The sequence below is a fragment of the Enoplosus armatus genome, chromosome 8, assembly GCF_043641665.1.
Source record: "Enoplosus armatus isolate fEnoArm2 chromosome 8, fEnoArm2.hap1, whole genome shotgun sequence".
Taxonomy (NCBI): Eukaryota; Metazoa; Chordata; class Actinopteri; order Centrarchiformes; family Enoplosidae; genus Enoplosus; species Enoplosus armatus.
This window is the reverse complement of record NC_092187.1, coordinates 13,748,982-13,981,468: the sequence shown is the minus strand read 5'-3', so window position 1 is coordinate 13,981,468 and position 232,487 is coordinate 13,748,982. Positions and strand designations below refer to the sequence as shown.

Here is a 232,487-nt window from a genome sequence, read left to right as displayed (position 1 = left end):
TACATCTCTTCTGTGAATGAGAAGTGCCCAAAGCTCTGTGTCTTTTAAGCCTTTTCGGAACTGATTGATTTGACGCCTTGTTCGCTCGATCACCTGCAATGCAGGAGACATGGCACAAGGTACACAAAATAGTTCATCAGTAGTCTTCTCTCTGTTGCTTTAAAATGGAAGTGAATGTAGCGTTTATTAGCAGGTGTTTTGAGTTTACTGTCTGACCTCTTCATAAACAATTATTAAATGTCTTCGTATGTGCGACATAACTGGGTAAGTTTAAAACCTAGCTGTCACTCAGGCTTCAGATGATTGGAAGTTGAATGACAAAGATTTATTGTTGGATTCTGTTCGGATGCCAGTGCAGAGGGACTTCTAATGGTTGTGTCAGCAACCGGTGCCCTTTTTGTTGTAGCGGTTCTGCTTATTGATCAGACTTTTCTCCAGTGTTGCTTGAGTTGACAAGGAAACAGACTTTGATGTCCCTTTTTTCACAAGTAGATGTCAAATCAGGGTGACAACATGGCTTTTGCAATCAATTGTTGAATTTGTAAGTATAACAAAATAAGGATGTGGAAAATGCTCTTTGGAGTACTCTTTAAGGACATTGTACTGTATGTTACCTAATGACAGGGGCTTCAGTGTGTTCAGCACTTGTGTGGAGAAATTAGCATGAGTTCAGAAGCTTAAGTAGAGTAAATAGAAATACTTTGACATTACAGCATGCAAGAGAAGCTTTTCAGACAGCCATTTCCTGTTGGTGGCATTTGGTGGTGGCAGGTCCCATGACAGGCAGAGCTGATGAATGGAGTCAAATTCTTTTAATTCTGCATCTCCATCAAGCTGGAATGAAACATAATGGAAAACATGTTTTATTCATGTGGCATGCATAGAATAAATTGCATTTATGATGCGGAGTTCATTGCATTAAGTGACAGATGGAGCCTCTTAGTAGAAAATATACTCCTGAATATATTTCATGTTCTCAATGCGCACCATCTTCACAGTGTCACGGATGTCGAGGTCAGGGCAGTCTTGTATTGTCACAGGAGTAGTCTCCAATGAACCTCCAAAGAGAATGTGAATAATAGCTGGGCTAAGTCCCGGGAAACTCGGGCCGCGATGCAAGAAGGAATGGCCAATCATCCGGCCAGCGACAGTGAACATGTTATTGTCAAGCAGTTCATCTGAAACTGAGGGGATGAGGTGATCAGGCTCACCCTCGAAGATTTTGGTGATGGCTGCACTTCCTGCAATAGTGATAAGTGGAGGATTAAAAGAACATTAGAGAAACCCAAAGATGCTCAGTTTACTATAACATGAAACAATGGAAATCACCATCAACTTGTTGGCTTGTTTGTGCTTGATAAAGGACTTAAAAAGTTAATTGATTATCACATTAGTTTCCTATTAATGATGTCCATCGTCTAATTGATGAATTTCGAAGAATTGTTTTGTAATCTGAAGTTGGTATCACTTTCATTCAGTGGTCTGTAGTCTAATTACTTCTGAACATTGTTGCTTTGTGTGTATGCTGTTGTGTCTAACCTAAGTTTATATGGAATCCACTCATAAGCTTGAAAATGGCTGTTGACATCATGTGACGGTCGACCCCACTTCCTGTTGCAACATCACCTGTGAAGAAACACATTTTTTCACATACATCGCTTAGCTGCACAATGTGGTGGTTTTGTTACTAGCCAAAGTAGTACTACTTAATTGACCAGTGACTACCTTGAAGTTTGCTTTGAAGTGGCGACGCCCACTGAACGTTGTCTCTCTTGTAGAATGCGACTAAATCTCGGTCTTGCTCCTCCTTGTCTCGTCTGATGTCCACACTCAGAAATAAAGCGTTTGAATCTCTGTTGCCGTGGAGAAGGTCTTGTGAAAATAGCCAACCAGCTTGTTTTGGATCGGACACTGTTGTCCATTCTGACACAGCACCAAAAAGAGCAAGACAAGGAAATAAAATATGAACTATGTGAAATGTATGGTGTCCACAAATGAAAAGATTAGATTAAAGAAACATGTACCGCCTGTGGTACTTGTTGAAGTTTCTTCTGTTACTTCCATTTCTGTAGGCACTGACCCGATCATCATGGTCACAGTCCGTTCCAACAATCTGAGAGAAAAGGACACTGTTTGTAAATAACAGCCCTGTCTTTATACATGTCTTTACTTGAAACATGTCAAATTGCAGGGCTGCTGTTTAGAGGTATGCTTTTCTTGCGAGTGACCCTCAGGCAGGAAGGAAAAGACAGTCATTTTTACTGCTTCTTCACTTTTAGCATATCTGGATCTGACCATTAGCTAGCAAATTTGCTTTCCAATCTACAGTATGTTGCTTTTGACTTTTTGGATAATGGATGAATTTGCTTCTAACTAAATCTTGGGTTGATTATATTGAAATACTGTTTCCTTACAAGTCTAAACTTTTAAACATTTTTTTCAATTTGTTAAGGTTTTCAATAAAATCTAGTGTTATGTAATGTAGGCGATTGATTAATGTCCATTGAGATGAAGCCTGCAAGGATTAGGACCGAGTGTGATATAGCTTCTTAACAGGGTAAACTGAAAAATAATCTCAAATAGTAACAAAGAAAAAAGGGATATAGACTAGTCTAATTTCCAGTTTATTATAGGAAAATGTATTTAGACCAGATACACAGTGTAATAATGTCAACAGGAAGATGTTATTTTTAGGTTGCTAACTATTGCTATGCATATTCAGTAATGCATAGTAGTCTTCATTAAACTTCCTGTTATGCAGTCATTTTGATTACGTGACACAATAATTAGAATACAGTAAAGTTCATCTTAAAAAAAAAAGACAATTTGTACAGTGCCTTTAGCTTTACATTTACTCTTTTGTTCCTATGTTAGAGAGAGATTGATCAGTAAGAAAGATCTGGAGAATAACATGGAAAAAGATAGAAGAAGTAATGGTCAGAAGGAGGGTGCAGCTGTGCTTACCTGTGAAGATCTGTGACAGTCTCCTCTCTGTTTCCAGTGAACGCTCGCTGTCAGTGCTGTTATTGAGTCAGGGTGGGATTTTCAACTCCCAGTAGTCTAAGCTGGTTTAACTTGTCAGTACAGGTATTGTAAAAGCAAAAAGAGTCTACCTTAGCCTAAGGCAGCTGCGCCTTTAAAGGGCATATTTTAAAGGTGACATTCAACAGATTCTGCTTGCAAACTGCCAACAGGACAGGGTCATACTGTTGAAATCAATATTGCAAACTGAATCAGAATATACCTCCAATATTGCCTCCATTATTTAATCATCTCACAATTTGTTTACACAACACTCATTCATGCATTGAAGACACTATTTACAACTGATTACACTGAATACCCAATTAAAGATCATGCTGAGCCAAAAATAACGACCAGATGGCTTTGTGTGGTGAAGACTCGACTTTTTCTGGTGACATGTTGAACGTCATGCTGCTGATGTGACCAGATTTACATAACTGGAAAATTCGTGGATGGATGGATGGATGGATGGAATCCTTACACAAGTTTACACAAATATCAGCCACAGTAAATGTGCCATGTTTAGTGTTTCACCACAATCCACAATAGAGATGAATATAGTAATGACATACTGTAGTAATCAAACAAGACTAAGACTACAGCCATGCTTGCAGCTCTGTGAGGCTGTACTTGGTGTGTGTCTTTAGTTTCGCAGGTACTTGTCATAAACCAAAGTATTGGAGGAATTGACATTTTGATGATTATGGTGCTAGAGAGAAAGCCAGGGGATCACCAAGTTATTACAATTCATCCTGCAGTTGTTGAGACATTTGACGAAAAACATTTGAGACATTTCAGGGGATCGCCACAGTGTTTGTCTGGGTACCATGGACACCTGTGCGAATCTTTACGGCAATCCATCAAATAGTTGTTCAGATATGTCACTAAAAAGCCAGAAATGTCAAACTAAGTGCAAGAGTAAAAGTCAGAAGATCACCAAAGTCAGTAGGATCAATTATCTGGGGATCATGAATGTCTGTACAAAATGTCGTGGGAATCGATCCAATAGTCGTAGTTGTATTTTAGTGTGGACCAAAGTGGTGGGCTGATCGACCAACAGACGGACTGATAGACTGACATCTCCGTCCCATGCCACTAGTATGGCTAAAACAGGAGATGTGTCACTGTTTAGTGCCTGCCTGGTGAAATGTGTGTGCCTGCCTTCAGTGCTCTTTGTATCCCAAGTGATCTGCCAAGATTGTTGATTTGTCAAAAGCTTTTTAAGTAATGAAAGTGTACATGTTGAGGTAACTTGTATGATAATTTGTTCAATTGTAGACTAGTATATATGATAATCAGCTCTGCTACTAAACCTTCTGAAATGATGGATACTAGAGATCAACATTAGCAGGTCTGGTTCCTCCCAATACATTTAACACCCTTTATGGCGTTGTGATATTTGACTGGCCTCATCTCATACTGGGACACTAGGTACAGTCATACATGGAGACAAACTCAGGATGCAAGTGCACTTTGATTGGACAATGTGGTAATTAGATAGAAACTTTCACAGGGAACTGGTAACTTCCTCTGAAACACCATAACCTGTTATGTTTTAGTGTTTGTTCTTCCTTTATTTCACTCATCTCAGTGAAACTGCACATCTGAGGCCCCATGTTTTAGACAGCCAACATGTTCTAGTACCCCCCCACCCCCACCCCACCCCTCCAGATGCCCTTCAGGGTTACAGTGACACAAGTGTCCCATTGTCACAAAAGCGTCTATGAGGGTCTGTCTCATAGGGGGGAGGGAGGACATGCCTTGGGGAACATCAGAAGATTAGCTGTGACATTAACCCCCTGCCCCACAACACACACACACACACACACACACACACACACACACACACACACACACACACACACTCACTCTTCACAGACGCATGCACGCTCTTACCCATAATCCCTACAAGTTACAAGTCACTTCCCGTTGCCACTGAGACAAAGCAACAGATCATGTGAGTGTGTTTTGTGCCTGTGGCTGACTTTGGTATGTTTGCTGTGGATGAGTTTCACACATTTTGATCCCGTTGGGAGCTGAAAAACCAGAAGAACGGCCTTCAAATTAATGTGAGTATTTGGAGGTGAGCAATTAAGTGACTGTGGTCTACAGCATGAAGGGCATACTGTACTGTGTGTGGGAAAAAGATGGAGAGGCGTGTATGTGTACAATCATGTGCATATGTCCTGAATATGTGGGGGAGGTGCTGTGCTAGTTAGGCCATGTGCTGCGTTCTAATAGCATTAATCAATTTATCATGGTTGGTTGATCAGTTGATGTATTTATTTGCATACGGCAGTTTGACGGGACACATTTTCTATTATTTATGTATCTCCTCAGCGGAGACTTGCAGACCAAGCCAAGATCAGTCAATGCCTGATCAATATGTGATCAGCCAGAGAGCTCTCAGGCTGTACTTTACTGCAAGATCAAGACTGTAAAGAGCCTCATGGACGGTTCAGTCTAATGATTGATTGAACACGCACACCATAAGAGAAAAACAAGTTGACAGAAATAGCCCTTTATCAATAACTGAAGCTGCCGAACGTACACAGTAAAAAAGGAGCATCATAGACATATTTTATGGCTGTTGTGTATCACAATCTTCATTAAATATTCAGCACTGTCCCTTATGTCAGTGTGTCAAACTGTAAGCCAGCACAGCAGAAATATGAGAAGAGAGAATAGACAGAGAAAGAGGGAGAGAGAGTACAAGACTGAGACACAGAGACCGACACAAAGTGGCTGGGGAGAGAACAGGGATTGAAAAGCAAAAACAAATCAGAGTCACCAGGTTCTTTTCTATTAAACTCAAAACAAACACAGTGTAAATAAACACAAGGAAATCTGTTGCCCAGTAGTCAAAATACCAAATAAAAAACTCTTTTGGAGCTTTGATGCTGATTGAAGAAATCGCAGTTTCACACCTCCATCTGTGAGACACACTGAAGGTCCCAGCAGTGTCTCACTGCGGTTACATTTACACAACATTTTTCTCTGTTTGTAAATTGGATCAGATGTTTCGAGTGAACTGGCTACATGTGATGAGATTTTTTTGAAGTCTGTGGTTTATGAGGATGGATGGACAGACAGACTGAGTTCAAGGTCAGATCATGGATGTATATCATTGCTTTGTCAGATGGGAAAAGACGTCAATAGAGGGTTTACTCTGTACATGCTGATTTCTCCGTCACTCCCTCCTGTTTCTAGCCTCTGCCCTCTTTTTATCTCACTTATTTCTCTTTCTCACTCTGTCTCCCCTGCTTTCATTAGAGGTGTGGGACAAATTAGAGGAGTGATGGATGGGCTGTTCCTCCTTCAGGATGCTTGTCCATGCAGGCATGCGCACTTAGCACTGACAGATATAGACATCACACGTGTGTGTAATTGTATGTGCGTATGCACATTTTCATTTGTCGTCAGTAGATCTATCTTTAGCATACCGTGCTTTTTTCCGGTCTTTTTCCATCCTGCTTTCCTTGACCACCAATTAGACTTCGAAAGCTGGATGACGGGTTTAGGCTTTTCACATTTGTGGCTGCATCTGCTTAATTACCATGTATTACTCACACTATACAGACGACCATATGTGAGTATACCCCACACTCACAGAGACACAAACCACACTCATCCAGCTAATGGACCAGCATGTCTCTGCCTCTGCTGGGCTTATATTTCACCTCAGAGAGGGAGGGAGGGAGCACAGCCAACAGGTCCATTACTGAGAGAGAGAGAGAAAGAGAGAGAGAGAGATTGTGATGAGGGGAGGAAGAAAATGAAGAGAGGGGCGGGGATACGGCTGCAGGCGTACTGCGGCAGCAGCAGAGCGGCATGACGTGATAGAGGAGTGGAATGACAGACACACACACAAATACACATGCTCGCTGCTCAGAGGCCCGCCAGGCAAAAGTAGACAGAAGCAAAGGCAGGGACTGAGCCTGACGCACTCAGCAGCATACAGATTGGAGACAAACTCACTTGCTGCTTTGTATCCTGATGCTTGCAGAGGGTAAGTGTAGCCTTGTGTTCATTTTTAATTGGTCAATATTGTATATTTCTGTTTAAGCATTTGTTAATGTGACTGTTGTTGTGTGTCTCCTTGTTTGTTTGTGTGAATCTGTGCTCTCTCATTTGTGTAAATGTCACTATGAATGCCAGTTTCTGTGAACAGATAAATACAAACACTAAAGGATGACCATATTCACAGTGATATCGCAATCAGCAGTGTAACGGAGGGATGGCGGTAGAGTGGAAGAGAGAGGTTAACAGAAAGAAAGGCAGAGCTTAAGTGGGATGAAAAGAGGGGGAGAGGGGGTGATAGAGGTGGGGGGTATACCGTAACCAGGGGTGACATGATGTGATCAGCCTGAGTCAGCATTATAGGGGCTGTATGACTCAGTGCAGCATGCATAGCATACATACTGTAGTGTCCATGTGAGAAGGATCAGGAGAGTGTTGGATGATGTGGGGAAGAGTTGTAGCAGTGGATCAGAATGGAGGCAAACTGTTTTGTGCACACATGGTGATGTTTATGTGGTTGGCAGTCTGATTGTCCTGTTTAGTTTGTGTGGGTGTTTGTATTTGTCTGTATTTGCTTCTGTAATGAGTGTGCCGGGAGTGGACGTGTGTGGTGGACACGCATCTTTTTTTCCCAAGGTTTTGAGTGAATAACACTCTCTGTCGAAATCATGTGAGACGACTCAACCGATGGCTTCTCCATGTGGCTGTACTTTGCTGCTTTGAAAACCTCGTAACACCACTTCAGTTAAATGGTTATCCTCAGTGAATGAAATACTCGCACAACCCCTTGTATGATGTCAGAAACACATTGTGATGAAGTTAACACTAAAATAATTTTGCCTTGTTCCTGTGCAGCTGACAATCTGGAGATACAAGGTTTTTAGACAACTTGAATGTTATGTTGTGGCATTTTTGAGGATGACAGATGTGACATTGTGAGGCACTGTAGGCTAAGTACATTTCCATTTGGATGACTGACTCACGATAACATAAATAGTCTTCAGTTCATTGTTCAGACAGACATTTTTGTGTGTGTGTGTGAAAGTTTTTCTTTTGCCAAAAGATGAGAACACTGATTTCATCAAAGAAAGTGACTTTGAAATGAGTCACCTAGGTATGGGCGCCCTCTGATTGGCTGAAAATGTCGTTCCTGTTTGTCACAGCTTCCTGTCTCGGTGAATGGCGAGGCGCTGCGGACCAATGGGAGCACAGTGGTGAGGATGCAACAGTGATCCAGGAAAAAACAGCCCATTGTTCCTGGGACGTCGGAGAAGTGTGACCTCCCTCTTGCCGGCTCTGGCTGCTCGGCTTAACGGCACGCTGAAGGACCCAACACCCCACTGACAGGTAAGGCACTCGTTAGACAGCAGATCTGGCACGTGACATTTCATACTAGGCAGTTTATGAGCTTCAGATGTTATTTTTATTCTGTTGTGACTTTCTTCTACGAAAACTGTGCCTTTCCAGGAATCCTAACAGCACATATTGTAGTGTTTTTGCACCACTGTGTGTCACTAGCATATTGTAAGATGATTTATGACACCATACTATCGCTGTTATTTTGGTTGGGATCATTATGGAGGTAATTACATTAATTTATTGTAGACTTTCCAGATTGGGTGACACACACAAACACACAGACATTGCTAATGTCCTTCAGTTCACAGACAGAGAGGCCTGTGTTACCACCTCATTTATTGATTTTGTGATGAGTCAGAGGGTGAGTGTGTGTATGTGCGTGTGTGTGAGAGAGAGGGTATGTATGTGTCTTTGATCAGATGTACAGTAACTCAGTTCAGAGTGTGTCACGGGACAGAGGAGCTAAGATGGTGTAATGTGATTATGAAGTTAGAAGCTAACATGAAATGCCGGCTGCCACGCTATCCTTCTTTTTCTCTCCTTACAGAAAGCACATACTGTACCAGTACCTTTTATGACTGAGGGGGTAGTTCACCTCCTGACTATGTGGAAATAGATAGAAAATTAGACAGAAAACAAGATTAATGAAGGAATAAGAGTCCCTGCTGCTGCTGCTGCTGTTGCACACAATATCCAGCAGATGTCAGTACCATCCTTGTAGAATAGCAGAGAGCTCTTTATCAGCATTCTTCCACACATTTGCTCAACCAATGATCACTAAATTCACTTGCGGCAAAAATAACGAAATGATCTATATGTTTTTGTTACCTGATTGTGTCTTGATTTTCTCCCAAACTGCACTCACTTTTTACTGCTTTTGAAGTATTGTCTGTATCTGTGAATGTCACAGAAAATCGAATAGAATATAGAATAATAGAAAAAGCTACTGCAAATGGATTAGCCGTTTAATTTAACAATAATAATTATTAATTAATAGTTCAACTAATTTATTAAGCAAAAATGCCAGACAAGTTTCACCTTCTAAAAATGCTGCTTTTCTCTGTGATATATCTCATTAAATGTAATATCTTTGGGTTTTGGACTGTTGTTTAGTCAAAACAATCAATTTGAAGACATCATCACTGGCTCTGGGAAACAGATTTTTCACTACATGATGTTTTATGGATTAATCAATATAAATGTAAGTTGCAGCCATAACTATTTCCCTATTTTTCATCACATTTTTGACTTTATTTTAAACATACTGTCTATATTTAGACAAATGTCTATCGTCAGACAAGTCACAAGCAGTTAGACCTACGGTGAAAGCGTCAACAAACCAACAATCTAGCTATTGTAAATGCAATATATGTAACCGAATGCACACGATGATCTTGTCTTTGAAGCCTGTATAGAGTCTGAACACATGACACAGAGGACAGACCCTACGAACGAGCTTGTGCTGTAAAATGTGTGAGGGAATTGATTTGCCAGTTTTTCCCCCGCTTACAGCTGCTGGTTTCAGTCAGCAGAAATGTCTCATTGTTTTCTTTCTTTTTGTGTATATGCACACTGAGACATCCCCACCATCAGCTGAGCCTCGGTATGTCCTTACGTGGGCTGCAGTGGTGCTGGTATGACCCTGGTGTGTCCCCAGGGAATAGCCAATTTCCATACAGATAGACTCAGAGCCAGACTGCACCTGTGCTCCTGGAAATCCTAGCAGGAATTGTATCAGACAGAAATTCTGATGCTTATTAGTGACTTGGTCTCCCAAGAGAAGAAGAGACAGAGAGAAACAGAGATGGGGGGGATATGGGAAAGAGAAGGAGGAGGAATTTAGGGAGAGAAAGCATAAGAGGAAAGCAGGATGGATGATCACATCTGTCTCTGTTTACCTTCTGCTGCACCACTGCTGCTGTGGAGGTCTTCATTAGCACTGAGTCAACTATGATAGAGCACCAGTCCTTGGCAAAATACCCAAATCTCCATTTTCTGTGTCAGTATGTCTGAGATTATAAGTAAGTGAAAGGAAGGTCTCCTACAGAGAAGCTAACATTTCCTTTATTAGACACTAAAAGGTTTATTTTTGGGAATGTTTTGAGTTTTTGAGCTAAAGCAGTCAACTTCATTCCGCTGCAAGGAGTCTGAAAACGACAGACCTTTTGCTCAGACTGCTGGGGAAATGTGTGTGTGTGTGTGTGTGTGTGTGTGTGTGTGTGTGTGTGTGTGTGTGTGTGTGTGTGTGTGTGTGTGTGTGTGTGTGTGTGTGTGTGTTTGCATGATCCACATTAACACTGTGTGCAATACTGCGATTAGATGCGCTGTCAAATAATCCAACATTTCATCCTTGTGACTTTGACGGCTTAATTTGATACATCTCTGATTTACTAAAGACAGCTTCCGAAGAAGTCTTCTGGCAGCAAAATGTCTGCTATTTAAGAAAGGTCAAGTAGAGTTAAGCGTTAAGTCTGTGTATTTGTATGTGTGTGTGTGTGTGTGTGTGTGTAATTATAATAATAAAATCTATTTGCATTTGTTGTACAGGAAGTAGAAAGGAAAAGAGAAAATGTACAATATGTACAAGTATATGTATATATGTTTATATTCGTGTTGAATGTGAGAGCAGAGCAGCTGTTCTCTTGTGCATCTGGACAGCAACAGCAACTCGATTTGTTCACTATGTTAAGTAAGATGGTCATAAAAGTCTAGCTGAAGCATTTTTCACACTTAGTCAGACTCTTTTCTTTTTATAGACAGACTGAAGAGCAAATATTCAGGCATTTTCACAGACTTGGCAATCATTTAATATTGTTCATTGCGTATACATACAATTGTATTTATTTTACATTCATTTATGTCTTATTCAAAACAGAAATAAAAACTACACTTAATAAAACCATTAGTAATAACTAATCACATTAAAATGTCAATTCATAAGCGTAAAAATCAGGAATGTTCTAGGGGGAAATCTCCTTGACCTCGCTCCTCCTCCTCCTATTTAATTATTTCCCTGTTTTAATCTGCACTCAAAATGCTAAAAATGAGGACAGCCCATTTATACATCTTATGTTACAATTACAAATTGAAATTAATAAGTTACAGATTTGACCAAAAACTGTAATGTGAGGTTCTGTCATTTTGTGAGGGATAGTAAATCAAGTTTGCAGTTTCACGCCGTTTCCTCCCTTTTCCCCTCCGTCCCTCCCTCCCTGCCTGTCTTCCAACCTCACAGCCTCCCCTCCTCTCTCCCTCCATCAGAGCAGCACGAGGTAGTTAAATTATATGACATTACGTGAAATGTTTCAGTCGACCAACAGTCACTGTGGTTTGCGTAGAACAGGAGGGCACAAAGAATATCAAGCTGACTTTTAGTGTTCTTGGCAGGGATGTGTGTTTTCTGAGAGAGTAACAGAAGCTGTGAATATCTGCAATCAAAGCAAATCAGGTGAGGACGATCCCATACCTCCTCTGAAGCTGCTGTATGTTAGAGAGCAGTGTTTGGGCAATGATGTGTGTCTGTGGGAGTCTGTGCAAGTGTGTGTTTGAATTCATTATGCAGAGAAAATCAGTTATTTGAGAACATAGCGCTCTAAAAGCAGCTGGTAGACGTTGCTGTGAGCATGTGTCTGTGCATGCGAGTGTGTGTGTGTAAGAAGCTGTTTTTGTGTTTTCAACTGCCAGCAGGCAAATTTGATTGCGCAGACGCTCCATGCCTTGCTGAAAATAAGCTCAACTCGTGGTTTACCATGACTCACTTTGTCATATGTGCTTGACTCACATGCTCACATACCATAGATGTTTAACTTTCTCTGAGTCGGGAACAGCACATCCTAGTTCACCTGATTAGATTAAACTTCAGATTAGAATTTAACACCGTGAAATTAACCTCAAAATTGATAAGCAAACTTTTTTTGGGAGGACTTTTGTGATTGATAGTTTGAAAGTGGAGCGTTAACGTCAGTGTTCTTATATGTGTCTCTCTCCCTGTGTTTCTCCATTAAGGTCAGTATGAGTGGGGGAGTCAATGTGAAGTCGGCCCCCCGGGCTCCTGCCTCATCAGGAATCCCCCTCCCACACAGCCTGTTGCCCTCCTCCCCCAAAGCAGATACCTGCCGCCGGGCTACTGACCGGCCCAGGCCCTCAACACAGACCCCTAAACACACTCCCACACACACACCTGCGCACTCTCCTTCGCTTTCCCCACGGAGCTCCAGCATCCCCGGGCCTTCTTCCAGGGACTCGACAAGAGACCCTGGCCTGAAAAGTCAGCTCTTTAAGCGAATGGGAGCTCTACCTGCCCCCCAGGTGTCGCGCTCCGCCTACAGCAGCCCGTTAACCCAGCGCAGGGTACCGCCGCCACACTCAAAAGACACACTGGATCTGGGAAAACCCACTCCGTCTCACATCCCCTCACAGTTTCCACATGACGGCAATCGCAACAGAAACGCCTTCTCCAATAAGAACCAAACATGGGGAACCAGCAACCTGCGTCCACCGCTCCACTTCAGAAGAGGAGACAACTCCAACACTGTATCCCAGGCAACGAATGATGTGACACCACAGAGAGAGGAAGAGCCTCCAGAAAACCATCCAGCCCAGGCCACCATGTTGAACAACGGTAACCTCCGCCCCTCTCTCGCTCAGATGAGCTACGAGCTCGCCATCAGAGGTCGCAGTGACTCCACCAGCCAATCAGACGAGGAGATGGGGACTCCTGAGGACAGCAGTCCGGCCTCCTCTCCTGGTCCCCTGCCTCTGCCTCCCATCATATTCACTGTGCCAGTCATGTCCAAGGTGGCTGTCGAGAGGCAGAATCAAAGCCTAGACAGGGAGGCTGCGTCCACAGAGGTACACACACCCAGAGTCAACATGGCTACTGTGGCTCCCTTCAGCTGCAGGTAAGTGGTCAATTATTGACACCCATTGTGAAACCATTCACTTGTCATTATCATATGATCCCTCTCTCCTCATAGCACTTTATGATCTCTACTCTCACACACACACACACACACACACACACACGCACACACTTTGACTCCCACTCTGGGTACTAGGAACCAGCCTAGAGGACTGTGTGGTCATTTCAGTCTAATTCCTCTGTATCTTTTCCAGCAATACATGCAAGGATACACACACACACACACACACACACACACACACACACACACACACACACACACTTGATGTTTTCTGGAGCAGAGCTGATTGTTAAAGAGTCCTCTTGACAGCCTCTGGGCTGACTCAGTATATTGTTCTCTCTCACACACACTCATAGTCTCTCAGGATGTGGGATAGAAACAAGAAAAGAGTGAATCTAATTTTGTAAGTTAAAAAGTGCAATGTTACTCTGTGTGTGTTTTAGTTAAATTAATCAATTCATGAAGAATGAATCAGTCAAAGCAGGAGATTATTTTCATTGAATGCACAGTGTATAATTCTTTACAAGATAAAGAATAAGACCAATTCAAGACAAGAAGTTAAATTCTTAAGCTTCTTTTTACTTTTATAATTCTGTAATTATTCACAGTGTTTTGTGCATTATCAGTAATTTTCTGTTTGATTTGTGTTTATGAAAATCAGTGTGATACACAGGGGAAAGTCATTGGCTCATCCTATCAGACATACTGTAGTAGTTTGTGTGTTTGATTGTAATCAGCGACATCGAAGTGATTTGCATGTACAGTAACAGACGCGTGTTGGCTGTGTTCATGATGTGCTTACAGGGTGCGGGTGCAGGTGCAGGAGAGAGATTTTTTTTCGGTGGACGAACTGAGTGACTGCTCATCTGGATCCATAGAAGTCTGCTGTGATGACCTAACACCAGGTTAGACACACACACACACAGGTTATGCAGTCAAACATAGAGTAGTTGCACATTTTTTCAGAAGCAGCAAACATCACTTTTCCTTTCTCTCTGTCTCCTTTGCTGAACAAAACTTGTAATGTAGTTCTGTCTGCCCAGTTAGTGTCAGGGCGCCGAGAGGCCAAGAACACAGAGAACCCTTCTGGCAGGTATGGATGCCTACTTTCTGGCATCCAGACGCATTTTGTTGCTGCAGAGTCATAAATGGCGTCAGACAGAACATGCCAGCGGCCGACCTTTGGGTTTCATTGTGGAACCTGAATAGACTCAGTGAAGACTAAGGGACAACCATTCTCTCTTTAAATGTATGCCTGTCACGCGCCTACTCATCAGGCCTTAGGAGGCATTTCTGAAGTTAGGTGGTGTAAGTTTGTGTGTGTGTGTGTGTCTCAGCCCCGGGCTCTGCTGACTATAGTGGTTCCTAGATGAAGAGATGGAAAAGAGAGATGGGCTCAGGATGTTAAGATGAAGGGAGATGACAGGGGTGATGTGGGTCAGTAATGGGATGAAATGGGGGACTTCTGAACTCGCTGCCAGGGAGTTTTATATGCACATTGATTTCAGCTTCATCCAAGAGCTGTCGAGGAGTTTGAACCCTTCCGCCGCTCATGCTTTCTCTCCATCCCTCTCTCTTGCAGTTCCTCCTTTCCAGTTTCTTTGACCTAAAAAGCCACAGTCCCAGCATGACCCCCCTCCCCGTCCTTTTGACTAATGGTTGGCTCTGCACCCACAGCTATAGTCATGCATTGTCGTGGTCAGTCTGACTTGAGAGATGTGGACGTGCTTCAGAGATATGACTTTATCAGTGGCTTAGTGAATCATTCTTTTTGATGGGGTGTCAGTTGGATAGGAGGGAATCAACTGCCTAGCTTTGAAATGTGCACTCAAGAGTTAGTGTGTATGAAAGTTTAAGGGCCAAAATTTCTCCCAGCTCCCCAATTTTAGGGACAATGTAGCGGGATAGTGATCTTAAACGTACAGCCAAGGTTGAAGGATTTGAAAACTTAATAAAATGTATTAAAAAAAAAGTATATAATGGGCTTCAATTGCTACACAGTTAATCTGTTGTGGATGTACAAACCCAATGGAGAAACTGGAGAAAATGTCTCTCCACAACCTTTACTGTACATAGAAAACATATCATATTCAGACATCTACTATGTGATATTACATCACAATCAGTTGCCTTGACTTTAAAGTTCTCTATTTTATTGATCTGGCCTCTCTTTCTCTCTGTAGCCACCAGAAAAAAAGCTGTTTGCAAATAAAACCTTTTAAAAGCTTTTTGGAGGTTTCAACCAGCTGGTTGTGGAAAGGGGGGAAGGGAGCTCATGGTGGACCAGCCCCGGTCTTTAAAGTCCTCTGGCTGTCTTGGGACTATGGTTGTGGCCTTGTAATTGGTCCCTAGCAGGCGTTAGAAACAGAACTAAAGTGTCTTAGGCTCTTCTGAAGCTGCATTTACATGGAGGGTGGGCTGACGCCGTAATAACTGTAATTTAGGGAGCGGAGGAAAGGAGGGAAACTGGAAGGAAGGCAAAGTTTGGAGAGAGGGAGTGAGAGGGACGAGACATGAAAAAAGGAGACCTGATAAGAGGATTTTGTTTTGTGTAAGGAGGAAAGAGAGCAAACAGAAAATGTGTGCACAGTAATAAATAGGCAGGTCAAATGTTGGTTAAATATTTCAAAATGAGGGCTCTGGTTGAACACACAGCACAAGGCCAAATCATGATGTGATTTTCTGATGGTTGTCTTCGGTGACTATGGTAAAAGAGTAGTTTCCCACAAATTGAATGTTTTCCATATGCTTACATTCACATAGATTGACTCAGCTGTAACATAATCAGCTCTTACATCTTGTACGGGAGACCCTAATGAAGACCTGAACATTTAATGTGACTGCAGCACCATGTGGTCTTTCTATTAGACCACAGACCTCCTGACCTTGTTGCTCTCTGGAGAGGTGTATTTGAGCATGCGTTCCTGTCCGAGCATGTGTGTGTATGTGAGCTGATTTGTGCATGTGTGACAGTACACAGATGGTGTTTGAAAGATAAATGTGATGTGGACTGTGTATCATTTTTCATCTCCCAGTGAGGGTATGGCATGATATTCCCTGTGGACACTCCCAAAGTCCATCAGCTGTCTCTCTCTCCCTCTCTCTCTCACGCACACACGCGCGCACACACACTGTACAGACACCTACAAACATAGAGGAGGTCATGATTTACATCTAGTCTGAGAACGCTGTTCACAAGGATATGAAACACTGCACATCCTATACTCTCACAAATTCAGCGACATCATCTGACATTGACGTTTACAGATAAAAAACTAAAAGAAGGTGTGGGCACGTGTTCCTTTTGTAACAGTCACACAATCTGGAGCAGAGATTTCATGATGTGTTTCTCAAGGCAAGCCAAAAATGTAATTCTGTGGCCATGAGCCAACCAAATTGCATAATGGCCTCCCTTAATTTATTTTTGATATGATATACACTGAGTTGCCAGTTTATTAGGTAAACCTAGCTAAAACCAGACTGCCGACCTGCAATAAATCCTCCTTTCTTGAAGGTTATAATGTTCAGTGTTTGTTGGCTGTTTTAGAGAGGTGTTGATTCAACTTTCTGGTGGAACTGCATTGTGTTATACAGACAGATATGTCTAATATTTTGTCCACCCCATTTATATCAGTGAGAGCAGGCTAGATAACAGATATACCTCTCTGTATAATGCAATACAGTTAAAACAGCACCACAAACTACAGCTTTCAAATTGATCATAAAGTTGAATCAACACCTCTCTACAACAGTTTCAGTAACATTACAACCCTCATGAAGGTAAGATTTAATGCAGGGCCGTTGTGTTAGACTGCATTAGTTGTAGCTAGGTGTACCTAATAAACTGGCAGCTGAATGTATTTTTCTCTTTGTGTCCTGTGTTGTAAAGAGAGCCCTAAACATGTCTTATTTGTTGAAATAATTTGTTTTTTGCCTGTTTTAGGCAAGTCTTTGCCTAATTTAAGTACATACTGTATGTGATTAACAGTGAATATACCTAAAAGAAGAGTCTGTTCAATTAAAAAAGAAAATGACCCCACTTTGGGGAGCCCTCACTTAGAGAAGTACATTTTGAAACCCCCGCTGTGCCATTCACTTTTAGAATAGCAGAAGTCAGCAAATCTTTAGTAATGAAGGTATGAAATCCGCTTGCAGTTTATAAATGTCACGCTCGCCATTCCTTTAATGCCCCTGGACAGTCTCGTGAATAGCATTTTACTAACCCCGGCTGCATCTACTCTTAGACAGTGCATAATCCTCTTTGGCCAATCTAATCAGAGAGACATATGCCGAGTTGGCGTTGGACAGTGATGAGTGGTTTAGTAGCTTTGGGAAGATGATCAGACATAAGCGTGCACTAGATTATGTCCTCGCTGATCGCCAGGAGTGAGGCAGTAATCACTATTTCGGGTTTAATGTCTCTATGTTTGACCATAACTTTGACCTGTCACGAGTTCTGTAGCTCAGCGCCAGGACAGCTGAAGTGATGGCCAGGTTTTTTTTTTTTATGTTTGGGATGTGTGGGAAAGTACGTTTCTTAAAGTACACAGGAATGCACTTACTCCATACAAGAGCAGAAAGGCACACATGCATATATATGTGTTAATAAATGAGTTAAAATTCACACCGACACACATAGAAGCTCCTCATTCTCCCATTCGTCTCACACACTGAGCCATCCACCCATTGTGTGGCAATGCACTAAGACAGAACTGCCACCTCCTCCTTCTCCTCCTTCTCCTCCTTCTTTCTCAGCCCAGGGACATTTCCTTACAATGTAGGAGGCACACAGTAATGTTTGCATTAGATAGAGCGAGAAAGGAGGGAGAAGGGTGAATTGAGGAGTGGGTGAATGAGTGCACACACACAAGATCCTTCTTGACCTCTGGGGTGACTCCCAACCCGGGGAGTCGAGTTATGGAGTTGGTCATGTGTGTAACCTCCCTGTGTCTCAGTGGGACCACACACACCAACGCACACAGGAATGGAGTTGCAAAGACATCTATCTGTCAAATTAATAACCCATGGAGAATCAAGCGTACACTCGAACAAGTGCGCATACTTTGAGGGTGAAGATTCCTGATGTTAATTGATTCATGCACTCATATTGTCCTCATTATATATCTTCATATTTTAAATTTGTATTCATGTATGTGTATATCTTACTGTAGCAACCGTAGTTTTGTTTTTTCCGCTGACAGAAGCACAATGACACAAGTGAACACACTCACACAGGCTGATGATCTCCACCGCTGCTGTATGCACACCACGCTGTAACTAGGCAACCAGCCTCTGGCAGCACAGCATTGTGGGATACCCCTGGGAAGTGTGCTGAGAATGTCAACACTGAGTCTGTCTGTGAGGGAGCATCTCCAAAGAGATAGCTTTTTTAAAACACACACAAATTCCTTCTTTTCACACACTTTAATATTCCCCTGGATGGCAGTTGGTGTTTTTTCAGACTCTCAGCTGTGTGTGTGATTCATGGTGAGTGTGTCACATTTGTCCTGCGAGAGAATGGTGTTTTTGTTGGATTAACATTTGTGCCTCCGGAATCAGGAGTTGGTATGAGTGATAGCCTTTAAGTGGCTGCATTGTCCAAATGCTTAAGCCAGTGACTCATGTTGTGCATCATCAGCAACTGAGTGAGACCACCAAAGAGGTGTCAGTGTTGAAAAACTCCTCCTTCATTCACACATACATTTGTGACTCAGACTAGGAAGCCACACGCTGTACGTATCAGCTTGTCATCTCAGTATTTTGTGTGTAAACAGGACATTAATAGCCATGTTATTGTGTTGGTGCAATACCAGTGTTTGTGTGACTGTGAGCCTTCCCTTGTGTATATGTGTGTCATGGTCTGGTATTCATCCCCGTGTCCTGTGGACCCTATGCGTTAGCGTGTTAGCGGACATAAGCAAACGTAGCAGGAGTGGCGAGGCGGTGAGGCAGGATATCCCCTCTCTGTCTTACAGGCTTCCTCTGCTCCTCTGGCACACATACAGAGATCCTTCCTCACCCCATCCTCTTCCTCCTCCTCCACCTCCTTCTCTCACTTTCCTCATTGCTTTGTTTTCTGCGTTATAATTTCACATTCTTACATTCTTTCTCCTTTTTTCCAGTAGCATCCAGTAGGCTTCTTTCATGGCGTCTGCTCTATCCTGTTCTGACTTTGCTCCTTTTTTCTTCATCTTCTATTCTCAGTCACACTCACTCTCGTCATTTTCTTCTCACTTCCCGCCCCATTCACGCTTGTCTCATCTTTAGAACAACTTTTTTTTCCTCTTGTACCAAGACACAAAAAGGCAAAACAAGAGGAACCAAGAGGGAGTGGGTGACAACAGGGAGTGGGTGAAAGTGAGAACGCATGCCATCTGCTTAGTCGAATGGGAGCCGTTCCTCTTAAAGTTTAAGGCACTCGAATACAATTGGTTACATCCAAAACAGCAGTGCTTTCCTCTTCTCTCGCAGTACTTTTCCTTTCAAAGCTGGAGACCTTGTGTAACCTTGTAAACATGCATATAATGCACCACACAGTGTCTCTGTGTGTGTGTCCGACTGGCTACTTCACATGACTGCTTGGTAGAAATATAGTGGCGAATCTGTTCCTAACTGTTTAGAGATGCTAGGGCAAATATACTCATGCAAAGTACAGAGAGCCTCTCTCTGCCTGTCTGTCTGTCTGTCTGTCTGTCTGTCTTTCTATTTCACTCTCACTCTCACTCACTGTTTTCAATCTAGCCATTCATCCCTGTCTCTCTGTCTACCTGTCTCTCTTACCTTTACTTAAAAGTGTCTTTATGTGTCTATGGAACTGTTTCCCCGTCATCGCAGCAAATTTCCCATGGCTCCGGCCACTGTGGTCAGCCCACAAACGCGTTCACACACACACACACACACACACTTCTGTGACATACTGAATGTGTGAGTCTGCTATGCGATGAATGTATAGGCTAATGCTGAGCACTGGCACTCATCACACCCTGAAACTGCCAGCTTCTCTGATGTCAGGCCAGATTGCTCAGGTCAGTCAGACAGCATGCTGTGTGTGTGTGTGTGTGTGTGTGTGTGTGTGTGTGTGCGCGCGTGTGTGGAGAGTGTGTGCGCGTGTGTGGAGAGAGAGACTAAGCAGAAAGAGAGCGAGAGAATATATGTTTACATCAGCCATATATTAAAGTGATTAGACTGTGGAGCCAGAGAGACGAGTACTGGAACAAACACGTAGCTGTGTGCTGCCAACACACACTTTACCTGTGTGTGTATACGTGCTTTCAAGAGCACTGACGCGTGTCTTTGCCCCAAGTTCATCTGTGCGCCACACAGACCTGCCTTGTACGCTCTCGTTTGACTAACCTTAATCCGTCATCAGGGAGGTATAAGAGCTGACGTACAGCACCTATTAGCCTTAAATTACATCCCTTACCCCCCTACTGGCCTGCTACCAGCCCCCAGAGCCCCCATAACTGTCACCACACAGCTCTGGCCTCAGTGTGGCATAACCACCTCAACATTGGGTCTTTATTAAAGCTAGCTGCTTCTAATTAATGGCTTTGGCCTTTACACAATAAAACAGCCTCTGTATGTCTTTGTTTTTGTCTGCTACTGAGCTCCTGTACTACACACACTCAGTCAAGGCCATATGGATGTTAGGTTGTTGGCAAATGTGCTGTGCAAGTTCCTTAATGCGTGTCGTTGTCATTTTTTGGGTTCAATCGGCGCCAGTTTGGGTACTGTTGAAAAATTAGCCATTTTTTAAAGCACCTCTCTAATATTGAGCGTGGAATGTGAGCAGACAGGACACAGCTTGTTTTCGCCCTGGTTTAGTGTCAACCAATTTATGCAAATATAACGGAAAACGGGCATCAGCCCAACAGCCTGCTTGTTTGAATACTACTCCTAACAGTTTGAGACCTGATAACATCACAGCTGCAGGCATTGCTGCTTGTATACAAAAGTGGAGTGCACTAACGGTAATACAGCCAGAGGATAAACATGGCAAAAGACCTGTATGGAGACAGGATGCATTAATACTGAAAAACAAATGATATTGCTAACAGTTATATTGATCGTTAATGAGTAATGGTGGACTTAAAGTTCATTTTATGCGCTGTCATCATGATTACCTCTAATGGAAATAAAGACAAAGGAGAAATGACAACATCATACTATTTCTCTGTCTCTGTTAATGTCCCTCTCTTATCGGATCTCCACCCAGCTCTGTGTGTTATGAGGAATTAAAGGAATAGACGCTGTAGGTATTTGAAGCAAAGGATCCGGGTCAAACCGGGAGACGATGACATGAGTGGAACGAGGGAACGATAAAGAGGGTGAAGAAGTTACTCCTGTGTCCTGTGTTGATTGAGATGGGATGTCCAGAGCGATGAGATGACGTAGTTGAACGTGCCAGAGCTAACCAAGTGCCTGAATGGGAGCTTTGGCTTCTCTGCGCCTGTCTCATCAATGTGACACACTCGTAGAGACAGACCCACACACACACACACACACACACACACACACTCAAATACATGCAGGCGAGGATAGACAAAAATATAGACACCAACTCTCATTCACACACCCACACATGCACACGTGTGTGAGGTATCGTAATAGTTGTACTGAGGGATGGATGAGACTGTGATGAATCTACAAACTTAATGGCCTGTGCATAGATCTACATTAACTGGAAGGGGGGATGGGTGACATACTGTAGGTCTGGAGGAAGGAAGGAAAGGAAAGGAGGAAAGGGGAAAAGAGTGATAGCAATGAGTGGCGAGGTAATGTAATGCAGGTGGGGTGTGATGATCATTTGAGGCCTTTTGGTTGCAAATTGAAGCATAATTAGTGAATGGCCTATCTCGTTGCGGGGTAGGGACTGATAAATGTGTGTCCTGCTCTCCCCTCCTAAGCTGATCCAGCAGTCACGGCTGTTTTTCAGATAATTTGAATCAGCTTAATCATGGGTGGGCCTCTCGTGATTAGGGCACATAAGAAAATCTGAATGTGAATGGATGAATAGAGCAGCTAATGTGATTATGAGCGATTGGATATGCATGTGTGTGTGTGCAGGGGGTCTTTATTCTGACCGCAATATTTGGCATCTAGGATCATTTGAGTCACATGCAACTGAGCTCAATATACAGTTCTTTCTTTCTCTCTTTCTGTCTTTCTTTTTCTTTATTCTCTCTTCTGTCTTTCTGTCTTCACTGGTGTGCAGCACAAGATATCATCTGCGGTGTGTGTTTGACAGGGAGAGAGAGAGAGGCAGGAATAAGCGGGTGAATCAGCCAGTGGGAGGAGAGAGAGGGAGAGAGAGAGACAACAAGAAAGGAGTGATAGAGGAGGAAGGACAGGGAGGGTGAATGAGCCAGCGGGGGGAAGAGCGAGCAAACCAGCGAGTGAGGGAGAGGTAGAGGGAGGAGAGAAAGAGGAGGGGGGATGTTGCTGCTGCTGCAACTGTTTCTGCTGTCAGTCGGCTGCTGCTTGCCTGGCAAGCGGGAGGGAATACAGAGCGAGCGAGAGGCAGAGAGGGAGACAGAGAAAGAGGCTGGTCAGTGCTGTATTTTATTCTAGCAGCGCTATTGTTGCTCAGGGAGCCGCAGACACGCTGTGAGGAAGTGGATTTAGGCACTGGACACGGATCTGCGGATCCATGGATTACCAGCAGTGAGTAACGGTAACTGCCACTCTACTAACCCACTCGTCATTTTCAACAGAGGGGTGAACCCACAGTCTCACACAGTGGGGAGTCTGGCTCAGTCTGGACCCGCTGGAGACTGAGAGGGAGAGCAAACCAGACAGTCTTGGCGTTTTTTGTTTTTTTTTAAACCTTTCTCTCTCCCGTTTTCTCCCTCCATTTCTTTCTGTCTGCTTCTGTGTATTTCACTGTGTGTGTGTGTGTGTGTGTGTGTGTGTGTGTGTGTGTGTGTGTGTGTGTGTGTGTGTGTGTGTGTGTGTCACTGATGCTGTTGCTTGGCTCTCTGCAGGAGGGATGCTGGAGGCTAATGTGGCTAACATTAGCATGACGGCTAAGCCCAGAGAGCTGGACCTGAGGTCTGCTGCTGTCTCCTGCCAGGAAACTTCAGCCCAGGCCATGGCCTCTAGGAAGCCCTCGGTCAAGCCCTCCACTCTGCCCCAGGGACCTTCACGTCCCTCCGGGCCAGAGCTCAAAGTCTATCGGCCCACCTCTGGATCTATCCCCATCCCTATCCCCAATCCGTCCAGGCTCCGCAAGCAGCGATCACTTAGCAACTTGTGTGTGCTTACTGATGCTGAGAAGAAGCTTCACCTGTACCAATCTCCTCGCTGGAATGATGATACGAGCCGGCCTGGCACTGGCACCAACAAGCCGGGCCAGACTAAGACAGGTCAGGCTGGAGGTGGGAGACCACCACTTTCCCGGACCCTTTCAAAGTCAGAACAGTCTCTTTTCCAAGGGAAGCCTAAACCTTTGTGCTCCCCGTCTGTGACTTCTAACGTGGGCAAGCCGAGTCGAATCCCTGCCCCTGGTAAACCACGGGGACCTTATGCTGAGGTCAAGCCCATCAGCAAGGGCCCTGAGGCAGGCCAGAATGCAGATACAGACCCTGCAGACCACCCGACTAAGGTTAACTCCAATGGAGCTGGGAATACTGGGACTAATGGCAAGAAACTAGGGGAGAAGGGGAGATCTGCAGCTCTGTCAACAGAGGAGAAGAAAGAGAGGAAGGGGATGGAGGGAGAAGATGATAAGGGCTTTCTGAAGGTGGACCCAGAGTTAGTGGTGACGGTTCTGGGAGACCTGGAGCAGCTGCTCTTCAGCCAAATGCTTGGTGAGCCTGCTATTTTATCCCTATTTTGCATGAAAACACACAGGTTCAGGCATTACACCTACATCACTTAGGACAGGCTTCAGTTATGTCAACAAGTTAACATTTACTTATTGATTCAGTGGACGTTGAATAACATAAACATCCCCTACTCTCCACACCCAAACTGTTCCCTCCAGCTCTAGCTGTAGCTCTAGCATCAACAGTGAATTTTGAATGAGTTCAGTCTCTATTGCAGCAGAGCATAATGATGGTGAGAGCCCTCGCTCTGTAGGTTGTGAAATTCCCCCATTTACATCACTGTAGCAGTCAAATGTGCTTTATTTATATGTGTAAAATTGATTTATGTTGTATGTATCTGTGTGGATGTGTACTAGCACTGTAGTACAGTAGCAGTTCCGGAGGGCTGACATTGTTTTGTTGTTGATTCATTAGCTAGCGCTGGAGTTTCTTGTCCTAGCCTCACCTGACCCACTGCCACAGTGAGCTAGATATATAGACAGGAGCATATTTAAAAAATCAGTGAAAGTAGTCCATGCATGTATGCATCGATGTGTGCGGTAGTTAGAGTCTAAACTGTATGTTTCATGTCAATACCGCAGCCTCAGCATCTCCTGGCTCACACCGAAATCAGCCATTCGTTAATAAAGGCCGTGTGAGTGGGACTGGTGGGGTGTGTGTTTTCAGTCGGTAAATAAAACGGCTGCTCTCCGGTCACAGTGGGCCACATATTTAGCCTTGCACCACTCCCTTACCCCCTCCCTCCCACCTCCCCTCCAGCTCCATTGATCTCCGGGCCACTGACAGATGGTCACTATCCATCCCCCCACACACGTACCTCCCCCCCCCCCCCACCTCTCCCCCTGTTACCGAGGGCAACGTGTGGGAGGAGAGAGGGGAATCTGAGGGGGTGGTGGCATGGGCAGGTAGTTAGCGTGCTACCATTCACACAGACATGCACACACATACACATACACACTGTCCCTGTCCCACATCGGGGGCGAATGTGCCGGGACACATAGTATCCAAAGTTTTAGCTAGTGGGGGTGTATTGTGAGAATGATGACTGAGTTTGTGACTAATAGGTCAAACCAGGGTCTAAATCTGCACCTATCATCCATTATTCATTCATACACACACACTCTCTCTCTATCTATTGCTCATTCTCTTTCCATCCCTCCCTCTCGGCAGGAGCAGATAGCATCAGTGAGTGAGGGAGATGGGGAGAGAATACTGTAGCGGGTCGTTATATCTGGCTTGATGCGAGGAAATCATTTTCTGTCCATCATCAAACCTCTCTGTCTTCCTCCTCTCTCCTCATTTCCTCTCTTTCTCTCTTCACCAGCTTGCCTCCTGCAGCACAGCCCCCAAATCACAGCTTGTGTGACCTTGCCCCTGCCGCCCTCTGTGTGTGTGTGTGTGTGTGTGTGTGTGTGTGTGTGTGTGTGTGTGTGTGCGCGCGCACTGTACATGGTGTGTGTGTGAGTGTGTATCTGTGTGTGACCTTGTTCCTTGTTTCAGTTCTTGTCGTGTTGTTGCTTGCCACACCTATGCCAGGCAGCCAGGTAGGGAGGGAGGAAAAAAAAACAGACTGAAAGAGTAAGAAATAAAGGAACAGGGTAAGAATTGAGATTTATGGACAAGAAGTAAAAAGGGCAGGACTTCATTCACAGAGGGAGATAAATGAGAGAGAGACAGAGAAAGAGAGAGACACTGGAGTAAAATAATGGTAATAGCCAATGACCTAAATTCCTACCTGGCATCCCAAGTGACCAAGTGTTGCTTCGGGTCATTACAATCTACCACAACCTGCCAGAGGTTTATCATAGAAACCACAGTAGGTGTGTAAGATTGTTGTGTGAGTACACTCGTGTGTGTGTGTGTGTGTGTGTTAGGAAAAGGTTAATTGTAGCTTGCCCTGTAGCTTGCGGCTGTGGGCTCATCTTTTATCGTATCTGCTTCTCCATTTCCGATGGGACGCGCAGCTAATTGGTTTCTGCTCTGTGTGCTCTGTCATAGGAAGATAGATTATGGCTGTTCAATGGATCACTCCCAGTGATCCACTCCTCCCCTTCCCATATACTGTACAGGCCCACCTTCTCCTCATCTGCTTCCTACATACATACATACATTGTACTGTATGGTATTATTTCATGATGACCATAACTCGGTCATAGCCTGTTGTTGTGGAAGCTATATCTGTTAGCTCAGTTAGCTACAGGGAGTAAAATATGTGCCTGTGTCTTGAACATGTCATGTTGCGTGGCAGCTAGCAGCATGCACTGTGACACTGTCCTTTTGAGATTAGCCTACAGTTGTAAGCAAAGATAATAGAGAATGCCACTGAGGTCTAATCGGGATGTATAACCCAAGACCATCAGCTATGCTCTTAAAAGGGATAACCGCCCTCCCACACACACACACACACACACACACACACTCTCAATGAAGAAAAAGGAAAAAAAATCCAGAATATTTCAAGGTTAGGCCTATATGTTCTCTCTCTTGCGAGGTGATTTGGGATTAGTGTCAGTATAATCTGTTTTTCTTTAATCGCACATACATGTTTTACCAGTGAGTGATGAAGAGCTTTGTGTTAATTGGATTTAGAGAATTACTTGACTTGTGTATCCACGGGCAGCAGCTCTGGACTTAAAGCAGTAATTCTCCCAAATGCAGCATGTTTTATCAGATATCTTCTAGCATCAAGGTTAGACATGGAAGCGGAGAATGATAAACTCTGTAAATTCTGCCAATAAAATGAGTCAACCTGAATGACACCTTGTAAAGCAATATACTGCATAGGCTGCCAGGGTAATCTAAAGCACTGGACCTCAGATGTGTGCCACTAATGACACCTCTCGGTCCCATCCAGCACCCATAATGAAGTGTACGTGAGTGGGTAAGCTCCCTAAAGCAGTGGCCCTTCCCAGCATGGGGCAGCTCAGTTTAGAGAGGATCTGGTCTAAAGACACCAGCAAGCATCCGGATTAGGCCTTGCATAAAGATAATGAGAAGATTCAGCCTCCATTCCACTAATCACAGATCTATCACCGTGGAAAAGGCCAGCCATCGAGACTAAAATGAATTACAGATTAAAGCCCAAAGGACATCTGTTTGGATGGAGATTTGAGTATTTGGGGGGAATTTTACTTTATGAAGGATCAGATAGAGAAAATTGATTTAGGTTAGAAGATTGGAGATGGTGCGTGATTTTGGTGTTGGCTGAGCTCACCGTAGAAATTGGGTGACTGTGTCATTTACACGTGACCATGCTCAGCAGAAGAGAACTCAATGCAACCCAGTGACACATAAGCGCTTGTTATTTTAGTGTGTGTGTGTGTGTGTGTGTGTGGGGATGTTTGTGTGGTTGAATGGTTACCCTTGCATCCTTGTCAGCTGTCTGTGGAACAATAAAGCCTACAGAGAAATTGACAAAGCCTAAAAAGGAAGACACACACACACACAGGCAAACACAGGCACACACACAATCCTGTTCAAGAGAACTTGACAACGCTGCAGGAAATAACAACAAAGTGCTGCAGCTTTAAATGTTCAGAGCTCACACACACGTATATTCAATGTGTGTCACTGATATCCTCTCCTGTCTATATTCCCCTGTACTCATCCTTTTGGCTGTGACAGGGTATTTTTCATACTCAGTCCCTCCATTGTGATCGCAGTGCTGAGTCTCTAATGCGATGCGGGTGCGGTCAGAGCGGCTGGTTCCACCTCGGGCTCCGCTGACTGAGGGATTCAGGGCAGTCGTCCTCCCTTCGAGGAGGTGGTGACAAGCCGAATAAACACAAACGCCCAAGGAAAGTGAGGAATAAAGCATCCCTCCAACTCTCTCTCCCTCTCTTCCTCTTCCTCTCTTTCAACTCTGATGCGAGTTGACGGGTAGCAGTGTTCTGTCACCAGTCAGACAGCAGAGAGGATATTTCTGGTACAAGTGTTTCAGGAGGAGGACAGAGGACATCTTTTTACTGTGACAGGGATTTTGTCACCAGGAGTATTCATAGATAGGAAGACTGTTCGTACATATGGATGCATGTATGATTATGCAGTTGTTTCTCCCTTGTTGTGTGTGTGTTTATAATGCTTTGTGGTCAGTCTCTAAGGTCTTAATGCAGGGGCCATTGCATTAGTGCTGTCTGCTTCCTGCCATCCGCCTCCTAAATCATATTAGTACTCTCTGTGTTTTTGTCTCATCAGCTCTTACACAACACACATACACACACAGACATGCAGCTTGCCACTAAAACACAAACAAGTTATTATTCTGCTTTTTTTTTTTGTTTGTACTGATGTTTGAAAGATTTAAGTGCTTATTGATGTCACCGGAGCACTCACACTCACAATCAACTTACCTACGATGAGTGTCATGGGAAGATTACCCTTAAATTGCTCCTGGTGCTTAACTTAAATATCATGATGAAATAGACAAGATGGATTAAGTAATGATATGATACAGACATTCTAGCCAGGCCCAACATTACATTTATGGGTCTGTAAGATTTTCAGAAACCTGGCTCTTAAAACACAATATAGTCTCTAAACTGATACTGAGACATATGATATACTTAATACGTGTGTGTGTGTGTGAGAGAGATAGAAAGAAAGAGGAGATAAACAGAGGGAGAGTTATGTAGGCCGCCTTGTGATGAGGAATGCTAAGTATTCATCTATTTCTGTTCTATTTGTGTTTTCATGAAAGGTCTCAGATAAAAGTGCCCATTGTTGGTGATGTAGCTATCTGCATGTTGTAGCTGTAGTATTAGTCGCACACAGACATAAATCTGAGTCAGATGACAGTATTATGGTCAGCATACACCAGTGACAATGCTAATGCAGTGAAGCTAAATCAGCAACAATTAGCGAACAGAGACGTTACCTGATGAACAGCTTTTCAGCACCTCCTCTGATCCTATTTGTTGAACTATAAATATACTGTAGGTTTGATCACAAGTCATCACCTATTTAATGGTTACATCTGTTATTGCACTGAGGTTTTTATGACCCAATTATAACTCACATTAAGTCTTTTACTGAATATATCTGGATGTATAAAGATTTGATTTTGCTTACACGCTTAGTTGATCCCAAAAACCGCATATGGACGTTTTCTGGCAGGAATTGGAATCTGAATTTTGTCTGGGCACAATCCAGCTGCAATGCTACAACACAAAATTGAGTGGGAGAGTGAAGAGAGAAAACCTACAGTCCCAGATGTTCTGTAAACAAACACACTAGCATACACATACCAGCCATTTTAAAGCCAAAATGCCAACATTGGGAAATGACTTGTCAGCCTCTGGTGTTATTAGGCCACCTTTATGGCAATATTCACAGGATTTTTCTATCAATGTGATGAAGTACTTTGATTTGTCAGGTATTTGATTTACCAGATAACAGGCTATTTTATTAAAAGCTTCTCAACTGAGTTTCCAGAAATTGTATATTATATATAATATCTTCATACATAAATAACTATTAATAAAATAACTATTTTTTAACTAGTTTCTTTTGTCTTTGTCTTCTAAACTGATTATCTTTGGATTTTTGACTGTTGGTCAGACAAAACAAGACATTTGAAGCCGTCATCTTGGGCTTTTTTGCCTTTTTTTAAACATTTTTAAAGACTTGATTAATTGACAAAATAATAGATTTTGTAAAATGTTAGTGGAGATACTTGCTAACTTGCTGTCATCAGTTTTACTGTCTCATCCATCACCTTATTAACAGTGCAGGCACTGCACACAGAGTACAGACTGTCTGTCAGACATGTGAGAGCGGAGCTGCAGCTGGGTTTAAGCACATCGTAAAATACAGTTCCACAGGAAACAACTCTCTTGAGCAAAAATACACCCAAACATTGCCACACGTTATGGTCTGCCTTGGCTCGTTGCTGGGTTTATTTAGTCCGCGTGTAATTGTGTGTGTGTGGTTGTGTGCATGAATGTGTGTGTCAGTCAGTATTTAGATTGTTTCTGATTTGGATTCGAGCTGAAAGTTTTCAAGCATACACAGGAAGCACAAGACATACGGCTGAAAGCTGTAGATATTTGAGATTTCACGATGCCACACACACACAAACAAACACATGCACATCCATTAAACTGTTTTTTTCCCTCCAGGTGATCATTTTTTGGCAGCCTCATCTGCATGCCATGTGTGTTTACAGTATGTGTGGTGGGTGTGTTTTAGATTGTGCCTCCCTTTACTCTTAAAGCACCTCAAACGTTTAATCTCCTCCAGTGCAGCTCAGCACAGAGAAATACACACTCAATCCTCTATGTGTTTTGAAGCCTAATCAGGAGGGCTGGAGGTGAGATATTTTTTTGGTGTTACCTTGGTGAGGTCTTGATCTTCTTTTCTAAGAAAGTAAACTTCTCTCAAGTCATTTAAAGCTTCCTCATCTTCCCCTCTAAGCAGATAGCGCTCTGACTTCTAAGCTGATAGGGCTGTGGTTAAGGAGATATGGCCAGTGTGTTTATGCGTGTGTGTTTGTGTTTAGGTCAACGTTCAGAGCCAGGTTTTGGAGGTGTGGAGATCTGGGCTGAGGGTATAAGGGAGAGAAGTTCCAAGGTTTTAACGGCTAAATGCTGCACAGAGGATCCAGGATCTATTTGTAACGTGCAAATGTCTGTAACTGTGTTTCTAAGGCAGACAGTGTGTTGCTCACGCTCTCTGTTTCTGTTATGGAATCTACTCTTATATAAGGGTTCCCAATTTAAAAACGGATTTCAACACAGTCAGCTGCACCAAACCACCACTGACTGTCTCTCAGTATCTTCTCTTTCTCACACATGAGCATTGACACACTAATCATTCTGTCATGGAAAGATTGCTGCAGCATTTGTTGCATTTGAACCAACAACTGTTCAAATTTAGTGCTCACAGCAATATTGTGCTCCAATATGCTCGTTAACCATTCGTGTCCCTTATCAGATATGATCTTCAAGGGCTCTAATATCCTGTTGCGACATCCCAGTGAAGCGGATGAACTTAAGTGCATGTGTGTTTGTGTGTGTGTATGTGCAAATGCGTGGATGCACATTTGGGTGCATTAGCGTGTGTTTGTCGGCCCCGTCCAGATGTGCAGGAATGGCTGTGTGTTGTAATGCTTCCTGTTATGAAAACTGTCTGAGGTCAGCAGAGGGCTGTGATGCTAGGCTGAGCCGAGACAGAGGACAGGAAAAGAGAAAGAGAGAAGACAAGGAATATTACTTATTAATAACTAAATACAAAATAAAGAACCATTTTAGTAGCTTAGCAGGTTCATATACACATTGTGACAGGTGTGTATCTGCGTTGTCACATGCTCTACCTTTGTCTCACCTTTTCATTTTTTTGCCACCATGCCCAAAAGAGACATTCTCAAAAAGACGTAAAACTTAAACAATAACAAAAACCACAAAGGTTTTACTAGCATCCTGTTTGTGTGAGTGTATGTCACTTGTCAGGAATGCTGTAATGATTGTCTTTGTTGCGGACAAACCAGCCACTTTGGAAGTGTATGACTATTTTAAAGACATGCACACATTGCTGGAGGTACAGCCATTTTATGGTGTAGGAGCAGTGATGCTCAGCCACACACATCTATCATGTGATAAGGGTACTGTAGCCCCGAGGAGTGTTACGGTGACACTAACATATGTGTGCACACACGGACAGGACAGGGACAAATGACATCCGGAGGGAAGGAAGGAAAGAATAGAAACATGAGCCATTTCTCAAACCTTCATTCATATTCTGCAAAACTGGAATCTCTTGCTGCCAAAGACACACACTAATGTGCAGGCAGTTGCATGAACTCGCATTTACACTACACAGAAACACACCTGTCAAAGAAGGATGCTCAAACACATACACACCCATACACGCACAGTGGCAGACTCCTGTATGGTCCTGCCAATCTCAAGGCCATTAGTGTGTCTTTGGGGAGTTTTTTTTTTCTTTCTAATGGAGGGGAGAGCCAAGTGACCCAAGAGAGGAAACCAAGTGGACAGCAGTTTGGCTCCCTTATTTTTATTTTTGTGCTCACTCTGTCTGCTTGCCAAGTGGCCATCAGACATCCACATCATGAAGTATACTCGTTCTTCTACTTTTGAGGGATGAGGCGGGCAATATTTTATATGTTTCTTATTTTCAACAAATCTCATTAAAAGACCAAAACCAAAAAAATTAGTTTATCCCACCAACAAGTGCTGTCTGTGTAGCCAATGCCTGATATAGCTTATTTCTCTGTGCCACAGGCGTCCATTGTTGTCCAAAGACTATTAAAAACACATAAATGAGTCACACTGTTGCACTGGGTGGCATGTTCCTTCATTATGGATAGACATGAGCACTGTTGTTTTTTTCTTTTGTTTTTTGTCGAACCTACAAACACCAGCCTGCTGCTGAAAATACTCACTCACGCACTAAATGTGTATTAATCCTCAGCTGAAAATAGTCCCCCACAGACCCATTTACTCTGGTTTGAGTAATGTTTGCTAAAAGGTACAGTGCCAAGATATTTTAGGAGATTAAGAGATTTTTTTTAATGAAATGATATATTTGATGCATTTTTAAAGATTTATATCTTCACTAGGACCAAATGGCCTTGGGGCTGAGAGCCACAGACAGGGTGGGGATGCATTGAGAGCCATACTAATGCTGCTAATTCAAAGACCAGCTATTCTGTTTAATGGGCTTGTGACCTGACCACACACACAATAAGAGAGAAAAAGGCAGTGCCTCTCTTTATTTTTACATTTATGTTGTCTTGCCGTCTGTGGTCTTGTTGCGATGTAGCTGGCAGAATATGCGCAAATAAAATGCCGTCTTTCTTTCATCCTTTGCACCTTTAACTTTGTTTTGCCTCTTTGAAGTCGTTCTGTCTCTTTGTTTTGTCTGAGAGTAGACCTGTTTTAGGATTTTAGGATGCAGAGGTTGTCCTGCACATGCAGCACATGCATGCACTTACAATAACACTCTCACTCTAACTTGCTGACTCTCATTTCAAGAGTCTGAGTGGGCCATTATGAGAGGCTCCTCAGCTAGTTTCACAGCCTCTTCAGAGCTGGAGTGTGTGTCGAGAAGAGGCAGGTGGAGCTCACTGTCCCAACACATACATGCACATGCACACGAGCACTTCTACACACACACACACACACACACTCACTTTGAACCAGATCAGTGTAATTCATCTGCACCCCTGGGGGGCTGACAGGGATATTTGCATCCCTAATTCCCAAACCCCCCCCCCCCCCCCCCCCCCCATGCCAGCTGGGACCACCAGGGCCAGAGCAGAGGCCGGGCAGGAAGTCTTTTACAGACTTGCACTCACACACACACACATACACACAGGCGCAGGCACAATCATGCAGACCGTATCTAATCAATTTGACGCCGATGTTAAACAAAGCTCACGTTTAGGGTAATTAAAAACCCCAATTAAAGCCTGCATGTGTGTGCGTGTGCCTGAGTGTGTGTCAGACTTTGTCTGTCTTTGAATATTTTAGGTGTTCTTTGTTCCCGCTAAACATTTTAATGCTGAAAAGTGGCTCTTTATGGCTTGAATTTCCGTACTGTGCATCATTACCTTTCATGTGAGAACCTCCGGCAGAACAAAGTACTTCTATTTTTGTATAGATTTTTTGTTATGAAACATTTGCACTGTGTGAATGTGTGTCTTTATGTATGTGTGTGTGAGCGGCAGACGGTTGGATCACAATGACTTCATCATCCCTCCACTGAACTGCCTGTCCCCAGGGCTGCCTAATCAATTGTCTGTGTGGCCATTCTTTTTAGGAGAAATCAATCCAGCTTTATAAATCGGGCCTGGACTAAGTGTTTCTCAGTGTGTAACTGGGTATGTGCATGTGAGCCGACCCACCATATATATGTGGGTACAGGACCACAGCGTTTAGTCTGCAGCTGTTGTTGAGATTGACACCTCTGGCAGCTCATGATTTGTCCTCCTCACTCATTAGACTGGCCTCTCCCCCTTCACCTCCTCACTAGCCAGCTGGACTGATTCATAGGAGGGGTGGTTGGGAATGGGCTGAGTTTATGTGTGAGGGGGTGGGTTGTGTGTTTCAGGGTCATATATAGAGGGTATCTATCAGTTTTTCCAAAGTTTAAAACATTTATTTTGAATATTTAACAAGATGAAGAGTCTACAGCTGTGCTAGCATATCTGTAAGGCTGTATTTATGCACAGCTGGGCTTTGAGCTGAATGCTAACACCAGCATGCTGATGTTTTCCATGTATAAAGTTTAACATGTTCATCTTAAGTAAAACACAATGTACAGCTGAGGCTGGTGGGAATGTCTTTAGTTTAGCAAGTATTTGGTCATAAAGTATTGGAATTTAGGTTTTGAGCTAATGAACACCAAACAATTCATCCTGAGGGGGACATGAATGTGTGAACCAATTTTCATACGTAGAAATCCACCCAAACGTTTGAGACATTTCACTCAAAACCAAAAATGTGAAGCTCATGGTGGCACTGGAGGAAAAATAAGGGGACCTCCAAAGTCATTAGGATTCATCTTCTGGCAACCATGAATGTGTGTAATGTCATTGTAGGCTAATAGTTGTCGAGATATTTCACTAAAAGACAAAAATGTCAATCTGATGGTGGTGCTTGTGGAAATGTCAGGGGGTCATTTCTCTGTAGAAAATTCCATGACAATCCATCCAGTAGTTTTTGAGATATTTCAGTTGAGACTAAAGTGATGGACCATAACAGCTGAACCCTGTTTACTGTCAGTTTTTGTGAAAAGTTCCATCTTGCAATTTTCTTAAAGCAATGTTTTTGACGTGGAAACATGAAAGTGAAAATCAGCAACTGAGCTACGCCTTTTAAAAAAGTCTGTTGAGAATATATAAACTTGATAATGATGAACCTGAAAGTGCATTTGTTCAACACTAACACAGTCGTGTTTGTAAAAGTACACTTATATTGGTTGTAGTAAATTTCTTGCTGTGCTCATTTGGGAGTCAGCTGGTCAGATCTAATGGTCTATTGAACTGAACCTCAGGGGTGAACTGACTGTCCCATATTTTACCACTATAACTCTTTTATCACCATCCCCCCACCACACATAAATACACATCAGAGAGCAGGAGAGAGAGCAAGGGTCAAGGTCATGTGATGCAGCTTAGGTGTCCTGATTACCTTACTTTCTCTGTGAGACTATATATGATAGATTATATATATGTAGGTCTGACCCCTGGCTAGGTTTGAGCTTGCAGCCCAGAAAATGTTACGATAGTAGCAACAAAATCAGGAACTCATATCAAGCTCTCAGATTGACATGTTTTGAAATTAGAACGGCATGTTCCTCAGCATGAGTACAGGGTGTCTGTATCACTAAGTGGTTGAGCCACTTTGGTGTTGATTGCATCCAGTCGTCCAACCCCCTGGAGGAAGTTGTTTGAACACACACACACACACACAAACACACACACACACACACACACACACACACACGTATAAAACAGCAGTCTGGCTGGATGACCCAGCATGATTGTACATAGCCCAATCTGAGCAGATTACAGCATATTAGGAAGGGGTGAGACAAATGCCAATGTGTCCCCTGGTGGGTTTAAATGAAAAAGGCTTTTGGTGGGGAAGAGGGATCCATCCATCCAGGCAGACAGACAGACAGAAATACAGACAGACAAAGGAGTGTGAGACTTATATAGTCTTAAAGGTCTCCTCTGTTGTTTTGTCTGTCTGACTGCCATCATATTTAATTTAGTTTGCTCCACTGCCATCTGGAAAAACAACTGTGCGTACACATCCACTATTACCTCTGTCATATCTTTTCCTTGTGAGATTCTCTAGTTTCATCATAGTAGCCTGTTCCCTGGTTCTAGATTTATGTTTCAGGCTTTGTTTAGATGATTGGGTGTAATCCTAGATTTTGGTCACTGAACATAATATGTTTACCATTACAGTACATGATAGTCAGTCTGCTTGGTTAGTTTTGAGCATAGACAATCATTTATGAACTCATATTTGGTCATATTTTATCCTATAGTTATTTTTATTGTTATTAACTCCATGTGTACGCATATATATTTGTAAATGTTTGAACAGTTAGGCAGTGTTTTTGTCTTTCACTAATTATGTAATATGGCATTTCGTCTCTAAAAATATCCCTTTTTGTGTGCTCGCATGTGTGTTTGTGCACCCCCTGCAGACCCGGAGTCCCAGAGGAAGAGGACCGTGCAAAATGTTCTGGACCTTCGACAGAACCTGGAGGAAACCATGACCAGCCTGAGAGGGGTGCAGCTCAGCCACAGGTCAGCCACACACACATACAAACAAGACTGGATAGCATTGTACAAAAGAAACAAAAAGAAAAGACAAACACAACAAACAAGCCAGGAATATTAAAAAAGCAGTTGAGATGGGCACATTCTTATTGACATTGCTAACAGCATGTTGGGGTGTGGTGGTTAACTGCCTGTGGGCTCTCAGATCAATATCAGTATTCCTGATAGACCAGTAGCTATTAGTCTGTCATTTTCCGCCTGCTCTGCTCTCCCTCTGCATTGGTTAATACGGAACTGAACCAGGATTAGCTCAAAGCTGACTTCAAAGCCGACCCTGCCAATGCACACTCACGACTCACACTTCACACACACAACAAGACATGCAATAATGCTATGATTAAGTGCATGCGAGCATTTGTGTGTCCCGCTCCTTCCTCTGCTTCCTGTATTTCACTCATTCTGATTGCATTCAGCGTGTCTTCAGGTTTTGTCCTTCAGAGCTTCCCCTCTGTCTGTCCGTCCGCGCGTCTCCTGCCATGCATCCTCTCTCAGTCCCTCAGTGGGAGCTCCCTACATGAAGAGCAAATCAGCAGATGGTTCCCTGCTGGATTACGTTTCCTTTGCCATTCATACTTTTTATCCTACTGTAATAACCTTGAATCACTCCCCGCTGTCCCTGAAGACATGTTCTGCTTTGAGGCCTACAGGCTGTCCGCGGAAGTTTCCTGTGCAAACAAGATGTCATATTTCCTGTGAAACGAGTGTTTAGAGTGTGAGATTTGCATGAATTAAACAAACGGATTGGCAAGCAAGCAAATTGTTTTGTCTACACACATTTTTCCCTGATATATACTGTATGCATAACTAGCAGAAAGCCTGTGAAAATCCATTCTAACAAGACGTGTAGCATCCTCTCTCCACTTCTTTCCTGCCTGTTTTTATGTTAGCGCTTTAGCATTTCATGTGAAAATTTCTCCATTGATGGTTTTTGTGGAGCTGATTCTGTATCCTTCAGACAAGATTAATTTTAATGTAGCAGGCGAAGGCACGTACTGTCACACAGTTTGAGAGCCAGTAACTTTTAATATGCTAATGCTCATCATTCTCACCCCCAGACACTAAGCAGTGATGTGCTGTGCTGCTTTAGCACAGGGAGTGCATGATATTGTGATGTTAGTGATGCTGATATTTGTAGACTCACACAAATGTGCGCCCGCAGAAAGTGACAGCGCTATGCAGTTTCACACAGAGCACGGAGGAGCATAAAGGCGTGTTTGCTGACAGGAAAATAACATGGAAACACACACATGCACAAATATTACTTGCACACTGGACACCTGGAAACCAACTAATCCCTAAGCCCTTTTAAAATCAGTAAAGGGCTTTATACACTGAGGTCCCACTGAGAGAAGAGGGTGCAGGTTGGGGAGAGGAGGAAAGATGATTGGATGGAGGAAGCTGATCCTAAGCTCTTCTGAGAAAAAAAGAGGAAATGACAGATAGACATTCACTTCCTGTCTGTTAAAACTGTGCCTGACCTTTTCAACCCTTTTCGGGAATCACATTGCTGTGAATATTTCTTATTTTCGCCACCTTACTGTCCTCTTTTTCTTTCCTTAGCTGTGTGGAGGGGACCATGTGCTACGACAGCGATGAAGCTGCTGCGTTCTCAATCTCCAGCCTATCAAATCGCTCCTCTCCATTGTCATGGCGCCAGGGTCAAGCCAGCCCCCGTCTGCAGGCTGGTGACGCCCCGTCCACAGGAAACACCCAGTCAGACGTCCCCCTCCGGATCAGCCACACCTCCCGCATCCAACTCATCGAAGCGCTGGACGACTCGGATCCGTCCCTCCTGAAGGGGGATTACCTCAGCAACAGCAACCTCGGCGGGAAGAGCCCAAACGAGGATGATGAAGATGATGATGATATTGATGATCTGGGGAATGGGTAAGTTGTGTTTTTACCCCTGCTTCATTAGCCCGAGCAGCATGACGAATATTTTATGACCTCATGACTCTGCAGTCTGCAGGAACCAGGGCACTTGTCTTTCATTAATGGTCTTCACATTGCTTGTGAGGTGAATCCTGCCACCTGCCAACTGTTACAACCCCACAGCTGCAGTCAGGCCTGTAGTTAGTGGTTTACCAGCACAACAAAGCCTTGATCGGCCCGTTCTATAATCACAAGCCCTCCTTATAGTGTCTGCCTTGACACTGGCAGCTGTAGCCCCCCTGGTGCAGCTGGCTCTGCCATAGTCGGAGAACAGCCCTCTGGCAGAGTCCAGGAATGATGTCACAATCATCGAGCCCCCTTGCAGAGATCATCCTATCAAATTCAGCTGCGAGCCCGCCAGCTTTGCCGGCAGGCCTCCATGTGGAGGACCCCTCGCAGCGTTGGCTCACCAGAGCCCCCTGGCAGAGCTAGAATGCAGATGTCTTTGGAAACTGGTAACTCATTCTGCCTAGCCAATGTGAGATCAGTCAGAGCTGTCAAGGTCAGAATGAGTTTTGTTTGAAACCAGCCATGGATTCCTTGGATCAAAAGATTTAATGTTGAGATCACATCGGAAACAAACTGTGAAGTATTTCAACTTGATATATCAGAAATGTTCATCGGCGTGTTTGCTGTGTTGTGTTGTGGTTGTTACCCAGCTGGTGCATGTCTTTGAAGCTTTGTTCTCTCCTATAATTGGAACATCTTCTAAGGTATTGTTTCTCACGTCACACATATACACACCTTTCTGTGCAGCTCACACAGCACAGCTGGCCGTCTCCACGTGGCTGTGAGACTGAGCAGTTTACAGGAAAAGACTCATTTGTTATCTGCTATAAAATGGACTAGAGAGGAATAATCCCAATCATGTTCATGTGTTTGGGTGTCTGTCTGTGCTATTGAGGACAATAACATGACGAGTTTGTATATTGTGCCCACATTGTTTTTGTTTGGCAGCTGAATCATAAGGACAGGTCATGAGAGAGAGCATGCTGGTAGCTCCTGTTAGTGTTCAAATTGTTATTTGGCTGCAGGAGTCTCCGTCAGTCTCCGTCAGTCTGTCTCAGTAAGACAACACATTCCCTTGTGACTTGATGACCAATTGAGAAGAATTGAATTAATTTAGTTGCACGTCAAGACACAAATATATTATATATTATATATATATAATAAATTAAGTTTAGAGGGTCTATTGAAGAATTCCCTAAGTTGTGTTCCCTGGACTTGTTTGGTTAGTTTTGGAGAACTTGCAGCCCTTGTCCCAATATGAGGGAGGTATGACACAACAATTTCAGCTCAGTTGCACACCCAGCATCATGTTTCACCCACCAACTCTAAGCACAGCGAGGAAAAACACATAATCTCATTGTAAACTATGATTCTTTCAGTGTGTGTGTGTGTGTAAAGCTGCGGAGCTCGTTCCAACCAAACTAAGAAAATTCCTCTGCTGGCCACAGCTTGACATCTCCATGGTAACCACAAAAATGCACCCCCAGTCACCAGGAAATCAATTGCGACACAGTTCAGGTCCCTGTAGCGTTATTGTGTATCTGGTCATGGCCTCCAATTAGTGGTTGTGCAGGTTTATATTGTGCTTTGTGTGAGGAGGCAAAACAAAAGGCAGCATTTGTTGGCAGGTTAAAGGAAAAAGACAGACAGACTGACAGACAGACAAAGAAAAAAGGGAAATGCAGCTGTTATTATGTCTTTGTAATCTTTAAAGATGCACTAGGTGAGGGTTCAGGCAAGAGATGGAATATTGTGAACATGCATACAATTGAATGTAATCCACAACAAAAGCTTGTGTCAGAGAGATGTTGATTCTGTGGCTGCAGCTAACGATCATTTTCATCATCGACTCATCATCTGTTGAATATTTATCCAACAAAACAAAATGTTTATTCTTTAAAACCTCCAAAAATACTGCTCCTCACAAATTCCCAGAGCCCAAAGTGATGTCTTCAAACTGATATCTCTTTATCACTAGAGGGCAGGCAAGTGCTGCTGCTCCCTCTTTCCTTGCTGCTCTCCACCCTCGTCAACTTGAAGTAGCCCCATGCTGGATTACTCTCCTTTAGCTCATAATTTATTACCTATACTCATCCATTATACATAGAGGCACTACCCCTGTCACACAGAGGTCACACTACACAACCATATCTCATCCCAGCATATATAATACATAGGATTTCCCCACATACATTATGCATCACAAACGCACACACATGTTCTTTGTTTGGGTTATGTAGTCCTCATCTCTTTGTTCTCTTAAATTGTGAGGAAACAGTGTCTTAAAATATTGGTTTGGCCATTAATTAAATATATGGATGAGCAGGATTTGACTCATCGTGGGTCTTCTGTGACTCACTTGCGTTACACTGTAAAGGCATGACTCACATTCACATGCAAAGGTAAGTTTACCATGACTGTATGGTGACCTGCCTGACACACAAACCCTATACACTCACACACACACACTGAGTCGGGACCCCTTATGTCAGTTATCCGTTTCCTGTCTGATGAGTACCACATACATCTGGAACCAGACCCCTCCCAGTATCCCCCCACACTCTCCCTCACACACGTCATTCTCACCGGGAAACAGCGGGAAGGGGGCGATGAGGAGGTCATTCCCTTGAGTGTGCGTGTGAACGTACACAGTAATGGCATGTGGTCTAATATAGGTTGTGTTTTTAGAGTTTAGGACTTAAATCTACATTCATTTATTTTATATGAACAATTCATTTATTGCCTGTAATGTTTAATGTGATAGAGGTTTCAGGGAATAATAAACCAACAATGATCAAATCTGCGGCTCTACAGACATTTTTAAGTCTCTCTTAAGTTTTGTTGTTTTGAGTTTATGGCCCATATTACAAATCAGTGTCAGCCGTTTTCAGCAAACAAGCTCTGATAATGCTACCTGCCAACCTCAGAGCAGGTGAAGAAAATCGAATATCTAGCAAGCTAAAGACCCAGATGTTTTTCTCAGAAATTGGTAGAGACAAAACAGACAGACTTGGCCAGATACACAGTGGGATGATAATGTTGCTTCATGTCTGCTAGATGTCCAAAGCTGAAAGTCTGCTTCTGCTGAGATTCACGTAAACGTCTCGTGCAAAGTCAGACCTGCACCTAAGAGAAGCTGATAGGTTGATCCTGTTGAGAAGTTTTCTCTATTTTTTTCTTTTAAGGTTTGGGCGTACATTTCAACATACTGCCACCAATGATTTTCTAGTAGAGGATAAGAAAATGAATTCCTCTTCTAGTTCGTTAGCCATCTTGTCATTCATTGTCCCATCCATTTACATTGATAGATCCAAATTCTTTCACATTTGTTTCATGGATGTAGTGGTTTGATTACAGTGTCACTGGGGTGAAAGTGGTTTCCGTTTCATGATTTCTTGTATGGTTTTCTTTACAATGTGGTTTGATAAATGTGACACTGCTTCCAAGTGGACACGTATCTTACACCCCCAATCCATACAAGTACCATGAACATTCACTTAAGTACTTGGACAGCCTCTTAGTGGCCAAAAGAGTTCACAGGACATAATAGAGACTAGTGAGCAGTCCGCTGTGTCGAGAGGAGCTAACACCACAAAGCACAACAGGGTAAATGCTGTTTCTCCTGAGATCAACACTCATCAGTCTTGTTGAGTGTGTGAAAGTGCATAGGGGGGAAATTGGGAGCATCTTGAAATATAAAATGGCTCTGTGTGTGATTTTATGGCAAATCTGCACAAAGTCTACATACAGTTGTGTGTCTGAGCCTCATCTGGGGTTGATAGTTGGTATTGATTGCCATTGTTGTCGTTCGAGTGGCGATAATGGGCTCAGCATGCGCGCACACACGTGGCAACGATTGGACGAGCGCGTGGATTGTTTTCTGCCCTGCTGGGCGCAGACGTTTTTGTTTCTGGATGGACGAGCTCCCATCCTCAGCGACCTCCCATTAGTAAACGCACAGTCTCCGTGGTTACGCAGCGAGACAAGCTGGTTCACTGCACTAAATGTCTGAATTATGAAAACATTAGTTTGGAGCAGGACAAACACACGCACACACACACACACACACACACACACACACACACACACACACACAGCGCTCCCTGAAGCTTTTCAGAGTCTGCTGGTTTAAGTGTTTTGAGTTTTTTTGTTTTGTTTTGTGCCGTCTGCTTTCTAGAAAAGCAGAAGTGAGCTGGTTGCTCTCAGTGTCAGTCCTGCACAGTACAGGGAACTGAAACACAAAGAGGAACGTTTTATAAGGGAAGCAATCTGTTTTGAACACAAAAGATGCCTGGAATAAGCTTTGATGTCATCAGTAGTTACTTCAGCCTCATGCCTGCCACTAGATGTTTGGCCCTTAACTGATGCTTATCTGACCGTATCGATGGTTAAGCACTTCTAATTAGGTGTAACTCCGAGACCTTGTCATTGCCCCTAAACCTTATCTCCAGTAGGACAGGGTTACTGACGACCACACTCGTGTGTGTGTGTGTGTGTGTGTGTGTGTGTGTGTGTGTGTGTGTGTGTGTGTGTGTGTGTGTGTGTGTGTGTGTGTGTGTGTGTGTGTGCGCGCGCGCGCGCGGTTGGGGGTAGAGAGCAGTGTTATTTCTCTCAGGTCAAGCTCAGTCCTGCTGTACTCTTACCCCATCTACTGGCCAAAAACTAGAACACCACGCACACACACACACACACACACACACACACACACACACACACACACACACACACACACACACACACACAGACCCTAATGCAGCTTGACACATCTGATTAATGAATTCCTCTTCCCACATCTGGATCTGATTTACATTACAGGTGATGGATCCACTCACTCTCTCTTTCTCTCTCTCTCTCCCTCACACACACACACACACACACACACCCCTCCTGATGTGATCCTCAGTGGACACACCCAGGGCTTCCCTCTTGCTAAGAGCCAGATCTTTACACTATGACTCATACTGCGGTTCAGTTACAGACCCCCTCCCAAAGAACAGCACAGCCCCCGACCTAGATGCAGTCACAACATGAGCTGAGATCAAAATTGGCTATTGTGAAATATGGTGGGGGGGAGAGAAGAGAGAACTGCAGCTTTTTACCTTTTTGCTGAGTGACTTTTAAGACTGATTTCAGGAGTTTGGGACATAAAATAGTGGTGGAATAGAGACATTTTAGATTATTTTAATTTCATGTCTCAATACACCTCAAGCTATGAGGATATCTGGTCTAAATATCTCATTGCATTTGAATACTTTGAGTGCTTATGTTTTGCTTAAGTATCTCTAGAATTTGTATTAAAAGCTGTATGAGTGACTTACCTCTCTTCTAAGTCACTTTTACCTTCATATTGATGTTGAACTCTGAACTACGTCCTTCTCAGTTTATTCTTATGATTGGCATTAGAAGATTGTACTGTAATTTTGCATGTTTTTCCCATTTACTGCTAACTATCTTGCAAACCATGCTGGAGTGTTTCACATTTTCTTAATCTATTTTTTCAAGCAGCCTTTGGTTCCATACCATTTCCATATGTTATGAAAATCAATTGATATATCTTTAAAAGCTGTGTATCACAGTAAATAACAACACAAATTTGGAAATCTACTGCATACTTTGGAAAATGGGCAGCATGATTTGTAGTTAAGGAACTAAAAGCAGCAAAATAAATACTGGTATGGTCCTTTATAGTTGATTTCTCCACTGCATGGCATCACAAAAATGTAGATGTAAATTTTCAAGACTTCTCCCTTTCTTTCTGTCTGTTTGACAGTGTGTGTCAAAGACGATTCCCATGAAAAGTTGATGAGTGGCAGATTGAGGTGGGGTTCAGGGGGGTGATGGGGCGTGTGTTGTTCTTGTCATCCACTACCTGCTCTTCTCTGGGGTCTCTCCGGCTCTGTGCGGCGCTGCTTTGGCTCTATCTGCTCAGTGCGGCGTGTAATCAATTACTTTTCCTGTCATTATGAAGGGAACTTGACTGAGTGGAGGAGTGCGCTCTTTCTTTGTTCCAGCACGTGTGGGCAAAACACTGGAGAACACCCATGGAGAACAGACACACACACACACACACACACACACACACACACAGCCGTTCACCATGATCACATGAGCATATATGAACAGAGTCTTATGGAGATTACTTTGTCATTCTGTATTGTAGTCTACATGCAGCTGGAGAGGCTTTTCAGTTTCATTTTGTGTTAACAAAGCATGAAAGCCATACATACGCTATAGGATAATTACATTTAGTTCATATCAAGGAGCTGAATTTGTATTTAAATATTTTTTCTCAGGGATGATGTAACCGGCTCCAAATGTAACAGCAGGACGCCGCTGACAAACAATAATGACATTAATCTGTTTGTCTGCTAAAGTGGCACAAATACACACACACACACACACACACACACACACACACACTCATACACATTAAAAGATTTAACAGATAGTAACATATGGGGCTGCAGGGGGATTTGCAGTCTAAGAAACCCCCTGACGCCTCCCGTTTCAGTGAGAACAATGTCCGTATGTACCTTTTTTATTCTCCTGTGTTTGCTGAGGTTGTTTGAGTCACACGGTTTCATTAACCTTCTTAATTCACTATACATTATTCACAGTACATCGTTTACTTTTAGTCCAAACAAACAAGGAAAAGTGAATGAGACTTTCTTGTAATTGTCGGTTCTTCCTTGTGACTTTCACTGTTGCTAGAGAAAATATTTGCTGTACTTCTTTTCTATACATCACTCTTTTTCTGTCCACGGCTCCCCCTCACAAACACACACACACACACACACGTACAAGCTGACTGCAGTCAGTTGTTACAGGAATGCTTGACTTATGTCAAAGATATATTTAGTTTGACTATGGGCCATTTCATTATTGTGAAACGTGCTGATGTTGAGCAACAAACACATGTTCTGGATCGGAGCTTGGGAACTAGACTTTCATCCCTCTGACAAATTTTCCCACATCCTGCTTTGGAAAGAAAGAAAAGTTTGGGAAAATCAAAAAAGTTTATTTTCTCTGCTTCCTTGCTGTCTTTTCCTTGAACTTCTACAGGTATATCTCATATCCTCAATATGACTATAGTCTGTCTCTTGAAGGCCATGTCGTTCAACTTCACCCAACCAAACGCCAAAACCACTGCCTCGGCTACTGTTGCCTAGACGTCCCCCCCTGCTGAGGCCTGATAAATCTGTATGGAGACGCTACGGCATAATCCCCGTTAATCCCTGGCTTCCTCTTATGGCAGGGTTGGAAAATAATAAGCGAATTCAGGGACTTGGTCTGCAGACTGCCAGGACAAGGGGGCGTGGATAGAGGGGTTATGGTGGCCATGATGTGTGTGTGTGTGTGTGTGTGTGTGTGTGTGTGTGTGTGCTTGCATGTTGAGGACCCCCACGTAGTTCAGTGGGATGTGTTACCATGTCAACAATATGAGCGTGCAAAGGAAATAAACGGAGTGTGTGAGTGGACTCAGTTTCTTAACTTACAGAGGTTGAAATGTCACAACCTCTGCCAGATGACCAATTTCACCCCATTTCCTTTAAGGAAAGAGACCAATCCCGCGCTTCCTGGAGATGTTTACTGAATTCACTTTATTTTATTTTCTTGTGATACAATCCCACCTGACCTATAGAAGGGATAAAAAGGAGGAAATGACCTGAAAACAACAACTGATGGTGAACATGATGCTAAACCAACAAGCATAGATATACACCATGTAGACTGACATCATTCAGTCAACAAACCTTTGCTTTTAAGACTTTGGAGGAAGGCTTCAGATTTAATTTGTTGCTGGACTATGAAGACTACAACAAAGAAATGTGGATATATAAAACATATATATTTTATTTATATATGTATTCTCATCAGCCTCTGTTTACTTTATGTTAAGTGTCAATTGGCAAATGTTAGCATGCTAGCCCACTAAACCAAGGTGGATAACATTGTAAACATTATGCCTTCTAAACATTTATGTTAACATTGTCATTGTGAGCATGTTAGCATGCTGACATTAGCATTTAGCTCAAGCCACCACTGTGCCCAAGTACAGTCTCACAGAGCCGCTAGCTGTTGACGCTTAGCCTGTGGATTAAGAGTGATGGGGACACTGTATCTATAAAGGGATGATGTTGCTGGTTAATTTTTTGAATGGGATTTTTTTTTTAAAGTGAAATTCCATTTACCTTTGTTGGATTGAGGAGGCAGCAGAAATCTCAGAGGTGGGTACCTCAAATCCTGGATGGATAAAAAAGAATAAAATATAGACTCTCTGCATGGCTAGATACCAGCAGTGGCAAGTGAGGACATATGTTTTTGTTTGGGTTTTTTTGTAATTTGGGTGAAGTGCACTCCTTTGGGTTAAAGTGCATTTGTAGTGCAATCTTGTTCTCATTATTACATTTTATGTAAAACGTTGTTTTCAGTGTTAAGAGTGCTTTTCTTGTTATCAAAGGAGGAGTTTGAGGAAGTGATCAGGTGCATTCCTGAAGGTTGGTTCCCACAGTAAAAGACATGCCCGCCCATACACACACACACACACACACACACACACACACACACACACACCCACTAAGCTTGCTCACTCATTCATACCCTCCCTCTAGATCCATACAGCCTTTAAAGTACATGCTTAGTTCCTCTATAGGGGGTAAATGAAACTGCATGGTTAAGGACAAGCTTTTCTGTAGCTTTGGATAGAAGCAGCCTCAAATCTACACTACGCTCACACACATACAATATGCACACTAGAGCTGAGCCTTGGAAGGTTAACAGTGGGGTGTGACGGGGGTTTGTAATGCGCATAAGAATTAACCCTGCCTCCCTCCCATTGACTCCCACCGTGTTATTCTCTGGAGTTGTTTCGACATTAGTCACACACTTTTCTTTCTGCCCTCCCGCCATCATTCTCCCTTCCTGTTCCTCCTCATTACACCATCTCTTAATCTCATCCTTCCCTGTATGCACCAGTGCTCCCAACAGTGAACATATCCTCATTATTTTCCCAGGAGACATAAGCTGAACTGGCTGCAGAAACCTGTTGAGCCGCATTTGAACTCTCCAGAATGCTGGCTGTTTTTTTGTTGCTCTTATTCCTCTCTGTCTCTTAAAAGACGACGCATCTTTGAAGTCAAGTTTCCGGGCAGTTCCACTTCATATTGTCCACAGCAGACTAGACCTCGAGATTAGCGTCCTCTCCAAGCAAATTCCTAATTAGATGCTTTTGGTGGCCCAGACATGGAGGGTCCCTCAATTAACCGCAAGTGCACCTTTTCAGTCTGGGACGTACACTTTGTATGTATGTGAGTGTGTCACTGTGAGGTCATGTTTTCAGCATTCAGGTTTTTAAAATCTTGGCCTGTTGTTAGTGAGGTACTAGACTGAGCATGCATCCTGGTATCCAAACTATGGTTTGACTCTTCCTCTGGGGGAGGAAAATCTGACAAAAGAATGTGTGTGTTGACACAGTCTTTTTACATATTTACATATCTGTGTCCACATTTTGAGATTGAAATACAGGTTTGTAACTCATCGTACACATATAATCTTGTGTAACAGTTAAAGTTTGTGAGTGTGGACAGGAAGTGAGTGAGAAAAGCATGTGTTGTAGTGTGAAGGTTTCTGAGTGATAGGGCAAAAGAAAGACATTCCACACTGACAGTTAAAGACAATAGAGAAAGTTTAAAGTAATTTCTGTGTGAGATCATGAAGAGGAGTATTTCAGCCTGATAAATGTGTGTGAGGGAGGTGTTTTATGTTTGTTTATATGCAGTTTGTGGCTTAGCAAGTGTTGCATGGGCATCTGTGTGTCTGTGTGTGTTCCTGGCCTGATGATAAGGGGGATGAGCTTTCCCAGGTCGCTTGCTTCTTTCATCAGCAGAGGGGTGACAGGTTCCCAGGGTCATATGGATGACCCTGTCTGTATACTGTCATTACACAGTTACATCACTACCTAATTATTCTGGGCTACTGCACCAACACAGACGTTGAAAACAAGCACTGTGGTCTTAGATACTGAGTGAAAAGGAGGGTAGAAGTGAAAAAAGAAGAGACACTCTTTGATGAGGCGAAGCAAATAAATAGAGAGGGAGACAGAGGGCATGTCTGGACATGAGTCAGTGGTCAAAGTAAAAGCAGGCCAGACAGACTCAGAGCGCTGTCCAACAGCCCTTTCCAGAAACTCGGATGAGAGTTGACATAAATAAAAGCAAAGCCTCACACTGATTTAAGGAGGATTGCAAGTGTGTAAGTGTGTGTGAATGTGGGAGTGTTTGTGCGTATGTGTGCACATAGAAACTGTTTTCCTTTCTCTTTATTAGTAACGCTAGGCAACAACGATGGCAGCGGCTCCACACACCTGCAGTTCAGCATGCCAATGTGCCAATCAGACCCTCCAACACACACTGACTGTGTGCCCACCTCACCCTGCATGGTACGGGTGAGCAGTAGCCTGAAGAATCCTGTCTTTGTTCCCTCTGCACTTAAAAAGAGTGTGTTAATGATCTCTTTTTTTCTCTCTCTGTGGGTGTGTTTTCCAATCTCTCTATTTCTATCTCTCTTGTCTTTCTTTCTCTACCACTCACACCATTTTCTTTCTCCTGTCTTCGCTGAAAAGACAGTGTTAATTATCTTCATCGTGTGACCCCCTCCTCTGTCTGTGTGTCTGTCTCACTCTTTCTCACCCTTCATTCATTTATTGAACCAGCAGACAGGCAGATCTATTCACTGGGGTCCACTCAGTGCTTAAAGTGTTTAAACACCACTGGATGTTGTGGGGGTGGGGGGGCAGAGCTCAGGGTGGATACATGATACCCACTCTATTCCTCTGCAAGTCTCCAATAGCCAATACACACTGCGTTACAATAGAAACACTAGAGTCATTTACCCTCCCCGCTTCATTACATCCTGATTGAGACTTATTTATGCCACCGCTGGTTTGGCTACTAGCCAGCATTTCTTCTAGACAATGGCCGACTGTTGAAAGATATTTATGTGTAATAAATCAAAAGTGTATCTTTTTTTTCATTTCAGAGAGGTATCTATGTTGTTATGGTCTCCCCATAATAAAGCCCATATTATTTAAAGTTTTACTCGAAAGGCCGAAAGTACTTCAGTACATTTACTCAGGTACTGTACTGGAGTTTGTACTGTAGACTTATGCACCTCTACATTTCACATTTACACTTTATCTTACAGCTGACATCACTGATTACACTGCAGTTGACCAGACAATAACATATGATGCATCTTTACAGATTAAACTATGCAGCCATATAAAATTGTTCAAATTAGCTCCTCCTCCATTAGCTATAGCATTAAAAACCTTTTACAATTAGCCATCTGGTCTGCCATTGTAATGGTCTGTTCTATACTCTGCAAGTTATGGATCAAAGAGCTAAAAGGGCACAACAAGATATGCTGAAGCAGGATATATCCCAGCCAAAGGCATTTTTTACTACCTGTGCAACCCAAATTATGTTCTTACAAATGGCTTATTCCTGATATAAAGCATGAATGAATTATTAACCATTAGTAAAGCCATTAGGTACTTATAAACGCTGTCTGATTGAAAAGTGGTACCACATTATACATCAGTGCATCAATTAACAACCCAGTCATTCACTCTGAAGTGGGCAATCCTGAATAATGAGCACATGAACTTGCTGATATGTTTGCTTTGTGCCATTTTGAATGCAGAGCTTTGGCTTTTACTTACTTATCGTGTCATTGATACTTTTGCTTAAGTAAAGGATCTAATTACCTCTTCAACCACTGTCATATGTTGTAAACCAGCATTTAAAATGAATGCCAGCCTTCACTGGCACTGACTTGGTATCAGAGGAGTGAGTGGGAGTCAGTGGGCTGTGTTGTGTGTTGATTTGAGATGTAAGAGTGTGAAAATGTCTTTGACATGTCGCTTTAGAGAATGTGATGACTGCGTTGTTTTTTTTCATCCTGCGGCTGAATGCGCGTTAAAGCCTCTATGCGCTTTTGGAAAAGGCACAGCTGGTCGCGATCAGTGAAACGGGGGCCGGAGGAGGAGGAATTTGGGGTGTTGCCTTTCTATCCATGCCTCCCTCTCTTGCTCATCGCCTCCCTCCCTCCCTCCCTCCCTTCCTGAGCGTGTGTGTGTGTGAGAGAGAGAGAGAGAGAGAGAGAGAGAGAGAGTGTGTGTGTGTGTGTGTCAGAGTGGAGGCACTGCGGGAGTGGGTCAGTCAGTTAACGCTGCTGACTCTTACAGGCGGTTCTCCGGTAATCAGCGGCGGAAAGCATCGGCTGGATTCTCCCTCTCTCTCACACCCTCTCTCTTGCTTCAAAGCCGTAGCGGCGGGATATGCTAAACGGGAACAAAGCCGCGTGAAAGCTGGACGGTTGAAGAATGAGCGGGCGCGTGCTGAACGGGAAAATGCTGCAGCTCCCGGCTCCGCAGCGCGCGGGGAGGACAATGCACTTTCTGTCAAGGTAATAGATGAGACCAGAGCCGGCATGTGACTGAGACTGAGAATACCGGACGAGAAGCCGATTGACACACTGGTGACACTGCTTCACATTACGCAAATGCGAGGTTTGTGATAGTGGTGCATGGGTTGTAGAAGCTCCAGTGCGTAAAAAAGCCAGCAGCATGTCTCATTGATAAAACTCCAACAGCTGCATGGTGGCACGTTTCATTATTGTGACTGGCGTGCGCTCAGATTAGGCTGTTATATGATATTGTATGTCAAGTCTAGACGCCGAGTAGAGACTGGCCTTTGGGTGAGCGTACAGATGGAGCTGTAGTCTACACTGTCTATAGGCTCAGACCTCAATGCGGAAAGCTATATGTTGAATCAGCACTGTCTTTTATTGTCGGTGACTGTATAGAATTAGAAGCAGCATCTAAAAGGCAGGATGCTGTCTCTGCTGTAGCCTAAAAGGAATCTATATCAAAGGAAACACATCACTGCAAGTCATATAATGAGAACAGAGTGCTAATGCATGTGAATGCTGCATGTGTACGTGCGTGATGTGCGTGCGCTCCTTAAGTGTTTCTGTATTTTACGGTCGGCTGACATGCCCAATGTTTTAAACTGCGTGCGATGACAACTGGTCTGCTGGTGTGTCGGTGGTCAGTCAGCAGAGGCAGGTATGTGTGTGTGTGTGTGTGTGTGTGTGTGTGTGTGTGTGTGTGAGTGGGTGTGTTCGCATTGATCCGCTGCGGGACCGGACCGCATTCTACTGAACGGCTGACCTACATTTTGAAAGACGCCTTTGCCCGGTATATCTGCTGTGATTGGGTGAACAGCAGCAAGCCTCCCCTTATCATCTTTAAACCCACGCCATGTGAGAATTATCTAATTGTATGTCTTAATGTGTGGGCTGATATAGGCCAATTTACATGAGTAGGCTGGTGGAGGAAATGTAGCTGCATAAAAAAGACTTGTATTTGTGATATAACATAGACAATTATTTGTAGGACTAATCATGAAGTTGACTTGCTTTATAGATGCTTTAAGACAACATGGATAGACAGAGATGCTCTTATTGATTCAGTGTGTATGTGTGTGTGTGTGTGCTCTTTTTGGTCGACTGACCCCTGTAGCATCCATCGACCCTTTATGTAAACCCATTAGAGCAGAGTGGCCTGATATCAGGGCATTAGACACACACACACACACACACACACATTTTCAGTTTTTAGTCCCAGAGCACCAACTAGGGTGTTGGACATGTGTACTTAAACAGACTGGCTGTCAAAAGACTGATAAACTACATGATTGTAGCCAGGGGTGGTGTTAGTAAGTGTGTGAGTCTCTGCGCATGTAAGCCTCTGTGTGGGTGTAAGTATGTCTGTGCGCAATGAAACATTAAACATGCATCATTAGCTAACCAGTTCCAGCCAACACAAAGATTTGATCAACTCTATTAGTCATATTGAAAGCAATCCAACATCAACTTAGCGTCTGTCCCTGTGTGTGTGTGTGTGTGTGTGTGTGTGTGTGTGTGTGTGTGTGTGTGTTTGTGTGTGTCATCTGAACAGTATACAAAAAGCCTGCTCAGCATGACCTACCCCTATCTAGATCCACCCCTGGTTAACAACGCAACCTGATCCAAATAGCTTATTTGTAAGATGGTGACATCACTCATTAATGCATGTCACACCCAAATCCTCTCAGTTTCTTTTAATTAGATAAAAGTGGAGCACCGGTCACTCTGATGCAGGCCAGGCTCATGTCATGGCTGATGTAATTTAACTGTGTGCATGGGAAGTGCTGGTCAGTGGCATGATGGCAGCTCTGATTGGTTGAATGCTTTGACAGCTTCCTGGCATCAGCTGCTTCATTGGGAGACGCAGCACAGTAATGAAAGCTGAGATCTGTAATGTTTTTAATTAATATATCATAATTATATCCATCTGTATGGCAGAGTGGAGTGAAACGGCACAGTCACCACGCTATTGAGAAATGTTGATCAGGTTTGTCAGCTGACAGTGCCAATGACATATTACTAAATGAAGTGTTTGTTATTCATGTTACCTGGTTGGTTGAGGACATTTTCACTGCACACCAACATCAATGAGGCAAAAACACTTTCACAAATGACACATCAAGATGCTCTGTCATCTTTGCTGCAGTTTGAAGATGTAGAAAGTTTCAGCTTACAAACAACACTGTTTTCATCACACACACAAACACACACACACATACATGTTGTCTGTTGTGCTAGGGTTATGGGCACAGGGTCAAAGATAGATTAAGTTGTTTTGGAAACACACTTTGCTGACTCAGACACTGAGTGAGTTAGAAGGGTCAACGGCCTGTTGACAATGTTATCACACCCACATGAATCATGGTTCATGAACAAGACTTAATAATCTTAAGCACACAAACCTGTCCACATAAGTGCACATAAGTTTTTTTTGTTTGTTTTTTTTAAACATCCTGTTCACATAGAAACATCAGAGTAATAAACATCATCAAAATCTCTCCTACTGCACATGTGCAGGCCACTTGATGCAGCAGCTGACCAACCATACCATAATTTACCCACACTGCCAGCATTTTCAAGTTTATTCCCCAATTGCTTAATTTTCAGTGGCCAAAAACCCCAGGTCAGTGTGGATGGAAAAACACAAGGCCAGAGTCATGTCGTGCAGCCACTTACTCTTGATGTTTTGCATTTAAGTGAACAAGTTTACTTGGCCTGCCTACAAGGTCATTAGGGAGACCCGAGAGCGAAACAGCAGATGCTTGTAACCTGTGCTTGTAAGACACATGCGCTTTTTTTATTGTACACACAGGAGCCTATGTTCACAAACAGAGCTCATATTTTCATGAGGTGGTACCCCCCGTGGTTTAGTGGCTTCGTTCTCTGTTACATCAAAGCCAGAGAAGGACCCACAGCCAGACAACAGTGCACCTTAACTGGCCTAAGCCTAACCTCAACGGCCATGGAGAATAATAACCTCAGGATGTCATTTTCGCCTGATAGTGAAGAAGGTTTCTAGGAAATGTAGAGTGAGCAAAAAGCTCTGACAATGTCCTGCATTGAAACTTCAAGAGCGTTTTTTCGAGTTAAATGGAAAGTGAGATTATTCTTCCAGTTTGTATTGGAGGCAACTTGAGGCTGCGGATTTCGATTTTAATGGAACCTCTGGATCCGTCGTTTTATTTTTGTGTGTCCCTCTGCACTCGTGCGATGGCATGCATATATCCGTCTGCATATGTTGGAGGATTAGGGAGTGGGACCCCAGAATACACTCGCTGGAATGTGAAGTGTGTGTTTTGAGCGGCCCGAGGGCAAGGAATGTCTCCCAAACTCACTGTAACAACTTTAAGTGGCATGACCCGAGTGCGTGTGTTATGAGTGACAGCAGGTGATGGGTGCGGGCTCATGCAGGGTGCGCCCCGAGGCCTGTTGGTCACCACCACACGTGTTCATGAATACAACAAAAACACACACACATACAGCGACCTGTCCTGTCTGTCCCCTCCTCAGCATGGGAGTAATGTGTGTGTTTTAATAGGTGTCTGCTTTATCTCAGCCAGAAGAAATGAAAGAGTATCTCTGCTCCAGTCAAAGGGCCTTTTCATTCCTTTTTTGTTCAGGTGGTGTTTGGACAACCTTTGGCAGGTGCTTAGTGGTGTTCTACTCAGATCTGTAGTCTCTTTGTGTAGCTTGATTTGATTTAAACAAAAGCTACGCAATCACGTTTGATTCACATGTTCTCACTTTGTGCTTTCTCTATCTTCTTTTTCTTTCCGGCTAAACATATCTACTCTTTTTTTTCACACCCAAAACTGACTCAAGAGATGCCGCTTGGCCTCTTAAGTACCATCAGCCCACAATCCACTGAACCACTCAAGTCAGCTCGTTTAATATCTCACAGCATTGTGGAAACTGACTGCTGTTGTCTGCACTAATCTGAGAGATTAACACATAATCAAGTGGTGGCATTAGTTGATTAGCTGTCGTCATCAGAAAATACATAACTGACTATAACATTGAAGGCGTATTTGTTTTTAGCGTGGCAGTTTCTTTGTGTAGGGACGGAATGCCCGCTGAAATTTTATTTACGGGTCTGTGCCAGTTGTTCTGACTGAGGCATTTGGTAGCCACATTGAGCCGCTACCCTTTTTCCCCATGGCTCACATCACGTTGACATCATAGTTCCTCCATCTGCTATATGTGCATGTGTGTGTGTTGGAGAGAGTTTGTTCCCTATTGTGATGCATTTGATAGCGCTGCAAGCTCTGATGCTATCCTCATTACTGTAACATTAATGTGAATACCATCCTAATCACTATTAGACTTCTTAGTTAATTTCAGTAATTAAACTTGGGTCTGTGCAACATTTTCCCTTCCTAAAACTCAACAGGTTACTTGTGTCGTATTTCACTCTGTTTTGTTGTCGTTGACGTGTCTGGAAGGAGGCCAGAGGTAATTCTACCCCAGGATCCAAGACCCTGTCCTGGGCCTCTGCGTGACGGGGTTCCCCTTGTGAGCTCCTCTCCAGTTCTTAGCCCTTGAGTCGGGGCTGGGAAGCGCTCCACACTGCACCCCAGACTGAACTACTTATGGAGGTGATTTAAACGGCCATTCCACCTTCTCCCAGGAGTGCTGTCCCTCTTCTGCTTCCTGCTCTCTTCAGAAAGGGACTTTGGAAGAAACTCTGAGTGCTTTTGGGGGTCAAGGGTTAGTGGGTCATACAAGAGCTCTGCTGGTCACCGCCTAACACACTGAGACATTTTAATATCTTCTGTAATGAAACAGAAACTCTGACACAATTTGTCATGCTCTTTACATTAAGAGCATAAAATCACTTTGTGGAGAGATTGTTAAACAGTTTTCTCCCATTCTTGTTTAGTAGTTAATGCTTTAATTTATGCCAAATAAGTTCAAAAGGCATTGTCTGTATTGTGACTGCATTCAAAGCCCTGAATCAGCCTTGTTTAGACTGGGGGTCAGCAACCTTTGAACTTTAACCCTATCTGAGCTGACTAAGAAGACAAATACAAAGAAGAAGAGTATGTGTCTGGTGCCTCCCCGGGGAATCATCTGCACACCTCTCCCAGCTCCCACTGTTGTCCTTTTTGGGGCTTACAGTATGAGAAGATCAAGATGACCCAGTCGGCGTCAGCATGATCAACAGTCACACAATTTTCAGTTCCAAGAGTATTTCACCACTCAAAGTTCCTTATATGAAGCTTGGAGCCTTGCACCGTTACAACTGTCCTGTTTCATTTCACAGGGATGAAGTAGTTCAGAGCCAAGTCGACTCTCAGCTGCAATGTGTTGAACTCTGAGCAAACCTCGTCCGTCCACCCTGGGGAGGTCAGGAGGAGAGAAGAGATTCAGAGATAAATTTGCAGTCTGGGGAGAATTTCGCTGAAGCAATTTCTCTTTTTATTCTTAAGCTGCACAGTTTTCTCCCTGTCCATCTATCTCCACCTCCCCCACACTCTTTCACTGACCAGGATTCCTGATGCGTCTGAGTGCCTTTTCAGTGCTTTAACTTTCCATCCAGAAAGCCCGGAGCATTTGCAGAATGTGTCCCCATCCTAGCGAGGAGGACTTGGAAGAATTATGTACCTCAATATTCTTCTACACACAGACACACACACACCTTAGAGTCAGTAATACTCAGCCAGGCTGGCTTAGTGTAACCCTCAGCGGAGCAGTGACTTGAGCAAAGCTGCCATTCCCACCAGCTACTAACATCACACACTTCTGACAGCCAATTCAAGCTTCACTCCAGGGTACAATGGCAATTTAGTGCATCTGATGTGTATGTGTTTGTGTGTGTATACTGTATGTGTGTGTGTTTGTGTCCTAAACCCCCAGGTCATTGCTGTCAGGGATATGCCTGTCAAAGGCACAACAGGGTTTCTCCTCTGTGATGGCCATTTAGGGATGTGACCTCCTATTTCCCTCCATGGACTCACACTCACACACAAATACACACACACATATATATATATATATATATATATATATATACACACACACACACATCACCTCTAGCTGACGCCACTGGCCTGCTCTGATCCTGGTGGCAGATGGAATTAGCAGTAATTACGAGCTCATTAACTCCAGCCTGCTCTGTAATCCCCTGTAATGCCCAAATACTGCTGCGTGTGGTGTGTGTATGTATGTGCATGTGTGTGTGCAATAGACTGTCCAATCAGCTATCACACATTGTTCCATTCCACATCATGGAAATGGCACTGAGAGGAAATAATAAATAACGCTGAAATTAATTTCTCTGTTTAGTGTGTACCCAAAGGCGGACTGCTTGCACAATCTAGTTTTTAATTGGGTCGAGTGTTTAACAATACAACTCAGCAGAGAACCTGTATTGGGTAGCTAATTAAAAGCCATTTTTAATGACAGATTTGTTGCTAATTACTCTAGTGCCCCTAGCGCCCAGACAACAACATGACATCGTTAAAAAGTGGTAGAAGAAGTAATTTACCAGTGAGATTAAAGGTCAGCACGACATGTATAGCCGTGTTTCATTGATAAGAACATACCGTGACTCCAGAGGGCCACTGATAGCTGAAATGAATTTGTAAAATCATAGATAGGTCACATATGACATGATCACCATAGCTACAGTATTACAGTCTGCGGTGGCTAGATGTGCACGCAGTGTTATGTCTTTACTGTACCTCGTGTGTCAGAGTTTGAGGCTTTCAAGGTATAATAAGGGCTTGGCCTGCTGAGGGAATTCTTTCATGGCCGTATATGGTGCTGCAGTGAGAGATAATCCCATGCAGACGAGCACAGCATCTTAAAAAATCAATGTGACCTGCAGAATGTCTTAAATGCTCATCCAGTCAGGAAGAATATTTCAATAACATCCCAACCTGTGCTATTTCTACTCTCCATTTGATTGGAAAACTGTGATTTTGCTCTGACAATCTGCTATATGCTTATAAGCCACCAAGGTGATTCACAGATCTTTGTGTATCAGTGTGTGTGTGTGTGTGTGTGTGTGTGTGTTTGTTTCCTGGTGATAAGCTGCTGAAGTGGTCCAAGGACCCATATTGTTAGCCATCTGTGCACACAAACCACATTCACACTCTCTTTCGATCTCATCAGGTAAATGCCCCTCCACACATATTTCGATGTGAGCTCTTGCACAAAACTCAGCAGGATTTTTATTATAACATTTCTGAGGCTTAAATCAACTATACAGATTTTTTTAAAAGACTCTGTCTCCCAGATGGTCTGTGCAGCCGTGACTGTGATGGAGAGAAGAAACACTGACTGATGGGTGTGGCTGGTCATGCTGCTCTCTCCTGCAAATTAGTCATTTTATTTTTGTGAGAATGTGTGTTTACGCCAGTGTCATTGCTGCGATTTGTGAGAAAACAGTCATCTCTGTTAGGTTTACATCCTGTTTTGTGTGTCCAGACTGAAACCTGTAGAGGATGTTGAAGCAGACAGCGAGTCATAATGTCGCTGTTGAATTTCTCGTTTTCTTTTTATGGTTGACCTCTTAGTTCATCTTTTTTATGTTGCACCTGCTGTAAGGTGGAATGTGGCATTTTTGTGGTGGGATGGTTGATGAGGTCTCTTTCAGCTGGTTGGGGGTTTTTTTGTGTATCAGGCAGATGTGTCCTCTCCGTGTCCTTCACCCATGACTTAGAGGCCACGTCACCTGCTGTTTTCTTCGTCTTCAAGCTGATCTGAAATCTATCTGCAAATACTGAATTGTACAGACAGAAACAGAAGCACAGACAATACATCTCATCTTATTGTCATCTCTAGCATCAGTCACAGACTCACATAATTTAGTCTTTAGAGAATCTAACGACTTCAGCAGCCCTTTCATGCGTGCCCCCTCCGGTTTCTGAGCTGACTGCCCAGTGCCAGTCTGGCAGTGCCCTACTTTCCATTTGCCTGAAAAGGCATCACTACAACCAGGAACCCGTCTGATTTAGCCATTTTGGGTTCTACCATGTGACACTGTGGATTTTAATAGGAATGGAAAGTTCGTGTCCACTGTTGGACTGCAGAAGCACTTTCCATGCTTTTACACAAGTGGGAGAGACTGTGTCCAAATATCACCCTGAATGAAACGTGTTTAACCCCTTTATTCATATCACCCTTTGTACTACATCATTCACAAGATTTAGAGCCTTTTTACATTTCTGTTCCTGTAGCATTGCATCCCTTTTAAGCTCTGTCTCCTCTACTAGCTATCAACTTTATATTCTATATTCTCATCTGCGCCAATAAGGTCCAGCAGGTCTAATAGTAATGCCCTGCCAGCTCCTGGTTGGCCAGATTGCATTAGCCCTGTCGCAAGCTTAAATGTGCCCTGAGTTTTCTTGTACACAAACAAATGTTGTGTTTACATTCAGTGTTCAAAACACACAAAAAACCCACATTGTTTGTATCTAACAAACATTCAGAGTGCATTCCCTTCCTCATGAAACATTTGCAAACCCTCTTTTTTAAAGTATTTTAAATCCAGCATTGTATACATCCATGTTTACTAGCTTGCAGTCTTCTTCACTGCCTTTGCTGCTGCATTGCAGCATATATTGGCCCATTATCGCCACCTGTTGATTAGTGGAATAGCGTGACACCATCGTTAGGATTGTGTATTGGGTATGTGTCCTCCTGCACGAGATAAACCAAGCAAGGACACCCTCATAGGAAACAAGCTCTGTAGCACTGCTAGAGGTCTACAACTCCACAAAGAACCTTTGAGGTGACGTTATTAAACATTCATAATCATTTCACCTTACTGCTCTGGTGGAATATTCAGACTTTGTTGCAAAGTAACGTATAATTAGATAAGATTGAGAATGACATTTTGCTCTTCCTTGCTATTGACTTGTTGTTTAGTGGCAGGCTTAAGTGCACTAACATCCTCTATAATGTGCATTGATTATTGATCAGGTAATTACTTCAGTTGTTTTTTTATGAATCCCTTGTGTGTAGGACAGTCTCCTTCCACAATCACTGCCCATCTTCTGACCATGCAGCAAAGTCAAAAATGACTTCATTGTTTCTAAAAGTGTAATTCTACTCCCTACAACGCAGGACAGCTTCGGCATCACATTCCTCCAAATGGCCTCAATGCAGTTTTAACAAATGTTTGTTTAGATGGAACAGCTTATCAACCAATGCTGTTAAGTCTGCTCCCCGAGGCTGGCAAGACTCCAACTCCCAGCAAGCACTGCTCCCACAAACCACAAGCAAAGCAGCTTTCTCTCTGCAGTGGCTTTTTCTTCCTTCTGGATCTCGTGTATTTCTCTCACTTTCTTTCTCCCATCCCTCAACCTCAGAGAGGTCAGAACGAGGAGAGGAGAGGAGGAGACGGGGGAGAAGGGACTGCAGAGCTCTTATAATGAGCAGCAAAAAAGACCATTCACGTTGAGATCAGAGCAATTAGCTCCATAGTCTGAATAGTGGGGGAACACAAAAGCCTGTTAATAAAAGCAGACTATTAAACTCAGCAGCAGCTATTCAACTATTCTCCTGATAGTTTGAGAGGCTCAGTGTTTGTGTGGGTGTGCCGGTCCTCTCTGCAGACTACGAGGAACAAAGAAATCATGTCTCTGTGAAAGGAGGATGTTGGTTATGTTGACCACCATGACATTTATTAGTCTGGAAAATGAAAATCAAATATTCAAACCATTTGAAATATTCTGCAGCCTGCGTGAAACACTCTGACTCTCTGAGAGATGACGAATGACTACGTTTGCTCTGGACTCAGTGTGGCTTGTCTTTTCAGAGATGCAGTTATAATTTCATGAGTGAAGGCAGAGTAGGAAACCACTTGTGTGCAGCTGGCTCGGGATGACAGAATACAGCGTGTCCATGTGGCATATTCCCAGCCCAGAGGGATGCTGCCTTTTCCACATGCCACGCAGAAATAAAAATCATCGGTCAGGTGGAGGTGAAGAATGAGTTTAATGGAGCGCATCTCAGATTAATTGACATTTATTGCAGCCTAAATCGAATCAACACTGATATTCATTTTGCTCATGAAATTACAGTCATAGGGTACCATTTTTCAATGTCTTGATCCTTCCCCTCCAGCTGTCTTCTTTACCTGTCCATAAGCAAGAGATGCAGATGTGGTTTATGGCGCTCAAACTTTAATAAAAGCATATAATAATATAATTTAATTAAGTTTTAGTGTCATTCATTACCTCTTGCATGTTGTTGACAAGCAATTCAGATTCTCCAGGATGTTTGTATCTGGCTGGTGGTCTTTTGCTTTTTAGAGGAAGATATACTGTAGGTTTGGCTAATTAAAATGAATATAAATGCAACAGGGAAGTGGCTTGACTAAAATGGTGCTTGCCGTGAGACGTAAGCTAATCTGTGAGAGGGGTGATGTAGATGAATTGAGTGCTAATATTATCCCTCAGTCTCTGCAGCTGCTGCTAAAGAATGAAAAAGATGAGGTGGAGCAAGGAGAGATTATACCAGGAGATTTCAGAAGCTGCTCTTAAAGGAAGGAAGGATGGAGTGGATTGAGGTAGGGGAGGCAAGTCGGTGAAAGTTTAGAGAGAGTTGAGAGACTATCTAACTATTTCCTCAGATGTTGAGGAGGATTTCTATGTGTCATCAACTGCACTTCTCTCCCCACTTTAGCTCCCTGTTGTTAATGCTTGTCGTTTCAATTCTTTCCCCTCTCCCCACACGCCACTTCACCCTCTTCTCTCGAGTATCCTCGTTTTTCATCGCCCTCTTTTCAAGCTCAGACTTCCTTTTATCTCACCCAGTGGAGTCAATGGAGGACTATAGAAGGCAAAGGAGAGCTGCATGACACGGCAGTGGATCTGGTGTAGCTGTATGTTGGCAGACACTGATTGAGGATATCAGGTTTTGGCTTGGAAATAAGAAAGTTCGTTTTTAGCCAAAAACCTTTGGACTGACTTGGACAGACAGTGTTTTACAAAAAACATTCACTTGCATGAAGCTTAAAGTCTTCAGCAGATAATTTCTAAGATCTTTTGGAACTTGAATAAAGATTTCCTCCTTAGAGAACTGAGAAGCGTGGGTCACTGATGTCTGATTGAACATAATTTCTGCGGATCAAGGCTGAAGGCAGTCTAACTTATTGCCAAGGCAGCCACACTGAAAATCACACAGACAAAGTGTAACACTGACTTATGATGCCTTATGTTCCTCTTGGCGGCCACTATGTCTCAACATCTCAATTACTTTCTGAGTCTGTAAGGCGTCTTTTGGTCTCATCTAAGCAGCCTTTAATGGAACGTCTGTCCCTGTTAGATTTGGGATTTTTATTGTATAAAGCTCATTTCATTTTCAGAGGAATCAAAAAACACAATACAAAATTTCTACTTTCTTATTAAAATACAAAATTTTAGACATAATCTCACTGATAAATCAGATAAATTCCTCTGTTTCATATTTTATTCATTTAGCTGCTGCTGTCCGTGATGTTTGGCCCCTGACCTCGTCTTCCTCATCTGTGGGCTCCTGTTTTCACATCTGTCGGCTGAGTGACACCCAATCCGGCAGAGACTGTGTTTGTTCTGTTTCCTATCAGATCTGAATTATTCATCAGGGAGAGCATTATCATTCACAGAAGCGCGGGTGGACATCCAGATAGCTCTGAAGTGAATAACAGGATATGAAGAGAAAGGTGTTGCTTCAGAGAGGTGTTGATGGTAAAACACAGCTGCGTCTCCCAAGAGGAGGTTTACCTCCCAGAAATGAGTTTGTTCAATGAGGAATGAATGACACATGCACAAGTATTGGGTCCAAATAGATCTGCTCTGGAGGAGTTCAAAGTTTATTAGTTCCTTTGTGCATTTTTGTGCTAGGGAGTAAATAAAAATCTGGTATAAAGCAGGAATCAAAGATCAGCTTTTATGGAAAAACAACATCCTTCTTAGAAAGTTGTTAAAACTCTGAGAAAACTGCATATTTTGTGAAATCACCTGCCAGGTGAGTGGGTTCATCCAGTCAGTTTTTAAACAATTTCATGAGCTCACAGATGTATTTTTTTCAATTTGTTAACATTCATTTGAAATTGAAATGTGTCAAAAGTGTAAAATTTTAGAAAAAATTTAGTTGCTTTAATGTTGGAGACTAACATGGAGACAGAAAGTGTAGGTCGGCTCTGCGAATGTGTCTGGCCCGATCTTAAATTTGCCCTTAATCCTACTCTGGCATATAGACAAGTCAGCATGACAGCCACTTCAGACGTAAAATCTCGTCTGCTCTTATTTTTGTGTCCATGTATCCACAGGCTATACTGGGGGGGGGGGGCTTTCCTTTCGCCCCTCTCCCCCTTGATCCCCGCCGTCAAGTCCCCCAGGGTACAGTGTGACCCATACAGGCACCCAACCGGAAGGCCCACACCACTTTCTCTCCCTCCAGCCTCCCGTTGTGCCACAGTATACATGACCTCATTAGGCAAGCCCCACCCTCTTAACTTTTTTTACAATATAGTACGATATCAGTGTAACCTATTGACCCTAATAAGAGGAAAAACCCCAACCCCCTAACTTGCTATGCGTGACCTACTTAATGTACATAGGCACATGTGGATGTACACCCACATACCCCAAACACACCTCTCAGATGGGCCTTTTTCTCCCCCACTCTCCCCCTGCCTCATTCCTACAAGTCATTGTGTCGACCCAGATGACAGATTTGTTCCAATTATTTCTTGAGGTTTATCTGCCTTGATTGGTCATAGTATTGCATATCTTTTATCATCAGACAGGAAATGGTCAAACGTCAACCACCCTTGATTACTAAGGGCAAAAATCCAAACTGCCTCAATTTTTGCCTTTCAACAATCACACAGGCAATGGAGAAATCTTTTGTTAAAGAGGCAAAAGGCAAAGTGTGTCAGTAGCCCTGAGATTGGTCCCCACTTTTAGACTGAATTGTAGGGATGAGTAGTAAATGGAGACATTTAAAGACTAAAAGACTAATCTTAAAATATATTCTAAAGGCACCAGTAAATAAAAACTGGAGTAATGTGATCTCTCCTGGTTTGGCAATGTTTTGTACTAAATGGAGCTCCATTTAGTTTACATAATAGCATGTATGAGTTTCTGGCTGTCAAATATCAGATATGAATAATGGTTGCAGAACTAGACAAGATAACTTGAGGAAAAGTGGGTGCATAAAAACAACAAGTACAACGCTGTATCATGAAATAGTTCCTGGAATGCACTGAACACAGATTGCTGATATTCAACCGTGTCAACAAGAGTGTAATTTTGCTTTAAGTTAGATGTCTATTGATGTTATTGTTTATATAATACAGAGGTAACCACTGTAGAAACACCCCCAACCTGTTTGTGTCAGGATTTTCAGAACAAATGGGACGACAGCTAAGCAGATGTGTGCCAAGCGGACAGACTTCAGAGTCCTGGCACAGACTCCCCTCCTGAATGCACTCGTGGGCGCAAGCATCAGTATATATGTTCTTCGGTGCTATTTTTTGAGCGTGTGGGTTGAGATTATGTAGAGAGCGCTCCAAATTTCTGTTTTCCAAAGTGTTGCAGTGTGAAACTTAGATATATAGAGCAGGGAGCGTTAAAAGAGGTCTATGAATATTTAATCAAAAGACAAACGGGAAGACATGGAGCCAAGTGAGCCAACCACTGATGTAACTGAGCTGGTGGAGCTTTGATAGCTCATGCAGGGTATAAACTCGAGGAGTTTTCCAGTTAACTGTCACAGGTTGCTTTGTTTTTGTCAGTATGAAAGCATGTGGTGATATGAGATACTTGATCGATCTTTGCAGGGAAACAGAATTAGCTTCTGTACGCCCTTGGAGTTAGAAAGGATTTGGTGTCTTGATCAAGGATGCTTGATTGCATTGGGGCTTAAACTCAGGTTTATCAGTTGAAGGAGACTCTACTCAAAGACTTTGCCAGTCTGTCTGAACTAATTAGTAATTACTGCAGTACACATGCATCAGTCATGCATTAAATGTGGATAAGCTGCTGTAAAGCTGATGAACTGACACTCTTGATCCCAGATGATGGCAATTGTGTAGGACATGATATCTTTCTTCTAACTACAAGATGTGGTCCTTTAATTCAGTGGTAACTGCAGAAACATGTACCCCTAGTTGGGAATCACTGCTTTAATATACGACTATTTTTCTTTTCTGTTATTGTTTCTTCTAGTTGGGATGAGAGCAGTTCCATCAGCAGCGGCTTGAGTGACGGCTCAGACAACCTCAGCTCTGAAGAGTTCAACACGAGTCCCACTCTCAACTCCCTCCCTACCACCCCCATCGGCTCCCGCAGAAACTCAGCCATAGTGGTAAGTAACGCACACATCAGCATTCACACAACATACTCACACACAGCTGTCTGACGCAGATGGATTGGCAGTGTGTGTTGGTTATAGTAGTATCGACTAAGTTGTTCATATAGTGAGGGTTTGATGAGGTGCTGAATAATGTGTCATACACACACCCCAAATACACATAACAGGCAGCAGGCCACTGGCATCAGAGACAAAGCCTGATTAAGTATTCTATGCACACCCATAATATTTATCACATCTGCAGCGATCAATGTTTGCCGCAACACACACACACACACTGCATGTTAGACAGCTGCATTGTTGTGTTATGGGCTGAATTTTTTGTTGTAATCAAGCTTATTTTGGAGGTTTTAGAGAGAAAAGTCTGAAAATGATGAACTAGTGTAACTGCAAACGTAGTTGTTGGTTATTGATCTACACTAATCCATAAAAACCAGGCAACAATTGTCATTATTCCAAAAATCTGATAGTTGTCGTTGCTGCTTTTGGAGGTTTGAGACTTTTATTATACCAGTTCTGGCTCTGAGTGAGTCAATAGGTTTCTCCTTGCCAGGATTTTGTCCATCTGATTCAGCTGATCCAGAGCCTGTAGTTTTGGCCCAGTTCAGCAGTATAATTAGCCTGACTGGCTGGAGTTAGAAACGACTATCCTGAATGATTATGTTTGTTCAATACATTGGAGTGCACTGATATGACTATGTGTGGTGGTTTTGAACATTTGCTGTGGAGATGGGAGGATTTTTGGGATTCGTGACCTCTGTGCCTCTAAAATCCCGTCTACAGCTTCGCTTGAGGTTCTTTAAGATCCATCTGTAGCTGTATGGGTTCCAGACAGTGTGTGTATGTGTGTTTACCCAGAGCGTCTGATGTAGGTCACACCTCCGCAATGTGGTTTATGTGTCAGATGTAGTGGGATTTTAAAGAAAGAGAGACAGAGAGAGAGAGAGAGAGGGAATCAGTGTAGCCATAGCAACCGAAGGGCAGGGATGCTGAGCGTACGAGGCTTTGTCTTCTCCCGTAGACTGAAGGACAGGTCTAGAACGTGGCCATCTGCGCACACACGCGCACACACACACACACACACACACACACACACACACACACACACACACACACACACAGGGCCATCTGCAGTCCTGCATCCGGGCCAGCGAGCAAGAACCGGGGCGCCTCCCTCCACGCCTAGTTGCAGGAGTCATAGCAACCATTACCCCCCTATGGCATCATTACCATGGCAACCAACCATCACATCATCATGCACCCCACATTGTCTAACACACATGGCTCCCTGTTCTCAGCTGATGTTTTTTCTTTTATCGGCTTCTCTTTGTGTCCTGAAGCCGTTTGTCTTTGTCTATTCCTCAAAGGCAACGCTGACTTTACATCACATTCCTCATCTCTCCCACACATTGTATAATATACTCAACAAGGATATGAGGGTGTAGGAGAGAAGGGTAATGAAGAAAGGGTGGCACAAAGAAGGCATGGTTGGGAGAGAGAGAGAGAGAGAGAGAGAGAGAGAATCAAAGTGGTGTATGTAGGTGGTACAAAAAGATTTCCTCATTTCCACATGGAGGTGGACCAAGTAGTATAAGTTAATACACCTTGTTTTCCCAATATCTTGTGTGTGTGTGTGTGTGTGTGTGTGTGTGTGTGTGTGTGTGTGTGTGTGTGTGTGTGTGTGTGTGCACCTATCTGTCTGTATGTGTCGTTATCCATGTTTTGCTACAGCTATCTGGACAGATGTGCAACCCCCCCTCCTCTGTTTCAATAATCAGGGAATGTGTGTGAGGAAATGACAATGTTTTATCAACAAGGTCTGGTCAAACAGGACACTCACACACACACACACACACACACACACACACACACACACACACACACACACACACGCATGCTTCCTCCTCCTCATGTGATGTGAACCTGCCCATGGGGTCTATTGGTTTTAATAAAAAAGGAATTCAGCATATGAGTCCTCATGAGAACCGATGGGTGCAACGTCCTGAGCTGCCACACACACACACACATGAACACACACCTCCTGATGCATTGTGTAACTGTCGGCCTCCTACAGAGGGAGGAGAATAATCTGCCTCTGTGAAAACTAGTCCTGTATGTCCTCATGTAGACTCCCATAAACACTCATAGTTACACAGGGATTATGTATTGTGTGTTTTCACTTCATACACACACAGAAGACTTGACTCAATAATAACGTCACATTTCCTTTAGTTTAACATTTGACATTCTTCCTTATTTGATTGTGTTTAGTCTGTGTTGTCTGTTTTCTCTGTTTAGGTCAGTGTGTGTGAGTCTTGTGTCTGAGCTAATATTTTTGTATTGGTGTGCTGTGTGTGTGTGTGTGTGTGTGTGTGTGTGTGTGTGTGTGTGTGTGTGTGTGTGTGTGTGTGTGTACATACATGCAAATGTACCGTACATATGTATATACATGTGTGTGTTGGGCAGTTTCTTCCCCTGCTGTCTCTTTTGAAATGTTCAAATGGATACGATAGGATTTAGACTTGGCCGATGAGACATCAGTGAGTGTGTTTTTTTTGGGTTGACTTGGTTAGACATGTTTTTCTGCTCAAGGCAACAAGATGAGGCAGAGTCTGAGGCTCTGTCTGAGTCCACACACCTCATCAAATGCCTTTTTTCAGACTGGGACCAATGATGAACACAAAGTACTGATTTCAAGGGAAACACAATGTTTCTGCATTAATGATCCAATGAGTTGTTCCACTGGCTTGTTCATCCCAGTGTCCCAAGCAAACTCTGTAGCATGTGTTGCATTAAGAGATGTCAGAAAATAGATCAGAATAATCCCAAATGAAACAAGTAATAAAACGTTATAGTATTGGGTAGAGTCTGGAGGATTACATAGAGTGAGTACAGTTGGACTCAAGTTGTATTTAATTGTATTTCAAAATAATCTTAGAAGTGGCACACAAAAAGGCATTCCTTACTCATATTATACTGTATGTGCCAGAGTTTTAATGTCCACCAAAACTGCAAGAAGTGTCTGCAGCTCTTCACCATACCATTTTCTAGATTAAGGCTAATTTAACTAACCTATGTCACTCAAGTTTTCCTGTGGCTTCTTAAAACAAAATGGCAAAGGTAGTCCTATGTACATCCTGCAAAACCTCAGTGGGACAGGTGCTGGATATAAAGATCCATGTAAACCTTGAGTCCTCCTCAGACTTGATCAAAATGTCACAACGCCCATCTTATCAGAGAGCTCTGATTCTAGTGTGTGAGAGTCTTTTTATTGTACTAACTTCATAATAAAAGCCATATGCTGCTTTTATGTGAGATCAGAAAGGCTTGATTTCTGTCTCTTTAGCAGCACTTTGATGCCATGATGCATTTGCTCAGTTTTGTTTTTTTAACTCTGCTTTTTAGGTGGTCAAAACATACTCAGGTGGACCACCTTAGATTTAGGTATGCAAGGGAAAACCATGCCTATGAAGCAAACAACCTACCAGAGACATACATACATACAAATAAGTATTGGCTCCATGTTCTGTAAGTCAGATCCTACTTCTTAAACCTCGTCTTGACACAGTGTCTCTAATCATGCATCTGGATTTCTCTTTCTAGATGCGTACTGACGCAGAGAAGAGATCTCTGGTGGAGAGTGGTCTGTCCTGGGACACCGACGATACCAAACCTGGCCGCAAGAGCCAGGGCAGCGGCGTCTACGATACAGGAAGTCTCAAGTCCGAATCAGCCAATAAATGGAAAAAGACGCGGACGCAGGGGGAGGGGCTGGATGGAGGGAAGGGCGAGCTGAAGAAACCTCAGACCCTGGGTCATGGAAATGTGTTGAAGAAAGGAAGAAACCCACCTGTGGGAGTCACCTCCCCAATCACACACACCTCTCAGAGTGGGCTGAAAGTGGCGGGTGAGTGGAGAAACACACACAGTGAGGTGTAATATATATAGCTACACTTGAAATGGTTTCATAACTTGAGCAGACTGACACATTTCTTTTAATATTCCCTTCTTTCTGGCAGTCTCACACCCACACACAGTCACAGACACACTCTCTGTCTTTGTCCCACACATTCATCCACAGCTGCAGCCCACCCTCCGGGCCTTTAGAAAGTGGTGCCATGTATCAAACGCCCATCACCACCCACCCACTCCCTTCCTGCCAGCCAACCACACGAACACACAGACACACACTGGCCAACAGTGTTTTTTTTTCTTCCTATTAGTCTAGCCTTTCCTATCCAAGCTTTATTTCTGTGCCGGACAGAGACAATTTATAGCACTTAAATAAAGGCCTTGTACCCAAAACAACTGGACCAGAGACAGTGTGTGTGTTTGTAATGGTATGTGTGTGTGAGTTGCAGACACTTCTGAGATTGTGCCAGCCTTACAGAGTGTCACCCATCACACTTAACACGCGTACACACTCTCACTCACACACAAAGAGCACAATAGTGGGGATTGTGCAGCTGCTTTTTAAGCACACCATCTGTGCGCTGTTTACGTAAGCACGCGCACCCGCTCACACACATATAGACAACCAAAACAACAGGATATTAGTTGATGTGTTGTGTGCCGATCTAGATAGTCTGAGTAAACAGTCCTCTTTCTGTGGGACTGTCCTGTGTTTGCATTGCCAGCTGTTGAAATGACAGATATGCCAAACAAGTGTGCTGAACCAGCCTGTGATCTGTGTGCCAGGCTGTTATTGTTATTGATGTGAACAGTATGATTCTGCTATCGTGGCTACTCAATCTGCCACCGACTTGGAGACTTCATCAGATGATGAAGTCAAGTGAGAGCAGACGGGAAAAGGTTGTTGTGTACTTTTTAGTAGTTAGTGCTTAAGATTGGTTTATCATATTAAGAGATGCAACTAACAATTATTTTCAGTATCATTTAATCAATTATTTTCATGACTTATCTTTTGATTGTTTACAATATGAAATGTAAGAAAATAGTAAAAAAAAACACCCATCTCAAGTTCCAGTAGTACAAGGTAACTAGAAGTTAGTTAGTTAGTTAGTTGTTCCTCTAACAAATTTATCGTTTTGTTAGACTAACAGTCCAAAAAACAAATTCATTTTTAAAATAATGTAAAAGAGAGAAGAGCAGCAAAACAAAAAAAAACTCATATTTGAAAAGCTGCAGCTAACAAATATTTGGTCTTTTTCCTTGATAAATGGCTTGAAATTGTAGATGTTGGTGGAGCCTTAGAACCAATTTCCACATTATGGGACAATAGTGTCCATTAACAGTAAAGTCAAACATCAAACTGAGTTAGTAAGCATAATGAAACAAACACATTCTTTTTTTTTGGTGCGAACGCACAACAAATCTGCTAGAATTACTATGTAGTTTGGAGGTGGGACACAGTGCAGGTGTTCATCACTCTGGCTGCGGACTATTCTCGTATCTCCCTCCCTGTTTCCCCTCGGTCACATGCTCTCACACAGACACACACCTGCAGGTACATTCGGCCACCTTCCTGCAACAAATGTTTACACTCCTCACAAACACAGAAATATGCACTGATACTGTATCTTAACAACCACAAATACAAGCACATGCGTGTTGATGTGTGATGGTTGATAGGAGACATTGTCAGCAGAATGATGGAGTCTAGGAATGAGGCAGCTTGTCTCTCTGACAGACAGGAATATGAGAGTGGGTGTGTAGATACATTATTCCATACAGTTCTCTTTCCACTGCTTCTACCACAGTGGCCTTAAATAGAAGAAGACTTAGAATATAAATGAGTCATTTTCCTTCAACATCCAGAGATGACAGTGTTAGAAATGTTACAGTCTGCAAAGGATTTCTCTGTCTGTCTGTGTGTTCAGATCTCCATCTCTTCAGACATGTGGGCCACTTGAGTCGAGACATGAAGTGATTCGTGGTCTCTTCTACACACGCCGCTGTGTCAAGCTGTGAGCTCCACTGTCTCCCACAGCCGGTGTCAATAAATCGGGCTTCATTAAGGTCAAAATTAATACGCACGCCTGGATTCTGTCAGTGTGTGTGTTTGTTGCCTCTCACTGCCAACAGTGTGTGTTTCTGCAGCTAAAATGTTCTTGGAACGTGCAGAGTTGCGGTTACACGATGGATTGAGTTTATGACTTGACATGTAAACCCAATTTTCACATTTACAGAAGAACTCCAAGCGTAATGTGTTGTCAGTGTCACATTCCTATAAGATCCAATCACTGAGAACTGTGAGTGTGTGTGGTATATATGTCTGGCCCTATGTGTGTGTGTGTATGTGTCTTTTGCGGGGTTATAAATACCCTTAAGTGACTCCAGATGTCCCAAGGCAGCACGCCGGTGGGTCTCATTCAACAGCAGTTCTTTGACTCTGTTAATGCCTTGTATATAAACCTCCCATAACAACTCCCATTAGATACAAATTAAGAGTGTGGGCTCGCACTTGTATGGGTGGTGCATATAGTGCACATGTGTCTAATAGACTTTTTTTCTCGTAATAACTTCCAAACAAGTCCAATTAATTTGCCAACTGGGAAATGTACAGATGGGGAGAAAATCACATAATTTTCCTTAAACCTCCGTTCCACTGAGTTATCTCTCGCTCCGCCCTCTTTCCCCAAAGAGGCTTCAAGAGTGGAGAAATTCAGTATTACTGGGTGTTTCATGCAGTTTTGTGCCCGCAGACACGCTTCGTGAATGTGAACACCAGTTTTCCACAGACACGCTGCACATGTTAATCTCAGCACTCTGCAGCTGTGACACGCAGACGTGCACTTACTGGAAAGCCAGAGAAAACCGTTTTAGTTCATCAAGATGGAAAAGAGGAGTAACCGCATGATAACAGTGTGTGTGAGGGTGAAGCTGGCTGAGAGTCGGGTCTACACACTGTCTGTCTGCTCAGACAGGGATTTGTTTTTATCAGCAGACAGTCAGACCATGTAGGTGTTCAGATAAGATATCTTATGTCCTAATATGGCTTAGTTAGTCTCACTCACCACCAGAGACTGTTCAGGCTTTAAACTGTTCAAGCTACTCATCAGTGATTATTTTCTTTTTTTCCTCCTCTTCCTCTCTAGGTACAGTAAAATCAGATGGAAAGCCAATGGATAAGTCTCGGTTAGCAGTGAAGACCTCTGGGCTTCAGCGCTCTTCCTCTGATGCCGGTAAAGACCACAGAAATGGCTCCGGTGCTGGTGAGCAACGTAAACCTCCGTCCGGCCTGGTCAGGCCCTCAACTGGTGGAAACTTTGGCTTTAAGAAGCCCGCCACAGCTACCAGTAATGGCACAAACAATGCCAGTACACCAACTATGATGAGTACAGGTGGCAGCGCCATACCTTGCGGCTCTGCAACTGTGGGGAAGATTCCCAAAACATCGGGTATTCCTGTCAAACCAGGGGCTGGTGGTGGTGGAGGCCGTAAGACAAGTCTAGATGTTTCAAACAGCGACCAGAGTGGTTTTCTGTCTCCAAATGCCAGGACGTCTCTCCAGTACCGCTCTCTGCCTCGGCCAGCAAAGACAAGCACCCTAACTCTAACCCGGCCGAGCTCAGCTCGCCCAGTGAGCACTACCATGGACACAGGCTCTGGGCTGATCAAACCCTCCACCACAGTGCTTCAGGGCTCCAGGCTCAAAGAGCCCGCCTCAGGTCTTGGTTCTGGAAATGGGTTGAGTAAGACAGGGGGTCGTGGGATCACAAGTCCCAGTCCTGTCAATCAGACAGACCGAGAGAAAGAGAAAGAGAGGGCCAAAGCTAAAGCGGTAGTGTCTGACTCTGAGTGTGGAGGTGGGTCTCTGAAGGGCAGCCCTGCTCAGACCCCTTCAGAGAATGGAGGGAAGCTACAGGGGCTGAGACCTCCCAGCAGTGGCAAGGGCATGGATCTGCCCTCCCCCAACACACACAGGTACCGGAGTTCATATGCTACCACAAAACACATATGATGCAATTTCCCAGTATTTTTTCCCCACACATACTTTGACATACAAAGTATGAATATGCTTTTGCTTCAGCATTGTCTTTCTTTGGCTTCAGGTTATCAGGGGTGCGCAGCCTGGCAAAGCCTCCATCCATGGTCCAGCTTGACAAGCTGAACTCCAACAGCCTAGAGGTAGGAGTTCATGACTCCCTGCCACCGAAGATTCCTCCTTACTCTAAGCTCCAGGACCTGGCCAGCTCAGTAGGCAGCTCCACTGGCCCCTGCCTGACCCCTAGCCCTGCCCCATTACTCAATGTGAACTCATCGGCCTGCTTCTCGAGCTCTGGGACTGGTTTGGGTCCTAGGCAGGTCTCCTCCCTCGGGGTTGAAGGGAGCGGAGGGAGCACCTCTCCCCTGCTCTACCCTCGCTTGTCTGGGCTGCATCGCAGCATGGAGTCGCTGCCGCTCCAGATGAGTGTGGCCCCAGAGCCCCAGGAGAGGGAGAAACACCGGGAGAGGGAGACTTTGGTAAGAGGCTACACCACCATAGAGTCCCGAGACAAAGACAGGCGGGAAGACAGGGGCCCTCCTGCCAGCTGGAGCTCTGGAAGTAAAGTGTCATTCCCTCTCACAGACAGGTGAGATTAAATTCTGCTGAAAGATAATCTTTAACTGTGCATATATTTTAAACCCAATCACATCACACCAGTGTTCATGCAAAGCAGACGTTTTGTCATTAATGTTTCGTAATACTGCCATCTAGCACCACCTACTGGTCAACGGAGGAACTGCGCCAACATTATTCATTGTTCAGGGAAGGCAGGAGTGATCAGGGAAGGTCTTTGATACCTTATTCGCTTTGTTCTACGCTACGATCATGCTATTCCCTCCCCTTATTGGGAGGGCAGGTGGAAAGGTGATTCGGTTTGGCATTTGATGGCAAAATGCTGCTTATACTGGAAAAGGTATGCAGCCATTTTTTGACATCAGTGGCATTTAGGAAGAGCGAGGAAAAACATCTGTTCACACCTACAGAGACGAGATAATAACAATCCACCAAAGTGAAAACTCAGATTGGTAAAGATGTCTGTGGTCTTGTCAGGATGAAAATAGCTCAAAGAGTCATTTATCAGAATATATTTTTTTTATATTTGTAGGTAGACTAAATTAACCATGTGTGGATGTGATTGTAATAGCTATTACTAAAATGTAATGTGTTATTTAATCAGAAAAACCGAGACAAAACAAAAATCCTGTGAATTGCAATAGGATGCCTTATCTCCATCACCATCCCATGATAGTCACACACCAAAAGATATTGTATATTTAATGTTTCTGCATTTGAAATGCTGTATGAGATGCTAAATATTGCCCAAATTATAGAATGTGGTTTAATGAGAAGGCTAAAAATATTTTTTACATTATAAAGTCAAGCAGGTGGAGGCAACCACATGCATGCACGCACACGCACACACACACACACACACACACACACACACACACACACACACACACACACACACACAGAGACTGAGGGGTTTCTAGGCTATTATTACTGCAGGCCTATTATCAGTATTGTAGCGGCCCCAGTGACTGAAGTCATAATTACTGGCTGACACCAGTTGTCTGCCAGTCTCACTGTGCTCCTTTGTGCTTTCTGCCTATTCTTGAGAGTTTAATAACTCCCTGCACCAGTGGTTAAATAATGACATTGTTTAATCTCCACAGTTCTCAGAGAGATAGAAACACGCTGCCAAAGAAAGGTTTAAGGTAAGTGGACACACACATACAGCTACACACATACATACACACTCTTATACACCAGACTGCCAGGCACTTGATAGTTTGACACAATTTGGCCCTAGTCCTGTAATTGCACACACACAGAGATCCCATTGATAAGATCCTCAGTGAATGACAGATTGTGTTAATCCTCATCATTCCTGTCACTTGTAATCCAAAAACCCTTTAATCCCCTCAAAATTTTATCTCATTGTGTCCTAGTGGCAACATTGTGTTTCTTTCCACTCACTGAATGATATTGGTACTGGGTAACACTTTATTTAACTTTAACACCCTACCCCTATTTAGCACAGCAGTATATAAATATTTCATAAATTAAGAAAATAAAATATGTCTTCATAGGAGAAGTCATAATTGTTGACAATACTGGGCATTAATATACACAAATGTATCTTATTTCTGCTTATAACTACTTTGTAATGTAGCATAGAAATGTATTATATCCAGACTTCTTGTGTAGAGGATCTGCTGCATGTAACTGAAATAGAAATTGTATGTGTTTGGGGGATTATTTTATAACTCTTCTTTCGTCTGACTTTGGCTACGTTTCTGTGTGTTCTCTGTCCGATAGCTTGAACATAATATTCCAAAATGTCTGCAGACTTTTACACAACACTGTACATGAATTCTAATACGTAACAACAACTTTATTATGACTGACAGTTTCTTTATTTTAGTCCACTAACTTTTACTATTATCACTGACTTTGTCCTGTCTGTGTAGTTTCAGCAGTGCCACCCAGGTTGAGGAGGAAGGGAAGGAGAAAGGAGAGAGGAGACACTCTCATACTGTTCTGAGTATGACCGACTCACTCGCTCTTCCGCTGCTGTCCTCACCCACCTCCCTGCCCCGCACCTCTAAGACCAGTATGGGTGAGTGTATATGCATTCACACACACAAAAGGAAAGAATACTGACAAGAATAATTTGTGCTACAATATATATATATATTTATGCATTTGTTTAATTTTATGTATAACATCGGTAACCCCTCTGGTTTCTTGCTAGTACCCAGCCCTGTCGGTGGACCTCCGAGGATGACTCGATCCAACAGCATCCCAACGCACGATGCCTCTCTGGAGCTGTACGGAGCGTCCCCGCTGGGCAGCACGCTGTCGCTGGCTGAACGCCCCCGCAGCATGGGAATGGTTCGCTCCGGATCCTTCAGGGACAAGGAGCCCGACGAGGGTGAGCCCGCTGAATTATTTTGATATCTGTTATATAAAATTCTGGTCGTTGTTGCTGTGCACCTCTGTTTCTAATTGAGCTTCCCATTGATTAATTCTTAATTTTCTCTTTTCAGTTCATGGGTCTGTGCTCTCCCTGGCATCCAACGCCTCGTCAAGCTACTCCTCGGTGAGTGTGGGCAGCATGCAGACTCAGGTAGCTACACCTCAGTATGTGTGTTGTTGGGGTGTATTTATGTGTGTGTGGATGCTTGTGTGGATGCTTGTGTGTACAGCGATGCTTTCCTCTCGTTTCACACAGTACACTCTAGAGATGAGCCTTTCTCCCTTGGTTTTTCCAACACCTTATTAGTCTCCTCTCCTCTCCTTTTGTCTTATTTAACATATCTTGACTTTTACTCCCTCTGCTTCCAAAGGCTGAGGAAAGGATTCAGGGAGAGGTAAGTGTGTTCTTTCCTGATCTGTCTCATTTCTGCCTTTTCATCCGTCACTCACATCGCCGTTGTCTGTGGGAGAACAAGTCTGTCACTCATTTCATGAACAACATCCACGCAAGTCACTTGTGTAATGTCAGCCATTGTCTGCTTTAGTAAACTTGTTTTTCTTATAATGTAACATGCCTGTTTTTCCTCACAGCAAATCCGTAAGCTGAGGAGGGAGCTGGAATCGTCCCAGGAGAAGGTGTCTAACCTGACGACACAGCTGACAGTAAACGTATGTACTGTTTGACTGCTAACTGAAATAAACATGACTCTTTAACTTCTTAAATATTCTGAAATAAATAGCAATTTTTTTAAAGTGCATTTCAACTCTTAAGAAAATAATATCCGATAAGAACCATAAAGAGAAAAACTGTGCAGCCAGACCCTAATCTATTTGAATGACATTTTCACTCCGTAATTAAAGCTTCAATATGCAACCTTTCACCTCGAGGCAAACCTCAAGAATTTGTAGTAGGCCCTGCCTCCAATTTTACACCATAATATATGTCACTCATGTTGATGAACTGTCCACCTCGATGACATCTACCCTGAGGCAGAGGTAACTGATACTAATAAAGACACCACGAGTGTTGAACAAGCGATAGCAGGCAGACAAAGAGCAATGTCAGGGAGTCTGCAACCGTGTTGTTCTTTTGTTTCCTACTGCTTAATGTAAAAACAAAACCAATTACACTTCGCGTACCAGTTTATCGCTGCTTGAGTTATGCTCTTACCGTTAAAAGACCAAAACAACAATCATTCGATCCTGGTAACAAGTACTCTCTGTGTATCCAAAGCTCCATTGTTGTCCACAAAGTATTAAAAACACATCAATGAGCCGCAACGTCGCACTGGGTGACATGTACCTTCATTATGACGAACATGGGCACTGTAGTTTATTTTAAGTCAAACCTGCTGCCAACAATTCTCTCTATTGCACCAAATCCGCAGCTGAAAATAGTCCCAATCAAATTTGCTATTTATTTTTGACAAATGTTTGCTAAAAGCTACAGTAACCAACCTTTTTAAAAATTATATTATATATTCATGTCTTCAGTATGAACCAATGGGCTTGGGTCTGAGTGCCACATACAGGGCAGTAAAGTCAGAGAGTGTTGAGAGAGGGACTAATGCATTGTTGGTGTTGGTCTTTTGATTGGAGTAGTTGGCAATAACAAAAATATAGAATATCGCCAGCCAATCCAATCCTCTCTCTACGCTCCTTCACAAACTCTCTATTTCTCACACAAGGCGAGGAATTTACCTTTCACACAAAATAGGAAAGAGATGCACAGAGAGAGATTTAAAATCCAAGCTGTGGGACGTCAGTCATGGATCATTTCTGTGCAGCCTCAGCACATTTCTTATCCATGTGGGGTCCATAATGATAACCTCCTCCTGAACTTCTCTCCAAGCCACTTAGCTTTGGCACACACACACACACACATACACACACACACACACACAGGTGACTTGCCCTTTCTCTGTACAAGGTTGTTTCTGTACGGCCACCCCGTCAGCATTTCCATTTGTTCAAGTGCAGCAATACCGCACAGGCATTATGCATGGCTTCATGCAGCACACATCAGTCAAGTGTTTCTGTGTGTGTGTGTGTGTGTGTGTGTGTGTGTGTGTGTGTGTGTGTGTGTGTGTGTGTGTGTGTGTGTGTGTGAGAGTGTGTTTCTTCCCCTGATTATTTTTTTATACTCTTTGACCTTATTATGTGAAGGCAGTGAATAGGCAAAACAGATGCACGGGTCACAACATGATTATGTGTTGGATTAATGACTGGGCTGTATCCATTATTTTACTGTATTAATACATTCTATAAAGGAGAAGGGAAAGTAATTTTCCCTTCCTGCTCTGGGCTAAAGTGGGTGTGTGTGAGAGAGAGATTAGGGAGGAGGTGAATTTTCCACAGGAGACATCCTGTTCAGCCTTTGTGTGTTATTCAGCCTTTTAGCACCTCGTATATGAGCAATAAAAGGGCAGAGGAAATTTATTGAACCTGCTCCTGTATGGGTATCAATTTCGAGTTTCATTAGTCTCCTATACTTGATCCATGTTGAAGTGATGCTCTGTCAAAGACCAGTAATATAAGTATATATTACTATGTTTAAATCTTGATTATTTCCTGTTATAGACAACTACTGCAATAAAAATTTGGGGAAAGAACTGATTGTTGCTTTTGTCTTTCACTTTTTCCATGCAGGCAAACCTGGTAGCCGCCTTTGAGCAAAGTTTATTACTGATGACAACTCGGCTGCAGAGTCTATCAGTAAGCCACGAACAGAAGGTAACTTCTCATCCACACTTTCAAACGCAAACACACACACACAAACCTGATCCAGCTGCATTCCACCATTGTGTCCATCTTACAAGCAGTCGGCTGAGAGCAGGCAGCGTTATTGTTAACATAGGGGTGAGGCGACTTTGATCACAGCCTGAGGTGAGGAGCTGAATGTAGGTTATAGGCCCAGGCTACAGCCCCTCAGGGTGACTTAGTGTGAGGAGAGGACAGAGGATCAATGAAAAAAGAAAACTTCACTTTAGGCTAAATGATGAACCCAAGGTGCAAACAGCTTGCACTCACAGCAAACATCACATTCCTGCGTTCTTCAGCCTTTGTATCTGTTTTGGTGTGAATGAATTGATCAGTGCCCGAGGCATTGTTCTGTATTAGTGTGTGTTTGTGTGTTTGTGTGTTTGTGTGTGTGTGTGTGTTTGTGTGTGTGTGTGTGTGTGTGTGTGTGTGTGTGTGTGTGTGTGTGTGTGTGTGTGTGTGTGTGTGTGTGTGTGTGTGTGTGTTTGTATAAATGTGAGGAGTCTCTCTTGGTGCTTCATGCCTTGCTGCTCCCACTGAAAGGCCCGTCTAGACCGCTCCAGAAGAAGTCTTTGTTGTTTGTGCCAGCGCACTGACCTGTGCAGCTCAGCCCGGAGCACAGGCTCTTTAACCTTGAGGAGATGGGCCGGGCGGCTCCATTTAGAGCGGAGTGGGATCGACTTTAGCGCACAATGAGCAGCACAGAGAGGCTCTGTTGCTCTGGACTCTTTGTCCTTTTGAACTGTTAACATCGTGTGGAGGATCAAGCCCACCAGGTGTATTAGCTCATACTGTGGGTTTGAGTTGTGGTGCTTGACTAAAACATATATACTACTCCCCTGTATGTAGCATGTAGCCAAACCATTTATTATTTTCAATTAAATCAATCTTTATTTGTCACACACATAATTGTACAGGAACAATGTGTGTGCTACATTGCCATGGTGCGAGAAAAACGAGCAATTTAGAAAAATATTAATATTTTCATATATGGATAAATATAAGTATGTGAGTTAAGTTACAATTGAAATATAGAAGAAGAAAGAGACATAGTAACACTGAATTGAGATGAGCATGAGTGATGATGATAATAAATAAATGAATAATCAGCAGGTCATTTGCATTTTCTCACCTTTTTTTTCTTCACTGTCTACGACCTGCAGCATTTCCTTATCTGTCCTGTCCAAGAGCACCTCATTAACAGTATAATGTAGTGAATAGAAAACTCAACAACTTTTTGATGATGAAAAGATTAAAAAAACAGATACAAATTGATCTATCCCAACCCAACTCACTGACATTTATTAAATGTTTGTGTAGGACACGGAGCTGATGGACCTGAGGGAGACCATTGAAGCTCTGAGGACCAGGAATGAAGAAGCCCAGGCTGTCATACATGGAGCCTTAAACAACCCAGATATGAAAGGTTTGGAGATTGACCACTTGGACCTTTCTGTTTTCTTTCTGTCTCTGCACATTTGCGTCTTCTGATGTTGAGTTTTCTTGTTTACCACCAGACCTGCAAATTCGACGCCAGAACTCATGTGAGAGCATCTCCAGTCTCAACAGCCTGACCAGCATGTCGAGTGTGGGCAGCTTGAAGGACCAAGATGCCAAGAAGAAGAAGAAAAAGAGCTGGGTAAGAACGCACCCTACATGTGTGTTACTCTCACAACCTGGTGTTTGCCTGTGCTCAGTTCACTCTCCATAGTGAGTATGACCAGCCTGTCCCTCCTCTGTGTTGTGTTATTTTTCACTTTTAGGTCTTTGAGGTGAGTGCAGTCATTGTGTCCCCATTAAGCCATTATACTTTTCTGTCATACAGCGTGATGGACCATCTAAAGCTGCAATCCTCAAGTACCCTCCATCTCTGCTCATTGACCTCAGAGACTATTGATTGGCTGCCTGTTCTGTTTTTATTATATCAAACTTGAATGGGTGGCTGTAATTCAGTTAGAGTGGCAATCAGCAGACATGTTGTTCCATAAAAGAGTTCTCAGTTTAATCATCAAAGTTTATTAAACGCCATTTTCTATTATCTTTCTCCTCATTTATATCACGCTTTACTGTGTATTTTGTCCTTCAGTTAAATTTAGTTCAGCTTTACCAAATAACCCTTACTGACCCAGCAGCTGGGTGCTCAATCTGCAAAAACAAACAAATATGCTTATTCGCTTTCTTGCTGAAAGTTGACACCACTCTCATGTCTGTACATTAAATATGAAGCTACCATCAACAGCCTGTTAGCTTAGCGTAGTATAAAGACTAGAAACAGAGGGAACAGCTAGCCTAGCTAAGTCCAAACAGAATTCAGAATTCACCACCCAGCACCGCTAAATACTATATATCTCATTTGTTTAAAAACTGAGTTGTAAAAACAACCGGTTGAGGTTTTCGTGTTGTAACTCTATCTTTGCCGTGTACACTTACTGCCTGGAGTCTCTGCTGGTTGCCTGGCAGCCTCACGGTGATGACAAGACACCAGGAAGTGTGTTAATGAGTTTTCAGAGGTCCCCCCTGCTTCAGTTATTATGCTAAGCTAAGCTAATTGCCTGTTGGCTCCAGCTTCATATTTAACTGACAGATATCATCTCACTCACTGCAAGAAAGTGAATCGTTTCCCAAGATGACGAACCATTTAATGTTTAGCATGTGTCAAATTAACAACTCTAACATCTCCTTTTTTTTTATCTATTTCAGTAATAAATGCAGTAATCTGCGGAATTTTGGTTCAATAGTCTGTCCATCTATCTCTCTCTCTGTGCAGCTGAGGAGCTCCTTCAACAAGGCATTCAGCATTAAGAAAGGCTCCAAAACTTACTCGGACATTGAGGAAATCGCCACCCCCGACTCCTCAGCTCCCAACTCCCCAAAGATGCTTCATGAAGGGGGAGAAGGAGGCGAAAACCAGCCCTCATCCCTCAAAACCTCGACCTCTGCCACCTCCTCTGTGTAAGCACACAAACACCTTCCTCCAGGTCTTGGCCCAATAGTGAGAAATCCAGTTTAGCCTTCATGGGTGTCTGGCCCTGATGAGTGCATCTTGTCTCCTCCAGGATCATAGAAGAGGGAGACAATGAGGAGACGGCGGTATCGGAACTACGCTCAGAACTGTGGGTGAAAGAGAGAGAACTGACCGACATCCGACTGGAGGCCTTGAGCTCCGCACATCAGCTGGAGCAGCTCCGCGAAGCCATGAATAACATGCAGGTTTGTTTTCCCTGTATGTGCATGTTCAGTAAAGTATATGCTTGATGTATAAGTGTAAATGATTTTGCATTTGTGTGTTAATATAACTTGAATTTAAAGTTTCTTACCTGCCTGTGTCCTAGTCAACGGTGGAGAACCTGAAGACCGAGAATGACCATTTGAAAATAGGAAGTCAGGTCCATCTCCCTGGCTCCGGTCCCACCTCTTCCACTTCCCAGCCTTCGGGCCTGGCCTCTCTCCTGGGACCCTCACTGAGGCAGCCGATGAGCATGTCCCTCACCAAGTCCTTCAGCCTCAGTCTGAATGATTGTAAAGATCCAGGTTAGAAACAAACACAGAATTTTACCTATTTTTGAGCTCACATGGACCATGTGCATAAAAGTTGCATTTTTATTTTCCTTTCATGTCTGTCTTTCTTCACTCTTTCAGACGTGTCTCCAGTTGACACGATAAGTGTGTCTTCCCAGCTGGATGAGGTGTGTGCACAAGTACTGGTCCGCATTGGAGACCAAGCAGAGGTAAACACAGAACGCCTTTAATAGTCACAATATCCAATAATGTCAACAGCTTTAAATTGAGCAGCTGGGAGATTGTGCACTCTCTCCTTCCCTCTGTCTCCGTAGGATAGTAAGCAGCAGCAGGAGTACTACCTGGGTTCAGTGCCGGTCAGTGCGAGGACTGACTGGGCCTGTCTCGACTCTCTTATAGCTAAGACCTTCAAGGTAAGTCATTGCTTGTCCTCTTTCACTGCGTAGACATTTGCAGTTCTGACAAATAGTATAGCTGTGATTTGACAGATCAGTCCTCACTTATTTCCTTATTCGTTTTCTCCAGGACTACCTAACTCAAGTGGACCCGACAACCAGCCTGGGTCTGTCTTGTGATTCGCTGCACATGTACCAGCTGACCCAGGGAGGGCAGAGGGTGATAGGAGGAGACAAACCTCAAGCCTCACCTTATCGTTGTCTCAGCAGTGGTCCAGCTCGAATATTTGTCACCCTGAAAGGTTAGTGAGGGTCCTCGACTGATAATAGAAACCATACTAGCAGTAGAATTGTGTATGATTCACAATTATTGCCAACCATTTTCATTTGGATTGATATTATTTGGACTCAGTACACTGTAAAACTCTGTAAAACCTTCAGACTTGTTTGAGAAAGTCGTTCTGAAAAACCCCCAGCATTTTCCTGTTTTTCACATACTGCGTTTACAAGTATTTAATAATAAATACTATATGAATCCAACTTCACCTCTCTCTTCCTTGTGTCTACGTCTCTCTAGGACTTCGTGAAAAATGTGCTGACTCACTGGTGTTTGAGACTCTGATTCCTAAGCCAATGATGCTGCACTACATCAGCTTGTTGGTGAAGCACAGGCGTCTGGTTCTGTCTGGGCCCAGCGGGACGGGAAAGACTTACCTGGCTCAGCGTCTGGCCCACTACCTCCTGCTGCGCAGCCGGACAGACTCATCCGAGGACGACCATGAGCCCTGTCTGCTGGGTCGCAGCGCTGCCATCACCTTCAACATGCATCGTCAGACACAGAAGGTAACAAATGACTCAGGAAGTTTGCCAGTCGGTTATCTTGATCTCTTTTTTTTTTTTTCACGAATATACATTTTAATTCATATTTTCTTTGAATTCACAGGAGTTGCAGTTGTATCTGTCCAATCTAGCAAATCAGATCGACCGAGAGAGTGGAGGAGAAATGCCACTGGTTGTTATTATAGACGACATTAGTGACGCAGCGTCCATCACCGAGCTTGTTAACGGAGCACTCACCTGCAAGTATCACAAATGGTGAGTCACTTCAAACTGTTATAATATTTCACTGAAGAATTAGAATAAGATTTGGTCCATGAAAGTGCATCATTTCCTCTGTTGATGTTTCAGTCCTTACATCATTGGAACAACCAATCAGCCTGTGAAGATGTCATCTAACCACGGGCTGCATCTTAGCTTCAGGTGAGCTCAAAACCTCCTCTTACTTTGATACACTATTAAATACAAAATTAAGCTATCATATAGAGTAAAAGTACCATTCCTTGCACATGACCACAGGATGGTAATGTTCTCCAACAATGTGGAACCGGCTAACGGGTTCCTGCTGAGGTACCTGCACCGTAAAGCTGTGGAGGCCTACCAGGAGAAGGAGCAGGACTCAGCACGCCACCAGGCTCTTCTTCAAGTACTGGACTGGATCCCTCAGCTCTGGTACCACCTCCACGCTTTCCTGGAGAAACACAGCACTTCAGACTTCCTCATAGGTGAGTGACAGTGGACACGCAGCAGGGAACAGGGGCCATAATTGGATCTGGAACAGGAAATCAGTTAACATGACATGTTCCTCCCTCAGGTCCCTGCTTCTTCCTGTCGTGCCCAGTATCAGTGGCAGAGTTCAGGCAGTGGTTCATTGACCTGTGGAACCACTCCATCATACCGTACCTGCAGGAGGGAGCCAAAGATGGCATCAAGGTGAACGCACACACATCTTCCAAACTGTAACATTAGTGTTAACAACAAGAAGTTAATTCCTTTACCTCTTCAAATGTTGTTTGACGGCATATCTCTGTCCTCTTTCAGGTACACGGGCAGAAGTCGGTATGGGAGGATCCAGTCGAGTGGGTGAGAGGGACTCTCCCTTGGCCCAATGCACAGCAGGACCAGTCCAGGCTCTTTCACCTACCTCCCCCCAGCATAGGTCCATCCAGTGAGGAGAAGAAGCCCCCCAAAGATACACCTCCACCCAGCACACTGGAGTCAGACCCACTGGTGAGAGTGAAGGTTTCATTCTATCAACAGAGAAATTGTTTTGATAATAGATGGAGGGGGTTTGCGGCCCTTTTATAGGAGTTTAACTGTTTAAGTCCTATAAAAGGGCCGCAAACCCCCTAACAGTTAAATTGCGTTCTTGTTGATTAAAAGACTGCACTAAGGTTTTGTACAGTTTAAATTAAAGAAAAGAAATGTGGGTGTTTGGGCTTGTGCAACATGTATTTCATAGCCTGCCTGTTCAGAGGCCCAAAATACAGGATGAGAGAATGGAAATCTATACAAATAGCTGCTGCACCTGATATGTTACTGCAGACCAACCACTGTGGCGGAGGAAATGTGTCTGAAGTTTCCTTTAAACATTTAGGAAAGTCGGGTGTAAAATCTGTCTCTATCTCATTCAATCTCTGATCTTTCTGTTATGCATAGTGAATATCCCACCAAGTGTTAAAGTCATTTATCAACAACTTTATCAAATGTGAGGATTTACCACTTTTTCTCTGTTTTATATCAGTTTAAATTTAGATTGGTTTTGTTGTGGATCGTTGTTTGTTTTGGGTTTGTTCTTAAGCCAAGCTATTGTCTCAATAAGTATAGAAATGTTTGACACGTTAACGGATAAGAAATGTAATCCTTAGTTACCATAATGCTCAAGTGTCTGCTTGTGAGATCAATTTCAAGAAGTATTTCATCTATGCCCTGTAAAACAAAACAGTTTAACTCACTCTGCCTCTCCGTCTCCTCCTGCTCCCCAGATGGCCATGCTGTTGAAGCTCCAGGAGTCGGCCAACTACATAGAGTCTCCAGAGCGGGAGGGCTGTCTGGATCCCACTCTGCAGGCCACACTCTGAGGACAACATGCGAGTGTCGCTATAGAACTGTAGACTCTCTGTCACGGCTGACACGGCGAGTGCAGTCCCAATGAGACTCTAAAGACTCAATAATTAACTTAACAGTGTGCTCAGTGAGCAGCTACAAAGCTAAATGTAAAGGATTTATAGAGAGAGTGATTATGGACGAAGGGTTTGCTCTGCCCTGCTATCAGAACTTTGGAAAGACAATGAAACTGCTTTCATAGGAAGCTGCGATGATCATGTCAGGGAAAGACATCGACTTGTCTCTTCTCTGCCCTCAATTTTGTTGAATCTGCAAGTGCATGGTAACCAGAATAGTATGATGCAAAATATTACCTATAATCCTATCGATCAGGACCCAATTATTTTCTGTTCTTTTTCTTTTTGAACGCCACAACTTTCACACTTTCAACTATTGGTGCTTACTGTACTGGTTTTCTTTGAAGGCGCATGCTTCGTTTCACCAATAAATTCACCTCAGACGTAACTCCTCAACTTCCTCAAGAGTAGGATCATCACTCGACAACAGCCAAAAATGCACTTTATTTTCTACTTGTGGTAATTGGATTTTAGGAGGCTGTGTCAGTGACTGTGTATCAAAGCTATCAGTTTGTCCAAATCATGCAGTTCATTAGAAACTCCTCTAGGAGGCAGCGTCTACTTATTCCTGCCTCAGTGCTCTCCTGATGTGCTTTCTGACTTATCAAAGGTGCTCGGTGTAGAATATATCACACACACACTCTGTAATACAACTATGAAAATGGCCTTGAATGTTTTTTTTCTTTTCAGTTTAGCCACTGAGTCATTCGTGGATCAAATACCAGAAGCGTGAAGCTGTAAGAGTAACATGCATGGGTGAATAATGAACGGCATAATGAATTGGTTTTAGGGTCAGTCTGTAACGAAAATGTCATCATCAGTGGACTCGGTAGCCACTGGTTTCCTCCAGTAATATACTGACATCATAACCACAGAAACTGGTCTCGTAAACACACAGAAAAAAAACAAAACCTGCTTGTTTGTCTAGTCTGAAACAGCCAATCATTTCTGGCTATGCTTGCGTATATTCTGTATTTAGATATATCGGTAAACACAAACAATTCTCTTGTGATAGATGAGGATACAGCTTTGAAAATCTTGATTTTGTAGGATTTTATACTGAGTCATCTTCAAAGACCATCTGTATACCACGACTACCACCTAGTTATACCTAACATACCATAATTGACAGCGGCAGACAGTCACTGTTTCGATTTCTCATTTGTGATCCCAGAAAGGAAGAACATCAGAGAAAAAAAAGCATTTTCCTTCCTCATTGCATTTGCTCTTTATATCTTTGATAACATCCCTTTTTTTCGAACTGTAGAAATCTGTTCCCTTCTCACACGCTGTTTTAAGAGTTACCGTCAGAGTAAGGGCTGGGGGTGAGAAAGGTCGAACCTTATTTTTAAGTGGCTTCCTCCTTTTCCTTTCCTTCATTTGTTTGCACATAATATATGTTAGTACTAGAGTACTAGATTACAGAGAGTATTTATTGCTCACATCTTGACTGTTCTTGTGAGGAGGGAAGAAAACAGAAGACGTGTAAGAGGAGGAAACTGTAAGTAGTAGAGTTATTCTTAAACCTCTCAGCCCTGTAGCCCCTTGACCCTTGAGTACCTCAGACTGCCATATTCTGTCTAGACGTTCCTCTACTTTCCAAACGGGGTGCTGGTGTAAAGTAGAGACATGATGCCTAAGTCTATCTGTGCCTGAAACACAACTTGGCCTGAAGCCGCCTTTGAGCTGCTTTATAATCTACCACACGGAGGCCTCGATTTAGAGGAAACATCATCACTTCCTCTCACCTACTCTGATGTCACTTTAATATCATCACCTTGACGCCCAGATTCGGGTGTAGAGTGGGGTTTATCAATTTTGAGCTTCGGCTGGTAGTCATGGTGATAAGCTGTTAGTAAGTTAATATGATGTGTGTGTCAGTTAACTCTGCAATAGATGAGAATGTGTATCATGACTGACTTGTGTGCGATTTGACACCGTTTAAAGTGTGAAAGACATCTTTGTGGAGAGTTGGAAGCAGTGTAAGACCAGATATTAGCCTGGAGATGTAATGTTGATGCATGTATCCCTGCTGTGTTTTCCCAAAGTGTTGTTTCATTGGACCTACCACACCTTAACCTTACCACAGGAGGGATTTTTAATAACTGGATATCTTCCTCTTTTCACGTTGTTTTCAAGAGCAAGACATTTGTTTTTTCTTATGCAAATATTTGTAAAGTTTTCTTTTCTCTTTTGTACATGACATCACTATTGTAAACACTGTAAATAGTGCATCTGCGACAACAATCACACAAAAAAAAACGCGTGTAGAGATCTACAGAAGAGAAGGCATGACCCCTGTATGCAGAAAGAGGGCGTCCTCTGTGGTTTTATTGTCTTCCTCCAGTAGGAAGGAGCACTTGAGCTTAAAAGGGGGTCTAATAATGGTTGTATGGCATGTCTCTATAACCACATCAAATCCCATATGTCTAACATTGAGCAATGGACACAATAAAGTCATGCCATTCTTCACATCACGGCCTGTCTTGGCTGTTTGTTTACATTATATTATCCACTGGAGGGCGCTAGTCCTACTGTATATGATCATTTATGAGCCAATATGACCATTTTATCTTTATTTGTGGTGCTTTTTGTCATTATTTAAATGTAGGTTTGGTTGCTTGTACACTGTTTATTATTAAAACAAGCCAGGAGTTTTCCTGCCTGCTGGAGGTTACAGGTCCTACCAGAGATGAGGATGTGACTGAAGGTGGGAGGGGGGTATTAAAGTCAGGGAATGGGTGGAGTTGTCTACAAGCCCACCAACCCTCACGCTATATATATTACCTAAGATCCCCCTGGCTCCTTCATCCAGAGGACTGGCCGCCTGTCAGCAAGATGCCAGGCAAACCTGCGCCCATCAAGAAGTCCCCAGCCAAGAAGGCTGCCGAGAAGGCGCCTGAGCCCGCCCCGGAGCCTGAACCCGTTCCCGTAGAGGCTCCACCTGCGGAGGAGGCTCCACCTGCGGAGGCTGCTCCCACCGAGGCGCCGGCTGAGGCAGCACCAGCAGCCGAGGGAGAAGCAGCCTCCGCCGCCCCGGCAGAGGACGCCCCCGCTGCTGAAGGAGGCGCTCCAGGTACCTGGGGCCTGAAGGCATCTTCACAACCACGAAAACCCCTCCTGAAAACGGGACGGAGTGCTAAGCTAACTTTACTAATCTTAGCTGCAGTCTAAGTCAACAGTCCTGCAATAAATCCAAACTTACCCTCATGACGTTTCAGTTTAAGATGAAACAACTTTATAAAGGTGTTGATTCAACATGATCATTTTGGAGGCTGCATTTGCATTATACTGACAGGTGTTTCTATTATTTTGTCCACCGCACTTATGTCAATGAAGGTAGGATAAATAACAGAAACACCTGTCAGTAATAATGCAAAAACAATTCAACAGCACCACAAACTGCAGCCTACAAAACGAAGGAAGGTGTTGTGTTAGACTGCAGTAGTTTTGGCTTGGTAATAAAGTGGCAACAGAGTGTACATGTACTTTTTGAGAGATAAACATTTGTTTATAGTGGCCCGTTTAACATGATCTCATCTTCCTTTTTTCACTTAGTAATATTATTAATTATCTTGCACGTCTAATTTTAAAGCTTTTAATATCCGTCATAGGATCAGAATATAGTTACAAGCATGAAAATATGCACTTTTTGCATTGTGTTTTATGCTATGTATATGATTCAGAGATGCTACAATACTAACCCCAAGTCACTGCACATGCTGCAAAGGAGACACCAGACACAACTCTTGAAACAGGGGCTGTAACCCAGCCCGGGAACCAGACCAGTCTGCAAGCTCATGTTTTATTTGCTCTGGCAGATAATTTGCATTTGTGAATTGGTCTGCTGATGCCCCCCCCCCACTCCTAAAACCAAACTGTTGCTTGTTTAAATTCATTCTCAAAATGTAGCCCTTATTCACAGTGAAGCTAAAACTACGCGCACCAATAACTACAGTAGTGAATTGCCTTTTATTAACCTTTTCCCTGGATCTTCTGTTGATCTCTTCACCTGCCATCATGTATAATTTCCCCCCGGGGATCAATAAAGTCTTTCTGATTCTGATTCTGATGTATCAAACATCTAATACACATGCTGCTGATGGTAAATTACATGATTATTAATTTAATTATTAATTATTTTCTGGCCATTAATTTCAGTACATTCATATTAAATTAACGGAACAAGTAGCAGCACAAAATGCACGGGACTTATATGATGGTGTCATTGCAGCAACCGCCAGTGATATCTACACCACCACCAAGGTACTGGTAAACCCAGAGATGAACCAGTCTTCTCTTACTGTCTCTACATGCAGTAGAAGACGCTCCTCTTTTCTTTCATTTAGAGATTCTGGTCACCAGACCTTGGTCAGTAAAGTAAATCAATGGTGGATGGAGTCGAGTGACTGGTATTGTTTCTGCCTGCTAACCTCGACATGTAACTCTCCTAACTTCAGCTGATGCCACAGCCACAGAGGTGTAAACACACACCACGGGCGGTCCACACACACGAGCTGCAATGCATGATGTGTGTGTTTGTGTCTCACTGTGCACTCTGTTGTCTTTACTGGTATTACTGTCTGTGAAAGTTTTTGTCTTTGGTCTTCTGCTATGTGCAAATGTCTTACAGTGTGTTCAGGAGTCTGTTTTTGGGTCATAAAACCGTCTGTTCTTGTCACTGCGAATACCGAAAGCTTCGTCGTCCGTGCAGCTGTTTGCTTCAGTGGAGAGTATCTTGATCAAATAAGCTTGAAACTGATTGATTCCCTGCATGAGTAATGTCATAATGTAAGTCACTAATCGGCTTTCCTAATGGCATTTTAACGCTAGCTGCTGCTCCCGCTGCTGAGGACGGTGCCGCTGCAGACGCTCCCGCAGATGGTAAACATAAACCACCACACTGACAACAACATTACTACTCAACCACAAAATATACTGCAAACAATCATGACTTCTTTATTGAAAAGCTCGTCAAACACGTGCTATCCATCATGCTTTTCCCCCAGCTGGGAGGACTAGTGGGTTATTAACGAAACTTTGAACATCCTGACATCTTTTCCAGTGAAACTGATATGCTGGTTGAAACAGGTCGAAATGTCACTTAAATGGAAAAGATGCTCTGGATATTTATCAGGGCGTCATTGCTGGTGTGTGTTTCTAAAAAACGACATTAACCTCCTGCTTGTTTGACGCCAGCTGCTCCAGCAGAAGCTGCCATAGTTGAGGAGCCGCCAAAGGCCCCCACGCCCCCACCTCCTGCAGGTAACACCAACACTCTGCTGTCAGCTTGCCCCCGCTTTGAACACCCACTCAAGGTCATTGACAGATGTTATGATGTTAACATTTCTCTCAGTTTACTATCATGTGTGACAAAGAAAAGCTGGAAGCTCCAAATATTTGATATTTTTGCTTTAAAAATGACTAAAACCGCAATTCCATTATCACAATTATTGTGAATTAATTTTCTGTCAGTCAAATAATTGACTACTTCAGGTGATGAATCATTATGGAAATAGATATGCAGAATTGTATATAGGTTTGAGAGCAAATCCCACATAATTCTTTGTCTTCATAAACTATATATTTTTTGACATTTCAAGATGCCACCTTTGGCTTTAGGAATCATGTATTAGAAGAGAGAGTAGCTGGGTAATTATTCCCTTTTGTGTGTATGTTCAGTGTCATTTCAGTTTACTGTTGTCCACTTCAACCCTTTAATGAATCTGTCTGAACCTCCCTCAGTCCCCACCAGCGCTCCCCTGGACGTATCTGTGGAGGACGTGAACGACTCCAGCCTCACCATTAAATGGAAGACGCCAGAGACCATCGGAGACTCTGGCCTGGACGGATACACAGTCGAGTACTGCAAGGATGGAAGTAAGTCAGTGTGTGTGTGTGTGTGTATGTGTGAGGCAGCACCTGTCCCCAGAGTGTCAGAGGGCAGATGGACTCATCACAGGGTCCAGGCCGTATACGGCAGGCAGCATTTCACCGGCTGTCACTGTATCTCCTGACACCACTTTTAGAAGCGCTCGTTTGCTCAGATGACAGCATGCCTTCTGAGATTTCATCATGACGGCCAAAGTGTACTCCTTATGGGGCAGGTTGTTTGTAAACTTGTGTCGACAGGCGATAAACCACTTAACATGTCCCATAAAGGGGTGTTTTACACTTTCAAAATGGAAAGAATGTTTTAGGAGGAATGAGTATCTCAAAGAAGGTGCAGCCTTATCAAGCTGTCATGACACGTAAACTTCAAACTGAAAAATGCACTAAAAGCTTACATACTAACACAAACCCTGGGTTTTCCCTGCAGCAACAAACTGGGTTGTAGCTCAGGAGGAGCTGACCCCAGCTAACCGCTACTGCATCAAGAATCTGACAGCCGGTGACCTGCTGCATGTCCGCGTGGTGGCCGTAAACGCTGGTGGCCGCAGTGAACCTGGTACACTCGCTGAGCCTGTGCCGATCCGCGAGATTGTTGGTGAGTAGCAGCCAATGTCATTTCTCAAACTGCACATCAGACCACTTACACGTGTCTACTAAAAGAGGAACGGCCCAAACTGCAATTGTAAGCTTGTCTTTGTAGAAACTGATGAAAATATTCTTCCATTTCAGTTCTATCTGTGTCCAAAATGTCCACACAAGTCCAAACAAAATTTCCCTACAAAAGATACGGTTGATATTTATTTTTTGTCCACCAGTGTAACGACAGCTTTTGAAATGTCTGTCTCCAGCCTCTTTATCAGGAGCTCTCTCTCTGATCGTTGTAACTTATGACCTATCCTTAAAATACTCGTGTTGCAGAGGTGGTATTAGCTGCCCGGGGGGGGGTCTCAGATGGACTGCACAGATGTATGCACATAAATCCCGCAGGTGCTGACAAGACCTTTCATTAGGTGTAAATCATGCTTTCACTTGCACACACATCTTCAGTCATTACTGCAGGTTTGACAAATAAGAAAATAAGAAGCGCTCACAAATGTTCTGCTCGCATTTTTTGAATTAAATTAATAGCAGCAGTCTGTGGACCTTTTTGTTTTTTGCTGGTAGCATGCTCAAGGACTAAAAGAGATGTAAAGAATAATAAATAATAACACAGTGTATTTATTTAGAGCTTAAATCAATCAATGATTAAAAAGTGCTTTACAAACATCATAAAACAGTATAAAAGAAAAATAAAGTGAACATCGAAAACATTGACTCCAATAGCAAGAGCAAAACGAGGGAAAAGGTCTAATAGAATACCAATATATTCATACATAAATATACATATAAATAGAGAGATGTAGAATATAGAAATGTTTACCTGCAGAATTGATTGCACCGCTGCACCATATAGTCTCAGACATGTGGTTGACTGTGTGGCTGCTCCCTCATCAGTCTTCCAGATGATTTAATGGAAGACCGAGTCAGGCAAAGCAAAACGTTTGGCTAATGAGCCATCTGGCAGCCATAATTTTTTACTGACTTCAACCCTGTCAGTGTGACCTCACTGTCACGTGCTCCCTTAAATTTACAGCGGTGGCTCTCTAGCTGTCCTGTTGTCTGGCGCAGGTATCATTACAATAAATTTAATTTTCCGTAATATGACAAGTTCTTAGCTTTGACATTTTCATAGCAGTTACATTTTTAGCCATGCTAGCGACGTGGCTCAAGGGACGGCATTGTCTTTGGTCCAGACTGAAATATCTCAGCAACTATTGAATGGATTGGCCCGAGGTTTGGTCCACATATTCACGTCCCCCTCAGGATTAATTGTAATAGTAAAATAGTAATCTAGTGCTATCATAGGTCAAAATTTCGATCACTGGATACCAGTAAACTAATGACATTCCCATCAGCCTCAGCTGTATTTTGTGTTGAGTGCTATTTAGCAAATTTATCATGCTACCATGCTAACTAAGAGGGTAGACATTATATCTGCTATACATCAGCATATTAGCACTGTCATTGTGAGCATTCTTATGTTATCATTTAACTCAAATCACCGCTGTGCCTGAGTACAACAAGGTATAATATCTGAGTTTCGGTACTGATACCTGAATATTTTATTGATAAATATAAACATGTTTTCTTAAAAAAAAAAAAGTTCATTTCAGAAAAAAACAAGACTTCTTCTTCTCAAGATAAATGGTCTCATGGTCTCTAAATTCAAACAGTCCTACATAAACTCTGCTTAAATGAAGTCTAAAATTATGGCAAAATTACTATCTGATCAGACAGCAACACAGGCATTCAGTGACAGTTTTCCATACTTGCAGGATACCATCTATAATACATCTCTTCTTTCCCATGAAGCCGACGTCTTGTTGGTATACGTTAACTATCAGAACTGGCCATGGTTTGAGGTATCCTGATCATTATGCCCTTTTTAAAATTCACTTCAAAGCCACTTTTATATGATTAGAAATATTGTCCATTAGTCCTCTTGTACTGGTTTGTATAAAGAAGTGCAGCAAACGGCCACCTCTCTCACCTCTCTCTATATAATAAAGGGTTAAAATGCCCCAAAAATACAAAAAAAATACATGTGAGAAAATGTACTAAAGTGACACTTTCAACCTCCTCTTTGTTTGTTTAAACTGACATTGGTTTCGTTACTGGAGCCATGTATTTCCATCAGCACTCACACTGAGTCCCATTGACGTAGTGTAGACCTGAGCTGACATGCCCCAGTTATCCACTTTCAGAAGAACAGCTTACTCTCTCCGAGCGTATCTCCTGGTCGTGGTTGAAACTGCTGTGGACAAACAGGAAACTTTAGTGGAGAAATGCAGTTATGCAACCAGAAGTGCTGGTTAACAGAGGGCGGCGAAACATGACCCTAATTGATGGATTCCGGGTGGCTTGTTGGGGGGTAAATTCAGCTCTGTGTCAGTCACACGCTGTCCTGACCAGACAGACACCCATCTACACGTACAAGCCTCTGATAAAGACACTGTCCTACATATGCTGAAAGCCCCCCACAAAGACACTTTATCCAGAGACAAAGACAGATTATAGATTGTTTGCAGGAGGACTTGCTGGCTGCTGGATGCTGTAATGCCGGCAGTGCTTCTGGGCATTGCTGGGAAGTGTGCTGATTAGCAGGGATTAGTGTTTGAGCCAAATCTGGAGGCAGACCTGATCCCCATGGGGAATGATGGATCCAGGAGCCGGATCCCAGCCTGCGCAGCAGTGTTATGGTGACACATGTTAGGACAAGGAGGATGAGACACACTGGGCAAGAAACCAGGTGAGATGGGGAGCAGCGAAAGAGTAGAGGGAGGAAGTGTGACAGCTGCAGAAAGATGGACGGGAGGCTTATGGGGAGTGAGCGTAGACTGTATAAAAGAAGTGGACATAGCCACTATGACGTCACCCTTTGGTTTGTGGACCACCCTTTGGCTTTTTGGCCGTCACCATCTTTTAGTTTTTGGAGCCAGAAGTGACCCTATTTGGACGAGAGGGTGGAGCTGGGGATCTGAGAACCCGAGGACAATATGCACGCCTACCCATACTGTCAACCTGACTGCAACTGGCTCGGCTGTGCTCGCTGCTAGCAAAGTTAGCTTGTAAATGTACTTACCGGTAAAAATGAACTGCAGACTCCCTAGAGTGTCTTTTAGTACAACCAAACGCTGAACATTTTTAAATATAAGAAATTTGTATGTACAAAATGTACAAAGACAAAGACACTTTTCAGACCCAGAGGTTGTTGCTTGGGACAGAGACAATTCGAGTGGTTGAGGAGAGAAGGGTGAGCGATGATGGAGGGCAGCAGCCTGGTTGTTTCATGTATCCTGTAAGCCCAGAGAGCTTTTCAGACATTTGCTGCTTATGCAGAAACATGCAAGGGATGCTGTTCCTGATACTTAGCACCCGGCCTGAATGAAAGCCACCCAGCATAGCACCGAAGTAAATGTCTCACGAAGTCCCAACCACAGTGCAATTTAATCCACATTATTTTATTCACAGCGAGAGCACACCAGCAGTTATCACAGATGATTTGGGTGTCTACAGTATCCAGCCTGGTTTCTACATATGATGTTTGACCACCCTGATCTGTTGACAGCAATGACATCTTCCCGCTGATTCTTTGTGCATGACATGAGGGAACACGAGTTGGGATTCATCCAACTTTCTCATCACCAAAGCTATTTTAAGAGCTGCTAGAAGTAGGGTCTTCCTCTTTTGCCTCTCTCTACCCAGATACTGGACTTCAGAAGACTGGATCTTCAGCTTGATTTCCTCTTCTATGTATGTCACTACGACTGGGACATAGATTTGTTTTTTACTTTGATATCCACATAGATGGTGGACTCCTGAGTATAATGTTGTTTTGTGACTGAATTTCAAATATTGTGTAGCAAATCCCACCGAAAGATGGTCTGACACTTGACCACGGGGGTGTTAATACATTAAACTTTTCACTCAAAGTGCTTTCATTTTACCATTAGTGCAGGAACTTCCTGCATTGTCACATTTTAAAAGCTGAAACTTTTTCTAAAAGAAGTAAAAGAAAACGTTAGCAGCAACAAGTTTTACCATCAAAACAACTTTATTTTGTTGTGATATGTTTCGTTGGATAGTATGAACTAACTAGGGGGTTAATTTTAGCTCCTTCAGTCATGTTCTCCTTTGCCTAGCAGTGGCTCGTCTATTTAGGTCTTGTTGACCCGTCATTTTGAACATACGACCCCAATGACACAAACAGGAAATGTACACCACACAGTTTGTACACTGGTAGCTGGTAATGTTAGCAAATGTTGTCAAGTGGGTGATTTATTTAATCGTCACAAACTAATTTACCAGCATATTCCATACATCAGTAAAACAGAAAACAGATGATGGATGGGGCGGTAGACAAACATGCGTGACTTGACGTCTTGTTTTTCAGACCGTCCCAAGATCCGCATGCCTCGCACCCTCAGATCCCGCTTTGTCAAGCAGGTTGGAGAGCAGATCAACCTGGTCGTCCCCTTCCTTGTAAGCCAGCACATACACACACCATCTGTGTAGTCCATGAATAACATGTACAGCTGGAACAGAAAACTTTACATACTTTACCTTGAATCTTCTCGTCCTTTATCCCTCTTTTTCCAACTCGCCAGGGAAAGCCCAAACCTGTGGTGTCCTGGCTTAAGGATGGTCAGCCTTTGGATACAAAGAGGGTCAACATCAGGAACAGTGACAAGGACAGCATCATGTTTATCCGCACCGCTCAGAGGGAGGACTCTGGTGTTTACGAGATTACTGTTAAAGTGGACAGCTTTGAAGACAAAGCCACCGTTACCCTTCAGATCGTGGGTGAGTCGCACATGCACGTGATTACACACACATGTGCGTGCGACATGTAAATGTTGACTTATTTCGGACTTCCCTGTTGAATGTGCTCAGCTGTTTGTGCAGCTGACTTGTCGACTTGTTGGTTCTGAGACTCGTGACTTGCTCCGATAGAAATTCAAAGCAGTAGCCAACATACATCACACCTCTAACAATGATGTCCTTTGACCCCGGAGTGTTTGACCCTGCTCTCAGCTGCTGCTGTTAAAGTGTGGCCTGACATTCGAGGCATTACCGTACAAATATATAGGTTCACTTTTGATCTAACTTGGTGGGGAGCATACACCTCTTAATGCTTTGAGAAACACTCCAGTTATGATTTAAATCCTTTTCTAAATACTTACAGTGATGTGTCTCCTCAGAGCTGCCCGGCCCTCCTGCCAGTGTGAAGCTGGTGGATGCCTGGGGCTTCAACGCTGCTTTGGAATGGACCCCTCCCAAGGATAATGGCAACTCAGACATCACTGGATACACCGTCCAGAAGGCCGACAGGAAGACCGAGGTATGGCAGATGCTCACATACAAACACACCAGGCCAATCACGTTGTCAGACTGTCTGAAGTTGCAGACATAAGGTGGATTTCCAGGATTTAACAGGAGTCCCTCCGTAGATACCTAATGGCGTAGTGTCTGATTTCTCCCACTGATGCTGATAGCAACACTAGACAGATCGTACATGATCAGGCCTGCCATGCTTTAATTATATTGTAACTGTGTTTTCATTCACTGTGATAAAGAGCGGGAGTCTCGGTTGAGCAGAAGATTTGCACAAAACGTGTTTGCCAGATGGTGTTTTGATAAAGTTACTGAGAAAGAGAAGATAACTTGAGCCTTCTGTTCAACTTTCTTCATGTTGTCCTCACTCTGAACAATCACGAACGTATCAGTGAGAACACAAGCACTACATGCTTGCACCTTCCACGTGGTATCCCCATAGGCACAATGTGTAGTTACATTATGTGAGGAGCAAGTCAGCTATGGTGTAGCTTCAGAGCCTATACACATATAAGTAGAAGCTTTACAGTCGTGGAATGTAGAATTAAAAATAATATTTCTTATAAATCAGCAACCAAGGAGGATAATTTTGGATATTGTGTTTGTTTGTCAGTGGTTTTACATATTTAGTTAAACATCAGCTCCTCCCCACCCCCATTAGATTGCTATGTGTCTTTTCTCTGGGGTTTACTTACTACAGCTAATAGGTATTTTTAAAGTTGTGACTCATGGGTCTGAAAGGGATCTGGCACAGATGTAAGAGGGTACTGCTGCCAGGGGGCACTGAAAATATTTAACAACTACCAGAAGCTATAATACGGCCCGGGACATTCGTGGGCGAGGACATGCATATTCTATCGCACTCCATCTCTCTGTCTTTCTTTTATACACACTGGTGCAGTGAGTAGTGAGAATTTGCCTAAAACAGGCATCTTATTCACTATAAACTCACACGGGAGAGGACCAGAAGAATGGGGCTGATCACAGTGGCTGTCAAAATCAGGCTGATGATGTGTTGTTTGATATCTCATTGGCTCACGCTATAGTTTTGAATCCGTGCTGTCCTAAACTGGCCGTCTGTCGTGTGTCCACCTGCAGGAGTGGTTCACGGTGCTGGAGCACTACCACAGGCTAACTGCCACCATCTCAGACCTCATCATGGGCAACTCGTACGGCTTCAGAGTCTTCTCTGAGAACCAAGTGGGCATCAGCGAGAAGAGCGCCATCACCAGGGAGGTGGCCACCATCCAGAAGACAGGTGACGTTCTTGATATACTGGCGGGTTCAGTTTGTTGATATGATGAAGAGTTTAGTGGCAGGGCTGCAGTACATGTGGGTACTTATGCTTTAATGAGCTGCAGTAAGTCTGTGAGAGTCTTGAGTGTGTTTGTGTGTGTGTGTGTGTGTGTTTAAAGTGAAGACTTGAGGAGTGGTAATGGCCTTGGCACTGCTTTAATCATAAGTGGGTAGCTCTCTTGGCTAGTGCTCAGCTACTACTGAAATACATTTTAAGAGGCTCCAGCAACATTAAGACAGCTGGCAGAGCAAATGTTGCTCTTCCTGTGTGTGTATGCGTGTGTCTGTGTGTGTGTACGTGTGTGTGTGCATGTTCCTGTCTGTGTTCATACAGTATTTACCTGTGCACGTGTCCCTGCAATGAATGTCATTTGGACTTGTCACATGTAGGTCAGTGCGCTAAATCTGATTTGTGTTTGCACTTGGAAGTGTGTGTGTGTGTGTGTGTGTGTGTGTGTGTGTGTGTGTGTGTGTGTGTGTGTCCCTTCTTGCCATTTCTTTTGTTTTTTTCCTCTTTCTCTGTAATGATCTGAAGGGTGCTGCCGCCTTCTTCTGGCCAGTACTGCTTGGTGTCTGTGCTTTTAAAGTGTTGATCATACGAAAAGATGCCATGTAGCAACAAAACGATGTTATATTTCTGTGATTTTGCACATATTTGCCACGTCTTGATATTTATTAGTATTTATATTAATATTGTGATATTGATCTCAATCATATCGCCCAGCCCTATCAGTGGCCACTGTGTATTCTTATAGATATTCTTTTCCACGAATGGAAACATAACTTGTATGTAGGATGTGCAGCTCATTAAGCTGCATGTCGGATGGTTGAATAGCTTCAGAACCTTGTCCCACGTGTTCACAGGTATTGTCTACAAGCCTCCTGAGTACCCGGAGCACGACTTCAGCGAGGCACCCAAGTTCACCACAGCCCTCAGTGACCGCGCTGCCACTGTGGGATATACCACCAAGCTGCTGTGTTCCGTTCGTGGATCCCCCAAGGTCAGACAGACACTCGTATAGTATACCGCATCAGTGTGTCTTGTGTTTTAACCTGTGATTGTTTGTTTGGAGCACATGCTCACTTAACATAGCAAGGAGGTGCTGCGGACACATCTGGAAGAGATGTTATTATTATATATTTTTCATGTTGTAGGAATTTGAATTCTATTTTCCTGATACAACATTATTCCATATTTGAAGAGTTTTGTTCTTACTGGGGACCCTTGATAAATCATTTGAGTTGTGTGGTACACTGCTTCAAATGAGGTATTAATGTCACTGCTATTAAGATCCAGAGTGGAACCGGGGCAGGGCTTACGCTGGTATGCCTATGTGAAGTTTCAGTATGTCTCTCACTGTTCTTGGCGGCGGCTACTCTGGTTAAACATATCTTTACAGTTGCCCGGCTGACGCAGATTGCTTAGGTGGCGGGCCATGGTGGAAATGCAGTTGATAATGCGTCCTAGCTGTCCTTGGCTTCTCTCAACAAGGACAGCAGCGTCTGGACAGTCTGCACATGCCAGTGTAGAGGAAATCAAACAGGAACTCAGCGTGCCTGATTGTCCCTGAAGAGCCTGAATTTGATGACACAAGAGAAGAGGGACTGCTACCAAAAGATATTCATGTTTCAGGGACAGCCGGGGCGGTCCAGAAACCTTGGTGTGACATTTTTTGTGGCATTTGTGGGCAATTCCCACAGCTGCGAATATAGTATGTTTATCGGTTATACAGTGAAACCCTGGCTCATCACAGGCATCTGAGTGGATGCCTGTGTTTGAGAATAAGGACCCAGTTGCTGATTCACGCCCTGGGCATGAATTACGGTGTCTAAATGAGTCTTTAGTGCCTGTCCCTGTGGACCAGCAGACTGTGTACTTGACCCTGTGTGTATGAAACTGCTGTCACAGGTTAATCCCTTAATGTCACCAGACACTCGACTGCAGTCAATCACACCCACATCTCTAGCCTTTTTATCTTTCTTTATCCAACTTATATAAAATAAATTATTTCACACTCGGACTGTAAGCGTGTTACAGCGTGGGTTTATTGAGCCACTTTCTCTTCTCTGGCTCAGAGTCCAGAGCCCATTAAGAGCTGCTGAGGAGGTCCAGCAGAAAGGCATGCAGTGTGATAAGTTGTCCTGCTGTCTCTGATAAAGAGCTGCCACATATAGAGACTACACGAGAAGCTGAGAGAGGATAGATAGAAGACAAAGAAGAGACAATGATAGCCTGTTGTGCTGTCATGGCTAAGTGGAGATGCTGCCGTATCACAGAAGGTACTATTTTTGCCACCTGTCCGGACTACAGCCCTGTTATCAGTGTGACTGACACCCACACATATGGATGCCCAAAGACAGAAGTATGGTGAGACAGGAAAGAGTTTTCTCAGGAGAGATCAGTGGATGGATTTACATTATCTTTATCTCTGTTATCTCTGTCAATTAAACAAGACTAAGGACTGTCATGTTTGTGTTGCATCGGCCTGGAGCCTACTGTGGTAATGACTCACCATGGGCCCCAGTGGGATGGGAGGCGTGCTACAGGGTGTGGTGATGCCAATCCAGCGGCATACTGTAGTCTTGGTGCCAAGAATAAGTGCGCCTTGTGCGGTCTGCCGCCTGCCTGCTCAGAGCAGGTCGATGGCTTGGCTCCATAATGTTTTGGTCACTTTATTTAGCCAAGTCACACCCATATAAACCTCTCTAAAATCACACAACACCTTTCTTTCTGCTTTTATTCTACGTTTTCCAACCAGCTGACACGGTATTTATTTTGTCTGACAGAATAAAGATTCATGAGTGATTCTTACCAGCTCTGTAGTACCATCCTGTAGTTGTTGAGTTTGGACAAAAATGGTGGACCGACCAGCCAACAGACCAACATTTCCACCCATAGAGAAGAGGCGCTAGCAGGGCTAAAAATGCATCATATCAAAATATAATTGCGGGCTGATTCCTGATGCACTTATCCAAACTATGATCTCATTTGATCATAGATTTTGGAGTAATACACCCAATTGTCCCAGTCATCTCTCCTCCACCTACTCCATCAGTGAGGCAGATGGAGAAGACTAGTTTTCACTTTACATTGTTTGCCCAGCATAGTTTGACTAATTTACACTAAGCTGGACAAAAAATGTAATTACACCTGCCCCTCCACATCCTGGTACTTAATCATTTTAAATAATTATTATTTAAATAATAAATAATTTTATAATCAAAGCCATTTCATTGAAACCTGATGAATTCACTTAATCTTTTTTGCATAAGTCAGTTCAATTAATATTAATCTGTGGATCTTAAAAATCAGTTTACAGTTGTTACCTCGTCAGAGAATAACCTACATACTCACGACATGTTCTTTACTTTCTAAACTCACACGTCAGTTCTCAAACTCTCAAAAATAGAACAAACGTCTATTTTGAAATCTTGTTGTAAGCAGCATTGCAGAACTAAATATGTTTCACACATCAGGGAGGAATGGTTGAAACAAACCCTTCTGAAATGCATCAACTGAGGTGAAATCTAATAACCAGAGTCACCTTGCATGAAGCTGGGCCATGAGGAAAACGACACAGGCAGAGTGTCGCTGAAACTCAGAGCAGCACATACCTGATGCCAGGAAAAAGACTTAAGTTACGCCCATTCTACCCAACTGTCACACTCAGCACAGACTGTCTGAGCTCACTGGAAGACAAGCTGTCAACAGAATAAAAACGCAGTTTACTCAAATGCTCAGTTTGTCTGAAAACACATATAAAACTGTCGACCAAAAAACAAGCAAGTCTGATTAACAGGGTTGTTGTAATACATGTGTAGAAATGGAATTTCCAATAATGTTTTCAACTCAGGAAAGGAAGTAAGCACATTGATTCATTTGGATGTCTAATGCAATACAGGAAAGACTGAAAGTCAATGTGGTAATGGTAGGCTCAGCTAAGTCAGAGAATTTCTTTTTGTTGAAATGCCAGAAGCTAAAACTGTACAATAACATCAATAGTCAGACCTTTTTCCCCTCGATCCACCCATTGCTGAGTTTTGTAAAGTGCTAAAAGTCATACTTAAATTATATACTTGATAAAATTCTCATTAAATGTACCATCTATCAATATTTTATTTAGTTTGATACCCTTGGTCACTGCTGATGTTTTAAAAATCAGCACAAAACATGAAGGGTGGCACTGTGCACTATAACGAAACAGGGAAGCTATCTTTGAGGTGTACTGTAGATAGGTTCATGAGTTTATAACTGTCTCCCCTCCTCCTCTCAGCCTAAGATCGAGTGGTTGAAGAATCAGATGGTCATCGGTGACGATCCCAAGTTTCGTCAGCTCTCTAACCAGGGCATTTGCTCCCTGGAGATTCGTAAGCCCTGCAGCTTCGATGGCGGCGTGTACACCTGCAGAGCCAAGAACGCCCAGGGAGAGGCCACTGTCTCCTGCAAGCTGGAGGTCAAACGTACGTATCTACAGACAAATGAAGGATAAAGTTTTCAGTGAACAACACAGTCCAAATCTATTGAGGTTACAAAATCTCTTTAATGGAATTGTTCAACATTTTAGGAAATACGCTCATTCGCTTTCTGCCAGAGAATTAGATGAGATCAATACCAAATTCATGTGCACATAAAGACTGGAAGCAGAGGAATTTGTTGACAAGTTATATCTTGTTTGTTTAATCAGTACAAAGACCAAAATGTAAACACATTTTAGTTATATGGGGAGTTATGTACTGTTTTTTATACCTCTGTTTTAGTTTGGCTTTATTGAGATATAACCGGTTAATTAATGAGCTCTTGAGGTGCTCGTAGTCTCATTTTGTTACCTTTGGACAGAGCCAGACTGGCTGTTTCCCCTGGATCCAGTTTTTATGCAAACCGGCTGCTGACTGTAGCTTGATATTTAGCACACAGACGTGAGAGTGGTATCGACCTTCTCATCTAACTCTCAGCAAGAAAGCAAATAAGAGTATTTCCCAAAATGTCAAATTATTCTTTTAAATGTTGGAAATTTGTTTGAACCTGTCATTGGTCCCAGTTGATAATTCCAGTTTCCACTTCTCCAAAGTTTTACCATACATGTAACTGTAATAATATGCCAGAACTTAAATCCATTTTAAAAAACATAAATAAATTGTACCTTCCTCTCCCAACAGAGATTATTCTTTCAGAGGCAGACAAGGAAAAGGGCAAATAAACCAACACCCAAAGCTCCAGAGGTAAGGAACAGAACAGCTGTACATTTCCTCATCAATACAGTATCCTTTAATCTCACGTCACTTCCATCACTAACACTTTGGAAAATAAAAAAAACAATTGTAGTCTTCTTAAACTCATAGCATCAAAATAAAACAACTCATTTGTCGTCGTCCTCCTCCTCTCACATGTGTCACCCCACTTCTGCTCCCTCCTCTCCACCCTCCTCCTCCGTACATCTTGTACGTCGCACGCCCTGCTTTTGGATGTGATAATGTGGCAAAGATTAATGTCAGTCAAATAGAAATACCAGATTTGATGTTTTTACAGCTTTAACATTTCTATTTATACCCTGACTATTAGGCAGCCACATGTTTCGGTATAGGCAATTTCATTTAAGCTTTTTAAATGCTTGAGGGGTGTTGCCTTTCAAGGAGTGCTGTGAGGCTCACAGCAACATTTCATTTGCTCACAGGAGAAGCCCCATTGAAGTGTTTAGGAAGTGGCGAGATGAAAAAGACACAAAAGGGAGAGACAAAGAAAGAAAATGTGAGCAGGGAAGAATGAGGAGACAGATGACTGAACATGTTCAAGGGATGCACAGGTTAGCTGAAGGTTGTAAAAGAGTTAAAGAGTGAAGGATAATGGTTTTATCTTACTGTAAAGGACATACCACTGGTTCTTTTTACGGCTGTGAAACATTATCACTCTCCGTATTATTCTGGATACAGTGACGCAGAGCCACAAGTAGGAAAACGGTCTTTCATTTCCTTCTGTCACTTCTATGCACATGTTAAAAACCTTTTAAAAACTTTGGTTTCGGACATACATGACCATGTTTCTCCAGCAAGAATCTTGCTGTTGTAACTGGATTATTCTTAAATCATGAAGTCATGATAAAAGGAAGGCGCCGTTGCTGTTTACATGAACATTTCAGAAATTAGTGGGGAATAATCCAATTTTTAAAGGATAAGGCTGGTGATAATCTATTTTCTCCTATAAGCAAATCCCATGAAAAGGCCAAAACCAACAGTGTGTTTGTCTCTCTCAGCCCCAAGGACTTTTGTTCCTACTAAAGATGTAAATCTTTAAAAATGGGTCAGAAATACATACTTTCACATTAAAATAAGCAGGGCACTGTAGTTTTTAGCAAACAGTATTCAAACAAGTAAATGAAGTATTTATCAGGGACAGATTTGAGTGCTAATGAGTATTTGCAGCAGCAGGACAGTGTATCAATTATATTTCACAGCTGGTATCAGATTGCATCTCAAAGTGACCACTTGTGATCATATTTTTCTCTCGCATTCACAGAAAGTACTTTCTTTCTTTTTACTTTTACATTTTGCGCTTGGACACTTGGAGGAAGATTGCGGTGTCATTTTGATACTTAACCTTGAATATAGGGCCTCAGTTCCTACACACACTACAAAGTTGACCTTCAGTGCAGTCAGGGATATACTGCAAATGGGGTTGCATGCCTGCCTGACCCCCCGATGTGGCTCGAGTGATCAGATCTTAATGCATCCTCGATGTGTTTGGATGCATTCACACCTGTATTTACAGCTGTCCGCTTGTGATCACATTACCAAACGCGCGTTTTCATGCCAAGTGTAAACTGCCCCCTATAGATGACGTGATCGCGCTTGTGAGTCTGTACAGAGTGTCGGGACACAGCCTACCAACAGGCACAGCCATACATGGGAGGGCCCCTCGAGGGAAAAACGAGGGATTAGGCAGGGTACGCCTTTGGGTGTGTGTCTGGGGGGAGGGTGGTGATGTCAGCGCGGCACTCCACAGCTTCTAAAAATTACTCCAGATGATGTGACACACAGCCAAACTCTTCACATTACCATGAGTCAACAGGCCGAGTGGAGCGCTGTGAGAGGAAGGGAAGATGGGCCAAGGGGGCAGAAACCGAGCCAGATAATCCTTGATGGAAAATACGCTGTGGATTTCTTTCTCTCACACACACACACACACACACACACACACACACACATACAAAACCTCAAATCCACACACACTTTCTCCCTGAACATTCGTGGCTGAAGTGATTATTAACACCTCATGACCCCATTTAACCCCCTTCTTACTTTTAATTATCTTTCCACCAGTGCCTTTAGAGGACCAGGTCTTAAAGTGAGTTTATGTGTGTGTGTCTGTTGGTGTCTGTGTGTGTGTGTGTGGGTGTGTGTGTGGGTGTGCGCGCCCACATATAATAAATCCCTGTAACCCTTTCTGTATGTCTCTCTTGTCTTGTTTAGAATATTTGAGGAGGTGAGAGAAGAAGTCGTGGCTGGCTGTGCAGCAGTGTGTACATAATGAAGAAGGGGACAGAACAACATACCAACATCTCCGTATCCATTTCCACCCCCACCTCCCCCACACACCCCCGACTCTCCCACACCTCCCAGTATGCAGGGAAGACCCTCGCCACCCAACCCATCCCAGTTTGCCAAATGTTGTATGTTATTTTAGTTGGTGACTTGTATGTAAGGCTAAATTTACCATGTTTCTTTTTTTCTGCCTATGTTCATGTGCTGTTTGTTACAGTATGTATATGTACTACCTAATAAAACAGTGAAACCTTGGACATGCTATTGCAATGACTGTATGCACGTGTAATAAAAATTGTATTTTATTATATATTATGTGGATTTCTACACAAATTTTGAGATACTGTATTATTACAATAAAATGAGAAACAAAAGAAGCAGCTGGAGGCCTTTCTTAATGCTGCTCTTTTATAATCAGTATTGGCCACCACTGCCCACCAAGTCAGGGACATGGAAGAAGTGTATTTAGGAAGAGGGTTTGCATGTTATTCTTTCTCCTTTCTTCACTCTGGCCCATCATTGGAATTCATTATTGATATGTGGAATATTCTTTTAGAAAACAGCATTTTAGGTGTAGACTGAGACAAACATCTTTGCTGGCAAACATCCACCCTGGTCTCAATCCTTCAGATCCGGGGGCTCTGGCGTGTGGTTATGGTTGGCCAAATATTTTTGCAGGTATTGACTTTTTTTTATTTGATTTATTTACAAAACAATCCACAGAGTTCAAGGGAAAACCAAGACAGGCGTATCACAGGTAGCATTCATCTTTAAAACTAAATTGAAATCACAAAAAAATGAAATACTCAAAAACAAATGTGTGGCTCAAGTAAAATTTCATTAAAAACCTGTCACCTTGCAATCGGTCACCAGCATAAAAAAGGGTTTTTGGCTACTTAATTTACTTGAGGATCATTACATGACTGCAAAATGTGCCCAGTGTTATAGCTCCATAAAATATTCAGACTGGGTCACAGGTCAGGTGTTGGTGGCTGCAGACACTACCGGCCACCAAGACTAAAATTTGTGACCATATCTAAATAGTATACAGCAACACTTTTTGGTAACAACTATCAACATTTGTGACACATGCTTAATAGCATGAAGGCACCGTTTTGGGTAACAGCCATCAAAGTACAATATGTGACAATGATAACAAAAAGCGGCAACACAATTCCTTGAACTCCTAACCTCCAGCCTGTGGAGACTCACAAAACTGTTATCAACCACTTAACATCCTTGTTGCAGTTGGTGCTCGTCCAATGAGATGTGTCCTCACCTGGCTGTGTCTAGTCTAGACAAGTCTAAGTGTTGACGAAAGTGAGACAACACAAAAATAATCCATAAAAACTATCGATAAATAAAGGATCAATAGTTTTGGTTACATCCTTCTGCTGAGTTTTACAAACATTTTGTTGTGCAAGAAGAAGTTGGTTTATTGAGTAACACTAGATGGAGTAGTCTGTCAACAGGATGAGTAGGTTTTTTTAAATTTTCATTCGCCAGGTCAGAGGCGTGACTGGTTTCTCTGTGTTATACTGACACCTTATGGTGAGTATGGTGAGGCTAAACCACTGACGGAAGAACAGAAACATGAACACCATACACGAAGTCATACTATTCCACAGAGGGTATGATAACTTCAGCACTTACTTTGTCATGAGGTAATCGCTCACGTCTTGTGTGACAACTTCACGGTATATAAACACTTGGATCACTTTAAAATGTGTGTGTGCGTTTCAGTGGGAATTGGGTTCTTTCCATTTGCATGTCTGGAGAGCGACGTCCAGCTGAGGACAAGGGGATGTTGTTGTGATGTTTGTGGTTGATAGGGTTGGTTTACATGGGCTTTAAAAAAAAAAGCTGCAGCTTCTGCTTATGTCCCCAAAATCACTTCACACCTACAGGATAATGAAAGATTTACTCTGAAACTACACTTGGTTTTAGTTCTGCTTACTTTCAATTTTAATACAGGAATAGGTTTTTCAGTCAAAAGACATTCTACATGTTTTAAACTGGAAGTGAAACCCCTCTTTTAAACACACTCAACTTCTTTTTCTTACACACACAATATAATAATATAATAAAAAACACAATTTGTGTTTGGTATAGAGCACTATTTCAAGTCTTGTCAGAACATTAATGTTCTTGGATGTTGTTTCAATTCCCTAAACTCTCTTTTCAGCACAAATCAGCACTTCAAATTCATGTCGAGAATGCAAACATCTGAGTGTGGTTGACCAACGCGTTTCCTGTTGCTTCGACAAAAAAAAAAAAAAAGCAGATGCCGCTGAGACAGGAAAGCTGCTGCCCTGAGGTGAGTTTAGACATGTACTTGTCACACACGCCCATGTAGCGTGAAGTCTGTTTCCTTTACCGAACTTCACTACACAGCAGATATATGACTCAACTCAGCAGCGCAGCCTCTTCATGTGCAGCTTAATGGAAAATGTGGCTTATCAAGATCTTCAGTGTCATTTGTAAGTTTTATAGGCAATTGCATTCACATTTTGTGATTTATCTAATCTACAAAGAATATTTTCATGTACATTCAAATGTGATTCCCTTTCTATTTGACAGATTTCACTGCTATTTGTGTGGCTTCGGATCCTCAGGATGGTAAGAAACATCTGACACACTGACAAGACATTACAATGTATTTTATGCACATTGATTTTTAAAATAACAGTTTAAAGCTAGTTTTGAATTTTTTAATCAATCACATTTTCTTGTTGACCCAAAATACACAATAAATAATTAAATATTATTTAATAATAATATTATTATATATTAAAGTTAACTCTTGTGATTGTAAACTAAATTACCTGGAATTCAATTTGTGATTGTCTGTGCTAAATCAGAAGCAGACAAAAATAATGTCTAGGAAGTAAAACGTGCAAAGTTAACATGAGGAACATGAAGTACTCTGTTGTCATGAGTCTGGCAGTTCCTACAATTAGACACCTACCAGTGCAAGTTCATATTTCACTATTCTGTAGTTCCAACTTCATGTTTTTACGTGGTGAGCTTTTCTCAACTGTAATGCCCTTGTTCTTGTGTGATAATGTACTGTGTAGTGATGTGTGGTAATTTATAATGTAGATTTTTTTGGAGAATATTTCAAAGGTGTTTCAGCTCTGGAAATGTTTGAGGCCGCAGTTTGTGGTTATGTTGTATTGAACTGCATTTTACTGTCAGGCGTTCCTGTAATTTTGTCTACCCCTTGTGTAGTATAACATTGGCTATTTCAATCTGTGGGTCAGCCCTAACAAAACTACATGATGTTTAATTTAACTCGGTTTAAATTCGAGAGTATTCACCGATTCATTTGCAGATTATTTTCCCAATTTATCAATTGATTCTTTTGACTATGAAATGTGAGAAAATAGTGATACATTCCCGTTAAAAATTTGTATATATTCAAATTGCTTGTTTTATTTGACCAAAGACATTCAGTTTGCTGTCACATATGACAAAGAAAGGCAACAAATCTTCAAATTTGAGAGCTGAGACCAGTGAATGTTTGATAATTACTCGATTATCAAAGTAGTTGCCGATTCATTTTCTGTCGACCGACCAATCAAGTAATAAAGTGCATTATTACTGCTGTGGCTGTTTAAATCTCCACCTGAGATGTAGGTGGAGAGGTGGTATTCTGAAATGAATTGTGTCCTCCACACCTCTCCTCTCATCCAACAGTCACCACCGTGTTCAGAGACGTTTCTCCAACCAGTCCTCTGCCAATGTCCACAGTGATCCCAACAGCCTATGGTGAGATTTTGACCTCAGTTGTGTCGCAAAAAAAACCCATAAATCTAAAAGAATAATCATGATCTTAAAGGGTTTGATTTTACAATCCTGTTGATTTAATAGTGGAAAGACGTTACTTCCTGAAATCAAGTCAGTATTGAGCCATTTTTAATGAGAAAATTCACCTATAATCAATATGTACTTTTGCATTGATTTTGTACATTTAAATCTACAAACACAAACACATGAGACAGAAAAGATCTTTAAGAAAATATGACATGCAAATGATGTGTCTTTGACAGTAAGGCTTCCAAGCTGTGAATCAGCAAATGTCACCTGTGAACTCACCCTGGGCGTTGTCAAAACGTACTAGCAGAACGACTATACTGGGTTGTGCAGATTAAATCATCACCGCAATTTGTCCCTCCGCCTTTTAGATGAAACCTGTTAAAGTTTTGCAAAATTAAACTGAGCTGTTGTTGAAATAATATATTATATTATTCAAATATTACATCTATTTCAAAGTGGATTTGCCCTCTGAAAAAAAGTGTTCCGAAATCATTTTAACTGCAGTCTGTAATTTTATGAATTTTTAAATCGATGACTAGATGGCATCAGTTGTATTTATTTCAATTTTGTATTTTTTGTGTGGTTTTTAACTGCACTTAAGACCAAAAATCATAGCAAGAAGAGTTAAAAGAAGAACTCACAGTAAGGCTCCTAATGCCTGAATGGACCTAAATGTGCGTGGCTGTGTCAGCATAATGTTTTTGTTTGAGATAATATGAACGCAAGAAGTAATATTTTTAATACATTTCCAGTGCCTCCAGTACCATCTCTGCAGCTACAGTCAGACAGGTTGGATGTGTTCCCCTCTGAGAAAGTAGAGTTCAGCTGTAACGTCACCGGCAGCTCTGACTGGACCTTCACCTGGTACAGAGGGGGGCAGCAGATACAAGATTCAGATGCAAATGTGAATTTGCCTGCAGAGGGATCAAAGCTCAAAATCACTGCAGCAGCACAAATACATTCTGGAAGTTATTCCTGTAAAGGTCAACACAAAACAAAGAGCGTCACCACTGCAGAGAGTAACCAGATCCAACTCACAGTTTATGGTAAGTCTCATTATGATCCATCACCCATATTCTTGCTGAATTTCTAGACAGCAGTTAGAAATATAATTATTGAAATGGCACCTTTTTCTTTCTTTTTTTCTGATTAGCAAACAAGCCCAAGCCCACTTTGGTCCCAACAAGATTTGACCTGATGTTTCCTGGAGAGTCCGTCACCTTCAAATGCACGGTCAATCTGTCCTCTGGATGGGAATATCTGTGGTATCATAATGGAAATGAAATTCAAGCATCTAATCATAATGCTTATACCATAGCTTCTATAGATCATCCTCACAGTGGACAGTACCACTGCAAAGCCAAGAGAGGCCCATTCTACACGGAGGAGAGTGAAAAAATAACTCTGCAGGTCTCTGGTAAGCTCACCTATGAACTGTGTCATCACTTCGAACAGTATGACCACTTAATTTGTATCTACATATATGAGCCTTTATGCACAAGTCTGCAACACTTTCATCTGTGAAAACTGGAGGTTCAGATGCACTCAACATTTCTGTGTTCCTACCTCCTTGTCTTTTCTGATGCAGTAAGTCGTTTTTATTGGGCTTTATCATAAATTTCTTTCAAGATTTTGTTTTTGTGATCAAATTTTTATTATTATTTGAACCGAGGAGATGCAGACATACAGTAAGCAATGCAGCTGTGAATAAAAGTAACAAAACAAAACACTATATTTATGGTGACTGGTGAGTAAGTAAGTGTAACAATAATATGATAGACCCATAAAAATCACAGCTATAAAGTCACTATGTTGAATGCAAATGACAATACAAGCTAAGACAAGATTTTTAAGATTTCTTTGCATATTTTCAGACCCCCCTAAACCATCTCTGAAGATTATGTCTCCCTGGCCGGACGTGTTCGAAGATGAGATTGTGATGTTTAGATGTGAAGTCGCCAGCCCCGACTGGACGGTCACCTGGTACAGAAATCAAAAGAAGCTCGAGGAGGACACAACCCTGACCCTGGATGCAGATGAACCATTGCTCAACATCACCTCAGTTAATCCAACCCATCGAGGAGGCTATGCCTGCAAAGCTCACCTTGAATCCAGGGGCGTCACCTCTGGGTTCAGCAACACAGTTAATGTTACAGTTTATGGTGAGCTTTCATGCCTCTGTGTAGCATTACATACATTTTACATTAATTCAGCTTTCTTAAAGAAAGATTTGAACATTTTGGGAAATGAGCTAATTTGCTTACCACTCTCATATCGGTACGCTAAATATGAAGCTACTCCAAGCACCCAGTTAGCATAGTTTGGCACAAAAACTGGAAGCAGCTAGCCTTGCTCTATCCCAAAGGTAACAAAACCTGCCTACCAGCACCTCTAAAGCTCACTAATTAACATGTTAAATCTCATTAGTTTAATCATACAAAAAAGCAAACTAAAAATGGCCGGATGTGCCGGAATATTTCACAGCAGGTGATTTCCTCTCTTTACTTTGAGGTTGCCAGGCTTTTTGGACCTTTGGACAGAGCCAGGCTAGCAGTTTCCCCCGTTGATGCATTGAAGAGTTCTTATAATACAGCCATGGTGTCCCCCTGCTTTCAGTATGTGTGCTAAGCTAAGCTAATTTGCTGTAGCTTCATATTTCAACTCTCACAGAGGAAGTGAACAAGCATATTTCTCAAAACTTCTAAACGTTAATATTCAACTTCATTAACAAAAGATTTAATTTGGGTTGTCAAAAGGTGATATATATGACTGCTTCTCACGTTTTGGGGCACATTATAGCAATAATATGATTTAAACTGCCTTTTTTTGTTCTAGCAAACACACCAAAACCAACACTGAGCAAGTTTCCTGGTTTTAACCCCATGTATGTTGGAGAAACTGTGAACTTCACTTGCGACGTTGATGTGTCCTCTGGCTGGGAGTATCAGTGGTACAAAGATGGAAAGTATCTTCCTGAAAACACTGACACCCATCATGAAATCCATCTTGGTCCTTCTGATGGGGGGAAATACTGGTGCAAGGCCACCAGAGCTGAAGCAACATCAACAGACGTCAGTGAGAAAATACAACAAGATATTCTTGGTAGGTAAAAACAGCAAAGTAATTAAGCATTGTGTTTACAGTAAGAGAATGTGTTTGTTGTAAATATGTAAAATGGTAATCATCTATGTAAATGAAGTCGTCATTTTGGGTTGTCCTGGTGTTGTCACTAAGGTTGCTCTTGAATTCAGTGAAACAGCCTTTAGAGAGCATCTTGCTTCCGTTATTTTATGCATTTTCTGTTGAAACAGGATGTTGTGGTGTAGCATAATGCAGGGAGGGACGATTCAGAAGTGTGCATGTGTACGTAGGTAGATATTTATTTTGAGCCAGTGGCACACCACTAGAGAAGGGATGTTTTTTGCGCAATATTGTGCTTTGCTTTAGGTTGACTGACCTGTCTTCACACGTTGTAGATTTATTAATCTGTACTTTGACTGTTTCTGTGCTTCTGCTTCTATGTGTGTTCTTATATCCTTAGAAGAACCTGGTAATATTTACTTGTTGTAGTCATTAAGGTTAGGAATTAGCTAGGAAAAAACATGTTTATGTATTTTATAAGCAAATTCAATGAGGATCTATTTTTAAAGAATATTATTCAGTGTTTAAGTCGGTTTGACACCATAAAGGTCCTGATTTAAATGAGCTGAACACCAAATATGTCACTTTGTCCTCTTTTGTGTAAACTTGATTGTGTCTAGATCACTTTTGTTGTGTATGATATAAGCAGATGCAATAATTATGCTTTTGCTTATGCCTGTCTTATGCTTTATACTGTGTAGTAAAATCAAATACAATCAGGGTATCTCCAAGGATATTAAAAAGGGGCTGATGTGTCTGTTTCTCTGTAGAAATTCCTGTTCCATCTTTGAGGCTAGTAACACCGTGGTTGGATGTGTTCCCTGCTGAGAGTGTGAAGTTGAGCTGTGGGATGAACGGCAGCTCTGGCTGGACATATACATGGCAGAAAGATGGACAGAAGGTCCGGGCTGATAATGTTATTTCTTTTGACTCGAATGGAGTTACTCTTTCCATCAAATCTGCTTCAGCTGCACACGCAGGTCAATACAACTGCAAGGGACACCTGAACGGCAGGTCTGTCAGCAGCAACCCTAGTCCTGGACTTACTCTCACAGTATATGGTGAATTTTTCTTTATTTTTTCATTTGCATAAAAATACAAATACTATTTCTAAATCTATTAAATCTATAATAAGAAATGTGTCCTTACTTTTAGGTACAATGAAACATTTTGGGGGATTAGTGCTGGGGGATAAATATCTGTTTCAGGAACATCTAGTTAAACGCTAGCTTCTTTTTACACTGAATACAGTGTAATTTAACACACTGATGGCAATGGCATGTTTACTTACCCTCAGATAAGGAACCCACTGTCACACTGACGCAGGATCCAGACTACCAGGTGATGTTCCCCGGGGAGCCAGTCTCCTTTAGCTGTCACATTAATGTCTCCTCTGGATGGGAGTACCTGTGGTACAAAGGTGACAGTTCATTTCCCGTATCTGGAAACAATCACACCATCACTTCTGTTGTGACATCAGACACTGGCTCATATAAATGTCAAGCTAAAAGAGGAAGGAATACAGTCTTCCTCTCAGAAAAGAGTCAGGCTATACACCTTGATGTCAAAGGTAAGTCTGTTGACTTCCTCCAAACATTTGTTTGTTGTGTGCAGTTGTTGAATGAGTTTTCCAGGTGTGTTTCTGCAGTGCACTTCTGATCACTTACGATGCTATTATCTGGCTGGTCAATGTCAATGTTTTAATGAACAGTTTAACTCAAACAATTGTCAATATCACAAAATACCCACAGACGCTTTTCTTCTTGTGTGTATTCAGAGAACAAGCCTAAGCCCTCGATGGCTCAACAGCCAGATGTTGACAAGGTGTACACTGGAGAGTCAGTGTCCTTTCAATGTAAAGTTCAACTCTCATCTGGTTGGGGGTACATCTGGTACAAAGATGGAGCACCACTCCATATCAACAGCAGTAGTTTTAACATCCATGATGCCGACTTAGTGCACAGTGGGACTTATAAGTGCATGGCCATTAGAGGCAAAACAAAGTACAACACGGAGTACAGTGATGGACGGATCTTGCTCATATCTGGTGAGCCAAAGAAAGTTGCTTTGTGTTGGGATGTGCCTTCATCTGTGTTTATGGATTTAATGCTATAAAATGTACAAAGAGGATATCTGTAAGGATATTAACAAGGGTCTAATGTATATGTTTCTCTGTAGAAATTCCTGTTCCATCTTTGAGGCGAGTAACACCGTGGTTGGATCTGTTCCCTGCTGAGAGTGTGAAGTTGAGCTGTGGGATGAACGGCAGCTCTGACTGGATGTATGCATGGCAGAAAGATGGACAGAAGGTCCAGGCTGGCAATACAGCATCTTTTGACTCTGATGGAACAACTCTTTCCATCACTTCTGCTTCAGCTGCACATTTTGGTCTATACAAATGCTCAGGCAAACTCAAGAGCAGGTCTGTCACCAGCAGCTTTAGTTCTGGACTAACGCTTCATGTTTATGGTGAGATTTCTTTCTTCTTTTTTTGACACAGTTCTTTTTGGGGAATATTTTTAAATCAATTGTTTTATTTTGACTCTTGTCACACTGGAAGAGGCAGTGTCAGGTGGGATTTCTATACTAAGCAAAAACTGTAATTTTAAAGGAATTTGTTTGAATTGTTCGACATTTTGGGAAATAAGCTTATTCACTTTCTTGCCGAGAGTTAGATAGGAAGAGTGATATCACTCTCATATCTGTCCTGTTCAGTATGACGCTACAGCTAGGAGACACTTTGCGTAGCTTAGCATAAATACTAGAGGCAGGGGGAAACAGCTAGCAGCTGGTTGCCTGATGACCTCACAGTGACTACAGTACTCCAGGACAGCATGCAACCTCCTGTAAAACCACAAATAGATAAAACAAATAAGATATAATGTCTTAATTATTGAGGGTTTTTTTTAACCTTTGGACAGAGCCAGGTTAGCTTTTTCCCTTTGCTTCCAGTCTTTATGCTAAGCTAAGCTAACCATCTCTTTGCTGTCGCTTCATATTTAAGGGACAGATATGTCTAGTGTGGTATCGATCTTCTCATCTAACTGTCAGCAAGAAAGCGAAGAAGTGTTTTTCCCAAAATGTTGAACTATTTCTTTAAGTAAACTGAAATAGGACAGTTTTCGTTTTTGGGAGACATGTTGCATTCTGTAAAGGAAGTAGAGTTTCAGCATATGCCACTTAAAGCATCAAGTTAAACGCCAACTCTGGGTTGTGCAGTGTGATATACATTAAAAAGCTGTCATACTAATAGCAATGGCATTATTATCACCCCCCAGATACAAAACCAAGAGTCATACTGATGCAGAATCCAGAGTACGATGTGATGTACACCGGAGATTCAGTCTCCTTTAGCTGCCACATTAATGTGTCCTCTGGATGGGAGTACCTGTGGTACAAAGATGATAGTCCACGTCCCATATTTGGAAAGAATCACAGCATCACTTCTGTTGCGAGTTCAGACACTGGATCATATAACTGCCAAGCTAAAAGAGGAAGGACAGCAGTCTTCCACTCAGACAAGAGTCAGGCTGTAAGTCTCTACATTAAAGGTACGTTTTTCTTGACTACCCTCTAAGATTCTTCTGTATGTGCATGTGTTGAACGTGTTTATCACAGTTGTGATTGTATTTCTACAGAGCGCCCAAAGGCTGATATAATCCTGTTAACTGGCTGGTCAGAGGTCTTCTCCACTGACAGCCTGGTGCTCAGATGTGGGGTGCAGGACAGCCCGGACATGTGGAACTTCACCTGGTAATACACATCATAGACACCAGTTAATACTATAGTTTTCTAAATGCATTCACTTGTGTACTGTGTGGATTCTCACCTTTCTGAAAATTCAAACATACATACAAAAATGTAACAGGTTCAAAGAGGACCAACCAATCAATTCGACCTCTGAGAGACATACAGTCACACCCCAGAATGACCCTGAGCAGAGCCATTACACCTGCCATGGCATTCGCACCGGTAGACCATCTTATTCAAAAAGAAGTGATTCTTTCAAGACCAAGAACCTGCGTGAGTATTACAGAGGTCTAGAAGGATGAGATGAGTTTTTACCCTGCAAATATTCTTTCTCACTTTCATTCTCTGTTTTTATTTTTAATCTGTAGTTTTGAAGAGGAGGTTGCTTCTTTCCATCTCTGGCTGTCTCTTCTTTGGCATCATCGCAGTCTTACCAGGATTCATTTTCCTCAGAGTCATCTGCAAACCAGGTTTGGCTTTTGGGACTTTTTGACTTCATGGATTCTAAAAAAAATCTTCATTATTAAAGTAGCTATAATCAATATTGTAGTAACAATTAATCAGTGACATTGTGGTTGCTTGCCTACAGAGAGTGATCTCCTTAATCTGCTGCTCCTCTTGGCTTTACGTTGCTTCATTGTGATTTCAGCTCAGTGTTTGTCTGTCCGGCCCAAAACTTTACTGTTTTGGTTCACTCTCACCGCTCTCATAGCGCCATTTTCCGCCACAGCAGGCAGCTGACACAATTAGTGACTAACTGGTCAACACAGTGGAGCATTTAGTAGCTAAAGAGCCAAATATGTCTGTCGTTAGTGGAAAGAGTTAGTGGAAACTAAAAACAGAGAGAGAATATTGGACTTATACTTGCCAAGTGACGAGAAACACGACTCTAGATGAATAATGTTGCTCTGTAACTGCTGGGTGTGGGTCAACTCAAAAGGTGATGATATGTCGATGTTGTGTTCACACCTCGTTTCAGCTGCCCCGAGAATATATTTCATCTCAAATTAACAATGCCACAATGACGTCACTTATTCTTTTTCCTTATCACGCAGCTGATGATGATGATAAACCAGAAGAGGCAAACCTGTTTCTCACCATGGCCCAGCTGAAGGACTGCGCTGGTATGTTGACACCACCTCTCATGGCTTGTGGTTTTGGTTGCCGTTTCCGCACATGCTGCAGATACATCCCCACCGGTGATTCATTTCTGAGCTATTCTTGAATTCACTGTCTATGAAACTACCGACTGACACTTCTGCCTGCAGATGCACCCTGTCCACTGGTTGACTACATCACAGATGAAGCACTGAATGCACCATCTAAAGGTAAAGAACCCACACATGATACAAAAACTACATTAGTGTGAAAGTGATTTGAAAGTTCCCTTTGTTAATCCCACACTGACATCTTTTCTTGGTTTCTTTTTTTAAAAACAATCTGGCCTGCAGAAGGGGATGAGAATGGTACGATTTGCAGTGAAACAACACCTTTACCAATAACCTCACAGGAGGACCAAGGTAATAAAGTTATATTACAGATGCACTTTTCCAATTAAACATTTTCTCTGTGATGACAGGTGCTGTGCCAATTTCTTATATCTGAAACATGATGTATTTCTAATCCAACTTTCCACATCTCTCATCCTTCATGTGTTTCTAGCTGTGACGACTGAGAGCCATGATACAACAGAAAACAACGGTGGGCTGGTTTCCTTTAAACAATGAGTCACTGAAGCGCTATTTGCATCGGTTTAGCAGATAATTATTAACAAGTTTATAGACATGCTACAACCCTGTGAGGCTTTAATGCTCATTAGTACCAGAAAAACTTTTGGCTGTATGAAAACTGGAGAGACAATTTTGCTGTTGTGCGATGCTTACCGCTGGGGCAAAAAATGTTTGGCCCAAGAGTGACGTCAGAGGGAAGGCCAAGCTGTGTACATCATGAGACATCTACAACTCATCTTGTCTGGCTCAACATGGTCAGACTTTCAGCCTCAGCTGTGCTTTGACCTGAACGCTAACGTTGAGGTTCACTATGTTAGCCATTCCACCCATTAGGTACATCTGCTTGTCCTTGAGGGTTTATATGATAAACATCAATCATGTACATTGTTAGTTCTCAGTTATTGTATGCACTGTACATATGTGATGGTCTGTAGGAGACTTCTTCAATTCTTGGAACAAACACCAGATGTCAGTAGATATAAGTTGGCTTATTTCATGTTGTAAATGGTTCAGCAATGAATGTTATAGGCAGCCAGTTGGATACTGTATGATTTATTTATATACAATATGTGATGCTACAGATATGCCATTCAAGCATTTTGTCTCCCTATGAAATTATCAAAATAAAAAATACAAAATGATGCCATGAGTGTTCATTCAAACTAATACTGATCTGCACCATCACTGCAAGAAACACACGTTCCCAGTGGGAATTTGACAATTAGTCCAGCTTGTGGTTCAGTCAGTGGGGAGATCTTGTCCGTCAGGTGCATCTGTAACAAGACAGGGGAAAGACCATCATTATTGAGGCAAACAGTTAAAATCCGAAGGTTTTTATTGACCCAGAAGAAGCATGTAGGCCCAAAACATACACAATACTTAGTGACTCACATCTACTTGAGGATATTAGCCAGTTTATCCATGTAGTAGTCATAGTTCTCCTGACAATCCTCCCAGGGTGTGAAGCTCTCATCCTCCTTCTCCACATACGTTTCCCAAACATGCAGGAAGTCAGACGGCTTCATCATACGCAGCTTGCAGCCGGCACTCACCAGGGCCCGGAGCCCCTCCACTATCTCCGGCTGCTCCCACTCAAAGAGACGGGAGCAGAATATGCTGAGACAGACCTTTTCGCGCTGCTGGAGGATGTGGGCCAACTTGGCTGCACAAGCCACACAGGGACTGGATGATACATACCATGTGACTTCACATTCTTGGGAAGCGTTAGGGAGCACCTGGAAAGGAAAAGGTGTGGATTTCATGAGGCATGAAGGAGAAAAAAAACAAACATTATCATATTACATATAACATTATCATGAGAGAAAATGCTTATGGAAATCAGACCTCCCGCAGGTGTTCACATGTGTAACATTATACTACAGTGAGAAAAGCCGAGTGTGAGCGTTCATTACCTCTTGAAAGAAGGCCTCTTCAGCATGAGCTGTGGCATGCTCATCCTCCATATAACCTTTCAGAGGCTCTGTGCTGCCTCCTGGTGTGTCTACTCTGAAGCACAGTAGAGTCTTGTTCCTCCCTGATGAGTACTCCACGTTCCTGAACTGAAACTTGAAGTAGAACGGGCTCATCTGTTCCCTGGTTGAGATAGAATGTGAGAGTTTCCATAAATCTAACATAAAGTTTCCTGTTTTCTTGCCGGTGAATACCAAACGGCACTGTCATCATCATCATCATCGCTGCTTTTAGTGCATGAAACAACATGATGTAATCTATCAACAGTGCTTTCAAAGTTATCTGTCACCTTTAATCGTGGTGTGTGACAGTGGACCTGGAAATGCCAATCCAGGTGACATTAACACTAAGAGCATGAGTCACTCATTTTGTGATGAATTTGTCACCTGTTCATGACACAGTAAAAGAGCAATGCTTCCATTAAGACTGTGGTGACACAGTGAATAGAATATTAATGAGGCTACTGCTGAGTAAACTGATGTTTCTATAAATATTTTTGGCTTTCACATCATCCCACGGTCTGTGGATGTGCCAGGCCCTTCATGAGTCAGCCACTGTACAAAACTCATACCCCTGCTGCCTTTCTATATTAATCCATTGTTATATGGCACATGAATAGCCAGATGGATTACACAAATAGATCCCTTATAGCTTTGCTATCAAACAGCCAATACTCAGAGGACAAAGGCTGGGGAACAGATGCTAGGCGGAGTGATATAGCAGGGGTTGGCATCTGTGTCGGCTGTGTGACTCATCCCTATTCTTACACTGGGTTAGTAAGGATGGCAGGTGCAAGTCATTAGTATCCTTCCTCGCTGAAATCAACTATAGAACATGCATTGAGAACAATATGACTTAGAGAAAGACATGAAAAACTACTTCAACGATAAAATAACCAAAAGGTAGATGAGTTAGAGTAAAACAGTGTGTAAGTATGACATACTGACTCTAACTCCTGTGGCATACATATTAAGTCTTACTCACCCTGTGACAATCTCAAACGGTGGCAGCTCTATGGGCTGAAATTCTCCATTTTCTTCATTGTTGTTCGCCTCTGCTCCTGTTGCCCCTCCACTTTCCCCGTTCGTCTTCCCTTCACTCGTCTTGGGCTGCTCGGGGGTCTTCTCTGGCTTTTTCCCAAGTTTGTCAGCCTTTTTCACGATTTTCTCCTTCCCCTTTTCCTTCTCTTTGTCCTTCTCATCATTTGTTTTGTTTTCCACCTTCTTCTCTTTCTTCTTAACACTGACCCGGCTGTTTCTGTCCGCCATGATTATGTGTAAGTGGGTGAGAGTGTTGTGATAAAGAGAGGGAGGGAGATAGCAACAGAGAGAGAGAGAGAGAGAGAGAGAGATTGCTAAGTTTAAGTGGAGTGATAACCCTAGTGCATTTACAGAAATAGATCCTATTGTGCGCTAAGGTTGGAGTCACAACATGTGCATGTCTGACCAGGGCAGGCATAGGTAGCTCGTTTAACTCAACCCCCCTCCTCTTTCCATGCCCTGGCTGTTAAAAGGCCAAAGGACAACACACGACTGAGTGCCCATGTGTTGCATGATGAAAGCAGGGCAATACTGGACTTATATCTCTTACACACTTTATAAAGTTGCCAAATTAAGAAAGGAAACTACCATATTCTTTGTGTAAATGTAAAATTCACACACAAACGAGAGGTAGCACTTTAATCCAACAGGCTTTAACTGTCAACAGGCCAGCAACAGGCAGGTTATTAATAACGATGCTTGGCGGTGTGTGTGTGTCTGTGTGTATGGGGGTAACCAGGGCTCTCTTGATACTAATACCACTTTTGTTTGTGCCAAGTCCAATGTCCTGCAGCCCGTTAGGCCTCAGGAATACAGCAAGGCCAGCTAAAGGTCACCCCAAATAGGGAAAAGATTGGGAACAGAGTCCACAAACACAATGTGTAGGAGAGTGTTTGTCTCTGTGCTATGAATAAGAGTGCAGGAGTGAAGTGTGGCCCTGTGTGCATGTGCCCGTGAACAATCAATCTATGAAATCACCCTGCATCAATATGGTCCTCTGCTGAGGCCATTGCATGGGGGAGGGGAAAATTGGTTTTGCGAGAGTGTGTGTGTATTTTTCTGTGTATGTGTGTCTATGCGCGGACAGAAAATGGATTTCTGCACTGCAGATGTAATAACTTGAGGCATAAGGGAGAGGGCGGGAGGGAGGGGGCAGTTCAATTACAATTTCCTCCCCTCCCTCAGTCTCACTCTCTGCCAAGTAATTCATTTCAGAGGCAATTACCAATAGGACTGCAGCCCGCCTGCTCGTCTAACTCATTTGGATGAGCTGTCACAGCCGGGGGGGAGGGAGGGACGCTTCAAGCTGCTCCACATACACTCACAAACAACAACACACCCTGTGGGGATGAGCAAAAAACACACTTTCCAAAAGATCAACACACTAACACATCCGCACAGACATCTAGCAACACATCTAAATCCACAGAGACATCCCGGGGTGAAAATCATTAAGATCACAGCCATCTTTGATAATTATGATCTATGAGGGAACTCTCATTGAATCTCACACACATTAACACACTTCCTCTGAAGTGGATTTCAAGAACAACAAAAAACAGTAACACTGGGATGAAGCTGTTCTGCAGTTGGTGAAAAATAATCTGTCTGACAGTTGTTATAATCAGATCAATTGCAATTCCTTCACAGTCAGTCATCTTCAAATTGATTGATGCTGTTGTCTTACTGTTCCTCATTAATCACTAAACATGAATCACTGCATTGGTTGATTGAAGCAGTTTGTGCCTTCTGATGTAGCATTAGAGAACGAGAGTACAGAAGCTACATATTGCTTTCTGCCATTTATTTCTATGTACTTTTTGTACCGTGCAGGATGTGGCTGCTGTCTTCCTGCTGACACAAAGTTAACTCTAATGGAATTACATGCAATTACCCTGCCTCCCCACTGGCCCAGCCCAGAGTAATAGAGTCCTTGAATAAAGGCAAACACACACTGCAACATTCACAGTTTCCCCTTCAAAGTGATGCAGTGAGGTCAGACAAAGCAAAAGCCTCTGTTGTGCTGCATGCACACATCCTATGCTAGTTTTCTGGGGCAGAAGCAGGGGTCAAACCTATTTCAATTCAGAAAAGTTTAGAAGTAGAATTGGACGTGAAATTGAAAAAGGGAAAAAAAAAGTGCTGATAAAGAAAATGAAATGGAATTGACCTCCACTCTGAAAGTCTGGCAGAAGAAAATATAAATGAATTAGGGTAATACATTTTTTTTGATACATTATGAAGCAGATTTCAGCTTTTCTCCATTGGCAAAAAGGAAAAGGTGTGTAACGAGCACACATGCATGAGTGCACTCAGATCTGCAAACTGCACACACCTCTGCGTTCAGAAGTGAAACTCATTTATTATAATGTCCCAGTGATGAGGCATACATACAGAGAAAAAAGAATAAGTGGATGATGCACTGGCATTGTTTAGCAGCTGAAGCCTTCCTTCAAATAACAACATCCAATGAATTAGTCACAACCTCTAGGGCTATTGTATATCGGTGAAAATAAATCATATGCTACACTTTGCAATAAATGACCATTTGGTTACTGTTGGTATGTCCATGTTGGTACAGACACAAGCTGTCTTTGGGGGTGGGAGGATAGACAGTGGGGGCATTATGGTCTTGTGGTTGTCTGGAGACCCTGATTAGGCAGAACAATGTAAAAGTAAATGCTTTAGTATTGATCTGCTTCTAGTCCCCTCGGTCCACAGCATGTGGTATCATAGTCTGTATGCAGGCTACATGGTAAACAGACAGCAATCCACACCTACTGCAGTCTGGAAAAACCCATCTTAAGAATGGACACGAAGCCTCGGCTTTGAAATTCTGGGTAATTAATTCCATCTCATGTCAAATGATGTGTAGTATGAGGACTATGTTATGCTGCTCAGTTTCCTTTGAGAGGAACAGAGGTTAGTATCCAAGAAGTAACTTTACTGCAGGTATAAAGCCTTCAGTTGCTATTTAGGTAAAAGAAATGCTTGAGTCTTAGCTTTAAGTCCATAATAATCTATAGTTGGCTTTGAGGTAGATGAGCGTCTCCAGGTTCTTTGGTAAGACGCGGCCTCTCTCTGGCCGCAGACAGCGCCCAGCAGTGGTGAAAATGCTCTCCACTACAGTGCCACAAGCAGGTACGGTAAACGCCCTCTTGGCCACCTGGGCAAGCAGAGGAAAGTCAATAGCTTTACGCCGCCAGTAATGCAAAGCCTCCTCATCTGTGGGTTCCTCTCGTAGGTAGACAGCCAACTCCTGCTCTAGGCTCTTGGCCTGTGTTGTGGGTCTGTGCTTGATGAAAGAGAACAGCTTGCAGGGTCGAGAAAGTGAGGAGACCGGCGATGGAGCTGGGGCAGGAGGGGTCTGGGATTGAGCATGTAGGTCTGTGTTGGGGTCTACGGGGCTGGAGGCTGCGGAATGTTTGGACAACTCCTCTATGAGAACTTGTCTGTGCCAGTCAGGGTTGCTGCTCCAAGTGAGCTTGAACTGGGGGTCCAGGGTGGTGGCAGTGATGTAGAGGGGGTCCTCCAGGAGAGGGGCCAGCCGACTCTCTAAAGCCTGGCTGAGGCCCACCAGGAGAGAGGGACAGTGGGGGGTTGACGTCTCAGAGAGATGCTTCCGAAGGCCCAGAACACACGGAAGAGCCAGACTGATGGACACATGTCTGTCTGCCTGTATGTCGGCCTGTCTGTCCCCGTGCACCATGTCCCAGGCCTCAGTGAAGGGCTCCAAAGTGTCAGTGAGCTCCCTCAGCTGGGCTCTCTCTGAACCACCCAGCGCCAACTCCCCCGGACCACTCATCTCCTCCAGGAACTCCACTGAGTCCAGTAGCCGCCGAAGCACCTGCAACAAAAATGAAACAAAAAAATAAACATTTTGAAAACTATGGAAACACACTCTTGATTTTGTCCTTGTAGAAAAGCTTGCATGTCTCACTCTCATCATATAAAGCTACAGCGACATAATCAGGCAATTAAATTAATGTTATTATGGACACATACTGCAGACTGGCAACACTTAATAGCAGTATATAAACAACTACTAAATGGCTCATAACACACTATAATGTAGCTGCAAGCAGATATGAACACTTTTTAAAGTGATTATCAATGTATTTGTTTCTATAAAACCTGGTGAAACTGGTGTTTGTCAATATGATACAACATAGCTTTAATCACACACACTTAAAAATGTCCTCATATCTACTTACAACTATATTATAGTGTATTATAAATAATTTTAAAGTGTCTATGAGGAGTTAAAGAAAGGTGCTACCTGTACTATATAGGACTCAGTAACATTACATACCTTAAGCTGAGCAGCCCAGTCTCTGGCTGCAGGAGGGGTATTTCCTGGCCCCCCCATGATCAACCCAGGACCATCAAACACTTGGCTAAGTTTCTCAGGTGGGACAGCAGAGGTAATGTAGTTGTAGAAACAGGCAGCCTTGGCCAGTGTGGAAGAGAGCTGCGGACAGGAGCGTAACCCCTCACCGACACACTGTTCAAGAGAGCGTGAGAAACAGTCCACCCGACAAACACCCAGACCCTGCTCCCACGAGTCCTCCCATTCTCCTTCCTCTCCACTGTCACCATGGCCATTCCTGATCCCTTCCTCCACGTTGTTACCATTGTCCACCTCTTCTTCATCATCTTCATTTTGCCCGTTAGCAAGCGGAGGAGAAACCAGGAAACCAGGAAGACAACATGGCTTTACTGTTGTTGTTGTTGTTGTTGTTGTTGTTGTTGCCAGGAGAGGGTCCGCAACAACACGAAATGCTCTCCCTGACACGCCATGAGAGTGACACACTTCATCAAACTCTGAAAGCACACGATTCCCAGAGCAACCCCCAGTCAGGGGGAGACATGCCAGGAGAGCAGAACGCATCTGCCAGTCAGATGTAAGAAAATGGCAGGTGACACCAAGGTACCTACAGAGAGAGAGAGACTCATCAGTGAGGGAATCAAACCAAGTGGGAATCATGTTGTTTTTGGTTGATTTTACCTCCTTACCCTGAAGTGGCTCCAGTTAAGCCCCTCCAGAGATCCAGGCTGAGACTGAGGGCGAGCGCTGAGCCCAGGGCCTGTCGGGTCGCTAGCTGGGCCTGGTAGGCGTAGGCTGGGAGGAGCTGGCTCTGGATGTAGTGCTGGCGCTCAGGAGTGTAACGCGGCTCCAGGAGCTGAAGCAGCTCTCTGAAGCCTTGATTTTCCATTATGGACACTGGCTGCAGATCACGCACAATCATCTTAGCTATCGCCTCAGAGATCAGAACCTGTGGTGACAAAAAAACAACGTAAACCCTTATTATAGCAAATGATTTCACTGCAGTGCCACAATAAATAATGTAGCACGCGTGGGATAATAGATCATGAATAGCAGCTCAGTTATTTGCATCTCAAGCGATGATGGACTATAATGCACACCTGACGTGGGTCATGTCTGTCAAACTTGGTCACCCCTCCTCCAGAGCCTCCTCCTACTCCTCCCTCGAGAGTTCCCATTCCTCCAACACCACCACCACCTCCTCCTCCTCCTCCTCCCACTCCAGTACTGATGGGGAGAGTGAAGCGGGTACTCCCTCCATTGGTGGTGAAACTATGCAGGGAAGCAGAGGAGTAACCCTCTCTCTTCATATCCTTCCTTTTCACAAAGTCATCATACATAGCCTGGTGCTTCCGCTGAATGGGAGAGAGACAGTGTTATACAGTGTTTGACAGATAGAACAGTTAATTCACTGTTTAGGTGTATACATCTCTACACCACAGTGCCTTGTTTTAATATCGGTGGATGAAGATACAGTATGTGTAGGTAAGCAACAGTCTTTACAGTCAGGTGTAACCTACATAGCTGACACAATGTAGTGAGCATAAAAAGATGCTGTAGGGCCAGCTGATGCTGACAGAAATATGATGAGACAGAGAATAAGTGTAGATGCCTCGTCCCTCCGTGTTATCCAGGATACACAATATTTTATTTTGAAATCATTACCTTGAGATGCGTTACGAAGTTGGACGTGACGCTCCGCTTCGCCTGGATTCTGGTACCACAAGCCTTGCAGTTGGACTCGATTTTGCCATTTTCACCTTCAAACACAATATTAAAGTAATCCAGAATAGACACCTTCGAAGCTGACGCCATTGGAGCCCACAGTCCCTCCGCTCCGAAGTAAAAATCAACTTGCGATCAAGGACAATCTGAGTCTGAGGTATCAATCTCGCCTCGCCTCTGATCATGAGCGCAGGCCGGCGTGTTTACTTCCCAATCCCTGATCACACATCAAAAAAATGTTGTTGCCAGTTGCGCAGACAAAAGAGAATTTAATTCCAAGCGGGAGTTGCGTCGCTTGCACGTTCTGAAAATCGGCCACAATCAGGCTTAACGGGCTGCTGCGGATATCTGGAAACATCAATAATATTATAGTGAGGCTGCATCCGTTGTTTCCGCGCTCCCATCCGTCGTTCGGAATCAAGTGAGGAGGAGGCGGAGCGGAGTGTTTCATGGAGGCACACAGACAGTATTATAATTGGACCAGGAAGTACACACAATAAACGGGAGTTTCGTTTCCCGTTTCGACAGTTCCCGGTAATGTTCGGCTGTCCTCAGTCAGATCTGAGGGTGGTGGCTTATTAGACGTCGTTCTAATAAGAGGAGGCAGTTTTCCTTTGATATAACACTTGTTATGAGATTGAGAATTTTAAACACCGCCTGTTTGAGTAGCAGCTATTCAAAATGTAACATTTAATTTATTTATATAATTTTATTTCACTATGATTAAATTCTTTAGGGGGGAAAACAAAATACAAATATTACATGAAAGACAATTTGGTGCCAGTCTCTAAACAGGCCTCCTTTACAAAGAGTTAAGAAGTTGTAAGTAATGGATTTATTTATGGTTAAAACGTCCAATGCTTTACAAAGCAGTTAAACCATTAAGAAGAACGTCTGGGTTTCCAGGTTTTGAACAATACCCTTACTGATTGAACTGTGTAATAATTATAGTTTGTTTGCACAGCACCAATATGACAAACTGTTTTACACAAAACAATAAAAACAAATAGAGGAATAAAATCAATATGAAGAAAAAACCTAAATTAAAAAAAAAAAAGGTCTATTAATGATCAATATGAATGTCAATATGTTTGCCCATTTATTTTCTGTAAAGGGCTGCAGAGGATCTGGACCACAATATATTTATGAACTACTTATTTAGCATTTATAAATGGATTACCAAATAAAAAGAATTAACACCAGGATTTTTTTTCACAACCTGTCAACCTATAACTAGTTGTTATTAATAGCTTATAATTGATGTGTGAAACATTTGTGAATTATTTATAATTAATACAGCCATTCATTACAACTTTATAAAGGGTGCCTTATAGGAAAGTGGTACTGACCATTTATTGAAAATATTCAAACAGGTTCTGTTTATATTTATATATTAATCTTAACACTACAACACAGATTTTATTGGGCCTGAGTAAATCCTCGAAGACAGCATTCACAACAACAATTCTCATCAACAGTGAGACAGTCAAAACAGCACAAAATCAAACATAATCTATTACCAATTAATCATCAAGTAGGAACTGCTACATCCATCATCTCCACCTCAAAATCCACCCAGAGGATCAGTATTGAGTTCACTTGGCTCAGACTCATAATCTAGTCCAATCTATCACTCTCTGAGGCCACAGGCTCTTCTCAGATCATCTCCAGCCTCTACTCCATAGAGTTACTTAGTCTGCCACCTTGTCCAACTGGGCTGCTGAGGCTTTCTCCTGGAGAATGTGTTTGTCTTTCATGCTGTGCTTCAGCTCCAGTCTGGTGTTCAAAACTGCAGCCTGGAGGGTTGCAATCTCAGCTGACAGCTCTATTACTGTAATATGACAGAAAAAGGAAGAGAAGATGAAGGATGAGAACGGGGATTTACCAGTAGTACACTAAGAACTGTGTCAGAGGTTTCATCTTGCAAACATGGACAGTAAGTTGCACAGGCAAAATAAAGTTGTTCCAGGGGACACTCAAAACCAATGAACACATGAAGACATGCAAATGGTTTCCAAGCTTTGTGGCTCATGGAGTTAATTACTCCATGACTTGAAAGATGTGATAGAGACTAGGTTAGGTTAAATTTCGTCAGTTTATTTGAATTGGCAAGCTAGTGAGGGTAACATCTACAATAATATCTGAATCATGTACCAATCTGTGTTAGGAAATAAACCAGTATTTGTTTTTGTTTTTTATTTCTTTGCAGCATGTTTTTAAATGCTCCATAACGTGTGTTGAATTGGTGAAGCATATGTACATGTGTTTTCTTAAGTTGCAATGAGTTGAGCTCTCAGAGCCACCTTAAGAATCTTGGCAAAATGCATTGATGTAATATGGGATGCAATGTGTGGAACTGTAGAAACATGCTTGTTTTGTACATTGTGGAAAGAAAGAAACCTATATCTATCCTTAGCAGTATCTCATATGTACATACCAAATCAAAAGGGTGACCTAATCTTGGTTATATTCAAAAGTAATCACATATTATCAGAGGGAATGTTTGATTGCTTTAAAGCAATACCAAGTATCGACTCATACCTTGCTTGAATGACGACTGTGCTTGTTTAAGAGTTTGAGGCACCAGAATCCCAAACCATTTCAGTGGATCTTGTTGAGGATTCTGGTCACTTTTTCTTACTGGAGTTACTTCAGGTGCTTTCTCACTACTTGCTTCTTCACTTGCCTTCACGATAGCTTTTTTTGGTTTGATTCTTCTCCTGACACCTATAAAACCACATAATGTAATAAATAAAAAAATGTATTAGTTTATGGTAAATGTAATCAAGATTCCTTTTCTAACACATGCAGACATACCTTCTTCTTGAGGTCCAATATCCTCTATTGACTTTGCATCTTTTTCAGCCTCATTACATTTTTGTTTAACCTTTTCTGTGCAGAAATCCACCTCACCACTGTCCAGTGTTCTGTAGTCATGAAAAAATATTAAAATCATTCAATTCCAGCGGACATAAATTTACATTTAATTTCCACGAAACATGTCTTATTCCTCACCTAGCACGAACGCAGACCAGTGGCTCTATCTCACTCGCATACTGAAGTGCAGAGACTTGTTTGTTTCCCATGGAATATCGAGCCTTGGACATAGAAAACCATCCCTGTGGGGAACAGGAAATGGTAACTTTACATTACACATGCTGAAGTCGGTGAAGAGAATACATGATAAAATACAAGCCTTCAGACATAAAAAAAAAAATCAGTGTGATGTGTACATGCACATACATTTGAGGACATAAAATTGAAAAACAACTTATGCATGGGTTAATGTATAGTTGGCATTAGGGCTGTGACTAACAATCAGTTACTTTCATCATCTTGTCTGATCAATAGTTAAAAACCTAAAAGATATTTAGTTTATTGCCATAGAATACTACAAAAAAAAACTGCAAATCCTTACAACTGAGAGGCTAAAACTAGTATTTTTTCGCAAACATTATAACAATTAACACATTTTTGCGCAGATTGTATAAATTCATAAACACAAACATTTACAACCGGAGATACATGTCTGAAGGTGATAAGCGTGCTAAAAGGAAGTTACAGGTAAACTCTACATGGATTTCTGTGCTACCTGCTCTATGAGAGAGTTGAGCGTGGCTCGTTTCTCCTCCAGTAACTCCAGCTGGTCCATGAAACGGAGCAGCTTTTCGTCCAGTAACAGAGAAGATTCCTCCAATTGTGATACACCCATGTCGACTTTTTAAACTAGCTCATATAATTGGTCATAGAGTCTTTACCGCCGTCGTTTTCAACTAGAAATCAGCCGTTCAACGTTAGAACAGACTGCATTGACCCATTACGGGTCCAACAGACATTTTCTGCTTCCGTGTAGCATCATGTGACACTTGACGTCACGTGATGAGCGTCACATGTCCACTGAATTATACTCACTGCAATGAAACAATCAGCATGTATCCAGTTTTGAAGGTAATAGTTATAGTTTAGAAGATTTGAAGTTATTTCTTAATATTGGCTATTCCTTGCTCTGACTTGTATCGATATGCTCAGAAAATACTTGCCTTTATATGAGGTAGGTACTTAAAATAAAATTTACAAAAGAAATGTTCCCATACCGGGAGTCGAACCCGGGCCGCCTGGGTGAAAACCAGGAATCCTAACCGCTAGACCATATGGGACTATTACACACGCATGTGACATGATTTTTTTTTCATCGTTTACTTCACATCTACAGAAACTTCTATTTCACTTCAGTATGAGTTTGTCTTAAACTGACCCGATACAACACATGATGTACAATTGGTGAAACGACAAGGTATGTGCCGCAACAGAGTAAATAGCTAAGATAGCTAATATTAAGGTATTAGTTTAGTTAGCTATATTTCTTGCTAACCACTAACGAAGCTAAAACTTAACGTTAGCTTAAGAGTTAGCTTTGGTAAATAACACTTTTCGTGCAATTTGACATTACCTAATGTGAGGTTTAATGTAACAGTCACATCACATGTAACATATCATGAAAATCCTGCCTGACTTTGACATTAGCCAATTATTTCGAACAACAGCGAGGTTTCTAGAAGAATCTGTATCATTGGTTATTCCAGCTAGCTGACGGTAGACAGCTTTTCACTGAGATAGAGTCCTATTAGCAAGTGAAAGATGAAGTCCCTGTCCTGACAGCTTCATAAAGCCCGCAGTAGCAACCGTTAGCACAACTCCCAGTAGCTCGCCGTGATCGTATAGTGGTTAGTACTCTGCGTTGTGGCCGCAGCAACCCCGGTTCGAATCCGGGTCACGGCAGGGATAAATCCCTGACACGGCTTGGGAGGATACCTTTTCCTCTTCTCATGAAAGATACGAAGATATTGCGACCGTTGGGCGTAAAAAATAGCTAACCGAGCTAATGCCAACAGTTGACATTTTGCTGATTTTGAATGAGTTGCCTGTGTATTTTAGTTCGCGGTCTCGTTGAGTTTGTTTTCGGGCAATTTCAACTTAACGTCTCGTCCTTAATACGTTTAATTTAGTCACATTAATCTGCCTTGGGTCCGCTTCACATTAGACCTGCATATACTTTGAATTACCCTCGCTAGATGTTGCTTTCACTAATTTCTGCATAATGTTCGGAAGTCTCCTACACCCACGTAAAAGTGAAATATATATGCTAGAAATGATTGGTGTTAAAACATTCATTTTCCATATACAATGTCTTTACATAAAGTCCCGTAGTTCACCCTTCACCAACTATTTTACATGTTTTATATCTATGACCATGTTCCGAGGGGACGATCTTTTGGGGTAGGAGACACGTTCATTGGTGGTTGGCAAAGACAACATCCATGTTCCGAGATGAAGAGCCAATCAAAGGGCCAGCAGATCGCATGTGCCGCTAGCTCTGTACATTCGGACGTCTTATTGGTCTTTGCCATCACAAGTAACCGCCCCCTACTCTAGTGAGTTCCGGGTTTGATTTTATCTGCAATGATATGGCATGTAGTTAGACAGCACTGGACTATTGGATCTCCAAGATATTAATACTTTTTGAATTGATCTAATACTCTTAATTCAATACAGGTTAAACTCTGTGCGGCTGGACACCTATTTCCAGGTAGAATAACTGGTAAGGATACAAGACACTTTTATTATTGCTTTTGTCTGCTACTGAGCACTTTGAATAAAACCTTACCTCTAATAGCTTGGTTTATAAATGTGGGATAAATAATTAACGTTTTATAGACTCAGTGCAAGTGCAGTGCAAAGAAGTACAATGCAGAGAGTACTCATACATCAATTAAACTGACTTATGCGTATTATCTTTAATATCAAATTGTTGAAATCAATCAATCTTGAGCCTATTGTTGAAGAGTGTTGACCATCCTGTCTTGAGTCAGATGATGGATGCCTCATCAGCAACTGGAGCTCTTCATCCCTACTGGCCACGGGGCCTTTTGATTCCCACCTACGTCGCCAATGACAGATCCATGTCAGAGATTCTGGTGTTCCTGTTTTCTGTGTCTGGAGTGTTTCTCCTTGTGACCTGGCTGATCACCGGCGAGAGAGGGGCCACTGGCAGGCTGGGGACATGGAGGCGCCTGGCTGTATGCTGGTTTGCCGTTTGTGGTTTCATCCATGGCGTCATAGAGGGCTGGTTCTCACTGTATTATGATATTATCCCAGGGGACCAGAGCTTCCTGTCACAGCTGTGTGAGTACAAACAAGAAAAACAATTGTGATGGTGCAATCTGAATCAGAATCAGAATCAGAATCAGAAATACTTAATTGATCCCCGGGGATCAGGAAGGAATTATTTCCTGTGGTGCTCAGTTGTACATTTGGGAGGAATAAGTCTCCCACTGAAGGTGAAGGTGCTCCTGTGCCTGACAGTGCTCTTGTGCCTGGAAGTGCTGTTTCAGTCAATATGTTTTATACTTTTCACTCACAGGGAAAGAGTACTCCAAAGGAGACAGTCGATATGTAATGTGAGTTAATCTTTGCACAAAACTATGTTGAACTTTGGCATAAAAAAAGAATGAAGTTGTAACAATGCATGTATTTTTTTTATCTAGAGCGGATAACTTCACTGTCTGTATGGAGACTGTGACTGCGTGGTTATGGGGACCTTTCAGCTTTTGGGCTGTGTTTGCCTTCTTAACTAACAAGCCCTACAGATTTGTTCTGCAACTCATCATTTCATTAGGTAAGAGGGTCTACAAAAACTGTCCCTTCACTTGTCAGCAAGTTCTCAGAATCTAATTGTTGTAGTTATTGTTTATCATATTTACATGATGGGTCTTATTACATTACCTGATTCCAGGTCAGCTGTATGGAGCAGTGCTGTACTTCTTCACAGAGCACAGAGATGGTTATGCTCACAGTGAGCTGGGACACCCAATCTACTTCTGGTTCTACTTTGTGTTCATGAATGTGCTGTGGATCGTCATACCGCTGGTGCTCATTGTGGATGCATGGAGACAGCTGTCAGCAGCCCAGGCACACACAGACAACACAAAGTCACACAAGTCTAAGAGGAACTGACAACAGGAAAAACTGACTGTGGGAATGGAGGACAATTATTACAGGAGATCCAAGAGAAAAAGACAACTGGGCAGTGAATATGTCATCATGTGTCATTTCAATTTTAATATCCAATAATTGTCAGCAAACTAAGAATTTAATTTTAAAGATCAACTTGTTGCTTGTGCATATGCATTTTGTTCTGGCTTTGTGATAAATAAAGAATCTGTTTTCTCAATACCATCTTAATTTTGTTTATATTTTGCACAACTTCATGAACAGACTGGACAACTGCCTTAGCTGATATAAAGTGCCTCTTTCACACTGAACCCATATGCAAGTATCTGGTTGAAGTATTTGCTTTTGCTGCTTACACGTCAAAAACTAAGACTGTCAATATTCACCTTAGTGGGTCGCTCCTTGTATGAATAAATTAAGTATGTTTAATCCACTTCAGGCATACTTAAAGATTCATCACTACCGGGTATGTGCCTTTGCATTATTTGCAACAAGGTGCGTTGCCGACCATAACTCGCTACACCACAGTATTTAACATTTTGAATCTGAAAAAAAGTGCAGACTTAGAACAGCGTTGTAACTTCGATTACTAATGACGTACCAAACAGAAAGCGCTGGTTTCATTGTATTCAGGTGGCCAGAAACCGTCTGAAACCGTAACATTGTGAGCCATTATGTGCTCGACGAGTTTCCATAACCGCGTTGTCTCTATAGCCATGTCTTTGCACCACATGTAAAAAATAATTATTGTGACATATTTGTGATATATATATATATATATATATATATATATATATATATATATATATATATTAGCCATATATTTTAATAGACATATTCACATTAATTATCACGCCGAAATAGCTCAGTTGGGAGAGCGTTAGACTGAAGATCTAAAGGTCCCTGGTTCGATCCCGGGTTTCGGCATTTTGATGTCACGAAACACAACAGACCAGTTTACCAATGTGGACAGACCACCGACTTCATGGGATTGACTCACAAAGCCCGACACCCTGTGGTCAACATGAAAAACTACATTCGCATTTTTTGGATTTATTTGACGTATTACACACACTCATACATGAATACCACCATGGTCTCACGCACTCCTCACTCTTGGATGAGTACATTAATTGCTCCAAAATAAGTTTTTGACATGTGATTTTTACTTACACTTACATTCAGACATCTCACACACAAGCAGCATAGAGTTGGGAGAAAAACATGCTTTCACAGATTAACGACTTTACTTTTGAGCTGAGGCAGTGGCTGTATGTGAAGTTCCATTTAATGGTGAATCATGAGAATCATGAAAAGAAACACGCTGTTCTACAGACAACATCTGATAGCAAACCAATAATATTTAATCTTCAGCTGAACATTTTGCTGAGTCTAAGTCCCAGCTGAGCCTTTGTCTCTTTCTCTCTACTTGCTATGTTTTTCAGTGCCTTCAAAGCAGCAGACGATTCTGGCTGCAGCTCCAGCAGTTTTCTAAATGCCTGCTTGGCCTCCTCTAGCTCATTCACCATCTGGCAGGCTTGGCCCAGCCGGTACCAGGCTTTAGCCCCACCTGCTTCCAGCTGAGTAGCTTTAGTTGCACTGGCCTTAGCCTTCTCTGGTTGGTTCAGTTTGAGCTGGCACAAAGACAGGTTTGAGTGGAGCTCAGCTTTGGTGGTTTTGAATTCAGTAGCTGAAGGAAGGTGCTGCGTTTTATCACCCGTGTTTGTGTCTCTCTGCTCCTCCGCCTCTTGTCCTTGTCCTTTTTTCTCCACCTCTCTAACATAGCCATAGACAGTGATGAGAAGTTTAAGGGCCCGACTGTAGCTGTCCACTGCTCCCCACACATCCCCGCTCCTGAATCTCACTCCACCCCTCTCTTTGTGTGATTTCACCCACTCCCACTTTTCACCAGGAGACACCTCCCAGGATTCCTTGCCTGGTGTGAAAGCTTTCAGTTCAACTGTGGCACATAAAGGCAGGTTTTCCTCAGCAGGATGGGGAACAGAGACATCTGGTCCATTTCCCACTGGAGAAATCAGTATCTGAGAATCAAAACACAAAGATTAGACTGGCTGTAAACTTTCACATGCTTGAAAAATAAAGACTAAACAAAAATATTATGTGTAACTCATAAGCCTGCAATCCATATCATGTTGAGTTCATAAGTTCACTAAGCCTTCTTTTTAGGCATCTTCTCCACACCCCAACTTTTGCTGCTCTCTGTCAAATTAACATCATAACAGGCTTTATTTTCATCATTATTATTTACTGCACTGCCCTTGGACAAAACTTCGAAAAGTTTCTTGTCCTTGATATAAAAGCAAATTATCTTACTGAAAATGTTAAGTACATAGAAGTACAGAAAAAAGATAGAAATTCAGATGACTATACAGTCTCGAAAAAGTACCTTTTGTGTCACAGCCTATCAAAATACTTGTGTTCTAATTTTTCATCAAATTGCATAGAATTTTGCAAAAAGATAACACAGTATTATCGATGATATTATGACGACATTTGACACAATTATTGTTCTCAATTCACTCTTACCTCACATTTCTCTCCTGCTCTCATCCCTTCCACACATGCTTCTGTGATATCGCACTGACCCTCCCCCAGCCTCAGCGTTGTCCAGTCACCCAGTGGGACCTGCAGCACAGAGTCCTGACACCTTGGGAAGGCTGTGGCCTCTGCCTCTGTAACCTCAGTGACCAACTGGTCAGGTTGGACTGACAGCTTCTCGTTTCCCTTTTCAGACATTAAACTCTCTGCGTCATCCATGTCAGCTTTGAGCCGCACTCGGACTTGACACAGCGAACCCAACCTTGGACAGTAACTGGATGAACATGCTAGAAGAGACAAAGAGACATTATGTTAGCTAGATTACTAGATACTTAATCCATTCCTATTCTAAAAATATGAACTGAAAATGGATCATTTACATTGAGGAAGAAAGTAATAGAAAAGCATCTTACATGCATCTCCAAAATTAGAAACAGTCTGTTGACTCCCCTTGCATGTTCGCTTTTGTTGGACTTTCCAGAGGCCTCTGGGACACACTGACACCCAGGAGGTGACATCAACACCATCATGATCACCATTGCCATACATTGTTTCTAAATGGTGATTAGGATCCATCCCTGTGTTCATAAGAATATTAATACATAAATAAAAGACGATTATATCTTCTGTTCAGACATCTGCTTGAATGCACACGACAATGACTGTTGTGAAGAGGCAAAACAAGCCTATTGTCCCATCCAAAGAGTATTAAGCCTTTTTTTGTGTTAAATAATGTGGTGTCACCTCCCTTAGGATAATAAGAGGTAACTCTGGACTCTGGAAAAGAGCTGGATTGCCTACAGTGAAGCAGTGGCTTGCAAATGACCAGTACCTAATATGTGGGGGAAAAAAATCCCAAATGGTTTAAAAAAGAAACTTGAAGAATTTGATGACATTTGGTATCCTTTCCTCTCTTATCTGGAAAGAAACCACACATCAACTGAGTGCATTGTTATTCCCTGAGTGCTTCATATTTAGTGGGTAGCGCTCAACATGGTTGTAGGGTAGTTTTTCCCCTCTCTTTTCTTACCTGTCTTTAGTTTGTTTATATATAATATGTAGTGAAACGTGGTACAATAACTATGCCTCTGCATGTAAACAAGTGTCACTGCTTAACATTGTATTGGTATGCTTCACAAACACAACAATAACAACATCTAATCTAAGGGAAATGTCTGTTTCTCAGTAGGGGAGCTGATATCCAAAAGTTTGTTATCAAAGCTAGACTTATTACTCGAAGAATCACTATTTAAACGTAACATGAGGGATTAGCTAACCGAGGTGTGTTAAGCTAACTTAGCACTCAAAGTTGACTTACAACCATGTAGCTATTGTTTAATTACCAAGCTAACGTTAGTTAATATATAATAAGATCTTTTCGACAAGAGAGAGAAAGTTAAGTACAGTACACAACGGGCTGGATGTGGGTCTCTAGTTTAAGAGCCAGCGTTGCTGCAACGGATATGTAAAACGTTAACATTTACATTGTTTCACCAAATGCACCTAACGTTAGCCTGAAGGCATATAGCTCTGGCGGCAAACCAAAGCAACTGAATTTTATGATTGTACATAAGCTGAGTTGTAGTTAATTACTCTGCGTAACTAAAAGGCATATATCTTACCTCATGTACACGTCTGACATGAAGTATTAGCAATCCAATAAATGAGAAAAGAATAAACTGTCTGATGGTCAGAGTGTAAACAAACACCAGGTACTTTTCGTCTTCTTCTTCTTCTTCGCCTTGTTCTTCTTCTTCTCTGCTGTCCATGTTTACGTATAACGGCGGCTGCAAAGCCCAGTAGATGCATTACCGCCGCCCTCTGTACCGGAGTGTAAACTCACATTCTGTTTTTTCTTCGTGTATATTCCTGTCAGCGATTTAAATACATGTAAAACAGCTTTACCTCTGTCATCTAATTTCTCTCACATGAATATTACCCTCTCCGAATTTCACTTCACCCATATTACATATCGTCTTACTGTAAGCTACTGCTCTTGTCTTCCAGCAGGTGGGGACAAAGATAGAGATGATTATGAAATGGCAGCAAAAGAGGAAAAAGTGCAATTATACTGTACCTTATACACTATATACAGTCTATGAGTAAAACTGAAAATGGACACAGACTGTGTTATTGGTCTTATCAGTGAAGTTGATTTCTGCCCCAAAGAATGCTTTTTTATTAGGTCTGGTTTTGATATGCAATATGAATGTAATCTAAATCTCCTCTTAAGTGGTTTGTGAGTGTGTTGGATGTAGTGGCTTACATAGATTGTGTAAAATTATATTTGAGCACATTCAACACAGTCTATATCCTAAATATAAAAAGATGCTTAGGTAAGTTTATTGATGCTTGGTTAATTATGGGCCAAAGCTGCTCGTCAAATGAAGTGTACCACAAAATGTAAAGTATTTCATCTGTTAGATTACAATGCAGGATTTAGAAAATAGTTTTGTACCTTGCTACGTCTTACTAGAGCTTAAACCCACACAATCACACACAGTTTACATCTCAGTGTGTGTGTGTGTGTGTGTGTGTGTATCGACCTTTGACTTGTACCACTCGTGTTTAAGGCCGGTGTGTTAATCTGTCCTGTCAGTGTGAGTTAGGGCTCTATCTTTTGAACACTAGAAACCATTAGGTCTTCACTGGGAAGCCAACATGTGTTTCACAGTGTTAGTGTGTGTGTGTGTGTGTGTGTGTGTGTGTGTGTGTGTGTGTGTGTGTGTGTGTGTGTGTGACACACAGAGAGGGAAACAGGGACAGAGACAGAAAGGAAGAAGGTCATCCGAGATGCAATCTGTCCTCTTATATGGGGCCTGTTTGACCCTTGATTAGGATGAGAGGTAATAAACTTGCTACACTAATGAGATTGTATCCCTGGACAGTGAGAACCATGCATGCTTCAGTATTTGGTGAACAGAAGTGAATCTCATGGAAGGTTTCATATGTGTCTAAGAGTTCATAAAGTTTCAATTAAAATCTTCAGCAGTTCCACAACTTTGCTCATTTCAAGTCGAGTCAAAGCTGTTCTTCCTTACAATGACAACTCCCATCAAGGAAAAATATAGGTATACGCCTGCAAAATCCCTGACAGAAAGTTACTGGCTTTGCACGACAGTTGGGTTGAGGTTCAGAGCATTGCAGGTATATCGGTATTGGCGTATATGTCAGCCGATAAGTTAAAAGAAATTACAGAAATGCCAAACTAGGTTGAGATAATTTATAAAGAATGTCTCTGTGACGCTCACAAAAAGAGGGCTTTCTTAAAAAAACAAAAACAGATGTGTGAAGGCCACATTAGTATTGTTCAGATTGTCCTTTTTCTATCAGAAAGTAGCAGTATTTAGCCGTGATCTAAAGTTGGTGTTCTGGCTCATAAAGCAAACTGTTGCTGACAAGGAAAGACATGCTGCATTCACTCATTGTTGTTTACAACCTTTTCCAGATGTAGTGGGATGCATAGGCTCTAAAAAGCAACAAGAAATACTTGGTAATGTTCCCTCAGAGTAGCTTTATGACTGATATTAAAAAGAAGCAGTAAATCATGTTTCATGTACCTGAAGGGACCTGTAACACCTCCATTACACAGCTTGTCCACCAGAGAGCACTGACAAGTTGATTTTTACAGTGTAAAATGTCCCGCTCAGTAGGTGTCTCGGTCACAATAAAAATAAATAAATAAAAAAAGAAACTCTAAGGGATAAAGAATGACTTTTCCCCAAATATCAATATCAGTTTTGCCCTCAGAAATCCAGCAAAAATCCAGCTGCAGATACAAACAGCCTGACGTGACGAGATGTGACATGCAGTTCTCCATACAGAGTGAATGAGCTGCAGTCACTCACATGAAGAAATAGGTGCACAAAGATGGTGAAAACAGGACCCACAAACTAAATCTCAATGGGCACTCTATATGAGTCTGAACCAGTAACTGTGCGATGGTGAGGCTGACTAAATAAAAGGCAAATTATGTCACTTAAGTTTGAGTGTATATGCGTGTGCATTACAAGCCTGGCTTTTCAGTAGGGGTCTCCCTTTTCCCAGCAGTATACACACATAACATAACTTGGATACAGTACATGCAGTGTGCAGTGTAGTCAGTATCTCTGGCTGGGTGATGTAACCCAGTTTCACTTATTTTGCAATAGGAGATTTTTGCAGCTTTGCAGCATGTGTATCATAATGCTGGTAGCAAACAGTTACTCCCAAATGTACGGTGCACACATGCGATCAGCTGGAGCCAAATATGGATGAAAAGAAAAGGAGAAAATATATTTTGTCTGGAGTGAATAAGTGAGAATATAAGGCTGTGCTTTGTTGCTCTGGAATAAATTAACTTGTAGAGGTAACGCTGATGATGAAACGTTGAACGGCTAACATTTTAACATTTGGAAATGTGGAAATACATAGGTAGGTAGGTATAAAGTAAAAAATCAGACTTTTGATTTTTTAATTGTTGTTTGTTGATGGAAATTGATCTGGGTCAACATGGATGTGTATTTGAGCAAGGATGAACATTTGTAACACACTTTAATGCAACTGACTGCAACAACTCCACCAACTCTTCGTTTTGGATTTCATTACAGAAATTATTTTTATTTTTGGTCAATTAGTATTATAATTGACTGTCTATGTATTTCAACATACAGGAGATTGGGCAAATATTTGTTGTTTTCTAGACATCCTTTGTTAATATAATCCACAGTTCTAAAGAATATCTGTAGTTTTTTTTTGGGGGGGGGTTCCTCCATGAGAGAATACAGTACATTGCCTTTTTCCCTCCTATTAATTACTACTGAATCTCTTACTGTAGTGTTACAACAAAGAGCCAAAGATCCAATTTTCTATTATTCTAATAGCACTCCTAATTAGTGCTTTAATAAATGCAGGTGCACTGAAAAAGTCTGCCAATTAAGGATAAACTGTACGTAAATAAATTGTTCTAGTATCAATTGCAAGATATGTTGTCTGCTACAGTTGCTTTATAGAGTAATAGTTATAAAAATGTAGGATATAAATATAAATGTAGTAGTGCATTTCAAATTTAAAGAAACACCCAAATATAGAGCTTTCAAAATACCTTCGACCGCCATTGTACATTTATGAGAACAAAGGGAAGCAAAGCGTCTGTCTGTGTGCATCTCACAATCATCCTTCTTCTACACACACACTGTCCCACCACTTCTTTCCTTCTTTCTCACACACAAACCAGAGCCTTTCCTTCTTTAATCCCTCTCCATGTGTTACCAATATCATCTCTTTTCTCTGCTGCTTCGCCTATCAACCATCTCCCTCAACCCCTTCACCTTCCCCTTGGCTTCCTCCGACTTCCCAGCTGGCCTCTTGTGAAACATCCCAGTAGGTAAGTTCAGAAGCATGTATCCCAGGGCTCGTGGACCGCGCGATGTTCGCCAGAAGGGCGTTGCAACCTGCCAGTAGTTGGGTCCAGGGAACAGCTGCGATCTCAGTAGCCAGAGCTTTGCACTGCTCGGAGGGTTGGTACGGCCTCTGCTACCCTCTCTGAGGGGTTCGGCATGCGTCATTCAGGGAAAAGGTGGAGTAAGACAGGTGAACAGAATAGAGACATGTGCCAGATAGAGGAAGAGATAAAGATCAGAACAAAGGAAACAATGTTGGATAAGATCAGATAGATAGATAGATAGATAGATAGATAGATAGATAGATAGATAGATAGATAGATAGATAGATAGATAGATAGAAGTGGATTTGGGTGGAGACTTTTCCCACAAGGATAGAGATGGACCGACCACCAGCAGGATCACACAGTGAAACTAACCGAGAATGTCAATCCCACCACAGAAACTATCAACACAATTTACTGTCGAGAGAGAGAGAATGGGAGAGAAGGTGATGAACTGATAGAAGTTCCTTTTAATCAATGATATGGTAGCCATCTTCTTGATAGGAACAGACAGCAGGCTACTTCGAAGACAAACCCCAAACACACACCAAAATCTCTAAACATTGAGCTTGTCTAACATTCTGCCTGTGTTTGTGTTTGTTTTTTCCTCATGAAAGCAGCGGCCAGCTCGCCTGTAATCCCTCCATCACACATTCCCTAACACTCTCAGACACAAACCCACACATATACACACACACACACACACACACACACAACCCCCGCGACCCTGGCCAGCCAGAGGCTAACTCGTAAACAGATCCGGCCACACGACAGGGTGTTTATCCCTCACGGCAGGAGGGACCGCTGCACATAATGTTGTCCGTGCATGTATGTGTAAGTGTGTTGAGCACTTCAACTGTGTCTAGTTTTACTCCCTCTGGGCTGTTTGTTGTTTATAGAGAGAGGCACTGACAACAGGCTCAGACTTCACTATGTAAACCCAGTGTGAAGGGAAGAAGCTTTATTCTAAGTGGTTCCCACACTCAGCATTAGTAGATTAGACAGACTAGATAAACTAAAGGATCATCGTACCTCATTAAGACTCCTCCACCGGACCGTGTTCAAAAATTAAATGTCAAATTTGAGCCGAAGAAGCTCGAGCCAAACCCCACAAACAACAGCACAAACAACGTGGTAATCATAGACATCTGAATGACTCTGCCATTTCCTCTTGTATTGTGAGGTATTAGGGCGAATACTGTACTGTACCAACGAGCTGCCAGTCTAGAGGAGTTTGATTTATTGAGGTTTCCAGGTCAAGTGGGGATCAAGGCTGATCCTAAAGCTGATTAGAGGCACTGAAACGATAGGGTCAAGAGAGACAGATCTAAGGAGGGTGAAAGGTATCACTCTACCACTTGTGGCACCAATACATACAGCATATTGTATCTATCACTTCATATGAGCATTGCATTTAGACCGATCAATAAAAAAACAAAACAAAGCCCGTCTCGGTGCACGGCCTTGTAATTCAGACTGATTGCCAGCGGAGTTGCACAAGCAGTGAAGTATGACTTTTCTCTTCCATTAGCAGTGATGGAGCAGAGTCTGCCAGGTCAAGGCCATTTATCTACATTATAATGTCATGATGAGATTGCTCCAACTGCAAGGGGGGAAAAAACACAGGCTCGAGGTTCAACTCCCAGGGTAACAAGAGATCATAGTATTGCATCCTTATGTGGCAGATGCAGTGTTACATGCAAGTCATGCTTTCCTGAAACTGTAAAGCCCACGGTTAAGTGTGAAATGTGCATTAAAAACTATATGATTGATGCTTGTTCAGGACAGAGAGGGAACATTAATGATGTTTCAACACTTCCTACTGCTTAAGCTACCACAGACAATACCTCTAAGCTCCTTGATGGCTTTCTGGATGAACACAGGAGGACTTTCAGCAACAGGCCGATGCCACCAAAGTGCACTGCTGAATGCCACAGGAGGTCATTCCTCCTTGTAGCCACAGGTCTGTACAATTTCCATCTTATTGTTGGACACTGATTATTATCATGCGCTGAATTGTCATATACCTGAAACTAAACCCACTGTTGTTAACTGCTATTCCTGCTGTTTTAATTACATCTACTACTTGCAGCGTGATGCACCTTTTAATAACGCTCATACTGTTTAATTTTGTCGTTTTTCTTTTCCATTTATATTGTATTAATATATATATTAATATTGTAACTTACAGTACATGGATGCATCTTTCTGTACAGTTGTTTCATTGCTTGTAATTTGTGCCCTGCACTTTCAGTCATGCAATTTTGATGTTTTCATGTGTACTTCTCACTATTCTGCATGTATTTCTATGCATATACTGTATATGAAGTATATTAGTCTGACCCAGCAGATGTCGGCTGTTGGGATAAGTCTGCCATTGGCTGACTATTTCAGGCATTCTCCTCCCTTTCCGCTATCTGCATGTTACAGTTTTGCAAGGGCACCGTCGCTGCATCCTGGGCCAAGACGATTGTGATTGGTTTAAATAAATACAAACAAGTCAGAGCGTTTTTTCCCCTACACCAGAATGATAATGTGTTCAGACCTTTCTCCAAAGTGTGGAGATAGGTTTGGTTATACGAGACTAGTAGCATATTAACACTGTGTACTGTACATATTTATTCTACTATGTATACTGTGGATCTTGGGCACAAAAAATCTGGTTGGAAATTGAATGAAAAAAAGTCTTATCTGATCTCTCTTCCCTGCAGTTTTCATCACAAACAATATGGTTGTAAGAATAGAAATAGTCCAACGTTGTTTACCTTTATTGATAAAACATATATTTTGCATCATATGCGCTCTTGATCTTGAATAAAAGAGTACAATTTGCACAAAAGAAATGTGTTTATGTGTGTGGCCCTGAGCGTCAAGTCAAACCAAATCAGTATTAAATTCATATCAAGGTGTCTCACACCTCACATCAAAAGAGAATAGTTTAACTTCTGATCTCCCTCGCCTGTTGTTCTTTAGTGTGACCATATGAAATGATTAAATCAGCTCCCTCTCACAGACACACAAATGCTTGTGCACGCAAAGAGCCCCACTTTTTTTTGCCATTACTGGACACATTTAAAACACAGCATGCTAATGAGTGTGTGCCCAGCAGCAATATGGGGAATCTGGCATTAAGTAAGGGTAAATTTGTTTTATCTGGAGCATAAACAGAGTTAACTCCATTATGTTGTTTCTCTGGGGGCCAGTTATACAGTCGGACTTGCGCAGCCTGAGTAGGAACCCACTGAGGGGAGGAGATGGCTATCGGGAGCCACAGGGCAGATGTGGGGACCGTTTTTATCGATGCACACACTGTAATGGGGTCTTCCTGTGAGGGAGCCTGAGGAGTTTCTTTTGACAGAGCTTTCATGTGTTCTTTTGCTGTGTTGTGTGTGTGTGTGTTGTGTGTGTGTTCTGTGATCAGAGAAAGTCACTGTGGGCCATTAGGCCTCCGCACGCATGCATACTAGCACACATCTGGATATGCTTCTCCTCGACCAGTCATACCTACATACAGTCTGGCAGTCCATGTGACCTTTTAATAACATCTAAGCACTTTTAGATAAAGCCAGTTAGACCTTTCAGCTGGTGTATGCAACCACCAGTGAGCGACAGCCATAGGTCCACACACACACACACACACACACACACACACACACATGCCACCTGCTCATGTCATGTTACATGACTTGCACGCTATTACGTCCACAATTTCCTGTAGATGATAAATTCATGTGCTCCCACCTGTCAGATCTGCAGAAGATAATCTGAGAATATCAAGCAAGTAATCTCTTTACAGCTGATCTACGGTCAGCTGTTAACAGAATGAACAGTAGAAGCGGTATCTATCTCTGATGATGCTGCCTTTGAGTGGGTTTGATGTTAAAGTTCGGTTGACACATTCATAAAGATTTTACAGCTGTGTTCAGGAGAGACCTTGTATGTTAGGCCCTGGAGGTTTAACTCAGCAATGTATCAGCTGCTCAGCGTTAACTCTGCGCAGGTGAGGCACACCCACTTGCATCATCTCTTCTTAAAAAGTGAGTTCACCCATCGCGGGCTGAGAGAGGGAGCAGGAGAGGCAGAGATAGGGAGAAAAGAGCGAGAGACAGGCCAGGTTGGCCAGCGAAAAGAAACAAATGTCTGGATTCAGAAATCACTTGGCCGGCTGTGATTTATACAGGAGTTAGGTTTGGATCAGGGTCTGAGGTCCGCAGAGGGGGCGAGGGGCTCTAATTCAGACCAGCCTCCAGTCAAAGTAACAGTTAGCAGCTCCGCGGTCTGTTAGCTGTCATGTGTGTCTGTCAGATACACTTGGTGGTTTCACGCAGTGTTCTCAACAAGCTGTCTGTGGCGGGACAAGCCACGCCAACCAGACAAGGGCTGTATTTGGGTGGTGGTAAGTTGCCCACTCGCCAATGGCTTGAGGAAATAACATACCAGCACTGGAAGGATACTGGCTTTTATTGTATAATGTGGATAATGGTTTCTAATGTTGTCCACCACAACATGATGAAGGGGCTGTTGAGCCTGTCAGAGATCCTCTTCATGAAGTGCAGCTCCTGCAAGAACTCTGTTTCTCCATGTTGTTCTGTTTTGAGCAATGTCCTCCCAGTTAATGGCGTCAGTGTGGAACTTTCTGAGGTTGCTCTTGTTGTGTTGTCCTTTTACCTCTTCAGGCACCTACTGGCCTGCTTGTAGTTGAGAGATCTGTTTAGGAAGACGTGAATCCAGCATTCTTCCTACATGGCCAGTCCATCTGAGTTGGTGTGTAATAATGGTGGTGGCATGATGTTTGTGTCTTTACAATTGATGCTCAGGATTTTTCAGACACATGTCTGGTGGTAGTACTCCAGGGCTCTCATGTGTCTACTTTAGGTGATCCAGGTCCCTCTTCCATATAGTGGGAAGAACAACTGTTTAGTCTGTTTCTCACTTGCATGTTCTCAAACTTGTTCTGAGTATTGCAAACACCCGACTGGCACAGCTGATATGACGATGTATTTCTTTGTCAATGTCAGCTCTGGAGGAAAAGAAGCTGCTAAGGTAGGGATCCACGTTTTCGAGACTGGTGTTGTCAATGTGTATTACTGGTGGGGAGGCAGTGCCGTACGGTGGTGGCTGATGGAGAACTTCTGAACTTATTTATGTTCACGTCCGGTCCTAGGAGCCTATATTCAGCAATGATGCTGCAGATCTTCTTCTGAACGGGCGAAATGGGTTGCCCTACCCCAAAGCAACACCAACAATTTCCTTCGTATGACTTTTACTGGGGAATGTTTGTGCCTTATGGTTTCAGAATAAAATTCAGAACAAATCGTCCTTAAGTATTGAATCAGAAGTATCAGAATCAATATCCTCCCTGTAAGTACAATTTTGGTTTCAGTAAATACAGAATTGTCTGACCACTCCTGTACCCTGGAGAAAGATATAGGGCGGTATGGGGAGAGGGCTAAGGCAGTAAAGGGCAGCCCACCCATTGCAGTCCAACATGCGGAGGGCAGATGTACAGGCGTGCGCGCTGGGTTCCTTTCAGAGTACAAAAGGTTGATCTAAATAAGACCCAGCTGATGTTACTGTTTTCTCCTCAGACCCAGCCCTCTTGCTCTCCAGTCCTCCATCTCTCACTCATCTTTGCAGGCCTCTTTTACTAATCCTCTTGCACCATTTGACCTATGACTCGGTGCCCATACTTTTTCATATCTCTCCCCCCTCTTTTGTTCTGCTTGGAGCGGGTGTATGTGTGGCAGATCTCAGGGGAGCAGGTAAAGTATAAATCTATAGTAGTTCTGACATCTCACAGTCTCTGGTTCCCATTTGGTTTGATGCCCCGCAATCAGTCACTCCTCTATTCTCCTCCTTCCATTTCTTTCCTGTTCATTGTTCTCATTCTGGAGATGTTTCCAAAACCTTGTGAAGTTCCTTGTGTTGAAAACTGAAGCAATATCATGTGCTTCACAAACACCCACGTCCAAATGAAGGATACCTACTCGGATCATCCCTCCCTTGTATTTTATTCTGCTTTGTAAGCAGCAGTGTCAAATTGACATACAGTTTTAATGATAACATGAGCAGATTCAGTGAGTATTGTAGCTGACAGCTCGCAGCAGCAGCACTGGGAGGTGTGGGGGGGGGGTTCCCGCTCTGTTCTTTCATCTCCAGTCATATCAGCTTGATCAGTGAAACCACTTAATGTGGACATGTGTTTCCCTTGCTAACAGTCCGCTACAGAGCACAAATGCACACATACACACTGAAAGAGCAAGAGAGCGTCTGTTTCAAATCCCAGAGAGCAAGCCGATAAGGCAGTCTGCAGGATTTACAAGACTTTTAATTTGTCGCTCATGCAACGCCATGTACATTCTGCCGCAGTCTGTCATTTGGGCTCTCTTGTTGTTCAAAAGCTCCTCTTGATGCTCAAGCTAACAAGATGAAGATGCCTTAAGTTCACTGGTAATTTCAGAAATGATGCTTTGATCACTCGTACTCATCATTTGTAAATATATTTTTATGCTTGAAATTGAAACCGAGCATGCAACTTTCAACTTCCCATCACAGCATTTTTGGATATATGACGAGCAGGAATTAATTAAATACTTAACTCTGGGATATCTGCTTTCTTTCCGAGAGTTAGATGAGGTGGTCAATACCACTCTCATATCTGAAGCTGGAGCCAGCAGACAGTCAGCATAAAGACTGGAAGCAGGGGCAAACAGCTAGCCTGACTCGGTCCGGAGGTAACAAAATCTACCAACCAGCACCTCTAAAGCTCACCAACTGACACGTTAAATCTCTTTTAAAAATAAACAAGAAACCTGGCCAAGAAATAGTCTTCCAACACATAACCCAACATAAAACTGCAACTTGGATACATTTTACTCTAAGTTAAGTTAAGTTTCTAAGTTAAGGAAAGACTGCTTTCAACAACTGCAATTCCTTCCCTTTTTGGCATGTTTTCAGACATTTAGAAAAACAAATAATTAGAGTAAATATTGGACTAAATGTAGTACTGATGTATTTTGCAGAATAAGACACGACAGAATATCATCATTAAAGCTTTTTTAGTTTTAAACTAATGCTAAATGAGATCATCCATTAGCAGTGTTATACCTGGGTCAAGTGTGTTGAAGAAAGAGATGAATTATTGTCAGGTGCAGTAAGGGTGTTGGGGTAGAGCTGGATGAGATGAACGAGTGAGGTTTGGCACGACGGTGGGGGTTAAGTGAAGAGGGCAGGATACTAAAGGAGTCTGAGTGAAAGAGCTTAGTGTAGGACAGTGGAGAGACAGGAGACCACCAAAGAGGACCTTGGAGTTGGATTAGAAGCACATGGTGAGACGTCCAGGCATTGCAACATTTGTGTTGGGATCAGGGTTGGGTAGAGCAGGTCAGACGTGCATCAGGAGACTCCCAGGCGAGGGTGTGCTTAGATATCTGCTGCAGGAATGACAGAGGTGGCTATTCACATAGGGCTCATTTCAAAATGTAAGCAATCAGGACAGAAGAACCCAACACCTCTCAAACTAGTAGGAAGCTAGGAATGTAACTAAGGAAAGTAACTTTTTTTACTTGTACATGTCCATTTTATGCTACTTTATACTTAAACTCCACAACATTTCAGAGGAAAATGTACTTTTTACTTCACTATATTTTAAGTTTTAGATTTTACATAAAAAACACAAATCACATATCACGTATCAGTGTATATTTCAGCCGATAAGTAACAAGAAATTGCAGTACAGAAATGTCAAACTAGGCTTGATGTCGTTTAGAAACATCTACCAGAGAGCACTGACAAGTTTAGTTTCACACTATAAAATCTCCCGCTCAGTATGTATCTTGATCACAATAAAGAATAAAAATAAAAATCGAAGGGATCCACATCAAGATCGTTCGTTTATATTGTGCGTTTAAGTTAAAATTGGCCGATATATTGCCATCAGATTTTTTAAATTCCACAGAAATCGGTCAGACTATAATACATTGTTACATATTAAAACAAGTGGTTCCTAACATTTCTGGCAGTCTCTTCTTGGGGCCCCGAGATGTGTATGAGTTGTTCGCAGTTCTACCAAAGAGAGATTTCACCTCCAAACTTCTCAGGTGGTTTCATTTAAATGGTCTTTTGAGGCTCAAGGAGGTTAAATTATCCAAGATTTCTCCAAAAAAGCAAAAATTAGTGAATATTCCAAACAATTAGTACAAATTTGTGGAGCTGAACTTAGTTTTTTCTTCTATTCTACCCCTTTAATCATCTTGCAATCCCTCTGATTTATCTTGTGACCCTTTGGAGGGGCCGACCCCTAAGTTGGGAATCACTGGACTTAACTACCAAACAACTAATTAACATTAATAATGTATTTATAATGTAAAGAGTACTTTTACTTCTTAAATACATTTAGCTGATAATACCGCTGTACTTTTACTGTAGTTGGAGTTTAATTGCAGGACTTTTACTTATAATGGAGTATTTTTACATTGTTGGATTGCTACTTTTTCTTACGTAAACGATTAGTAGAAAAGTACATTGCAACAAGGCGAAAAAGCAGTCCTGAATCTCTCCCTCTATTGAAACCTGGCAGCAACAAGCCAGGAGATGCTTCCAGGTCCTTAAAGCAGTCCAGAGGCTGATCTAAGCCTCGGTGTATCTAGATGTGAGTCAGATCCACAGAGACCACGAAAAGGCCCGTCCATCACAGTCAGAGATAGTAGAGTTTACTGAGAGCTGACATAAGAGCAACATTTCACTCTGACAGTCCAGGACAAGTGCCAGCCTGCTGCCAAGGACATGCCAGCTTTTACTGGACTGCTTCAGCCGGCAACAACACAACTTTTGTTAAAAAATGGCGTGAGATCTGGTGTTCTTCACCAAGAAAATGTTTTCATTTTGATGCCGACAGTCTCTTGCAGTTTTTTGACATCAGCTTGGCGATCACAAATGCTTATATATGGATGTGGTAAACTGGTGTCACTATTTCAAGCAGGGCAGTGTGTGCAGTGAAGACTTAATAATGCCAGAGCTCAAACATTCATGACAAAAGCACATACACACGCCTGTAATGTGTACTTCTGAGTGAGCACTAGTTCTGGCTTGTCAAAACTTTGAACCAGTGTGCGTGCACACTGGTGATATTACTCCAACATTATATGCTAATATTAATAATACAAAAGTTATTGAATCGCTGTCCATCCCACCCAAGCTGAAATCAAGATAGCTGTTTTGTCCAGGATTTAACATGGCAGGAAATTGAAGGCCAGAGACAGACTCACAGGGCTGCTGAGTCTTTCAGACATGCCTGCTGGGCTTGGAGGAACACACAGGATGAGCTGGCTTTGACCTCAGTGACATTTAGACACGACCAGATCAACAGAAAATTGTAGAAATGGCGTTAAACCTGAATTTACTTCTCCACTTTCTTGCCTGAACACCATAAACAGTTTTCTTCCCAATGATGTTGTCAACCGCTAAAACTATTACACCCTGATTACACAGCAGAGCACACACTTCAAGTGTGTGTGTCAGTAATCTCACGATCACCAGCAACGATGATGATGACTGTTTGATCATTGAGTCACGATTTCAGGGAAGCATTGCGCGGCCATGTGTCACCAAGTGTATGCTGATTTGTTTGGACGTCTGGGATGTGGAGGTAGTCTGGTCACTTGCTTGTCCATGAGTGTCTGTTTATGCCACATAAACTATGCCTTACATCCTGCTGGTGAAGTCATCGTTTTGTACAGTAGCATCATGCCAACGTGTGTCATGGGCTCATGTCTCGACATACAATACGGAGTGTCACTAGGTCTGAGTCAGGAAGGAAAATACATAATTGTATTCATAATGAGGACAGATTTACTGTTTCAGAGAGATGTGTGTCATTTGGGGCTGCAACAGTTGTTTTCTCAATAAATATTTTCATCATTTTCCCAGAGCCCAAGGTTACAAATTTAAGTAGCTTGATTTAATTGACCACAATCCAAACATTTTCATGTTACTATCATATATGTAAAATTGTCAAATTGCATTGTAAAAGCTGGAACTACAATATATATATATCTATATAGCCATGCTAGCAGCTTCGGCTAACTATTAGATGGATTGTCATGAGGATTTGTACAGATATTCATGGTCCCCTACTGACTTCCATAATCCCCTGACTTTTCATCTAGCGCCATCCGCCAGTCAAAAATTCAATGTGTCCAATACTAACCCAACAGCCTCAGTTGTACTTTATTGCTAACTTGCAAATGTTAGCATGCTAAACTAAGATGCTGAATATGGTATAAACATTAACATCAACTTGTTAGCATCTTCATTATGAGTATGTTAACATGCTGACATTAGCATTTAGCTCAAAGCACAGCCTCACAGTGCTACTAGCTTGGCTGTAGACTCTGTTGATTGAAAAAATACTGAAATCATTAATAAATATTCTACCAACTATCAACTAATTGAGACAGTAAATCGAATACTCATGTCAGCCCTATTATTAAAGATTTCTGCTAGGGTCACACTATAGAGGTACCCAAAATGAAAATAAAATAAAATATATTGTGTTGGTTATTTTTCACAGCATGCTACCACAGACACAACTATGAGTTAGACTTTTTTTAAAACTGTTTCTATTATTGACACCCCCCACTCTCACTCAGACATATTAGCAGAGGCCCGGCAGACAGGTATCCACAGGGTTTTAAGGGTTTCATATGTTGTATGGAGGCTGTATATGGGTTGTTGTTAGTGTTTGTGCCAGGGGTTCTAGTCCCTGTCTGAGCCCCTTGATGTCTGCTGAGTTCACTAGGGTTGGTACTGGAGAGACTGGGACTGGTGGGGGTGACCACCATGCTGGAGTCCTACCTCCCAGTGTGTGTGTGTGTGTGTGTGTGTGTGTGTGTGTGTGTCTGTGTGTCTGTGTGTGAGTCTGTAGTACAGAATGCCTGGGACTAAACCGCATTTGATTTTTATACGCTTGTGGCTAACAGGAGCCAGATGTAGCTGCCTCCAGGGAGCTTACCATCGAAACAGCCATTTATTTCTCTTTTTCACTCTCTTTAATGAGATGTGTGCATGCATGCTTACATACATACTTGTGTGTATGTACACGTTCATATAAAAGCAGCCCATAAGCCACATCAGCATTTGCAATATTTCTCTATCAGATTATATGACTTTGCTTACTTGTTCAGCAGTGCCAAAGACAGGATGTGTCCAGTTCAGATGACAGGTCATGAGAGTGAGGAGATCCATGATTTCATCACATAAAGATAAATGAGAAACAATAGATCAGGGTGTCAGAGCTCTGAGGACTCACAGTTCTCTGGACGCTCAACCTGGCCCTGGGACACATCATGAAGAGGAGAGGTGAAGTAAGAACACACTCTCTCTCACACACACACAGACAAACAACAGGCACTTAGACGGTCAAGATCCCTCTGAAAAATAATCCTGGCATCGTGACTGCAGTGAATCATCAGCTCATCACTAGTAACGGCAAATAGGTTATTAAATAACTTCACCGCAGTTTTCAGGCTGTTCTCCACTGAACATACACATAGATGAGTATTGAAAAAGAGAGCACAAAGCAAAAGAGCAGCGATCGGGAAAGAAAGGAGAGTGTTAATTGAAAGCGAATGTGTCTGTGCTGGCTGCTGGTCAGAGATGGGCCGGGGTCCCAGTTGGCTCCCACTTCAAAGGCCCTACCCGCCTGTCTCGAGCGCACCTGCAGCCGGTTAAACCCTGCTCTCATCACTCAGGGCGTGGAAGGACCTCTCCTACAACTTAGAGCCCTCACCACAAAGCCTTTTGCCAAAGGGCCATAATGGCCCACACTCAAGAATTCAACCTAAAACACCAGGTAGCTCCTACAACTTTCACTACAGAACAGAACGTCAATCACACGGTGTGATTGCTCACAGAACATCCACAGCAGGGTTCCTGCAGCCTCAACCACAAGGTCTATGCCACCCAGGTCACAGGTCACACAGGGCTGATATAACCACCACAATACGCTCTAAACTGAGGGCTTCATGGACCTCCAAATATATACAGATTTGTCAAAGAGAGCCATTAAGGAAGTGTTTTTGTTCTGTTCTTGTGTTATGTTTAATTACTAATTTGTAGAACTATAAAAACTGTATGTGGAGAAACATTTGAGAGGGAAACATACGGGTAAAAATTAATTCATATATGTGCTATATGTGCTATATATGCAAATAAACATAGACCTCACTTCATCTACCTCATAATATTTCCATTCGGGCCAGCTCAAAACATTCACAATAGCTTGCATCCAGTAAGCTAGTTCACTCAAGATGATTATAATAAGATATTATAATACACAATTTAGATGTGCTATGGGTTGTTCTCATTGAAAAGAAGTTCAGTGTGGCTCACAGAGAAGAGAAAGTGGTCAAAAAACACAAAGAATGTGTCCCTGACTACATCCAAATGTGATTTCTTGTTGTATCTTAAATGCATTCACATCTGAATTCTTATCTGTCCAGTTCTGATAACATTACCTGAGATTCTAAACTGTTCTTAATTTCTTTCTGGGATCTGCTGGAACCACCTCAAGGACCCCAGCTCGTGCAGCATAGACCCACTCCACTCAGTCGCATTTAATACACCGTAAAGGAGAGAAATGTGAAAGTAAGGTAAGGTTTATGAGACTACACACACCCCAAAGAGGCTTAGGACTTAATCCGGACCACAGTTTCTTGTATGTGCTATGTACAGTAATCAAAGCACAGACACAACCAATATGAGCACTTGAGTCATAGGCCATGAGCCCTCTTTGAGAAGATAGCCAACAAGATGCCTGTTTGTTTTCACCTTCACTCAATTCCTGAATAAATGAATGACAAACACGAGCTCAGACCCATAAAAACATGGGTAGCTGTTCTACCAATGATTTCAGTCTTGGTTTATATCCTGTGTAAAAAGTAGAAAGACAGACAGGAAGGATTCACTGTTTCAGAGTTCAATTCACTGATTCACTGTTCACTATGCTACCTCAGCCAGCCATCATGTGACCAGCCGCCCATGACCTGCAGTGTACGTCACACAGACAGTTCCCTACTAAAACAGGAAACTACTCAGCACAAACTCAGTTCCACTAAGAGGGAGCAAGGAGACGCTGTGCTGTAAAAATGACCAGCATCCATAAAGGTACATTTCAATTTGGATTCTTTTAAATCATTTCACTCTTTAAAATGTAAATGTTAAAAGGGGAATCAAAGCACCTGGATGAAAGTTTGTCCCAGTCTTTCCCATCTAATACGGATGATGTATGCCTTATTATTTCTGTCTGGGTGACTGTTGTGTGTGTATCAGTGTCCCAGTCTATGTATTGCCAGTGAAGCATGCCTGTTTTTTCCTAACAAGTGTCTGAGATGTGTTGAACGTCAGAGAGGCCATGCTGCCCGGGATATCCCTTTGATGTCATCTATATCACCTGCTCTACAGTCACAGTCTGAGTGTGTGTCAATGTGTGTGCGTCTATGTGTGTGCGCGCTCCGAATTTGTCCAGCATGACGGCATCCTGCAGGGACCGAGTAAACATTCTATTATAGAGTTATCACCATCACATCTACGGACACTTAGTGTGTTCACAGGAGCTATAAAATCTATTAATGACAGGCTATCCTGGGGATAAAGAAAGAAAGGGTTGCAAGTATGCAGAGCTTAGCCCTGTAGAGGCCAACCATGATGGGTACATACTGCAGCAGCAGTTGTGTATGTGTGTGTGAGAGCATTTTTTGCATCTGCGCAAGTACAAACTTTCTCTCAATGTACATGCCTTTTGTTGCACCCTTTGTACCAGGGGAAAGTGGTTGACAACAGGCCCCCGACACCTTCTCTGAGAACCAGCCAAACGCTTCGGAAGCCTCTGGAGTTCCAGCGCTGCTGTGTTTGTTCAAGGCAGTTCATCTCTGTCGGCAGATCTAAATTTACAGGACAATAAATGATCACAGATCTGGTTCTCTGGCTTGCACGCATGCATGTGCCCACACACAAATTGTGGCTTGTCTGTCCCTGGAGGGCGGTGTATTTTTAGGGCCTGTGTTGTATTTTGACCTTTCATTAGCTTTATAGATAATGCTACTGGATTTTCAGCTGATTATTATCTGAACAGCCACTCAGGCCTGGTTCTTTTATCCTCACGACTACTTAACACGCAGAAATTATGACAGGATTAAATCCATCTACAATAAGTCATCCTGCAAGAGTCAAAATGAAATATTTATAATGGATACCGTCCGTGTCAGAAAAATGACAGCATTGGTCAAACACTTACGACGAGCTGTGTTTACAAGCAACTTCTTCTGGCCATGCGAGTAATGACAGTTGTCTCTGAGAAGCAAAGGTGAAAGAAGCATAACGTCAAAGTGCAAAACCTCGTAAGGAGGAGGTTGGGGTGGATGGCTGGGTGTACAGAGCGTCCAATTTTTACACTGGGGTGCGCTGCTCTCACCCCGTCTCCAAACAGCAGTCAACCCTGGTTTCTTTCGACCATGACCCTGATCTTCACTTGATCTTAACCAAGTCATTTTAACTGCCTCAACTAGGCAGGGACCGAAAACAGTCCTGATTCAAAACAGCACTGGGGGGCTATAACACTCACATACAGGATTTTACAACTCTGGAAAGGTGGCTAACTATGTTATCTTTCGTAGTAACGATCTTGAGGTAAACAGCAGAAATACAGTGTTCACCTTACAAAGTAATCTACCAGGAATGTGTGCTTGCTTGGATGTGATTGTCCAATGCAGCGCCTTGCCGGATCACATCGTGTTGTCGATCAAGTTGCGCCTGGTTCAACCTTTTCGCCGGACAACCCCCTTTTTTTTTTGTTTTTATTGCCGGAGCCCCAGCAATGGCATCCCCGAGCTGCCGGACTGGCTCCATTCAAATGAATGAGAGGGCTGCGTTTTTCTAAACCTTAAATTGGTCTGAAAGCAGCCTTAACCATAGATGTGGTAACTGTATTGGAAGGCCCTAGCAAATGTTGTCCTCCTGACGGGAACCAGATCAGAAGACACACATATGGGTCGTTTTGTAAGGCAATGACAAATGAGATATATTTCTGTTTAGGCTGGAGCAGTTGTTATTACTATGAGGTGTTAGTCAAGTCAAGTGGTAGTCAACTTCATCTATATAGCCCAATATCACAAATCAGAAATTTGCTTCAAGGGGCTTTACAATCAGTACACCCTCTATCAGTAACACATCTTTCCCTAACTTGATCTCCTTCTTGTCTTTGTCCTTCTTCCACCTGTCCCTTGTTCATATTTCCTCCAACCTGCCCAGTGTTGAGTTTGCCCCTGTGTGTCCCATCAGAATGGGAACTCGGCCAGGTCTGACGACTGGCTGTCCTCCCTGCTCCAGCCCGCCAGGGGATGGGAATACATGCTGAGCTCATCCCTGGACTGCCTGACTGGTGACAGCCCACAGGGGACACATTACTGGGCTATTAGTCCAACTCTTCCACCTTCAGTGCATGCCTCTGGCTTGCTCTTGGTTGATTCAGCCCATTCCCTTTTTTGCCTGCAACTTTCCTTTCAGAAATAATCCTGAGTGATTATAATGTATCAACACAGAAATCAGTTGGATTAGTCCAAAACTACTGCCTCTGTAAATCTCACCTTTATCCTTCCCTCACCCCAGTGCAGCGTTTAAACATAGCCACCGCCGTCAGTACTTTTCCTCTGAGGAGAGGGTTGCCAGATTGGACCTCGTTCATCAGGGCAAACTTTTCCTCCAACTGACAAAGAAGGCGCTTGACTCTGTTATTGTTTATGAGGAGAAAGCTGGGGTCAAGTTCACAGGCTGGGAGAGAGAAAGAGAAAGAGAGGGAGAGAAAGTCTGTTCCAGCTCCGGCCCCATGAGAGAGAGCATAACTCAGCCGTGTTTGTGCTTCCCTAATTCCTTTTGATTTAGCAGAAAATTGTGAGCTAAGCTGCAGCGCACAAATATTCGCCAGAGCTTAGCTTCTTTGCCTCACTTCGCGGCCCCTCACAAACCTGTACCCACTCTCAGTCTGTGTGTTTGTGCATGCGCCTGTCTCTGAAACTGTTTAAAAGTGTGTGTGTGTCCCATTCTGACTGCAGCCTGCCTGTCGAGCTCTAAGCACAAATACAAATGTCTCTAAAAAGGAGCTTAGCTTTAACAGCAGCTTTGGCATAAACACTAGGACTGTTTTCTCAAGCTTTTGATGAAATGGCAGTTTGCGACAGCGATAGCTAATTCTAATAGTTTCAATTCCGACAGGGATTTTCCTGATTTGTTTACACGTTTGTTAGTATTACTGGGTCAGCTGAATCAACTGTGGTATTCTTAATCCAATATCACAAACTCCCCGGAGTAGTTCAAGTCGCTACGCTGATAAAAACTGTGTGAAGTGGTCTCTGTAAACACAGTCAAGCAGTCGTTTTTCAAGTTTGTGTAAGGTCTTACCTCAAAAAGTCACTTTTAATCTGTCAGGAGCCATTCAAGGACAAAAAGAAAAATCAGGTTTGATGATGGATGACAGCTCGCTGCCAAGCCTGAAAACTACCTGAAGATGCACACACACACACACACACATGGGAAGAAAGGTAAGGATGGTCGCTCTCCAGGGACGATTTACTGTGTGTGTGAGTGTGTGTGTGTGTGTGTGTGTGTGTGTGTGTGTGTGTGTGTGCATGCTTTATTTGAGCGCTGTCTCAGCACTCTCTTCCTTAAACATGTGGTTCATATTTAAGCCATAGTGCTGTTCCACTGGACGATTTTGGCTCTGCTCTCTCAGTCCCACATTCCCTGCTTTTTTCTGACTTTCATTTCTGCTGTGCTTTGGGTGGTGCATGGTTGCAGGCATGACAAATATTTAAATAAATATTTATTAACTTTATTAACTTAACTTAAACACTGTCACAGATTTACTTACATTATTTACTTCTTTATCATTATGATGGTAAGTGTCCCAGATTTAGAGAAAATACTTATTTTTATCCGTAGTCCCCGGGCAGGTTGAACATTAAGGTCTATGTAACATGTGAAAGGTGCTTGTGAGGAACAGCGTGAGGAGTAAAAGAAGTACAATCATATACATATTCAGTGAATATGATAGTGTTGATTCTAATTATTAATAGTGGACAATAAAAATGGATGTTAGATAAAATGATATCTGTGTGAATACCACATCCACTATACTCTACCTGTAACATTAGCATTTCCAACATATTGACACTGTAGGGCATTCACTCTCTCATTATGTTTCTACATCTAAATGATTACATTTTGCAGCATTTTACATTAATAATGGAAAACACTCTTTGTCAAAAAATCCTTTACAATATGAAAAACCACATTTTTCTCGTGATTTAATTACCCTGTTTTACTGCGTTGTAAAATGAAGGCGCCATCAATGGTTACAATAATTTCTGTCTGTGGTTACAGATGAACTCCTCACATTAGGACCGTCTCGACCTCAGCAGCATCATCACCCCTCACCCCAGCACCAACACACACACACACACACACACAGGAACGCACCTCTCTCCATCCATCCCTCTTTAATATCTCCTTCCTAGTCAAACTCTGTAACCCCTGCATCTGCCCAATGGGCGAGGGGAGCTGTCAGCAGCGAGCCCCCCTCCCTCATCTCTCTCTCTCTCTCTCTCTCTCTCTCTCTCAACTCTGACTGTGTCCACAGCGCACTGATAAAGGAGAGGTCCGGCGCGAGCATCCGACCCAGCACAGAATCACACAGCGGACAGCGAGTCTCGCTTTTGCCAACTTTTGACTCCAGCTGCGATTCGGATCCTATTTCTGCCTCTGAACTAAGCAAAAAAACCAAAAACAAGGATAGGTGTTCGTGGAGCTGACTGGACAGCAGAAACAGCCGACACTTGTTGCACGTCTCGAGAAGGTAAACCTCCTGTCGGCCGCCAGAAGTGCTCAGTGGAGAGTCTGGTGCGCACATGGCACCGAAAACGCGCTCCTCAAACTCCTGACAGTCGCGCAACATGGAGCCACACGCTGGATAATGAGGCCCACCTCCTGAATGGGTGCCTAACCTACTTCACACCAAACCGTGTCTGTTAAAGTTGGGCATTTTCTTCTGAAATCAATTTTTTAGGGGGTGGGGGGGCGGGGGTTTTGGTGGTTGAAAAAAGCGCAGAGCCATGCTGGGTTTAAACAGGATTCTGAGCCTCCGGGCAGCCCGGATTCGAAGCTGTGGTTCGCCCGGAGCCAGACTCCCATCATCCCGGTCTTCATGCCAAAACCCCGGTGCCAGTTCGAGGATTTACTGTGCGTGTCTGTTGCTGCTGCTGCTGGTGACGCCTCGGGTGGACTCTTCATGGTGGTGAGTACTGTCTGCATCCATCACACCTACTGGGGCTACCTGCCTGCCCACAAGATGTATGGGAGCTGCATTTGTATATTTCCTTTTGCAAGAAACAATTACGTAAATAATAATAATAATAATAATAATAATTAAATAATAATAATAATAATTATCTCAATTAAATCAAGAGTCTAACTGTAAAAGGAAAGTAAGAAAATGCCACACAATCTGAACATTCATCACTGATCTTAATCATTTGAAACGGAGCTGGGACTTCTGCCGAGCTTTGGGTCTTTCGTTAGAAACTTCAGGGATTCAAACTGCCAACGAATTTAACTTATGAGGACCATTTTAATAACCCCCTTTTCCAAAAAAGCAAAAGCAAAAACCCGTTCCAATTAATTCGGAGTTTTCCAGCAGCAGACAGACAGACAAGGCCATTATGAGGGCTGAGGGTTTGTATCAGTGGATTTATTATCGCGGACTCGCTGTATGGCCGACGGTGCTTTTCTCATCAATGTCGTCGCTGGCAAACATTTTAAACTTCATCACTCTTGCTCTTATTTGTGTATGTTTTTGCTGCAAATAATCTAAAGGCACTGGGTGTTCATTAGAAAGAGTTTCATAGGGTATTATTTGACACGAATGAGTGCACTGCCTTGTAATTTTTATGGGGACGTGACTGCAAAGAAAAACTCCAAATGTGTTTTTCTATCATCATTTAATTTAAGTCAAAATGATTTGCTCCTGAAAGAAAACACGATGGAGCATTAATAATAAAAATAACCTAAATTATGAGTTCGTGAAGTAGATTCAAGCATCTTAAAGATTTTGTTTCTAAAGCGCATTTTCCTCGTGTCAGTTTGTTGGCCTGCCATATTGAGCAATAATAATAGAGCGATAAATGTAATTTATGCCGGCGCTGTTGGCTGAGCGCGTGTTCAGCTCAGCTGGAGCCTGTATTCGACAAGGCAGAGCAGTCATTAATTCATCAGGTACCCCACACACACACACACACACACACACACACACACACACACACACACACACTTCCACTTCACTAAAATACCCAAAAACCAGCCATCTAGAGCATAGGTGAGGGGTGAAAAAATATCTGCGCAATAACATACGTGAAAGTGTCCATGTGTGTGAGTGTGTTTATAGGAGAAGTGTCTGTGTGTGGGCGGGTATGGGGGTGATGGAATGTCTAATAGTTTGTGTAGATTAAAAGCAGTTATGGGGAGTAGTGGGAAGACTGTGCGTAGAGGCTTTAGCTGGGCATTATTGACTTTGAGGGGAATTTAGTGTAGGAGATACAGTATTTAACTGTTTATCACATTTCTGTGGGTGTTCAGTAAGTGATGATATCGACAGATCTGGGACCCCAGAGGGGGTTGCAAAAACGACAGTGGGATGTTCCAGCCGTTTGAAAAATGTGGGGGAAATGTATAATGTAGTACAAAGACATCCCAATGAATGCATTTTATAATCCTGATACATTTTCTTGTGAAATATAAAGAACGCCCACAGTTTCCAAGTTTTTGACAAGATGAAACAGTCAACAATTAGTGTGCATTTCTGTTCCAGGTTGTTTGTTCCATTTTGAGCCATAAAAAAAAGTAAACTGATTCTTATGAGCATTAAGTCGCCTATATTTACTGCATCTTTTAGCAAATGTATCAGGAAATGCCCAGAATAAAGTTAAATGATTTCTTACTGATGAAGCTAGAGAAAAAGTTCAGTGTTTTTTTAGTGTTTTCTGTTGCTTGAGAAGATGTCAGGGCAGCAAGAGGCCAACGGAGGAGTGGTGGCTGCGTCATCAGAAATCAATACAAACCTTCCCTATTTGTCTCCCACTTGTCTTTCTTCTGTGATTCACAGTGGAGTCGCAGGGCTTTACAGCATGTTATTTTAGACCTGTGGATAATGATTTATTATCCTATAAAATCCACAAGTCCTCCTCACTCTCAGAGAGTAAGAGAGAGAGAAAATTAAGTGTGAATTGCTGCTCTGGCTCTTTCCTTTGATGAGCACTCTGTTCTTGTACTCTGGGGAGTGGAGAGCCTCCAGTCTCCGTCCTCGTAAAACATGACCACACAGCTACACGGTCCCTGACCTCCCCTCGCTGACCCGCCGAAGCCCCTGCAGTCACCGAGCTTCACTCACACACACACACACACACACACACACACACACACACACACACACACAGGGAGCACGTCACGATTAGGTTTAGAGTTTATTTTTGGGCAAGCTCAACGCAACATTTATCCTGACGGGATGCTGTAGGGTCTGTTTTATTAGGGGAGGGAGAAATGAGAACTGTGAGTGAGATGAGAATGAGAGCGAACAGGCAGAAGAGGAGCAAAGTGAATAAATGGGGCCTCTGGGGTTATTGGAGGCCCCAGACTTCGTGCTCTGATTTGTGACGACATGATTTCAACTATCCCGTTGGGAAACATTTAAACACACATACACACGCAGGTCTTGTGGGGAAAGGTTAAGTGCTTATTTATTTGGAGTGCGGAGTAAATGGTTTCCACTCCCCTCCTTCTCGCAAACCTTACACTGTGAAGTGTAGTGAACTCTGACTCACAGAGGACTGTTGCTGCAGCTCTTCTTCATGCCACTCACCATCTTTGAGTGTGTGTGTATCCACATGTGTATACACCTACCATATGAGGGCACCTATGTGTACTAATCAATTTCAGTATACCATCAATCACTGCTGCACTTCCTATTAATTATTCTAAATGACCCAAGTTAGATTCAGTTCCAAACCGCCTAGAAATTTCTTGTGTTTATTTGCATCTCCAGGTACATTGGTGCGCTGGGGGCCCGTGTGATCTGCGACAACATCCCAGGCTTGGTGAACAAGCAGCGGCAACTCTGCCAGCGCCACCCGGACATCATGCAGGCCATCGGTGAGGGCACCAAGGAGTGGATCAGAGAGTGCCAGCACCAGTTCAGACACCATCGCTGGAACTGCAGCACACTGGACCGCGACCACACCGTGTTTGGACGTGTCTTGCTAAGGAGTAAGTCCATGTGTGTGTCTATGTGTGCCTGTCTGGTCACTGACTGTGTGGCCAAAGGCCCCATCTGCTACTATCTCACTCCTCATTCTCAACCGTCTCCCTCACTTTTACTGCCTTATCTCTCCCTTCTCCTCTCTATCCTTCTCACGTCGCTCTGTTCTTTCTCCGATCTGTCCTTCTCATACTCACGTATGCTGGTGCTCCGTGTTTATAGTCGCTAATGGACTGTTGTAATGCCTTATGTCTCGTCAATAAACACACGGGGCTTTGAGATGTGGGCTTGTCGTCATTTTGTTTTTCCACTCCTGCCAGGCCTCTCCGCTTTGTAACAGATTCATGCCTATACAATAATGTATGTTAGCATACATATTGTCCAACTATCTTTGTCGTCAGTGCATGTATAATTCCTCCTTATGAAGGGTTTTATAACTGCAGACAGTCTGAATCATGAATATTTATGAAGTAACAGGTGGACAGGGACTCTTCAGTAAAAACACCTGATTGGTGACACATTGGTGTCTTGAAGTCAGCTGGTTATTTTGCATGAAACATACTGCAGTAGCCGGTATACATCATTACTACTGCACACTGAATGCAGAACATGGATGCAGTGATGCACCGGTAAGTCACTGTTGCATGCAGTGCAACTAGTAAAAAGAGTGACTCTATGGTGCTACATCTTAGGGGTTATGATTGTGGATTTGGCTTCCTCCAGCCACAATGGGAAATGCTTCATTCACAGCAGTCCATTGTAGTGTATCTGGATTCAAGATGCTTGTCTCCGCAGACTTCGTATCTGACGTCACTGACTCTCCTTGGCTTGTTACTGTCCCTCTTCCAGCCACCCAAAGCATGTGTGGGGGCCAACGATGCATGGAAAATAGCAGCAGATATGGAGATACAGGCTGCGTGTGTGTGTGGAAAGGAATAAACAGTAATGTAGATGTAAATATTTAGAGAGATATTCTCTGTCAGACAAACAGCGCAGGTTTGAATGATGACCAGCATTGCCCTCCTCCATCCTCCTCCACATACACCCCCTCAGCAGCACCCACTGCCCCCTTCTCCTCACCCCACGGATGGAACGGGACATTCCAGTAAATACAGAGTTAGCAGGTTGGATTACACAAGCTCTTCTGGCCCAGGCCGGTTCAGATAGGTTAGCAGAGTGAACGTGTATCATTATTTTTTTCAGATACAAAAGTGTCCCACACTCAGTCATTTATAATCAATTGTGTTATTTTGAAGTGCTGGTACTTGAGAATTTAATTTCATGAAACTTAATCCTTCTATTAAGAAATACTGCTTCACTCATGTATTTATGTGTTACTTTGCAGGACAGTGTTTTAAATTTAAAACTGAATTCATAAATGTAAAGCACTGTTAATTATCATAGCCTCCAGATTATGGAATAGTTTACTACAGCTTTTAAATACTACATCTTACAAAGAATTATGTGTCTGATGGTTAGAAACAGAGACAGATCAAGAACCAGACACAAGAAACAAATGTACTATACTGTATGCACCTTCTGCTAACATGCAACTGCGAGCCAACCTGATATAAAACAAGATTAAAAGTCTGTTTACACAGACTCACTGCGTGGTGAAAGCATGTGCGCGTGTGAGACGGATGACTGAAAAATGCAGCTGAAAAGCATCCTTTGTGGACACAGTCTAAAACAATGGTTTATCCTCTTGGGAGCTGAATCTTCTTAGAAAAGTACAATCTGCCCATTGCACAATGAGATATTGTGTATGCAGAGTTGACATTTCAACCTGAGGGCTGTGTTAAAGGAAAGCAAGTAGGGTCCAAAATAGAAAGTTTATCATCTGGAGAACATGAATGTTCTTAGCACATTTCATTGAAATTTTTATTTAATTATTTATTTATCCAAGATAAGATTTTTATTAGATGTTGATGTTTCTTGTGTTCAAGTAAAAAAAAAAATCTATGATTCAGAATCAATTCACAAATGCCAAAAACCTTTCTTTTGTACATTGTTAATAAAGTTATGAAAAAAGTGGAACTCAACTGCAAGAGCACAGTGCAGCAACAGGACGATGTACAGCAGGCACATGCTAGAGTCAAAAAGGCAAGCGTGTGGGCCCATTTTGGATTCATTAACTTCATAATTCACTTTGCATGATGAAAAGAAACTAGTTTGTGGATATTTTACTTAGTGTTCCCCATCACCCAGAGACTAGCTTATATTAATGGTGTGGTGCATCAAACTTCAGCACTAACAAACTGGACCAGCTGATCAACTCACTCTGAAGCACTCCCAGACAACTTTTTGGGCATTTTGGATAACAATGGTTTTCGCCTGTGCTAACGCTGCAGCAGGCTGTTCTCCGCTACTGGCAATATAACGTTAATAACAACACAGCATAGTTGTGATTATTGTTACATATGAAAACCACATATGTCTGTTAGGTTGACCAAACGACTAAAGATGGACAAGTTCTTCTGCTTCTTGCTGCCTTGTTGTTTTTTGAGGCATTCATTCCCACGGACGCTGCAAAAAGCAACTGTGACCAAACACTATATCTAATTCTCTATGCGCCCCTGGCCTAACAATAGATGAGTCATATTCTAAGGAACTAAGGAGACCAGAAAAGCACAGCAATGGTAGAAAATGCTGTCATGACATCACCCTGGCGCTGATTAATGGGGTATCACTGTGTCTGTATTTAAACAATTTATGTGAGCAGAGGAGAGCCCCGCAGCTAGGATTATTTCCATGATAATATTTAAACAGAGCTGTCCTATACTCCACATCAGGCCTGATATGCCCCCGTCAGCTGCACCTTCACATCCTGATGGCTCACGCCCAGGCCCGGTCATGGCATTATGTGTATTTGTCTATGCATGTGAACATGTGGGCTGCACAGTTTTTAGGTCTTAGAGAATCTACTGTATTACATGAGATGAGTAACTGCAATTTCTGTATTCAGTAACAGATATTATAGTCAGTCTAACCTCTCTGTTTCCTTTTATCCTTTCTCTTCTCTGTCTCTCTTTCTCAGGCAGTCGTGAAGCAGCCTTCGTCTACGCCATCTCCTCAGCAGGAGTGGTGTATGCGCTCACTCGTGCCTGCAGCCAGGGGGAGCTGAAGACGTGTAACTGCGACCCGCACAAGCGTGGACGGGCGAGCGACGAGAGAGGGGAGTTTGACTGGGGCGGCTGTAGTGATAACATCAACTATGGGATAAAGTTTGCCAAAGCCTTCATAGATGCCAAAGAGAGGACTGTCCGAGATGCACGGGCACTCATGAACCTACATAACAACCGCTGTGGCAGAACAGTAAGTGATTACAGCAGTGTCAATTTACCCAAATAACAAAAAAACATTTTCTCACTTACATCTAGTGGTGTATCTAGCTATGCAGATTTTTGTTTTATTTACCCAAGTCTTGATATATCTGCATCTTGGACCAACCTTTAACATGTATCTGTTTCTGGTAACGTTATGTGGATAACGATCATGGCCCTTTCCTTTTACACTTGGTATTAATAAGTATTCTCGTTATCTCGATTCCATTCCACTATGATTGAATCTCTATATACAAATCAGGAAGGTGGAGCAGGCGAACTAGTGGAAGATTTAGGTGAACTATCAACTTGTTGGAAGGATTTTTTCTTTAAGTCGAGATGAAACAGCATTTTGAGAGTATCCAACGTCCATATCGTGATGTATTTCCAAGGGAAACAGGATAGGCAGGCGGGGCGTAACGTTGGTAGGAATTTGATTTGAACGTTGAAAAGCAGGCCCTTAGCTCTGCACCCCTAAAAGTTGAAGATTGGTTGATGGTTGGCTGTCATGATATTATTGGTTGAAATTGGTTGGTTCAAGCTTTTGTAAGCACATGTTGTTTTACAGGAAGAAAACATGATTGGATTTTGATATAAGAATACAAAGAAATAGATTTTTTGTATTTTGTTTTGGCATATAGTGTTAGATAGGTGCACAATATAACGGGGATGTGATCTAAAAGGGTTAAAAGGGAATTATGCATTTCATCTCCACTTTAACAACGTAGCCAAACTGTTCAGACCACGTTCACACCTTGCCGGGATCCAATCTCAAGATCTCACCTTCAGATGAGGTCTGGCCAATCCGACAGCATTTTGCATTGTGAGTGCATATTAGGGCCGTCGCTTTTTATTTGAAATTCAAACTACCATTCAAATGTAGGAAGAGAATAAATATTTGATCTGTAATCATCTCTTCATTTTAGCCGTGTCTTGTACTCCAACAGGGGGTGTTCCTAAAATGCACTGTTTGTGTGTTTACTGACTTTGTAAAACGCACCTGCCTTGAAACATTAACTTGTCACTCAAGTGAGGCAGAGGAGGCACCATGAATTAACAGAAAGTGAATTACGTGCTGACGTGCAAAAAGCAGGCAGGACAGGAAAAAAGCCTGGGCAGAGTTGTAAGCATAAACTATGGGTGCTAGCATGGCTAACAGGCTATTAACAGCATTCCACAAGTTCAATATTAAACTGGCTGGACGTTGGAGAGCTTCGTCATTTTGTGGGTCAGCGTTCAGTCTGATTTAATAAAGCAAGCGAGGCGGGGTCAATCTACAACCTGCAGCGAATACATCTCGCCCCGTTCCTCATAGAAAAAATCTGGTGTGACCGCAGCCACAATGTATTTTAGGATGAACTAGGTGGGTTGCATTTGAATTAGTTTGAACTTGATTTTTGTAAAAGTGACAGCCCTAGTGCCTTTACACCTTACATTAACATGTGTTTTTCCTTACATATATGATTTTCTGATATATGTGTAGAGTGTAAATTGTAAATTGAAAAAAGTTTTGTTTGTGGAGCTCACAGCGTTATAAAATACATTTAGAGGATTCAACACCATCTTTCCAGAATCCATAACAATCCAGAGACTTCACTGTGACTTCACAACAGTTTTGATAGGGACTTTTTCTTGTGAATTTCTAATGTAATTTTTCGTTGCTATGACCACCTCAAACCAAAATCCTTTCACCTCCACTTGTATTGAAATAGAGGCAGAAATCTTATATGTTGATATCGATCTTGAAACCTCGGTAAATTAAACCAAAAATGATCTGCGAGACTAGATACTACTAGAGGCACATTAAGTGAGAGATTAAGTTTCATTGTTAAAACAAACGCTTTAAGAAACGTTCCTGCCTTAGCGCTAAAACATGTAAAACCAAATTTCACAATGGCTAAAACAACATACAGACAATCTCCACTTCTCTCTATGTGTTCAGGCAGTGAAGCGATTCATGAAGCTGGAGTGTAAATGTCACGGTGTGAGCGGCTCTTGCACGCTGCGGACATGTTGGATGGCTATGTCAGACTTCAGGAAGACCGGTGACTACCTGAGGAGGAAATACAATGGGGCCATAGAGGTGACGATGAATCAGGATGGGACAGGCTTCGCGGTGGCTAACAAAGCCTTCAGGAAGGCCACCAAGAACGACCTGGTCTACTTTGAGAACTCTCCAGATTACTGCCTGCAAGACAAATCAGCAGGTAAGAAGAAGAAGATGGTGGTGGACTGGACTGAAAGACGCAGAGAGGCAGTTTCTCATGGATGCTGATGGATTGCCCCGACGGTGTTATGTTTTAGGGGTGTTATGTGTATGTTGTGTATATGTTCATGCATGACTAGTGTGTTTGTGTGTGGTGAATGTCAGTGTGTGTGTGTAATGGTAGTCAGATAACACAGCAGGCCTCCCGTGTGATGTCTGTGGAAGCTAATATCCTTGTACCCTGGGGACATGGTCGTTCTGTGACCACCTGACCTCTATCAGTCTCTGTCAATACACACACATATACACAACCCCATGGTCAGAGAATGTGTTGATCAACCTTTACACAATAAGCCTAATCAGGTACGGCTGTTTCTGATTGGCTGGTTGAAGGATGAAAAACTGTCTGACAAACTTTTTACGATATTCGACATCAACACCTCCATCACTCAGAAGTCCAGTTCTTCCTCCTCCTTGCTCCCTTTGTCTGCCTCTCTTTTCGTCCCTTCGTCCATCCTCCCCCCTTTCTCACCTTCTCAGTGGAATCCACAGCCTAAGGACACAAGCGGCTAATTTAAAAAAAAAGAAAAAAAGAAAATCACTTCTTTCTGTCTGTCACAGTCTCTCCCTCTCTGTCTGTCTGAACTAAGCATAGCTGGAGGGCAGAGTGGGCCTCAGAGTGTGAGAGCCTGTCTGTCTGTCACGCTCCACTGTCCATTTAACCCTCTCACACACACACACAAACACACACACATAGCTTCAAAGGGAGCAGTGGCTTGGGAAAGGCAGTGTAACTATAGGCCACTCTACCAACACTGCATAGTTGTGTGTGTGGGTCTGTTGTTCTATGGGCAGCTTGTTGTGATAGGTAGTTCAAACAGGGAGCTTCTCACACGAAACACCAGCACTAATCTCTGTGGGGATGACATTCACATAAGACACAGACAATATGCCACTGCATTAGGTAATAGCCAGACTGCTAAACACTCCCGATACACTCAACAACGGTGACTAGCGTGCTACTGCAGATCAAATATCGCACCAAATAGAGAGCTAAAGTGAAACTACAACGTCGGGTTCTGTTTCAGAAGTACGAAAAGCTCATTTGAAAACATTACTGAAGGTTGTTTACAGTATATCCTGAATTTCACTCCATTTGTGTCGACAGCAATGGTGAATTTGGAAAAAAGAACAGCATAATGCCTAATGAACGCCGTTTCCCACAAGCGAGGCTGTCACAGACTGTTACAAAACAAAATCCAATATTAACACTAATAGAATCAATTTGGCTAAATTAAAGGGGTCTATACATAGTTTATTTGTATCTGGTTTTGTTTGTTAAGTATAAGTAACACAGCAACAGTAGCTAATTTAATCTATTTTAATGGTGTCACTATACACTCTTGGTATAATGCCTGAATACTCAGACTAAAAGGGAAGTATTCTTATTCTTTCCATTCTGTCAACATCGCGTATATGCAGCATAAACGTCACAAGTCGCATGGTGGGCTATGAAAATGGACAGGGAGGGATCAAAATGGTGTAGCCGTTTTTCAAAAAATATCAAATTAGAAGAGAGCGTGGATGTATATCAAGAAGATAAAGTTACAATGGCACATAATAAGCTCACTTCCACACTGGACAAATTTCATGGGAGCTGCAGTTTTGCATGCTAACAAATTAATTGTTGTTTAACTTTATCAAAATCACGAAGGGTTCAAATGCTAATCGCAAGTGCTGTAGTAGATACTCATTTATCTTAGAATATGATAGAAACCCAGGAACATGTTTTTCAGAAAAAACAATAAAAGTAACCCTCAGTTAGAGATTGCATTGAGTTACAGAGGCTAGTGGAAGAGCAGCTAGCCTCAATATGATATTGAAACTAGAGCTGCGACTAAGGATTGTAAGCCTGCCGATTGTTTTCTTGATTGTTTTGTCTATAAAATGTCAGAAAATGGTTAAAAATGTCCGTCACAAATTAATTAAGTTAACACCTTGAAATTACTTGTTTTGTCCGGGCAATAGTCCAAACCCAAATGTATTCAGTTTCAGCAAAATTCCCACAGGATTGCTATTTATTTGATCAACTAATCGGCTGATCATGTGATCATTTCAGTTCTAGTTGGCTCTCTATAGAGATGTTTTTTTCAGTAGAAGAACTGGCAGAGAAGTAAACCATAAAAGACCAGAGAAATTAGCATTGGTTAACTTTTAGCTTTCATTAGCTAAGTCTTTTGTACTCTTGTGCAGGCTCCCTGGGCACGGCTGGGCGGGTCTGCAATAAGACGTCACGCGGCACAGATGGCTGTGAGGTCATGTGCTGTGGGCGGGGCTACGACACCACAAGAGTCAAGCAAATCACCAAGTGCGAGTGCAAGTTCAAATGGTGCTGCGCCGTGGAGTGTAAGGACTGCGAGGAAGCTGTGGACATACACACCTGCAAAGCCCCCAAACGAGCCGAGTGGTTGGACCAGACCTGAGGACACACCCCTCTACCCCCCTGTAATGCAAACCCCACCCTTTCCCCTTTACAGGACTTCCTGTGGAACATGGCATTCTGGGAAAGTTTGTCTGAAAGTGCTCTGTGTCTCCGCCCTCCCCTGCCCCCCACCTTGGTTCATCATTGCATGGCTTTTCTACCTGTCTCTGTGAAAGCACTAGAATTCAGTACCCATCAATATGAATTAATACCCATTAGCCCCTATTTGTGAATGGCCCTGTGACTGAACTACTGGGATCAGATGATGAACGGTGAAACCAGTGAACATTTTGGGGTTTGGGTGGATTGGGCTTTTATCAAAGATTCAGTCCAGAAGGCCTTTTTTTCTAGCGTGTGGTTCTGGGCTAAAAATGGTTTGCTGCTTTCATGATGCTTTAAAGACACATTTTTACATTAACTGAGCCTTCACGTATCCAGTATTATTACAACAACATCATATACTCACATAATTTTCTTTCTTTTTTGGGGGGGGGGGGGGGGGGGGTACACTTTTATCTACCAAAAACGAATACTTGGTTGGACTTTGGGAAGTAGCTTGACAAGTGCACTTTGAGAAGTGGACATCTAAGCGTAAGTTTGGCTCTGTGTGGCCAAACAGAAGTCCAGGAAGAGGACTACCGGAGGACAGGGAGATGGACAACTGATGAATAAATGGACGAATGCGTCGTTGGAACTTTAAATGCAACTGTAAAAAAACAAAACAAAAACAAAAAAGAAGCTGTTTAAAGAGATTTATTTAAATTGTAAAGTGTTGTTTCATTTCTCATCTGCGGATGAGACTGCACTACATTGGTTGACACGAGGAGAGAGAAGAGCACTCCCATTATTATGATTATACTCGAATTTTCAGTGTGTAAGACAACAAACTGACGCTGACAAGAAGAAGAAGAAGAAGAAGAAGAAGACAGCCTGAATGGTCATTCAGTCACACATAACCACAACATCAGAAAGATTTCACTTCTCTGCTCTCCAGCTTGCTTGTATAACATTGTGTATATTGCCTTATCTAAACAGATGTTCATATGAAATATATGGTGCATTAGTATGACACTGGAATCTTTGTTTTTTGTTCAGACGGACAAACACAGAGGTTGAAGGCAAGAAAGAGACTAGATATTGCCGACAGAGCAGAACTAATCAGTCTGACCGAGAGGGATAGTGAGTATGTTCAGTTGTGCTGCTGTCACAACCTGCAGTGTTGTTCCCATCACACACATTCACATACACACTCCTCACCAGCATGAGTTGAGAGACACCGGGGCAGTAATAACACAATCTATGGCACTAACAAAGGCCGATTCTGTATGAGTTGGGGTGGGGTGTGTTATATCAGTCAAGGGGAGGGAAGTGTTTGATTAAAGGCCCAACCTAAACCCCAACCCCTGCTGGCCTCATCCCACCCCTCGCTATGTGGAATTCCAGGTGGGTCCCAGGCTAATGACTAGATGGCTGTAATTACCCAGGGCTGTTGATAGCTGGTGATTGGACATGGTCGTGCCACAGAGGACCTAGTGTGGGCTCCTGCTGGGACCACATTTAATCAAAGGCTTCTTGGCCAGCTTATCAAAGGGAATACTTTCCAGCAATCTTCTCTGCCTCAGCCCCCTCTGCTTCCCAGACTCTCAGTTCAGATGAGTCTCTGTTATATTAGAGCCCAGAAACTCCTGATAACGGGAATTCAAAAGGACATCGCACACAAGCGCAAACTTAAGACAAAAGGTAGTGTGTAAACACAACTGCATGCATGCCTTTTTGGAGAGGCCAAACAATACAGCATTAATTCATAGCCTTTCTACTAAGCAAACCTGTACTGTCTTCAGTACATTTTCTTACCCTGTAAGCCGTGTTGGTCAGTGTGTCCTGGTGATAAGATCGTCTCTCCTTGCCCAGGCTTTAGACAGGATGCAGCCATGTTCAGGCCTGATTGGAAACACCAATTCCATGATAGAGGAAATGCAAGGCATCTGACCTGGAGATACCTTAATGCAGGAAACAGATGCTAACTCAGATACAGAAGCTGAGATGAAAATACAAAAGAAACTTTAGTCTCTTCAATGAACACAATGTCTTTCAAGTTTTTAACGGACTAATATTGGGTCACTCATGATTCACCTTTAAGTCTACGAACCACATCTGCCCCAAAAAGAGCCCTTAACATCCCAGAAGTGGTCTTTTAATAGCCACAGGAGGCCCATATTGTTAGATAAGATAAGCTTTATTGTCCCTCAGGGTAATATTATCAAGCAATGCCAGTCATTGAGACTATTCTAGTGCCAGCTTCCTGTGGCAGAGTCTATCTGTGTCCTGGATGCCAGGCTGAGAGCATTCCTGTTGCAGAGTATCACAGGCAAACCATTAGTCTTCACAGCTGGCAGGCAGCATTGTGGGCGAGGGAGATTGTACTGACCGAGGGCACAGAAATGGCATCAAGAGGTTTAAAGGATTATTCTGTTTTTTTTTTACAACTTGGATGTTATTTTTGTAGGGCCATCAGCTCCAGTGCTTATGATAACTCACCAAATTAATTGCTGAGATCTAGGAATGCCGAGCAGTCAGACAATCAGTTTTAAACAAAACTCCAGGCTAGCCAACACACTAATTTGGAAGAGAAAACCAAAAGTAATGTCATCACCCAACCTTTGTAAACATCCATCACATTCTACAGATCAACTTTATTGTTCATCTTTGACCGGCAGTACTTGTGGTAGTTGTGCATGCTCACTGTTATCCTGTGCAATGAGGGATTAATATGTAATTACGGACATTACAGGTGCGCTAACTTGGTTTCACCTCGAAATAAAGTGGTTTCGAAAAGTCGGCTTGTTCACAACCTGTCTGAATGTCTTGACTGCTCCCAATTCCCCGTTGTAGTGATGTCGCCATGTTCCTAGATCTCAGCAATGAACTTGGTGGGTACAATGTTATCATAACCAATAGAAACAATAGCCAAAGCTACAAAATAAGACCCAAATAAATCTGACCGGTGGTAAAATCATAGGCACGAGTAGTTTAGATCAAACTGTGGTTCAGCTTCTGTTGAAAAGTAAAGGTTGCCCCGTTGTATAACACTGGCTCGGAACAAACTGGTACACTAACTCTCACGTTGCTGCAGTATCCTTGGACTATTAGCCACACAGATAGCGCACATGGCCCCATTCATTTATTCAACATCATCACAGTTATTCTTAACTGTGTCACCCTTTTTTTTATTTTTATTTTTTTTTTACACTTGTTCTATATTCTCTCTCTCTGCCCCTGTGTTTCAGTACTGACAGTTATGTAGATTTATCAAGCCTTATGTCCAGGCTGTAATGCGTGTCAGTCTGAGCTCCGGTTGCCAAATGACAACAACCCTGAGAATAGAGGATGAAGTTCACTCCGATTACACACACACAAACACACACACACATGCATGAAAGGCACATGGACAGGACTGGGCCCAACACATAGACTGTGTGAGTTGGAATACAGCTTCAACTGAGAGATAGAAAATAAAGGAGAGGTGTGAGACAGAGAGAAGGAAGACAGCGAGTAAAATGGATGGATGAAGGTAAGAGAGAAATGTCTAGGGTTACTTAGAGACCTAGCGGGCATGTTTATCGGCAGATCTTAATCTGAGCAGAAAGAACCGCGTTCCTCACAATTCATCATCATTACTCGCCCCACCTGCCACCTCCCTCTGACCGCCTCCCTCCACCTCCCTCCTGCTCCTTGCCTCCGATACAGGCTTCTGTCTGTGGGAATTTAGCCGGAGTCCCCAGCAACAATTGCCCAATAATATTCCCCTTGGGGTGGTCCGGGTGTCAGCCATGCGATCTGTTTCGCACACATATTCACATGTGCACACCTGCAGGCTATGATAGGACCCCCTCAGTGCCCCCCTGAGGTCACCTATCACCTGTCTGGTAAAACCCAATATTTTAGCGAGCCTTTCTACTCTGTTACTCCGTTTGTGACCAGAAAGTGCATGCAAGCATACAATTGTGTGTGTGGTGGGATGTGTTTACCCCTCAGGGCCGGTAGAACCTGGGTAATTTTTTCCCCCTGGGGGTTGGAAGGGGAGTCTGGCGAGGTGAGGGGTCTTAAAGTTTAGGTGTGTCAACAGAGAACCTTCAGCACTATGAATGATCCGTCGCCTGTTGACACCTCCCAAACATTAACGGCTTGCTCATGTAGCTAAACTCTTCTCTGGCTGGCCAGCAAAGAGGTGAATGTATTCAGAAGAACACCTGCTCTGCTGGATTAAAATCTGGCCTACAGTGTAGCTGCCTACAGTGTCAACTCTTCCATTCGTCTTTCATCCTTTCGCTGTGCCGCCATCTGATGGGGTGGGTGTCAGCCATTGGGTATTAGGTGGTGCAGCTTTGTTGGGAACAGGTTTGGGTTGGGAGGCTGTGGGAGCAGTAGGGGGTGCAGATTTATTAGGGAGTTCAGACTAATATTTACGTGACCTGCCAGGACTCGAGGGGTGTAGAGAGAGAGAGGGAGAGAAAGTATGGGTATGACTTGCAGCATCTGCATTGAGGGAAAAAGGGGATTATGACACAAAACACTTATCTCTTGAGACTTACAACAAAAAATGTCCACCCCTCACCACCCCAACCCCTTTCCCCCCAGTCCCTCAACTTTCACTCACTGCCCCCTTTGCTCTGTCATTTCCTATAATGGTTCACAGCAACACATTTATAGCCATCATAGTACTACCAGTATAATATCACAGCAACAACTGCAGTTCTCTTTTCCAAGTATCTCAAAATATTAGTCGAACAGGCAACTGGTTGCCAAATAAATTCTTTAATCTGGCAACCAGAATTTTCCAATTTTCCATTCCCCTTCATTGGCAGAGCAGTATTTCAGCACTCACTCACCGTTGCATGTAAAACATTTCCGGTGCTTCTATAATTGCTCCAACTACTGACACATACAACCACATGCAGGTTGACCTCAATGAATTTTCCGTGAGTAGAAAGCCTGCGTGACCTGACACAGCACCAATTTGTCATCCCTAATTTATCTGTGATATAACTCACTCACTGCTAGGCCAGAAGTCAGGCTTAGCGTCGGGTAGCAGAATATTCCGGTAGGTTGGGCTCACAGACAGCCACCATGAGGGTTAAAGGACAAAAGAGGGTCGGTGCTGAACCTGAGTCGGACATTTAGACAGTTAGTTGCAGTGAATTCTTCGCCGTACAAGGTGTGGGCTGCCATGTGACGAGGTTTGTATATGCGTGTGGCAGTGTGAGTGTGTTTATCTCCCTCCCTGTGTGGGGAATATACAGACACACCTCGCAAGGCACAAACAACAGTGACCTGGAAAAATTGTCGAAATTCCACCAACATACCAGGGAATCTGGGGGTTTGGGCTGACAATACACACTGACACACACAGACAACGAGAGACAGAGGTGTGGGAAACAGGAGTGATACAGGGTCAGGGTCAAATTGTGTAGGCCTCACAGACTTAGATACCAGTGAGTGATACCAGCTGACACACACCGATGCTGACACTAACAGTGATACCATGGCTACCTGAGTGACATTGATAGATAGCGCTGAGCCATCCCAGCGTGCACACACAATCAAACCAAAAACTCAGCTCATCCCTGTGACTTTTAATGAGCACATACTGCACCAAAGAGTTGTACTACTCAAATTTAAAGGGTCTAAACACTGAAAAAAAAATAAGGCAGCCTCTTAAGAGGCAAAAGGGTGAGAGGCAAATGCATCTACTGGAGTGTCTACCTGTACTCAAACATGTTCACAACTGTGTGTTTATTGTTGCTTAGAGTGGAGTATATGTGTTTACCACATCACTGGAGCCAGCGTCCCACTCCCAGTCTCCTCACCTTCAATAACACAAACCACTAAAGATATACACAAATTCACTTGTGCAACGAATCCCAAACTCACACCACACAAACAAACACTCTCCATGTGGAATGCGGGAGACTGTCTTGTTTGTGTTTTGAGGTGCAGCTTTCTCCAATTTTAATTTTCCTTCCAGGAATATGCTGTATATTCTATTCTATGCACAAACATAGAATTATAGAAATTTGGGATTATCTTTATCTTCACGTGTCTTTTTTTCACGAGCCTCGACACTTCCCCCGACTGGGCTTCACCTTCTACCAGCACTGAGACAGCTGATCGAGAGCAAGGACACAGTACAGTAGCCTCAGTCGCTCAGTAAACAGTGGTAAACAGAGCAAGCGCTCGGCATGAAATGGAGGAATACTGCGCACAAAACATTTACACATAGCTGCCACGGGAACAATATCATTTCAGTTTTACAATAAAGTGCTGGTGTAACAAAAACAACAGAAGGAAACTCATCTGTCCCTCTCTCCATTCAGAGTGACTTGTTTATGCTTCGGCCTCCCACTCTCTGTAAGGAGATAATTCAATCAAGTATAATAGAGCTTTCACACAGGCTTAACCCAGCTTTAATGCTAATGCTACAAGACCCAAATCTGGAGCCTGATCTCATATATCAAGAATTTTATTCTATTCCACCACGTCAATAGATGAGAGGCTTTACTGTTACTGTTAATATCTGCACTTTGTTCACACAGATTTGACCTTTCATTTTGAAATCTGAGGTAAATTTCAACTGGCTATTAAGTTATTTTTTTCAATGTTTTATAGGAAATTCGACTTAATGCAGTGTAAAAGGCCATAAAGACACTACAACAGGATAGAATAGATAAGACAATAATCAAAATACACCCTAACATCCTCACCAAAAGGACACATATGTAACATAAGTTACATGTTGTCATATGTTACACAATAATGCAGTACCAACCATCTGCCTAATTACAGACAAAAGCTCAGAAGAGAAGGGAAGAAGTCACATCACATTGGTGTCCCAATGCCTAAAGGAACTGTGGTATTTTAATTATACCCACTGTCAGCCAGAAAGGCTGGGACACACCACACCTTGTTTTAGCAATGCCATGCTGTGTCCACATCCTCCTCCAGTAACTAAAGCCAACTACTGACAGTGTTTTGATTCACCTCAGACAGGGAAAGTGCTCCTCTCGTGCAGAGCCTGTGGGGGCAGGCAGCGGCACCAACTTCACTGTACTAGGTGTACACATGAACATATATGAAAGGATATACACGTGCATGTACACTGTACATGCAAACACCCATTTACACCACGTACACACATACACACAAAGGGCGTAAAAGCATAAATCACTCTTATACCTTCCATGGTCTCCCTTGTGCAGAGAACAGCAAATTTTGAGTTACTGACTGACCAGCTCCACTATGCACATAAATATGCTGCTTATAGACATTAAAACTAGCGTATCAAATGTCATCTTCATTACAAATATCTTGATATAAAAGGTATAGTTGAAAATGACACCTGGAAAATGGTTTCCATCCTGGTTACTCAGTACTGTCAAAAAATGACAGACATGACTTAAAGGCATTTGATGCATGTGTGTACGCAGCATGATTTTGTTCTCACTATTCACAGTACTATAAAGATTCTCATATCTTCATTATTGGCTCGGAGCTCCATCTCTGTCAAGTGTTTGAACTGGGATAGTTTAGGGGAGAGTAAACAACAGTCTAATGTGTTTATCAAACACTAAAGCGCACACCAACAGCTGTTTACCACACGGAGAGCCAAGCCACATGCAACAACAGCACGAGGAACATGTAATCTGATGGAGTTACACAGTGTAAGGGAAGGTGATTTTGAAGGGGGTCTGTGTCTTGGATTGGTTGGGGGAAGACTGACAATATGGCCACCCTGCATGTGAATATCCAGCTGCTGCGACGCACTCTCACCCTATAGTTTGGAGTCAAAGAGGGAGGGTGAAAGCTGTGTATGCTTGAAAAGTCTCCTACTCCTGGGAAACAAATCAATAAACATGATTCCACTTCACGCCAGATTAAACTGCATGCCGCTATACATGCAGGAATACCTATAGAAGCAATTAACCATCATGAGTATAAAAGCAAGGATACTGTACACACAAAAAACACACCTACAGGTGTCATCACCAGGACTATCCATCACAGTCACAGCCTCTAGCCCCGAAATCTAACTGATTATCAGTTATGGCGAACCAGTCCTATGGTCACTTTATAAATGATAAATGTTAATAATGTAGCTTTCCCCTTAAAAGGACAGTTTAAGAAAGAGAGAGTTTTGTGGATGAGTTACTAAAACCAATGTAAGAGAGATGTGAGAAATCAATTACAGGAATTAGACTTTACATGAGGATGAAAACTACATATAATATATAACTGAAAGCAGCTAGGCGTGAGGTCCTTTCCATGGGACAAACACAAATAGATGAACTACTGCCACCTGCCTATTTGTCTTCACACAGAAACATCAAGGAGCATCACCAAATCCAGTCTGACGCACTTTGCATGCTACATTGGATTGCTCTGTTATTAACTATTTAGGTTTGCACAACTTCACTGTCAACTTTGTTTGTTTGTCTTGGCCAAATGTACAGGTGCATCAAAACTCTCTGGAATAGAAAATGAATCCTTACTTTATGCATCCAACATTCCTTTGTTCTCCAAGTCACCAAGTCATGATGTGAAATTAATCAAAAATAAGAGATTTTTAAAGAAATAGTTCAACATTTTGGGAAAATACACTTACTTTACTTTCTTGTTGAGAGTTAGATGAGAAGGTTGATACCACATTCATGTCCGTACAGTAAATATGAAGCTACCACCATCAGTCTGTTAGCTTAGCACAAAGACTGGAAACAGTTAGCCTGTCCAAAGGTAACAAAATCTGCCTGCCAGCACCTCTAAAACTCTCATTTGTTTAAACTGTACAAAAACCGAAGTGTAAAACGACATGCTGTGTTTTGCGAGGGTTTACTGTATGAACAACTTCTTGGCTGGGTGCAGTAACTTCCGGGAGTCTCCGCTGGTTGCTTGGCAACCTCATGGTGACGACAAGACCACCTTTCATACCATGTAATGTTTTTATACTTTTTGTTATACATTTTTTATCCTGATTAAACAAGATTAAATATAATTTGTGCTATTTAATCTAATTTGTTTAATCTGATGAGCTAGTTTTAGTGTTTGTATATGGTGTGTGTGTGTGTGTGTGTGTGTGTGTGTGTGTGTGTGTGTGTGTGTGTGTGTGCGTGTGCATGGTGGAGCTGGACAGTTGCAGTGTTTCAAACATATTTGTGTTTGTCCCAAGGGCAGACCTCACGCACTGGTGTTTAGATATATTTTATTCAATGTTGTTTCATCCTAGCATATAATTCCTTCAATTGAACTCTCATTTGTATTTTGATTTGATTTTACATAATGCATTTATTGCTCATGACTCCATTCAAAAGGCCGAGCTCCAAACACAGCTGCAGAAAGCATTGTTGAGCCACACAGGATTTGAACCCGAGGTGCTTGAATCAAATATGACAGATGTTACCGATACACCACAGGAGTTCAAGAATACAGTAGCTTCACTACAACACTCAGTCAGGACAACCATGTAATTTCACTGCACACACACACACAACCCCTGCAAGAAGTTAGTGTTACACCCCTTAAAAACTACCATAATCATACCAAGGCACAGCCATGGCAACCGCCACAATCAGCGACAGCAGCAGCCAAAGCTATATCGTCACATGGCTATAACCATAATCACAGCTACAGTCTGTCAGAATCAGCCACGACAGCAGCTGGTTATAAGAACACAGTGTAGAGAGCTAGGTTAAGTTATCAGTCACATATTTACTGTTGAATCATACGATATGATGGTTAAAAAGCATATCTTTGGTAACTGGACTCTACAGCTGAACTGATAGGATCAAAAATGGAGGGTATGGACCAAATTTTAATGGATAGCATGTCCATGTCATGTCCTACATGCAAGGCACAAATGCCAAGTGACAGAAGAGAAGATGCATTACAATTACAATTACAATAAGGAGGTGTCCATCTTCCTGATGGTGTCTTTACTGTCAACTCAGAATTAGCAGCATCTTTAGCGGTGGCATCAATATTTCTGTCAACATCATCATCATCGTCGCCCTCAACTGTCCAGTCATCACGCACAAGATCGTTACCTTCAGTATCACGCAGCACTCTGCCAACTGTAAGGAGGATGTGTGGTTGAGGTAGTTTGAGCCCAGAAGAGAGAGGCCTCTCTGGTGTGAGGAGGGCAGGATGAGTGTGGCGCTCAGCCCTGTCTGGATCCAGAGAAGAGTGAGATGCGAGGAGGGATGGTAGGAGATAAGTCCACTTCAGCAAACTCAATGGGACACTTCAATACAGACGCAGCTCTCACCCTGAGCACTGTCTGTCTGCCTGTCATGACACAGAGAGAGGGACTTTGATAAATTCATCTCGGATCAAGATTCTTGACTTGATTACAACTAAGTCCAACTGAAAAAACAATACCCGCTTTAGTCAGTCATTACTGTCATTTTTTGGTCTGGCTAGTATCAAATACACAATAGTGTGGCACTGGTGCAATATCAGCATCTAACAAAGGTAACGTCACTGAGGCCAATTCACCAGTGTATGTGTGTGTGAGAGAGTATGTGTGCGTATGTGTGTGTGTGTGTGTGTGTGAATGGTGAATGTTCCTCTTTATCTCACTCAATGACTGAGTGGAGGTTGGCTGTAAGGCTATCTGTCCCTCTCAGACACCCAATCTGTCTTTGTCACTGTGCTTGCAGCCTGCGCGCATATACACACACACACACACACACACACACACACACACACACACACACACACTCCTCCACTGGCATCCAACCAATCGTGTTGAGAAATAACTCAACCCTTAACATGGACAAATAGGTGTGGATAAGGCCCGCGTTGGGTCTGCTGAAAATTGCCGATTCATCACAAATTTCAAACAAACAGATTAGAGGAAGACTGTTGTGGTATTCAAATGGACTTATAGGATTTATCCATGTTTACACTCCGCCATGGTGTGTGAGACTCAGGAGGGTATGCGAGTACGAGAGTGTGTGACGGTGCCAAAACAGTCCAGGCCATTCTTCTACAAACAGATTTTCAACAAGCTCTTATCTCTCTTCTGCTCTCTCCTCATCCATTCCCTTGTTTCTTCCTCTCTTGGAAGAAATGCCCTTTGATTATCATTTCCATCTCAAATATACTGTACTTGCTACATGCAGTCTATTTGTCAGAGAGGCAGTGTAGTAATAGTTTAAAAAAACCCTTTCACCAGATATACAGTACATCACCACAAAACTGGACACAGTTAGGTGAGAGTGAGTGTGTGTATGTGTGTGTGTGTGTCATGTGTGTGACCTCAGTGGCCCGGGCTGCCTGTCTATTAGAGCAGGGGGCTATTAGACCATCAGAAAGTGGGAGCATCCCCTCTCGCCATGGTGATAAGATCAAGGCATTCCGACGGCCAGAGCGGTCATTACCCTGCTCTCTAGCCCATAATGTCCCTCCATTAAAACACCCTGTTGCCATGGAAACGCAGCTGTGGCCATTTAAGTCATTTCTTGGCCCTGCTGTCTGTCTGGGTCATTGACACACACACACACACGCACACAAACACACAATGCATCGACATGTCGTCTGATAAACTGTTACACATGCACACTGCTATCAGGGGCACTCTGTCTCTCTTTCACACACACACACACACACACAAACACACACACATGCAGAAACACATAAGCCCTGCTGTCTGGGTGTGATTTTGGCTCATGTGGGGTCATAGCCGCCAGGACAGTGGGATGATCGCTGAGTCACTAACGGTGCAGCAGGACATATGATGACATATTGTACAGTAAGACAATGGAGGCGGCTGAGTCATCATGCAGTCTGACAGGATTCAGCTTCAAAACACAAACATGGGAGAAACAGACAGATAGGAGGCTGACAGAAACACACACACAAACACACACACGCACAGCACTAAGGCAGATCAGGGTAAACAAACAGCTCTGGTTGTTCTGAAGATTTTGTGTCGAACAAAACCAACCCCCCTGTCCCTCTAATCCTCATTTGGCCACTTCCAAACTTTCTTCAGAGTCATCAGTAGACACCTCCTACGCTCAGATACACACAAACACACACACACACACACACACACACACACAAAGAGACTAACTCTTCCTAAACCCAGAAACTCACAACCAGTATAAAGACATGTTGTTCCTGAGGAACTATTGTGCATATTGTGCAACACAATTTTACCTCATTTAGTTCCGGTCAGTTGCTATTTTTGTTCATTTACAATTTTTATTTGTATGCACATTTACAGATTTCTGCACACTTAGTTTTACTGTACTTATATGAGCTAAACCTATATAAAATAATATCATAATGACTATCATGGTAATAATCCTTGCCCCTGATCCCATCCTCTTACTATTAATGTCACAACATAAAACACATCTAACCTGATTTGACAGGTTACATGTCTCCTAATTTTTTATCTGGCACTTTTATGTCGAGGCTCTGTGTTTGCCGTGATTTATTTCACTACTGACTGTACAACAATTATAATCAGCACCCTTTGATCTCTTTATAAACATGCAAAACTTGACAAATATAATACATATATCACACCAAAACAGATTTAAATACTTTAAATACTACAGAAATATTATAGTGATACCATAAGAAATATGATAAAGTTACTCGAGGCTCACAAAGCGTTGCAGTCACACTGCACAGTAAATCCTTACAGATTAACTGCAGCATGAAGAGTGAAGACACCAAATTGACCTCACATATGAATTACAAAAGAGATAGTGCAGATTACCATGATGTATAGCTGACTATTGGACAGCCAAGACAGCCAATTGCAAACATTGGTCTGCGTTGCCCCCTGGTGGCCAAAGTTCAAACCGTAAAAGAAACTGAAGCGTGAGTCAAACATAAACCAGACGTTTCAGAGTCATTCGCCATCATAGTTCTTTCTGTTCAGTGCTATCAGGATCAGTGTTCAAATTAGCTTTCTTGTGGTTTCACACCCTTTCTCATAGGAGACGAAAGCAAGTGTAAACGCTGTGGTTTCCTCTCTTCTTATTTCTCCACTTTGGGGAGCAGGTGCCAAAAACGAAGCCTTCAACTGAAATTAATAGCTCAAAGACATAAATGAACATAAACTTTATATATTACATAAACATACAGAAACTGGGACTGTTAAACTGGTATGATTTATTTGAAAGTGAAAGTGTGGTGAACCTTAACTTATCCTAACCCAAACCAGTCGACTCTGCGACTCCTAAACATAACCTAAAAACATTCATTACCCCGACTACACAGGGAAACGTTACGGAGGTTAGACACACTTCGACATCTGTTGAACCTCTACAAACTGCATCACTTGCTGTTGCTAGGCTACACTGGGATTGGGAATGAATTTACCTTTAAATCAAATCTCAACGCTAATTTTAAATTCACTTTGTCAAGCTAGTTTCCCATGCTGCTACCTGTTGTCCGCCTTTAAGTGAGTTAGCGTTAACCTACTAACTTGTTGTATGTGTTTGCTAAATAACCACTACTGCTGTTTGCTGCGGTCGAGATCAAGGTTAGCTAACATTAGGGTTGTTTCGGGGTTAGTTAGCAAAGTTAGTTAGTTAACATGTTAACTATTTACAAATAGTAATTAACTACATGTCGGACAAACTGTTGAAATTAAATCACAGACTACACTGGGCAGTTACCGTTACACTTACCGATACACCCAGGTTTTTATGTTGTTCATGCATTTACTCAAATTAACGCTAAATTTCACTTTTACTGCCGCATTTATGCCGCTCCATTTAGGCTAGCTAATTAACGCTAGCTTTCTCCCTGTCCTTTCACTGCCACACAACGCTAGCGGATAAATGTAACGTTAGCAACAACTAGCTAGCTAACTAGCATACGTGACATTGATTGTCTGTAGTGAAGTTACGTTAGCATTGTATTTGTGTAAGCCATGTCCATAATAATATTAATACAATAACGCACCGATTTTATGTTTAGGCCTAGCTTATATTTATGTCTGAAATATATTATGTACTGTATTACTGATACCACAGCTTGCAATAATTCCATAACTCTACTGGCATTAAATTATTCAGTGGATTATACGATAGAAGTGGATGAATGTATGTATAGCCAAGGCAAATGCTATAACTTTTATGTTTAGTAATTTTGTGTTCCCTGTCATGGGGTTAAGTTTACTGACAGAAGGATCAGAGAAACTTATGCGATGACTGGACAAAATTTCCTTTTGGAAGGACTGTGAAGAGGTTTTTAGATGTTATAACCGATACCCCCACCCAACGCGGATATTACATTGAGTGACGCCTGTTCTACGACCTAATCTTTAGGTTTTCGAACGGACTCCCACGCATGACCGTCTTAGCCTGCTTAGGAAGCCTAATTACGTTCCAGTAATACCACGTCTCTAGGGCCTATATAGTCAATGTGCCGACGACCGGATATTAGCAGGAATACCTGTGTGTGGTAGGTGTTTGGAGATTGGTGGTACCTCAGTAAGACCCTGAAGGAAAAAGGTCAATACTGGGGGAGGTCCACAGTGAAGGGTGGCGGACACTCGCCTGGTTTTACACTGGGCCTAACCCTAATTTATAATTTAGAGATAAATTTAGGAAATCCCTCCCTGTGTCCCAAGTATTCAGAAAACTTTAACCTCAACACCAAACATAATACAACAGCAGCAAAACATCAAACAACTGAGCTGAACCTATTCAATGTCCTTCCATGTTGTACATCGCAATATAAACACAGCAGCTTTCATCAAAATTCACCAATCAAGGTCAAATTATTATCTACTGTCAGCATATCTCAAGGAGAGTAGTCTTCTTACCTGACCTTAACTGTTGAACTTAGTTTGAACTGGTTAAACTGAATTTGAAATGTTACTTAGAAGAGAGAGGGGGAAAGGGTAGGACTCGGACACAACACAGGTGGATTGCTCAACAACTGACTGCTTGCAGTAGTTAGTTAATTAGTGAGCTTATTTTTGGGGGGTACTCCAGGTTAGAGTCTCTAGGTGTTTTGATGAAATGTTTGACTTCACATTAATCTAAATCTAAAGTCTTTGAAAGTCAGAACTTAGGGGAACGCATCACTGATTAAATGATAATGCCAGCACATAGGACTAAGGAATTTTGCTATATTCATGACTCATTTTATACTCATACTGCAGACAGTGGGTGTATGATCCTTTCTGGTTCTTTTTTTTAATACCATCAGGACCAAATGAGTTCACTCCACCAGCAGCGACAGCAACCCCAAATGTTGCCTGCAGTACGGTCTGTCCAGAACACAGGACCAGAAAAATCTGGTTACCTGAATGGGCCACAAAATACATTCGATGTTGAAGCACAGATGGCTCAGCAGGCCCGCCGAAAGATCCAAGCCCGTCTGACAATGGCAAAGTTATTTCAGCAATACAGGTAAGAAAGCCTTCAATTATAATTCTAAGGCTCAGACAGATTCAAATGTGTAATTATTGATATTCAAAGGTACCATACTATTCAGATTTCATGTTTTTAAAAAAAAATATGCTATGACTAAAGTTAAGAATAATGAATAAATTAAGTTTAGTTCAGATTATTTTTGTCTAAATGTATTTGAAATGTATAATAATACTAAAATATAAATAATATGATCTTTACTTCTGCAGTACCAAGTAAAAATGACAAATATCACAGATAAAAATCATCTGATAAGTGGCCTGTTGACCCATTTCCCCCATATTTTCAGCTCGTTATAAAGAATAAATTTATTATTTTACACATTAAATTTACACATAGAATTTTAAAAACAAATGGTGAAATGGTGTCCAATAGAAACTGTGTAGCTGCTTCAAGTAACTGCTCCCAAACTGAAACTGTGACACACAAAATAAGACAAATACTGCCAAGCCCTCAAACCTAACAACCCTAACCGACCTTCCTGTGATGTGGTTAAGAGCTGTGAAGACAGGTGCCACCCTGAGTCATTGCTTTCTCAACCTTCATTGCTCATCTGCTCGTCTTCTATGCTTGCTGGTGTTAAACTGATTCTACCTCTGCAGCCTGTATTTCTTTTTCTGATCTTGGTTTAGGCAGGAGGGATAGTGGCCGTACATCCTAAATTCTAAAGTGCAAGCAAAGCTTTGCAACAGAAGTACTGTACGTGTTTGGCAGTCCACTTTATGTATGATATAATTTCAAACAAGCCTCATGTATTACTTGTCGTCCACCATAACAGGGCTCAGCTAATCTCCAATAAATATGATGTCACCGTAACCTCTGACCCTGCGTCAGTGGAAGAGAAGATCTGCCTCACTGTGTATGAAAACAAGGTGAGACTATGAGGACTGAGGAACCTGTGTGAGATTATTCTTTAATATTTCTAATAATACCATAATTTTAAACATTTTCATTAAGTCTGAGATAGTGTAGATTAATACAATATTTGTCGCTCAACATTTAGGTCTCATCATTGCAAACACAAGAGCTTACTGACTATCATTACTTATTGTGTTGTTTGAACTCACTCACCCCTCTCGTCCTACAATATGCACACCTTTTATGGTCTTAATTCTTATCTTAATTTTTAATGGCTGCAAGAAAATGTGTTTGATTCGGTTAGTAAGGGCACTTTTGTGTGAGTTTTGTGTATGTGTGGATATGCGTTTGTTCATGGCTACAGTGGTAATACTGACAGTATGCATATAACATGTTTCCTACCCAACAGAAAGTTGTGCAGCTCACTGTGAAGAACTCTGGTGTCAAAACGGTTTATTTAAACTTTTGGGCTTCTGACCTTGTGAAGAACACTTTCACTGTCACAGGCTGTCATGGAAACATTATCAAGACTATCAAGCAACACACTCTTGGACCAGGTATGAAAAAGACACACAATCGTATGCGCCACCAGCAAGAGGGTCTATACAGTTTTCAGTGGTGATGAGCAATTTCCAGCAATAGCCCATATCATGTACACCATTCCTATTTGTGGACGAGCAAGACTGAAAAATGAACACAAACAGCACAGGTAGTGATTGTGCATAATCTACCTTGACTTGAGGATTTAGTGAAACCAAAACAACAATGTGCATAGTACATCAAAAATGTAAAAAAAAATAAAAAATACAGAAACAGGAAGCTGCACTGACTTTCATAGTGAAGTGCTTTTTTTGCCATTTTGTATAATTAAAGTATGCGTCATTTTCTATCCACTTGAGACTGTTCATAATCCTTCTGCAAATTACTCCAGACAGTCATGTGTTAGGTTGACTCAGAATAGACAACTGAGTCACAATAAGTGGTTTGACAATGAAAATACTGAATCCAACATGTTAGTCTGAAAAACACGTGATTTCATGTGTTGTATAATAAAAGTTTTTTGAATGTCTCCAGCTTTGAAATATCTACTATTCTAATTCACATTTCACAAGTAACATTACTGCTTATATACCTAATTTCTTTAACTTTTTTTCTCCCATGTTGTTTCTAGGAGAGGCATATGAAATCAAAGTCCATTTCTACTCTGACCATCCAGGCTTCTATGAACAGTTACTGGTCTTTAGGTTTGAAACACAGCAGCTGTCCTCAGATAAATTTGAGATTATGCGCCTCTTGGAAGTCACACACAGGGCTTTTTTTAGTGAAGAGCTCCTCCCTACAGCCACAAACTCACTTTGTGACCGCCAAACTGTGAAGTCGACACCTGATGAAGGGTAGTACAAGTTAATATAATTTAATGGTCATGTTATCTATGTTTGTGTGTTTATTATGCTGTACAGCATTACTTATGAAATCATCCAATGCAGTACTTTTTGTGATTGGCCTTCTACAGGCAGAAATCAAATTTAAAGAAATTACCATGAAAGGTTGAATGTGATTTCCCAAATGACAGTTGTCTTGTCTTGCCCCTCTGACATTTTCCGTTCACACAGCACACTCAATTTACATACTGCAGCTTCCAACAAGTATTAGTCAGCAAGTTATTACTGTCCCATGTTCTGTCTTTGTTTTTCCACTCCAGTGTTAAATTGATGTGGCTTAAGTGTGTGGTGCCTTTGAAGTACTATGCGATGCCTGACGGTATAGCAGACCTCAGGAAATGTGACATGTGTGTATATTTACATCCACACACACACACACACACACACACACACACACACACACACACTAAATGAGAAAGTGAACATAATTTGTGTCAGATTTAATTTATTGTTGAACCAAGTGTTCACCCAGCATCGTGGCATATTGTAAATACTCACTGACATTTCAAGTGTGAGTCTATCATTGAATAATGACTCATCTTATTAAATAGTCTCACTCCACCCTGAGCAAAGAGCTGTTAACATTACATAAGCAGTGGGTGAAAATACTCAAGCTAAATGGACATGATAGCTTAACTAGCATGATGTACTACTGCTGGGATTGGAAAAAGAAAATCAAACCAGTTCTTTAAATGACTCACTGAAGCAGTATTTCTCTAGTGATTCACACAATATGAGCGTTTTTATTCTACACAACTATTTTTGTGTTTTGTATTTTCCCACTACATTTTGTTGTAACTTTTTTGCACTGAAAAAGGTCACTGTGGTTACTAGTTTATAGGGTATGTGCAAGGAGCCATATGCTTTCAGGGCAGGAAACATGGTGCCCTAATGTTCACACATCTTCTCTGCCTGATGAAGTGATCCAGTTTCTCATGTCACTGGGATCTCTTTAGAGACCTGCAGAAGAGACCACTGAACTGGAAGAACTACTCCTGGAGGTTCCACTTGCTGCTTCATCTCGAGGAGCACCAGCTGAAGACAGAGGTTGAGAAATACATCCCGAATGCTGTGCCCATGTTCAGACATGAAAGCAACGCAGACCTTCTCATTCTGCAGGTGATGCGCCTCACACACACAATAAGACAGATTGAAGATAAGATAAGATTGACAAACTGCTGTTGCTTTGGCCATATCTGAACAATTCAGAATGAAACCGTAAATTACTTAATAAACTTTTTTTGTTTAACACAAGATTTTGTGTCCTCAGATTGCAGATGTCTCTAAGAACTCACCATTGAGGCTGTCCGGGAACCAGGTGCTGGTGACTCCTTTGGACCAGTCAAGAGTTTTTGAGAATAAAACTTACAAAGGCTTGGTCCATCATGTGGCTACAGACCAGGTCTACCTGCAATTCAGCGAAGAGTAAGAACAGACGGTTGAAAACTAGAAGGGATCAAATGGGAATACAGTAAATTGCGAATTATGATTGCTTCAGTCCCAGGGGTTGGTTGCACCTCTGATCAGTAATTAAGCAGCGAGAAATCATAAATCATAAGCTTTCCAGTCAGTTGTCTGAAAACCTGTTGTTTCATTACTGCTATTGCTCTAGTCTAAGTTACAAGTTTAATTTAAAAGTTTAAGCTACTTTCCTGCGACAAGTTTAAGGCTTGACTGAAATAAATTCACCCCTTTTCTCTGCGTTGTTGACTTTGGGAAATGTAGGTCTGCTTCTTGGTTTCAGCGTTTTGATTTTGCTCTCTTTTTTTCCCTACGCAATGCTCCCCAATTGAAATTGAAATTTTTCAGTCCATAATGCCACACATGACTACTTGTGAATTTGGATGCAGGTTCCTGAGTCTTTTCAAGGAGGGCATGAGGTTCAGGGTTACCTTCAATATCAACCGTACACCCCTGCGTATCCAACATAGAGCAGCTGCGCTGGTGTACAGGCACAGACTGAAGGAGGTGCTGTTCCCTACTGGACAACGTTCCTCCCACCGTTCACGTCTACTCAGGTCAGATTACCTCAAGGTCAAGAATCCAGGGACAACATTCAAAACATGTTATACAGACAAGGTCATACTTCAGTATGGTCTTACTGAGTCTGTACCTTTTATCCTATCATGTAAACACTGACGTTCTTAACTCAGCTCTGATGTCACCCCTGTGCACCGCTGTCTTTCTGTCATTAGGCTGGTGGGGCTTGAGAGCAACCCGGAGCAGCGTACAGCCATTCAACACATTGTTGCTGGTTCCGCAAAACCTGCTCCTTACCTGGTATTTGGCCCACCTGGCACAGGTACTGCACATGCACGTGTGTGTGATGTATTACTTTTATTTACATTTATAATAATGTGTTTTTACATGTATTGGTCAGGCAAAACAATGACTTTGGTGGAAGCCATCAAGCAGATAATGGAAACGCAGGCCTCATGCAACATCCTGGCCTGCGCTCCTTCCAACAGTGCAACTGATCATCTCTGTGAGAAGATTCTGGAAGGAAAGATGGGAAAGCGCAAGGTGTATCGCTTATATGCCCTAAGTTGCCGTGTGAGAGATATTCCCAAAAATATAAAGGTCTGGATTCTTTTTTCTTTTTTTTTTGACTCAGTTCCTCAAAAATAAACAAACATAGACATTAGCATAAAACACAAGTCTTTGGCAAGAGGTCACATATACCACAATTTTAAACAATGATTGCTTATGAAGATATACAAAGAAATACCAATACATCATAGATTTATGAAGAGTTCAGCTGCTTCACCTCAAATAACATCTTTCACTCTCTGATATTTTAGTATTATTTAGTCTAATTTAGTACTATCAGACTTAATTCTGACCTCTGCATATCTCGGTGTACTGTATGTGTGTTGGTGTGTATATGTATGTATGTGCTTTGTGTTTTTCTATAGTTTTGCTGCAACCTGAACCGCGACACAAACTCACTTATGATTCCCCCTAAAGAGGAGCTGATGAAGTATAAGATCATGGTCACCAGCTTGATAACTGCGGGAAGGTAAAGTAGTTAATGCAGTGAATTACTATTTGAATTTGAAAATCCATAATACTGTTAAATTTACAACATTACTACATATAATTCTCCTTAAATAGCCAATAAGGATTTTTCACAGCTGATCTATTTTGACATGTCACAGCAGGAAAAGCATAGGTGTAATTGATATGAATTAATAATGTATGAATTAAATAATTGATGGCTGCATTCCATTTGGGTGTGCCAGTTCCAGGTAATGTGGTCATGTGCATGCTGGCTCATTAGCTGCCCTTAGTGTTCCTTGAATCATCATATTGGCTAACACAAGCAGACACTGAGCTATAGCAAACATGCATAATGGTTAATAAAGTTTGATTTTACCATCATGTTGAGTGTAATTTTTATACATTAAATGTTTTGTAATTTACATCTTCAGATCTACTTGAAGTAGAATTATCAAGTCAATTGAACTTTGTCTGTGAAAATTGAAGTGAATGTTACGGAACTATAACTGCAATTCCTTTATCTAAATATTAAGCTTTGTTCTATCTCTGTCTTTCTCCTTATTCAGGCTGGTAACAGGAGGGATTCCTCCAGATCATTACACTTATATCTTTGTGGATGAGGCAGGCCAGGCTGCAGAAATGCAGTGTATCATCCCTATAGCAGGTGACTGAGAAGTTCAGCTTGTTTAACATACAGAATTTCATATTCTGTATAGCGTGTTTCCTTAATGTTTCTGTGTTTGTCCCACAGGTTTACTGAAATCAAAGAGATGCCAGTTGGTGCTGGCTGGAGACCCTAAACAGTTAGGCCCCATCATCACATCCGGAATGGCACAGAAACATGGCATGGGTGAGCACTGTGTATACCTTTTAAACATATAGGTGAACACTATTATTACCAGCTGTGACGGTGTGTGGCTGGTATGGTTTTCACCTAGTGAGTCTGTGTATGTGTCAACATGGCAAAATGTGGTCCTGGAGACACCTATTGTAACGACAGAAGCAGTTCTGAGTACTTTGCCAGGTGTTTATATGTCTGTCTGTGGACAGATTTTGCAACACAATAGCGTTGCAAGATGCAGTCATGAAACTTTACAAATGTGTATTTGAGATAAAAATGAAGACTGAGTTCGAAGATGGTTGTGGTCCAAGCAAGGATGCCCCTGGCCCATATTCGTTTTAAGTCTGGATCACTTTATCCCAGTATGTTAGTATGTGGGTGCGTTCTGACCCATGACTACTGAGTAATCATGAAATAATGTAGCAATGACTACTTAGTACTCACAGGTCAGAACATGTTGATGGGCATCACGGCTGCTGTGATCCGATCACAAGATGGTCTCTAGTATTCACTTAAGTGCTATCCGAACCCTGTTTATTATTGCCTGTACCTAAGGAAGTTTGAAGCCATTTACTATGTGCAGGTGTGTCCCTGTTGGAACGTCTGATGGACATCAATCTTTACAAGTCACATGAGACACAGGGGTTCAACAACCGCTTTATCACGAAATTACTGAGGAACTACAGGTGTGGTAGTGGTAATGCTTAAATATGTTGTTTAACCTTGTTACCAATGTTACTTTTAAACTTCCCCATGCTTTGTCTGAACTTGTCCCTGGCTCACATTTTTTCAATGGTCTTCTTTTCCTCTTCTCTCTTTCTCAGGTCCCACCCTGCGATTCTGAAAATTCCCAATGAGCTCTTTTATAAAGGAGAACTTCAGCCCTTTGCTCATAAAGAGAAATGCAGTTCATACTGTAAATGGGAACGCCTGCCCAAGAAAGTAATGTAGACACACACACACACACACACACAAATTCTCTCCCTCTCCCCACCCCTATTCTCATTTCTCTTTCGGTGTCTCAGGGTTTCCCTATGATCTTCCATGGAGTAGCAGGTACTGATGAACGTGAAGCCAGCAGTCCCTCTGTTTACAACATGGCAGAGGTAGAGGTGTTGAAGGAATACTTAAAATCCCTTGTTGACCATCTTCACAAAAAGGGTATGACCAAAATCGAACCAAGAGAAATTGGCATCATTGCCCCGTACAGAAAACAAGTGAGTATGTTATTACAAGAATCCATGGATAGATTAATAGACAGAAGCCAGCTTGCCATTAGTCCCCAGAGGCAAGCGCCATACCGCAAAAAAAAAGAATCCTGTTTTCCAAAACACAATTATAAAAATACATCTGTAAAACCTGTGACAGGATACCTCAAAATAGCAAACAAGGTCAATTATTACAGAGCCTAAAAAAGCTGCCTTAGTGTGGACAAATGGGCGAGACCAGGGAATGAGATACTAAAGAGGCACTTTTTGGCTGGGCTAGCAACTTTCATTCATTTGCCTGAATGTGTGTCATCTTGGACCCCAGTATTCAGTTCCCATAAAAGAAATATCCATGCAATCTAAGGGTAAGGGTAACCCTGTTAACATCGTCTTATTTTTGTGTGCTGACAGGTCGAGAAAATCCAGAACGCCCTTCAGATGGACAAAGATCTCAGGAATGAAAACTTGGAAAATGTATTGGTATGGAGATATAAAGTGATTGTACATTTGTTGCAAAACATGTTGGAGAGAGATTTGGGAGCTACATTAACAGACCTCACATTTATATTTATATTTCATAGGTTGGTACAGTGGAGCAGTTTCAGGGTAAAGAGTTCAACGTGATTCTGGTGTCTACAGTGCGCAGCAATCCCAAACTGACTGCGCACAAGCAACGATTCACTCTAGGCTTTGTTGGTAATGAGAAGGTGAGAAACATTACACAAACACACACAAAAACTCAAGAACAATATATAAGATTTGTGCGAGATCGCCACAATAAATGACACGCCTCTTTCAGAATTTTGAGCACCTTGCTCCACATTAATATGAAGAAATGATTTTCATGAAACTACTAATGTCCACAGACACTCATTAGTACATACACACTAACTGAAACCATCTCCTCAGAGGTTCAACGTGGCAATGACCCGAGCACGAGCCTTACTGATTGTGGTTGGAGACCCGAGAGTTTTGAAAACTGACCACATCTGGAACAAGTTAGTCCTCATCAGTCTAATTCTCTTTCAGTGGAGAAGGATGTGTTGGACAAATACATGTCTACCTACTTACATGCCTCATACACTGACTTCTCTTTTTAGATTGATCCATTACTGCTCCAAAGAAGGGGGTTACCGTGGCATTACAGTCTCTGATGCAGCGGAAGAGGAAGATGCACTGACTAATACACGTTCACCAAGCCTCTGGTAATATGCACATTCACACGTACTCACCCAAATCCCTTAGTCCTCAAGACAATTTTCAGACAAAGGAAAGACATACAGTGTGTCTTTCCTTTGTCTGAAAATTGTCTTGAGGACTAAGGGATTTGGGTTCTTTTTCCACCTTTGATCTACACCCCACAGTGGAGAGGGATTCAGCAACAGCTGGTCCTGTTGATGGAACCAGCAGACCTCCCAAACTCGTCTTTGGCTTCAGTATTTAACATACAAAGAGAATAAAGAATAAACTAAAAATAAATAAAAGTTTGCGGTCAAAAATGTCATTATCATTCAGGACAGACACAAGGTAGAACTGCCTATCTATCTACCTACCTATCATTTATCACATTTTGAATGTTTCATAAATAGAATTAGAATGATAAATGATAAGAGTTATGTTTTTATGGTAACAATCAGTGACACCTGCTGACAACTGACAGTAAAACATTATGTCATTTTATGGTTTGCTAAGAAATGAAAGGGGAAAACCTAAATGCTGTAGGAATCCTTGGGAAATGTATCAAGTCAGTCCAGTGGATAGTAACACAATAACAATGAGATGACTCTACAAACTGCAGTTGAGTCAATAGATAGTTATGTGCACCACACAGGGATGTAGTGTTTCCCACTTTTGTCTTATACCCAAATAATTGTTTGAATAATCATAAAGAGAGGTATCTTCAGTCTGCTGATGACCCTGTAATTAGGAGCCTACTACGAAACGGGAACTTCCTGTCAGACAATAAATCTGTAAGTGTTATTCCTCTCTGGGACTCTCTTGGTGCAAAGCCTAAGAATAAATCATTTCCCTGGGAAAGGGGAGGACGGGTGATAGCCAGAGCCTGGCAGAGCAAATCCTATATGAAAGACAGGGACTACTTTTTGCTGATTGGTAATTACAGATCTGAACGTACAAAAATGAATAAATGGCTCAGACCTAAATTTCAATGGCTACATTAAGACAATTACAAAATGAGCTTACTATCACCATAAGAATATAAAGAATCCAGAGTCCAGACCTCTCAGATCGTGTGGAACAGGTCTTCTTACTGTCCCCAGTCAAAACTAAACAGAGAAGCTGCATTTAGTTTTTTGGCACCACATCAAAGTTCCAGAAAACATGAGGTCTACTCTAAGTTTCAGTTCTTTTCTGTCACTGCCTTTTATTAAATAAAATTTGGGACTATGTATTCATATCTTGCGCTGTGCTTTAACTGCACTGTTTTATTCTCATTTTATCTGTTTTAGCTTTAAAGCCTACTCTTGATGCCAAAGCAGATTTCTATCTGTAAAGAGGGAAACCAAAACTCAAAGAACTGAAACCAGTCTTTGTTTAAAGTTTTACACTTTAAACATAAAAGTTTTAAGAGAGTTGGTTATAACATCCTTTATGATCTCTTGGTTTGGCAATCTCAGACTAAATAAAAAACAACTTGGGAAAAGTGTGAAACTCTGGCACAAAGTCGCTGATGTCAATCTGAACTTGCTGGACTCACTGTGTAAAGGGTGAAGGCAGTCTAGTGCAACACTCCTCACACTCTACATGCAGTGAGGTCACGCTGCTTCCATCACTGATAGACACACCCATCATCAGCACCAGGCCTGGCCTTCAATGCTCAGAGCATCAACACTGTTTCACTTGCCAAACTCTTAAACTTGTGGCCCTTCTTAAACAATCTCTAACCAAGTTATCATGGGCGGCATGGTGGTGCAGTGGTTCGCACTGTCACATGGGAGGTAGAGCAGGGTAGAGCGGATTGGGGGTATAAGTGACATAATTTATTTCAGTCTGTTTGCATTCAGAACTGCTTGCATTATTGTGAAAGCACTTGTAACATTTCCAAATTACTTACTGCTTCACTCATTTTTTTGCCTGGCCATTATTTATTTACATTTAACAGGATGTTTAGTTAAGATAAAGCTTAGTTCACTTGCATGCAACCATATGCTCATGTTTTGAACAAGTACAAAATGTGACATTCATAAAGTGAATGTGAAATTAACATTAGTTGTAAAGGTTGAATCAGGAGACTCATTTCCTTATGCACACGCTCATTTATACGTTTCCAAATGGGATTAAAGGGTTAGGGTTAAGTAAGTGCTGGATTTTTCACTCTATTGTCATTATTATTATTATTATTATTATCAGTAGGCAGCCTTAATGCAGGTAACTACTGTATGTCAGATGTTTGGTCGGCTACAGTTATAACAGACGACATGCAGTATACAGGCTAAAACTACGTTGAAGGAAAGATGCAGTTGTTATTAAGGACGTGTTCACTGACTGACTCGGCCAAATTAAAAGTTAATCGCTCTGTTTTGTTTCGGTTTGTTCATTCGGACTATGTGCGCCGACTTTCCAACACGTTAGGTTTCGTTTCTGCGGACTGGCTGTCTGTGTGGGTGCACTTGTTTTAATTACCCGAGCTCGACCGTCTCTGCATCGCAGCTCCGTATCTTGAGAGACGGAGAGACACCGCCCACGTGGACTGTCCAGGGGTAGAAAGGGACCCGCTCTCCCCGGGATTTCCTCTGAGATGCAAATATAACCCGTCTGTTGATATATCCGTATTCAGGCGAGCAGTCCGGTCGTTTTCCTGTGTGATAAACTTCGATCACATTAATCTTTGATCATTTGTTAATATGAAGTTGTCTTTACGCTGCCAGATTGGACTCGACTTCTTTGAGTTTTTGAAGGAGACCGATCGAGCATCCATCACACAGAGACTTGAACTAAGAGACATTTACAACATAGAGTTCAGGAGCAGGTGAGTTGTTCTTCCTCATAGGGAGATGAGAGGAGATCTGTTTGACAGTTGTATAAATGTTTGCTAAATTAAATGCTTTTGTGTTCATTTTAGGAATCCAGGGGCCAAAGATCCAAACTTTGGTTCAGTCCTCTACTCCCTGAAAGTGTCCAACAAGATAACAAGACGAGGAGACACCATTCGCTTCAACTCCAAGGTATGTACTTCCACATTATGTTGTAACCCTATTTCAGTGTTCTTTTTTTGTTTTTTGCAACAGTAACTGCATTTTCAGATGTGATGATGAAGACTTAAGTCAGTGCAATCTTCGGCTTTCATCAACTGTTTTAATTGTTTAAAGTATATAAAGTTTAAATGTAATAATTTGCAGTTTTCTAGCTTTGGTTAACTATTTAGTGGCACAATTGTCAGATACCGGATACAGTATTTCAGCAGAATTTAAAATAATTTACCTGTTGTCAATCAAATGAAACAACCAATTAGGGTGAGTAAACTCGGACTGTCTCATTATTTAGAACTGTCATTTACAAATGTATTCTTGGAGTTTATTTGCTCTAAATTAAGGGCCAAAGTCTATTAAACATCTGACCACTATAAATAACTGGGAGGTGTGTTCAGGAACCTGCTGAACCTGTGATCACATGTGATCATCGATGTCACTTGTCACCATAGGTCAGTGCTGCCATGTAAAGTATGAACACAAATCTATCTTTTTAAATATTGGTTCCAAAACAACATTATTCTGGTGGATCAGTTATTTATTTAATAGTTAATAATTATTTCATGTCATGGAAAACGTTTTAAGATTTGAAGCTGAGTTTTCAGGGGCTTTAAACAATTTCAGAGATTTAATGTTTTGAACCAGCAACAGCAATGTGTCAATTCAAAAGCAAGTTTATTTTAGGACATGGTGGTGAATGTCTTAAGATAAAGCTTGCTATTATGTTTATATGCATTTATATATATTATATGTATATGCAGATTAGGTACTGTGATGATGAATAATTCTACATCTCTCATTGAGAAGGAATGAACCTTCCCTGAAGTGTTGTCCACCTGGCCTCTCTGGGTCAGGAAAACAAGATCTGTTAGGACTCAAACATGAACTTTCCCCAAACACCCTGTCCTCAGATTAAATCTAGGTCATAAAACAGACCTCAAGAGTTGAACACTAATGGAAGTTAAGTGACAATTTGCCAATTTACGACAGGACCAACCTGAAAACTGCTAATACTCCCACATTCCAGGACATGGGTAGATGCAGACTCAGTTCGTAAAAAACTCATACAAGTACAAAGAAACTGGCTTCGTAATGCAAAATCTGATGTACACTAATTGATGCGTGACGTTTAGTTTCTTCTTCAGGAAGGATGTGAATGCTGATTTTGATGCTGGTGCAATAGAAGTTGAACTAACTTAATTGAACTAAGAACTGGTTACACATATGAACTAATCCAGATAAGATAACGATGAGATGTATGGTCTCTTTGTTTAGCTAATGACACAGGAAATGTGAATATGCATTTATATAAACAAATTGATTGATCATAGCTTGTAATGAAAGAAAATGTAAGTTAATGCCAAGTCCCACATCCCCCCCAGAGTGCAGATGTGTCTGCCAGACCCCCTCTTCTGCATGACCCCCTCTTTTCAGAGACGAGGAACCAACATGTGATGATTTTAGTATACCATTTTATTTGTTGTACCCATATATGGATACGCATATAGATATATGTAGAGATTTATGTGTGTGCCGACCGTGCATGCAGCCTGTTACAGTTGCTCCTGTTTGTGTTCTTATTTTTCTTACTCTTTTTTCTTTTCCTTTATTCCTTTATTAACGTTTTTTTTTTTAAATACTGACTTTTGAAGTTGCGCCCTCTCCAAACATGCTGGTGGAGAGAGTTCTGGTACTTTTTTTCACCCTGGAATTACTTTCATTTTCTGATTCTGAAAAGAAATCCCACCGGGGATCAATAAAGTATTTCTGATTTGGATTCTGAAACTAAACTAACCAATTGTTTACAGATACACACACACACACACTGTGTGCAGCCTGTGTTCCCCTTTTACACCCCCCCCCCCCCCTTCTCTTCTCTCAGGACAGAGAAAAGATCTTTTATTCCTGAGGTACAAGGAATACTGACATGTATAGATTATATTTTACTATTTAATTTACTGTGTTTTACTCATTTCAGGTGCTGTGCATATACAGTGCATCCGGAAAGTATTCACAGCGCTTCACTTTTTCCACATTTTGTTATGTTGCAGCCTTATACCAAAATGGATTAAATTCATTTTTTTCCTCAAAATTCTACACACAACACCCCATAATGACAACGTGAAAAAAGTTTATTTGAGGTTTTTGCAAATTTATTAAAAATAAAAAACCTGAGAAATCACATGTACATAAGTATTCACAGCCTTTGCTCAATACTTTGTTGATGCACCTTTGGCAGCAATTACAGCCTCAAGTCTTTTTGAATATGATGCCACAAGCTTGGCACACCTATCTTTGGGCAGTTTCACCCATTCCTCTTTGCAGCACCTCTCAAGCTCCATCAGGTTGGATGGGAAGCGTCGGTGCACAGCCATTTTCAGATCTCTCCAGAGATGTTCAATCGGATTCAAGTCTGGGCTCTGGCTGGGCCACTCAAGGACATTCACAGAGTTGTCCTGAAGCCACTCCTTTGATATCTTGGCTGTGTGCTTAGGGTCGTTGTCCTGCTGAAAGATAAACCGTCGCCCCAGTCTGAGGTCAAGAGCGCTCTGGAGCAGGTTTTCATCCAGGATGTCTCTGTACTTTGCTGCATTCATCTTTCCCTCTATCCTGACTAGTCTCCCAGTTCCTGCCGCTGAAAAACATCCCCACAGCATGATGCTGCCACCACCATGCTTCACTGTAGGGATGGTATTGGCCTGGTGATGAGCGGTGCCTGGTTTCCTCCAAACGTGACGCCTGGCATTCACACCAAAGAGTTCAATCTTTGTCTCATCAGACCAGAGAATTTTGTTTCTCATGGTCTGAGAGTCCTTCAGGTGCCTTTTGGCAAACTCCAGGCGGGCTGCTATGTACCTTTTACTAAGGAGTGGCTTCCGTCTGGCCACTCTACCATACAGGCCTGATTGGTGGATTGCTGCAGAGATGGTTGTCCTTCTGGAAGGTTCTCCTCTCTCCACAGAGGAACTCTGGAGCTCTGACAGAGTGACCATCGGGTTCTTGGTCACCTCCCTGACTAAGGCCCTTCTCCCCCGATTACTCAGTTTAGATGGCCGGCCAGCTCTAGGAAGAGTCCTGGTGGTTCCGAACTTCTTCCACTTACAGATGATGGAGGCCACTGTGCTCATTGGGACCTTCAAAGCAGCAGAAATTTTTCTGTAACCTTCCCCAGATTTGTGCCTCGAGACAATCCTGTCTCGGAGGTCTACAGACAATTCCTTTGACTTCATGCTTGGTTTGTGCTCTGACATGCACTGTCAACTGTGGGACCTTATATAGACAGGTGTGTGCCTTTCCAAATCATGTCCAATCAACTGAATTTACCACAGGTGGACTCCAATTAAGCTGCAGAAACATCTCAAGGATGATCAGTGGAAACAGGATGCACCTGAGCTCAATTTTGAGCTTCATGGCAAAGGCTGTGAATACTTATGTACATGTGATTTCTTAGTTTTTTATTTTTAATAAATTTGCAAAAATTTCAAAAAAACTTTTTTCACATTGTCATTATGGGGTGTTGTGTGTAGAATTTTGAGGAAAAAAAATTAATTTAATCCATTTTGGAATAAGGGTGTAACATAACAAAATGTGGAAAAAGTGAAGCGCCGTGAATACTTTCCGGATGCACTGTATGTACACATGGGCATATATACATGTATATGTACACATATACATGTATTCAGCAGCTCCTGAACCACACTGAACGTGCTGAAGTCCAGCCAACTTAGTCGTAAAGTAAGAACTTAATGAAAGAAGCTGACTCAACGTCTGGGTTCTAACTCAACAAAAATTAGAACTGAAGAAACTCTGAATCCTGCACACCCACCCAAGTGGATGAGGATGCCGGTCGATTAATAGTTGATAGGGAAATTTTCCATCCAAACACAAAGTTGACGTAAAGTGATCCTCTGCACAGGTCAGAGATATTTTTCTGGACCAATGGCAGTCACACAGGAGCCGTCAGCCAGAGCCTTTCCAGGGTGGAGCGGCCAGTACCGGGACAGTACAGACCTTCACCTCCGGAGATGAAGCAGAGACGGGCGTTCGAGCCCGGAGGAAGCTGGCCAGTCTTCTGATGAACAGACTGAGGACAGACAGGTAACATGACCAAATAACCTCTTGTGATTATCATGCTCCCAAGACTTCTGCTTGTCACTACAAGAGCACTGTGTATATTTTTTTTTTTACATTTTTGACACATACAAGCTTCCTCTACTATTTCTTTCTACACTACAATCCTCTCAAGGCAACTCAAAAGAGAAGTCATTTAAAGAATCACAATCAACAAACAAAGGGTCCTCTGTGGAGTCCAGACCCACAGCAACAGGCTGAATTTACTGGTGTGGTGTGGAAAAAGGCAGACGAGACAGGAAATAGTTGTGAGCATAAACTGCAGGAACTAGGATGGCTAGCAGGCTAACAACAGTTCTCAAAGTTGTGAATCACACAGCTTCTCATCAAAGGCTTTACTGTCATTAACGTCTGTCACTGGCCTTGCATTCACTACAGCCCTCCTCCTCTTCTGCCTTACTACAGGCACGATACATCACTATACATGAAAGAGTACTTTTGAAATTTGAGATTTAATGCTGATCTTCATAGTCACACACCAACCGTTGCTCTTTTTGCACTCACAGGGCTCAGTTCATCTTGGACAAACACGGCATCAGCATCAACTCCGACCGTCCGTTTGAGAATGGGAAACTCTGCTTGCATGTGGATGAATGTGAGGTAATAATGTTGTGTATCTGCAGCATTTCTCTGATGATCATCTGCTAAACCCATTGTTGGTCGTGGTACAAATGTGAAGCTGTATTTCTCCCCTTTTCTTCTTGAAACAGTGCATTGTGAATCTGAGAGTGGAGAACACCGGAACGGAGCCTGTGTATTTCACCTACTACACACCACTGCACTGGCTCAGGTACTTCAATCTGAAGGACGAGCACAAAGTGACCAAGGCCAACCCTCTGCATTTACAGCCAGGTAATGTAAACATCATCATCATCATATTTTGCTCAGCTGACGGAGAATTTATGGACACAAGAAACCACCTTGAATACAATAAAACATGATTACCTGTTATCTATTCTCAGGTGACAGCTATGAAATCCAGGTTCACTTCCGCTGCAGTTTGGTTGGTTTCTATCCAGCCACCCTGGCCTTTGAATTCAAACCAGACCTGCAGCCCTCCTCCGCTGCGTTCCACATTGTGCGCTTCATTGAGGCTCATTGTATAACTGCCTTAGGACGGGAGCTGGCTCCTATAGCGCCTTATAAACCTCGCTCCCTCCTTGCCTGCGACCCTGAAGTTAATTACACGATTGTGGATGGACAGCGACCTGAAGGGTATCACTGTTCACTCAACAGTTAAATATGCAGCAAATGTAAAAACACTGTAACACTGTATGTCCCCGACTGATGTATCTAACATTTTCCATTTTGTCTCCTCTTTCCAGGTTGTCAGTGCAGCAGCTACAAAATGTGGTCCAGCTGAAAATGTATCGAATGCCAGCAAATGTGAACCAGCTCATCAAGTCACTGAAGCAGATTACTTTCTTCCCTGACTCAAGGTGAATTCAGTTCAGTTTTTGATGTCATTTCCAGCTATAGGTCAGTCTTTAAAGGATAACACTGGTGTAATGACTAACCTAACAGATGTGTTTTCCATGTGATGTTAATGTATTTTATATGTTACAATGTAGCTAGCATAAATTGCGTACATATACAACTAATTTTTAACAGCAAATATGTTTTTAGGGTAACGTAATGCCGTCCGGCTTATGTTTTCTATTAATATAATGAGGAAATGTCACCAAAATGTTGTTACTGAACTTATAAGAAAAATGTTAATGCATTTTATTTGTTTTCTGCCAAAACATCTGATCTTGCATACATTATCCACTCCAAGAGACACAACGTGTTAATAAACCGAAAACACGATCTTTTCCCTAACCTTAACCAAAGTGCTTTTGTTGCTTAAACCCAAGCATAGACTCAGGATGCGAATCTCGGTCTCTGGTGTCACAGTCCTGCACTTTGTTCGCCTACTATTCACCCCGACCACCTCCACCGGTGTGTTAGATAAATGTAGTGTCACTTCATTCACATAAAAAAAATGCCACAGAACATAATCCAGGCAGCGATTACGTTTGCATAATTGGGATAACAATTTACTAACATAGAAACGTAATTTCTTGGATGAAGGGTTAGTGTGAAAAAACCTACATTAATGATATAAAACAGCTTCTGTTCTACAATATACACACTGCCATGCAATTTGTTTCTTTTCCTTTGGTCTGTTTAGAAGAGCCTTGCTGGAAAGTCCCCTGAGCTGGGAGAACTACACCGAGAGGTTTCAGCTGCTGCTGCATCTGGAAGAGCAACAGATGGAGGTGGACATCAAGAGATACAACATCCCCAACAGTGACAGAGAACAGGCCGTCATGTTCAGAGACAAGATCAACAAGAAACTGCTCATTCTGGAGGTTAATATGTGCTCACTCATTCACTCACAAAACCACACATTCCTTCACTTCTTCATTCCCCCAACAGTTGTATTAGTCATATAAAGCAAACATTAGTGCTGATTAGTGACATGACTGTAGGTTTCATTTAAAAGACACTCTGTTATCCACTCCTGTCTCCTTAACGTAGTTTCAGGGATGTGCATCAGACAGTTTAATAGATTATTTTTAGCATATCACAACGATCCTTTGTCATTTAAACATTTGTACACAAGTGTAATCATACATCCCTGATACCAGGTTATGATGTAGTATGATGAGAAAAACAAAAATACAAACGCTGTCTGATATATCTTAAATGATTTTAATTAACACTGCAACATATTCACCCGCCAGGTACCCGGTGTGTCCGAGAACCGCCCGTCTGTCCTACGAGGGGACGCGCTGCTGGCGTACCCTGCAGGAGAAAAGGGGGTGAAGTACCGCGGCTACGTCCACAGCGTGCAGCTGGACAGCGTCAAACTCGGCTTCAGCTCAGCGTAAGATCAAGACTTCGCAGTAACATACAATAATATTGACTCATATTTAACATGTTTGCTTGTAGACTCACACAGTTTGTGAATTTCTTTGCAGATTGTTGGATCGCTTTGTAGACGGCATGAACTTCAATGTGGAGTTCACTGTCAACCGCCTGACTCTGCGTCTTCAGCACAGAGCAGCAGAGCTGGCAGCTGCACACAGGCTGGGAGAAGTGTTGTTCCCTGCTGCACCCGCCTTCCCCTCTCAGCCAACTGAGCTTCCCAAACTCAGGTTAGACATACTGGTATATAGACTGTATATATGTTTGTGTAAAGTGCAATGTGTTAGCTGGCTGTTTTACGTAGTATCCCTCCCTCTACATATGAATGAAAACTGAAAACGATTGAGCTGCACATATGATCACACTAGTCAACTAAGGCTGGAAGGTTCTCTGAAGATACATGAAAACGTCTCTGCAGGTCTACGCAGAGAAGGGATTGGTTGATCCAACTCGTGTCTGGAAGTGGGTTTTAAATGGGAAGCAAAAAAACACGGAAACATCCCTCAAAATCCCAATATTAATAGCAGAAAGTGCCGTTTTTGCCTCCTAGTTATCTGGTTTATGTTCAATCAAAACTAAAGGATGCCATTAAATATCATATTAATGGAGACATTTTCTTATAGTCTCATTACGAGATGAACCATGTTATCTAACAGCGCTGGCCCAAAACCAGGTACTTGAGTTACCTGATGAGAGTGTGTGATTCGCTGTGCATGCAAACATAACGGCTGACTCTCTCTACCTGTTACTCAGCTCTGACATCATCCCTCTGTCCCTCCATCTTCCTGTTGATAGGCTGTGTGACTACAAGCTGGAGGAAAACCCAGAGCAGTATCAGGCTGTACAACACATTGTCGCTGGCTCGTCCAAACCGGCCCCGTACCTGGTGTTTGGCCCGCCTGGAACAGGTACAGCAAGCACCAGCATAACACTTAGTCTTTGCTCACAAAGCCAGAAATTCAACGCAGCTGACTTTCTTCTGATGGTTCTTTGTCTGTTCAGGCAAAACTGTGACTCTGGTGGAGGCCATCAAGCAGATAGAGAAGACCCAGACCTCCTGCCACATCCTGGCCTGCGCTCCCTCCAACAGCGCTGCCGATCTGCTCTGCAGGAAGATTCTGGACCACGTGGACGAGCATAAAGTGTTCCGCATGTACGCCAGCAGCCGGGACCCAAAATGTGTCCCTGAAGAACTAAAGGTCTGTGCTGGTGCATTGGATGCATGATGCTTGTTTTAGATGGGAAGCTTTTCTTTGATGCAGAAAGTAACCGACATTCATTCCACACACTCAATTGGTCAGTGAGATCATCTGCCCCCTAGTGGGCTTCATGATGCATTGCAAAGTCTATAGCTTTCATGCTGCAATACTTACCTGTTCTTCAGTCTTTTTGTCGCCTCTCTGAGGTTTGTGTACACGGACGTTGTGGTGCTTTCACAGGCATGCTCTAACCTGGTAGGGGAGTGTTATGTTTATCCTGCTAAAGAGAAGCTGATGGAGTATAGGATCATGGTCACCACCCTGTTAACAGCTGGAAGGTATGACCCTGACAGTGCACTTTGCTCACCTGCATGACACCATAAAAAAAAGTTGCATTTCACTGTCTCATCCCACATTCATCTAAAAAAAAAAAAAACTACCAGTCAACTCTACAGATGAGCTTCTTCTTTGCTACCATGTGTGTACTCTCTGATCTGTGCAGGCTGGTCACAGGAGACATCCCCGCGGGTCATTTCACGCACGTGTTTGTGGATGAGGCTGGACACGCCGTGGAGACAGAGTGTTTAGTCCCGCTGGCAGGTAAAAGAAAACAAACAGCTGTGTGTTTTCTGTAATCATATTGAACTTGTTTTATGTGTTGGTTGACTTTTGTTATCCGTGGAACAAAGGGCTGCTCCAGGCAGAGTCTGGTCAGGTTATTCTGGCTGGAGACCCCAAGCAGCTCGGACCCATTCTCAGATCCCCTTTTGCGCTGAAGTACGGAATGGGTAAGAACAGACTCACTCCACACCTGTCCTGTTTACAACACACAGACTTTAACTTAAAAACACAGCCTTGCTCTGCTCGTGTGTTGCTGCCTGCAGGAGTGTCCCTGTTGGAGCGCATGATGACTGATTTCCCCCTGTACCTGAAGAACGAGGGCGCGTTCAACAATCGCTTTGTCACCAAACTGCTGCACAACTACAGGTGTGGCAGTAGAGAAGAGTACGTGTCACTCCTTGACTGAAATTATGTGTTCTATTTTCATGTCTGTTTGTCCCTTTTCAGGTCCCATCCCGCCATTCTGAAGATTCCCAACGAGCTCTTCTATGACGGAGAGCTGCAGGTCAGCGCGGATGAAATTTTGCGCAACTCCTACTGCAGATGGGAACACCTCCCGAAGAAGGTGATGATTCTTCTTTTTCATGCACTGTACACAAACTGCAAACAGGTCATTTGGAAGTCAAAGCATGAAAAGTGACCAAAGCGCCTGCTACTCAAGACTTAAAGATATCTTGTATAAGTTCTATCTTTGTTATTCAGTGTGTAATGTAGCATTTCTCTCTCATTCTAGAGCTCTGATAATTGATTCATCATTTGAGTAATTCTTTAAGCAAAAATGCCAAACATTTGCTGATCACATCTATTTTATGTCAATTAAATATATTTGGGTTTTAGACTGGTGGGAAAAAAACAAGCAATTTTAAGACGAAAACATGAGAAATTATGATGGCATTTTTTCCACTCTTTGTTGACATGAATAGTGAAAATAATCGATAATGAACATAATTGTTGAAGTGCAGCTTTCTCCTTTTTGATTGAAGGACATTTAACAGTAATGTAATGATTTTACTGATGAATATCTTAAAATGACTCACTCATTTATCTGGGCTTCAGCACACAAACAAACCTCATTATTAAAAACCAAGGAAACAGACTGACTCTGTGTATCTATACATGCTAATCAAGATCCATACAGCACTTTTTACACTTGGTTTAACATTGTTTTTTTTTTTGTTTATTCCACTTCGAAGCAGCACAGTATTCAAAGGTTCTCCCAAAACATTTTCTTCAGTGTTTACATTATAAGATATAAAACATATCTCACATATCTCTCAGGACTTCCCGGTGATCTTCCACGGCGTGACTGGTGTTGACGAGCGCGAGGCCAGCAGTCCTTCATTCTTCAACGTAGCAGAGGTGGAGGTCCTGATGGAGTACGTGAAGAAACTGCTGCAGACACATGGCAAGAGGGGCCTTGCCACCATCTCACCCAGAGACATAGGCATCATCGCCCCCTACAGGAAGCAGGTCCAAATGAATTCAATTCAACACACACACACAAACAGAATACAACAATGTAGTTTATTGTGGTTTCAGATTACTAATTGCAATTAATTATGTGTAGGTTAAAAACTGGAGCTGGGTTTTTTTTGGGGTGTCACACAGGTGCAGAAAATCCGCAAGGCCCTGGAAAAAGTTGGGAAAGACCTTACATTTAAGGACATGAACAAGCTTAAGGTAACTAAACATTTCACACTTGAGTAATGTGAAACACACAGCAGAGGCAGTGTGTTAAGTCTATCTATATGTGTGTGTGTGTGTGTGTGTGTGTCAGGTTGGTTCCGTGGAGGAGTTCCAAGGTCAAGAGAGGAGAGTGATCATGGTGTCTACAGTTCGAAGCAGCCCCAATTACGTAGAGATTGACAAACAGTTCAACCTCGGCTTTGTCAAGAATGAGAAGGTATACAGCGCAAACACATGCGCATACACATTGTGTGTATGTACACTCAAAAACATCATTCTGACACACTCTTTTCTCGTCCAGCGGTTCAACGTGGCTGTGACTCGAGCTAAAGCCCTGCTGATCGTGGTGGGAAACCCCAGAGTGCTGAACACAGATCCTACCTGGGGCCGGTACGTGTCACATGGCTACTTATGGTCTCTGCTGTCAGCATACATATATTAAGATTTAAAATTAATTTGAGTCCCTGATAAGTTACGTTATTAACTGACATTATTTTCTCCCTCCCTGCTCGTCTGCAGGTTCATCCAGTACTGCCGAGATGAAGGAGGCTACACTGGTTTTGTTCAAGCAGAGGAAGACGAGGACGTGGTGATGAGGCTCGCTGCGCTCTACATCGACATTGATATTCAAGGTGACAGACGGTTATCTTTATTTTCATCAGTATCCCCCTCAAAACGAACATTTTGAATGATGTGAATTGTGAATCTTTTCTTTCCAGTGGAGACTGCAGAGAGTGTCGTTCAGCAGCAACTGGACCCCGAGTGGAGGAACGACCTGTGAGGGAAAGGAGAGCGTCCATCCTGAGCACTTGAAGGGATGCAGTTCATTCATTTCATATTACTTCACCAGATGCTTGAAACAAAGGGTTCATAACAAGGTATCTACATTTGTACTCAAATTCTCCAAAAATGTACAAAGAAATTCTTAAAAAAAAAACACTCTTGTTCTTTCTGCCTTCTTTATGTCAGCTATATGAAGTGAGCTGATTCACGTTCAGAGCAGACCTTCTAACGCTCCCTTTACCCCGTTAAAATCACTTGAAGACTTGATTCCTCAGCTTTAAATTAATTTATATTTAAAATGAATTTTACCAACCAAAGATGTGGCTCTCAGGGTTTGTTACTTAATTGACAGTTTTCGACTTTGCTCAATCATTTCATGATTTGTTGATTCATTGATCCATGTGTGAAGTGTCCAATCTATTTTTAAACCTGTTATTCATTGCATCTATTTTTAATGATATTAACCAAATGAAAGATGTTAATATGGTGCATTTTGAACTGTATTTTCTGAAATAAAATATGAAATGGAAGTGCAGTTAACATCTATTATGTCATCTATCATCCAAACCAAAGCTGGAAATTGTTTGGATCATGTGGCATTTGTTTGGTTTAATTTGATTTCAATGATGACATTTTTCATGCCATATAGAACTCAAATGTAATCTAATTGCTGCCTGAAACACTGGAAAAAATATAAATCCATGACACCATGGTATACTTTTAAAATGGCAGCAATTGCATGCAATTTGTATAATTAAGTCGTTTTGCTAATGGGAAAGTTATACAAACCATGTCAGAATATGAATGTAAATGCATTTATTTAAACAAATTAAAGGCATTTCCAAGACTTTGTGTTTTGGTTTTGTAAGTGTCAGTTTGTAAAATAAAAAAAATAAAAATAAAAATGCAAGCAAAACCAAACCAGTTAAGTATTATGTAGTATTTTAAAAATACTTTATTAAACGTTTGTCTCATCCAGACATTCAAGACGTCCCACTCCTGTTTGTAAAGCGTCATCACAATCAACATTTTCTCTTGAACTATGGCGTTTGACATTACAGACATAGAGGCATTGTCCAGGAAGTAGCCCAAGCCCACCACATTCTGATCTCTACTGATCTGAGTGTACTGGATAGCTTGCGATGGTGGAGCGATCAACGTGGGGACCATTAAATGTGTTCAGGGCTCTTTCATGACAGGACCTGTTCTCTAATATTTACTGCATCTGTTCAGAAGCACACATGAACTGCATCAGAGGGCTGCCTGTAAGAAGACGAGGTGGTTTCATGATTCTTTCTTAGTGATGAGAAAATTATTTGAGCTTAAATTGTGGTTGCAGCCACTGTCAAAGTTGCTCTCTAGCTTTTCGTCTCAATTCTGTTGCAATTTAAATCTCTTGTGAACAGAACCTTTATGATGCATTTGTGTAAAAAATAGAAGTCAAATTTACCATCTAATCGTTGAGCCCAAACACACCACAGTTGTTCCCAGTCATACACACCCTCTATTTATCTGTTGGCCCAATTTCAAAGGTCTTTAAGGGTTACTATAGAGAAGAAGTTCGACCGGCTACGCACTTAGATATCCTTGTTTTTCCAGTCACATTTCAATTCTCTTGTGTGTCCAAATAAAGGCCTATTACACACCAACAAAGCCCCAGTTTCAAATAGTCAAGAGAGCTGATGATCTGGTGAACTGAGGAGATGGCACATTGGTAATAACAACATCTGGGCTGTCAAGTCATCAGTTAGATATTTTATTAAAACTTTTATACACAGAATGGGCCTGTAATCTGTCTGAATATCAATATGGCTGTATACATTATCAAACCTGTGGATTACAGTGTGCACTCTTCCTCAGAAGATCCAGTACACAGTGATGCATCATGACTGTATACTGGACCTGAATCAGCAGCACAGAGTTCAGACAGGAGGCCTGTTTGGGGGGGGAGGCGTTGATGACGTCTTGGTTGAGGCAAGTCTGTCGGAGCCAGTGCGAGCGTGACTGAGAGTATTGTGTCCATGACAGTAGACCACTGTCTCCAGTGCCAGTTTAAGCTATCGCCATGGGAGGGAGGGAGGGAGAGGGAGGGGGAGAGAGAGGGGGGGGAGCAAGGTGCAGTCCAACACCTCTCCACACAAATAGTCGCTGCTGCTTCAGTTTATGTAGGTTTCTGTGGATTAATGCAGCGTGAATAGGCTCTAAATTTAGTCCTTCATGTCAGACGATAAATCTGGGGAAAACAGAGCTCTGCTGTCTCAGCACTTGGTGAAATTGGACTTTAAGGTTGTAAAATTAATAGTGGTACGACGGATTGTGACTGAAGCTGATGTATTAAAAAAGGGAGACCGAGTGGTACATGCAGGTTCAAGAGAAGTAGGGGTTACATACTAATTAAAGCAGATCTAAAAACGGGTCTGCAACTTGTAGCCGTGAGCTGAGAACAAGACAGTCAGTGTGCATGTGTGAGCTACAAGACCCTTCTCTGTAAACAATCATAACACAGAGGCAGACGCAGGATATATTTGTAAAGTATATGCACATATAAATACAAACATACATTCATATAGGAGGAAGGGGGGGCAGGTCCTTCACACAAACAGGCTGGTGTTCTGGTGGAGGAAAACTAAACAGCAAACAAACAGAGACAAAACTGACCGTGTGTGAGTAGCAGAGGAAATAGAGTTTATAAAAAAAAAAAAAAGGCAAAAAAAGCTGATTTGTTTTGCTTTTAAACAGGTGTGTCAGTCTTTCATATTCTCCTGTGGCACATCTGCATCTGTGAATAAGTATAGTCCACGGAAGCCATTGATTTAAGGTTTCTCTTAAGTTTGCTCTGTGTGTAGGGCTCCTCCCTCAGGTGCTGATTGGCCAACAAACCTCCGTCTTCTTCACAGTAGCTGACAGCCGCCCCTCTTCTTGCGCTTGCGGACCTGCAGCGCTGCTCTGGTGGCCATCTCGAACACCTCCCGCACGCCGTCCTTGGTCTTGGCGGAGCACTCCAGGTAGCCAAAGGCACTGATGCGGTTGGCCATGTCTCTGCCCTCCTCGGACTTAACCGGCTCCTGGAGGTTTAATGTACAGTCAAAATTACACCGTGGGTTTAGACGTTAAACATTAGTTTGGGGATCATTTGTTGCATACTGAAACACACACCTGTTTCATCTTGGCCAGCTCCCTGCGTGTGTGCTCATCATTCCTGAGGTCCTTCTTGTTACCCACGAGAATGATAGGGACGTTGGGACAAAAGTGTTTCACTTCAGGCGTCCATTTCTCGGGAATGTTCTCTACAAGAACGAAAAATGAAATTCAGAAAAAAACAACTCAAGTCACTGCACAGTAAATCCCAGACTTTTCTCCCTACAAGGACAGTTGGGAGAGGCCTTGTCGTTTTCCCCTGGGACTGTACAGACATAAACATTGAGAGGTCACTGACTCCTCCCTGATACACGGCCGAGTCTGCGCCGTCTAGGAGGAGATGCCATGCTGTGATAGTGGGCATACCATCTGTGGCATTGCCCATATCAACACACCGTGGGAGAATGCCCCGAGGCTGAAGTCTTACTAAACAAGACATTTTCCTCATCCGTTTGATTTGGGTTTTGAGAGCCAAGAAGACTCAGACCCCAGCCTGAAATACATGCAACATATTCTGTGTACGCTTCCAGAGAATGCCGCCATAATCTCGACAACCACAGCAAGGTTATTATAGTCTGGAAATGTGTTTGCTCATCTTGTTCCCTTTTAATGTGGAAACAATTGAATTAAAACCCACAAGAGTCTCTACATTGATCAGAGTCAACCTACAGTTGGCCTATCTTGAATCCTCTACTGACTATAGGTTGTTCAATCAACTTATAACTGATTTAAAAATGCACTTTTATGTATTCAAACTGTAACTTTCCAATTATTTTTTCAAATTGCTATAGCCAAGAAACAGTAATATGTGGAATAACTTAACTAACTTAATTTTTAGAACAGGAAAGCATCATTTAATCATACTCATGACGAAACACAGTCTGAATACGCATCAAGTTTTCATGAAGTGGATAATTTCATGAAGTCTGCACACGGGGAATTCTAATGAAAAATACATAAATGACCAGAAGGGGAAAAAAACGTTACAGATTAAAGGTACTGATTTTACTGCACTGACAGATGAGCCCTCCTTGTGGTGGAAAATGTGGACATTTAATGGAGCTTTTACAAAATGACCTCTGAATCTGTATTTAAAAAAAAAAAAAAGAATTGATCAAAGCTTTTTAATCAGAATCAGAATCAGAAATACCTTATTGATCCCCGGGGGGAAATTGTACAGTACTGGTGCTTCCATTCAAGATTAGAAAGCAGCATAAATTTAGAAATAAAAGTATGTACAAAATATAAAAATAAGAAATAGAAAATAAAAATATACACATTTACAATATTTAAGTGAAAAATAAAAGTAAAAAATATACTTTTAGAGTATACAGAAGAGACCTATTTTAAATGCAAATAGGTCTCTTCACTCAGAGGGAACTCCCTACCAGGTATTATTTGCCTTTATTCCGTACTCGGTATTTTGTTTGTCTTTTTAGTGGATTGCATCCATACATGGGCCTCTTCTAGCTTCTTCTCAACTGCTGTAAAACTAATTCAATTCTGTTTAAACTGAAGAAACAGTTGCCTTGACTACTTTTATCAAGATTTTAAAATCAGGTTTACACACATCTTTCTGTGCCACATCTTATGAGCCTCGTGTCACTGAAACCCTGCGGTGGTGTCCAGAGTTTTGCTTTTTAATTCCAGAAAAAAGGCTTCGCTGGGCAATTTTCTAAAATGTTTGCTAATTGAGAAAGCACTTACCTAAACTGTCTGGGCTGTCTATGGAGAAGCACATGAGGATAACGTCTGTGTCTGGGTAGGAGAGAGGCCTCAGTCGGTCATAGTCTTCCTGACCTGCTGTATCCCACAACGCTAACTCCACCTGAGAAAGAGGGAAGAAAAAGAACAAAATAAGTGACGCCAGTAGCCGCTAGCACAGACCGCAATTTCAGTTAGATTATTAAACTAAGACAGGATATTCCCACTTCACTGACAATAGGATGAAGAAGGGGGAAGTGAACATAGACGAAGATAATATGGGCAACAAGAATAGAGGCAGAATAACTGGAAAGAGGACGGAAACAGAAGATTTAAAACAATGAATTAATTCCTCCGCTATCAGGCCTAAAAAGCAACTCCCCAGAGGTGACAATGGCTCCCACAGGCTTTTCGTAGGCTGTTAATCAAACTCTTAGCAGTCCCAGAGTGCCTGACATGCTCTACATAAAACAAATGCCCAGCAAATAATCATTTGTTTGAGCTCAACAAAAGCTGTAGCAGATGCTGCGATGCAACCCCAAAACACCATATAGGAACATCTTACACACAGTAGTGTCATTGCATGCCACCATCATGTAGCTTCTGACTGTAAACGTCTCTTAAATTACTGCAGTCTTTAACTGTAATCTTGACTTAGCTTATCCTGCCGATTTAACTCTACAGTAACCTCACCCACATCACAATCACAGCTGGAAAACTGTGCCCGATACAGCTGAGAACTGGGTCCCCCAGAGAGCAACTCCAGTGCGTTAGCAGTTCATCTGGACTTTTCTGACATCTCCCGACACTCATGTCTTGCCAAGTCTTGCTTGTTGGCTAACAAAACTACTTACATTGGCAAGACTGGCTACCCACAGTGCCGTCTGACTTATAGTCCAGCACAGACAGGGCATTTTCCACAGTATATGAGAAAGTGGGCTGAGCTGTACCACATCTTCTGTCTGGGAAAGTGAGCAACACCACACCCTGACAAGGCTGCTTTTAAATTATTTGACCACTAGGTGTCTCTCAGGAGCCTCATCTGTATTTTACCACCGTGCAGCCTGCCTGAACTCAGCCTGTTTCTTAGTCGTTATAAATATAATCAAAGAATGATAAGTAGGGGGCTGCTGTTAGTTAAACAGTGACACTGACTTGCTAGGTTATACTTCACCACACCAGATACAGATTTCTTTTATCTGTATACCACAGTTGAGAGGCTTGGAGTACAGTCAACTTTGCACAGGAAACAGGAAATGGGACATTAGTCATGATGTATGAGGAGGAATGGGGAGGTGTTCCAACACTGGGCAGGAAGGTGGCACTGATCCATTTCCTGTTGTTGGCTGGAGGTCTGCTGCTTTATAACAATGAAAAAGACCCAAGGATTTGCTTACAATACGCACTCATCCCCATCGGCCTTGATGGCACGTGGTTCTCAACCCCCGGGGCCAACAGGGTCACATGTTTAACATTACAGCAGCAGTTGCAGTGTGTCACACAAACCGGTGTGATCTGAGGAATATTTCTAATTATCAGTGGTGGAAGATAAGCTCACATCCTATAGTCAACTTAAAGAACCAATACAACAGTGTAAAAGAACTCCTTTTGAAATCCTATTTAAGTAGAGGTACTATCAGCAAAATGAATTACAGTATTTTTTACAAAAGTAAAAAGTACTTATAAAATGTCCCCTGTGACTGAAACATTATATATATGTCATTATTATTGTTGGAGCTAGTTTTACTTATTTATATTACAACAAGGTAGTTATATCCATTGTTTTCCAACCAAAGGGTCACAAGATAACTAAAATATTTTGTGAAATATTGGATGACATGACATTTTTTGGCCTCAGAGTTATTTAAATTAAACCTTTTGAAAAGTTTAAAGGGGAAATGTCTCTTTGGTAGAACTTTTATCAACTCATAGACATCCGAAAAGCGACAAGGACAACCAGACTGTTTTTTTTGTAAGAGGTCACAAGCCAAACGGTTGGGAACCACTGGTTTATTCTTAACAAAACGTTTCATTTTGTATGCGTATCATATGTTATAATACAACATCTCATTCTGTTAAGTAACTACTAATATAGCTGTTAAATAAATGTAGTGGAGTAGAAGTATAAAGTGGCATAAAATGGATGTATTCAAGTATACTCAAAATTATAATTAAGTAGTGTACTGAGTACATGTACTTAGTTGCTTTCCAATACTGCTAATTATTCATAATAATCTAACCAAAATGAATAATAACTTTAAAATATATGTAGTACCTGTTTGCCATCCACTTCAATGTCGGCGATGTAGTTCTCAAACACCGTGGGGACGTAGACCTCTGGGAACTGGTCCTTACTGAAGACGATGAGCAGACAGGTCTTCCCACACGCACCATCCCCAACTATCACCAACTTCTTCCTGATAGCAGCCATCTATAAAAAGAATACACTTGGTTAGTCTATATAATAAGATGCGTAAGAATGGCCGAACAATCAGTAAACTGGTGAGAAGTCTCTTCAAACAGAGGAGGGAGGCGAAACAATTCAACCAGAAATAGTAAGAGTGAGAGCGAGGGGGGAAAAAAGAGATGATGAAGTCTGTTTTAGAGCCGCACCCTCTTCCCTTTCCTGGGCAGCGTCCTGTGTGTGAGGTGAAAAACAGAGTCGGGGCTGAGGGCTCAGCACTGGTCTGGAAAAGCAGTGGGAGGGAAGAGAACAGGAGGAGAGCCACAGTGCTGGGAATGCTGCAGCCTCTGTGCTCTACACACTGCTGCACATGGCCTCTGACACAATCCCATTAAAAACGATTCTTAATGTGTCACTTTTTCATTCCTGTGGCCGCGTGATCTACCGCTCTTACTGGTGTTTTGTTGACGCCTCTGCATGGCGCACACATTTCTCTCCCATTCCCTTTGCTTGTATCCCTGAAAGGTGTGTATATGTGAGAGAATTGCCAGAGAAAGATTATGGCCGCGCACACACAAACACACACGGATCAATAGCTACCTCCCACAAGCCGACAATAATGGAGAGAAGGCAGTAGGTGATGAGACAACATACTGGCTGCCTGCCAGCAGCATCAGTTTACACCGATCTAAGACTACCTGGACCAAAACAAAACATCTACACCTCTGCCATCACACACAGCGTCCAAATCACAGCTGATGAATGGTGGAGAAATGCACCCTAATTACTTATAGCAGCTATAATCAATAGTTCTATGTGTCATATAATTACATTTATTTGAAAGGTGTCACTCCTAGTGATGAACAAACAGAAAATGATCACCCGAGGTGTATAGCGCCAGTTTATTGTTTTGGTTTTATGTCCCGCAGCGCTACAGTTACAGTTCACTCTCACCGCTCTCACAGCGTCGTTTTTGGCAGCAGCAGTCAGCTGTTTCCAGTGAAAAGCTCTAAAAAACCCACTGTACACTACCTGCTCAGCACCAAACAGAAGACAGACACAATTAGCAGCTAAGGCCAAAAGAGAGTGAATACTGGACTTGCGTACTCCAAATGAATGATAGTGTTGCTCTACTGGATGTGTAAATAGGCAACTACTTGTGAACAAATCCGCCACATCAGCGTAAAAGATGATGTGTCGGGCTCGTCAGTGTTGAGTTCATAGCTCGTTTCTCCTGCCAAGTGGCCAAAAAGTCAGTTATTGCAGGTTTAACGAGCCATTAAGTTAAACAACTTTTCATGTGAATGAAAACACCAGACGTGACCCAAGAAAGCAAAACATCTTAGTAAAAGTACTTCTTTCATCATAATCAGTATAGATTAAAAAAAACCCAACTGAGATCTCCGACAGTGTTTTTGTGCTGCGGGATATAAACAGAGTTTTGCTGCACTTACGTGTATAAACAGTTGGTTCCTCTGAAATGGTCTGTGGGCGAGCTGGGAGGTCCAGTTGATACAAAATATGAACAGAAACTAAAGCCAATTAAATTCTTACAGTCAGCATGGTGGTTCCTCAATGCAGAATGACCAAAACTATTTATTGTCATTTAAGGAAAACCCCTGCAGGAAACATTTGATTTTCTTCAGCTTTGTCAAAAAAGACTAAGAGCCCTAAAATGTTCAAGACTGAAATGTCTCCATCTCCACATTCTTCATTTGATCCCCCTTAGCTTGTATTGGCCTCAGTCATTTCTTCCTCTTCTCCAACTGTAACAACAGCCACCATTTTCACCACAAGAATTAAAACACAATTGTTCAGTTTGCTTTTCTCTCCCACACATTAAATCAGGCCAGTGTGTTGTCAGTTCGTCTCTGGAGAGAGCCACCTGTTCTCTGTGATAGCAGGCTGCTGCTACTCCATACATCATACTGTCACTGCCAGAGGGAAGACGCAAACACACAAACACACAAACACACAAACACACACACGACTGGTAACTACCGTGCAGCTTCAGAAAATGGGTCTAGTCCTGCAGATCTTGTGCGGTGACAAAATAATGCAGCTTATTCTTAGCGGGGGATAATGGCCCCTTCATTTTGCATTAATGTGTGTGCACACTGTGCCAGTACAAGGACGGGAACGGGGACGCCAAGGACTTCTTCCCTGAATAAGAGCTGATTATAAGGTGTGTTCTGCGACCCTTAAAATGTGGCATGAAACGGTGTATGGTATGGTTACATAATATTCACACAAAATACAATTACTACCAGCAGCATTTGTAGTTTTGCACTGTTCATACATTACATTTCTGTTACAGTAGCCGAGCTTTGTTACCGTCTTGACCAACGGAGGTTTTCTGCTAAGAGACGTTTAAGGAAGAAAGAAACAGACCTGAAACGTTTAGTAAATTAGTAAAAAACGAATCTGTAAATTGATCAACAAAAAATGAATTTTTCAAGCAAAAATGCCAAACATTATCTAGTTCCAGCTTTTCAAAGGTGAGGATTTACTGCTACTGATTATAAATGGGATATCTTTAGGGTTTGGACTGTTGGTCGGACAAAACAACACATTTGAAGGTGTCGCTTTGGGCTATAAGAATTTGTGATCAGCATCTTTCACTATTGCCTGACATTTTAGAAAACAAACGAGTAATAACCAAGAGGGACAAGGAAGAAAGTACAAACGTACAAGTTGAGTAGATTAAAAAAGTAGGTGGTGATGTAAAAGTGGCCATTTGTATGCTCCTAACGCACAGTTGACACTCCCTGCAGGTGGCTCACAGTAAAAGCTTTTCAGCGAAGAGAACGGATCAAGACTTTTCTTATACAAAGCTGCAGGAAGTCCTCAGTTCACCTCCGGTTCACCTAACAGAGAATCTGTCGGGTGAAGATCTGCAGGTGCTTAATGTGTTTTGTGGATTTTCCCATGCCATTTCTGTCCTCATTTGCCTTCCTCACTTCCTTTCTTTGCTTCCTTTAAATGACTTCCTGATAAGACATAAACAGCAGTGACGGAGGAGAGAAAATGACCAACAGGAAAAACAACTAGAAATCGCCCTATTTTCTCTCATTCTCCCTCCTCGAGTTTCTCCCCTCCGGTCACTTCAAATAAGCTTTATTAGCACAAGCAGGAGTCCAACACAACCAGTCCCTCTATTCTTTTACCTCAAGTCAGACTGCTCAGGACTCAGTGTGGGATCTCCATGATCATTTTAAAAAAAAGTCTGCTAAAGTATAGTTACAGTGTGTGGGTGGGGATTCATGGAGACCAAACACCCACATAACAGAGTGGAGGTTGTGGATTTTAAATGAATATTATGGATATCAAGTCAATATTACCTAGGACACTTTTCATCCAAGCCTTCAAGTGAGTTTAACTGCATCTTAAAATCATCATTAAAAGCAAATGAAATGCACATACGAATGCCGTCCCTGCTGCTATTCACAGTTTTGCCATTTGATTTTGTATTATGACACTCTACTTTGTGCTACATTCAACAATCAATAATTAAGTGTGTCCTAGATTTGATGTGTTGGCAAGTAGACCCCTGTCAGTGTTAGGGGAAAAATAATTTTTAAGAGAAAAAAAAAAAACGGTTTAAATATGCTTATAAATAATTGAAGTTAGGATAGCTATGTGTCTGGTGTTGAAATCGCTCATAGACCCAGCAATGAATTGGAGCCGTAGACCAAACCAGTCACATGACAATACAGCTGCATAAATCTCAGTGTGACAAAGAACAATGGGAACCCAAAAAAAAAAAGAAGCACTGAAGCATAATATACACGCAGAGACATACAGCACCTGCACGCACACACCAACCTCAAAGAGACATGTTGTATCACTGTGTAGGAGGCAGCCTGTTCACACGTGTATCAGGATGAATGATCCTGTCTTGCATAATGTTTGTCCCTGCGTGGGGTAGCAAAGGACAAAGTTCTCATTCCTAGCACATGCAGCACAGACGCTTATTTCTCCCTGGCAGGTTTTGACTCACCCCTGCACTAGTAACACATTAGCCGGTCTGGTTCATTAGAAGTGGTAGGGGGTTACAATAGCAAAATAAAAAACACTCTCTTCTTGAAGTGTCAACCAGATTCTAATCACATGGATCAGCAAACTCGAGGTATTTACACAGACCCGGCTGCACTTAGTGACCCATTTGATTAAGAGTTAAGTACAAGCCATAAAAGTTCTATTATCAAATGTCATGTAGGCTTGTACCAGTGCAACTCAAGCAGAATCATCCAAGTACATTGTTGGGTATTTGTTTTCACCTCAGTAACGGGACAAAATCTCCCAGCTGATAAAAAGCCTGTAACATAAAGATCCAACTCGATAAAAGGAGCTCAATGTGAGAAGCAATAAAGTTTAGGTCTGATCGGATTGGATTAGACTTTAAAAAGAAAGAGTTCAAAAGATCAAAAGTAACAAGTCAAATCCACACAGTTACTGTTGTACTCATTAAAGAGTGGTGACAACGACAATGTCTTGAGCCAATCCACAGCATCAGAGCTGATCCAGGCAGTTATTGATGGATCCGTGCCGACTATTTAAAGGTCCAATGCTTTTCCAATCTTTTCTTGGCTTGTTCTGGGTGTGCCAGCTGTTGAAAAATGCCCCGCTGTGCTCCGTTAAAAACAGTGGAACCGCACAGTGTTGTGAGTGGCTGAGCTATGTGTGAGGAACAGCTGTTTCCATTAATGATATGTGCAGCAGCAAGCAAAGCAATCAGAGCTGCTTTGGGTAAAAGGCAGCCTCATTTTGCAGGTGAGCCACACCTTTAAAACGCTGCTGATTGTTGACAGCTGCATTTGAACTTCAGTATTTTGTTCTTGCGTGGGAAGCTGTCCGACCTTCATGCCACCAACAATGAGACACTTCTCTCTTCACAGGCAACCATAGATACAAAACACAACACTATATAAAATATAACCTAAATGTTGATCTGGTCAAAACCACATGACACTCATCACTTGGCTTAGGCCGCGCTTAGACAGACTTTAGCCCCGAGTGGGAAAAAAAAACATACAGCCGCCAGTCTGGCAACACAGTGGGGTGCCAGCGCAGGGGCTTCAAAAAAAAAAAAAAAACCTGGCTTAATTTATGCTGCAACGTAACGTCATCCTGCAAGGCGCTGCTGTGTGACCAATTAAGTAAATGCAAGTGCACATTCCTGGTGGATTACTTTGTAACATGAACAGCATATTTCTACTGTTTACCTCATGATCGCCGTGATAAAATGGTTGCCGCTGTAGTAACTTTGTTGTAAAATCCAGTTTTTTTTCTATTTTAAAAGGCTCTGCAGTGTTTTGGAGTCTGAGAAGCCTTCAAACTCATGGAACTGGACTTCCTGAATTGTATTTCACATCTCACCGGTACCTGAAACGGTGGGCAGTTTTCAATCTTAAGGCATTGTCATATGTAGATGTCTCACAGGAGGGGACGATGGACAGAGTCAAATACAGATTGGTCCTTCAAGAAAACCTGCTCAATGATGCACACAACCTCGACTGAGGTTAGGACTCAGTACAATGACCTGACGAGCACAGACTAGCCGACAGTGGGGTGCCTTCAGGAAAGTTGGTAATTGTCCTTGAGGGGCCAAGGCAAGCCTGGACGTTAACTCAACTTAAATCAGTGCAAGTGGTGATTCTGTACTGTGCTGAATAGAGGGTCTGGATACATACATGGGTAAATGTTTCAGTTTCCTTTTTCCCTATTCGGCCAAATGCTAAGAGCAGTAGATACAACATCTCTGACCTTGGCTAAAGATACTGCCAGAAGTTAGTGAATAAGGACAGAAAAATGTAAATATAGAATTACAAGGAGGTAAACTAACAGGATTTCAGCTTCTCAGCAGGCCTGCATCTGACCACAAGTTAATAAATATGTCCTCCCCGTTTTTCTTTTAGTTGGAAAGTGACACAAGCAGCTCTGCCAGGATCATCCCTCTGTCCAATGTAAACTAGCTGCATACTTGCAGGTGACGTATGAGGAAAACGTTCCAGTCGTTACAGACTCAACTGAGTGTTAGCAGTTCAGGTATTGACACGCTGATTGGTCAACGGATCAAAATGCATTCCACGTGATGATTAATAACGGGCCACTGAATGCTCACACACAACCCTGTCTGACTGGGTAAAAAATGTGGGAGGACGTAAGCTATGAGGAATGTCTCACCCACTTTCAACACCCCTCACCCTTTTCTTCTAAACACACAACATCCCTCCCCCCACCAGTATCTCTCTCTCTCCTGGTTGAAATGTTGACCGAATCATTCATGAAGCCCACTCCACCATAAAGATACAGTACATGTGTGTAAGCATATTTTTAGCTTATTTACACATTTAGCTTACTGTTCCAAAATGCCCAAAAGTTGTTGCTGTACTGTTGACGGTGTTACATTACAAATAAGCAGAATTCTTGCTCTAGTTCACACACATCTGATTCAACATTTAAATATATTTCAGGGTTCAGAAATTCAGAAACAGCATAGGTAACAGACATGAGGCAAAACTGCAGTCAACTAATGCTGTTGGTTTTTCAACTTCAGTGTTTTGGTCCTGCTGCAGAAGGAGAAGATGTTTAAATCCTGTCCAAACCTGCCACAACGGATCCACGTTGACATTCCTCTTGAGACTTTATACAAAATACTATCGAAACATATTCAAAACATTGGAGGTGAAACGATTAATCGATCAACAGAATGGAAAGGATTCCAGCTTCTGTGAAATGAAATGCGAAATGTGAAATGTGAATATTTGCTGGTTTTCTTTGCCTTTTATGATATTAAACTGAATATGTTTGGAACTGTTGGTCAGACAAAACAAGCAATTTGAATATGTCAACTTGGGCTCTGGGAAATTGTGATGGGCATTTTTCACTATTTTCAGACATTTAATAGACCAAACGGTTAATTGATTATCTAGAAATAATCAGCAAATTATTAAATAAAAAGGTATATAATTGTTAGATGCTGCCCAACAAAACGTTAAAAGAGTACTCCACTGATTCATCATTGTACTCCCATAAAGTTTCGATCATACTGGTCAGTACAGATGTGGACAGCTGCAGACTTGCACGAGGAAGCACGAGCTTCTATACATACCACAATCAGGGGGTCTGCACGCACACACCCGTTCCACACATGCACAGTAGGCGGCCTCCTGACAGTAAGTAGAGGAGCTCCTTTGTTTGTTGTATTTGGCTGGACAACATGAAAAAGTCAGAAAAAGTCGCAGCGTGTGGTTGCTTACCGAGAATAGGAAAAACGATGAGGAACACAACACAAACACGAGGAAACCATGAAGTGGCTTAAACACTGTCGGAGTCAGGATGCATCAGATATGTCATTTCTATTCCACGGATTCTTCTCCCTTGTCAAAACCTGGGCCCTACATTACCCACAATGCAACGCTAACTGCTCACAGTTCGGACGGAGATTCAGATGTGTTATTCTACAGAAGTCTGGTTTCTAACAAGTGACATCACATGAGGCAATTTATCAGACTGGAGCCACAAAAAGCTTTCTACAACTTTCTTTTTTTACATATGCAGTGGTATTCCTCAAGACCTGTAAACACACTGGTGTGTAAAATCGAGACACAGGATGTACTTTCTTAATGCAGAGCCATTTCATTGACAACAGACTCAGACTGCTTTATTAATTTTAATGTAGACCTACTTGAGGCTAAGTGTGCACTGTGGAGCTATATTATGTAGGGAGAAATCAAATTAAATATATAATTAGAATATAGATACTGAATCGAACTGAGTAGGGCTGAGGGCGCAAAAAAAAAATCTTGATTAGGATATAGCTAGAAAATACTGCTGCTTCTATTCACATTTCTTTCTCTCAACATAACCTTTTCCCTGAGGCTGGATTAGAGAAACATTTCTTGTAGAGGAGCCGAAGCCAAGCTCAAATTTTCAAGGTTGAATCAAACTTGAAGACCAGAAGTGGCTGCTCAGGATCCAGGCCAGGGAAGCGGCTAAAGTCAGAGAACCTAGCTGGAGCCCAAAATAGGACAGAGCCATTGAGACTCCCCCAGCCCAATTTATCACAGTGCACACAGCTCAGCTCAGAGCAGAGGACGAAAGAGAGAAATATCACACAGAATTATGCTTTCATCCGCCCCTGAGCCTCCGCTTGCAGTACAGACAGACAGAAAAGTCAGACAGATGGAGGGAGGAAAGGAAGGAAGGAAGGAAAGAAAGAAAGGGAGGCGTGGTGGTCAAAACTAGAACATGAGCGTGTTTGCAGCACCAGCAACAGATATGGAGAAACTTAAAAACATACCAGAGTGTATTAACAAGTCTTTGATTAATAGTCCATGAGTACGAAATAAATAAATGGATGAATTAGTCATGGAGTGGATTGGGAAAAGAGCTAATCAGGATTTGGTTAGAACTCATGAATGTATTTCTGTTTTCCAAGACTTTTGCACGGGCTGCGGTTACAAGCTTAGAAAGTGTGCATATTTACGGACACACGCTGCCTTAGGTGGAACAGCTGACTTTGTTGTACCCGTTTCTTCCTCATTATTCTTCCTTTAGCTCCCTCTCTTCTACTGATCCTCCTCCAGTCTCTTGTTCTCACTCTGTCCTCGTCTCATCCCTTCCTTTTTCTCTCTCTCTCTTTCTGTGTTGCAGTGTGATGTCACCATCAGGGAGCTAATGTTGCGTATCCTTAGGGTGCTGCATTCCTCCTTTCCGACTCACACAGCACAAATGAAAGCCAAAGCTGACACACATGTACGCAGCCTTGGATGGAGTCACCACCACCCCCACCAACACCTCGAGAGTTTCTCTCATCCGTCCAGTCCATCTGTGTCTTACAGCTCTGTGAAGTGTCAGGGTGCTTCGGGATGTAGTTCAATAGCATTTTATCAAATCAAAATAAAACAGTCGCCACTCTGTTGATCCCTGTTAAACCACAAAAAAATCACTCACGGTCAAACAGTGGTGCACAGAGTGATGTGTCCTTTCACAAACAATCTTTGGCTGAATACAGGCGGCAGCTGCAGAGAGCATATTAACCAGAGAACAGCCAAACTTTTCTGTGTAGCCGTTGCAGAATTAACGTTAATTAGCCACAGCTAATCTAATTTGCCACCGATGGCTTTTTAACCAGCGACAGTCTGCTATAAAAATGAGAAGCCTGCTACGTATATGTTTTCCAATGCGAAGAGATAAAATGTTTGAAATGAGGTTTGTTAACGAATCCAGGTATTGTGCCAACCAGGAACTGGGTGCGAAAAGGAAGAAGCATAAGAATCAATCCCTCTGGGCTCTGCTGCTAATGTAGCTCAGAAATTTTTTTTAGCTTTCTAAATTTCCCTTTTAGGGACTTCCTGAAACTGTAAGATCCAAACAGGAAACTCTCCCAGAGACTAATTCCCACCCCCCAAGGGGATTTTCTCGTCTGCAAGCTGTCTCTGCGTGATACACCCCACAGCCTACAGACACAATTTTCCATGTGGACATGTTTGTCGGTCACTGTCAGATGACTAGGAAACAGAAAGAGTTAAGAGCCTAATCTCAGCATTTTCCTGTGTTCTCTGTGTTAAAGAAACTGCAGTCAAATTAGTTTTCATTGTGACACTGGCTTCCTTGGAAAGGACAGTTGATGGAAAGTTGTCCAGACTAATCTAAGACAGGATACTGTGGAGCATTGTGTTTGAACACATCGGCTGATAAGCACCTATAGATTAGCAGCTCTTCATAGAGTACGAGTGTGAACTGGAGGGATGGCCATCTGAGCAATCTCCTTCGATCCATGCACTACTTCCTAAATCTTTGGGAGAATTACTATAAGCGTACCTCCTACGTTTGCCATTCCTGAGGCTCGGGCTGGCACGTACAATGGGCGAGAACTAAAACACTCGTAGTAGGTCAGCGGTAGAGAGCATGCCAAGGGGAACAAAATGTGGGAGAAATGGCCTCTCGCGATCCAGGCATATCTGGAGCTTTTGAGTTTCCAATGAAGGCTTTCGTACTGACCTACTGAGCTATTCATCTGTTTTCTGTGATGACCTCAATACAGCAAGAAGAAAAGAATAAGAGCTCACGTGCTAGAGATGGAAGATACACTATGATAATGTCAATTCTGTCAATATGAGACACCATGTCTTGCCATTTTAACTTGAAATTTAGCACATGGTTAGGTTATTTGCAGGGATGTTCGGAGTCCAATATTCACCAACATTTTGACTAAATATGTAACGCGCTGGAATAACAGCTGTATCCTTCTACATTCGGCCCACATTATTTCTCACTAGCCATTTGATCCACATGCTGAGGGTCCTGATTCAAAACTATAAAGTTAATAAGCTTAAATCATTGATATGATATAGACTGTTCTTTTTCCTTAAAAGGTTAAAGTTATGTTTAATAAAAGTGTGCTCATTTGGTGGCCCACCTCCACCATAAAACACTGCAGGAAACCATGGTGTTGTAATGTTATACACCAATCACTCTCTGGTTCCAGCTTCTACAATGTGAGGAGTTGCTCCTTTTAACTGCTTCATATCATTTTAAACTGAATATATTTGAACTATTGACTGTTAGGTGGACAAAACAATTCATATGAAGATGTCATGTTAGGCTATGGGGAACTGTTTTCACTATGTTCTTACATTTGTATAGACCAAACGATTAATCGAGAAAATACTTTAATTAATTATCAATGACGATACCACCAATCATTAGTTGCAGCCCTACTATGGTTGCTTTGGCTGGTAACCATATTTACATTACTAATTGTTTTCTGTATATTCTAACCATATTTAACCAGTCCTACAATATTGTTCCCTTGCTGAGAAATATATTTAATTTGTGCTTTCTTGTTTATGTACTACATGCTCAAGAAACCTAGCAAAACATTTAATTATCCAATGTTTTGATCAGAGATATTCATCTTCATCATTTTAGCATGGATTCCTGTGCGTGTGTGCTCTTTTTCTTTTCCTAATACTAATATATCCAACCCACCATCTACAGTACTTGTATGTGCAAATAATACTACTAATAATTGCTAATACTACCAATACTTTTCCAACCCTAATACAGTCCACTTCACACAGGCCATGTTTACACCTGGCATTAACATGCGTCTTGGGTGATCCAATCACAAGTGGACTAGCTTGACGTACAGGTGTGACTGCACTCAAGACATATTGAGATCAATCGCTCAGATCACATTCGGAGGTGGTCTGGGCCGCATACGGCTACGTTCTTTTAGCACTGTGTACGCAAATGTGTCCTGTACCACATTGAAGGACTGCCTACTCAACTGACGTCCTCTACATAGGCGGACATATGTACTAATTTGCGCAAGATATAGTGTGTCAACCATCTTGGGCGATTTGATTTGCCTATCATTTTAATTTTTCTCACCTGACAAGGTCTTCTTTTAATTTCCAGCTGACTATGCACTGGAAGCGCATTGCTGCCTCCCATCGGTTAAAAACAAAACATGCGATCTTTGCAAACGCAAATCATGCGAGATGCCTTCTAATGTCAGGTGTGAACTGACATACTTGGAGCTGTCCACATGTGATCAGATCACCCGTGTTAATGCCAGGTGTAGACGTGGGTCAAAGAGTGGCTCTGGATTACATCACTTAGTAGAGTGATAGTCAAAACCAAACTGTGATCACAACAGCAGACATCATGACTTCTGCTTTTACATTAACATAGTCTAGACTGGGGGTTTCCACAATATTTTATTCCACTGCATTGGCACTGATGCGGTGTTGTGTTGTGTGTGTACCACTGGGTAACACTACCTGCAAACAGCTTGGTCAGCAGTCAGTTGTTCAGCTACAATGACATCATACTTTCTCTAGTATCTACACAAACACTTTACATGCAAGAATTGATAAATACAGGCTAGGAAGACCATTTCTTACATTATTCTCTTGTATGTGTCTGTCCATTAACATCCTCTGTGTGTGTGTGTGTGTGTGTGTGTGTGTGTGTGTGTGTGTATGTGTGTGTGTGTGTGTGTGAGTGTGAGTGAGAGAGAGAGAGAGAGAGAGAGAGAGAGTGGGAACACAAATGGGGGGATAGTCCAGTTGATGCATGACAGAGTTTTGCAGGTTTCGCTTTGGTTTACGCCAGATACCGGTGGTGCGTTTTGGTCATGGGGGACAAGCCAAGACAAGGGAACAAGTCCGTGTGAGATATGAGGGTCTGAGCTACAGGAGCCGAGCAGCACAACAAGGGTGTGGTGACTCGGAGAGAGGAATTTCCTCGGGACAGACTAATGTTAATCGGAACGGGCGAGGAGGAGAGATTTTTTGAGCACATAATCAAAACATAAAAAAGGTCACTCACTCGGTGGCCTTGAAGTGTTTTGATATTTTTTTGCTTTCCACGGATTCCTCTCCAGTGGAAAAACCAGTTCCCGTATACTGGCAGAACAGGTTTCCAAAGAGAAGAGGGTGATAAACTTTTTTACAGAGAGTAAAGATCGTCTCTGTCTGCCTCCACAGCTGAAACAGTCAATATAATTAAATTACGTAATGAAGTATACTATGGGTACACACGGGGCTGGGTTTGTGTGGTAGGAATGCTGATATGATCCATATCTTCGACACGATATGGTTGAAAAGAACAAACGGGAGTGCACCCAGTTACTGGTACTTTCCCTTTGCATTTCTATCAACCAAACGTCGGAATACTTCCAGCCATTCCGCTGGAAAACTTCTAAACAAGTAACAGGTTTCAACTCGCCGAGCAGCTGCTGGTATCGCGGCTCATTAACGTGTCTTCTGCGAGCGGTGGCCGTTCAACTACTTTGCCTTCAAACCTCAAACTCGCTTTACTAACTCGAGGTGCTCTTTGGCTCTTGTAAAATGGATTTAAAGTAACAGAAGGACAGTTTGTTCTCTTACCTTTCCCACAGTGTGCTTTTAAACGCCTGAGACCTCCGTGTTCCCCTCCTGCTGTCGCCCTTCCCTTGAAGCCGCTGTAATCAGGGTGAGCGGACAAACTGATACTCACAAGACCCTCCCATAATGCTGCATTCAAGGTCCCCTCGGAAACTTCAATTTGCCAATTCCCAATCATTTTGCTGGGATGCTCAGGAGTAATACCGATTATTTTAATTATCGATTAGTCTTCCGACTATTTTTTTTCGATTGATCAATGAATTATTTTCTATACATAAAGTTGGAAAATAGTGAAAACTTCCCATTATAATTTCCCAGAGCCTAACATAACGTATTCAAAGACCTTGTTTTATCCGACCAACAGCCCAAAACCCAAAGATATTCAATTTACTATAATTCATGACAAAGAAGAGTATCTAATCCTCACATTTGAGAACACGAAACCAGAAAATGTTTGATATTTTAGCTTGAGAAATGACTGAAACAATTAACTGATTATCAAAATAGTTGCTGATTAATTTTCTGTGGAGTGATAGTAAACACGAAAACCGTAACTTTCTTGAAGAAATAATGCAACATATTTGTAACTTTGTGCTGCATTGGCATTATTACATGGAAAAAGGCACATTTTAAGAATTTACAGGCCAAACTGTTTTCTGTATTGTATTGTTGTCATCATTTTTAACATGTCTTGCATGCTCTCTGCCAATTTTCCCCTAAAACACATCATCTTGAACATCACACCAGATCCCTATTGACAAACAACTATATATAATATATATATATATATATATATATATATATATATATATATTTATATACAGTAAGTTTGTGTATTTTGTGTTTTTTTCTAAAGCTCATATGATGTCAGTAAAACACACACACACACACACACACACACACAAGCTATATTTTTCTCTCATATTTCTTACATTTTTAAAATGTAGGATAGGATTAGTATATTTTCCAAAAGGGATCAGTGGTATCACATTCTACTTTGTGTCCCAATTCTATATCATGAATTATACAACAATTATGACAGTGCACTATGTCGGCAGTTAGTGTGCAAGAAATTACTGTATCCTTTATACCGATACGGATGTCAATCAGACTGCGATATGTGATTTCAATTGTGAAAACATTAAAAATAGTAGAACATTTCCAGCAAAATTGGCTCAGGTGAGACGTCTGTACCTGATGAAGATTAAATCTGGGTTCAAAATGTTGTACCTTTTCTAAAGTCATTAAGTAGAATATTCTAAGGAATCACCTAACAGTGTTCCAGGGCCTTACATTTCTTTGGACTCAGCACCTAGACAAAAAAGATTTGTGTAGGTTTTGCACATTTAGAGTGTCTTTCCAAGAATCAGTTCATTCATTTATTGTTTTTGTGAGCTGTTGTGACTCAGCACACCACTGTCAACAAGTTTTGCACTTTTTATCAGCTATGAAAGGCTCCTGCATTCCAGTTGTATGTAGCACCCAGGAACAGAAATATCAGTATCGCACTCAAAAGTAGGAAGGCTCTACCATTTTACAAGTGCCATACATATTGAAAAACACAGAACTGGTGAACAGTATACATTTGGGACAGAAGGTCAGATGCACACCACATTCCTCCATCAAAGAAATTCCCGACTGCACATGAACGCAGCATAGTGTCTTCGTCGTTTGAGATTCCACCGCCTGCACGGTATTGGCTGAGAGGATCTAACCGTTACATGGTCCCTTCCCCTTTACGGTTAGAGAATAATGACATCATATACATAACGAGGTGGTCTGCCATTTAAACTGTCAGCGTTAGTTGGGTTTTCCATTATCTTACAAGCAATGTTTCAATGTAATACAGTGTTTTCCTCTCATCTTATTGTTATCATTATTGTTATTATTACTTGTTGTGTAAGGAAACAGACTTTGACCCAAGTGATTTTCTCCCACAGAGCAACAGGAAATCACACAACAGGGATTTGAGCTTTTTAACATGTCCTTCTCTCAAAGAGGTCATAAATTCATTTGGCCTTAAGTGCAGTACACTTTAAAAACACAGCAGCTCCGGGGTAAGAAGAACATTTCATGACCTACAGTAGGCATATTATTAAAGCACAGTAGCCTATTATATGCACTCGCAAGGGTTATCAAGATAAAGTTCTTTTA

At 42.3% G+C, this 232,487-nt stretch overlaps 13 protein-coding genes and 3 non-coding genes across 18 annotated transcripts; 10 read left to right on the top strand and 6 right to left on the bottom strand.

Moving 5' to 3' along the window:
• The first annotated feature begins 12,414 nt into the window (after positions 1-12,414).
• nav1a (neuron navigator 1a) lies at positions 12,415-85,772 on the top strand. The gene is made up of 32 exons (XM_070910000.1): positions 12,415-13,304; positions 14,130-14,230; positions 23,309-24,133; positions 36,332-36,434; positions 38,028-38,354; positions 65,045-65,183; positions 68,793-69,096; positions 72,248-73,076; positions 73,205-73,726; positions 74,817-74,858; positions 75,615-75,763; positions 75,899-76,078; positions 76,194-76,246; positions 76,494-76,517; positions 76,714-76,791; positions 78,772-78,855; positions 80,203-80,308; positions 80,400-80,521; positions 80,646-80,654; positions 81,650-81,834; positions 81,939-82,092; positions 82,215-82,413; positions 82,522-82,610; positions 82,716-82,814; positions 82,927-83,098; positions 83,374-83,639; positions 83,740-83,891; positions 83,985-84,056; positions 84,153-84,358; positions 84,448-84,566; positions 84,675-84,863; positions 85,619-85,772. The coding sequence occupies exons 1-32, from the start codon at positions 12,415-12,417 to the stop codon at positions 85,712-85,714; spliced, it is 6,885 nt and encodes a 2,294-aa protein (XP_070766101.1). The 3' UTR covers positions 85,715-85,772.
• A 2,882-nt stretch (positions 85,773-88,654) lies between these two features.
• mybpha (myosin binding protein Ha) lies at positions 88,655-104,158 on the top strand. Of its 3 annotated transcripts, XM_070910205.1 has the most exons (13): positions 88,655-88,741; positions 88,772-88,892; positions 90,650-90,700; positions 91,016-91,081; positions 91,562-91,696; positions 92,136-92,303; positions 96,702-96,790; positions 96,916-97,111; positions 97,510-97,649; positions 98,741-98,900; positions 99,803-99,939; positions 103,213-103,399; positions 104,096-104,158. In XM_070910205.1, exons 1-13 carry the CDS (start codon positions 88,655-88,657, stop codon positions 104,134-104,136), a joined length of 1,578 nt encoding a protein of 525 aa, XP_070766306.1. In that variant the 3' UTR covers positions 104,137-104,158. The 3 variants fall into 3 exon arrangements, with proteins under 3 accessions (XP_070766306.1, XP_070766304.1, XP_070766305.1); XM_070910203.1 differs by having other exon boundaries at positions 88,655-88,892; XM_070910204.1 differs by lacking the exon at positions 90,650-90,700 and having other exon boundaries at positions 88,655-88,892; positions 91,040-91,076; positions 91,551-91,696.
• A 9,465-nt stretch (positions 104,159-113,623) lies between these two features.
• On the top strand, positions 113,624-115,709 carry LOC139288524 (hemicentin-1-like). Its single transcript, XM_070909833.1, has 6 exons — positions 113,624-113,660; positions 114,205-114,495; positions 114,732-114,854; positions 115,296-115,481; positions 115,613-115,638; positions 115,704-115,709. Exons 1-6 carry the CDS (start codon positions 113,624-113,626, stop codon positions 115,707-115,709), a joined length of 669 nt encoding a protein of 222 aa, XP_070765934.1.
• Positions 115,710-115,829: 120 nt separating this feature from the next.
• LOC139288779 (uncharacterized) lies at positions 115,830-119,555 on the top strand. The gene is made up of 9 exons (XM_070910185.1): positions 115,830-115,903; positions 116,713-116,985; positions 117,073-117,187; positions 117,303-117,457; positions 117,553-117,654; positions 118,240-118,308; positions 118,453-118,512; positions 118,636-118,704; positions 118,847-119,555. The coding sequence occupies exons 2-9, from the start codon at positions 116,736-116,738 to the stop codon at positions 118,909-118,911; spliced, it is 885 nt and encodes a 294-aa protein (XP_070766286.1). The 5' UTR covers positions 115,830-115,903; positions 116,713-116,735; the 3' UTR covers positions 118,912-119,555.
• On the bottom strand, positions 119,461-121,652 carry apobec2b (apolipoprotein B mRNA editing enzyme, catalytic polypeptide-like 2b). The gene is made up of 4 exons (XM_070910187.1): positions 121,369-121,652; positions 120,327-120,507; positions 119,806-120,149; positions 119,461-119,687 (listed from the first exon to the last, which is right to left on the bottom strand). Exons 1-3 carry the CDS (start codon positions 121,650-121,652, stop codon positions 119,808-119,810), a joined length of 807 nt encoding a protein of 268 aa, XP_070766288.1. The 3' UTR covers positions 119,461-119,687; positions 119,806-119,807.
• A 2,776-nt stretch (positions 121,653-124,428) lies between these two features.
• LOC139288523 (zinc finger BED domain-containing protein 4) lies at positions 124,429-127,566 on the bottom strand. Its single transcript, XM_070909832.1, has 5 exons — positions 127,417-127,566; positions 126,852-127,106; positions 126,441-126,700; positions 125,737-126,358; positions 124,429-125,271 (listed from the first exon to the last, which is right to left on the bottom strand). The coding sequence occupies exons 1-5, from the start codon at positions 127,564-127,566 to the stop codon at positions 124,429-124,431; spliced, it is 2,130 nt and encodes a 709-aa protein (XP_070765933.1).
• Positions 127,567-128,735: 1,169 nt separating this feature from the next.
• On the bottom strand, positions 128,736-131,311 carry ccdc115 (coiled-coil domain containing 115). Its single transcript, XM_070910878.1, has 5 exons — positions 131,069-131,311; positions 130,492-130,595; positions 130,294-130,403; positions 130,018-130,203; positions 128,736-129,307 (listed from the first exon to the last, which is right to left on the bottom strand). The coding sequence occupies exons 1-5, from the start codon at positions 131,186-131,188 to the stop codon at positions 129,168-129,170; spliced, it is 660 nt and encodes a 219-aa protein (XP_070766979.1). The 5' UTR covers positions 131,189-131,311; the 3' UTR covers positions 128,736-129,167.
• Positions 131,312-131,561: 250 nt separating this feature from the next.
• trnae-uuc (transfer RNA glutamic acid (anticodon UUC)) lies at positions 131,562-131,633 on the bottom strand. Its single transcript has one exon. It is a non-coding gene; the product is annotated as a tRNA-Glu (tRNA).
• A 550-nt stretch (positions 131,634-132,183) lies between these two features.
• trnah-gug (transfer RNA histidin (anticodon GUG)) lies at positions 132,184-132,255 on the top strand. Its single transcript has one exon. It is a non-coding gene; the product is annotated as a tRNA-His (tRNA).
• A 772-nt stretch (positions 132,256-133,027) lies between these two features.
• ebp (EBP cholestenol delta-isomerase) lies at positions 133,028-134,676 on the top strand. The gene is made up of 5 exons (XM_070911023.1): positions 133,028-133,075; positions 133,347-133,659; positions 133,898-133,934; positions 134,022-134,152; positions 134,270-134,676. Exons 2-5 carry the CDS (start codon positions 133,347-133,349, stop codon positions 134,488-134,490), a joined length of 702 nt encoding a protein of 233 aa, XP_070767124.1. The 5' UTR covers positions 133,028-133,075; the 3' UTR covers positions 134,491-134,676.
• Positions 134,677-135,341: 665 nt separating this feature from the next.
• On the top strand, positions 135,342-135,414 carry trnaf-gaa (transfer RNA phenylalanine (anticodon GAA)). The gene has a single exon. It is a non-coding gene; the product is annotated as a tRNA-Phe (tRNA).
• A 343-nt stretch (positions 135,415-135,757) lies between these two features.
• Positions 135,758-138,769, bottom strand: fkbpl (FKBP prolyl isomerase like). Its single transcript, XM_070911097.1, has 4 exons — positions 138,669-138,769; positions 137,460-137,624; positions 137,035-137,333; positions 135,758-136,529 (listed from the first exon to the last, which is right to left on the bottom strand). Exons 2-4 carry the CDS (start codon positions 137,620-137,622, stop codon positions 135,858-135,860), a joined length of 1,134 nt encoding a protein of 377 aa, XP_070767198.1. The 5' UTR covers positions 137,623-137,624; positions 138,669-138,769; the 3' UTR covers positions 135,758-135,857.
• Positions 138,770-160,632: 21,863 nt separating this feature from the next.
• Positions 160,633-171,838, top strand: LOC139289072 (protein Wnt-2b-A). The gene is made up of 5 exons (XM_070910576.1): positions 160,633-160,814; positions 163,614-163,834; positions 166,864-167,141; positions 169,092-169,356; positions 171,609-171,838. Exons 1-5 carry the CDS (start codon positions 160,633-160,635, stop codon positions 171,836-171,838), a joined length of 1,176 nt encoding a protein of 391 aa, XP_070766677.1.
• Positions 171,839-187,113: 15,275 nt separating this feature from the next.
• LOC139289137 (putative helicase mov-10-B.1) lies at positions 187,114-195,853 on the top strand. Its single transcript, XM_070910660.1, has 20 exons — positions 187,114-187,274; positions 188,074-188,167; positions 188,563-188,710; positions 189,325-189,547; positions 189,856-189,942; positions 190,552-190,714; positions 190,866-191,020; positions 191,446-191,613; positions 191,791-191,897; positions 191,976-192,175; positions 192,511-192,614; positions 193,162-193,259; positions 193,347-193,445; positions 194,020-194,122; positions 194,261-194,378; positions 194,462-194,653; positions 195,056-195,124; positions 195,226-195,351; positions 195,554-195,642; positions 195,745-195,853. Exons 1-20 carry the CDS (start codon positions 187,114-187,116, stop codon positions 195,851-195,853), a joined length of 2,613 nt encoding a protein of 870 aa, XP_070766761.1.
• A 2,654-nt stretch (positions 195,854-198,507) lies between these two features.
• On the top strand, positions 198,508-211,053 carry LOC139288691 (putative helicase mov-10-B.2). Its single transcript, XM_070910063.1, has 23 exons — positions 198,508-198,632; positions 198,726-198,828; positions 202,769-202,950; positions 203,490-203,583; positions 203,694-203,835; positions 203,946-204,198; positions 204,309-204,422; positions 205,157-205,337; positions 205,713-205,855; positions 205,950-206,126; positions 206,692-206,804; positions 206,899-207,095; positions 207,336-207,433; positions 207,598-207,695; positions 207,785-207,883; positions 207,980-208,082; positions 208,164-208,281; positions 208,995-209,186; positions 209,325-209,396; positions 209,494-209,619; positions 209,704-209,792; positions 209,922-210,034; positions 210,122-211,053. The coding sequence occupies exons 1-23, from the start codon at positions 198,508-198,510 to the stop codon at positions 210,181-210,183; spliced, it is 2,994 nt and encodes a 997-aa protein (XP_070766164.1). The 3' UTR covers positions 210,184-211,053.
• A 62-nt stretch (positions 211,054-211,115) lies between these two features.
• On the bottom strand, positions 211,116-230,412 carry LOC139288692 (rho-related GTP-binding protein RhoA-D). The gene is made up of 5 exons (XM_070910065.1): positions 230,337-230,412; positions 217,303-217,458; positions 215,031-215,151; positions 213,342-213,472; positions 211,116-213,250 (listed from the first exon to the last, which is right to left on the bottom strand). Exons 2-5 carry the CDS (start codon positions 217,456-217,458, stop codon positions 213,077-213,079), a joined length of 582 nt encoding a protein of 193 aa, XP_070766166.1. The 5' UTR covers positions 230,337-230,412; the 3' UTR covers positions 211,116-213,076.
• Positions 230,413-232,487: the final 2,075 nt, after the last annotated feature.

What these genes read in the sequence shown, in the direction of transcription:
- nav1a (XM_070910000.1), top strand. Translation starts at nt 12,415, where the DNA reads ATGAGTGGGGGAGTCAATGTGAAGTCGGCCCCCCGGGCTCCTGCCTCA. An exon ending in CAGTAAGCCACGAACAGAAG is followed by an intron (nt 78,856 to 80,202) that starts GTAACTTCTCAT and finishes ATGTTTGTGTAG; the next exon opens with GACACGGAGCTGATGGACCT. An exon ending in AAACAACCCAGATATGAAAG is followed by an intron (nt 80,309 to 80,399) that starts GTTTGGAGATTG and finishes GTTTACCACCAG; the next exon opens with ACCTGCAAATTCGACGCCAG.
- mybpha (XM_070910203.1), top strand. Translation starts at nt 88,655, where the DNA reads ATGCCAGGCAAACCTGCGCCCATCAAGAAGTCCCCAGCCAAGAAGGCT. An exon ending in TGCAGACGCTCCCGCAGATG is followed by an intron (nt 90,701 to 91,015) that starts GTAAACATAAAC and finishes GTTTGACGCCAG; the next exon opens with CTGCTCCAGCAGAAGCTGCC. An exon ending in GGCCACCATCCAGAAGACAG is followed by an intron (nt 98,901 to 99,802) that starts GTGACGTTCTTG and finishes ACGTGTTCACAG; the next exon opens with GTATTGTCTACAAGCCTCCT.
- LOC139288524 (XM_070909833.1), top strand. Translation starts at nt 113,624, where the DNA reads ATGCAGGGAGGGACGATTCAGAAGTGTGCATGTGTAC. An exon ending in TCAGAAGTGTGCATGTGTAC is followed by an intron (nt 113,661 to 114,204) that starts GTAGGTAGATAT and finishes GTTTCTCTGTAG; the next exon opens with AAATTCCTGTTCCATCTTTG. An exon ending in GGAGTACCTGTGGTACAAAG is followed by an intron (nt 114,855 to 115,295) that starts GTGACAGTTCAT and finishes TTCAATGTAAAG; the next exon opens with TTCAACTCTCATCTGGTTGG.
- LOC139288779 (XM_070910185.1), top strand. Translation starts at nt 116,736, where the DNA reads ATGCAGAATCCAGAGTACGATGTGATGTACACCGGAGATTCAGTCTCC. An exon ending in ACTGAATGCACCATCTAAAG is followed by an intron (nt 118,513 to 118,635) that starts GTAAAGAACCCA and finishes TCTGGCCTGCAG; the next exon opens with AAGGGGATGAGAATGGTACG. An exon ending in AACCTCACAGGAGGACCAAG is followed by an intron (nt 118,705 to 118,846) that starts GTAATAAAGTTA and finishes ATGTGTTTCTAG; the next exon opens with CTGTGACGACTGAGAGCCAT.
- apobec2b (XM_070910187.1), bottom strand. Translation starts at nt 121,652, where the DNA reads ATGGCGGACAGAAACAGCCGGGTCAGTGTTAAGAAGAAAGAGAAGAAG. An exon ending in CCGTTTGAGATTGTCACAGG is followed by an intron (nt 120,508 to 121,368) that starts GTGAGTAAGACT and finishes TATCTCAACCAG; the next exon opens with GGAACAGATGAGCCCGTTCT. An exon ending in AAGAGGCCTTCTTTCAAGAG is followed by an intron (nt 120,150 to 120,326) that starts GTAATGAACGCT and finishes TTTCCTTTCCAG; the next exon opens with GTGCTCCCTAACGCTTCCCA.
- LOC139288523 (XM_070909832.1), bottom strand. Translation starts at nt 127,566, where the DNA reads ATGGCGTCAGCTTCGAAGGTGTCTATTCTGGATTACTTTAATATTGTG. An exon ending in ACAGACATGACCCACGTCAG is followed by an intron (nt 126,701 to 126,851) that starts GTGTGCATTATA and finishes TTGTCACCACAG; the next exon opens with GTTCTGATCTCTGAGGCGAT. An exon ending in ACTGGGCTGCTCAGCTTAAG is followed by an intron (nt 125,272 to 125,736) that starts GTATGTAATGTT and finishes TTTTTGTTGCAG; the next exon opens with GTGCTTCGGCGGCTACTGGA.
- ccdc115 (XM_070910878.1), bottom strand. Translation starts at nt 131,188, where the DNA reads ATGGGTGTATCACAATTGGAGGAATCTTCTCTGTTACTGGACGAAAAG. An exon ending in TCAACTCTCTCATAGAGCAG is followed by an intron (nt 130,596 to 131,068) that starts GTAGCACAGAAA and finishes TGTTCCCCACAG; the next exon opens with GGATGGTTTTCTATGTCCAA. An exon ending in CTGGTCTGCGTTCGTGCTAG is followed by an intron (nt 130,404 to 130,491) that starts GTGAGGAATAAG and finishes TCATGACTACAG; the next exon opens with AACACTGGACAGTGGTGAGG.
- ebp (XM_070911023.1), top strand. Translation starts at nt 133,347, where the DNA reads ATGATGGATGCCTCATCAGCAACTGGAGCTCTTCATCCCTACTGGCCA. An exon ending in GAGCTTCCTGTCACAGCTGT is followed by an intron (nt 133,660 to 133,897) that starts GTGAGTACAAAC and finishes TTTCACTCACAG; the next exon opens with GGAAAGAGTACTCCAAAGGA. An exon ending in GGAGACAGTCGATATGTAAT is followed by an intron (nt 133,935 to 134,021) that starts GTGAGTTAATCT and finishes TTTTTTATCTAG; the next exon opens with AGCGGATAACTTCACTGTCT.
- fkbpl (XM_070911097.1), bottom strand. Translation starts at nt 137,622, where the DNA reads ATGGATCCTAATCACCATTTAGAAACAATGTATGGCAATGGTGATCAT. An exon ending in TTCTAATTTTGGAGATGCAT is followed by an intron (nt 137,334 to 137,459) that starts GTAAGATGCTTT and finishes TGTCTCTTCTAG; the next exon opens with CATGTTCATCCAGTTACTGT. An exon ending in GAGCAGGAGAGAAATGTGAG is followed by an intron (nt 136,530 to 137,034) that starts GTAAGAGTGAAT and finishes TTTGATTCTCAG; the next exon opens with ATACTGATTTCTCCAGTGGG.
- LOC139289072 (XM_070910576.1), top strand. Translation starts at nt 160,633, where the DNA reads ATGCTGGGTTTAAACAGGATTCTGAGCCTCCGGGCAGCCCGGATTCGA. An exon ending in ACAACCGCTGTGGCAGAACA is followed by an intron (nt 167,142 to 169,091) that starts GTAAGTGATTAC and finishes CTATGTGTTCAG; the next exon opens with GCAGTGAAGCGATTCATGAA. An exon ending in CCTGCAAGACAAATCAGCAG is followed by an intron (nt 169,357 to 171,608) that starts GTAAGAAGAAGA and finishes ACTCTTGTGCAG; the next exon opens with GCTCCCTGGGCACGGCTGGG.
- LOC139289137 (XM_070910660.1), top strand. Translation starts at nt 187,114, where the DNA reads ATGTTGCCTGCAGTACGGTCTGTCCAGAACACAGGACCAGAAAAATCT. An exon ending in GCAACACACTCTTGGACCAG is followed by an intron (nt 188,711 to 189,324) that starts GTATGAAAAAGA and finishes TGTTGTTTCTAG; the next exon opens with GAGAGGCATATGAAATCAAA. An exon ending in AAAACTTGGAAAATGTATTG is followed by an intron (nt 195,125 to 195,225) that starts GTATGGAGATAT and finishes TATATTTCATAG; the next exon opens with GTTGGTACAGTGGAGCAGTT.
- LOC139288691 (XM_070910063.1), top strand. Translation starts at nt 198,508, where the DNA reads ATGAAGTTGTCTTTACGCTGCCAGATTGGACTCGACTTCTTTGAGTTT. An exon ending in CCATTCGCTTCAACTCCAAG is followed by an intron (nt 198,829 to 202,768) that starts GTATGTACTTCC and finishes TCCTCTGCACAG; the next exon opens with GTCAGAGATATTTTTCTGGA. An exon ending in GGGAACACCTCCCGAAGAAG is followed by an intron (nt 208,282 to 208,994) that starts GTGATGATTCTT and finishes CATATCTCTCAG; the next exon opens with GACTTCCCGGTGATCTTCCA.
- LOC139288692 (XM_070910065.1), bottom strand. Translation starts at nt 217,458, where the DNA reads ATGGCTGCTATCAGGAAGAAGTTGGTGATAGTTGGGGATGGTGCGTGT. An exon ending in AGACAGCCCAGACAGTTTAG is followed by an intron (nt 213,473 to 215,030) that starts GTAAGTGCTTTC and finishes TCGTTCTTGTAG; the next exon opens with AGAACATTCCCGAGAAATGG. An exon ending in AGCTGGCCAAGATGAAACAG is followed by an intron (nt 213,251 to 213,341) that starts GTGTGTGTTTCA and finishes TTAAACCTCCAG; the next exon opens with GAGCCGGTTAAGTCCGAGGA.